Raw genomic sequence first — 288,358 nt, 5'->3', positions numbered from 1 at the left:
GAAATTGCTTTTTTTGACCTTAGGCAGTTTTTCCAGCCTTTACAAGTTAGAAGTTTCACCCAGCTAAAAGGGATTAGGATAAATGGCAAGTATCTGCCCTCTCCTCATGTCATTTACTTGGTAGACCCTTTTGTCTCTTCTGTGGTTTGTAAGGCATGCTTTATTCCGAATGTCTGCTCCTCTGGGAAGATTGGCCCCAAATGATGGTGCAAATTGTTTGCTGTTGCTTTTGGCACGCAGGATCCAGTCGCGTATGTTTGTTTGTAATGGCATGTTTGTTCCAAATGGTGTAAAATTCAACATGAACCAGTCCAGGACTTTGTTTTGTGTGAAACTGTTTGTTTTCAGCCTATTTCTCGTAGGACACACAGATACTGGGTCCATCCTCTGCATTGTAACTGTGGAAAAAACGCCATAAAAAACGCCAAGGCAATAAACCCACATGGCTTTTTCATGGCGTTTTTTCTCTCCCATAGACTTCTATTGGAGGAAAAACGCCAAGATTTCTTGCAAAAAACGCCAGAGTGTCAACATGCTGCGATTTTGAAAAACTGCCACAGAGCCCAAAAAAGCAGAAAAACGCCAAAGAGGACTGAAAAAACGCCAAACAGAAAAACGCCAAGTGGAAATGGCATTTTGCGATTTCCTATTGAATTACAGCTAACATCTGGCTGCAGCTGTTTTTCACAAAAAAAACGCCAGGTGGCGCTATTGGCGTTTTTATAGGCGTTTTTAGCAAAAAAAAAAACAAATGGAAACCTTGCCTCATACTCTCGTGACCATTTTAAGCCAAGAGTGAAAGCTATGGATTGTTTGATAAGAGTTTAGTTATCTACCCACAGAGATGTGCTTGGCACAGTCTTGTATTTCAGGTTGTTTTCCTGCTTTACAAATAAAAGGGGGGGAAGGTTTCAGTTGCACATAATTTCTGCTGTACGGCATTCTAAAATTGAACCTTTATTTACATAATACAGAAATTCATTGACATCAAAGTAGACTAAAATATCAAGTCCATCAAGCTGAGCCGTCCACTCCTTCTGTCTGCTGCTTTTCATCCAGAAGGTTAAGGCAGTTTGTTGATGTTGTGAATTTTACTACACATTCCTTGTCCACTTCAAAATGGTAATCTAAAATCTCCTTTGTAAATGCATACAGCTTACCTGCTCTGCTTATTTTTGTGTGCTGCAAAAATAAAAAACAACCTTATACCTTGCTTCTTGGGTTTATGATATCTTCACCCATATCCCATGCCTGATTAATTAATGTCCACCTACCTGTTTTTAATTAAGTAATTTTAACCCATTATGAGTAATTTTCACAATAAAGATGCAAGTAAAAGGGAGGCAGAACATTATCACCCAAAAGGAAGGAAATTATGGTTACTCGTAAAGCCACAGTAGTCTCTACAGGGCATTAGATATGGTTTATCTTCTAGGATGAGTTTGTGTATTTAGAACATTCTCTGTATTTCTTTTGACCAGTAAGAGTTTTGTTACATAAATAGTGCACAGCTATTGCTGATGATGTAGATGTTGAAATATATTTGCCTTCACTACACTATGTAAATTCTATTTCATTTTTTTTTTGGAATGAGTAAATGAAATGTCATCACTTTTCCCTGTGCTGTGGAGTACTGTGGTGCTGAATGGGCTATTTTTGTAGGACTGGAAGAGTTTAACCCCTTGTCGGTCAGTTGCAGTGCCTGTTCAAACCTCAGTTTCTTTGATGGAATGGAAATTTAAGTATGCTGGTTTTGGACAACTCTTGTGGAACCCATGTTCCAATCTCTATGCTCATCATCATGGTGTTCTTGATATGGTTACATTTTGCAACTATCAGGTGTCCCAATACTTTTGGTGTTTGTGTGTGTGTGTGTGTGTGTATATATATACACACACATACATAATCGGACACCAAAACAATGCTGTAAAGCTAGCCTGCCACAGAAATACAAGATCAGACTACAAAGCAGACACCAAAACATCAACACCTAATTGTGTAGGCATACTGACACTCACACACAAGTGTGACTCATAAAGAAGAGTGGGCCAACGTTCCTCCACAGCGATGTAAAAGACTCATTGCCGGTTATCGCAAATGTTCAATTGCAGTTGTTAGTTTTAGGGGTAATAACTTTTTTCCACATGGGTGATAAAGGTTTTAGTTAACTCTTTACCTTCAATAAATAAAATAATCATTTAAAAGCTGCATTTTGTGTTTACTTGTGTTGTCTTTGTCTTATATTAAAATTAGTTGGATGAACTGAGCCATTTAAATGTGACAATAAAGCAATAATAGAAGAAATCTGGACAGTGACAAACACTTTTTCACATCACTGTAGAAATACAGATAAATATAGATCATGTAATGGGCTATAATTAAATTCAATATTGAATAGGACTAAACAACAAAGAGTTAAACTGAGGAAACATGTTTTGGATATGTGTAAGTGAAATATAAACTGTGCTTCTTGCCGTGCCTATGTAATAATAAGGCAGTGGTGTACGGGGGGGGTGGCTCTGCAACAGTTGCTACTCATCAGGAGGTTACCACACTGGCACACACCTTCAGCTAGGAGGGTAACAATCAGGGTTGTGACCCCTGAGACCACTGTGAGACTGATCCAGTGGACAGCAAGTGACATCCTGATCGAACTAATAACCTATTCAGAGGCAAATATGACACTATGGGATATGTTACTTGGCAAAGTCAGGGTGCTCTGGGGCATGTGCATGTGATGGCTGAAGTATACCTTTAAAAGAAAGGTGAGATCCTAAAAGCTTATGTGAGTACAGCTTGCGTTGGCCAACTAAAAGGTATCACCTTCGATTAACGGCTACATCTTCACTTGAAATACTGCTATTTCTTTATTGGATTAATGTTTTAATTTGTTAGACATTAGACAGCAATAAATGCTAATATATTCTGTGAGATAATTGATATAGCCACTGCAGGTGATACAAGCCTTTGCAGCCCCACTGGTGCAGGGGGGGGGCTACTATTCCTAAGACCTCCCAAGCATTCTTGATGCAGAAGTGGGCCCTTGATACTAGCCCCATTCTCCTGTTATTAGTTTATTCAATAGTTTATTTCTGATCATACACACAGTATTTTATAACATTCCACTGGTTCATATTCTGAGCCAAATTGCATTTATTTGCACATGAATGAGGATTTAGGACAAGCGAGGACTAATCCAATGTATATTACATACACGGGGAAGAGCCCTTAACATACAATTTTGTGTTACACTGTTAGATACAGTCTTATAAATGTGATTGGTAATTTGGGTTAATTTGGCTAAATTATACTTTTGAAGTCGTTTTTATTGATAAATATATATATTTTTGGCTTCTTTTGTACCTCGTTTAATCTAGAGTTCATCTACGATTTTGAGTGAATTAGTGTTTTTGCTAGAAGAAAGAAGATGAAAATCTTTGCTAGATTACATTTTGGAGTCTAGGTTTTGTTATTTTAGGTAATTGTTAGCTAAGCTGCTTTAAGAGAACAACAGATATAGACCTGAGATAAAATGTATCTTGAGTAATCAAATCTCATTCCAAATCTCTAAACAGCACTGTGCATGTTGTTTATTTTGAAGGTATGTTAATGCCACCAATTTAAATCAGATCTGCCACTGAACCCATGTATTCTACAGATTAGCGCAGATAATGTATTAGAAACTCATCTATTAAGTATACGATGGGAGCAACCCACTAAACTACCTGTTCTTAGGATCTACATGATTATTCCTCCACATTAAGCTATTGCTTCTCTTTTGTTAAGATGTGTGTTTGAGGAATCAGCAGTTTAGATGTAAGGAAGTTTGAGTTTACTAAGAGGGCGGTAGATAAATGGAACAGCCTCCCATCAATGGTAGTTGCTAAGGGAGTCTATGGGACAATCTATGGGACAAGCTATCTTGAAGACATGACCAAGGGCCGATTAAGGTCTAAGTCTTAAAAGGAGGCAAAATGGGCAAATTAGATGGGCCGAATGGTTTTATGTGCTGTTCAATTTTAGGTTTCTATTACACCAGAGGTTTAGATAAGTGGCATAGTAATAATGAAGCCCAAAAGAGAAATAACAGACAACTCATTCAACATGCACTATTCACTCACATTTACAAAAAATGGAGTGCATAGAATTTGTGAAAGGAGCTGCCGTCGGGGGGTGGGGGTGCGTTCCTGCTGAAATCACGTGGAATGCCAACATTTAATGGGGAAATTGGCGGGGAGCCAGGCGTGTCAAGACCCCGCTCGCCCGACCCGGAGGATTCCGGTGTTGACCCGGAGAAGTGGAGAAGCAGTACTTCACCCAGAGTTCTCCAGGTGAAACCCAGAGAGTTCCCAGGTATGGCTACATGTGCCATTGCAAGTAAAGCACAAACAATCAAATTGGCATTTGCCCGCCCTCCCATGGTGCACACAAAATTCTTATCAATACATACTATGAAAGACCAATGTCAAATTCAGACGCTTTTATCGCCCAAGCCCATCTGTGTACTACTTCCACTGGTTCCAAGGACCTACTACTCTTTCTCTCAGTTTTCATATCCCACTAAGTTCTCCAACCTTTAACTTTTAATAACACCCTTTCGTTTTTCATTAAAAATTCTACCCAGTTTGACATATTAGAAGCTTTCTAACAGGTCTCCCGTCTCCTTTTGCTCCTTTAGGATGTACTTATTGGACCCTCTACTTACTGAGTTATTTTCATCTTAATGAATTTACCATAATTGAACTGATAATTTGAAGGTTATTGTGCACATATAGATAAGAAAACCTTAGACTGCCCAATTGTTTTTGTTGGAGATTTGACATAATAGTTGTATTTGTAATACTTTAATTAACCATAATCAACATATTAAAATGAAAATAAGTCTGTTATCTGCAGAAGCCATCATTTTCTAAAGTAGTTAACCCCTTAATGACAAAGCCCATACATGTGCATAGCTTAAAACGCATTGTTTTCAGTGGGTTTAGAGACCGCCCATTGTCCTTAAGGGTTTAACGATAAAACTCTGATTGGCTGGATTGAGTATCCATCTATACGTGTGGGCTATATAAAGAGAGCATACTGGGAGATTGTATGCCATTCTCTGGAACGTCCTCTGTGGTTACTGCCTGGTATGTACATAGCTTGTATATGTTGTGCTTTTTTCCTGTCTATGATATCTGTATGTTAAGGATTTCTAGTGTTGTATACATTCAAATTGTAGATTGAGTAAATAGTCTGCCTTAACAGGTAAGACTAGCTTGCATTCCTTCTTTGTTTGTGTTATTTCCATAGCAATGTACAATGGGTTCTGATATAAAGTTGCTATAATGAGTAGGTACTGACATGGTACTTTATATATTAATGTTCTGTTAGTGTCTTCTACGTATCTATGCAAGTAATTATGTCCATTTTTCCAGGGCTATGAAAATGTTCTCTTTCAACTTCTTTGGATGTCTGCTATTATTTGGTCTTTGCATCATAACACAGGTCTGTACCTACCAAGAGCAATAGTTTCCTAACATACATCATATGTCTTTTTATGACAGATAATACTATTAATAATTTGGTTAATATATATTTTTTTAATGTTATTTTTTCTTTGTCTCTATGAAGTCGATTTCGTACATTTTTTTTTGTGTGTGTGTAAACAGTGCAGTATTGGATTTTAAATAACACCATTGTGTGTCATACCGTAAATTGAATACAACTCAAATCTCTGACATCATTATGCATTCTCTGGCGGGTTTAACCTGTTATTAGATTACGATTTCCTATTTAATCTGTCTGTGTCTATTATTGTTTGTTTTTTTTTCTATTATTTACTTTTATTAAATCTGTACACCCTGCATGTATTTGGACTCGGCTCCCCAGGGCAAACCTGAAAATTAGAAAAGGCTCAGTGGTTTCCTGGTAAAACACTTTCTAATTGAATAAACTTTACTACTTTCAGGTGGCTGTTGCCCAGAGTAGACTGGGTGAGTTGATTTTATATCCAGTTTCTTTTAGACCTTGTGCATATTACCGGCCTCTTCATTGTATTCTTACCCTAGAGTAGACATACTATACTCTCCAAGTGTGATGTACACTACTATTATTGATGAATACAAAAAATTGTAAGCTTGCGAGCAGGGCTCTCTCCACCAAATGTATCGGTTTGTCTTAGTCTGTCAATTCTTGTCTTGTAATACCCCTTGAATATATGTATTGTATTAAGCGCTGCGTAAACTGTTGGTGCTTCATAAATAAAAGATAATAATAATTCATCCAGACAAGCTTAGTGTAAGAACTGTATGTCAGCTGACTTTGTGTCAACTATCCTGTCCCTAAGTTTGTTCAACAGAAAACCTACCCTGTATATTCACCTTATGAAGATAGTTCCAGTGATGCCTTGCTGTATTTGTTCTTTCTGTTAGCATGGTGCGGACAGCTTTGCAAACTACAGAACATCAATATTTTAAAGTGCATTCTTGATGATAGACCACAATAGCTTTCATTGCCACCACAATTTGGTAAAACTATCGCGTGTAAAACAAAAAAAAAGGCTTAATATTATTACTGCCTTTGTTTTAAAATTGTTACTACTCTAAATTGTCATTATTATTTGTGTTTTAGCATATGACTGTTCAGACGAATGGAAAAGAAACCCTAAATCTACCAGTGGGGTTTACACTATAAAGCCTAATGGGGCCAAGGCATCTTTCCAGGTAAAAACATTTATGTGAGGGCATCCCAGCTCAGTGATAGATAGCTGTGTACGGTATATGTACGGATACGGTTTCATTATGATTCCTGTATGAAGGCAATGAGACATTTTTTATCTGGACTACAGGTGTTCTGTGAAATGAATGCCGATGGCGGTTGGACCCTTATCCAGAACCATGATGGGCAAGATGGTTTGTCCTTTGATAGGGCCTGGGCTGACTACAAACAAGGATTTGGAAATATTTCAAGTGAGTTCAAGCGGGTAATTTAATAATAATAATTAAAATATATATGTCATGTTTTGGTCAAAGGGGGCAGAATTCTACTTATTTAAGATATTTATAAGGTGCTCTCCCTCTTTCATACATTTTCTGTCACTCTTTGAAGTCTGAAAAATAATTACTATTGGACTGTATATTACATTCCCAGGTTATTGTATAAATGCTCACTGTTCTCTTTATGAATACTTCAACATATCTAATGCCTACTAAGTTCAATGTGATAAATTGTCTGTTAAGGTGAACACTGGTTGGGACTGAATAAAATATATCTGCTGACCAATCAGCCCGGCCGTATTGCTAAACTACGTGTCAGCCTTGGTGACTTTGCGGGATCTGAAGCCTTCGCCCAATATAGTTCTTTCAGAATTGGATGCGAGTCCCAGTTCTATCAGCTGTCACTGGGGAAGTATTCTGGAAATGCTGGTAAGAGTCAGTGGCTACTAATATATCAACACTTATTTTTATGTTGCTCTCAGACAATTTATATTGAGTACACTTGTCTATATCAGGTCCGACTGTAGGGATTTCAGTTCCCTAGGTGGATGTGAACATGCTTGATGTCATTGAAGAGATCAGTAAATTTGGACATCTCTGAAAAATATGTACAATGTCCACATCTGCTGTAGATTTGTTTTAATGCTACCTTGAATATTTCTCTCATCCAGATTCAGAATTTAAAGATAACAAAAATTATAGCTAAACAAGCCTTTTGGTGTGTTCTAGGCAACATCATGTGCATGTCTTTATGTTAATTTATTTGTTATTTATTTTAATGGAAAAAAAAATATTTTGCCAGGAAGATACAGATACAAGGTTACATATATGAAACAGTTCTATGCAAAGGATTAAATTAGAATATGATGTTAACATTTGCATTTTATTGGCAAATCCAAGGAGGAACAGGACGTTTTCTGGAAAGGTTTTGTAATATTTGGGTGAGCTTAGTACAAGAAGGTGGTTTGATCTGCTTCCTTCTTGTAATGTGAATCCATCAGTAAAATGCTGGATTTAGAGCAGAAGTTGTAGGTATTGAAAGCATTGGCGGGCATGCTGGGACTTTGTGTTAAATACTTATGTGTATATGTATTCTTGTTGCAGGAGATGCTTTCAGAGGAAGGGACAAGGACACTAATGAAGATGGAAGCTTTTTTAGCACAATGAATAAGGACAATGACAAGTGTAATCCATGCCTAAATGGAGATATCATGTTTAACAGCTGCAGCGTGCGGTTTAATGGCGGATGGTGGTTTAACCGTTGTGGGATTGCAAATCTAAACGGCCAGTGGCGTAACCAAAATGACTACATCGGCTGGGCTTCTGCTGTGTACTGGGAAACCTGGAAAATCAATGAGTCCCTCAAGTTTAGTAAGATGTATCTAAACACAGTTAGAGAGTGAAATTAAACTGTATTTAGAATGCCTGTCAATCTGTACCTTAACAAGCCAATGAACAATCCAGTTTGTTAACTGACTACACCATGCCTTCTAATAAATATGCGGGATTTTATAGTATTTTCTACTGATACTGCCTATTGTCATTTGCCGACCCAGTTATATATCTCCCCATAAGACTTTAATTTCTGGGGTATATTAGTTAGATGAATAGACACGTTCTGTGTAAGCCTACTCTCTGTGCCATCTGCAATGACAGGGGTTGGAGTATCACTTACCTTAGTGATCTCAGCTGTTTGTGCGTTTGCAGTGAACAGAAATATGAGGAAGCCCCATGTATTACAGGTCCCTCTCCATTGCCAGTGCCCTGTAGTTTTCACAAGCTGATGCCCCCCCCTTTCATATCAGGAAACATCACATAGGAACTGAAAATATTGCGCTCCAAGGCACCTACCTGCCACTGAAAATAATGCTGCCATGAAAATGAAAACTTGATCAAAAAGTAAAGCAGGTTGTAGCAACCATGATGTTAATGAACAACATTCAGAGCGGGCAGACAGAGGCCTGTAAACAGGGATAAAAACATGCAACGTTACCAGGGAGATAATTACAGAGAATTGATTCTTCGTTGGGGAACCACAAACACAATCATTAAAGAAACAATGTCCCATTAGATAAAAAAATAAATGTATAGCAAAACACAGAAAATAAATGGACACAAGTACTGCTTACTCACAGGAGATGGTACAAAGCAATTTAATAATGAAAACAAAAGAAGTCAAAGAAACCAGTGCCGCTTAAGTTTCCCAATAAGGCCATATAGACTGACTGCATCTAAGAGGTACATCCAACACACCTCACATCTTAAAAGCAATATTTCCCTCTCACTCCCTCGACTGGGAGTGGGATCCTTGTTATGATGGTAGCTGTGGGAGTGCAAAAGGCTGTTGGGGTCCGTCAGCTTAGTATGTAAATCTGTAACTTATTCATTCATGACCTTCTGTACCATCTAATGGAACGTCTAAAATCTAGTTCACAAACCAATCGTCTATATACCTAAACCATTTTAATACAACCCACAACTGGGTTCTGGGTATAGATATTCTTGTTTTCAAAAGAACTCATAATTAGGTTAGCATGCGTCATTCTGGCCCCCATTGCTGCGCCTTTGTCACGGACTGTAACCACACTTCCCTGTGTGTTGGGCCATCAGGATTGTGTGGCCGCACACCAGGACCGTGAAATAGCAGCGGGAGGTATGCAGTTCAGATAACAGGACATGGAGATATCTGGAGCTAAGAAAAGAAAAGGCAGGACAGAGCTAGAGGAGTAGAAGCAGGTTGCAGAATGAGGGATACAGGTTACAGGGACAGGCTACACACATAAATATAGGACTAGCCTAGGAGTATATGATAACAATTGGAGATTTAGTCACATCTTATGGCCATAGTATGCTTAGCCCACCACTACGCCAAAGTACTCCAATATTCGGTGGGTCCTAACTCTAAACCCTGCCTACAGAGGTACTAAACAAACTAAACAAACTAAACATGGACTCTAAACACATATCAGAGAAACATACCTGTAGACTGCAGACTGAGACAAACATAACGGGTGGGGCACACCTTATAAAGGGAACAGAGCTGAAACAAAGAGCAGAACTGGAATCAAGGAATCAGAGGCAGAGTACAGAGCATAATGAAATCCAGGAATGGCATATAGCAAAACAGGGAAACTGTAGCAAGACAGAGATATGCAGCTCCGCGGCCTGGATGGGGCCTGACAGCCTTGGACTTATTCAAAATAGATATTTTCATACCTAAAGTAGTTTATGATCAGGACAATCTCAAGTAATGTCAGCAGAAATGTTTGGAAATCATTTTGAAACTCTGCCGTAGCAATAGTCTCCTGAATAACTTCCAAACCTTTCCTATGTGGGATTGATGTGTATAGGCTAGAAACATCTATTGTAGCTAGGGCATATTCCTGGAGAACAAAGTCTCAAAAAAGTTATTGCAAATGCTTACCTTAAACTGCAGTGTGTACATTGTATAATAGTAAGTACTGACTTTTTCTGAAGTATGCGTAACAAAAGGTACCAGGAATGAGAGGAACACTTTGCATCCTAACCATTTGTGCATGGAACATGTGAAGACTCATTAAGGTGATTCTTGTTTTCTGGTTTATAATATAAAGCATCACAATTTATTTTTTTTTATCAATGATGTTTTTCAGAACTACATATGAATTTCATAGTTGATCCTAAAATGGGAGTCATGAACATTTTTTTATAGGCATCAGTCAATTTAATAATCACCTATGGCACAACTGTTCAAGATGGAATCTTCCTGGGACTTTTTCATGCCAATGATGCATTAACCTGCCTCATTGTGCCATTGAGCTAAAAGAAAGAACTAGGACAAGTAACACAAAGACAGAAAAACTCTGCAGGCAGGGGTGTTTATTAAAGAAGCTGGAAATGTAATGTTAAAAAAATAATTTTTTTAGGAGGCAAAATATGTTAAACTTTTTTCTTGTTGAGTTAGCAATTAAGATAGGAAAATAAGTCTCCCCGCATAAAGTAATAAAATAGTATTACAGTGAAAATACAATGTTTAGACTACTTGCTACTGCACTTTTGGTTATATATAAGTATATACATAATTTGTAATCATTATCTTTTACTAACCAACCAGGTTTACAACTTGGCGGTTACTATTAAATTAGTCTGCAGTATGAAAGTGGTGTGATAGTAACTTGGCTTGTGTCCACTATGCAAAAAATGAATATGAATTAAAATGTATGAAAAAGTCAACTTTGCGACATATTTGATATTTTTATATAATAACTTGTAGACTATGTATACAAAGCAAAGTTTTAGACTATCTTAATACATTGTAATTCTCTGTCACTCTATTCCCGGGCATTTTCCTGTGAACTAAAAAGGCTGCAATGTGAGATTAACAAAACCAGCTATAATGAAATGAGATTTGCATTTTAAACAAGGTACTCTGTTGCTTAGACATTTTGACAGACACACCTTTACAGACTTTCAAATATGTTTGACATCTGCAGTCTGATCTCAATAGACAAGCAGCCAGAAAAACGTATTCTTGGGGTGAGAAAAATCAACCATACTTTTGCCTGCATCTTATCAATGGAATCAATCATTAAGATCAATGAGATGGGTCTCAGAGAAAGCATATCTCTTCATGAATGTAAGGGAATGGGGGGGGGGTGGAAAACATGCTTCGAATGTAATGCAAATTTACTATTAAATTATTAATTTTATTTCCAACTCCAATGGTAGCTTTTTGTTTAAATAGCTATAAATCAGAAGACTGAGTTGATCAGGTTTGATAAAACAAAAAAGTAAACAATAAGCAATCGTTTGGTTGTTGGATAACCTTCTTCATTTTAATTAATAATGTGATCACTGTAAAGGAGATAGCTGCCTATACCTGTACATGCATACATTTATGCCATATTTTTTTAGATTTTAAAAGGGTAGCAGGAACTAGTTTTTAACAAGTGTTATATCATTTGTTTAAATATGACTAAGATCTGTTTGAAAACCTATTTACACATTAGGTATAGTAGTTCTGTAATAATACAAAATGGTAATCTGCAGGATTTGTGTTCATGACACATGGGGAGGGATGTGTAATGGAGCAAAGGCTACAATACTTATTTCTGATTGGCTGAGCCTAGTGTCCAACAGTGGGTCTTTCCTATTTAAAGGGAGGTCAGAAGCTGGGTAGTTAGAAGCAGCTGGTGCTGACAGCAAGGTAAGTGTACTACTTATATTTTTTACTTGTTTGCTCCTTGTGAATTCTCCTGGTAGCTGGGTAAGGTATTTTGTTGTTTTTATTTTATGCATAATGTGTTAAGGTAGTTCAGTCTTTTCTTAACCTTTCTTATAAATGTAAAGACTTTCACCAAATGACTAACCCTATTTCAAGTAAGCTAACTATTATTCACAAAATTTTCTCTCTTTTGTGCATTATGAGATGTATGTAACAATGTAATGACTTAAGTATAAATGCTTTTTGGGTGTTTTTCTTTTTTCCCGGTAAAATTAATGGAGATGTTACGTTTTTTTTTTTTTGTTAAGCATTCTGTATTGTGTGTTGCCTTCATTATTTATTGTTGAATATCGATCTTAATTTATTGTTACAAAATTTGGAGAACTCAAAAGTCCTAAAAGCTTATGTAACGCTATATCTTTTTCTATGTTCAATCAATAAAATGTATCAACTTCAACTAAAGTCTTAAGCTAAAAGGGAAATAAGATTTCCTTACCTTTTGTGCGGCCTTTTTTATTCCAGCCTTATATGTACATAGTGTCAAAGGAACCAAAACTGCATAGGTTTTAGCTGTAATTCTCTTTCTGACACCAACTTGAATTATCTGCCTAGATGGCTGGAGCCGCACACAACAATCCTTCAGTGCTCTTCAAAGCCAAGTAGACAATGGCTTACATAAAGGGAGTGTCTACATCATGATGTTGTGGGTCTGAGTGCAAAAAAGTGTTTGTTCATATATAACGACTGGGAGTACAACGCACATTAACCAATATGTGCTTTCTTTTTTCCCCCCAGAAATCACTAAACATCATCATGCCCCTCACTAACCTATTTGGCTGTCTGCTCTTATTTGCCTTTTGCTTTAGTGACATTAAATCACAGGTAAGTGCCTGGCTTCTTTTTCTAGAGCATTCTGCACTGCACTGAAGATTACATACCAAAAAAAAAACACATCAGAATTTCAGATAACTATTTTGCGGTCTCTTGGAAACCTGGGCCATTGACACTGTATAACTAATATACATATTGGACTTAGAAAAAATTGGGTCGTAAGGCTCTAAGGTCATAATAGCATGCTAAATATGTATTCTTTTAAATAACGTCCATTATAATCTGTATCTCTTTTTTGTTCATGAGATATATATTTGTGGTATTTTTGCACATATACATTTGCTGTCAAATCCCTGTTATTGGTTCTTTGTAACCATTTTGTTTTTTTGGCTACAGCTGACAAGTACAAGTACAAGTACAAGTACAGAGAGTGCATTAGGTAAGAATGGTTGTAAGCTCTACTTAATGTCTGTGGAATTTTCATGCAATCTAAGGGATCATGGGTGAAAGAAACTTTACTTGAAGTTCCCTCACTTTTCCGGCTTTGAAGGAAAATAATGTATTTTATTTACACAATTTAATTTATAGACCCTGCTGGTCTTACACACATTGCAACATTCAAGGCTTTAGAACACTGGAACGCTCGTAGTGACCATCTATTTAGAAAAAGAGGGCTACCAAGGGGGGAGGGGGACAGAGAGATTTAGGGCCAAACCAGGAACTGTGCCTCCTAAAGAAGTACACTTGAAAAGTATTCATTGGAGCCCATGCAAAGTAGACTCCAAAAAAGATAACAAAGACGTGTCGAAGACTACACTGGTCCTTTAAAGTTGGTTAAATAAGTGGTTTTACTCATCTTTTCTGTTTTATTTGCCATCCCTGATTTAATTAGCTACTCTAAATGCTTAAATATATACAATTTAATTTTAGGGAACCCAAGGCTGGGTTCCGCAATGGACATGCAGTGACATTGAAGCCTGTATGAAACTGAATACTGAACACACTAACTTTGCTCAACAGGACATGATTGTTCACAAATATGGGAGAGAGACAACAGAGCAGTTAGTGGAATATACACAATAAAACCTATAGGAGCAAGCAAGCCTTTTCAGGTAGGTACTTGACTTTTTGTATGCAATACTGTTAAAGGTGTTCTTATTGATGAATTAAGGCTTCATGCATATCAGAAGTTGATATAAAGAATCAGGAATCTGCCAGCGCTTTATAAATAAATGTAATAAAGAGTTCACCAGCATCTATGATCATGAATGTGGTCTAGCTCTAACCTTTTTGGGGTCAACAAAAAAGCCACCGTTCAATTAGAATGGTGACAGGCACTGGTGTTAGTAATGGCTTCAAATCTGTGCAACGTGTAAGTCTGAGAAGACTTGTCTGATCTACAGGTCTTTTGTAAAATGGATGCTGATGGTGGCTGGACCCTCATTCAAAAACATGATGGACAGAATTCCCTGTCTTTTGATAGAACTTGGGCAGAATATAAAGAGGGATTTGGGTATCAATCAGGTAAGTTACCCTGTAAAGAAAGTGTATGTGTATTTATGATCTCGTACCATAACTGGCCATGGATTACATTTAACAAACATGTATTTGTAATATTCTGTACACATACTCCTCTCTGGCTTTGTGTAAAGTTGTTATTAGAAGACTATAGGATTTAATGCTCCAAACACAATTTAGCTAACACAGTATTTATTGCATTAGTACTGACTATTTACTCTAGCCGTACAGTTTCAATAAATAGAGTGTCTAGACAAATCAGAACTGTAACTGAAAGGCTGAATGAAATGTTATCTGACTAGGCTAAGCATTACAGTGCTTTTTTATGATGTAGATCATTGTAGCAAACTTAGTTGAGACCTATATGTATCTCTATGAGCTTCTCCCTATATAGCTTGGTAACCTGCGGGTTTCACTGGAGGTAGGGTACCTTCCAGACCGTAATGAGAGTTCTTTGTTGTAGCTAATGTGACAAAACATCATGAGAATTGTGCTCACAATACTTTTTGGCAGTACTGAACAATATCTCTCATTTGATTTACAAGACTGGCTCAGTAGCGATGTACATTGTCTGTAATGTCACTCTAACCTAGCAAACATTTCTCTCAGGTGAACACTGGCTTGGACTGGATAAGATATATCTGCTGACCAATCAGGCTGACAGGATCCCTGAACTACGTATCAATCTTGGTGACTTTGCAGGATCCAAAGCCTTTGCTGCCTATAGCACTTTCACAATTGGTTCAGAGACGCAGTTGTATCAGCTCTCTCTGGGTGAATATTCTGGAAATGCAGGTAGGAAGGATTAGCTGTAACTCATTATTTGACAATACAATGGAAAATAACACATTTAAAGAGAATTCACATATATAAGTATTTGTAATTTGTGCCTAGTATACTGGCTGATTACCCAGTTTTGGCAACCTACGAATGTGGAGGAGAAGCCCGCTAGTTGCCTACCAAGACAATACAAAATTGCAATGAAGTGTGTAATCTTCACTGAATCCACAACCGTTTCATTGTTACATACCCACAATACTGGGGAGAAAGTGTCGAACACTCTTCTTACATGTTTCATAACAATACTTGGTCAGACTAATTGGAAGCTTTTTGTTTTTAGGTGATGCTTTCAGAGGAATAGAAGATGCTACAAATGAAAATGGAAGCTATTTTAGCACGATAGATATGGATAATGACCAGTGTGATCCATGTCAGTATGGCGATATCATGTACAACAGTTGCAGCCGTGATCGCTTCCGTTCTGGATGGTGGTTTAATAGCTGTGGGATTGCAAATCTCAATGGCCAATGGCGTAAGCAAGGACACCACATTGGCTGGGCTTCTTCTGTGTTATGGCAAACCTGGAAAGCCATTGAGTCTTTGAAGTTCAGTAAGATGTACTTGAGACACCACTAGGGTGGTAGGAAGAGCAATCTTAGTGCAGGATATCAGATTCATGTTTGACATTCTGTGTTTTTATGATTGTCTGTATTAAAAGAATAAACATTCGTTAATCTTGGTTGCGTGTGTTTAGGTTGAAAAATAATATGCGTCAATTTCAGTATTAGGGGCATCTAACAGTACTTCAATGTAAATGTCTGCTCTGGGCAACACAGCATATGCTACTGTCTTCAATCAAGCATAAATAAAGTAAGCAGATAGACAGCACACTCTCTTGACTGTTGTAGATGCAGTTCTGATGCAAATACAATAGTATAAATCTGTCAGGGGTTTGGTTCATACAGCTTACCATGGGGACCCAGAGCACCGAATGATGGTATTCAGGAGGTATTGCGCAATAGGGGAGTCGGACAGGGCCTGGTGCAGGGCGACTGCACTCTCACGGGTGTTGAGCAGCTAGGGTTGTACGGCCACAACCAGGGCTCTGACATATCAGCGGATGTGGTCCAGTTCAAAACAAAACCTGGTGATATCCTGCAGGTACCCTGGAGCAGGCATGAGAGATAGCATTACAGAGTAATATGGAGGATGCTGCAGGCTGGGATTGGGGAAGCTAAGCAGAGTAATATAAAAGTGTCTAAAGAAACATAACAAGCAAGGACAAATAGGACTTAGCAAGAAACAGGGAGACAGAGCAAGAAACATAGTGAGAGAAAATACATAGGTAACTGAATAAAGCATAACCAGCAAAGACGAACATAAGTAAGAATACACAGAACACATATTCTAACGAAACATAACTAGATGAGACATACATGGTACAGGACACAACAAAGGACAGGGAACAAGGCAAGAAACACAAGGGATGGAGTGAGGAGCTGAGATCCTCCGACGCTTCTCCTTTAAGCAAAGATATGATTTTTAACTGGAACATGGGGAGAAGAACCGAGATCCTCAGACGATTCAGGGAAAAGAGGGCAAAGGAAACATAAAAGGAAGGAAATACAGCAAAGGAGGAACTGTAGCAAGATAGGGGATGCAAGAGATAAGCAGTTCCGCAGCCTGGACTGGGCCTGACAAAATCTTTATTCAGTAACCATAAAAAAATAAGGTATGCAGACAGGTTGGCACATTTTGCCTCAGCGAACAATCAATTAGATGATAATACCCAATAACCATTTTTAAGTACATACATGTTGAATTTGGAACTTAATGATTGGTTGGTCCCAGATTTCTTTTCTGGTATTATAATTTCAAGAATCAGTCATCTATACATGTTAAGAACATTCATTACACAATTAGCCATTCAAGGTTTATACAGTGTGATATATAAATGTTACATAAATTGAAAGTAGCAAAACAGCAACTATCAGCAGTATAACAATTAGGAGAATATTGCAAGCATTTATAGTGCTAAATAAAGATATATATATATATATATATATACAGTATCTCACAAAACTGAGTACACCCCTCACATTTTTGTAAATATTTTATTATATCTTTTAATGTGACAACACTGAAGAAATGACACTCTGCTCATGGAGCTGGTGGATGTAAGAGACCTTGCGCTCCCCCACCTTGCGTTTGAGGATGCCCCACAGATGCTCAATAGGGTTTAGGTCTTGAGACATGCCTGGCCAGTCCATCACCTTTAACTTGAGCTTCTTTAGCAAGGCAGTGATCGTCTTGGAGAACATATTTTTAATATGCATGACTGTGCTGACAAAAATTCAGAGTATTTTAAGTAGCGATGCAAGCGCGGCATTGTAAAGTGTAAGTTGTATTGATGAGTTCCACAAGAACGATTAAAAAAAAGTGTCCCTCTTTCAAATGTTGGGAGGTATCCACCATAATGCCAGGTGTCCACCATAATGCTGGCTGAGCATCATTGGAAGAGTAGTCCACAGCAGCAGAGATTTTTTTTAATTAAAAAAGGTTAATGTTAGCCGCCCTCCCAAGACCCCTACACACTGCCTTTACACGCACCTGCCTATAAACACACATATACACATACACCGCCTTTACACACACATATACACATACACACATCTGCCCATAAACAAACATATACACATACACTGCCCTCACACACGCACATATACACGTACACTGCCCTTAAACACACACATACATGTACATTGCCCTTTCACACACACATACACGGACACTGCCTGTCACAAAATGTACTTACCTGTGCAGCGGGTAGCTGTGTACCCACTGCTCAACGTGTCCTCAAGCCTCGCGGTCTGACGCCGTCCCGACGAGTGCATGCGCGAAAGCCGGCACTCATAAAGGGACCACGTCGCGGAAATTGAACAAGGTTGGGGGAACCTCTGGACTACTTAAACAACTGACACCTTTGCTAAGGTGCTCAGTTGTTGTTTGTAGTTCCAGAGAGCAACTTGGCATTTGTTCCTTCCATTCCTGCCTCTTAACCCCTTCCTGCCAGTACCTGTTCCCGTTCTGGTCCCATCCCGTTCTGGTCCCATCCTATCCTGTCCTGCCATTTCCTACCTGTTCCCGTTTTCCTCGAATTGCCTTCATGGTTGTTTGACCCGGATTCGGACTTGACTATGCTTGCCTAATTAACCCTTCGTCTGCTGTGGTGCTCCAGTCGTCTGCCGTCCTGCTCTGTGTCTGTAGCTTAACCCTTCGTCTGCTGTGGTGCTCCAGTCGTCTCCTTCTCAGAGTCTGCTGCTATTCGTGGCTCACCACACCTGTGTTAGCTGTGTACTGCTGTACTCTCTCCACCGTTCCCTGCTCAGCTCACTACTAGCAGTCACTATCAACCTGCTGGTTAGTGGGCAGTGCATAGTCCGGCCATCACCCCTCCTGGACCAGGTAGGCCTAACAATGCCCTTACACACACACATATATGTACACTGCCCTTATACACACACATATACACTGCCCTTACACACACACTTATATACATGTACACTGCCCTTTGATTTTGGAATCAAAACATTTGCTACTACAAAAATTTTTAGATGAAAAAGTTCTAATTTATTCAGTGGAACAAAACAGTGATTCTTCATGATATTCTTGTAAGAAACTTTTTTCTTTGTTAATTCATGTAAACTATTTTTTCATATTTAATAAATTGATTGAGAAATTTTTGTTTTTTGTTAAAAGGCATTTCTAGAGGCAGAGTGGCATAAAGGAGGTTAAAAGGCATATCATGGGGCACTCTGCCTCCAGAAAAGCCTTATGCCCCCCATATAAGCCCCCCCCGACTTACTACTGCTTCTGACTCCCTGGTGTCGGGTAGGGGCAGCAGGTGGAGGCCGGCGTTCATGAAATTAAAGGGGCCGGCGTGCACGCACTTTGTCCCACGTCCTAAATCGGGACAGTTGGGGGGCATGGGTAGTTAGACTTAGCTGGTGCTGAGAGCACTTTTACTCTTGCTTGTTTGCTCCTTGTGAATTGTCCTGGCAGCCGGGTAAGATATTTAATTGTTTTACTGATTTAGAAAGTGTAAGTTGAAATACACCGACTTGGAGTACAACGCACATTAACCAATATGTGCTTTTTTTTTTTACAGAAATCACTAAACATCATCATGTCCCTCACTAACCTATTTGGCTGTCTGCTCTTATTTGCCCTTTGTTTTAACGACATTAAATCCCAGGTAAGTGTCGGGCTAGAGATTGGGGTCTCTTGGAAACCTGTGCCATTAACTGTACAACTGATATATAAATTAATATCATGCCCCTCTCACCCTTACCTGCTCTCTCCAGCTGTCCTCCGTCACTGCAGGCCTCCTAAAAGCTCCGTGGCAAAAGGCCGAAGTCACGGTCTGTAGTAGAGGTGTCTACCCGCGATCGTGATCGGAGTAGCATGGTAGGCCAAAACTGCGGCAATAAAGTTACAGCAAACCGCAGGGATGACTTTCGGTTGTTGCCCAGACATCAGCATAATGTTGCGTACCTGTGAAGGGGAGGTAAAGCCTGCTTCCGGGGGGCGTAACTAACCACCAATGTGAGCGGTCACTGCTTCGCGTGGCTCTCCCATCTAGGGTGTAAAATCTAAATAATTTACCATACGCAATCGGAATTTGGGATGGGGAAGACCTCGCAGAAGCAACCCCTGACCCCGACGGCGGAGCGAGGAGTAAAAACTTTTGCTGATGCCTCCAGCTAGGTAGACAACATGGCGGACGCTCCTGCGGAACCCTGAGGGTGACCACGAGGACACAGAGTCCTCGCATAGCGAGGGCTGATTTGAAGGCTCTGACACAGCAAATCAAGCTGGATTGCGCAACACTTTCTGAAAGTCTTTAGAATACAATTAAAGATGACCTCTCAGAGATTAAATCTGATCTCACAAGCCAACGACAGCGGATAAGTGTCCTGAAAGAGGGTCATGTATGGAAGCTAAATTATTCACACAACAATAGGCTATCTCTCATGTCATGACACATCTTACAGACCTGGACAACAGAGGTAGGCGCTGTAACATTCGCATCAGAGGTCTGCCAGAGAGAGCCGCTGGGGAAGATTTAAGGTCCTTGGTGCCCATGATTTTTAACACGCTACTAAAAAGGGACGGGGCCAAAGAATTGACATAGATCGTGCATACAGAGCCTTGAGACTACGGGGAGGGGATGACTCCCCGCCACAAGACATTGTATGTTGCTTACATTCGTATTGTGTCAAGGAAGAAATCATGCGGGGGCGAGACAACAACCAGAATGTACATTTAATGATGCTAGAATTACATTCCTGTCGGATATATCCTGGTATACCTTGCAAGCACGAAAAGCCATAAGTTCCCTCAATGTTCAGAAAGGAGATGTCCCATATTCACTGCACAAGCCAGAAGAGGTTCTGGATTTCTGTAGAGCTCCGGACATGTCACATGTACAGTTACCTGACTGGTCTCAGCATGAGACATTCACTTCTTTGCTACCACAGCTAGGGAACAAGCCCTGGATACCTCGCCCACTGAGGAAGAAAAGTGCAAGAATGGAGAAGATACCTGGATCACAGCCACCTGCTCAGGCTTTCTGTGAGGGTCACTCCATGCCTGTGGAATGAGAGCCAAACAGATTGTATCCTTGGACATTCTTGCTATTTTGCATATATGTTCATGTCTGATTTTCTTTCTTATGTTAGAAGTGTTTGTCTATTTCGTGGGGCCGGACTATCCAGTGGACAATTGGGAGGATGGGGGAGGGGTAAGGGTATGAATGTTAGAGTGATGTGAGGTGGGGGGGATGAGGAATACAAGAGGGGATTTTGATGCTGTGTGCAGATGTGGTTGTTATATCACTTGAGGCGGAGAGGATACCTGCCATGAGAGAGCTGACTGTTTTATGTTTACTTTATACTGTTTTCATATATCTGTAGCCACACTGCCCCACCTTTTGTCCTGGTGCCATGCAGAGCTCAGGATCAGGTGGGAAAGTCTTCAATTGGGGGACCCCGACCTGTCCTTAGCACCCATAGGAAAAGGTACTGTACTGTCAGTGCCTCAATGTTCTAATGTTTTATTTATTGTTTTATGTTATGTGAAGTTTTCTCATGGCTCGGGGGTATGGCCCACTAGGAGAAACAGGTCCCTTGTATTGGTTGAACTAATCCTAAATGTCTAGGCTAGGTACACAGATACACCCCTCTCGGGTGTCAGTGATGTCCTTTAATGTAAGGAGATTAGACTCGCCTCAGAAACGCTCTTTGTTGGTACATGATTTATATAAATTTGGGGTTCACATACCTATGATTCAGGAGACACACTTCCAGCATCACAAGGTTCTAAAGTTCACTATTTGTAGAGACCATCATATGTTTTTCTCCTATTCGCGGGGAGATTTTTGTAAGAAATTATGTTCCTTTCACACTCCTAGATACGTGTAGTCAGGGCCGGCCCTACAATGGAGCTGAGTGGGGCAATTTCCCCAGACGGCATTTTAGAAGGGGTGGCACTTTGCTGCCCCGCGCGTTTTTTTTTGTTTGTTTTTTTTTTGAAGCGGAGGAGAGAGAGGGGCGCCGAGTGGTTTTCGCTTAACCGCTCGGCGCCCCTCTCTCTCCTCTGCGAGCCCTCTAGCTCGGCCTTGGTGCCGGCTTGTAATACTGAGCGCCGGAAGTGACGTCAATTTCCGGCGCTCAGCATTACAAGCCAGCACCGTGGCAGAGCAGGGAGACTCGCCGCAGGACTATTTAAAGGTAAGTAGAAAGGGGGGCTAGGGTAGATAATAGGGAAGGAGGGTAGATAATGGCGTCGGCGAAGTTTAAAATGCCTAAACTTAGGTTAGGCATTTTAAACTTCGCCCCAGGCGGCATTAAGTCTTGGGCCGGCCCTGCGTGGAGTGACAGCGAGGGCAGGGCGATCATCATAAAGGATTATTTGGGTGATAAAAAAAAGACAGTAGCTAACATTTATGCTCCAAACTCTGGACAGCAGGGGTTCTTTAAAATGGTATTGAGGAAACTGGGGACATTTGCTGGAGGGCATGTTGATTCTAGGGGGTGACTTTAATGCGACCATGGACCGCAGATTGGATAGCTCTACAGGTATTACGCGTACCCGACTCTCTTATCATCGCAATATTTAGCAGGGACTTCTAAGGGCACCATTAATTGGTGGGCGTTCAACCCAGAGGTCAAAGATTTTTCTTATTACTCAATACCTCATAATAGGTATTCCAGGTTAGATTTCTTATCTCATAGATATCTCCACTTGGTTCTCAGGGTGTCAGTGGGCTCTATAATGTGGAGTGATCATGCTACTGTGTCCCTGTATTTAGCTAATCCCTCGAGGGCCCCTGCCCCAAACTGTGGAGATTGAATGAATCCTTGCTGTCCGTCCCCTCAGATAGAACTCAGATAGAAGGCCATATCCGGGAATACTTCATCCTCAATGCCACTGATGATATTGACCCTGGGTCATCTGGGAGGCCCACAAGGCGGTGCTGAGGGGTCATTTCATAAATATGGGATCCCATGTTAAAAAGACCAAGCGGCGGAATAAGATAAGCTATGTGGGGAGATAGCATGCTTGGAGACTTTACATAAACAACACTCAGAGCCGGAGATTTTGCCAAGTCTTCTTGTGGCCCAATCTAAATTAGCGGATTTACTGGCGAATCAGATACATAGGGCTCTCACTTTCATGCAATCCAGGTATTATGAGTACAGTAATAAACCGGGCATAGCCCTGGCAAGGGGCTTGAGACATAAACAGAGTAGCTCATTTGTCCCTATGATCAGAACCTCTAGGAGTAAACCGGTAAACTGGTAAACTCTCCAAATATGTGGGCACTCCCTTGAGAGAGGAAGACTTGCAATTTCTGGACAGGGAAATTTGCCAGGAAGGCCATTAAAGCTTCTCTGGTCCTGATAGTCTCACGATCACCTCCTATAAATCCTTCCGGCAGCTTTTAACACCTCATCTCATTAAGGTATTTAACTCTTTAGCTCGAGGGACCAAACGTACCCCACATTCGTGGGGGTTCTGGCCTTGTTTTCATGGCTTTGTACGAATCACCAAATTTAACAGTAAATTATGTAAATTTGCAATTCGTACGACTCCAAATGGACAAATATATTAAATACATCGCAAATGTGGTTTCTCATGAAATAAATTATTGTTTTTTTTTCAATTATTCTCCTGTGATGTGGCTATAAAATGTAAATATTTTTCTGGGTTAAATTGGCATGCTTTACAGCAATTACATTTGTAAAATTATTCTATGGCATCTATGTTATTTTGGCGTGCTTTTGAATATAGGGCACTAGGAGCTAATACACCGGTATTTTTATAAGTTTGTGGGTATACAGAGAAGTCCAGAAGGGACTGCTCAGGCCCGTCCCAAACTAAATTTAATGCCGCTATACGATGAGACTTAGCCCCCAGCTATACGAATTCCAGATATAATTAGATTGACAATCTCTCATATAAATACTAGCATAGCTAATATTAGCATATCTAAAGTAGCCCACCTATCGGATTTCTTTCCCCCAAATTTCTTCTAGTGTTTGGAAAATGTTTAGTATCTCATGTAGCCCCTTAGGAATATTTCTGTAAATAGCGATCTATGTATTGAGATAAATTAAAAGTTACTAAATTGATTCCAATAATGACTGGTCTTCCTGGCAGCTTTCTTATGTGATTGTGAATTTTAGGTAACAAAAATAGGTATACTTGGATATTTATTATAAATACAATAAAATGCATGTGATGTAATAACTTTACTTTCACATGCAATGTGCAATAGGCCTAAAAATCTCCTGTTGAATTTCCCCGTAGGATTAAATTAACATTTTTGCGAAATCTGTTCATTTTCCAATAATCTAAAGGATTCTTTCTAATAATAAACTTTATTCATAATTACTACGCCCCCCCCTCTTCCTTTTTGTGCCTCTTTGATAACCAGATCTTCTTTATTTAGATATTGCTTGGGCTTCCTGATGATTTAAATTATACTGGTTATTCTTTATATTGATTGTATCTATGTCTCTAAGGATTTAAACATTTGTCCCTTTTCATGGGCTGGAAAGGAAGATCGGTTGTGTTCTCATGTAAATTTCCTTGGGGAATAACTGGTAATTATTTTTTCCATTGCAATATAGCCCTCTTCTAAAAAAGTTACTGTGGGCTGTTGTACTGATTGAGGGGGGTTTCTCTCTGCCTAGTTTCAGTATGTTGTGGTCTCACTGAGAGATCATTATTTGTTATATATGACCTTTTTGTATAGTTATGGAGAGAGGTGGACTGATAGGACAATCTGGGGGGGAGTAGTTTCTCCCTCTCTCATCATACAATCTTTACTTTTGGTACTCGTTCTATAGAACAATACTTGGAATTAGCATATGTTCTTTATTAAATAAAGGAAATTCTGTTTTGGCTTACTTATAGTAAAAACATCTCTATTTGATTATAAGGTTTATACATGTTTTATATTGATTTATACATGTTTCTATGATAACATCTCCATTTATTTTATCTCTTCTTAACCCCCCTTTTTTATATTGACTATTTTTTAATCTAATGCATTTATACATATTTGCATTTTTTATAATCCTCTCTTTCCCTATATGATGTTAATTGATCTTCCACATATACCGTATTTGCACGATTATAAGACGAGTTTTTTTCCAGAGCAAATGCTGCCCGGACTAAGCACTGGGGACTTAGAAGCTCCGGTAAGTTTGGAGGAGGGAGGGGGAGGGAGTGTTAAATGGGGCATTTCTGGAGGCAGAGTGTTCTGTGAAATGCCTTTTTAAACCCCTTAATGCCACTCTGCCTCCAGAAATGCCTTTTAACCCTCTATACGCCACTCTGCCTCCTGAAATGCCTTATACCTCCCTATATGCCACTCTGCCCCATAATATGCCTTTTAACCCCCTAAATGCCAGAGTGGCATATAGGGGTATAAGGCAAATCTGGAGGCAGAGTGGCACATAGGGGGGGTCAAAGGGCATATCATGGGTCACAGTGGCATATATGGGGTGTAAGGCATTTCTGGGGCAGAGTGGCAAGCCTGGGGGCAGATGTGCATAACTGGGGGGGCAGGTTGAAAAAAAAGGAAATAAAAACAAAATATTTTTCTCAATCTCTTTTATTAAAAGTTTACATGAATTAACATTTACTGGTTAAACTTTTTTCCTATAGGGTCGTCTTATAATAAGGCTTTTTCTTTTTTTCATAAATTAATATTCAGATTTTGGGGGGTCGTCTTATAATCAGGGTTGTCTTATAATTGAGCAAATACAGTAATTTCTTTTTCAATTCCCTTAATTACCTCAATTGCTACAATCAATTCCAAAAATGTGTAAGTCTGACAAAATTTATCTGATCTGCAGGTATTGCGTGAAATTAATGCTGATAGTGGCTGGACCCTCATTCATTCAGAAACATAATGGACAGAATTTCCTGGCTATTAATAGAACTAGAGCAGAATATAAAGAGGGATTTGGATATGAATCGCGTAAGTGGCCCTGTATAGAAAGTTTATGTGTATTTAGGATCTCTTACCATATCTCCTATAACAGGTCATGATTACATTTAATTTAAATACATGTGTTTGTTATATTCTGTACACAATCCCCTCTCTGGTTTTGTATAAAGTTATGATTAAAGGACAATAGGATGTTATTTTCCAAATACAACACTTTTATTGCGTTTGTTCTGTCTATTTAATCTGGCCTTATAGTTTCATTAAATAGTGTCTGTGCTTCACTAGACAAATCAGAACTGCAGCCGAAAGACCAAATAAAATGTAATCCGACTAACAAAAGCACTACAGTGCTTTATTATCTAGATAATCAGGGCAAACGTGGTTGAGAGCTAGATGTATCTCTATAATCTTCTACCATATATAGCTTGGTAGCCTGCAGGCTTCATTGGAGGAAGGGTATTAGCAGACTGTAATCAGAGTTCTTTGTTGTACCCAGTGTGACAAAACATCACGAGAATTGTGCTCACAATACTTATTGGCAGTACTGAACAATATCTCTCATTTGATTTACAAGACTGGCTCAGTAGCGACGTACATTGTCTGTAATGTCACTCTAACCTAGCAAACATCAGGTGAACACTGGCTTGGACTGGATAAGATATATCTGTTGACCAAACAGGCTGACAGGATCTCTGAACTACGTATCAACCTTGGTGACTTTTCTGGATCCAAAGCCTTGGCGGCCAATAGTAATTTTGAAATTGGTCCATAGACGCAGTTGTATCAGCTCTCTCTGGGTGAGGAAGGTAGGAAGGATTAGGTGTTACTCATTATATGACAATATAAGGGAAACTAACACACGTAAAGGGAATTTACGTTACTGTAAAATCCCCAGTATGCCTTCCAGATGAGGAAAGTGTCTTGTAACCAGTGTAATTTATAGCAAAACATTTGTCTATGTACAGTATGTTATATGTGTCTGGTATACTGGCTAAGTGCCCTGTTTTGGCCCTGTTTTGGCCCTGTTTTGGCAGTCTATAAACTTGGAGGAGAATCCCACAAGTTGCCTGCCATGATGATGATACCAAATTGCAGTGTGTAATCTTCATTGAATCCACAGATTCATGTGCTGTACCCTAATGACTACACAGTGTCTCAAAGCCTATATCACGGTAATATTTAGAGAATAGATACATAGATAAAAACGAAGAAAGGATAATGAGGGGTAATCTTAATGAAATTATTGTTCTGTCACAACTATTTTTATAGAAGTCCAAGCTCAGGTATCCTGTCTACACCAACCCTTAATACATTCTGGGGGCCAGTATCACTGAAAATATGGATCATCTCCTTCACTTTACAAAGAAATAGGACTGCAAAATGTGGGTTGCTGAGTCATCTTCCAATACAGGGGAATTAGGGGCCCTGTACATCTTAATTTATACAATATCTCTGTGTTAAAATAAATGTTTTTTTGCAATTGTTCATTTCCATTTCCCACAGCCTAATAAAATATGGGGTCATCTGTGGCGGGCTGTTTATATTCTGATACATTCTTGACACAAGATGTAAAAGGGGATCTACAAAGCTACACAAGATTTTAAACTAGGTCATATATGGTGGGGTGTGTGAGACATGAGAGTGGTCTACATTTATTGAGCCATGGTGTGGAGTGGGGTGGGATGTTGCAAAACAAGTGTTCCAGATCAACCTAAGCTTTCGTCTGTCTGGCTGTGGACCATTCCACTAAAAATTCCTACCCAACGACATAGTATTGTAGTACTTCTCCAGGTCTAGTAAGGCTAGCCCGCATCTTAATCTGGTTTGAATTAGGTAGGTATATCCCAACCTGGGTAGTCTCGCTCCCCAGATGTCTTATCAAGAGGGACCTGAAGTAAGCTTTGTGGACCTGGATGGGCAAGGCCTGCAAGACATAGATGAATCTAGAGAGAATGTTTATTTTTATTACACTGGCCCTACTCAACCAGATGATGCCTGAGACATGCCAATGTTCAAGATAGCTACATGATTATATTATTATATTATATAAGGATAAAAAGTTTGGATACAAGTGTATTCCCAAGTATTTGATTCTGCTCTTATACCAAGGAAATATGAATTGTGGTTGATCTTTCTTTGTGGAACATTAACATTGAGAATTTCTGATTTAGAGTAATTATTTTAAAATAGGATAATTCACGAAATGTTCTAAATTCCTAGGTTAGATTGGGGAGGATTATAATTGGTTCTGTTATAATCAGCATCAAGTTGTCTGCATAAACTGCTAATATTTGCTGGTTCCACCTATTGTTAGAGTGTAAAGAATATGCTAGAAGTTATGCTAGAATGTTGCCTATTTTTTGCCCTGGCACCACCATACCCCTTTTTTACTTATATAATTTATAATTTATTGATCCGTGGATGTAGAGATTAGCATGCACTGAATATTGATGAATTACTTTTGCATTACACATATTGACCGGACTCCTCTGGAATGAGTTGTTTTAAGAATTATTGGAGAACTGCTTTTTATGATTGGGACTGAGTATCATGTTTTATTTTCTGTAAATAAATTCCTTATTGATCTACTGCTGAACTTATGTATTTGAATCAATTGGGTAAAATGTATAGCTTATGTGAAGGAGTACATGTCTATCTACCATTAATGTACTTATCAGTTTTTATCTATGCAATCAGGTTTAATACTCTATTTTGGTTAAAGGTCTAAAAGTTTTATTTGCACTAATACATTTAATGAATTGCAATTAATAGAGTGAGCAACCCTGAATCTGCTTTATATGGGCCCAGCAACGCAACTTCTAAAAGTTCCAAATTTAAACACTGAAATCTGCAAGTTCCAGCCTGAACTGTGCATGTACTCAGTGGTTGTTACTAAGCACCATTTGGTGTTTTTTTTGTGCAGTTTCACATATTCTCTCCGAAATCCATGGATATGTGGAATCTAAAGCAATATTGAAATATATGGATCTAATTTTTAACTAAATTTGCATATTTCAGCAATGTATTTGAATCCCTTAAAACAAGGATCGTTTTAATTTTATTAGTTCTTTCACTCTGACTCACATACTTGGCCACTCTCTCTCACACTCAAGGCAGGGACATGACCTGCCAGCGAAGTCCGGCAAAATGGCAGCACTTACAGACACAAACTTTCTCCCGATTAGACGATTGAGGGAAAGGATGTTCTCGGAAGCTCTGCCACTTTGTAGAAGTTCTTCAAGATAAAATTCACCGGGCACACACTCTCCCTCACTCCTCCTAGAAATTGCGTGGCAGGATTTCTTGTCCAACTTCAGTGCTTATTGTATATGTATATATATGATTAGATAATAAACAATGCAGGTAAAGGGGGGAATCAGCAATGCAGGTTAAGGGGGGCTATACAACAGGATTATCTTTAGGATTACATACTGCAGGGTGTAGGGTAGTAAAGATTAGACTTGTGCATTCGAATCAACAGTAACAAGGGTGATCTTCAAGAAACTGACAAAACCAAACTGCAAATCCGCTTTGTTGGAGGTCTCGCCTCATTTTCGTGGCTTTGCACAAATTTGCAATTTCCGAAATTCTAATACGAATCTATGACTACTTTCTTCATTCAAATGGTAATGCTGTAATGCTGCAATGCTGAGGCATTCAGCAACTCCGAGATCTGCAGGAGGGCCCCGTCACCCAGATGTCAACGTCTAACATATATATACAATATATGTATTGTATAGGAATGGACGCCCAATTTAAAAGGAGGCGATCAACGATGGTGGCGTCCTTTAAGAAATAAACAAGTTTCCAAGAGGGTCTCTCCAGACTCTCCTGATTGCTAATCAGACTTGAAACAAATTCATTAAAATTAAAATAAGTAATCTCTTTTTATTTGGTAACACATTTCCTTTACTAAATCTCAGTCAATGTAATGGTCTTATGTTTCTTTATTTTCTAACCTAGATGATATTGTTAATTTATAAAATTATATTGATATCAGTCTTTGACAATAACTCTGGGACAGATTATATCAGCATGGAGTGGTCATTGAGAAGCACCTCAGGGGCGTTACAAAATCTACTTCATTCATCTATAATGTCTGATATCTCCAATACACAGTTTAATAAAACAATTTTTATACATTTTATAAATTGCGTTTCGATTTTGCTTTGGCACCTGTCCCATGGAGCCCTAAGCCCTACCTTTAATTTAAGAGGTTATTCTAAATGAGAAAAAAAGGTAATTAGGGGCGATGACATAACAAAAACATGAAAATGGCCCTGATCCGTAAGGGATCATTTACACATCAAGGAGCAATGAAACTTGAAAGTATCACAGGCTTAACAGAAACTATTTGTCGTGTAAATTGTCTCAGAGTGTGTAACATTCATTTGTAGGGAGGGGCTTGTGATCAGCGTAGGCGTAACTTATTGTTATTGGCTACTCTTATTGGCTACTTGGTTTTGCTTTCAAGGATGGGCTATTTAATGACAGAGCTGGGATGAGGGGCTTTGCTAATTGATAGTATTGCGCTGATTGTAAGGTATGGATGTTCTCCGTTCTTTGTCCATCTTTCACTTATGCAATTCTTGTGTGTTCACTTAACATCTCTTACAGAATCTATATGTAATTGTAGCATGGTTTAACTGTTTCTCCAATTGGTACTTCTGTATGCTGTATTTAACAGGTAGTCTATAATATATTCCAATTATGTCCTTTCAGGAACATGAGGACATTTTTCTTCCATATCGTTTGGAGTTGGCTGCTATTCGACTCTTATTTTAATTGTGTTCAGTCACAGGTAAGCCCATTATAGACAATCCTATCATTCTCTTCTATTCAGTTTTTATACCTTATATGTACAGATTTATTACACACATAAACAGTAGATGACGGTGATTTTTGTATCTGAATGTGAATAATATCCAATTACTAATGTTTTTTTGTTAAATGTAAAGCTTTTTCTTCAGAGCAACTATAGGTGTTAATATATAAAGGGCAGTTCTAGATCAAAGTAATAAAAATGGTGAAATCACCTTACATCGCAAATTCCATTTATACAATAGACACTATAAGACACGCTATTAATAATACATATTATAAATATTATTATTATTTGTGTTGTTTAAGGTTGTTATTATTTAACTAATATCACTCTTTTGTTTGTAGCAGGTGGCTGAAACCCAAACACCTTTAGGTAAGTTTTATCCAACAAATATAACTTCAATACACATTGCCTGCAGTGCATTGTTTTGTAAATTGCATTTATTTGTACCACAAATCTTTGTATGTTGTTCCAAATATGAATCTAATAATAGTTTTTTTGGGTGCATGAATGTATTAACGTGATGAAATGTTTTGCAATTTCACTTTGGTGAAGGCCTCATATTCTACAGACTTTACAGTTTCCATGTTTACAAAGCATTTTTCACGTTATGAAAGAGTCTCCAACAGTCTCACAGTTTACTTGAAACCTTTGCTGATAACGTCAATTTGACTGATAATACTTGCAATGGATATAGCCATTTGGGAAACAAATCATTTTAATGGGAGGATTCAGGTATATGGTAAATGAAACAAAGCACTTGATCTTGATATCCTGAAGTGGAGAGCTTCAGATTATTCTTAACTTAATACTTTCACCTCCAGATTTTGGCTGTATATAACAAACATTTATAGCAAACATTTTGCAAGTAAACAATAACAAAGGAATGCTGTCCTGACACCTTAAGCTAGATTAAAGTGATCCAATAAAATCAATAATATAATGTGATATCACCTAAAGAGAAAGCTCAGACTTACCATACAAAGTTTGTGTGTAACCCTTTAAAAGCAAGTGACAGACAAAAAGTAAACTCTATGGCTTTAATTTTCAGGATATGATTGTTCAAACATATGGAGCAGAAACCCAAAGTCTACCACTGGGATTTACACAATAAAACCTATCGGAGCCAATTCAACTATCCAGGTAAGAATGTTTATATAAAAAATACTTCTTCAGCAGCTTCATTATGCTCCCTATATAAAAACAACGGGATGTATCTGAACTACAGGTGTTCTGTGAAATGAATGATGATGGCGGTTGGACCCTTATCCAGAAACATGATGGACAGGATAATCTACCCTTTGATAGATCCTGGTATGACTACAAACAGGGATTCGGAAACATATCAGGTAAGGTCTGAGCTTTCTTACTTCATGCTTAGAATAGTAAAGTCAGCCTTTGATGAATTAAGTCTGTGAAAATGAATGCTGACCGGACTCCGTACAGTGTAGCAACATTGGCAATGGATGCAGACACATGGTGCATCACCAGTGCCCGGCAAAGCATAAGTGAAGGTTACAATTGTATCATTTCACCACTACATTTGTAAGCAATTTCAGTTTATACACAAGACTCACACCCCACATGTTGTTTCAAAAATAGATGAAAATATTAATTAATATTAATTTGAAAGAAAGCACAGGTATAAATCGTCTAAAGAAGCTTTGTTTGGTGGGAGCAGGTGATGCGTGGCCAATCTGGGCCTAGTAAATTATAACATTTTAAATGAATCTGGTATTTCTATTCATACCTTGTATTGCACCCAGTTAAGAACTGTATTTGAATGATGTGAAATGACTTTACATTTCTCGTTGAAGGTGAACACTGGCTTGGACTGGATAATATATATCTGCTGACCAATCAGGAGAAGAGGATCTCAGAACTACGTGTCAGCCTTGGTGACTTTGCTGGATCTGAAGCCTTTGCGGGCTATAGCACTTTTAACATAGGTCCTGAAAGCAAGTTCTATAAGCTGTCACTCGGTAACTATTCTGGGAATGCAGGTAAGAGTTTGACATATACAAGCTGTTTACTTAAATATCCTGTGAACTTAATTTTTCCTTGAGGGCATCTGTATGAATTCATTATGCAAATCACTCTGATTTTATTTTTTTCAGCCATATCAGGGCTATGTATTCATTTTAACAATTCTAATCTTTATAGTAAGAGATTTCAATGTTTAGGTCTTTAGAATGGTAATAGGTTATCCTCACTGCTAAAATGCAAGGGCCACTATTCTTTGTTAATCCTACTTGACCTTTCTGCTGTTTTTCACACTGTGGACCAACGTCTTCTCCAAAAAAGTCTTCATGATCTTGGTCTCCCTCATACCCATCTCGCCCCTGTACAATCCACCATGAACACTCCTTACAGCCTTATCTTCCTCTCTCATCACTGACCGCCTGTGTGCTTCTGGATTAATTTTAAAATTACTTTCAAAGCTCTTCATAACGGTTCTTCTACTTACATTTCCTTACTCTCCTCTAAATATACTCCTAATCATCCAATTATCTCCTTCTGTCTGCTTCTCCTATTTCTAGCTCTCGCTTGCAAGATTTCTCAAGGGCTGCTCTATCCCCTGGAATGCCTTCCCAGAACTTTCCCGCTGTACTTCAAAAATATTGTCCATACCCGCTTCTTTAAGAATGCTCACTAGCTTACAAATTAACGCACTTCTCCCTGATATGCCTTACCTTACTTTTCCTGGTACATCTCCTGCAATATTTGTGCTAGAATGACTGGTCCTTATCTAACAAGGGTACTTTTACCTCTTGTGTAATACACCCTAAATCCATCTAGATTGTAAAATTGAGCAGCCGCCTTTCCTGCCTGTTGTTTCTGCAAATCTAATTCAAATATTCTTTATTACTTGTAATGTCCTGTTTACCAATTGTACGGCACTGTGCTATAAAACAATAAATAATAACACTTAAAGGTTAAACTATGGGTTATTTTAAATTTGTGTAATTTTCTGGATTTCAGATTGCATTTTTTTTGATTCTGGGATATATTGTAATAATAATCATCTGTATCTTTGGTTTCTAGGTGATGCTTTCAGGGGACAAAGCTCGGCCACAAATCAGGACGGAAGCCCTTTTAGCACAAAAGATAAAGACAATGACAATTGTGATGCTTGTAGGGAGGGTGATATGGTTTTCAGGAGCTGTAGTAATGATCAATTCAAGTCTGGCTGGTGGTTTAACAGCTGTGGGATTGCAGATCTGAATGGTCAATGGCGTAAAAATGGAGAACACATTGGCTGGGTTTCTGCTGTGTCCTGGAAAACATGGAGAAGCCTTGAGTCTCTGAAGTTCAGTAAGATGTCTGTAAGACACAACTAGTATATGTGTGAGAAATCAAAGCTATTCATTACTGTATGTTCCTGTGATGTAATAAAGTGGACTTTAACTGATGTAACCTCACAGTGAGTGAAAATTACTGAAATGTTTAAAGTTATGTTACGTGAATATATATTGTATATGTATATAAATATACACATAGGCTCACTTCTTCCTAATGTTGTAGACTTGCTATATATTGGTCTTTTCTTTATTTCAGTCTATCATTCCTTTTAAGAACAAATCTGTTTTATGTTTTGTGACTTCATACTTTTAATAAATATAACAGTTTTTAGTTTATATTTTTATTAACTTCTAATTCTCCAAAGGTTTGGCCACCTTGCATTTTGGAAAAATGACTTTTTTTGTGCTATGTGTACTTTCAACAATAAACCATATCTTTATTATAATTGTGTACCTTAACAAATTATATAATGTTTTTATTAAGGACAGAAAGGGCTGTCTTAAAGATATCACATTTAAATCCCCCCCCTCACTTAGCATTAAAAACATACTAATAAATGGAGAAAACCTAAAAAACTTAAAATAAATTGAATACACTTAAAGTAGGTGAAGAACAATATCCAGAAAGTTAGCATTCATTCTTTTAACGTAAAACCTTCTCGGTCAAAGAGGTGCAACAGCAGCAGTAGTAGAGCACTGGGCATGGACAGATCCTTTGGAGCAGGACTGAATTCCTTAAAGTCCAGACCTCAACCTGATTGAAATGCTGTGGCGGGACCTTAAGGCAGCTGTGCATAAACAAATGCTCACAAACCTCACTGAGGAAAGCAACACTGTAAGGAAGAGTGGGCCAAATTTCCTCCACAGTAATGCGAGAGACTGATAAATCCATACATAAAAGATTACTTCAGATTATTGCTGCAAAGGGTAATTCTACAAGCTATTGAATCATAAAGTGTACTTAGTTTTTTACACATGGCTTCTCCATTTTGACTTTATATTTGTTGAATAAATCATGACGAAGTGTAATATGTCATGTAATGTTGTTCATTTGAGGTTGTGTTATTATGTCCTATATGCAAAACCATAGAATTCAAAGAGGGTGTACTTTATTCACACAACTGTATATGTGTGGATTGTGACAGTCTATTCATTGCCTAAAGTGTATACAATAAAAAAATGGTGTACTTGAGAAAGTCAGAGAAGAGAGGAGACCAATCTGGGTGCAATTTTGGTGTTGGGTAAGTCCTGCGGATGCAATCTTGCCAAGTCCTGTGTCTGTGTGTAATCTGTTTTCAGGGGCAATTGGGTACTAGAGTAAGTTCTTATCTGTGCAATATGGATGCTGGGCAATCTGGATGTTTTTCCATCTATAGTCACAGACAGCGCTGAAATCATATACAGTATAAGATTTATATATTAATTATAGTGGTATTCACATATTATTATATAGAACAAAGAAAGTGGTAAGGTGCGCTAGACAATGCACCTTGCAAAAACACAGAAAATGTTATATACTTTCACATAGATAATAAGGAAATATCCAGTATCATTCAGCAACACATATAGAGAAGAAAAAATAAAGAGCCTTATGGGACAGTACAAGTATAATATTCTAGTATAAATATAGAAAGAAAATAATGTACACTCGCATTTTTTAGAGCAGGTTACGTATCCATCATGCAATATCATAAAGGAGGCATCCTATTTGCCCCAAATGTATTCTGCAGCATCACATCCAGCTTTATCCTGCGTTGGTGAAGTGATATTTTAATCTGGCTTTCAAGACTGACTCCCACTCACCATACGCCCGTTTTCTTGGAGCGATGGCTCTTCGATCCTACTCCCCCAGCGTGGAGAACTACCGGAGTGTTTTAATTACATGTGCTTGCCTTACCACGTGGACTGTGTTTCGGTGCTCCGCCATCTTGCCGACCTGTGTGGAACTGATACGACAGCTACTCCATACACCCCACTCGATGAAGTACATGCTAGGAGTGTGAGACCTCCACTCCACCATCGGGCTGAAATATTTTGAATCTCCTTCCTTCGCCTGGTGCGATAGCCTGGTTAACTTCGTTGCCTGAACATGTGTCTCGTAAATAGTCGAGGGAGAGAACAATCGGTGCTCAGAGAAGTACTTCATTTCTGTTGGGCTTATACAGTTCTATTTTCATTTTTACATACAGTGTAATGGTTAATTTTATTTTATTTTGGACTGAAGCTGCTTCCTTCTCTGATATAAAGACTTTGGTATTGCCTAAGGACTGGTGAGGCTACTTGTTACAGGGTCACCATACCCAAGGCTGGGTACCTCTGTTTGAGGGCTGAGGAATCACCAGTCAGTACCCTCATACGCTTAGCTCCTGCTATCCACGGATCAGTCAGACCACAATTCGTACAGTAAAACAACACCACTTTTATTACAAACACATAGAACTTATATAGATCCTTAATTCTATCAACATTCCTTTAACAGATGTTCTCAATACACACAGAACCCAACCCCAAATCCCATCAGTTTGGGGAGTACACAGGCAACGGATAAGGTGAGGGGATTCAGTGATACAATGGTTTCCCCCTTCCTATGTTATCCCCCTGTAGTGATGCTGCCATCTGGGTATAACTTAAAAACATCCTACAAAATATTACCGGGCCATTACCGGACACAGGCGCGCTCCATGACCTGGTAATATTTTGTAGGATATTTATAAGTTATACCCAGATGGCAGCCTCACTATAGGGGGGATAACATAGGAAGGGGGAAACCATTGTATCACTTAATCTCCTCACCTGTGCCCTGGGACAGGAGGTCCTGGGCAACTCCAGTTAACCTGGCCCTGTCACACTACTTTATCGTGCTTTTTTTTTGGAGGGAGGCTGAGGAGAGGCTGTTGCACTTATTCTTAGACCATCGGTCTCCCTGCTCCAGGAGTTAAAGGTCCGTACGAGCGACTCTATTGGCTCCTTCATTGGTTGATGCCAGAGGAGGCCCCTGCAGGCGACCTTTAACTCCTCTGCGTGATAATAAGGTCGGCTAGATGGGGAAGGGACAGGGAGATTAGTTGGAGATAATAACAAAGACGAACACGAAGATTCTTTGTGTTGTGTGTCTTGGTCTTCGTATACGTTTTGCCGCCGCCATGTTTATTTCTTTGGTATTCCAGCTGAACAACGAAAACACACCCTTTATGTTCGTTTTTATGTTCGCCAGAATACGAAGGCACAAGTCTAGTGATTAGTTCTCCAAGATGTTTGGAAAAACATACCTGCTGAATTCCTTAAACTGTGTGCTAGTGTACCTAGAAGAATCAATTTGAAGGTTTGAAGGCAATGGGTGGTCAAAACAAATATACACTGTACACTGTTTTTATTCTGTTTGTTCACTTTCCATTTTGTTAACTGATAAAACTAAACTATTAACATAACTATTTTGAAAACATTCTTTCTTTACAGCATTTTTCACACCTGCCTCTATAACATAGTACTGGACCTTAAAGCTGTCTTATTTGGTTGGTCAGCCACAAAAAAAAGAGCAGTCATAGGGAAAAAGTTAAAGCTCTAATACCGTATTTGCTCGATTATAAGACGAGGTTTTTTCCAGAGCAAATGCTCTGAAAAATACCCCTCGTCTTATAATCGGGGTCGTCTTCTAATCAGACCCCAAAAAAATGCTGGCGCCATGCTGCTTACCGGTCGCGAGCAGCGTCTCTTCTGTTAGAAGCAGGGCAGGAAGCTTGCAGCGTCCTCACAGAACTCTATCTCCCCCCTCCCTCCTCTGAGGGCGGGGCCAGAGAAGTTGCTACAGCCGGTCCCCTGCAGAAGTCTGCGAGTGGGAGATCTGCAGTTCAGGTGAGGGGGTGGGGGAGGGTTTTTGAGTATGTGTGAAGTGTGTGTGATTAAGGGAATGAATGAGTATTTAAATGTTTGTGAATGAGTGTGAGTGTGTGTGTGATAGCATGGATGTGTAAGGGGGGTGGGGGTTGTAGCATGGCATATGGAGGCTGTAATCCCACTGCTATCATCCCCAGGTTCCAGCATGTACTGGCTGCCTTGGCTTGATAGGGGTGTGATTGCTGTTAGCAGTTTGATATATATATATATATATCAAACTGCTAACAGCAATCACACTCCTATCAAGCCAAGGCAGCCAGTACATGCTGGGTTAAAAGGCATATCATGGGGCTGAGTGGCATATAGGGGGTTAAAATGCATTTCTGGACCTCCAGAAATGCATTTTAACCCCCTATATGCCACTCAGCCCCATGATATGCCTATATACCTCCAGAAATGCTTTATACCCCCCTATATGCCACTCAGCCCCATGATATGCCTTTTAACCCCCTATATGCCAGAGTGGCATACAGGGGTATAAGGCATATCATGGGGCAGAGTGGCAAATAGGGGGGTATAAAGCATTTCTGGGGGCAGAGTGGCATAACTGGGGGGGGCAGGTTGGCAAATAAAAGGAAATTTAAAAAATATATTTTTCTCAATCATAGCTTTTATTAAACATGAAAATAATTTACATTAATTAATATTTACTGGTAAAACTTTTTCCCTATAGGGTAGTCTTATATTCAGGCTTTTTGTTTTTTTCCTAAATTAATATTTTGATTTTGGGGGGTCGTCTTATAATCGGGGTCGTCTTATAATCGAGCAAATACGGTAATAATGTTCTTATGTTTCTATGTTTTTTTATTAGATTAGATGCTATTGTTAATTTATAAAAGTATATTGATATCAGTCTTTGACAATAACTCCAGGACAGATAGTCTCAACATTGTGTGGTCATTAAGAAGCACGAATAGGGCATGAAAAAATCTGCTTTATTCATCTATAATTGTCCGATATCCTTAATAAACTGTTTAATATTTTTTTTTAATAAAAGCAATACCTATACTTGTATTAAAACATAATCAAATCAGGGTGTAAGAGACTATTTTGGTCCTAATAAAAGAAAATGTGCATTTGTTTCTAAATTGTATTAATTCAGTTTCAATTCTGCTGTGGTACCTGTCCCATGGAGCCCTACTTGTCCTGAAGAAAAAAATATAATTTAAGAGGGTATTCTAAATGAGAAAAAAGGTAATTAGGCGTGATGACATAATTAAAACATGAAAATGGTGTGGAAGAATACAGGATGAACTCTATCCCACATTTTGTTCTCCTAATAATGCACGTCCACACTATTACCTGTGTGTAATTCCAGTTTTGGCTGGAACTAGGTACAAGGTTCTTTTGGATGCAACAACAAGTATCCATTGCCCACCCTCTGTCGCAGTTATTTTGTAAATATGCTGCTTGTAGGGACATATTACTATGTGTCATATTATGACTGGATTAGAATAGGCTGTTATTTCCACTCTTTGTGAGAAGCATATAAATACAGATCTTATTATACATACACGCCTGTCTGTGTGTCTGATTTCTCTCGAGCCGCTCAATAAACATATCTATATAATTTGGAACCCCAAGGGATACAAGTACTCGGAAATTCTCAGACAATGGCCCTGATCCGTAAGGGATTACATATCAACGAGCAATGAAACTGGAAAGTAACACAGGGTTAACAGAAACTATTTGTCATGTAAATTGTCTCAGAGTGTGTAACATACATTTGTAGGGAGGGGCTTGTGATCAGCGTAGGTGTAACTTATAGTTTTTGGCTACTCTTATTGGCTACTTGGTTTTGCTTTCAAGGATGGGCTATTTAATGACAGAGCTGGGATGAGGGGCTTTGCTAATTGATAGTATTGCGCTGATTGCAAGGTATGGATGTTCTCTGTTCTTTGTCCATCTTTCACTTATGCAATTCTTGTGTGTTCACTTAACATCTCTTACAGAATCTATATGTAATTGTAGCATGGTTTAACTGTTTCTCCAATTGGTACTTCTGTATGCTGTATTTAAAAGGTAGTCTATAATATATTCCAATTATGTCCTTTCAGGAACATGAGGACATTTTTCTTCCATATCGTTTGGAGTTGGCTGCTATTCGACTCTTATTTTAATTGTGTTCAGTCACAGGTAAGCCCATTATAGACAATCCTATCATTCTCTTCTATTCAGTTTTCATTCCTAAAATATACAGATTTATTACACACATAGACAGTAGATGATGGTGGTTTTTGTATCAAAAAAAAAACGTGAAAAATTTCCTATAAATATTTTCTTTTTAAATGTAAAGATGTTTTCTTTAGATCCTAATTTAGAACAACTTTAGGTGCTAACAGATAAAAGACATTTCTACATCAAAATGATAAAAATGGTGAAATCACCTTACATTGCAAATTCCATTTATACAATGAGCCCTTTAAGACCCGCTTTGCTATTACTTAAGTTACACTAAATATACATTTTTAAACATTCAGTGTTTACTCCATTACTTTTCATTTATTAATTTATATAGTTAGTGCTTCTTTGCATTATTATTATAGTTATTATTAGTATTAGTGTTGTTTAAGGGTGTTATTATTTAACTAATATCACTCTTTTGTTTGTGGCAGGTGGAGGAAACCCAAACACCTTTTGGTAAGTTTTATCCAACAAATATAACTTCAATACACATTGCCTGCAGTGCATTGTTTTGTAAATTGCATTTATTTGTACCACAATTATGTTCCAAATATGAATCTGATAATTGTTTTTTGGGTGCATGAACGTATTGTTTGCAATTTAACTTTGGTGAAGGCTCTTCGTATTCTACAGACTCTAGTTTCCACATTTAAAAAGCATTTTTCACGTTATGAAAGAGTCTCCAGCAGTCTCACAGTTTACTTGAAACCTTTGCTGATGACGTCAATTTGACTGATAATATTTGCAATGGATATAGTCATTCGGGAAATAAATCATTTTAATGGGATGATTCTTTAGGTATATGTTAAATGAAACAGACCGTTTTATGGTTACTGTTTCTTTTAGGGCATAACGATTATGGCAGTTCTTAGGTATATGAATTTATAAGTAGTCAATAGAATTACATCTCCAAAAAAGGGGATTTTTAGAGGTCACGTGCCTTCAGATTTTGACTGTATATAAACCAAACATTTTCCATGTAAAATATAACAAAGGTAGAGCAAGCTCAGGCTTTCCATACTCACTGAATGGCTTTATTTTTTAGGATATGATTGTTCAAACATATGGATAAGAAACCCAAAGTCTACCACTGGGATTTACACAATAAAACCTACCGGAGCCAATTCAACTATCCAGGTAAGAATGTTTATATAAAAAATACTTCTTCAGTAGCCCGGATTATAGATAGTGATCTGAATAAAGTATATGAGAAAGTACTGCTTCATTATGCTCCCTATATAAAAACAATGGGATGTATCTGAACTGCAGGTGTTCTGTGAAATGAATGATGATGGCGGTTGGACCCTTATCCAGAAACATGATGGACAGGATAATCTACCATTTGATAGATCCTGGTATGACTACAAACAGGGATTCGGAAACATATCAGGTAAGGTCTGAGCTTTCTTACTTTATGCTTAGAATAGTAAAGTCAGCCTTTGATGAATTAAGTCTGTGAAAATGAATGCTGACCGGACTCCATACAGTGTAGCAACATTGCCAATGGATGCAGACACATGGCGCATCACCAGTGCCCATAAGTGAAGGTTACAATTGTATAATTTTATACATTTGTTGGCTATTTTAGCTTATACTGGAGACACCCACTCACACCACATACGTTGTTTCAAAATTAGATGAAAACATTAAAATGAATTTTAAAAAGGCATAAGTGTAACTCGTCTAAAGAAGCTTTGTTTGGTGGGAGCAGGTGATGCGTGGCCAATCTGGGCCTAGTAAATTATAGCATTTTAAATGAATCTGGTAATTCTATTTATACCTTGTATTGCACCCAGTTAAGAACTGTATTTGAATGATGTGAAATGACTTTACATTTCTCGTTGAAGGTGAACACTGGCTTGGACTGGATAATATATATCTGCTGACCAATCAGGAGAAGAGGATCTCAGAACTACGTGTCAGCCTTGGTGACTTTGCTGGATCTGAAGCCTTTGCGGGCTATAGCACTTTTAACATAGATCCTGAAAGCAAGTTCTATAAGCTGTCACTCGGTAACTATTCTGGGAATGCAGGTAAGAGTTTCATACATACATATCTTGTATATTTAAGTTTTCCTTGAGGGCATCCGTATGAATTCTTTATTTAGTGTCAAATCACTGTTTTTATTTTTCTTCAGTGTACATGCCATGCCAGAGCAAAGAATTATTTTTTTTTTTTAATTTGGGTTATTTTTTGGAATTCAGATTGCATGTTTTCTGATTCTGGGATATATTGTAATAATAATCATCTGTATCTTTGGTTTCTAGGTGATGCTTTCAGGGGACAATGCTCGGCCACAAATCAGGATGGAAGCCTTTTTAGCACAAAGGATAAAGACAATGACAATTGTGATGCTTGTAGGGTGGGTGATATGGCTTTCAGGAGCTGTAGTAATGATCAATTCAAGTCTGGCTGGTGGTTTAACAGCTGTGGGATTGCAGATCTGAATGGCCAATGGCGTACAAATGGAGAACACATTGGCTGGGCTTCTGCTGTGTCCTGGAAAACATGGAGAACCCTGGAGTCTCTGAAGTTCAGTAAGATGTCTGTAAGACACAACTAGTATATGTGTGAGAAATCAAAGCTATTCATTACTGTATGTTCCTGTGATGTAATAAAGTGGACTTTAACTGATCAGGCCAATGTGCAGCCTCCCAGACCTCCCAGTTTGACACTGAGTGAAAATTACTGAAATGATTAATGTACCTTTATGTGAATATATGTGAATATATATATATTGAAATGAAACATAACACACTGGACATGCCAAATGCATTTTTATATAAAACAACTTAATAGACAAATATGACCTCTTTGCCCACACTGAAAACATCAGTTATACCTGAGAATTTTTTTTTTTGTAAATTCTCAGTTTATTGCATATAAGGTAAGACAAAGCACAAAATCTCAGCGATAAGAAGGTACAATCGTGACATGTAGGATACATGGTGTCGAGAGGAGATGCGTATTTCGCGATTGCATAACAGTAGAACTGTAACAAAAAGTCTTAGTTTGACAAAGTATGTCGCAATAGATGAGTAGGCTTAAGAAGGAGAGATATGTACATTGTAACACATGTAAATGACGGAAAGCAGTACAGAGTAATCTTTTGGTGTTAACATGGACAACAATAGTACCTAGAGAAGGTGAGCAGCATAAGGGCAAAGCGGAAACCCGTCAGGTTCGCTGCCTAACCATAGGTCAAGGGCACATAGGTACCAGAACATAATAAGTGGAGCCAAACTAAGTGCGGCCATAAACCGAAAAGATGAAAATAATGAAAAATGGACTGAGAACAAAGACCTGATGTGTAGGCCAAAAACACCCGAAGACTCAAACCAAGGTGAGGTCCGGACGGTTTTCAAGAGAGGAGACATAGGATCGCCAGTTGAACCAACGAAGCTCCACTGTGAGGCGCCCGAGAGGACCTCTAAATGATAGATAAATTCAACGCGACGGAACCAGGCAGACGCAGAGGGGGGACTGACGGACTTCCAGGATCTAGGAAGAGTGGTGAGGGCTGCGTTAATCAAGTGGAATTTAATGGATTCCTTATAGGATTTATATGGAATGGTATTGTGGTGTAAGAGGATAGACGCCGGGGTAGCTGTAAAAGCTGGGTCAGCCACTGTCCGGACAACATCAGTCACCCTGTCCCAAAAGGGTCTGATAACAGGGCATTCCCACCAGATATGGAACAGGGAACCAGGGTGGGTGTTGCAGCGCCAGCATGTCGGTGGTACCTGAGGGAAACCTATGGAGGTCAAGGGGCCCTTTATACCAGCGGGTAACAATTTTAAATAGTGTTTCCTGCACTCTGCTGGAGATGGTCCCCATGTGTACAATCATAAGCATCTTCTCCCAGTCCTTCAAAGAAAAGGATAATCCTAGATCCTCCTCCCAGAGACTTAAATAGTAAGGTTTAGTGACCAATGCCGGGGTAAGTTCAATGGCATACAAGGTAGAGAGCAGGTGTGGAGGTTCCTCCGCTTCAAGACTGAGCTGTTCAAACGCGGTAGGAGGACAAGCACCACCCGCCAGGGCACCTGAAGAGTAGATAAAGTGCTTAATTTGATGTCATACCTGAAGAATAGAGACATTTGGAGCAGGGCCGGCCCTATAATGGGGCAAACTGGGGCAATTGCCCCAGGCGGCACTTTAGAAGGGGCGGCACTTTGCCGCCCCAAGCGCTTTTTTTTTTTTTTTTTTTTTTTTGAAGAGAGAGAGAGAGAGGCACCGAGTGGTTTTCGCTTACCCGCTCGGCGCCCCTCTCTCTCTCTCCTCTGCGGCGAGTCTCCCTGTTCGGTCCCGGTGCCGGCTTGTAATGCAGAGCGCCAGAAGTGACGTCAATTTCCGGCGCTCAGCATTACAAGCCGGCACCGTGGCAGAGCAGGGAGACTCGCCGCAGGACTGTTTAAAGGTAAGTACCCGGCGTCGGCGGGGGGGGCGGCGTTTTAAACTTCGCCCCCCCCCGGCGTCGGCGGGGGGGGCGTCGTTTTAAACTTCACCCCAGGCGGCGTTAAGTCTTCGGCCGGCCCTGATTGGGAGGTACAAAAAGTGCTAGACGACCGGGAGACTTCCCCGGGGCAAAGTCAGGGTGGCCGGAAATAGGGAACAAGGGGGTGGGCAGAGGTGAAAGGTCCCCCGCCCGCACAGCCCCTCTACCTGAGATTTTTTTTTTACATAAAGATCATACAGATTAATTTGATGGCCCCCATACATGGGTCAATGATGGTAAAAACATATACTGTAAACGATGTGAGAGGACAAAGGCATTTCTTCTTCTGACTTCTTAATGTTATAGACTTGTGCATTTTATTTTCCCATTTGTGACTTCATACTTTTAGTAAATATTAAACATGAACAGTTGCAATTTGTGTTTTAGATTTTATTAACCTCTTAGTGTCCAAGGGTTTGGACACATTGCATTTAAAAAAATAACCTTTTTTACTATGTTTGTTTAACAATGAACCATATCTTTAATATCATTTTGTACCTTAACATTATATAATCAACCATACTTCAAGTAGATGATCTCCTATAGAGCCACAGGATGTGTCTATGTATAATAGTACATCACCTTAAAGCAGATAGATTACAATAGACAATATTCCGTAGAACATTAACTTTATAGCATACAACTCATTCTCGTCTGGGTGCCAGGGTAGACCAGGATCTCATTTTTCTTCTCTGTCCTTTTCCTCTGCCTCTCCAAATTCCATAGCTATACAGTTTTCTTTTCCATCTAATCAGGAGCTCTGATTCTCATGCTAACCCGTCTTACATTTTGGTGGTGGTTATGTTATTGGCATTTGGCGCCACAAATTGAGCACCATAGTCCAGGGTTATAGTTCCATTTGTTGTGTTGGATGTCATAAACATGGCACCACTGTTCATGTTTATAGTTACTGTAGGTTGTGCCACAGACATGACACCATAATTCAGGTTAAGTTAGGAAATGTGATAGAGGCTCCATGTTTCAATATTGCAATGGTCATCATAGAATCATATAAAGTGACAGCAGGTAAGAATCATTTGGCCCATCCGGTCTGCCCAACCTCTGACTAATTTCCTTAGGCCCTGGCCTTATCTTATAGCTAGTTTAGCTAGCTAGCCTATACCACGCTTGCTTACATGTCTTCTTCCATAAATCCCACCTCTGAGTCTGCATCCGCAACTTGCTCACTTATATGGGCAAACTCAGGACTGGCTTCCCTCCTCCACTGCAACCACGTCTAACTGTCACCCAGCTATGCGCCTGGCTCCCTTCAGGCTGATCTACTCCCTCAATGCTATGGGCCCCATCTAAACTCTGCTCAGTGAGACTTCTAGCAAGGTTGTATATCTCTCTAAGTGTTTCAATGTGCCTCTTCAGAGCTTCAACCTCAGCCACATCTGGCATGATGTGCACTGAGTGAGATCTCCAAGCTTGCTCATATGAAGGGACGTGAGTACTTACAGAATTGAAACAATTTCTGGCTTACCTTGGTTTCTCTTACACCTCTTGCTGTGTGGTGCACAAACTAGCCACTTTCTTCGTCACTTGAAGAAATACAAGAAATGTTCTCTTTCTTATGGGACAGGGGTGACACTTGTTGGGACACACCCCCGACTCACATTTGGGTTTCCTTCATCGCCACATTGCCCATATGTATGGGTATAGGGTAATGGTTCACCACCTACTTGATTTATTTTTATGACACCTGCAACAGATTCACCCCATAGAAGGCAAGCATTGCTTATCCTAACATTGAATGTGGAAGGTTTAAAAAGAAAATAAGTAATCTGCCATCTCAATAAATTTAAACCTGATATCATATTTCTACACAAAACCCATTGGGTAGACCCAGACATACATACTGGACATGCTACGTGGTTGTGGGAAAGTTACTTTGCTATGCACACAAGCAAATCAGGGGAAGCTTCCATTCTCTTTGCTAAAACACAGTTGAATCTATTATTAGAGAACCAGAAGGAAGATATGTCATATTAGCAACCAGAATTGAAAATGAACTGTTCACATTAGTTTGTGTGCATGCCCCTACCTCTGGTCAACACTTGTTTTTAGCAAATCTCCACCCCCAATCTTATTTTAGGAAGCAATTTCAATCCGATAACGAATTTGATCTTAGACAGATCTGCCTCCAGTAGTTGCGCTGCCACTTTAACCACAGCACCTGTCCTTGACCATTTTGGGTTGGTACATATACATTATATGATGCATGGGCCACTGAGAAAGCTATACTTAACCAGACCCACCTGAACAATAAATACTTTAGAGGCAGTGACAGACCTGGCAAACTCCTGCTGAACCTTGTCATAAACCACAGAAGATTCTAAAACTCACACACCCACAAGGCACACATACAAATTTACAGATCGTTTCGCAAACTACTTCAAAAACCAATACAGTGCTGAACCATCTGATTCGGCTGCAATTATCTCAAATTTTCAAAAAGCGAATCTGCTCAAGTTAAGCCCAGCTGCTAGAGAGCGCTTATTAGCACATATTTCTGAACAAGCTGTCGCCACAGAGTCTCCATCTGGAAGCGCAGTTATGCAATTTATATAATAACATTCTCCAAAGACAAACCTTACAGAGATCCTTCTTCAATATTCTCTTACCGACCTATATCCCTCTTAAATCAGGATCTGAGAAGACTATCCAAAATAATGTCTATCCACAATAATTGCAATTTAAGTTGGCTAAAATGATGGGTCCATCCCAGACAGGGTTCTTGCAGGGTAGACATTCCACCAAAAATGTGTGCATGCTAATTGCAGCTTTAGCCCATACCATACTGCATTAATCTAAATCAAACATTTTCATCAGGTGTGCTACAAAGCTTTTAATCGTATATCCTGGCAGGGTTCTTTGGGGCCCATTTTCCTCATTTTTGAAAACCCATGCCCAGGTAACTGTAAACAATCTGAATTAAAATGATTTCCATTTAGAACATGGCAAGCGGCAAGGATGTCCCCTCCCACCCTTACTATTTAGTCTGGCTATTGAGCCACTAATAATAATCTTAGAACAAGCCCCAGAATACCCTGGAATTATCATTGGCTCTGAGGAAGTTAAAACAGTGGTTTTTGCTGATGATTTGCTACTTTTCTTGTCACAACCCAAATCAATGATCAATTTTCCATTGCAAATCCTGGATTTCATAAGGCATCTAGCTTTTTAATTAATGCTCAGAAAACGGAGGCACGCTTTGACATATCCATTTACGTTCAAATCATGGGCGTAGGAAACCCTAAAAATCTGGGGGGGGACAGCATTTTCCCCCATCAGATCCCCACTTTCTCCCCATCTCTCCCTTCTCACACTATCTACCCCCTCTCCCACTTTCATACTATCTACCCCCTCCCTTCTCACACTATCTACCCCCTCCCTACCCTCCCTTCTCACACTATCTACCCTCTCCCTACCCCCTTCTCACTAGCTACCCTCTCCCTACCCCCCCTTCTCACCAGCTACCCTCTCCCTACCCCCCTTCTCACTAGCTACCCTCTCCCTACCCCCCTTCTCACTGTCTACCCCAGGGGTGTCCAAGTTTTTTCTGCAGTAGGCCACTTCATCAGAATTGTATACGTGCGAGGGCCACACTCATTTTTCACTGTGAGAAAATATGGCCTTTAATAAAATATGCAGATTAAAATAAAGTAGTTTTAAAAAGTTTTGGTTTGGCATTGAAAACTTTAAAGGTTCCAAAAAATGACAATAACAGATGTTTTTGAAAAGTGTCACTAAAACAGTTAATTCCGTAAATATAAAGGCAGGTTTTCTCCCATCGATACATGGAATGCAAATAGTGAAACCCTTATTGCTAGCTATTTATTCTGTTTACAACGTGTAATGAACATATCCACTTACATCACTATTGTAGCTTTGTGTATGGCTAAGTAACATGTAAAGCCTTGTATATATTCCTCATTACACATCTGCCAATAAACAATGCTGATTAAAAACAAAGGTCTTTATACAAAGCAGCTGAACTTTTACTATAACCCTGTGCTATGTTTGCCGTCTTTGCTGTGTTTTTTATGATGCAAAAAACAAATCCCGCACACGTGATATTTCCATAAATCAAAAGCGACAAGCCAGTTATTTCAAAAAAGCTTTATAATTTATTGGTCATACTATAATTGTATACACTTTTTATTAACAAACAATTATTTACAAAATAAAGCGTGGGACACAGGTTTACAATGCAGCCATGGTGTTCAGGTCTCCTTGTAGTAGTTGTTGAAGTTAATTCTCAAAAGGAAATCTTCCAGATGTGGCTGATAGCCTCGACTTACAAGTTTGGTTACCACTGGAGGGAAGAACAAAAAAGAAAACCTAGTGACATATCTGAATGGAATCGACCACTACACAAAACCTCCTCTATAATAATGCCATTTTACGTAAGGCTGCAGATTAGGAACTGTAGGAGAGTAGGAGGCCAGTACTACCTTTATATGGATCTTACCTTCAAAAAGGAAGTCGGAGTAATACTTGAAAGTGTTGTAAGACTGCTGCATCAGGCCAAAATTTGGGTGAGTAGCCATCTGCTTCCCTTTATCACAGTTCCATGGCTGTGAGATTAGCTGTATGCGGAACTTCAGAATAAGACTGAAAATGCTGTGAATAATATTCATTAGTGGGGCCGCTTTTTCAGTCATTAGTCCCCTGAGAAACAAAGGAAAAACAGTTTGAATGAAAATTAGCATCTCTGATTAATTTGTTAATACATATGAATAGTACTATCAAATCTGTAAAGTTCTCATCTCATATGGTAACTCTGTAATGGCTGTATTGGGACTTGGTCTACAACATGCTGCAAATATAACGGTCGTCACTACAGCCCTTCAGTTGGGTTCTGATATTTCACACTTGGTCCTAACCCAGCTAATGCACTGCACCTCCTAAAGAAATAATCTTACATTTTTCACAAAGAAACGTTAATTAACTAGTATAGTATATTACGATTATCCTAAAAAGACAGATCAGGTGTCTTACAGACCAGATATTGTATATCACAACTAAATGTTCATGGGAGCAGCTGCAAATTTATACCTTTTTATAAGCATATATTATACATATAATTGTTATACTATATATAATTAATACTTTAAACACACATATATAGCAATATTTTTTGTATTAAAGTAACTGCAGCAACAAATTGTGTACAACTGACATATTGGCCAATACACAAAACATTAATAAAAGCACTGGTTATACAGCTTTTACCTAAAAAGTGCCTTGTTGAGGTAATCAGCATGTGTCTTGTAAATTTCCTCCAAGTTGCTAACGGTACCCAGTTTGTTTCTAAACTCACACCAGGTAACATGCAGGATCTGGTTGGCGATATATCCCTGGATAACTTTAACAAAATGCTGCATCTCATGCCGGTAAAGCTGGAGTTGCCGATGCTGGACAGAGGAAGATGCCTTGTTCACCAACGCTGCGAAGAGACCAAGAAATGAGCATGAAAGTGAAAAAGTACAGTACAGAAAACATACTGCTAATGCAGGACCTAATGAAAATCCATAGTGTATTAAAACATTATGCTTTACCCCCATTAGCCCCATGTTTCTTATTGATCTATACAGCACCAACATACAGTATGTCAGGTATGGGTCCACAGCCTTACCAGTCCTTTTCAAGTGAAACCAAACATCTCTTAATGTCCACACCATGTGCTTCAGCTGAAGTAGAAACGAGAAGATCTTATTGTACTTGTTCATACAGGATTCTGTTATGACAATATTCAGAGGCCAACCAATCTGCAAGAGAGAAGAAATAACATTTGCAGCTATAGTAGGTATAGTAGGTTCAGTTAAGCAGTCAACAATGGCTACATTTGTAAAATCTAAGCTAGATGTCAGACCTTGACAAACCTTCCTGTGAGTATCTCTTTTAAGGGCAATGTTTTATTTATTACTAATATTCATCATACTTTGAAAAAGAAAATTAAAGTAGCTCACCTTGTATTTTAACTCCAAGCAACTTAAAGTATCAGGTGCTGTTGGTATAAACATTTCTGGAAGATATTTGAGTGCAAAAGAAAGATTGGATGCAAGATTTGAGTCCCCGTGCAGGCTATATTGCAGAGCTTTGTTCAATATGGAATTAAGAACCAAGGGAGTGAGCATCACACTTGGCGTTTGTCCCGATCCAAGCTGCAGAAGAAAACGTTCATCAAAAGTGTGGTACAAGATGTATTTTCTATATGAATTTGTTCTGACCCGGTTGAAGTAGCTAATCGTATATTAATAATACAGTTCAAACCTTAGTTTAAAAAAACAGATGTAATGCCTTATAAAGTGGTTAAAATTGAACATTAAGATGAAGGAGAAACCTCTCATTTGGTCCCTGCCTGACCTTTGTTCTTGCGGTAATAATATTATATTTATCCCTGCAAACTGCCTCCTTTACCTTGGAAAAGTATTCATTTTCCTTATAGGATTATTGTAATAGAATGAAACACTGTAATAGAATGAGTGTAGATTAGCACATTATTCATCATTCACTCATCTAAAGCTGATAACAGACATTGTCTGTATTTAGTGGGAACTGCTGTTTAGGAAGAAAAGAAGACCACATTACCTAGACTACATTGGAAGTGGCCTGGGGAGATTACGGGGGTTCACACTGATGCACAAATTAAAACCTCCTGGGAGAAAAACTGGAAATAAAACAGTGCCATATAACAGCATATAATTATTTCCCTTGTTTGTTGCTGTTAATACAGAAATCTAGTCTGCCCATTTGTCTTGATTTAAAAATTCAGATTTACCTTTTCAAATAACAGGTCACTGAGAGACTGTGCAAACTCGCCATCTTCCATCAGTAGAAAATGTCTTATTGCTTCAAAATGCTTCTCCATGTTCAGTTCCACAAAATAGTAATCCACTATGGCTTTATTTACAAGAGACACACTGGAGAAACAGAAGTAAACATTGAACTCATGTAGCTTTTCATACCAAACCAGCTAGTTAAACCGACTTAAAAGCCTGCTTTCTGCAAAATTAGTTATTGATCAATGTTATAGTCTACCAATGCAAATGATTAAACTTTCAAGAGAAAAGCTCTAAATCTTAAGCTATGCATCGTTTGTATTTCAACTCTACAATAATGTGATGTGACTGCACAATGTTAGCGTATCTGGCCAATTTTCTATGAATTAGTACAGTGGAAGATATTAGCCATTTTTAGCACAGGCCTAATACAAACTGCTGAATCAGAAATTGGCAGAAGTAATGTATTCGCAAGGTTATATGTTTAAGAAATCAGACTCTGAAATGAGAATGCCCTATGAACATACATCTGTTTTTCTTAACATTAGGACCGCTGTGTAGAACAAAGTTGTATATCCATCACTTAAGTATTTCATATTATTTGTATGTTAATGTATGTATGAATATACGTTTGTACATAATGAATATTAATATTTTATATTAATGTATATGCAGGAATATATGTTTTAAAATGCATATAATCAAGTGTGATAATATTATATTACTTAGTGCATGGTGAACTGAATCAAAAGGAGAAGTTATTAATTTTTGTCCGTAAGGCTTATTATACATATTTACATTATAAGTTTGATTAATTTTATAGGGTTTGTGGGTATAATATAGTACCATTTAAAAACATGTTAACACGTTTCAGTTTTATAAATATCTTCTGGACTTGATCACTTTGCTGCCATCTGGTGGCTTAAATTATTCATCACATTATGTTAGTCAGTCGCTATGGTGATGCGAATCAGTGATTACCTTAAATGTGTTACTTGCTGGTATAATATATTCAAAAATTGAAGGAACGAACAAAAATATTACCGGAAATTATTTGGAAAATCGACTATTTAATTCAGGTCGAGCATTGATATTAAAACTAATTAATGTAGAGATCAGACTTGTGTATAATGATTGCATTTGTTTTCCTTTATAGCGCTGTCTTATAAGTATTCATTATTCCATTCTGTGAACGAAAGTGTGATGTAGGGTTAATAAACTCCTCAATGCTTAACCAATTACAATTGGTTAAATTGACGTCTCGATGATTTGGGAGGAGTTTCACCTTAACACCTACACACGTAAGGGTGCTTTTAACGTTTTATTTATTTTGTATTTATTTATTAGATGGAATGTGAAAAATTTGTCTGTGCAAAAGACGGCGTTAAGCATATGCCTGTGTAGTCACACAGCGAGGGGGCGCTGAGATTTTCTGCTCGACATTTGGTATTGAATCTTATTTTCTGGGAACTACAGACTAGAGCCCTGCGCGGGACTGCTTTTTTAATCCTGCTCCCGCTGATTTTTGTCCAATCCCGCCCACCTCCTTACATGAACTGCAGATTTCCCGCGCAGTCCCGCAAGGCTGCCCTCGAGTTGCTCCCTCACAGCATCTCTTCTCTTGCTCTGCCCAGGAACAAGGCGGAGTCACGGGAAGTGACAACACATCACGTGACTCTGTTTAGTTCCTGGGCGGAGCATACATGTGTGAAAGCAAAATGACTACGACCCTTAATGATGTCTTTAATAGTCATACTCACTGGGATACCATGGGAGCAGTGACAGAGTATTTCATCAGCACTGGCAAAGACAGAAGTTCAATGAGCTGCACGGCGCTTTCATCTGTAGCTGAATGAATGTCAGGATCCATAGGGAAGGCGAACTGTCGGGGCATAATGTGGCTCAGCGGATGTGAAACTGGAGGCTCCGCTGTAGAAAGTCAAATGATTTTTCAGTTACTTATTTTGAATTGTAGAAATTGTAATTTGCAGAACAGCTCCCTAATTTCCAAAGCCACTTACACATTATTTCGTAACGGTCTTGGTATTTTTCCAGGCAGTATTTGGCTGCCAAGGCCTTAAGATAATTTTGTTCTTTCTCCCATGTGACATCGGCAGCACAAGCGTCCTCTTCTGCAGGATTACACGCACTGGGTGGGTGCCCTGAATTTAACTCAATGACGCTTGGCCCTCCTTCCTGGCAGGCAGAAGCACCATGCTAGGGGAACAGCGATAAAGACAAGGGCAGGCACATTAAAATATGAAAATAATCACCAACACATTTGCAGACAGTGTAGCCCCAGTTTAGGGGGAGGTTTAGGGAGAAGTTATTTTCTAATGCACTCGAGTTTTGTTCTCTTACAAGTTTGCTAGTTTAACATCCATGCTCAGATATCATACTTGCCATACTCCCAGAGACTTCAATAGAGTTCTACAGAGCATGCGCAGAATTTATTCTTTGCGTCTCCGTGAATTATCACTGCTTATGTGACTCTAAAGTCCTTTCTTGGACCAATACAGACATATCCATTTTTCTTGATTACATGCATTTTTTTTTTTAAACTGAGAGTGAAGTAACAGGCATGTAAGGAAAAATCATATAATCGGCTAAACAAATGAAAATGGGTTACTTAAATTGTAAATTAGCAGAGTAATGATTTACCTGGCCATCAGCGAGGGAGCTTGAAGAAACAGGCACTTGGCCCTCATTTGGATTTTCTATCATTGAAACAAAAACAATGTTAAAGGTTAAAAAGCAATGATTTCAGATACATACATGCTTGTACAGGAGACTACTTTAGTAATAGAATGGGAGGGGAGCCAACAAGGGCCCTACAAAGCTTTCATTTGGGAAGATTCCGATTCGACTTGCTCCGAGCAGGCTGATTTTAAGATATCTGCTGGCCACAGGGGCTAGTAATGTTTCCCATTCACATCACAAGATGGCGCATTCAACACTGGGCTCAGTTTATGAAACAATCTGTAAATTTACAAATTGAGTTTATTTTTCTGTCGCTAACTGTCATTTCTAATACTACGTAAAGATGCCATTTAAAAGTTTTGCTTAGCTTACAGCTTGTGCTCCCAAAATTTAAATAAACACAGTTGAAGTTCAATGAATACAAAGTGGAAAGACAGTGGGTACTGGCTGCTGCTAGATGAACTTCAAGTAGGTAAGGAGAATGAATTTAAAAGTCTGTAAGTTGAGCTAAAAACGAGAGACAACATTATGTTATGCAGTTAGAATAGATAGGAGGAGGAAAGTCAAGACAAATGATTACATTTCTACAATTAACTGTAATAATGCACAGTTGCATTTATTTATTCCAGAATCCTGAGTGAATATAAAGTGGACTGCAAAGTGCTTCTTTTTTAATGCTGAGCTGTTCCTTTAATAAACTAAAGGTATCCACAGTCATTTTCTTTACTATAGAGTCAACGAAAGTAAGAAACCGCAAATGTACCTGCTATATCTTCTGCCTCGTCTTCTTCAGGGCTAGGTGACAAAACAGTTACAGCATCAGATGAATCTGTATGCTCTGAAGTTTGTTCTTCTGCTCCATCAGCCCCTTTTGATTTATTTTCAATTATCTTGTTGGTGTTCGATTTTTTGCCATACATTAAATATTGAACTGTAGAGTCCGATGAATGACCAAATTCAGATTTCTGCACTCCTTTTACATGGATGTCTGAGGAGTATCCCTCTTCAATACTAGAATGAGACACATGACCAAAGGCGCTATGGCGGGGTTTTCCTGGCTCAACATTGGAAACATATTCTCCAACTTGTATATGTGACTGTGAAGCATGTCCGTGAATATTCCATCGAGGCCGCAAACTTTCAACTTCAGAAACATTCTCTCCGATTTTAATATTGGCGTCTGACGCGTGCCCATGGATGTTCCATCTTGGTCTTGAAGGTTTCACATCTGAAACATTCTCCCCAACCTTAATGTTTCCTTGTGATGCATGCCCATGAATATTCTTCCTGGGGAGCTTTGATTCTACATCAGAGGCATACTGCCCTACCTTAATATGTCCTGAGGAGACATGGCCATGAATATTACACTGAGGCTGGCCAGGATCCACATCAGACACATACTCACCAATATTCATGTGAGAATCAGAGGAATGGCCATATGCGCTAGCCTGATGATGGAAAACTTTGATATCCGGAACATAGTCTCCAATTTTAATAGCTGAATCTGATGCATGTCCATGAATATGCCAACGAGGCCTTGAATGTTGCACGTTAGACACATCTTCCCCAACTTTAATACTTTCTTGTGAAAGCCGTGTAAATGCCACAGGATTAAGGACTGTATTAAAATCATACACATTTTCAGACAGGGAACTTAACTCTCTAGTCTCTGGAACCTCGGATTGTGAAACAGGCTGGCTATCTGGTGTCTCTGTGGCATTAGTAATCTCTGAACCTATATACTTTAAAGCATCCTCAACAAGGGACTGCTCTACATTCAGTTCAACTTGCTGTGTCACATTAGGTGATCTAGGAAGAAAGTCAGCAATGTCCACATCAGGGGTGCAAAGACTAGACTCAAATGAATGTCTATCTAATGATGGACCTATATTGCCCCCTCCACTTGCACATTCTGAAGGTAAGCATAGATTTTCTTGTTGCGAAAGTAAAGTCAATATTTCCTTATTTTCACCAATAAGAATTTCTCCATTATTAGGGGTCAAGTCTGAAGACTCTGTAGTTGATAGCTATAAAAAAAAGCACACCAGAACATGTTGATAATACCAGCACACCATAAAACAGTCTAGTTAAATAATATTAATATATTGGGAACACATTACTCAAAATGCATCTTACACATTTTAGTGGGCGGCGGTTCTGAGTATATTTTAGCTAACATTTTAAAAATAACTGCTAGCATTTGTCGAGCAAAACTGACTATTGGCTCATTAAAAATATTACCATTTCTACTTGATTTGGATTATAATGCTACTATCTAAAAATAACATAACTGACACAACACGAACAATAAAAAGATACAGTAATCTGCTCTGTAACCAAAATAAGAGGTGCCAATCATGTCTCGTTCCCATGCCTGAATATTATGTGCACGATCAATGTGGATATAACACAAAGGAGCTTTATGAGATGTCCAGTACATAACACAGCACAGACTCTGAGACTGAGAATGTTAGAAGAAGAGACCATAGTCTAAAACTAGAGGGTCAGACGTTTAGATGTAATGTAAAGAAGTTTTCTTTTACCGAGAAGCTGGTAGATAAATGGAACAGCCTCTGACCAGAAGTGGTAGGGGCTAATACATAAAGGGATTTTAAACATGCATGGAATGGATATACACCTATTCTGAACCTAAGACAAGACCAATTACTTATTAAGGTTGTATTCTCTACAGTCAAATTCTATGTTTGTGTTTCTAGACACTGCTCCTTAATTGACAAGAGAGACTCTAGACTCATCAGTCATCTCTGTACATTAACAACTGCTACCCTGATGGTACTTGTGTCCCGAACATTATCACAATGCAAACCTACTCTGTGGCAATGTACTGTGTACCTACCTATCATTCTCTCAGTCAATTTTGTTACATGTAAGCCTCAGACCCTCTTAGTTTTAGTTTCCAACCTCTTGTTCTAACATTTCTCCTCCATTGAAATTAACTTCCCTGTACTTTCTTGAGTTCCTCCATGCATGTTTCTCTCATACCCCTCTCATTCTCTTCGTTCCACCAAGCTATACATATTAAAATTATTACCACCATTCACAAGTCTGGCACAACCTTCAGTTACGCTTGTGTCTTGCACCTGAAGATCCTAAATGTAAATATAAATACCTAGAATACATATTTCTAAAAACAAATCCAACCTGAACACCACAAAGAGGACTTGTGTTTTCTGGGCAGTCTTCTTTGGTCTTGACAAGTGGTGAATTATCCATTTTTTCTCCAGGTGCTCCTACTGGATTTTGTGCCAGTAACACCTAAAAAAACCCACAGATGAATAGATATAAACACATCTCACGGACGCTATTCCAAGCAGTCAATTGTGTATGTAAGCAACTGGCAGAATGTAATTACACTACATACAAACAAAATCTACGATAGACAGATGAAATACTACACACCTGCAGTTGCTTTTCCTCTTCCGAGAAAAAATTCAGTCTAGTAGTTTCAAGCCTATGACGCTGGAGCTTCCAGAGCGCCTTCTGTTCTTTCCGAGTTGCCTCCTCAGATAACCTGCTGTAATGCTCAATAAGCTCCTGCCTACACATATAGAATAGAACTATCATAAATAGCAATTCACAAAACTACACAGGGGGAAAAAAGTGTTGTAAATAAATGTTGAAACAACCTCCCTAGCATACTTCGAGAAAGCTACAGGATGATCAAGTGCTCCGCTGCATATTAAACTCAGTTTTTTGTATTTTTTTCCCTACATCAATAAAATGTACCCTATGTCAAAAATGAAGAACTAGTTACTGATGATATATGATACAGACATCACAAATTTGGTTTATGTTCCAAACAATTTTAAGCTGATATTCGTAATAAATATACAGATATATATCTATCCGGATAAAAATTATTATTACATACACAACCCAGGATATCTTGCCATGTCTCACGCTGCTGTTTCTAAAACCGATATCTTCAGAAGTCGGTGATAAAAATCAAATGTGTTTTATTTCACATACATATTACAATTGTGTCATGTTTTTCTCTGACTGGATATGTGAAAGTGAAGAAAAATCTGTAAATTTCCAGTCGGTACAATTCCCTACTGGGGCAGGGGCATGCTAATGCAGGCAATCATTTCCTGAATCTGTCCTCCCAGTCCTTAAGCATACTTTTTCTGGGATTTATTATGAGATTTTAGATGGAAAACATGCCGTAAGCCCTTGCATATTGGACACATATTCACTTGGACCATTTAGAAAGATTTCCAGGACAACATCCCCCAGGCAGCCAGCAACAGCGGTCCTGCTGCCGATTGCGCTGGGGAATGAAGAGAGACAAAATATTGTGTTTGAGGGGTTAAAGCTAAGGGGTTAAAGCTAAGGTATTTGACACAGCAATCAATATTTAAGTGATGTGCAAAAAATTACTTTGCTTTTGCCTCCAGTTCTTCTTCTAACGCCTTCAACCTTTGCTCACGATCACGCAGCTCTCGGGCGTAGCTGAAATCATCATCAGCCTCTTCTTGTTTCACCGCAAGTCTCCTCTGCGGTAACAAAGACAAACAACACATTTTCATATACTGATTCTTCCTTACTTTTATGGCGACAACTCTAGGTTAGATTAGCCTTTTCATTATGCACGGAACAGTACAGACCACAGAAAATCAAAAAAGGCCAAAGCACTGTAGGTGGCTGACATAGATCAAGCATCCACCGACTCTATCTTATCAGTCACAACAAGAAGATGGCCCGGCACTCCTACAGTGTGAAGGGCTAGGGTTAGTTCTAGATCTAATTTTCCTGAGCAATTGCTTTAAAGGGACAGAAGCATGTCCCAAACATGGATTGTGAATTAAAACAAATACCTCTTGGTCTTTCTCATATTGATCTTTTAACTTCTGAAACAACTCTCTCTTCTTTGTATCCAGGTACGCCCTTTCTGCCAATTTCTGATCTGTGATCAAAATGAAGAGAAAAATAAGTGTGTTATAAAAAATAAATAAAAATAAAATAAAAAAAATATTTCACAACTATCTGATAATAAAATGAATGATACCTTTGAACGTTTCCAGGATTTTCTCAGTTGCCGCACGAGCCTGGATTATTAACTCATGCTTGGCAATTTCAGCTTGTAAATTCTAAATAAAAATAGTAAACTGTGATGTAAAAAAACCCTATTATTTTAGATACATATCCATATGAACATAAGTAACATGAAGTGTTGGATATATGCCCCATAGCGCCATTGCTTACTTTACATTGTGAGGGAGTGGCACTTAATCCATTGTACAACCAGTTTAACCCACTTCTTTGTGTTGTTACAAATATTCAGAAGCAAAATCAGGGTCACCTGACCACCCCCTTTCACCCTTTTTTTCATAATCTATTCATATTGAGGTCTCGCGTTGTACTGTTCACACAGTTCCCATGCACTGCTGTTGGAACACTTAAACTTCATATTTGAAGCTTAGTGACAATTCTGCTAACAGAAATAAGTGAAAGTATTGTTTTGTGGTTTCGGCCTGCCACAAAGACAGTGGAATCTTTTAGGATTAACTCCTCTGTTAAGGTGTGTCGTAGGTCACATACATTCAAGTGCTTTTGTTTTATTACCGATGGGGATTTACTTCACAACATACGCAATCAACAAATACCAACTCAGCCAAAAGAAACAATTAATATATTTCATATCCAAGGCTACAGGTGAAATCGGGCCTTACTTTCTCCTCCCTGCTGATGGAGCTATATCGCGCTATTCGTTCCATTCGGGCCACATAAACAGCACAGTCTTTTTCCATCTCTTTCAGCTCTTCTAGGGAGAATGTTATACATATTCTTGGTACTGGGATATCAGACCAGCAAATGTAATGCTGTAAAAAATTAAAAACAAAACAAAAAAACAAACAAACAAACAAGTAAGTCGGTTAGCATTACAACTCACATTCATGTGCAACACAACTCAGTGACAACAGTAGACAAACATACAAAACTGTGCTATAGACATCGTATTTTTTTGTCATCCTAGTCTGGATGCATTTTTACTATGAGTTGTTTTTTATTTGTTAACTCAACATTGACATTTCTGTCAAAAAGTTGAGTTAGCATTCCAGTGTTACCCAGAATATGATGGCGCTATATAAAACAAAACAACAATAATTCAGCCTTCCCCTCTTTATTGGTTAAGCTACTAGGAGTCAGTCTGAAACAATATCTATACAATTTTGATTAAGTTAAACGTCAACATGAGATCACTTGACACTAAAGAGTATGTCCGTAAAATACTATGGCCTTAGGGCTCACTCTGAACATACAGCATACACAATCTTACCTTGGGGCAGCACAGTTTCAACAGGTTTATGGTTTTCCCACAAACATAGATCTCATTAGCAAGGTGCTTCAAAAACACAGGAACACAGTCTTCCACGTCTTTGGAAATTAAACTGTATCCATGGGTCCAATATCGTCTATCTAATAAACATGATATACCAATGTTAGGAGTGCATGTGGATGTGTAAGCAACACAAAACAAAAAAAATGTGAACTATACCTCTAAACCCAAGGAAGTCTTCATTTACACGAATCATAAACTCTCCGCAAACATCCCTGAAGACACCACTGTATACCCAATCATAGATAAACCTGAACAAATAAAACAGTGGTCAGTCCAAATATCCAACAGAAAATTGATCCTGTGTTCTGAAATCATACATCCATAAACATAAGACTGTTCACATATTGCATGTGTTTAACCTGTCTAACATAAGTTTGGTGACAAATGTAAATCAAATCAAAGTCCAGGGGAGTGAATATGCTTGTAGCATTTAAGGCAAGCATCTTATTAACCTACCACTTCCATCATATAGTTATAGGGTAAGGAGTGATCGTTTTACAGATGTCTCTGTTTTATAATCCAAAACATGACCTGAGCAGCAGGCACAGACTGCACTTCTCGATCCACATTAGTACGCAACAAGTGAACATATAGCTTATTTTAATTTTGTATACAGAGAGGGTGGTAGATAAGTGGAGAAGTGTCCCAGCAGAGTTTTTAGAGACTAACACAGTGAGGGAATATACACATGCATGAGATAGGCATAAAGCTATTTATGAATCTAAGATGAGACCAAGGTCTGATTAAAGTGTGAGTCCTTATATCAGGAAAAACAGGCAGACTAGATGGGCTGAATGGCTCTTATCTGCTGTCAGATTCTATGTAAAGCTGCCAATTTGGTGGAGCTTTCCTCATGAAGGGTATATATACGTTTACCTTGTGTATGGCTCACAGCTAGTTTTTAGCAAAGACAACAGGACTGGGTAATTTTCATTGCTGCTGTTTTCAAGAGCCTCTTTGTATAAATATGAAAGTAATTTCACTCCCTGAAAAGAAAAAAAGAAAAAGCTGAACGAACAAAGAGAATATATTATGTTGCTCAGCACTTGTAAGAAAATAGGTAATTCAAGTACAATGATGTGTACAATCATATATCTCAAAACAATCACCACTATTTAAATGAACAAATTGTATGTTTTCTAGGTTTACAATTCTTGTCCGACTGACTCAATCAAACTCAAGTTTTAAAACTTGTTTTATTGAAATTTCTATCATATACAATAACAAGGCTTGGCTTTGTACGTGTGTAATCATCTATAGAAAGTAATAATATCTCCCTACTTCCCTGTAATGCACAGCATATAAGACACCAGACAGGCAATAACTCGTGCGGAATGTATAAGACAAAAAATACCATTTCAAATGATGTAATATCATCAGAAATGTATGCACAAGGAATAAACATGTTCATGGGAACATGTTAGTTGACCATGGCATTGCTTGTGAGCTATGTAGTTTAAATACAGCAATTATGCAAAGATCCTGCACCCTAGAAACATCTAAAGCCACAGCACCTCTATGAACGGCAAGAGCAGTTTACCTGCGTGAAGTAACCCAGGAACCACTCTAATAATGAATCTGAGAACAAGCATTTGACACCCTCAGATAGCCAGCAACATTATGATATAATAGGAAAAAGAACTTCAGAGAACATGCATGTATTGAAGAAGTTGTGACTGCCCCCTTGAAGTAGTCTTTGATGTCTCATCCTTTGATATGTTTCCTGGCAATCAGGTAAAATCTTGGTCGTTGGCTGGCTTTGTCTAATTGGCTCCTCAGTAAGTTTACTAACAAACATCATTGGATTTTCTAGCTACATCTTATGGCTAGAATGTGGGAGAGGACCCCCTCAATTCTCTCATTATTTTGTTCTACTATATAGTCCATTTTCATCATGGTGTAGTTGACAGCTATGTAAAAGGCTAGCAATTCTCAATAATTCGCAACCTTTAAAATTTCCACTATTATCTGTTTCTTTGCCACTACTGTAACACATCTGTAAGGACAATGATTATCAATTACCAAGTACAAATAAAAAAGGGTTATCTTAAAGTAAAGCCACAGTATCATAAGCTTGTTATGAATGCAGGCATTTAGGATTGTTGCATTAAACATTAGCTTCAGTATTCAAACTATAAAGCAGAATTATAGTTATTGTAAATTTAATTTACAGTATAACATTTGTGAAGATGATTGAATAGCAAGGAAGAGTGTTGAAGTGCATCAAGACACTTACCGTAGGAAACAATGTGTTGTTTCCCCTGTTTGCCCCAGCGCAAAGTGTCCCAACACAGCACAGCTCGGCCAAGTACCTGAAAACAAGTTGTGTGTACAAGTTAAGGCCAACATCCAGATGATATCGGAGTCTATAATATTTCCTTAAATGCATAGGGGAATAAAAAATTTGCATCAAATTTATGTATTACATTAGCAAGGTGTATTATAGTTATGGCTTATACACTATATGACCAGAAATATGTGGACCGCACTCCTAATTATTGAGTTGAGGTATTTCAGTCACATCCATTGCTAACAGGACTATAATATCAAGCATATTGGCAGCCATCTCCATAGACAAACATTGGCAGTAGAATGGGTTGCACTTAAGAGCTCAGTGACTTTAAATGTGGCACCTTTGCCACAAGTCAGGTTGTGAACTTTCTGCCCTGCCAGATCTGCCCCAGCCCATTGTAAGCGCTAGTATTGCGAAGCGGAAATGTTTAGGAGTATATATATATAATGATATTCGTGGTCGGGCTTACAGTGTGGGCAACATAGTGTAAGTTGGAGAATGATTAGGAAGAACAGCAGTATCAGAAAGTAAGATATGGAAGAAAGGTCAGTTTGTTGCATTGCGGTGAAAAATCTAGGTGGTGATGGCTGGCAAGATGGCAAGCCAGTTTAGAGGGCTCATCCTTAAGGGGGTAAATGTAATAGGAGCGGAGGGGGTTTCTGGCAGAATGTCTTAGCAGGGCTGTATAAGAGAGCTTTAAATAGACTTCCAGCCCTTCCACAAATGTAGGCAACACCATTTACTTATAACGGCTATCCAGGCCACGTTTTACAGTCACATACTCTAAGTGGGTTCAATTATTAACAGAAGCACTTGAAAACAAAAATATTCAATTATCTGGACAAACTGCAGTATGGATTTACCTTAACTGGCGTCCTAGTTTTCGGAAGAGGAAACTGATTGTGAGCAAACTTAACGTTGCAGGAGTGGATAAAACGCATGCCCGATAATACTGTAGGTATTTTCTAAGGCCACTTGTGAAAGCCTGAAATCAAAAAAAAAAAAAAAAAAACACGAAAGTGAGAAAATATATTGGTTTACAAACCATTGCAATGTGGCGTGTTGGAGATGTTCATATGAGCCATCAACTGTCAATATTCTGTAAAATCAGGTCAGATGGGTAAATTCACCTATGCAAGATGGTTTTGCAAGTTTGATTTTTATTTCATTATTGACTTTATGCATGGATCAAAAGTCAGACTTGTGAATTTATTAACACCCAGTTCACCATTCTCAGGGGACTCATGGGAAAAAACACCAGGGCCCCCAGCTGGATCGGAGTTCCATGGAAACACTTACAGTGAAATCAATGGTGATTGCAAGGTACAGGAGATTCTCTCGGGGAATGGTAAATTTGCTTAACTCTTTCCCTCATGATAGATCTATGAGCTTAGAGTCATTAAATATACAATAAATTAATTAAATCATAAGTCACGAACGACAGAATATTCTTTGCCTGTTGGCGAGGGAATGCTCTAGGTTAGTTACATAATGTTTAATGATAATGCCCTAATTGGGCACACAAAATGCCTGCGGGATATGGTGTCTTGTGAGTTAAATTTGTTAGGTGTATGCTTTGGTGTGCTTCTATCCCATATTACTGAACAGTACGTTGTGTGACGATTTACACTACCTGAAACACAATGCCTTTGTTATGCGATGAGTCCAAAACAGTCCGTAAAGAGAAATGACTCAGTCTGATGTAAAAGGTTCCATATTCCCCAATTTGAGCCAAGAGATTGCTTATGTTGTCAGGAGATGTTCCGGACATGTATATTCCTTGTTTGACCACAAAAGCCTGAAGTGACTAAAAAAGAAAAATAAACCTAAATTTACCGTTTACGCGTCGTCAGTTTTGAAATCAAGGCTATGACATAGAATAAAAAAAGACACCATGCAGGATGCCTAATAATGCTTCTGTCTACAATCAATTTCTAATGTGCAAACTGTTCATAGTAGAAGCTGTGCTCAATTACCTGATTAAAGGAAAATGTAGTGGATACAACACCAATGAGGGCATTGAGAACATCATTCACAAGCTCCGATTCTCTAAGCATGACAAGGTGCGGTGGTTGTAAACCAGTATTGCTGAGGATCTGTAGCGCTCCCTCATGAAGTTTATACAGTTTGTCAAAAGCTTCTCGTCCAGCCTCTGTAAAATAGGGATCTTCTCTCTTACCAGGTGGGCTGGAGAAACAACAGAACATGGAAATAATAAAAATGTGTGTACTTAAATCAGATGTCTGCCCACATTCACTAGGCTAGCTCACTCCTTCTTGCCTTAGAAGTTCAGCAAAAAGAATGTACTTCCCCAATTCATTGTTTATATTAGTATATATTGTTTAAATAAATATTCTTCCCACTAGACTTTAACCTCAACTCACTAACCTTTCAAAGGAAATTTAACACCATGCTGGAGTTTGAAAATACATAAAACAATAGGAATCATAATATCTATTTGGGGAATTCATTCATTAAAGAATACATATCTTTGTGTGGGGATAAAAGTAAAAGCATCTTTCATCTAGGCAGTGTTACTTTGGATCATTTCTTAAAGAAATATTGACGAAATGATGACAAAACATCTTCAATATTTCCTCAGGAAAAAATGCTCAATAAAACCCCCCAAACTCAAAGCAAGTCCACAAAAAGGCACAAGTCAGACACAATAGCTTTCTATGGAGAATATTTAACGGGTGAAATGAGAGGCTCTTTATTTATTTATTTTTTTGCTTATTTCTATGATTTCTTGATATTAACCCTTCTAATGATAATATTTGGATTAGTTTCACCATTGAAATAACCACTATGCTATGGATAATGAACTGAAGCATACCAGCCTATTCTTTCCCAGCAGCGACGTTTGCTGGGTCCATATGTGAGAACTGCCTCCCATAGGTCGATGTCAGGGGTCATGCTCGGCTCAGATTGAGAATCTGGAGTCATGTTCGACGCCGATTGGAAACCTTCATCTTCAGACTGGTCTATACTCTGTGGCACCTGAAAGACACAAAGAGGACCAAATTATATATATATATATAAATAATAAATGTGATAATGATGTGATCTTTTTCACAATGTAACAAGTACACAACCAACACATATTTACTTACCATGGTATACTAGGAAGGGAGTTGTGTTTCCATATATATTCATTTAAATAGAAAAATAATTATGAAATAATATAAGTAAATGATGGGGAATATCAGAACACATTAAAAGAAAGCTACACTAATCAGAAATTTCAGTACTTTTATTGTTATAAAGTCAAGTAGATAAAAATACACAAGAACTTAATTTAAGCATCGAACATTATAATCAATGAGTAACAAAGAAAAATAATCTACATACTTTAATAGCCAGGCCAGAGACATCAGCGCTGTCGGGTACAGGTGGAAAATCCAGCTTGATATCCATGTCATTTGTACGACTGTGAATGAGAGCTCCAAAAAGTGACACACGGGTTTCTTTTTCAAACCTATCACTGATGGGGTAGTTCTGAGAAAAAAGACCCATGGCTGGCAGCCCAGCTCCAGGAGCACCTTCCATGATCTGAAGCGTCCTGTGTACAGTGTTGCTTATTTCACACTCCTGGTGTGCCAGAAAGGTCCCAAGGTCAGCTTCGAATACACGAACATCATAATAATCATAGCCACTGTAGCATGGTTTTCTACCCACATACTTGTTGTTTTGAAAAAGGTCACGTTTTGGTGGAAGGACCTGAGGTGGCCCAGTTCCTGCAAGGTCTATCAAGAGCTCAAGGACAGAATAGGCATCTCCAACTTGTGCACCATTTAGCTTTTCAAGATGTTCTACAAGCTCTTCTAAGTGATCTGCTTCCGAGCTCATCCCACACATTCTCAGATTAAAAGATAACATTAGCATCTTGTTTTTCACAGGGAGCCTTGAGGAATTTGGTTGTAGTTGTCGGACTTCTTCTTGGAACAAATGGACAAAAAGGGTGTCATACGCCAGTTTCTTAAGACTCCGTTTGGCTTTATTCTTGCTTTGTTTTCTTCTGCCAAATCCATGATTGCATAGGAATCCTGCAATGTGGGACTCGCATAAGTCATTAAAGAGCTGAGTGATGCTGTTCATCTTGCTTGGAAGACTAACCTCTTTAGAAAAATGTTACTCTTCTTCTTCACAAACATGTGACATAGTTAATGGCAACATCTGTAAAATATTTAACAAAAAAACAAGTTCATTTTAAAATAAAACTTTGAGAGAAGGTTAATACTGACTTTGTACCAGTAGCCAGCTCACAACAAAAAACAATTTTAATTTTGTTGTAACATGCTGGAGATATAAATAATCACAGGATGATGATGAGGAGGAGTCGTCGTGTGCATTGCTATCCCTGGCATCTGTGTGAAATGAACTGTATGAACTATAATGAGCTGAATGTTATTCATTATTAGGCCTAATTAATAAGCTGGGAAGGGACATGGGTCACTACAAAAAATAGACACAGCTTTCTACATCAATATTAATAACAGTATCATTGTTAGAAACAACTGGGTGTCATATTTACAACACCAAGAGATGTGGTATGCTTACAGCCTTAGTATTAAGAGATGGGTGTGATAATATGTCCCTGTGATACTACCCACAGAACATACTACATCTGGAGACAAATATCACTTCTTAGTAAGCAGTAGAATGACACAGAACCTGTGTACACATGTTGTATCTTACAGCTTATAGGCGTTTCATGTAAATCGGGCCTGTAGGGATTGTGCCAGATGCCTTAAGACAAAATGCTGATTAACCATCAGCATTATCATTAATTAATGAGAAGAAAAATAAACATTACTTCTTTAATATGCTGTAATAAGATATGTACCATCCTTATAAAGCTGTTAAACACTACCAAAACTGAAGGGAACTAATTAGGGAAAAGTGTCTATTCTGTATTTACACATACTTAGCAAATTCCTTCCTTACTCTTCTTATACACTTGCTACGTCTAACCATACCTAAGGGTGGACTCGCTGTAAACATACGTCACGAAAATTATCTGTACGCCTGTATGTTAAACCTAATGTATGTATTATATGTATAGTCGCTCGCCGTCTCTGTATATATTGTTAATAAGCTGTGGAAAACATTTTTATATAAAACTGCAAAGTGGCACAATCACTAGTTACATACTAAGCTGTCATATTTTGCCGTTTTCCCGCTCTTACCCCCGCCTGCACATCTAACGATGACAGCTTCAGCATCGCTTTCACGCCGCAGTCAATAATCTACTTCCGCTTCCCGTCACAGTGCTGAGCTTCCGGGTGCTGCTGGTGGTTGCTAGGAAACTGGTGGGTGCTGCTCACAGAACGTAAACGATCTGTTTACTAGTATCGTATCCGCCCCTTGCAACTTCACTTATACTTCATGATAAACATATTTTCCACACACTCGAAACAGTAATGATACAGTAAATTACTATTTATTTAGGTGCAGACATATCACTTCTGGCGATTATGATGCTAGGATCTAAAATAATCTTGGGGTAAAGACCAATAATAACTGTGACTGTGCCCTGTGTGGTGCACCAAAAATTAGCGAAATTTCTATCCCTTTATACATGCATGTATATCAAATTTGCACCACTTGTATCAAGGCTGGCCTGTTGGGGTATGCAGTTGTCCCTGTCTCTGTAGCGGGAGACCCCTTCCTTTCACATACACTCACTTTTACCTGCACATGCTGACATCATACACTTACCATATACACACACACTCTCCTCTCTTCCCCCCCGCTAGCCACCCTGGGTTCAGCCATACATTGACACAAACACTCTTGCCAACAATAACACCCACACGCACACTAATACCAAATGCCAACATACCCTCATAACACCGCAAGGTGAGGGCTGGCAGCTCCTGGCCCAGAGGCAGGTAAAGCCAAGTGGCTCCATCAGCCTTATGCCCTTTCCGCAATAACACACATACATACTGGCATACATATTTACACACACTCAAACACAGTTGCACATCCATGCTAACACACACATTAATGTTAACATACGCTCGTGCTAACACACACTCATACATATCCATGCTCACACTTACACATGCACTCTCACTAAACATATTCACTCCCTCCCTTCGTACCCTTACACAGACATGCACTGATGCACTAACACGAAAAACGTACACAAATTAACTTCTTCTCACAGCTCTCCATCTCTCCCTTTCCCTTACAGTTCTTCCGTTCCTCTTGCCCCAGGTCTGCTGCTCTCTCTCTCCTGCTGCCTGGGTGGTCTCTCAAACTCCCCCTTACCTTGAGAGGAGCCATTTCTACATGCAGCTTGCACTGGGCACCTCAGTTAAGGAGGTACCTAGGAGCAGGACAGGTGGGAGCATGGGCCCTATTGTTATTATTATTATTATACTTTATTTCTAAAGCGCCAACAGATTCCGCAGCGCTGTAGAAGATAAAAGAAAATTTTACAGATAACGACAAGTACAATACAGCAAGTGACACACAGATACAAGATGAATGAAGGGCCCTGTTCTCGCAGGAACTTACAATCTTTGCCCTATGCAAACAATTGCCCTCTATGCCATGTATGGTCAATTAAGTATATTACTCACATGCAGGTGTTACAGCAAACATGTTTAGAGAGACAGAACATCAAGTTTATTTACCAACATTTTATTCCAATAAAAGTCAACGTACTAACTAGGAATTTATCAATATATGGGTAAGGATTGACATCTGGAGACCAAGACTGTCACCACTTTGAATACACCAAATAATATGCTGGCCCAATCGAAATATAAACATAACAAGATATGTTAATTATTACTTAAGAGAATATTACGACAAGATGGGGGCACAGACATGTTCTGACAGAGATGCCTAAGTTTGATGGGACATGCGTTCTTTATATGTCATATTATCCATACACTCCAACGCGTTTTACATTCTGACAGATTACACTTTGGAACAAGTTTGGGAAGAAAAATACTCCTTAGGATGGAATCAAGTTAGGAATATTAATATAACTTTTATGGCAAAGTGGTTGGAACATTAGCAGAGGGTCGGTACGAAGGACCCAGGTTCCTCCACAGCACCTTCAATTAATTCATTTACAATCTACTTTCTCGCCCAGGATATAGAGTAGTAAAGGGGCTTTTGTTTGGTAAAGAACAGAGCAGTGAAAGCATCGGCCGTACTAGACCAGGCCATATTGAATCCCCCCCCCCCCAAAAAAAAGGTATCTGAGAGGAATTTGGTATAAAGAAAAACTCTTTTCATTTTTCCTTTGTTAGTTTAGAACTGGAGCAGCAAGGGACCTTTATTTCATTTTTGAGATTGTCCATTAGTGCAAACTGTTTAACTAGCGCACATTGTAAAACCGTATTAGCTACATAAGTGTTAAACCAGCACACAGATGATTCTTTAGGTCAGCCCAGGTAAGCAGTTTAGACCCAGAAACAGCCCTATTTTTATTAAATCCGTGAATACTTTTGATTAAACCAATCAGCTGTTTACATTTTACCGGAGCAAACACTTGTGCTGCTGAACCAATTAGCCGTTCAACATCACTTCAGCCAAAGCCAAAATACCTGACCTGTCCTGACTTAAACTTGACCATACCTACTTCATTGTCCACTTTTCTATCCGAGAAAGTTCATGATTTCCCTCACGGGGGCATGGTTCTGATCATGAAGTCCAGAAGTCTTGGCACGTTTGCGAATAAAATATCAAGCAGCCTCGAACCTGTCTGTTTTGTATCCCTGGTGTCTCTATGGGCTCTGCTGAGCTCTCGTTTTACTCCATAAAGGATCATCACACCTAGGCATCCTTTTGAAGAGCTTATAGGTAGCTTCAAGTTATCATTTGGAGCCAATCTTGTTAGCAGAACCATTACTGTTTATTTCCACGGTTTACCATACTGTTTTTCACTATATCCATTCTCTTACATTTTAGCATCTTCATATGCACATTTGAGGACGGAATTTAGCTTTTACATTTATTTTTTTCTGTATGTGCAGAATTCATTATAGTGTGTGTGTGTGTGTGTGTGTGTGTGTGTGTGTGTGTGTGTGTGTGTGTGTGTGTGTGTGTGTGTGTATTTGGGTGTTTTATTGAGTCACTTTGCACATGGTTATTCTTGTATTCTTGTACCCTATGAGCACCCTGCCTGCTATTTTTATTTTTTTCTATAAGCCACCTCTTATTTCTTTTAAAATTGTAACCTAGTAGATAAAGATTGAAAGAACACTCTACATGAATCCCTCCATACATCGAATGCAAAAAGATATTATAGTCATTAAAGCGTAGATGATGGCCGGAGCGTACATTTAAAATAACACAAAATAACCCGGAGCAAGGATGCTTTTATTTGTCTGTGGTTGAAACACCCAGTATATCATAACACTTGATTGTTGTTGGAACCATGGCAGGAATACTGACTTAAACACAAAACACTTTGGTTATCCGTGCTGTGATGCTTAAAACCACGCGTTGACTGGAAAGAATCTCCAAGGGAACTTGACAACTAAGTTTCTATTTCCAAAATCGTCTAGCCAACTAAGATAGAAAAGAAAAACAACACAGAAATTTGATTTTTATACAATGATACAAAACACAATACATGAGCATAATTGATTGTGATTAACCCCTTCATTACTGTTATACTCTAGATTAGATCAGGGCCCTCACCTGTTGCTCTGTAAATCAAATTGTTATGTTATATACTAGTTATATCCCGCTATCCATTGTACAGCGCTATGGAATATGATTGAGCTATATAAAACAATAACACTGTTCTCATTTTTTTTAAAAAAATTCGGCCTCTTTATGTTTAGTGAACCCGTACAAATGTGATACAATTTTTATGTATAGAGTAATTTGAATAATATATGAAAAAGCAAAGCTTTGTGACATCCATAGAACTCAAGACATCTATCTACATGTTGCAGTTCACCCCAATGACTAACATTAACTGAGAATCTCAGTTCTTTCCAGTCAGTAAATTTGTTTTTTAAATCACGGTGGGAACCCAAATTGTTACAAAACGTATGACCTCAGGGGCTGCTTATCTGAAACATCAAGACATTTCTGATTCTCTATAAGATTACCTAGACAAGTGGCTGTTAAAAGCAGAAACGGATCACAAATGGATCAAACATTTAATAATACCATGGGCCATGACAAAAATCAGACCTCTTCAAAAAATGTATACTTAAAGAAGTCCTCTATATACATCTTAAGCTTCCGTCTTAGATACATCTATGGCCGAGTCTGGTTAAAAGCTGCGCAAAGCACTGAGCTACCATCAGATATCTAGGGCCCCCTGCCCTATCCTATGCTCCTCATAGTGTTCATGACAGATCTGGGACGGTGAGCCTCCTGATGACAGCCCTAGGGTGGTCACAACAGATGTGTGCAGCAAACTACTTCTGATAATACAATCATACAGTGCTTTCACACTTACTATGCTGAATTGACTTACAGCTACACTGAAGCATTTTCCATTCTTTCTGCAGGATGTCAAGTTGTACTTTCAAGGTTTTCATACAGTCTACGCTAGGACATTTGTGAGGTCCAAGCTCCCTTGCTCTAGAAAAGCCCATCAAACTGCTGGACACAGTCACTGCAAGATCCGATTCAGATTCCTTTTAGACACAAAACACAAGAAATCAATAAAGCAGTTCTTACTGTGCAGTAATGTAGCACATTTTTTCCAGGGTCAGGTACAATTAGTAACATAACAGCACAATAGATTTCATGGGGCTGTTAATTAAACTGAAAAAAAAGTATTCATGCCATCTCACATTATGTAATTACACAGACACAAAACCGACAGCGCTAAGGAACTGCCATCTTACCGGTATAACAGCAAGCATTCGTCCTTCTGCCAACCCTTGCAGCATGCTTGTTAGCAGTGAAATGTCCTGAATACCAATACTTCTGTTACTCCCTGCTGCCACCAGAATCAAATCAGGCTGGAAGCTGTAAGCTATTGGAAGTATTAACCGCAATAGCACATAAATAAAGCTGCTACCTTCACAGGAATTCTGTAAAAGAATGTTTAGCAAACAATCAAAATATGGATCTCAAATGACATCAAGACCCCATAAAAATAACACCATTGAGATGATTTTCACCCCCCCCTTAAATACAGATTATGTGTACAATGCAGCCGTTCTTACAAGAGATGCTCACTCTTGATGCATATATGAGCTTGTGAGTTGAATATTTGAATCTTCTCTCAATACATGTATAGTGACATAAAGACAGAGTTGAAAACTAACAACATCACTGAACATTTCTACCCAGAACCAGTCCTAGACCAAATGGCACCCCAGGCTAAAATGTTCAATATGTTTTTACACAATGATGGTGTATTTAAAGTTTCAATCATAAACACATTTTCACATGTTTTATCCAAACATTATTATGACTTTTAGGGCTGTAGAACACCATACATCAAGCTTTTTAGAAGGAAGTGGCATCAAGGAGGTTAAGAGGGGCAGAGATATTTAGGCAGCAATAGACTAATCTTCCCCTAGGAAAGGACTGGTACCACTTTAGACCTTTCTCTCTAGGAGGAATATGGCACTGCTTGGAAATCCAGCTGTTTCAGATGCCTGGAGATAAGACTGGCGCTGGTTCTACCCTACACTTATTCTTCAACAAGGTTGGCAAAACTGTCAGTTTTATAAAGCCAATTATCTTGCAACAAAAAAAGCTGTGAGGTACATCACAAACTGTCCAGTGATGGCAGCAATTAAGTATTTGCAGGCTGGAGAATCCATGATGTATCAAGTTGGCATATTAAATGTCCAGATGGTAAGGTTTAGAATTATTATAATAATTATTATTGATTTTTTTTTTTTTTTTTACTAATTATTGTTACTTACTTCTCCCCACTTCAGAGAATGTTGATATTTTGAGTTGATTACTTCAGCCGGTTCATCTCCAAGAATTCTTAAGAAAAATGTTTTCCTGCAAAAAAAACACCTGTGTAAGTTTTTTTTCCCCCCTAACTAAAAATAATGTAACCCCTGAAAGACAACCCCCGCCCCCCCCCAAAACGAAAGCACCTACCCATCATCTTTCAAGAGCGGTTTCGAATCAAGGTCACCAATATGAATGTAGAACACCCTACAGGATACAAAAATCACCATGTGATCTGTAAGGTTTTCTGCTTTTTCTTGTATATCAAATTACATATCATACCAGCAACATTAAAAAGACCGGGTCACCTAAACATGATTAACACTGTAGATATAGGGCAAAGGAAACAAACTGATGCATCTCTGCAACCAATTGTGAAGAATAAATCTCTCAATTTTAACCTCACAAAACACACACACACACATATATATATATATATATATATATACATATATATATATATATATATATATAGCTTTTTAGGGTTGCAGAACATTCCAATACACCCATAACCTATGGAGTATATTAAAAGGAGGAAATAGGGACAATCCCTCCAAAAGCATATACAATTTCATCCGTGGTAGACTTCTTTTAGCAATAATTTAAATAAAAAGATTTTAAAAAAACTTTCCCAATGGTGTCATGTTCAAAGGAACACAATCTGAGATGCGGAGTATGTTTTGAGTATGGAAGCTTTGGACAGCATCCTTTGGTTTAGGACAAGTGTAGGACAGTGCTGGAACAGCAATTTGATACTGCCTTTTAGGGGGTTTAAATTGTTAATAGAGTGTGTCATGTGATGACTGGTGGTCCGCTTCTTTGGGAGATGTTTTTTCCCCATAGGGGCACTTTTACTTTCGAGAACTGGAGCAGCTATGCGTCTTGTAGCAGGCTTTCACTACATCAATGCCCTGGTTCCAGTTACAAGTATACATTTACACACACATAAATGTGTACATATACGATTAGATCCAATTCTTCCAAAATGTAGAGGTCTGTGGTTGGGTAACTTGTTTTCTTAAAATGGTTTATTGTTAGGTTTGTTGTGGTTTTGCAGGCATGGTGCCTGGGTTGACTACTAATGCAGAAAACAATAGACCAATGGCTGGTGTCTTTTTTATTTTACTATTTAATATTAATTTCATATCTATCAATTTGTACTTAACAGGAAGTAGAAATATACCTTTGTAAACCCACATGTAAAGCATGTTGTAGCACCACAGCAGCTGAAAGTGAAGTATTCGGCGATAAAGCAATGGCATTCCTTATCTGTAGGGATTTAAGATAATTGGAATATATTATGCATGAGTGTGTTTAATTAGGTCCAGGCAAGCCATCACAAGTAACACAGGAGAAGAGCGGAGTTTGCAACCCAGGGCTTGTATGCTGCATGAACCCATCTTGTACTGCCTGGCTTGTATCAGCAGTGAACGGTTTGGAGGATTTAGGTCTCAACCACAAGGGGGCAGCAACCTCCCTGTATCACAGAGGAAGGTGTGTATTCATTGTATCCTCTGCTGCACATCCAATACAAGTACTGTACAAAAGCTTTAGACAGATGTGAAGACATTTCCTAAAGTAAGAATGCTTTACCGCGTCTACGGTCTTCAACATTGTCTGTTTCATTGTGCTTTGTCAGCTTGGAAAGAACATCTGGAAACTCCTGCCAGAGTTGAAATTTCTGCCTGGGAGAGACCTTGCTGATGCAGTAAATAAAACTGTAACTTACATATTAAATAGATCATTAGCACCTGTTCGGTATAATTGTACCCCTAATTATATGCCTTCTAAATCCCTGCAAGTGTATCTAGTAGAACTGGTGCTCTTTTGAAGGCAAAAGGCGATCAAATCCTTATTTCATTTAGATTTTTCTTCTGTTCGTTTTGTTAAATGATAAAAAGAAATTAACATGTCTATTTTTTGAAAGCATTCGTGCTTTACACATTTTCGTCACACCAGATTTCCTGTACCTTATGTCAGCCGGACACAGCTGTAACATACTAATGTGCAGGGATTGACTGGTGAATTAAATCAGCCCTGGCTAGTCCTTTCATTTGACTAAATGGGAAGACTTACAAGCTATCACTTAGTGACTGTGTGTGAAGGTTTTGGGGTAGCCGGGTTTGTAACAGGTTAATGCAGCTCTGCACAATTTGACAGCTGTATCTTACCTGCTTGTTAACAAGTTTGTTGATGACTGTCAACATTTTGCCCAGAGATGTTAATACATTTTCTGTTTTCAGAAGTTCAGAGAAATCACTGAAAATACAAAAAGGCTTATACAGAAAGTGGACTGGAAAACAAACTTCCTATATCATCCAGGCTGTCATATCCACTGGACGAGTACAGCAGAGTTAAATGCTATAAACGGATCATCTGAAGTACCCGGCGCATGCTAAAATAATCCTCCCTGACATGGTAAAACAAGATTAGGTGGTTTTCAATGCAATGCCATTAAGCTACAATAGAGACATGCAGTACAAATACCCAAAGTGGATATGGCATTTCCCACAGGTCTTTGACCACTGATTTTTTTATATCTAGAAACTGCTGTAGACTGAAAAAAAAATACACCTTATGACTGCTGGGCATTTGTGGGCTTTTCCATCCATTAAATATTGTTGAGAATTTACAACACCTACCCGATGATGACATCAGTTTGTTCCTTTGAAGCCGTCTGGTCCTCCACTTGCACACCAGCAGGTAGGGTAACCGTGTGGCCCTCAGGGATCACAGCAGAGGTTCTAATGGCAGGAGTGGAATTCAAAACTTCTTTCATGTGAGTCTCCAGGAAAACCTCAAACACAGACGCATCTCTGCCTTCCTGTGGTGGTTCAGGGGGACTGCCTGCAGTGTTGGATTTATGCACTAGATGCGCGTCTTTAAATAAATTGAGTACAAAACAGAACCATTTTACTATTATAAAAAAATACAGAACGCTACCGACATTTTCAAGAGAAGATTGCGTTCCAAAGAGTGGAGAGAAAATTGGCTTTTTGATATTAAGATTTGATAAATCCAAGCTGGAAATGAAAACTCTGATGATGCCGTGCATTTACAAGACGGAATACGGATAGGGCTGCCCTTTTCATTTAGAAGGAGGTACCAACAGATCAGGGCACAGGCTTTACTTCCTAGGAAATCAGATTTGTTACTTTTGTTGAATCTTTGTGGCTTCTACAGCACATCCAGGATCTATTAGCACTTGTGTGTAGTAGGATTAAGAGATGATAGGTTTGCCAACGTCAGGAGGATGAGTGTCTGAGCGAGTGTGTGTGCGGGGGGTATTATTTGTCTCATTAACTTATTTAGCTTTTATAGAACTAACATTTTATTATTACTTTTGGGGAACACATTGTATTTTCTTAGCCTTATCTGTGGTTTCATCTTCCTGACTTTAAATTGTAAATGACCAGCCCCAGTGAACTTCTGGCCCATGAACAAAGTGGCCAGTGAATGCTTTTGAAAATCAACTTAGTGATTGGACTATACATTATGCAGGGCAAGCTCATATGTTTCTGCAGATAAAAAATGTCAGAGGTGGCCCTTTATAATGCATCATCATTATAATCTATCAAAAGCCTCTGATATTAGCATCTGAGAATTACATTGATAGCAAAATAACTACAGCCATACATGGATTCCTACATCAATAGTATTGTTTCATTTCAACTTATCATGATGCATCAATCATATAATAATTGGACACAGAACAAAGAAGGAAAATGTAAAAGACACAGACTATGCAAACATTACTTTAGTATCACAGATGTGTTAACTTGAAAATACGTCCTGTATTATAGAAATATAGAATTGATGGCCCATCTATTCCGCACATTTCCAGCCATCTAACTATTACGTTGAAGTACAACTAGTGTATCAAATAAAGAAGCTGTAGAACATAATTACCATCAGGAGAAAAGCAATGCCAGTATGGAGCGTGTGCTGCCCTTACATTCTGAATGGATTCTAAAGCACTGGAATAGATGGTAAATGGTTTTGTATTAGTCATACTCTCTTCTCTTTATGAGTGTGAGGATGCACAAATGTATAAGAGGATATTGGCCCCTTTCCTTTAAGAGACAGGGAAGTTATTTGCTAATGAAAGAACATGGCTATAGAACATGGCTTATGCCAGCCCATATCAAGCCATTCAAACAACCACACAAAGACCATATTATTACATGGATACAAGCTGAAATAGAGTACCTGTTGCTCCAAGTAAGCAAGAGAAAAAAAACACACAGACACGAGACTACCACCACCACCACCAGAAATCTGCAAAGCATTCTCTGATTATTATTCTCCGATTATGCAGTAGGAACGATTGTTGGTGTACATACCTATGGCACGGCGCCATCTCCCCGGACAGCCTTGACACGGCATCTCCAAGTAATGTCCTTACGGTCATGCACACAGACTCAGCCAGTGACCTTAGATGGTAGCCGCCCTGTGTAAATGGTATGACGGTATGAATGCACAGAGTTTATAGTGCATATTATTTATAACACAAAATTGGCGCGTAATAAATTTGAAGGCCAGGTTAACATGTAATTTCACTTAAGTAATTTTAATAACAAAGAGATACCAATCTCAAGCTTCTTCTGCCAGAAAGGCCCTGCATAATACCAACTCAGCCCTTTCTTTCAGGAGGAAACACTTTCTGGTGAACTTTAAAAAGAACAATAAAGCTGTAAGGCACAATGTGCTGTAAGGCACATACACTGCAAAAATACCCTCTTTCAAAAAAGAAAATCTACCATTACATATTATTACTATTTGTACCTAATAGAGCAGACATACTAGCTAAACGTTTCAGACCATACAGCATAAAGTAATTATCCTTTTTTGTGTGGCATTTAGCACATTAGTTTAGCGATGTTAAATGTAATGATCTGGTTCTAATCTAACGTTAGGGTTATGGCTACCCCTAAGGACGCTTGTAGCATAGTACAAACAATTTGTATTTGTCAAAAACTTCATTAGAACAGCTGATTCCCAGAAATTATGGTATTCTAAATAGCAGATGAAAGTAAAGCCCAGACACTGAAAATGTAAACTGAAAAGTTTTACCTCCAGGACAACACACAGTTTTCCTCCAGTTAGGTTCATGAGCATATGAGTGAGATGACTGAAACACTCGGGGGTGGCACGCATACAGCCCTGCAACGATTCACACATGCTATGATCAGTAAGAAACTCAGCCTCACTAACAGAACCGAAACAAAATTTCCTCCAGCTACCTACCTCTGGGTCGCCAATTCCCGAGTCATAGCCCGACGACACCAGAACCAGCTCTGGATCAAACTGTGAAAATTAAAGCATTCACAGAAAACATCTATTATATGATCATTCACAATTTTATGGATGCACAATGAAGAGCTATACAAAGACACCCGTCAAATATTACATCAGAATAATGGAATATATTATAATATAATATATATATATATATATTTAATAAATAAAGATGACTTCTATTATTCTTACATCCATTGACCTGGAAATGTAAGTGGATTTAAATGGTTCCTTTTCTGGGTATCTATCAAGCAAGATTTTTTTCTCTCCTCCCTGTCGTATTTTGCCATCATGACACAAGCATTGCAAGAATGTAACGACTACGTGATACATATCATTTATTCTTTTTTTTTTTTTTTAGGTTATATAAAGATATTAACAAAAAGCAGTTACCTCATATGCTATCGGGAGGAGAACATGCAGGAAGGCTGCGATATAATCTGCATTTCCCATTCCAGTCTGCGAACATACAGTAGAAGATGGGTTTATTACTAGATATTGAAATATAATAAAAGCGCACATGTAAAACAACCTAAATTTAAAGTAAGCCAAGCTCCACAGAATTTATATTCTCATGGGATTTCCTGCCTAAAAAGCGTGCAGAATAATAGATTAGAAGAGATATTTCAACTGGGAATCACTATATTTATTTCATTTAAATGCAGCAGGTTGCAAAAACTATATTAGGCGTAACTGAATTCAATGTGTGAATAATTTATTCACATTTTATTTCACAAAGCTGCCGCTTACAGAGTTTTCCAGGAAATAAGGCGGCTGCTCCTTGCTGAATACATGTACATTTTAAGATATATATTTATATTTTTAAAGTAGTTAGGGCCCACATTTTCTAAATGTAAATGATGTCATAGCATGGCCAAGCATTCCCCATTATGTCACAAAAACATTATTCTACATCAGTAGATTGCTAAATAGTGAGCAAACAAACATCAAACTCCACGGTGATGGAAGAAATGTTAAAGAAACGAAAATAGTAAGATACACAGAACAATGGCATTTTAATAAATGATGCCTATAGGCCAGCATTTAGTAACTTGTCAGATGGAAAGATATTTTAATTGCAAATATAGTTGAGTTAATGTTCACCGATTCTCATTGGGCTCATTATACTAAACAGTCACTAGAAACAAGATGAAATATGTCCAAATCAAGCCATTGGCGTTATACATATCCCAGCAAGTTAATGTAACACACCTTGTTCCATGGTAGGTTTATGTTGAAGCCAGTTCCTTTATCTTTGCCAACAAAGCCAAAGTCTGATTCGCCAAGATTTGGCCAGAATGACCCGTGCTCGTAACGATGCCACGAGAAGTACAAAACGCTGAAGGGAAGATGGTGACAGGTGAATAAACTATTTAATCCCACAACCCATCTCACCCGTGGTCTTGTGGCCTTACACCTATGCCATGCATGTTTAAATTCAGTCACTGTATTAATCTCAACCACTTCTGCTGGAAGGCTGTTCCATTTATTTACTACTTTTCAGTGATGTAAAATATCCTTATGCCCAAGCCTCTAACAATCTACTACCAGGTTATGGCCTTTTGCCCTAATAAAGAATATTAACAAGTAGTTTTTATTAAACTTTATGAGGGTTGCTCTATGCATTTTGAAGGGCCAACCACAATACATGTATAATTAAATCTGTGGGATTTCTTGAAATTTTATTTTACCGACCTCACTATATATAATGAACAGCCAATCCTTGTGAGTCAATCCAGCAAGAAGATTTTAACACTCACCTCCATATTGAATACTTAACATGGTGGGATTTAATGAGTGGACAACTACGTGCTATTAAAGGACAGCATACTGAAGTCCGTCAGGTTTATGCTACTATACCCGTGGCTCAGTGTAGAATATAAAGATAATGGACCCCCCCTAGTTCATTTAACAGGAACAGAGAGCCACAGATAGCATCCTCATATTTCCCCATAAAACATCACTTCCAATACCACAATCCAACCAAACGCACTACAAACCTGGGGTCATCCTCAAAGACGTACTGGATTCCTTGTCCATGGTGTATGTCCCAATCGACAATCAAAATCCTGCACAGAGGTGGCAGAACAGGAGAACATATTGACATATCGCACAGAATGAAACCTGAACTAATTCCTTCTACATACATTGGTAACGTTTGGAAAAACATCTCAAAAATTCAAATTTTACTAGGTTTCAATAACAGCCACGAGCACTACAGATGCTGGGAATATATTTTAATACTTTGAGGAGGATTGCAGCATTCCCAATACTGTCGCTGCGAATATTCTGCAGCATTGCATTATGAATTAATACGTATGTTACTGTGAAACATTTGATATAGTGAAAAAATATTCTATGCAGTGTAGAGGAATGACTTTTGCCTTTTCTCCCTTAAAAGATGGTCAACGCATCATTCCTTTCCTGCACATTACTCTCGCTGAAAACACTTAGTGATCCCACCCAACAAATGCTACGCAATACACTCACCTCTCAAGCTTGTACTTCTTCTGCGCATACTTTGCTGCTATTGCAACATTGTTGAAAATACAGAATCCATTGCTTTGACTGCGCTGACTGTGATGACCTGGAGGCCTGAAATTATATTATATATGTCAAGTCAGTCAGTTAATGGCGCACACATATAACATGGTGTGTACATTAGTTATGCGAGAGCAAGCTTTGATGATCTAGAAGCTGTAGCGACCATGGTGGAGATAGAGTAACATCGAAGCCGCTAATGATTACCTTACAAGAGCCATTCCATTGAGAACCTGCCCAGACAATACTGCATCTACCAGCTGCAAGGTGCCACCCAGGGCCAGCTTGGCACATCGGTAGGAGTTCTGGAAATCAAGATAGAGAGGTAATCAACAGACAGGTGCACAGTGTGGAGAACCCATTTCACTTTTGAAGAGCATTAAAATAAGAAGCATTTGTTTCTATGCCAAAATGTACCTTTTTATCTTTTAACTCAAAATGTAAACATGTAAATATTTGCCATTCCTCTGAATGTTAGGTTTCCTAGCTGGACCTGGCAGAAAGGACTTTAACCTCTAAACACCTGTTGCTGGGAAGCATTGCTGTGTCCTTCTTGAAGACCACTGCATTTTGGTTGAATGGTAATGTTTGTCAAGAAATACATCATAGATTTCCAAATATTGGAAGCGCTGGGTCTGCAAAGCGTTACTGCATAATTATCATTACTGACATGTTCTGGAATTAGTTACAAGGTTTTGATCTGTGTCCCACCTGGTGGAAATACGCAGCAACATAGTTCTGTGATGTTTTTTTAAGCTCCTCTTCATTCATTGTCTGGGTGCTCTTAACAATTTCCAGATAGTCGGTGCTGAAAGCACAAAAGTTTTTATCACGGAATGTTATAGCCAATATATGGTGTAGGTAGCACTAGTGGCATTTAAATTACATATAGGTAGTTAAATGTGTCAAATAATGTATGGTATCATTACGATGTGAAAAAAAGGAGCTTCAGTTTCAGGAGCCAGTAAATCAAATGTGTTCACTTCACTGATTCCTGTTTCCCTGCTTGGTGAATCATGCCCTATTACTCTCTCCAATCCATTCTTTCATCACAGAGGAGTCTAGCAATGAACCCAATGGTACCCTATCGGTGCCATCAACAGAACATACGCTTGATAGACTAAGGCACATGAAAAGGAAAGAATTTAGCCCTATATTAGCATTCTGTGATGTAGGGAGTCAATTGTACCAATATGTACAATGAGTTTATAGAACCCTCTCAGCGCTACATAAGCTTCTGTAGATGAACCCTATGTGGCTTTGGGAGAATATAATTCATATAACACAGTAAGAATCAGTGTTCTACTTTATTTATATTACACATAGTATACAAAGAAGCAATATATATTTTACCAAGCTATTTGCATCTAGCACCCACCTATATCATATCAGATCATGGATGCTGAATACATACAGTTTAATGCTCATATACTTCCTAGCAAATGCATTGCGTGCATGTTTAAAAGTAAGACTATACATGCAGAGAGAAAGAGAGATGTGAGCAACCCTGTTATATTAAAAGCTCCTGGCTTTGTAGACAAACGGGGTCGTTCTATTTAGTTGTGCTACTACTGAAAATAATTTAGGTATCAGCTTCATTACACGTGTAATGTTGTAAGCAGCCACTTCATGTGTATTTCTGCAACCTCATAATTAAACAATGACCAGACCTGTGAACCAAGGTGATCTCTTCCTCCGTAGCCTCCCTGACAGGTAGCCCGACACATCTCTGCACAAGGTCGTAATGCTGCAGACGCTCGTAAGATGAAGATAATCTCTCAGGCACCTCAATCGCGCATTCTGGGCTTCAAACAAAACAATGGAAGAAAAAATAAATAAATATTAAAAAAAAAAAAAAATCACATTTAGAGTACATGTGTAGCAACATGGTACATTGTAATTTAACCCACTGGAATTCTGATATAGTGCATTAAAGCTGACAGTAATTGGTTGTTTTAGAATTACCTCCGATGTGAACAGATTACATGCCTTAACTGACTTGCCAAAAGAAATGTATGGTTACATGAAACGCGTGGAGTTGTGAAAACTTGAGTTTGAATGTCTTTAGCCTTGGTCTTTGTACACTGTACTAGCAATCGCGTAGGTGCACAGGTGGACATCACTAAACAGCGTGGTAGACTTCTTTGAAAAATGATGTTGTGTTTGTGGCCCTTGCAGTCAGGTTTGGACAATCCTGTTTTAAATTGTTATTCAATTGTCTTCACATAGAGGTGTAATTTGTGTACTTACTCATCCCAGAGCAGCCTGTAGTTCATCATTTCTTCATCGTAAACCAATGCTGTGGTAGAAGCCATATCTAAAAGAACTGCTGCGCTTCTGTATAAGACAGAGAGGATCTACATACGTCTAATGAAAAGGAGAGACAGAGCAATACTATATTGTAAATACGATGTATTGAGAACTTGAGAATGTCCTTAAAGAAACTTTATCACCTCCGACATACCCCGAACAGTGACCCAACAGAACATATTCATTTAGATTATGGCATGACTTTAAAATGTAAAATTGTTACCTGTTGGCCAACATCATGTATCAGCTGTCAGAACAGTTTGACTATAATGCTAAAATACACTGCAGGTGCACTGTTCCAGCGGCCAGAATGCCTGGAACAAACCCTAGGTGTACTTTCCAGCTGCCAAAATAAGCTGCTGGCAGAGTTCCTGCTGCCAGAATGGCTGGAATATGCTGAAGGCAGTCAAGAATTCTGTCATCAGCCAAGGGAGGCAACATAACTGGAGATAGCCCTGTCTGGTCCCCCAGTGAACTGCTGCTCTTCCTTCCAATCTTCCTTGTGACCGGTTGAGTTGCACAGCCTCCATATCGATCTTACTCAGCCCCACATGTACTTAAGAGGTATAACACCCAGCATGGATGATGGCAATCATGGAGTGACTATTGAACTGTTCTGGGGGTTTTTAGATCTGAGCTAGAATATCCCCCAGAGTTGATACTTCAGCTGCCCGAATGGCTGGAAAAAACTCCAGGCATGGTGTTCCCGCTTCCCAACAGGACCCACGCAGATCCGGGCAGGCATACTTTATTTCCTGGAGTTTTTCTGTTTCATTTAACGCTTCCTCACTGCCTCTACTGAAAGCAGGGAGCGTACTGTGGTATGATTCTTGCAAACGCTCAGTAGAAGGAGTTGAGCTCCCTTTGACATCGATAGGAGTAGTAGGAGTAGAAGTAGTAGAATACATGTGATCAGCTGATGCTTCGGTGACTTCCATGGAAACGCTACTGAGCATGTGCAAAAAGTTAACACAATAACGCTTCCTGTAGAGGCAGCCAGGAGGGTAGAAGTGCAATAAAATGCATTAGCACCCATTTAAAATGGAATCCAAAACGCTTTAAAAAATAAATAAATAAATAAACCACCATACAATTTTACACATAACCCCAACATAACAAATATCAATATTTTCACATTTGAAACCCCTAAGCATGGGTAGACACCCCACTCCAATCCAAAGCCAGTTTTGCAATTACCCTCATACACATAGTATGGAAGGGATAGGAAGTTGGGGAGCACTTGCAGCTCTCCTCATCTTATGGAATATTGGGGGGGGGGCTGCCTGTGCTTTTCTAAACCCCTCACAGCCAAGGTATTTACTCTCTGGCGCCTAGATCTTCTTCTGTCATCTGCTGAGAGATTTATATTGCTTGGCGCAACCAACTAACACTAATTGTGCTAAAGAGACCAACTATAGCCCATCGGTCCTTAGTACCTGTGCATTCCAGTGATAGAAAAAATCGCATATACGAAGACTCTATAGGACTGCTTACTTACTGTGCCCCAGTTTATGCCCACGCCAAAGTCCTCGTTGTCAAAATGTTTTAAATTTGAGTGCTAATAAAGTTAAACAGAGTAGTATGTACTAGAGACAGTAGGATCGCTAATGTCGTTATTAGCCTAGTTAACATGCACCCGTTTTTGCCTACGCCAAAGTCCTCGGTGGTGAAATGTTCATATTGTTCTGCTAATAAAGTTAAACAGAGAATCCAACTGAGTACTATGTACTAGAGGCTACAACCAGTTAGCGTTCGGAGACCTATATTTATTGTGGTGTATGAAATCGACAACGCCAAAATGGTTCAGTAAAAATAAGTCTGCGCTAGATCTCTTGCGTTTAGAGCTCATGTCACGAAGAAGTGCCCGCATGATGCGAAGCAGCTGTAGTGTTTAGTGCTGGAACTTGAACTTTTAAGTTAAAAAGTTGTTTAAACCGTCGAAGTTGTCTTGCCTGGGAAACAAACATAGAATAATAAAACGCAGGCACGTGTGATGTTTCTTATGGCATAACTGAGTGAAAATGTTTATGCGGGTGAAACCAGTTTAATTTATGTATTATTACGCTTGTAGGCGCTAATAATGAAATTATAGTTCCAATCTGAATTAGCACTACTACCGAAAGTTGTACACGATCATGTTATATAACATAAAAGTACAGTATACGTGTTTTTCAATTATAAATAAATATTTACACAAAAATCATTCTAGACAGACAATTCTCTTGCACTTTACATATTACTAGAATTTTAAATAGCTGATCTGAAACTTTAGAGCTACATAGAGGTTGGCAAGCAACCTGCGCTCGGCTTATCGGGCTAGATTTACATACAGAATAAGAAAAGTCCTCATACCGAAATACTAAATAATTGGGTGATTCCGATTCAGGAGCTGGACCTATTTTGACTTGAGCCCAGCTCCAGCAAATGTGAGATCTTCATACAGTTACATATACTGGTATTCTATCGTATTACAGGCAACCTGGGACTGTGGGTCCTGGATCCCAATTTAAAATCATTCAACAGATGAGCATGAAGCTTAATAATATAATAATAATGAACACGCTTGTCCCATTTGGGACACGGAATGGAGAATCAGAGAAGCATCGCATTTCTTTATTTTCTTTCTGTTCTACTCACTGTAGAACAAACCAATTTAGCGATTTTGTGAGTATCAATGGAGTGTCAAGTTGTACATAAAACATGATTAGCTAGATCAAGGTGTTACTGACTAAATAGTGAGTTTATTTATCTCTCGTACTACACTACATGTCCAAAATTATGTGAAGAAACATCTTATTCCAAAATCATGGGCATTAATATGGAGTTGGATCCTTGCATTGCCTCCGCTCTTCTGGAAAGGCTTTCCACTAGAATGTCACTAAAATTAACACTGCTAGAGCTGACGCTTGGCATTGCACGTGGTGATCTTAAGTGATGTGAGGCTGCTCAGTTATGGAATCTCGTTCCATGATGCTCCTGGCAAATAGTTCTTGCGCAGATGTTTCATCTAAGGGCATTGTGAAACATGGTAGCGAATGTTCCCACCGCGGACTTACCATTTTTCAATGCTACTCATTTAAGCACTCAATCTGTGAGCTTGTGATGCTTAGCGCTTTGGTGCTGAGCTTACAGTTGACAAGCACAGCTCTCTCAGGGTAGAATATGATGAAGTCATTTGTTGGAAAGATGGCACCCAATGGCGATGCCATGGTTAAGGACACTGAGCTCTTCTATATGAACCATCCTGTTGGTCTATGGAGATTGTTACTTGTATACAAATGTTAGCCATGTATATGGGTGAAATTGCCAAATCTCTATATTGTATAAGCTAGGAATGGCCTACTGCAGCAAGTATATAATATAGTATAATGCGGTTGTGTTAAACCCCTTTAAGATAGGTCCTTTGAGACAGTAATTGATGGTTAGTGTTTTCAGATTAGAATGAATTATTAATTATAATTTCAAGACTAGGATACATAGCTGCTCGAGCTTATACCCAGTCTTTATGGGAGTCTGTTCTGCTTTAACCCACTGTGCCCATATGTTAAAATTAATATTCTTTATGTCAGCTTTCAGAAATAGCAGCAGAAAATATTGCAGGCATGCATCAATCCAACCGAGATCATAGGGTAATGTGATGATGACAGGCATTATAGCAGCATGGTTCTCAGGAGGATATTACAGCTGTGGAACAAGGTTACACTTAGCACACAGTGAAATTGGGCACTTACGGAAATTAGTGAATTATAAAATTGTTTGAAAGGCAGAACATTCCTACCTGGCGTGCGTGACAGCTGTCACATATCAAGCGGACACATTCTGTGACACATACATTAGTGCTCCATGAGACTCTAAATATCAAATATGTCAAATTTGAATCTGTAATCAAAAGATTCTGATAAGACTAGGAAAGCTGTGTCAATAAATAATGGGCTAGACAGTATAGAATGCGATGGATCTGGGGGCTTGTTTAGTGCAGATACTAGGGAGAAGCCTATAAACCACTTCAACATTAAATCACAGAAAGAACATGGCATGCTTGCAAATGCCAGAAGTTTAACTGGTAAAAGAGGGGATTTGGAGATAATGCTTGAAATCGGAAAATATGACTTGATTGGCCAACCAATTCGAAGGACTCAATGTTAAGATTGTAAGCTTGTTTGAGCATGGCCCTCCTCACCTGTTGTCTCTGTAAGTCAAATTGTTATGTTACATACTACTTGTGTCCTGTCCACCCATTGCACAGCGCTACGGAATTTGATGGCGCTATATAAAACAATAAATAATAATAAGAAGAAAAGCCAGGTCTGTATGTTAAACCAGCAATATTTCCTCATTTGCAGGAAGATATAGACAATGACCATACTGAACATGTGGAATTCTGTCAGTGGAAATAGTCAGCGGAGGTAGAACTGCCCAGAAAATCTGAGTGGGTATTTGTTACAAACCACCAAACGTTGGTGATCTTGAAGAATCACAATTGTTAATGCAAATAGAAAAGACTTCTCAACTGGGAAAACTATAAATATGGGGGATTTTAATTATCCAGAAATAGATTGGAGAAATGGAACCTGTAGTTCATCCCAGGGGAGGAGATTTTGGGGTAGGATGAAAGATAACTGGTTAAATCAGTGAAGGAGCCTATCAGAAATTAATCATTCCTGGACTTGATGATCAAACAATGTAGAAATCCTATCCAACAATTAGGGCATTAAGGGAACAGTGATTACAACATGGTTTCTCTTGAAAGGCACTTTGTAAATGAGTGTTGGAGCTATATTTTTACATTTTAGTAAGATTAACTTTATTCCCTGTAGGTCTTTACTGAAATACATTAACTGGGATAATTTTTTTCTTAGGTAAAAGAACAGAAAACAAGGTTTAAGTCTTTAAGGACGAGGACAGAGGAATCATTTGAATAATACAAAGAAAATATGAAGATTTGTAAAAACAAAAAGCAACAGGTTAGCTAAACTTGAGACCGAAGAAAAAATGATTGCAAAGGAAAAATGATAAACAAATCCCAAAACATTTTTAAAGTATATTAACAGCAAATGGATGAAAACAGTACATGTTGGACAACTGAGAACCAAAAGAGGCACTCTAGTTACAGAAGAAAAGATGAAAGTTGCTAAACTCATGAATCAGTAGACAAAATGGGAGAATGGTCAGTCAATTGGCAGATGTGTTTTAATAAAGATAAATGTAAAATGATGCACTTTGGTAAGAAAAAAATTGCAAATTATAACTCTAAATGGTTATGTGTTGTGTATAGACAAGGATTTGGGTGTTCTTATTGAGAATAGACTGTGCAGCTGTGCACAGTTTCAGGCAGCTGATGCTAAAGCAAGCACAATGCTGGTATATATTTAAAGGGGGTGGGTTTAAAAGATCCAAACATAATTTTGCTTCTTTGTAAGTCATTGGTAAGGCCACATCTGCAGTGTAATTTTGGGCACCCATACAAAAATGGACATATTGGAAATAGAGAGTGCTCCTTTACTGACAGTTAAATTGTGGAATCAGTATATTTAATACTCCTAGCTATGAAATGTTTACAGGATTTTCAGGAGTGAAAGTAAATAAGGTAATGTTGATCTAGGGTCAATCCGACTGCCTTGAAGTCACTTTGTTGTCTCGGGGGGGGGGGTTGCCTTCGGAATCAACTAATATTGTTTGTAGAATGATTGAAGTTGACGGACTATATGTCTTTTTTCAACCTAATTAACTAGGTAACGATGTAAACTGGTTCAGATTTGTTTTACTCCAGTTGGTTGGAGTTAATATTATTGCTTCCAGAGGGTACTAATTATTATTTACTCTTTACACTTGTAATAAAGGGACAGTAGTGCACACATTTCATTTTTCAAGGACCAAGCTGTTTGCATTGCTGAATCCTGTATTATCACTAGGCTAACAATGTTTTACATTTGAATGCCACTTCTTTAAAAGCAGCTGTTACTTCACCTCTGGTAGGCATCATGGCAAAGTTCTATTCTGTGTACACATAAGACATTGATATATATTCCCAATAATGTATCAGGATTGAACCCTAAAGAGGCTAACCTGACAGATAATGTAAGGGAGTGTGGTCAAGCAGCTCTAAATTCTTCACATAGATCCACTTAATGGAGAGGGCTTCATTTTTTAAGAAAAAGGACCAGACACAAGTGTTCCTTTAAGGCATCAAATTCAATGAAAATACTATTGTTATTCAGAAGTTACCCTTACTATGCCTTTTCTTTTCCTCCAAAAGTTTGGGTAACCTTCAAGAGTTCAGTTAGACGTATGTATGAAAGCATGAGTAGCCATCAAGATTAGGCAAAGTGTATAAGGCAAGGCTTGTGGAAATCATTGGTGGCTACGAGGCTCCTGAAGAAATAACAAAATATTACCATGCCTACTCTTACAAGCCATTTAGACTGGCTCTTATATTACTCTTCTACACCTCCAACAATAATTGCTTTTTTTGAATTTCATTTTGATGCAGAGCCACAAGAAGCTTGTAATTATATTTTAGTGATTTTTACATAAAATGATTTTATATAAATAGTGTACATAGATTAGCAAGCATCTTCCCTTGTTGAGGTTATATTGGCCTGTGCAGTGCAGGCCTCCCTAGATCTTGGGAGCCACCAGTGCACCCTAGTGCATAAATGGGCCTTTGAAGCTGACACTAATTTCATCTACTGCTAATGACTTCTAAAAAATTTAGTTGCCAGGCATGTGCTAGGCGTTATCCCATTACAAGCTTATTTTGTATATAATTGTAACCTTTGCGTTTATTTGCTCTCTCTATTACCATGCATAATGGTGGCACAGCCATTTAGACGTATGAATAACTGTGAACCCTGGTGGAAGGGTGTGGTAGGTGTTGGGAGTCACTTTAACGTAACATGTAAATTAGGAAGTTCAAAGCCTGACATGGTTAGACGATGTTTGTTGTACGTCTACAATACTTGTCCCAATTTATATGTTATTTACTTGCCCTTTATAAAACATTGTACATATGCCATACCAGCTAAATAAAACTATTTGCATTTTACCTCTGTAAAGGAGGGTTATGGTCTCATCTATGTTTTTGCTAAGGTCAGAATAATTAGAATAACTATAAAGTTCTCTACTGGATCCTTTCATAGCCTCAGGCAAAGACTGGGAGCAAAAGCTTAGTGCCACGAGGCACTTGGCTCCACAAGTAATTGACACATGGACCACGTGTTTTTGTGTTCTCCTCTATGTGCTCTGTTTCAACATCAGATATTTCTACCCAGACGAGATGGAAAAATATTTTTTGATTATGGAATAAAAAATAAAATTGACCCATCGAGTCTGCCCTTCTAGAAATAAATTTAGCTTTAAGCTAATTTCCCGCTTTTTTCTTTGTTTACCTGTACTACCTCCAAAGGCAAGCTATTCCACATTTCTACTACCCTTTCTGTAAAGAAGAATTATCTCACATTAAAACTACCCTCTTGAACATCATTTAACCTCATGTTATATTTTTTCTCCTTTCTCGCTTCTGTGTTGTCCATGGAAAAGTAAAATAAAATGTCAATGTCTATTAGTGAACTGGATAATTTTTCATCCTCTATCAACATGATTATATTTCACATCCAGTATCAACAGGAGTAAAATAAATTGTTTACAACAAGTGTTCATACTACCGCAGGGTTTTGCATCTTAATGCAGGTCTGTGACCTTTTTCCTCAATTCCTACATTTTACGATTAAGTAGACTAAAAATAATCCTATGTGATATTGAATTCTTCTAGTCTGTAGGACTATCCCATTCTTTAAGTAATATCTTTCTTATTGCTGAATAATGGTTATTGCTTCAGATAATACAGTAGTGGTTGTATATGCCAGTTGTGCCATATTTTGACACACAGCTTAGTTTCCTTGAGGTGAGCTTTAGCTAAATAACTCCAAACCACATCCAACAATTATAGCACAAGCTATAGATGATTTTTTTTTAAGCCAACAATCCATCAGGCTTTCCATGTTGCTGAACGGTAGTCATCTCATCAGAGTATTCCTTCTGCCAACTTTCAACCTGTATTGTCGTCTGGTCTAACAAAAGCTGTCTGGCCAAGTGACAGTGATAATTACACAGCGTGCCCCAGGGTATAACTTTATCAGGTCCTTAGAGACAAAGATCTCACCATGCAAGCAGATGGGACCATCAAGGAGCGACGCATTGCGACTCCATATTTAAAGCATAGATTTGATATTCAACATGTCAGGGTGTAAATATCCGCAGTACCTATTGTGTGTATTTATCATAATGTCATTTTTCACAAATGAGAAACTGGAAGCATTCCTTTTTTGGTTTTCATCAGTTTTATATGAAGTAAAAAAAAAAATTCATGCATGGGACTTGGTGACCATATTTTTTGTGTGATAACTTGATTATAGGGGCCTAGATACCTGCTGACACTCCAAATGTAATATATTGATTAAGGTGCATGTTTTATTTAGGGCAGTGGTTCTCAACCTTCCTAATGCCGCGACCCTTTGATACAGTTCCTCATGTTGTGGTGACCCCCAACCATAAAATTATGTAATTATATATTGTAAGATATGTGTTTTCCGAAGGTCTTCGGCGACCCCTGTGAGAACCGCTGATTTAGGGGGAAGGAACCCATAAACAACTTGGAGTAGTAAAGCGCAGTGGTTGCTGACAGAGAGTATACTAGTAATAATGATTAACTCATGTTAATTGCTACAGAGTTTCCAGTCAGGCACAGACTGGCCATCTGGCAAACCCAACCAAATGCCTGGTGGGCCCATGCCCAATAACGCCACCCACCATCAAGGCCGCCTAGGTAACCGGTGTACTAATTTAGTGTTCGATTGTCTGCTGTATCTAAGCGGATGCAAAAGTGTGGTGTCTATGCACACACGTGTGATCTATGGGGCGCCAGGACCCATTTTAGATTCCAGTCTGGTTCTGGTAGCAGTGCTGTGTCTTAAGTTTTACCCATAAACAGCTAATAGATGTGATATCGGAACTGGCATTAATCCAACTTTTTTCCTTTAGGTAGGTAGAACTTCAGTTGTTGTTGAGCTGTGATTCCCATCATTTTTTGCAACGTATTAGTGGCACCCATGCTTGTTTCCCCGGCCCAATTAAACGCGATGTATAATGGGTTTATTTGGAAGGGTTAGAACCACTTATATTGCCAGGGCACCTTATGGCCCCTATGAAAACCATGCACGATACGGTATGTCTGTCACATTTATCCAAGTCCTTTCTGAGTGACAGGATGTAACAATTTTTGTGCACCAAGTTAATTTTATTAAACTTTTCAGAGCTTGGTGTGTCGAAATTAAATACAAGCTGCATTTCCTAAACTGGAACAAAATGTCTGTCAAGGGGCATCCGAGGTGTATGTAATGTGCCGGTGACACGGTTGCAGCGCTGTAGGAAATACAGCTATTATTTTTGCTATCTGGTATTTATATTTGAGTACTTTTTATAAAGTTGGACAGTGGGCACATAAACATGTCCTCAAAAATACACAAATATACGAAAACAGATGCAAAGAAAGTCCAACCAGCAGCACTGATGATAGCAGTATATGTGTTCATTACCTGCTCATTGCCAGCTTGGACTATTATTACTTATTTAATTTATCGATTTATCATATTCTTCAGCATTGTACAAGGAGAATTGTGCCTGTGTGTTATGGGTGCGGAAGACTGAATGCTAGAGGGCCACAGTAACGTTTATTCATAGTACGTTTTTTAAGTACCACTTGTTTTTTAAAGTTTTCAAGTTTTTAACCCCCCTCTGTCCTGATTAGCAGTGCCTTTTTGCTTTGACCGGACTATTGTCATGTTAACGGACTGTCTCACAAGCGCCCATACACCAGGACCCCTGCTTCCATTCTGTAACACCTCATTAATTTGCAGACAGGTTAGGTAGACTGTGTCATCTTTTTTCTATACTCTCCCCCTGTGCTGCTGCTTAAGTCCTATTGTGTTGCGTGTCAATGGTCAACTTGCTGTCTGCGGTCCTTTAACTGTTTTAGTCCTGTAACTAACTCAAAACCAAAGCTTTTATGTGTTATAGAATTAGCCGCTGTAATTACTGTGTTAAAAAAAAAGTTTAATTACATTTAGCCACAAGACAGAAATGTGTGTTATTCTTAACAAGGAACAGTTATATTTAATAGTTAGTACCAAATTCTACTTTGTTGGTTGTCAATGTTGATGCACTGTGTATATCAGTATTCCATTACATCTGGGTTTGCTGCACAAGTAGGAGCGAGGCACAAATGTGTGAGACGGGAGCTGCTGTGCTACTACTTAGGGTCACGCGATCCTACTGAGCTTCCACCTCCTGGTCATGCATAAAACGTAAAAGCCATCTCTGTATACACAAATCAGGTCTGTACAGAGCAGGTGAAGCTCTAGGTACCAGGAAAATCAGGTTTTGTTGAGCTCTGATTTAAATTTACAGTTTTCAGGAGAGTTGTGTTTCGGCTACTTGACTTCAGTGTGCATTATGAAGGGCCATCGCAGGCACACAATTCTCCTGCGCACTCCCCTTTTAGTGAATAGAATCCAATTTGGTTCAGGGCAAATTATTTTACTGTCTTTGCATCTCTAAATTGTAAGACTTTTCAGCTGATTGTATTGGTTTGTCTCTCCAAGCCATGTCTTTTAATACGCATTTTACTATGTTCAGGATTAGTGGAATACATTTGGAAGCCAGCTACTTATTAAGAAGTGGATTTAAAACATTTCAACTCAGTCTTTCATATATTATAAAGGGACATTATGTAATGTCTTGAATAGTATCGCGCCAGTTTGTATGTGTGTATTCTCTAACAAACTGCAGAGCCGATTCAAGTGAGTATCTCCTGCCAGGATTGCTGAGCTGGCCCCACATAATGCCTAGTTATATTATTAAGGCAACCTCAACATCAAGAATTCTTCCCACATTACTCATGGATCATCCCAGAAGACATGACCCTTCAAATAGAAGTAGGTTGACCACAGTAGGTTGGTCCTTTATGATGGACTGAAGTCAAGGAGATAAACTCACCCTAGCATGATATGAAGATATTCTCAAAATATAAACCCCTGGTGGAATTTACCCCAGGAGCTACCAATTGTATAAGTTTTGAGAATATCTTCACATGAGTATTAATAAGAACTAAGACACTGATGAAATAATTGGATAGGAAGACCTTCACTTCTGCAATAAAGTTTAACAGATTTACCAGGGTATGTACAAGAACAGAAACAACTCATGTTTTATATTCAGCAATAACCCACACACATGGGCATGGCATTTTTTGCACATTGTGGGGTCTAAATTGCAACATGTGCATTCCAGTTTTCATAATTGGAATATTGGCAGATCACTTTGCTCCCCTATTTCAATTTAACCTCATACAAAAACTAGACAGCACAGGGACTCTGATTAGGGGCATATTGACATGTTCAATGCCGCTGATTCCACACCAGCACCTTCAAAGCTGGTGTAACAAAAAAGAAACCAATTTTTACATCCGCTTTGCTGTATCGCCATGTTTTGTTCTGAATGAATACATGATAGAACCCCAAAATTTTTAATTTATGTTTAGCAACCCCTCCTGAGTACTGCAATACTTTATACACACTGCTCATTGGATCGATATTAGGATCCATATTTAAAAAAAATATATAGAACAGAAAAAGGCATGGCTGTTCCATTAAATAGTGTTATGCCATTAATGAGCACAAGCCCTTTGTAATAATACAATGAGTATAGGTTAGGGGTCCGATAAAATTCAGTGCCGTAGAGGTGTTCTTGAGATGCAGAAATAAAGAACAACCAGACTGCTATAAATATTCTAATTTTATAGTGGTGTTTATTTCACAGTTCACACACATAATTGCTTGCTACAATTGTATATTTACATTTACAGCGTGGCAGAAGATTCACTTGTATCCATCTCTAAGAAGCCACGATAAAAAGTCTTTACATTTATAATATATTTGTATATATATATATAGCTATTTACACTTTGTTCAGGTAGAAATAGTGCCATGAATATTTACAAATTGAAGTATGATTACTATTTTAACATTTATGGTGTCTCCATTTTCTAATAGCTTGGGTCAGCTGAAAGTCCTTCTTCTGCCAGTGGAAAATCCTGTTCACCACAGCCTTGCCAAACTGGATCTCACCCACAATGACGTAAATCACGGGTCGAGTGCTGGGAACCATCTCCTCTGAACATCTTTCATTGATAAGCATCCACCGTGAAATCATATTACGGGTGTCATATGGAAGGAGATGTCCTTGGTTAATAAATTCAATGTGACCGTCTGTCTCATATTGATAGAACCCAGAAGATGCCATCCTTTTTGACAACTTAACTTTCACGGCTGAAGGAAAAAAAGAAGCATAGTTAATCAACTGCGGTACTAATTCACATTATATACTATACATTGTTTATAGTCGCTGGCATTACCATTGACTAAGTTTTAAACCTTTTGAGATCCCAGGGGGTAAGCATTGCAAGAGAAAAGCCCTATGTTTTTTTATCCCCTTGGCACCGTGTGATTAACAGTATCCATACGTTTCTATTGAAATGTAAAGTCATAGTTGGAGGTCTTGGTGACGGGCCACATGCTGTATATAATCCATTTAGGGAGTTTCTTTGTAATGTAAAATGGGAACCTTTGCTGAAGAGGGACACAAAATCACAAGAGACTGTGATGCTGATGTCCAGAACTACTTCTCCATGCATTGGATATAGTACTATGGGTAATGTTACTACATTGTAAATGAATATGGTATTTGTCAGAGGTTGTGCTGAGTACCACTCAAGGTATGGGTGGCATGAAATTAAATTGACAAGGGGCTGTTACTGGGTAGTATGAGGCTACCAAAGTCCTGAGTGTGGGAGATCAGCATGTAGAGGGTATTAAAAACGCAACCTTACAGTATGGCGCTCCAGAATTTGATGGCGCTATATAAAACAATAAATAATCATAATATACATATAGAGTATATGTAATGTATTTGCAGTGGATGTTTTGTGGGGACTGTAGAGGATGTGATGTAGATAGGTGTGAGTTAAAGCCCCCAGATCATGGATTAACCCAGCAATGCCCTTACTGTCACACACACATTCATACTCATACTCACCAAAGCTGTTGTCACAGAATGCATCCAGTACTGACTTGGTTAACACAGACTCTTCAATAGCTGGGCAGGTTTGGCAAACTGGTTGTGGTATTTCTAGAATGAAAAAATAAAATAAAACACACTTGTTAATGGTACATTCACCCTAATAATAGAGTAATATACAATTGTATAGTAACAAATCACTCAAGTGACATTGGAGGTCATCATCATTAACTAATGGAGACTTATCTTCCAGTAGTATAACAATATGATATTGGCTATTGGCCATAATTATTTTTATTAATATACCCCGAGGGATTGAAAGGGTTTATGAGTCCATGAGCCCCCGTGGGTGCGGTAGGAGTCCTCACCTTTGTACATGTAGATGTAGTCCTTGCTGAGTGGGGCCAGGCACATGTCCTCACCCCGTGGGAAGCGATCACAGTCTAAACTCTCCGGCCACGACTGGCCACGGCAGGCGAGCACCGGGGCACAGCTGTCTCTCACGGCGACACACATGCTGCGGCAGGGCTGGATAAACCTGCGGGAGAAGCGCACGTTAGAGCACGGCAGCGGCAACAAGAGGGCAGCGTGTTACGGGATTTAAACCCGTTATTAAGTTATTAGGCATGAGGATACACTGAATTCACTGGGTTATGTCTGCCCCCCCCCGCACACAAACAGTTAAACCATTTCCCCGAGGGTTGCAGGCATAGAATCCAAGTCACTTTATTGCCCGATTGAGACAATTGTTCGAACGATAAAGCCAATAAACACATCAGCTTCACGTAACACCAAGTCTTTGCAGGCTTTTGCAGATCTGCAGGTGTACTCTGTACTTTTCCTACCCAGCTAATGCAATACCGAGCGCGAGTCTGTATAACCAGGAATGAGATGAAGGGCATCCCTTTTAAGCAAATAACTTCAGATCAGCGCTATTACTTTTACACGGCTAGGAAGTGAATGGGCGAAATGTACTTACGTATCCATGCAGACTGGGGCGAAAACGGAGCAGATGAAGGTCCTGGCATCGGCGTGACATCCAGTCTGGACAAGGCTCTCCCACTCGGCTGCCCGGGGCAGGACCTCGCCCTCCATGCTGGTGTGCCCCATGAGATTGGGGAGCCTCATCTCCGAGTACGTGGTGTCATAGCACAAGCCAAATTCTGTAGGAATGGACACGCATTTTGTGGATAATCCCATATCAAATGCATTGCTGAAGCCCAACAGGAAGCCGACGAAGAGGAGAGACTCTGCAAGAGAAGGCATGCTTCTGTCGTGGGTCTATCGTGGGTCTATCGTGGGTCTGTGAGTAGGACTGCCGAGGACTGACTCTTTCCTCTGCCAAGTGCACAGGTACTGAGTGTGAGCTGCTGGGACCTCCTTATATACAGGCCAGGGGTCTCCTTATCAATGCTTTCATCGGGACACTCGAGACACAAGCTCGCCTCATTGCCCGCTCCGGTGATTGTTGTGATAACGAAAGAGGTGGAGACACCGAGATGGCAGACTACTTTCATTGAAAGTGTCATTTGCATAGGGGGCTCCATTACTTTGAGAATGTATCGTGCACACGGATATTAAAATGGGACAAATTGGAGTTTTGTTATGTATATGCTAAGTGGTGTGGAGAGGGGCCCTGGAATGGCAATAGGCAGACAGGCTGTCTCCGGGGCCCGCGCAGACTGTATTGTCATCATCTGACAGACATATCTGAGGGACGGGCTTACAAGTGAAAATATCTTCTTATTGCTAATTGCTGCGCGTCTCCCTCCGTTTTACCTCATACCAGGTTTCTTCACGGGGACAGGGGTTATCAAGCAATCACTAGAGCCGTCCATTTCACGTCTGGAGCCGACTTTTAAATATACCTACCTGCTATAATTATGTAGCTTGCAAATTATAACGACCTGTTCTAGAGCAACTGTCTCGGTGTGTCTAACTCTACTTTAGATTAAACCAACTTTAGCGCCTCTATATATAATGTATAAATATATATATATATATATATATATATACTATATATATATATATATATACACACACATATATATATATATACATAAACACACACACACATATATATATATATATATATACAGTATATATATATATATATACTGTATATATATATACAGTATATATATTTATATATATATATATATAAATAAATATAAAACTGTAGCAGCAGCACACTGCACAACATAAAAGGTTGTAATCACATGACTTTTTTTTAATGATGCTTCTTTTTCTAACGGGCTTTGTCATTAGTTGCTGACTTTTATAACTATTATATTAGAATGATATGAGGATCGAAAAAAACATTTTTCAGGTTTCCTACATTATGGCAGACATTTAATCCATCATAGCTCTGTCTATTATATTCGTTGGACCCTGTGAGCATTGATTTGGCCGCAGATTGCATTTGTTGGGCTGTGCAAGCTAGTTTGCGATGATAATAAAGCGCCTTCAGCTGGTGCCATAAAAGCCGCTGTCACTGCGGGTTTGCAGACACCTGTCCTGACAGCAGATAAGGCAGATGCCTGTCTCCCCGTCCCCATTTAGGAGCAGACAAGTGGCAGCACAGCTACCTGCACGGAGAAAGCCCATCCATTAACACTTCATTGCCAAGTTCATCAAGCGCCAGCCGATCATCAGGTCAGCGCTCCTGCCCGGTAAAAACGGTTTCCATCGGAAAAAGAAAATGGGATTATACATCAAAGTATTCCCAGTGCCAAAATCATACAGCACATTTGTCACAGGAAACAAGGCACCCTTCTTTTTTTTTTAATCTGCTGAATGCCCAGACGGTTTCCCAGTTTCCCCTCCCTTCCTGCACACTAGCACCCAAGGGGTTAAAATACTGCAATCCTTTCACGTGTATTGTTTGTAAATAGTAGGACAGGGGAAGTAATAATAATATTATCGATGGATAACAATAACTAACCAAATCATAGTTTGATTAATGATAGATCATTACATTTGCGCTAGAATCTCACTTTCCAGAACAACATTTTGAAAGCATATTCCTTTGTGTCTGATCTAATCATATTTGAAGGGCTTAGTGATCTTACTTCTTACAGACACCTTCCTATTAAAATTACTCACAGCTTGTGTTTTTTATATGTTTGATTTTTTTTTTAGATTTATTTAAAAGCTGTCTCTCTCTTGGAGGACTAGAGTTGTGCAAAAGCTGGCAAAACCCACATACTATTTTTAAGATTTATTTTAATTAAGTGCGCTGAACTGTAAAAGGTAGGGTACAGAGGCATCAGTAAAGTCCTTTTTAGTTTCCCATTCACATTGAGTTCAGTAAGTAGTTCTTTAGATTTCTAAGATATAATATAATATATAATGTAATATATTTTAGCAGAAACACTGGAAGCCATACATGGTAGGGACCTCAATTAGATTTGTATTTATACCTAATGTAGTCACATCAAAAACCCTGCAAGTTGCTGTACTTACTATATGTCTGCACCTATTGCACTCCCCTTTATTATATATACACCAAAAACTAATAAAACACATTTGTAAGCGCTTAATAAGTAAGAATATACATACAAATATACATAAACATTTGGTGATTAGTAGATGGGGTTTATTGAGCAGATGCATACAAAGCTATATGAACATATTCTGCTGTCTGTCATAATTAAATATATATCCCATTGTATAGTGCTGCAGAATCTGCTGGTGCAGTTGTATTCAGAGATGATCATTTTTAGCAACCTGTAGTTGGCATATATTTTATCTGCCAGGTATAGGTAAGGCAGTATATCAGCTTTAATTGATCTGATAATAAATTAGATCTCAGCCGTTCTTATTGTATGAAGGTTATTATATGTAACATTAAGGTTTCATGACGGAAGAATAAAATGTGTACAATTGCTGGCTTTTCATCAGTGTTAGGTAGTCAGGTAGTCTACTTTTCACTTCAAACTTTTATTTATGTAAAAATGAAAGCATAAGTCTCCCACTTAAGGATTTCCAATTCAGAATCGATCTACTTACACAGTGAAACGTTTATTATTAGTGAAAAATCATAGTAGATGTAATCAAAAATAAAATAACAAGTCATTTGCTACCTATAATGTCTTCAAACAGAAGAGCAACTTTTGAACCAATTGTATACATATAAGGCCCCATAAGATTTCCAGAGATGAATCCAATAATAAAAAATGGACACCTTGTATAAATGTAAAATCATTTTAAAAAAAACTAAATAAGAGACATTTTTAGTTTCCTGTATATTATCAAGATAAATAAACCAAGATGTGTTAGCTCACAAGAAAATTGAGTCTTATATTGAAGTAGACACCTTTTATCGGCCCAACATAGAAAATCATGTAAAGTTACAGATATTTTGGGACCTCATAGGCTTCTTATTCAGATGGAATTGATTATTATTATGGATGAAAGAAATTTTTTTTAACTCAACACTGAAAGGTCAAAGTACAGACCCTCTCAACATGGAAAAAAGTGTATAGCCATGTCACCATTGTATCCAATCTATACATAATTATCTGGTAGTACAAGGAAAGGTAACTGTATCTAAGAGGTTTCTGTATAGTAATGAACTTGTTAGAAAGAGTGTATAGCAATACAAATTATGCAAACTGCGAAACCGGTTTACACATACGAATATGTTGCAGGCAAATCTCATTTGTTAAGTTATAGTTGTAAGTTATGTTAAGTGCCTTAGTTTGTCACTTGAAAGGCTTGGATATCATTTTCTGGTAGATAGGATAATTCTGTGTTTGAGAACAAAGGTGCATTCATGGACAGGTTGGGTCCCGAGCAGGGCTGGGCTGGGGATGCCATCAGTGCAGCCGTCAGCTAGATATAACAGACCACGTTATGGTTTTATGCAACCAATTTCATACTACGGGATAAAAATATGTCCTGTCAGCAGCATGCTAAAGTTATATGTGTCCTGGAAAAAATGGCTGATGTGACAACCATAGCTTTTTCTTTCCACCCAACATCCAACCCAAAAGCTACATCCTATACCGTCTGTGTTCTTCTACATACTACAGTATTTCATTATAGCAAAACAGACAGTCCAGGCCAATCATGTGGCGTAACACAAAATCTTACTAGTATTCTAGCTAAAATTAATCATTGGCTTCCACCAAAACATTGGATTAGTTATCTGGGAGCTGCCTCTTGACCTCAATCAGACCGAAGTCTACAAGTCTTCCCACATTGCCAATGGATTTTCCAGTTGTGGATTGGTTTAAGACTGAATCCAGTTGTGCTTTGTTGGCCAGGCTGATTACGAGGGGCAGAGCACAGGTGTGTTGGGTCAACTTTTATTTTATGTAATAAAATATTTCTTTTAAATTGAGGAACGAATGGCTGGTGAAAACCTATATTCTTGAAAGAAATCTGTGGATAAAAGGATTTGGGGGGGGGCGGTGGCAGTACGAGACAGTGTAGGTGTCTCCGAAAGTGACTGTCCAAGATAGGCAAACCACACGGAAGCAGTCTAGAGACATTTATCAATGCTGATGTCTGCGGAGACTGTCCTTTTTGCAACCAATGATGAAACCAGAAAAACACTTATTGTAAAGCAGCTTAGTTGGAGAACACCTGCTGTGACGCAGAGACACTTACATCCAACCTAGGCTGACTTCTGGCTGACTTCTTAATTGACTTCAAAAAATACAAATAAAGTATGTTGCTACATTGCATTACACAAGAGAACACGTGTCATCAGCCTTCATAATGACCAGTAAACTAGTGAAAGTGTGAGGGATAGGAAAGCAAAGCTCAACAATATATATACATCCTTGCAGTGTGGTCATGATAATTTATAATTGGGTATAAACATATAAAGTTAGCACAGTGTGAATAACACATATTACCACTTATGTACCACCTCACTGTATACCACGCCGTATTTAATGTTCAGCGGAAAATCTCCTCCCAATTCTTCACAAGCCAGTGTATACCTTGGTGGGTAGGGGTGAGCAGCTACAATAATAGATGGGATCCAAGAGCGTTTGCAGAACAGTTAGAGGATGAGCACGGATACCATGGTTGACTTGGCTGAGACAGATGGCATTGTAAAATGGACAGTGAGACAGACAGAGTGGCTATATGCACTAAGGATGCAACTAACTGCATATAGCTAGCTAGATGTTGACTACCTAACCTGTGAAAGTCTATGGATTTAGGGTCTCCAATATTCATCTCCAAATATACTGCCACTAAGAAGCATGGGCTACCTTGCCATTTAATGGGGATTTATTTGTTAAAGTGAGAGTATTCAGGAGAGTTGTGATTTCATCTTGGGGTCAATCCATGTCACATCATTATCCACTACTAGCTTGGCTCTTTTAAGAAGTGAAACTTACATGGACCACGTGTGTTTCACATGCAAGAAGAGCTGGGCGAGTGTTGATTAATGCATTGTTTTTTCAGCATGCTTTCTTAAAAGACATCTTACTAATTTACCAAAGAATTATATTGTACCATCTCTATTGTTCTTGCAGGAAACACATCTTGAGGTTAGAACTATGTAATGCTTAATGAACTCGATGAGCTAAAACAGCACACTGTAAACGTTCACCTAAGTGAACTAATCCTACTAAATTCACTCGTTTGTAACATCTTAGACCTGTCATAGTTTGGATCCCTGTGTTTCCAAACACAACTACATTTTGTTTTGCGTTTTCATTGATAGAGCCAATTGGGTTATATTTATAAAGGTCACTGCTAGCTACATTGCTTACTGGGGCCTCATCTGGCTTTACTTGGCTACTAAACCCAGGTTTCTAATGAACAGAACCCTAAGAGAACGCATTTGTTAAATTCAACATAGGTTTGTCATTTTTACATAATCCTACATTTTATAGCTCCGTGCACTAGATATTCCTTTTATAAAAAGAGTTGACCTTCAAAACCTGTAAGTCATCTGACTGGCATTTGCAGTGACAAAAGTAATACGTATTATTAGAAACCCAACTTGGGAGCAGAACTTATAACTTTCCATTCTCAGGATTTCTCAGGAGCCCTGTAGTTTGAAACGATGCCTTGCTTTGTACATCTATAAGCCCATCTCCATAACTTCCTTTGATTCCCTTTGTTCTTAGTATTATTAAAGGTGCCGTATAATTTCACTCAGACAGAGAGGTGTTGCTCCCCAGTCACAGAGTACACATCAAACTGTTTATCACACATTGAGTCTATAGAATAAAACACGACTCGTGGGATGAGGTGTGATTAAGACTCTATACATTTAGTTAGCCAGTCTCCTAAAACAAATAATGAAAAAGAAACCCAAAAATGAGTTAATTAAGACAAAAATATATGATTAATTCAGGCAGTATTTCTAATAAAACAAGATAGTTGCAGGTGCGCAGCACAGCGGACTATTCCTGAGCAGGAACAAAGGAAATATTCAGCACAGCAAACGGTGCCTCATTTAGTTTTTGAATGCATGACGGAATGTCAGTATTTAGTACGACATTTATTAATACGTGAAATAGAGGTTTGAAGGACCAGCTTAATTCTTCTTGTTGGGCGATTTGATCAGGGTCCCCCGTTGCTTCGGACCTTGGTGGGTTGTTTAGAAAAGTGAAGTTTGGTTTTTGCAGTTTCAGTTTAACGGTGCTCCAGCATTCAGGGGACATTGAAAGCAATGTGTAATGGATGTGCCCTCACAGTAGATGGAATTTCTTGGCAACTGACACCATTGCTTTTGGCAGTCACAAATCAGAAAAACAGAAGCAAGCAGGCTAGAATGAGATGAAAAGGCAGATTTTGTTCATGAGGGATTTTAATTAATAACACACTTTTGCCCTCTTTTGCGCATCCTCCAGTGGAAAAAACTCTTGCAAAGGGGTATAAAAACATATGCTGGGCAAACACTGAGCCACTTACAGAACCTATAAAGAGTGGTGGGTTGCAAATTAATAGTGTGTGTGGTCACACTACTTTTCCTCATAATTACTATTTGCTTGCACCCACTTCATTTTTGTGGAAAGTGGAAGTGGAACAGTATGATTGGAAGTGTGGTGGTAGTAGCGGTAGTTAAAAGCCCCAACAATGAAACCACTATATTGCAGGACAGAATTATTCCCCCTAGTCCTGTTTTTTTTTCATTTTACGTGTCCCAGAGGGGAATATTTACCTTACTTTTGGACAGAACACAGGGAATATACTCGGCTTTCTACTAGTTATTTTGGTCTACTTGGCAGTCTGAGATCTCCCCAAATTCCCCTGCACCTTGCGCACCTGCCCCAGAGCACTCATGGTTGCTTGCTGTTTGTTATTCCCTGTCTGATTCCAGCTGTATTCTGATTTATTTCTTAGAGAATAGAAACACTAAGCATTGTTCTATTTATGCAAACACTTTTAAGGGAGCCGTGCATTGCTGGTGACATTTTTCATGCAGGTAAAGTGCTACTTTGCACACATTTTCACCCTGCTCTTAAACAGACGTGTTACAACCCATCTTATGGACCACTATAAATGAAAACCCAGTGCCTAAAACAACATGTTATTTTGGTCCCTATTGTTAACTCGTTTACATTTAGCATGGCGAGACTCAAAAAAGAAGCCCCTTAGTTTGTCTCACTATGCAATTCGCTCATTTTGCCTGTGGATAGTTATTAGCCTTGGGCTATGCCAATTCAGTAGACAAGGTCGCTGCTAATGTCTGCTCCCTTGGGTTTCCCATGAGTTGATCTGCAAACTTGGTTTGACGGAGTAGCAAAAGCTGCTTAGTTTTTGACCACCCAATTCCAGATGTGGAATATGATTTTAGAAAAAAATATATATTTTTCAAGCAACGTTAATGATAAATGTCAAAAAAAAAAAAAAGATCGCCAACTAAGTCATATAGTGACACTTAAAGCAATATAACCTTTAATGTTTTACCATCCGCAGAGGTTTTAGAGACTAATACAGCGAGGGAATTTAAACATGCATGGGATAATCATATATCTATCCTGAATCTAAGACAAGACCAAGGACTGATGAAGGTCTGAGACTTTACTTTAGGGAAAGCAGGCAGACTAGATTAGCCGAATGTTTCTTATCTGCACTCCAAATTCACATTGTTTTAGACTACTTGGCGTTCCCAGTTGTTCTTGTGCCAGGCAACTTTGTTTATAAGCTTTGCACATACTCATGTAGGCAATATGTGTCTTTCACATAGTTTCAGACAAATATACATTGAACTGAGAAACATTAACACATCTTTCTTGGCCTTGAGTAAGTTAAACAATGTTTAGTTTTTTTGGAGAAATGAGAAGAATAAATAGTATTTGCTGGGTGTGCGCATCTCTTTTGCTTTGTTTTGTGTGCATGTTGGTCATTTCAACAGCACCCGGAACCCCAGGGTGTGCTTCCCTTTCTGTATTTGTTGTGCATATTTGCAGGTTCTGACCAAACCTTAGCACCCTTCTTACCACACCGGTCCCTCATTAATGGTGTCCAGAGAGGGCTTTATATTACATGAGAGTCTCAGGGGGTTAAAAACGCAGCGCAGTCCCACTGATTCAACTCCTTGGTAAGCAACATAGGCATGTTAGAATCAGATGGGGCTCACCAAAATAGGGTACTTTGATGTAGTGTGTGGGGGGTTACGCAATACATGGCTATAAAGTGTGACGTAATCCCCACTATTTATGTCTCAGATAGGTGCTTTTAGATAGTATTTGCTGGGTGTGCACTGATCTTTTACTATTTTGTGTATCTATGTGTAGTATTAATAACTGGGCTCAGACCAAGGCGTTTACAGAAAAAAATAGAATACACTTACATTAATAAATAAGAATGTAATTTAAGACCAGCGATTGAGACTAAAAAACTTCTAACTTGTAGTAGACCAAAAGGTAAATCTGCTCGACATTATAGAGTTCAACTACAAAGGTGAAAAACGCACTGCTATGACTTGTTCAAGATGCTGTAAGTGGTGTCTTAATAGTTTGAAGAGACTATAGCGTACGACGCAAAGGAAAGTGTACTAGAACAATGAATTCCTCTTGTTAAGTAAAAGTTGCTACTTCTAAGCATTAAGATCAATTCATCCATTTGAAAGTAAATGTCATGTACATAACAAATGCTCACACCCCACTGAATAGCCAAGCAAGTTGTCTGCTTCTAGTGGCTTATTGTCTGTATTCTGTAGTCGGCTAGTGATTAATGTGATAAGACTAAGCAGTACAGGGCTCGGCCAGTATGTCTGGCCTGTGGCTGTCCAGTCTTTCCACTGTCTGCTGTGCTACTGAAACTGTTACCTATCAGTCTATCAACACAGACTATCTCAGGGTGCTTAGCAAACACGATATCATTACTTTGTATACGCAAAACCACTAGTAGCCCGAGGTACACAATTGACTATGAAAATACGTGAACGCCAGACATCAGTTAGTTAATTAGGATAATGTCTTTGTTAATATAAATGTCTAAAGAGCTTCACTAGAAAGGAATATTAATGGGGGTGACCAGAATATAGATATTTAATCAATAAAAGATGGGGATATTCTTTAATAAACATAAAACGTAAACTTCAAATAATAAAATTTAGGGACGTGCAAAAATAATTGTGACTTTAGTGATATGTTGCAAATAAAGGAAACCTCTTCATGGCTTTGTTATGCTTGAAAAAAACAGTTTTTCTAACTATTGCCAAGTTATATAGTGTGTTAGGGATCCATGTTCATAGTGGATATTACTTAAGTGTCATGCCTCTATATTACAAACCGGGGAATATTTCGATGTATGATTGCATAATAGCTCAGATCTCCTGGTCAGATCAGGATATATATATATATATATATATATATACATATATATATATACATATATATATATATATATATATATATATATATATATAATATATATATATATAATATTTTGTAATATACTGCATTCTGCAATTCATTTTCCATATGCTGATTTTTCGCATCACAATCTCAGGTGTAGTTAACAGTAAATAAGAGAAATTCCTGAAATATGACTTATCCAAGTGAAATATCTCCGTAGACAAAAACAAGGCTTTTTTCATATCACTACAAAACAACTACACCCTGAGGCTTCATTTGACTCCCACTCGCAGAAGTATCATTTGGACCAAGTTGTTAATATATTTGAGTGGTTAATAAAATGGCTGAATGTTAATATCTACTAGTGGAGTACCTGAATAAACTCTACTGGGGACTGTTTTTTTTAAATATTTGTATTAGAGATATTCTAACATGTCTCACACAAAGATTAGCAATCTACTAGAGGGTGGATATACCATATACCATGAGTAGGCAGCACAATTTGAAGAAATATTTTAGGAAAATCTGAAGAAGGGCAAAAATGTGCCAAATGTTTAATAGTGTCATAGTCCAAATTAAAAAGGCAAGAAAGTATTAATATGCTGAGAGATTTTTGAATAATTGCAATAGCTTTCCTGCAGACGTGAGCAACCCCCCCAAGCTGGCCTAAATTCCCCATGCAGGACCCCTCAAATTCTCTAAGCAGTGCTTGCCCAACTTGACCCTTAATGGGTACTAGAATGATTTGGTATGTGGTCCTGAGATGATAGCACAGCAGCTCCATGGACCAAGAGGTGCTAGTCCTCCCCTGAGAAGAAGTGCTAGATGTGAGCATAGTAGAGCAATTTCAGCCTGTATGGGAAAGCATATTGTTATTCTCATATTTCTGCCGACATTATACAATACTAGGTATATTCCCCAACATTCGCATTCAATAGAAATGGTGATTTATTCCAGCATAAAGCAGGTGACGTTTCGGTCCTCATTATTGCCTGCTTTATGCTGAAACAAATTACCATTTCCATTGAAATATATTGTTATTCTGAAGAAAAGAACAAGGTTCCAAGGGTTTCATGTTTTAGAGCTTGAACCCAGCCCACATGGTGCAAAAGGGGCAGCTGCTTTGGGCCCAAGCTTTTGTTACGAAAAGCTTGTCCTGGCCTCTTTAGATATAAGATGGCCCTGCATGAAACTGGCATTACCAAGCCTGGACTGGCCACGTGGCACACTAGCCAAATGCCTGGTGGGCCAGTATCTGATAGGGCTGCATACTAACTGATACTTTCACTCCTGCAGGAGTTTTGGTCCATCATCTGCATGCACCTGCATCCTAGTCATCAGTCTGAACCTGTACATTACCATAAAGAAGAATAAAGTCCAGTCTGCTCAGGCATTCCACCCTCACCCCTCCCTGTAGTATCGAAGCATACTGGGGTGTCACATGCCGCCGTTCCCACATTCACAACCGCCAGGAATCAAAATTAACCAGAATTTCTGAATTTCAGTACAAATTGATTCAAATTGAGTCCAGTAATTGGAAAAGTACTTTTCAGTTGGTACTTAAATATAGTACATAAGAGTAAGTCATATACAAATTAAAAACATTACATACAAAACCATTCATGGCTCAACCAGCATAGTTTATAAGCGCAGAAATGAAATACATTGAAAACTAAGTATGGCTGCAATATGGTTGCAGAAAAATGTAACACATAGACCAAATGTAGACCAAAGTGCCATGTTCTTTTATATCACAGCTGTTATCATTATGTTTAGGGACATCCTCACAGTAAGTGTGGAAATAAAGGTAACTACTTCTAAAGTTGCGGGACAGAGTAAGATCCAAAAATGGGATATCCCCCCTAGAAAACTTAAGGGTAAAATGTAGATTCAAATCATCATAGTATTTAGGAATTCAAATATCCCTTAAGAGATTTAACTAAGTAAGGGAGATGATAATCAACAAATTTAGAAAGATCCTCCCTTATAGACCCAATGTCTGCAATAATAGGGGAGTAGAGGGATGTTTGTTAAATTTAGGTAGATAGGGAAATACAGAGACTACAGGGTTATCATTAAAAATGAAGTCACATTCTCTAATAGTAATCATGCTTCGCCACTGCATCACCCAGTAAACTAAATTATTTGTTACAACAAGCTGTGGGATATTATATGTTTTATACGTATCTGACAATTGTTTAAAAGCTCCCTTGTGCCGTTGCAAATAACTATATTTTTATTGGTTTGTAATTCTTTCATAGCCTGCTGTTCCTCCCTTGTAAGGTAATTCAGCTTGAGTGCGTAATGCGTGGTCTGTTCACATTTGGTGTATGCTGTGTACTCCAGCGTTCCATTTTTACCTTTTATGCAAGGCATTTGAGGAGTGATCCATTTAGAGAGATGGAAGTCTCTGTGCACCTGCCTCGGACTACAGGCTCGAGTGTGCCATGTGTGACCGAGCTGGGAACCAACTTACTTTCAATGTCTACACAGAGTCCGACAATACGAGACATCATGCGTGGTGGATTGTATCACTCTTATATGAGAAGAATTCATTGACATAAAATGTTAACACATTTTTTCATTTGTATTGCAATCCTCGCAAGAAATACATCTACATGTAGATGACATTTTTCATTTCATTTACAGCTTCATTTCTCATTTCATTTACATCTAGTTTACTATTGTTTTAAGATACTTTATTTACTCTGCTGCTATAAGCAGTAACGTGGTTTTAGTCGAGCTCATAAGTCATTGAGCATCCTGCTGGCCCATAAAGGGTTAAATCCAGTAGCTGTATTGTTACTCAGGCACGGTAATAAACCGGCTGCATACATGGTGCCTTCAGCTCAACATCTTGTGTCTCACATGCTTGTTTTGTAAACATCAAAGACAAGGACAATTGATTCCCATTATCATATCTTGCTAAGAAATTCACAGATAAAGATGTCTCCACCCTAATGATTAAACCCCATTCAGGTAAAAGTAAACTAATGGGATCCTCTCAGCCTCTTGGCTAGTATCTGACGATCACTGAGTCCACAACCCATTTGCTTGTCTGGACACTGGGGACATTTTGTAAATGGGGAAACGCACTACAATATGTTTAAATACCCAGACAATGGGCCATTCGTCCAATCTGGCAGGTTCCCGTGAAATTGGTGTCTAGGGCTCACTTTTATGTTATGTCGAATTTGTCTGCCTTTAGTGGACATTTGCATGGAGTCCCGACGATATGCAGAGAACTGGTCTATAGAAATAAAAGCTAACATGCTTTAGATTCATAAATGAACCGGTGATTGTGATGATTAAGCAGGGCATGGTAAGTTTCAAATAGGACATTTTATTGGTTGCTTTAGTTAATGCTGTCCGTTAGGACCCCATCGTGGACACGGCGAGTTCCTACCTCTGCAGCTCTACAGTCCCCAGGCAGAATGTGGCTCAATATGGCAGTTTGCTCACTTGGATGTTTAACAAATCTATGAGAATTATCTATGCATTCTAAAGGCCTGGCTGGCCTTCATAATACATAATATTTTACAGTGCAGTACACTAAATTAACCAAAGTAAATGTGTTTATAGATATTCAAATGCCAACTAATTTGTGTGCCATGAGAGTAGCCATCTTTACTTAACCTATTCACAGGCTCTGCACAGTTGTTCCTCCCCAATAAACCCTCCTTCGCTACTTTTCTTTGGTGGAAGCTGATCGGCCCTGGCAACCTTTGTTAAGGTATGTGGGGTGGTGAGAAAGGAGATCACTTCACAATATATTTTGCCCCCGATCTAGCCGTTCCCAACATTAACTAGCTCCTCACATGTAAACAAAATATCTTTCAAATATTTACAGCTCTCGATAAACAGAAATCACAAGCTAAAGTCAGTTTTGCTAAAAAAAAAAATTAAACTGTAAGTGTAAAAGAGTAAACAGCTCCCCTTTAATGTGATAAGATTAAATGTAACATGCAGACCATAGAGAGGTCACCGGGTATGGCCCACAGGCTGCCAACTATGCTGCAGAACAAATTAACAATCTAAATCTACACCACAGAATAATATCATAGATACTCGAAAAAGTTGAATGATGTCACAGATCCACCACAGATGTTGAATGATGTCATAGGTATGCTAAAAGTTGGATTACCTTCTTTAAATAACAAAGCATTAACTTTCTGACTATACATTTTCTATAAATCAACCATGAAGAAGTTCAGTAGTTACATTATGTTTAACCTGTTTTACGAGCAGTAATCTGTAGATACATTAAGTGTTTTTTTTTTTGAAACTCAGCAAATGTTCAATTTGTTTTTCATTGTTTGGGTATATTTACAGGGCTTCATCTACATCAGATAATGGTCTTTCTAATCCCTTTCCTTTTATCAAATCAGATGTGGCCCGTTAGCAAACATGTCTGCAGCTACTGTCCAGCAGGTTTCCCAGATAGAGAGGCTCCATGGTTGTAGGCTTCTACTTACATTATATCAGTTTAGCACTGATTGGGAGCTGATCACCTGGATTAAACCATTACAGAGCCCTAACCGATAATAGGGGACATATTATAATTTGTTGTTATCTATACAATTGTGTATTTTGGGGATGTGATTGGTTTGCTCATTCTACTACCCTTCTTTTGTTTTTATTGCTATTTTCACAATGGGCAAATGCCAGATGAGCTGCTGACCATCAGCACCCCATACTCAACCGATCTGCCGCTCCCGCAGCTTCACATGCTTAAAACTGCACTTATGTCATCAGTTGAAGAAGGTAAATGTAAATGATCACCAAATACTGCTCTTATAGTACACTATCATATTGTCATAAAGCCATTCAATGTACTTGCACAACAAATCAAAGTAATTATTTGTTTTAAAAGGAAGAAATAGAAAAAGATCTCATGATTTGGGGTTTTGCTGCCCCCTAGTGTAACAGACCCTCCTGTTATATTCCCAGATATTACTATACCAGATATTACTATACCACATCACTACTTTACCTTCCTTGGGGATAAATGGTTGCTAATCTATATTATACCTAAAGGAAAACTTTCACTAGTTTGTCACTACTCACACTGTATTTGTACCTTCACAAAACATGTGGTGAATGGTGTGTAGGATAAAAACATTTTACTGACAATGTATATATATATATATATATATATATATATATATATATATATATATATATATTGGAGGAAAGAAGAGAGTGAGGATATGAAACATTTAAATACATAATAATGGGGTTTCAACAATGTTTAAAACGGAAGCATATTTCAAAGGAGAATAGTCTAAATGCAGCCCCGGGCGGAAGTGCCGGCAGCAGCGGAGGTTGTCTGTGTGCATTGAAACCCCACTAGACACCAAGGAATCTGAAGCACTGGGGACACGTCTAGGGATGCACTGGTAAGTCTGTGGGGTATAAGGGCTTTCTGGAGGCAGAGTGGCATATAGAGGGTTAAAAGGAGTATTAGGGAGGCAGAGTGGCATATAGGGGGTTAAAAGGAATATCAGGGAGGCAGAGTGCCATATAGGTGGTTAAAAGGAATATCAGAGAGGCAGAGTGGCATATAGGGCGGTTAAAAGGAATATCAGGGAGGCAGAGTGGCATACAGGGGATATAAGGCATATCTGAGGGGACAGAGTGGCAAATAGGGGGTCAAGAGGCATATCTGGAAGCAGAGTGGCATATAGTGGGTATAAGGCATATCTGGTGGCAGAGTGGCATATAGTGGGTATAAGGCATATCTGGTGGCAGAGTGGCATACAGGGGGTATGAGGCATTTTTGGGGGGCAGAGTGGCATATAGGGGGTATAAGGCATATCAGGGGCAGGTTGGCAAATAAAAGGAAATAAAAACAAAACATGCATTATTCTCAATCATAGTTTTTATTAAATATGAAAAAATAGTTCACATGTGAATTAATATTTACTAGTAAAACTTTTTTCTTATAGGGTAGTCTTATATTCAGGCTTTTTTCCCAAAATGAATATTTTTGGGGTCACCTTATAATCGAGCAAATATGGTATTTTGAGGACCATGTGCCTACATTGAGAGGTATGTGTGTAAAACAATTGTATGAAGGACAAGTTCGGGAGGCTTGATGTTGTTATGACAATCTTCTCTACATTCCTATATATAACTATCTATAAAAATAGTTATCATCTCAAGACGAACAGAACACTTGTTACTATGGCAACATTTTCACAGCAATGAATCCACTTTCATACAGGCCCTGTGCTGCCTCCTCCAGCTTGCCGTCACACTATGTTCCCGTTCATTAACGGCGTTCCTCTGAGTGCCACAAAGTTCATACCAAAAAGCAGATACATCATCATGTAGCCAGCGACAAACAGTAGCAGGGTAGCAAATTATTAAGCAAATTATTTCTTTAGCTTTCATGAAAGGAGGCTTTGTCTTAAGGTAACAGCTGTATTGTGTAGATATTTAGTTATGTGTATAGGTTACCCTCTTGTAGGTGTAAGAGAGAAAGAAAAGTGGAGAAGATGTTTTTTTCACATCTATAGCAGTTGGGTTTAAATGGGGAGCAGAAAAGTTGGGCAGACTGGATGGGCCAAATGGTTTTTATCTGCTGTCCCTTTCTATGTTTTTTGTTTTGTGGGTCTTCCTGCTTTACGCTTTGTCTCCAGCAAGTGAAGTGCATGCTCCATCAGGTTGAGATCAGGTGATTGACTTGGCCATTTTTGGCATATTCCACTACTTTGCCTTAAAAAAAACTCCTGGGTTGCTTTTGCAGTATGTTTTGGGTCATTGTCCACAGGGGAGGGCTGGCAGCCTAAGGCCTGGGAGGGCTGGCAGCCTAAGGCCTGGGAGGGCAAGTCAAGTGAAGTGGCTCCGCCCCCTCGCACTCACCTTTCACCCCTCATGCTGCTTCAATCACTATGCGGCCATCAGACTGCTGGAAATCTTATCTAAACGGCCGCTGGGTGCTGATGCCACCGGCCGGAGCTACTTTAATCCTTTTATTTATTTATGTAATATGCCGGATCGGCTTGCCATATTAAAAATAAATAAAGTATTAAAGTAGCGCTGGCCGGCAGCATCAGCACCCAGCGGCCGTTTAGATTCGATTTCCAACAATCTGACGGCCGCATAGTGATGGGAGCAGCGTGAGGGGTGAATGGTGAGTGCGAGGGGGCGGAGCTTTCACCCCTCACGCTGCTCCCATCACTTGGCGGCCATTGGATACGGCCGCTGGGTGCTTTTGCCGCTGGCCGGCGCTGCTTTAATACTATTTTTTTTTTCATTTAATAGCCGATCCGGCTTGCCATAATAAATTTAAAAAAAAGTATTAAAGTAGCGCCGGCCGGCGGCATCAGCACCCAGCGGCCATTTAGATTAGATTTCAGGCGGCCTGGGGGGCAATTGCCCCCCGGCCCAGCCCGCCCCTGATTGTCCATCACTAAAGTGAAGCACCATCCAATCAATTTTGATGAATTAGGCTGAATCTGAGCAGACAATAAATATCTATACACTTCAGAATTCATCTGGCTGGTTCTGTCACATCAATAACCACTAGTGACCGAGTGACATTGGAAGCCATGCATGCCCATGCATCACACTTCCTCCACCATTTTTACAGATGATGTTATTTGCTTTGAATCATGAGCTGTTCCAAGCCTTCTCCATACTTTTTGTTCCCATCACTCTGGTACAGGTTGATTGTAGCTTCATCTGTCCAAAGAATGCTGTTCCAGAATTGGGCTGGCTTTTGTAGATGTTTTTTGGCAAAGTCTAATCTGGCCTTTTTATTCTTAAGGCTTATGAATTGTTTGGACCTTGTAGTGATCTCTCTGTGAATTCTTCTCTTTATGGTGATATGCCTACCACCTGGAGAGTGTTTCTCACTTGGCTGGATGTTGTAAAGGGGTTTTTCTTTAGCACGGAAAGAATTGTAAGCTTGCGAGCAGGGCTCTCTCCACCTAATGCAGGGGTGTGCAACCTGCGGCCCTCCAGCTGCTGCAGGACTACATCTCCCATAATGCTCTTTCAGCTAAGGGGCTGGCTAAGGAGTATGGGAGATGTAGTCCTGCAGCAGCTGGAGGGCTGCAGGTTGGACACCCCTGACCTAATGTACTGGTTTGTCTTAGTCTGTCAATTCGAGTCCTGTCATATCCCTTGAATATATGTATTGTATTAAGTGCTGCATAAATTGTTGGCGCTATATAAATACAACAATAATAATAATAATAATGGTACAATCATCCTTTTTGTGTTGCAGAGCTCACCAGTGCGTTCTTTTTTTTCCAGAATGTAAATAACTGTTGATTTGGCCACTCCTAATGTTCCTGCTAGGTGGAAGGGCATGAAGAGCTTCTATGATTGTTCTCAAAAAAAACATTTGCTTTTGAGTAAACTAGAGGAAACCGGATACAGACTTGATTATCCAGTTTTTTAAGAAGGGCTCCTGAATGTAGAAAGTCTGGAATAAAATATCTCTATAACAAGAAGTAATGACCAACCAAAAGACATTTTGGTTAATGAGACAAGTAGTATGGATTTTAAGAGCTCAAATGGTAAAAAAAAACAACCCATGCGACAGTTAAGAGGTTCAAACCCCAAGACGATATCCTAATAGTATCCATTGGTCTTATTCATCCAACGCCCTATATAATCTCTGAAAAATGTTAGCAAAGGTAGATAGAAGGAACCCAAGGGCAGCTAACATTGATCTTGCAGGACTTTTTCCAGGCCATTTTGAGAGGCCTTGCAGGAACTCTAAAATTTATACTGGATGAAGGCTCTGAGCATCCAGGTCATATTCGGTGTGTAGAGCAGGTCTCCATTTTAAGAAGAGCAAAATATAGCGGAGAGAAAGATGTTCTGAATACTATGGTCTCTCTTTTTTATTTTTTTTACTGTCAGAATGAGTTCCAATGAGTTAGAAGTAAAGTCATGTGCAAGATAGAACTTTTTATGGTTAAAGAAACTAGCATTAAAACTAAACAGAATGCACCAGACAGGATTCTGGTTAAAACAATTGTTACAAAATTAAAATTTCTCTCATTGTAGCAAGTGCATGAAGAATTAAGGTTTCATTTAATGTCTTGTTATATATAAGCCAATGTAGCTTCTGTTGTCCTATTGAATAAGAAATGGACAATCTCAAGATGTGTAGAAATGCTAGCAAGTTCAGTGTGAGACATTGGGGCTCTGTAACACAGGTGCAGGGGGACTGACCCTTAAGCAGAGTCATCGCTGACCTGAGAATACAAAAACACAGACAGGAGTAAAATACAAGCATTCACAGCAAAGTACAATGAGCAAGCAGAGGTGTATTTAATGAACAGTGCAGGGGTTGGTAACGGCAGTAGATGTTCAGGTACAATAAACATAGTTGAATTCAGGACAGGAGACAATCAACACTACCAGAAGGCGAGCCAGGAGTCAGGAACCTATAGCAATGTTCTAAGAAGCAAGAAAGCTTTGGCAATAAACTACAGCAGAGCAGGGCATCAGACAACTGATCACCAGCTGGAGGGTGTGAGGGAAATACATAGGGCTGCAGGTAATGATTAATCCCCTATAGCACCTGTATGACCTCCTATAGATTTGTCCTGTCCAATGGGTGTGCAGTATCCTGTCCACCCTCCTTTTCCACCTATTGGGACTCCAGTAGCTTGGCCCATGCTTCCAAGGCCTAGCTGTGATGCACGCACATTTCCACAATACACAGATCTTGACCCTGGAATGATCGGCATACTACAGACCAGTTCTGCGGTCTACCTTGGAGGCGTTCAGTGGTAAGCACCTGACATCCAATTATAATTTCATTGTTAACCAGGAGATGGGCAATGAAACCCTCATAATGTGCTCCCTGACTTCTGCAGCACCGATCTGTTGTGACCACTTCTGTATCTGGCAAAAAAAGAGGTGTGAATGCAGCACTCAATTATAAGGTGTTGCTCATGAGTCGTTGAGCCACATTTATATGAGAATGCAGTTTTATAGCTAGAGGTTTTGTGACATAAGGTGGAGGGACCTAAAAGATCAGTGTGCCTTTGAGGCAACCAGTTGTTTAAAAAAAAAACCAAAAAAAAAAAAAACATACAACATACACACCATTGTAATAAACAATAGCATCCAAACAGCATATTATTATAGGAGTAGGAGGTCACAAAATGTTCGCCTCTTAGAGCCTGTTGACGTTTTACAGGTTTCTGTATTACCCACTTAGGTCTTAACATGTTTCATCTTGAACCTGTAACATTCCCTCCTGCTTCTTGGTTGCCTGTCATCAGGGATTCTTGTAGGTGTAATCCTTAATATCCCTCCCCACACAACCTCAACTGATCAACTAATCACAATGCTTCACCTCACGGGTTGTTCTCTGTCACCCCATGTCTATTATTTGAGGCAACCAGTGACTAAAGGGCTTGATCAAACAATGGTTCATATAGGCTTTGCCAGCCATCCCTTTGTGCAGCTACAAGTGCAGCAGGCTCAATAATTGTATTGGACTAAAAGGGAATAATGCTCTTTTATTGACTCCACTACTTTGACAGCAAGAAAAAAAATCTAAATTGTGTTTGTTCACTAAATGAGAATAGGGCTTGAACAAAACCATAGCAAAAACTCTGAAACTACTTAAACCCTGAAGTGTAAAAAGGTCACAGTCTAGTGGTGACCTTTATTCAATACTAAGGCCAGTAGATGAAAGCACAAATGAGAAAGTCAGATGAAACACTTCAGGTAATGCTTATCAATTTAATGTGTTGGACTGGGGTGTGCAGCTGAAAATATGCATGGTTGTACACTAAATGAGATGCAGAAGACATCTGGTATGGTTGCATTGGCCATTGAATACAGACATGCCAACCCTTTCATGTTCTGTGTATATCTGCAATTATTTGCATTTGATAGCATACTTCTAGGTTTGGTTCATTGTATTTCCATGCATTTTACTTGTACTGCATTCAGTAAGCCTGCAATCAATTGCATGAAGCCCAGAGCTGAAACATCTTATCAATATTATATAGGATGTAATAAATGATCCAGTTTCAGCCATTGACTCATGTTGCAGGGCAGCATTGTCTATGCCACACAGAGATCCTGCATTGTCCACATGGAATCAAGCCACTATTACAAACAACACTACTGATCTTTGCAAAAGTCAAATAATGTGTGTGCTACAGTTACCCTTTTATAGTTAGATAGAATACGGTATTTATGAGGTTTGTGACAAAGGTTGTGTTTGCAGTGCTATAATACCAATGTGAAACATAAGTGGTGGCAGAGGTAGATGGTATTAACACAAATATGGGTTTTTGCTATTACACAGTAACCATGGAAACAAAATGAAAAGCGTTCTACTGCTCATTGCAAGACCTATTCTATAAAGATCTGCCATTATGTGTAAATCTGTTTGATGAGTTTAAAGGAAATGGAAAGGTAATGAAAAATATACAACATGAAAAGTAATATGGAGTCAAGAGGCAGAATGAATAATGAAAGGGGAGATATGAGAACAATATTACTATCATAATAACTACAAATCCCTATACATTGTCAGAAACATTTCCAAGCCCTTGGCTTATGTATTCATCCAGGTTGAAGACTTTGAATTTTACAATCATATTCCATCTCGGTAATGTTTTATATCCTGCAAAAGGAAGTAGTGCCTCATGTTTCTCTTCCTTTAAACTTCACATCACCATGGTGCATTATTATAAACACGTACTGCTATATTTATCACAGCTGGTTTCATGTAAATGTGTTTATACGCCGTATGTATGGTCAGTTAAACTGGATGTAGCCCTGCATAATTTAATTTAAATAGAGACTTTGGGTAAATACCAATGATTTAAAGGGACATTCCAGCCATCATATGCATGAATGGTCCCTTTAAATTTACATGGCCTCTCCTGTGCAAATGCATAGGAGATATACTTACCACCAGTGAGCTCAAGTGCTGAAAGTGCTACTGCGGATATGAATGGTAAAGCTGTTATGACACCGGTTGGCTACTTGAAGAATGTTCAGACCATTAGGGAGGAAGAAGCTGCAGCTTTTGCTGCTTTTATATTTGAATATTAAAATACTATTAAAAAGTACTTTAACATTACTTCTTTTGCGGGGCTCTCAGAGACAGTGTGTGTGTGTGCATGTTACACATACACTATATGGACAAAAGTATTGGGACACCTGAACATTACACCAACATGGACTTTTATTGTATCACATTCTAAATACATAGACATTAATATGTAGTTGGCCCTATATTTGCAGCTATAATAGCCCCCAATCTGCTTCTGTGGGAATTCATCCAATAGCGCATTTGTGAGATCAGGCACTGATAGTGGAGGAGAAGGCCTGGCACGCCATCTCCGTTCTAGTTCATCCAAAGGTGTTCACTGGGGTTGAGGACAGAGCTCTATCTCTGTCAAGTTCTTCCACACCAAACTCATCCAACCATGTGTTATTGGACCTTTATTTGTGCACTGGGGCACGATCATGCTAGAATAGGAAAGGATCTTCCCAAAACTGTTTCCACAAAGTTGATAGCATAGTATTGCCCAAAATGTATAGGTTTGATGAAGAATTCCAATTTTTTTTTTTTCACTGGAAGTAAGAGGCTCAAACCCTGAAAAACAGCCCTCCACACAACTTTACAGTTGGCACAATGCAGTCAGACAGGTAAAGTTCTCATGGCATCCGCATCTCCACATCCACAGAGATGTGGGATTTGTCACTCCACAGAACACGTTTCCACTGCTCCAAAGTCCTGTGGTGGCATGCTTTACACTACTCGATCTGACACCTGCCATTGTACTTGGTTATGTGAGGCTTGCAAGCTGCTGCTTGGCCACAGAAACTCATTCCATGAAGCTCCCACTGCAGTTTTTTCCAGATGTTGGCAACTTTTACGCACCATGCGCACGCACTGACTTTGCATGGTCTGCCGCTCTGCTGCTGTTCCTAAACACATCCACTTTCCAAAAATACCACTTACAGTTGGCCTTGGAATATCTAGCAGGGATTAAATGTTACGAATTGATTTATTGCAAAGGTGGCATCTTATCACAGTACCACGCTTGAATTCACTGAGCTCTTCAGAACGACCATTGTCTTCACAAATGTTTGTAAATTGAGACTGCGTGGCTTGATTTTATACACCCATGGCAACGGGTCTGATGGAATGACCTTAATTCAATCATAATATCCACACACACACACATATATATATAATACACAGAACCATATCTACATACATGGCCAGTCAAGCTCTTCATGCATGAGTAGAGCACAGGGTTCGGACATTCATAACTCTACCAACAAAACTCTTTAGCGAATAGACCCCATTGCAACACTTTTTTCATGCATTCATTCTATTGTAATAACAGATGAATATGCTAGGTGGCGCTGCATCACTATATCGCAATGTCATGGCAAAGTGACCCAGAAGCAGCACCTAATATCTGTATAAAAACCTTTAGAGTGTAGAAAGAAGAAAAAAAACAAAAAAAAAAACAAAAAAAAAACTTAATATGTCCCAAATGCACCTTTTTGTGTCCTTATTCACGATTTTGCGTTGCCTGGCAGCATACATAAAAGGAGATGTAGACCCATGGTCATGGATATAGGTTTCTAAACACAATGTATTAGAATATGGTGGTTAACATTCTGAAATAATATTTAATGAGACCCTTAAAATATACATCCGGTAGAACATTTATTTTTTTTGCATTGTTACACAAATACATGCAGATTTCATTCCATTCTCTTTAAGACCAGCCAAAATCTGTCATATTATTCCTGAGTTTCATAGCACCAATGGTAACAAACTTTTGCAACTAAGTTAATGGGCAAAATCCTCCTTATTAACAGCAGGAAACCGTCCTTCAGATGACACAAATTCAATCAACCATTGGTAATAACATGCAATATACATGCTAACAGCATGTACTACAGCGGATTTATACAGAGGCAAGTGGGTCGAGGACACAGATGAGATCCAATAAAACATTGCATATAATAAGATAAGAACAAACAGACAGACCTCACTAAGTACATGACAAGTTACAGTCACAGAAATCCCAGGATCTCCAATACGTTGTTACACATGCGTGAAATTCACATGCGTGTACCACATCATGAACATAGGCTTTGTTTATTATTAAGGGAATGGAGTGTAACATATGTACATTAACTCATTAAAATGGCTTCAATAGCACTGGCACGCATGTGCAACAAGTAACAGGAGTGTATCTTTCTTCCCTTGCAAGACATATCATGAATGTCTTACTGCACCAAGTCAATAACTGAACAGTTATTCTAAACTGCCATTTAGTCAAGAAAGAAAGGCCCCTTTTTTAAAATGCCAAACTAAAGTTTTCAAACTACTCCCAAAGCTGTATCTTTCTGCTTACAGGTATCCGGATCCCATTACACACCAGTCACCTCAGCAATGTCAGTGCTTCGGCAGGACTTTATCACTTGTAAGACTAGGGAAGAATGGGGCAGATGCCTGGCTACAAAGAAGGTGTGTTGTCAAAAAAAAAAAAAAAAACGGCAGCATGCTTAAGTTCTTAAAGTAACAAACCCTAAAACATTTAAAAACCAATTAAAACCTGTCATTAAATGGTATCTTCACAGCAGCACATACTGGGATAACTGATTTACTCACATTAATTGAGCCACATATTCCAAGTTGGCAAGCGTATAAGCACATACTTGTATATATCATTTTTACCTTGATAAGGAAAATGTTGACCACCACATAGTTTCAATTCATTAATTACCCCAAAAGAGCTTTTCTGGGATTTCTTGTATATAGCAGTTTAGTTAAATGGCTGAATCTCATGCAGTTACAGAGTGCGTGTACTGTAACCACTTGTTGGATGACACCTGCATGAACAGAGGTGAGAACAGCCCAGTTAACTCTATAAAACAGCATTTAAGTAGTGACTAAATGACAGGGGCAAGTGTCCTTTCAGATATACTTATTAGTTTTCGTGTTACATGGAAAGCTCTCAAACAGCCAAGTTCCCCAGAGGTTGCAGGTGCCATTAGTAGTGTACGATCTACGGAAGGCACATCGGGCTGCTCACTTCTGGCTTCGTAACAAGACATTTATATAGCACGCCGGCGACAACTTGCTTACTCAGCAACATACTGTTTCTCAGCAACATTTAAACAGATACAATATTTCCGACTTATCTTTCTACACAATGTACATAACAAACACTGACTACCAATAAAGGGAGAAGAACACAGACTGTAGTTATAGGACAGCCATTCAAAAAGAAAAAGCAACATTTCACTTATGGAATGCACTGTTCTCATGCACAAAGCATCAAAAGAATATACATATCAAATATACACAAAATTGTATCCCCCCCATGTGTTCCAAACCAATAAAGCCACATAAAAAGAGGGTCTGTCGTTCTAAACCAAATACATTTTTATACCAATTGGTATGATACAATAACCCCTACAATCAGAGAAGATTACAATGACAACACGCAACGGTCATCTGTATGTATGGCAATGGACACATTTGGCTTAAAGATTTGAAAAGGTGAGATCTATTTGTCCAATAAACTCTGCAGCGTAGGTTGGTTGATGGACCTGTATCTTGGCTAATAGCGGAAAGTTTGCTTAGCTTTCTGACTAATGGGTGAATCCTTAAAATTAGATGAGTAAATCTGTTTAGGCATTATCATTTTGTCTATACCATCGGAACACTAATAACATGAAGCCAATATATGTAAATGAAGCCGTAAAAAGTCATTATGTTGAGTAATTTCAATTTCTATTCAGCCCAGTTACACCAGTCTATCGAGCTAGTTCCTGGGATATTTTGCCAATACCTTCAGTCAGATTTTTTTTGTGTTATGACTTTTTTTTAGGTGAAGCCCATGTATTTTCTAAAGTTTCAGTATGACCAGGTCCACAGAAGCCATAGTGTTTTAAATAAATACATTAGAAGCAAACAACTTGCCGGTTCAGTGTGTAAAACAAAACATTCATCTTCTACACGATGGAAATAAAAGCAGCCTTTTCACCCCCCGATATACACAAATCACATTCTCCTAGGAAATGGAAGGTTGTGCAAAAAAGTATCCGTTTAATAAAACATACACAGTGTATTAACCAATCTGCTTATGGAAACAGAGACTCAAGGCTCTGTTATGGCTTTTTACTCCCAAAATATACCAATATTCAGTATAAGTTTTTATGTTAACATAAAATTGGGTGGTTAACCTTTCAATTGAGAGGATCCAATGCTACAAGGGAGTCTCGTGTGTTCCATAAATAGCGAGGTGTGATCCTGTTGCCCGTTAACCATGGCATTGACTGATTTCAGACCTACTACGCTACATGGCCTCTGGCAAATGAAAATATTATAGATTATCTATTACTACATCCAGCAAAACACACTCTTGTTCCAATACCTTGCAACAAGCAAAATGCGACAAGGTCTTCAATCATGGCAAACATTTTGGGAGCATGTTAGTGGTAATAAGGTCTTGTGGTGGTTGCAGGATTATTGTTTTGTGTGCACTACCACAGTTTTCAAATTGCCCTGGACGGTTGCCCAACGTGGAGGGCAAAAAGCTTGACTGGTTTAATACGGGATAAGATGCACTTTGGGACTGGTTGATCACCACCACCATGTCCGTTCTTGTGTGTACTATTAACCCTTTGATAAACAGGCTTCCCACTGCCACTAAAAAAATCTCAAACCCCACATATATAAAACAGCCAACAAAGCCAAATCGACTCTAGTTCTATAACCGGGTTTTAACCCAACTAGCTCCTCTCCAGCCCCCAGACATTGGATTTTAACAGCTCAAATCTAGATAAGTTAAATTGTAGTAGAGTACTAAATATATGTATAGTATGCTTCTATTCCTACCCTTAGTTTTGGTTCACTTATCATTAAAACTATCTGCACATTATTTACACAAACTGCAGCAGTAGGCTTACATTCAAGCTAGACAAAATCCCTGCTGAAGCAACACACAAAAAGGCACTAAATCCCCAACGGATGCACACAAATGACACAAATGATTCTTAAGACATGAGATGATATAGATTACATCCAGTTTCAAGTCCAATAATTCATATGCGGCTGTTATACAGCTCGGACAGTTATACTGATGTTTCTTTTGACTCGCTGATGAGCGATTTGAAGGTAGAAAGCTCCTTATATGTGAGACCTGGGGAAGAAAAACAAAAAGTCAAATATACTACTTACTCCTTTAGTACAACTGCTACGAACAAACTGTGAAACATGACGTGACTGAAGACATCACACATCCTTAGGGAATTCAATAATGGAATTGGATCAGACTCTTTTTTGGGGGTAGTTACAGTAGGATCATAGCACCTCACTTCCAATACTTCAATGTCAATGTCAGTGTAAAGGCCATACAAGAGGTCTATTTAGAAATCTGTCTGAATTATGTCCCTGCTCAGAGACTTACGTTTCCATTCTTCAAGGGGAAGTTCGAGATTGTCACACGAGTCATCATATGGGTCAGCTTCTGTCTCATCATCCACATCATGGAACTGCTCAAAGTAAGGATGGCTTAGAGCCTCCGTCGCAGTTATCCTCTTTTCTGGATCGAGTACAAGCATCTTCTCCAAAATGTTCACAGCTTGGTAGAGGGAGAAAAATCAGAAATGCAAATGTCACCTCATTAACTGCTGTGATGATCATATTTATGACTCTTATGGTATCAGAGTGTTTGTTATTTGCAGGTGACAAACATTAAATACAGAAACCACTCTCCCACAAATGCAGTTTCAAAATGAACTGATACTATACTGTAAAAAAGAATAACAGTCACTAAATAATAATCAACAATGGGTGGAATAAGAATTACAGTCAGATCATATATCTCAAAATCCAAGAAAAACATTTAAAAAGCTTAAGGAAAAAAGAAAAGAAAATGAAACAAAGCCACAAGGTGCTATAAATCAGGGAAGCAGCTATTTGTGACGTACAAGCAGATTATCACATAGTCCCAGACACCCCGAGGACAGATATAAGTAGAATATTACCCAGAGGGTTCGCATATCTCAGCAAAGCTCCAAAGTCTTTCTTCTGTACCTTCGGGAGACTTTTTATGTAGCTTTTGGCCTAGAAAATTGAATTATTCATATTGTTACTTGTTACACGTAGCTTATCGTTTAAATGTTAGCAGATATAACAGGAGACAGAAATTTGTACCCATCTGCCCGGTTGAATAGTTTAGATAAAGCAAATTAACATTCGGTTTTTGTAAGCGGCTTATTTAATCCACAAAATATACAATTCACGTGATAGATCACACAATATTTTTTAGATCATCCAGCAAAAATCTATTTGCTGATATATATACACATTTGTATATAAAAATGCCTCAAAAATAAAACGGTAACAACTTACTTCAGGGCTTTGGAGCTTTTGAACAAAATCTTGAGTTGGCGTTCCTGTCACTTTCATTATTTCAGTAAGCTGGTCCAGATCTGAAGAACTTGTTAAAACTTATAACTCGGATTAGGTTCAGCCTTTTTTTGGTGGTCCATAAAACCTTAGACATAGCATATTTTGAAGAACACAATTGATGCCAAATTCCAGATTGCATAAAGCTTTTCCCCTTCTTCAAATACTGATATTTACTTCAAATATTCTATAACAATCTAAGGAAAGGAATTTTGGGGTTGTTTTTTTTTTGCTTATATCCTTATATAAAAGGAATTTGTACTTCCCGATACCTTTTGCAAGACATCGAAGCCTGAATTTTAAACAGGAAACGTTAAGTATATTTGATGGCTAATCTAGTTATTTGTAATCTGTTCTATATTAAAAATAAAAAAAAATAAAGTTATTTTCTCGGCCCCCCTTTTAAGGTCATAACATTTGTTTTAGAAGAGGTATTATCTTCTGATCTTTTATAATCCCTTAATATACACTCTCTCGTTAAAAGGACATCATACACCAGGTAATGTATTGGCAGTTACCCATAATGTAGTATTAAAACATGGCATTAGAACATGCTATTAGAACATGGCAATTACCTTCGGTTTTTCTCATAGGCCACCTGCCTTTAAGTCCTTTGAGGTCATTACTCACAATAACCCGCCAGTAATTTTGTCAGTAAAGTAATATTCAATCTATAATTTGCTTTGGGGATTTTATGTTCAAAATACATGCATTCAATTGAGTTTGCTATTTGAGTGCAACTTTAAAACCTATACATACAGCATCAACCATTTCAGTCTAGTCCATAATCTGTGAAGAGACAGATTTTGTTGACATGAATTTAAGTAATTTCATACCAGTCCATTTTTTAGTTTAGCAATAGCTGCTTTTGGTTTCTTCTTTCACAAACTAATTATTGTTAATCACAATGCAATGGTGTCACGGGTAAACAATGTACACTGCCTGCCCTTGCAAGGCTCTTCACACAGCAACGTTATAGAACACCCGAGAAAAAGCAGGGTTGCCAGGCAGCGCCTACTGAAACCCTGACGTATTCCTTGTTGAATGAGAGTTTATTTTATATTGTTTTTGGTTTAGTGAAAACAATATTTATGAAGTGACACCTAGTGGCAACCGTGGCGTTTTGTGTACATAGTTTAGAGCTGCTACCAGACAGAATGTCCTGTTTTACCTGCATGCAACACATGTGTTTCGTGGCTTCTTAACTGTAGGTTTTGGCCACTTAGTTTTAAGACACATGCTAGGTACTCCTTTCCTGGCCATTTCACCATACACGGTCACCAATTTACTCACACATATCCACTTCCCATGCTCATCATTCAACACAATTCCCTGTCCTTCAAGTCCAATAACATCCCCATATATCCATTTAAGTATCATGCCCAACTATCACAGCACATTCTATGTTCTTTGTCTTCTCTCGCATGTCTGGGTTCCTCTGTTGCCTCCTCATCCCCCATGCCTGCTCACTGACCCTCCCAGTGTCACAACATTGTCCAGTGTTATAGACTCAACAGGAGTGTGCCAACACCAGAGTAGATCTATAGCCCCTACCTAGAACTTGCACACTGGACCCATGAAGGCCACCATGCCATGTATGATGGAGCTTGAGCTGTATAAGTGAACATATTTGACTTAACCGCCAAAACAGAGCACCTTGTAGATTGTGAGCCAGTTAAGGAATATATCTACTGAAGCTGACAGTAGCAAGCAGTCAGAGGAATATATAAAAGCCTGGCATCTATGTTTAGGGCTCACTGCGGTCAGTCTGTTCTGGCTATAATTAGGCACATTTTGCTGGTGGAATAACTCCTAATAAGCATGCTCGTGATGATGACTCGGTTCACAGTTTTTTTTTTTTTGGGAGGACACATGAAATACAAGGTATAACAGCATCATAATACAGGGTTGCCAGATTAAGAGAAAGTATCTCCTCCTGTATCCATCGTGGGCGTGGACAACGCTAGTGCTTATATAGGTTAATTGTCCTCTGGTACCAGTTTATACCTACTGAGCTGAGAAACTACAGTGCACAGAAGATGAATGTTAATCACAAGAGATGACGCGATGACGTGCTGACGCTCCTGGAGGCGGATCCTACAAGCGGTCGGAGCCTCGGCTGTAATGGCTGTAATGGCGGGTAAACGCCGGTCTCGCCGGTTTTGCCGACCCTGCGGACTCGACGCTGCCCGCATATGACACTCACGGCAGGGGACTGGGGAACGGGAAACTCCAGAGCAACGCAGATCTCAGAGCTGAACCGAGAATACTTATACCGTAACAACACAGCCATGAAGCTCGAATGACCTAACTTGTTTCTGTGGCAAGTAGAAATTGCATTTTATTTATTTATTTTTTTTTTCCTCTCTATGTAAAAGGACAATTATAACTTATATATTTCACGAGAGCAATGGTAAAACAAGAGAAGCCAAAGGTGAAGGTCTTATGACTGAGAGCTTAAGAGTGCTTAAAGAGGTTTTTTTTTCTTTTTTTTTTTTTTTTTTTTTTTTATGTAAGAACTCTTTACAATATTATTAACTACTAACTACTCGGTATATCACTCCTGAAAGCCTCTAAAGGAAACTCTAAGTGGATACTCTAAGGAAATCTATGAGTAGCCTATGAGAGGTGAGTGAAAAGAAGGATAAGAAAAGAAATAAAACAAGGAATAAAGAGAGGGTAAAGGTGTAAACTTAATGTTACGGACATTCCCTTAAAGCACTAATTGAAGCCGCGTAACTAAACACAAATTGGCCTGATTCCACATAAGGAACTAATTACTGAGAATTAAAATGGCCTCAAGAAAGCAAGACCCTAAACTCCACCCGAAACGTGGTAAACAAGACTCAAAATTAGATAAGAGACTGTCTTTTTTCTCGCCTCAAAGCTCAAAAGGAGCAACAGATAAATCATCTTCTGATCTCACAGATGAACACCTCTCTCCAGATCCTGACCATGTAAAATCCCAAGATTCAATTACACCAGAACTATTATCTTTAAGTTTACAAGACGTGGTGGCTGAATTAAAAAAAGAAATGTCTAATAACTTAAGCGACTTTAAAAAAGAAATGAACATAGTAGTTACTAAAATGAAGGAAATGGAAAATATAGTGAAAGATCTTCAAATGCAAGTCAATACATTACTTGAGTATAAACACTTTGCCATAAATCAAATGGAATCAATGGAATCTAAGATTGGCAACCTAGAAGATAAAATCAATAAAAAAAATCTCCGCTTCAGGAATATCAAAGAAACAGAACACTTGGAAGATCTTTTCTCAACAATGAAAGAATACTTCCAATATTTGGGGGTAAACTCCAAAAATTTCGAGGAAACCATTGATACTTGCTTCAGGATCCCTAGACCTAAATCAATTTCTAAGGAAACCCCGAGGGACATACTGGTTTGCTTTCACTCTTACCACCTTAAACAACAAATTTATAAAGCTAGCAAACAGAAGAGTACGTACGAAGGCAAATTTAAGGGTGTAATCCCATTAATAGACATTTCATACAACACAAGAATGAAGAGAAAACTGTATTCAACTGTTACGACTATATTATGGCGAAACAAGATTAGATTTAGTTGGCGCCCATTATCCAAAATTGCAATTTTTTTTGACAATTCAATAGAACAATTTTCTTCTCCAGAAGAAGTGAAAGAATGGCTAAAGCTGAAAAACATTTCATAGAATTTTTTTTTTTTTTTTTTTTCTCTCTCCCCCCCCCTTTCCCTCTTTTATAAGTAGTTATACTATAATTGCGATATCTGTCATTGCTATTTATAAACTGAGGTATACACAAGCGGTAGTTAATTACGCTGTAAATTAACGTTATTATAACTGAAGGGTCATATCTGCTATAACCATATTTGAACATATGCATATACTGTACTGCAATTTGGTTTTTTTTTTTTTTTTTTTTTTTTTTTGACCTATTTTGCGTGTAAATTAATTACATTAGTATTATTATAAATAAATCACTTGGGTTACACGGGTTTAAAGGAAGAAAAGAGAAAAAAAAAAAGAAGAGGGAGAATTAAGGAAAAAAAGGGGAAAAAATAATTTGATATGGTGAATATTCAATATCCAGCCAAGAGGGCTGGTACCAAGTGATATTAAGTAAAACACCGTAGGGACACATCCATTATATCTATATGAGAAATAATATGGAATTTTCACTTAAACACCAAATTATTCATGATTTATGTAATGTCACTAGGTTTTGATCTTCTGACACAAGTAAAACGGGGAAAACAATTGTGCAGTTAACAGTAAGATTATTAAATGTTATTAAATCCAAATTACTATAGAGACACATACGCTACATCTATAAATGAAAAAGTATGAAATTTCAGTTCAAATACTTAAGGGGGATACATTAGATACTTTTTTAGATTGAAAGTATTGGAATCATTGAAATATGACTGTTAAACTATTATTAATTTATATATATAGACACACACACCAACACGTTATTAGGTTTTTTTTTTTTTTTTTTTTTTTTTTTTCGCGTAAATTAATTAAATTAATATTACTATAAATAAATCAATTGGACCACACTGGTTTAATAATACACTTGAAATGAAGAATATTAAATACCAAGTCAATAGGCTGATATTAAGTGATGAAATGAAATATCAAATATTTAATTATTTATAATCCATGTAGCGTCACTAGGTTTTGGTTTTTTTTTTTTTGATACATTTAAAATGGGTGCAACGTCACTAGATTGATCACTTTAGATATTATTAATAGTGGGGAACACAATTTACGTAGTTATTAGGATGGCTAACAAATGTCACTAAATTCAATCACTGCATAGACACATATGATCTTTCGATACAAGAAAAAAAAAGAAAAAAAAAATTAATATGAATATTTTGCTCAAATATTTCATGGGGAGACACTAGATATTTTTATTTATTTATCTATCTATTTATTCAATTTTTTTTTTTTTTTTTTTTTTTTTTTTTTTTTCTCCGGTCCCTACGGTGAGGGGATATTTATAATTAAAAGTAAAGGCTCCCACCGTATAATAAATCCGCCTACTGCGCTTTAGACGCAGAGTACCTTAGCTTCTTTCCAAATAAAATGTTCTGGAAAGAACTTAGATGGAGCTTTTGCTCCAAATTTTATGTTTGTTGTCTGGTTCAGTACTCCCCTTTTTGTAATAGGGAGTATATTCCAGGAGTATTGTTTTGTTTATACATAAGTTTAGAATTGGGAGGGGGAACGAGGAGAGAACAAGTTATTAAATGGCTATAAGAGTAATGTCTCTCAATGCCCAAGGGCTAAATTCAATCCGAAAAAGAGGCCTACTTTACGATACATTAATAAAAAATAATATTCAAGTGGCTTTTCTTCAAGAGACCCACTGGAAAAAGTCAGAGAAACAATCATGGGGGGGTAAGAAATTTCCATTGATAATCCAGGCCTCTCTAACGGAAAAAAAAAAAAGGGGGGTAGCCATTGTCTTTGCGGAAAATATACAAGTAAATATTCTAGGTCAGGACTTAGATCCTGAGGGTCGTTTTATTATCCTTGTTTGTAAAATAGATCTATCTATTTTTACGCTCATTAATGTATATCTCCCAAATAAGAACCCTATTTCGCTTTTTCAAAAAATTATAGAGAGAGCTGAAAAGATTCAAAAAGGCTGCCTATTAATAGCGGGTGATTTTAACTGTATAATGGATCCGAGCCTAGACAAAAAAATTCCTAATGATGGTTTAGTAGATAAAAATTTAGTTAAACAAGCCAAAAAATTGACAACTATCTGCAAAAAAGGAGATTTTTTTGATATTTGGCGTACTTTACACCCATATACAAGGGATTATTCACACCTATCCCGTGTACATGGATCTTACTCTAGAATTGATCTCTGTCTGGGCTGTGCTTCCATGATAAGAAGAGTTAAGAAAGCGTCTCTAATAGAGAATACATGGTCAGATCATAGCTTTAATGTCATAGAGATTGGTAACAGAATAGTAGGTGGGACTTCATGGAAGTTAAATGATTTCATCTTAAAAAATAAAGAAAATAGAGATTATCTGTTAAAAATGTCAGACTTTTTTTTCAAAGAAAATACGACTCCTGATTTAGACTCGACTACAATTTGGCTTTCATATAAAGCAGTAATGAGAGGCTACCTAATCAAGATAAGTAAACAAGATAAAAGAAATAGAGGACTGGAACTGTCTGACTTATATATGGAATACTTTAAACTGACTTCTAGTAATAAAACCGCTCCTAAAGTTGATAATTTAAAAATAATTAAGGAGCTGAAACAAAAAATAAATATTAAACTAGAAGATAAGATTATAAAAGCTATTCATAAACTAAAATTAAAAAATTATTATAAGGGGAATAAAGCAGATAAGATCTTGACAAAAAAACTCAAAAATAAAAGATCAGCAAGTAAAATATCAAAAATTATCGAAGGTGACAAAATATTTTTATCCCCGGAGGATATTGGCCAAACATTTAATAATTACTATAGTGATCTATATAATTTAAAAAAAGAAGTTTCTGTAAGAGAAATTGATGAATACCTTAAAGAAATAAAAATCCCAAGAATATCAGATTTTCATAGAGACACTATAAATCAACCAATAACTATAAAAGAACTGACAAAAGCAATAGACCATTTAGAAAATCAAAAAACTCCTGGTCCCGATGGTTTTGGTAATAGCTTCTATAAAATCTTTAAGGATTCCTTTTCATCATGTCTCTTGTCTTCTTTTAATGAAATAGCATTAAGTTCCAAAACCCCTGTCGAATTTTTACAAGCTAATATTATACCGATATTAAAACCTGATAAAGATCCCACAAATATAAGAAATTATAGACCAATCTCTTTAATAAATGTGGACATTAAACTATATGCATCCATATTGGCAGCACGCCTTAAACCAATAATACCCTCTATAATCCATACTGACCAGATTGGGTTTGTAACTAATAGATCGCCTTGTAATCATACAAGAAGAATGTTTGATATTATAGAACAATCAGAAAACTTGAGTAAACCCCTTCTAACTCTATCTCTAGACGCCGAAAAGGCGTTTGATCGCGTTGGATGGGGATACTTAAATATGACACTAAAAGCTTTTGGATTCGAAGGTTGGTTTTATGAGGCAATTAAAACATTATATTCCTCCCCCATGGCAAGAACTATTGGCCCAAATATACTCTCCAATTGGTTCAACCTAACCAATGGTACGAGACAAGGATGCCCACTTTCTCCTCTTTTATATTTAATTTCGATAGAACCTTTAGCAATAAAAATAAGAAATAACATAGATATAAAAGGCTTTCAAACCAGTAAAAGAGAATTAAAAATATCTTTATATGCGGACGACATTCTAGTTACTCTGACTCAACCTCTTACTTCTTTGCATTATTTAATGAATGAAATCAATAGATACAGTATGATCTCCAATTATAAATTAAATGAGAATAAAACAATAGCACAAAGTAAAAACATTGCTTCAGATTTGCAAATAACTCTAGAGAAAAAATATAAATTTAAATGGACTAATAAAGAGTTTAATTATTTGGGTATACGGATAGCTGCAAATCCAGAAAATCAAGCAGAGATAAATTTTATGCCTCTATATAAACAATCAAATAAATTATTAAGAGACTGGAGACATCTTGATATATCATGGTGGGGAAGAGTTAATACAATTAACTATTATATACTGCCAAAATGGGCATACCTTTTTAAAATGTTACCTTATAAAATACCAAGATCGTGGTTAGAGATGATTCAATCATTATTTGATACATACATTTGGAGAGGTAAGAGACCAAGAATATCCAAGTTGACTCTTTCTAAGAAAATCAAGCAAGGTGGATTAAATTACCCCAATATACACTGGACATATCAAGCCAATATAATTGCCCATGTAAGTTATCTACAAATAGAACAAAATAAAGAGGAACCTTGGTATATGATCGAAACTGATGCTATCTCTAAGAACGACCTTGAATATTTATTATGGATGAATAATTTGGAATCTAACATCGATCTAATAAATCTAAAACCTATGACTTTAACCCAAACTATATCAGAATGGAATACCATAAAAAAAAGAATAGGCTTACAAAATAAAGTCATAAAAACAGTACACATAAAAACTTTACAATATATTATCGAAGACTTTATATTGGATCGATGTTCAATCCTAAATACTTTAACCATCTCTGATATAGTGTCAAACAATGAGATATGTTTATTCCCAGATCTGGTAGAAAGGTTACAACTTTCTAATAAGGATATTTTTCAATATCTACGCATTAAAAGTTTTCTGAGAAAACATTTATTACTCATCAGTCCTCTCAAAGTCCTTCTTGAGGTTATTTTTTCCCATAAAAAATTAAACAAACTTTTGACTAAATGCAATGAACTAATTAGATTAAGTATCAATACTTTCTCATCCCCTAGTCTAAAATCCTGGGAAATAGATTTAAATCTAAAAATATCTCTAAAAGAATGGAATATAGCAGCTTGTCAAATAAATAAGGTAGTTCACTGTTTAAACTTAGTGGAAAACCAATATAAATTATTATACAGATGGTATTTAACTCCTAAAAAATTAAATAAAATGTACCCTCATTTGGCCTCCAACTGTTGGAGATGCGGTGAACAAGACGGTTCTTTTTTACATATGTGGTGGCTTTGTAAACTAGTTGCCCCAATTTGGAATTATGCCTTTGAATTGTTTTACCAATTAACGAACATAAAAGCTGATAGGGACCCCAAGACTGCGTTGCTTCTCCTAAATATAGTACATATTCCAAAAGAAAAAAGACCGCTAATGATACACTGCTTAGCAGCTGCAAAAATAACAATAGCCAGAAATTGGAAATCCACTGAGCTGTTTCAAAAGGATCTCTACTTAACTCAAGTGATCCATCAATTAAATATGGAAAAAGACATTAGTTGGTCCTTTGATATAACAGGTAGAACTACATGGACTTACCTAAATTGGTTAAAAAAAGCCCAGGACATTGCGAGACAAAAACAAAATAAAGATTAAAAATCAATGAAAACAACTTTTCTCTCCTCTGAGGTCTCTCCCCCAACGTTTATTCAAAATAATTCATCTATTTTTTGTATGTCTAGTGTTTGATGTTCAAATATTTGTTATTGAATGTTTCTTTAACAATTGTATATCATGAACGTCTATGTTTGTACACTTTATACTTTTCTAATAAAAAAAAAAAAAAAAAAAAAAAAAAAAAAAAAGAAGATGAATGTTAATAACCGTCGTTATTCTACTCCTGACATCCAATGCAGAGTCACAACTCAAACAGTTGACTCTGCAGCCATCATATGTACTTTAATGCATTCGATAGCCAAGAGGTCCTTGCAAAAGCATCGGAGGTTTGTCTAAATACCGTATTGGCTCGAATATAGGCCGCACTTTTTTCCCCCACTTTAAGTTTTTAAAGTGGGGGTGCGGCCTATATTCGGGGTCTAGCGCCCGACGCCCGGGACATGCAGTCCCGGGCGCCAGGAAGGCAGCGGGGTTAAGATACAGATCCCCCGCAGCGGTGCAGGGGACCTGCATCCTTCTCCCCGATACGCTCAGACAGCCTCCCCTGCCAGCACTTCCCACGGGGGGGGGGTGCCGGCACGGGAGGTTATCTAAGCGTTTTACCTCTGCCCACCCCCGACTTACCGGAGCAGACTCCCGGGTGTCTTGCGGGGCCGGCGGGAGACATCTACGCAATACGCGTATGCAACTTCCGGTACCGGTACCGGAAGTTGCATACGCGTATTGCGTAGATGTCCCTCGCCGGCCCCGCAAGACACCCGGGAGTCTGCTCCGGTAAGTCGAGGAGGGGGGGCAGAGGAGGACAGCGGCAGCGTATCGCGGGGAGGGAGGACAGCGGCAGCGTATCGCGGGGAGGGAGGACAGCGGCAGCGTATCGCGGGGAGGGTGGACAGCGGCAGCGTATCGCGGGGAGGGAGGACAGCGGCAGCGTATCTCGGGGAGGGAGGACAGAGTGGCAGCATGTTTTTTTTGGTGCTTTTTTAAAGAAAAAAAACTTTTTCTTTAAAAAAGCACCAAACTTTTAGGGTGCGGCCTATATACGGGGGCGGCCTATATCCGAGCCAATACGGTACATCTTCCGACACAGGATATATCAATTGATGGAAAGCTCCAATACTGGCTTGGCATATATTGCAGAGGATGACCAACAAGATACAAATGCTAGGGAATCTGCTGCCACTTACAAATAAAATAACACTTAGATATTTTGATGGCAATTAATAATACACGTTTGGATTATTTACAAATGTGAATGCAGTCGCTAAAAGGCATACTATTTTTCATATCCACAATAGAAAATGACACTATACAAAATTCTCTTAATCTAGGTATAAAATTAAAGTAAGGGATGTTCAGTAGTGTTTCTGTAGTTTGCCTGTTACATCTGTTGTAAAAAAAAACAACCTATATATATATATATATATATATATATATATATATATATATATATATATATATATATATATATATATATATATATATATATATATATATATATATATATATATATATATATATATATATATATATATATATAGTGGATTTTGGATTGCCCAACATTTCTGCTTGATAAAACCACGAGCCTGCAAAATCGATACACATTACTGTAAACAGCTACTATTATAGCATGAGATATGTGCTTCATATATTTGAAAGACTACTCCAGGAATTCAATTTACTGTATACAACGCCATAGGGATGGCTAATTTCAGCAACATATAAATATTAATTGCCAGCTTGGAACATTGATCTCTGAAGTAACTTTTAAAGCCTTTTCAGAATGAGGGAACATACCTAATGTTTAGTTTTAAATAACTGAGATATGGATGCCTGTGAGAGCTAAACTAATGGATAATGTTAGAGCCATTACAGGGCACAGTAACATCTGCAGCCTGTAATTGTACTCTATAAGTGCGTGCTTCTTAAGCACTTCGGGATGTGCATGTTCATTAACCTGCATAAGCCTAGCTCTATACATCAAATGCTTAAGCTATAACCTAAAAAATAGACATATCCCATATCCATCTGCATTAATCGACTCTTGCGCAACACGGTTTCAAGCTACTTCCATAACAGAACTCATTAGATTTGCAGCATTGGCATCTTATGTATGTGTCTGTCTATATACTGTGTACATAGAGTGGATATAAAAAGTCTACACACCCCTGTTAAAATGCCAGGTTCTTGTGATTTTAAAGAATGAGAAAGAGATACTTCACAACAGAACTTTTTCCACCTTTAATGTGACCTATAATATGAACAATTCAATTGCAAAACAAGCTGAAATCTGGGGGGGGGCATTTAAAAAAAACCTCACAATATCCTGGTTGCATAAGTGTGCACACCCCGTATATACATATACTACACACATACTACAGATACCTCAGTGCCTTGCCATTTTTAATATTGAATGTGAGATTATATATATATATATATATATATATATATATATATATATATATATATATATATATATATATATATATATATATATATAAATTATCCAATGGGAAGTGGCCAAAACTGCTGAGGTGTGACATTCCACAACACAAGAGCAGCTTTGCCTTACCCTAAAGTCTGTGAGCTACTCGCCAAGACTCATGGTTTGGTGCATAAAGACAACTAGGCCAAAAAAGCAAAGCCAAAAGAAACATGTGAGAGACAAAAGGATACGGTCATTTCCCTTGAACAGTGGTCTTCCAGTGTACATCTCCGCCATTATACATCCGACAGACCAGATGTCAACTAAAGAAAAAAACAGTCACATTCATAAGGTTTGTACCAGCAAATGTCCAAATGCTATAAAACACACTGACAAACTAAATCTTCTTTGGAAATAAAAATTCTCTTTTGTTTTGAAATCTGTATAACAAGTGGAAATAACCCATGTTTACCCCATGTGACAAAAGGGCAGATGGCTATGGAGGAAATACAAGGTCCAAACACACACAGGTTGCAAATCTCTCAGTAAGCGGCTTTATGAGCTAGCAGGTTTTTAATATTTGATTACATATCAATTGGCCAATAATCATTTTTGATTTTTCACAATCTTTGCATTGGGTGAGATCTAGATCTGGTGGAAATTGACAAAATTATACCGTATATTAACAAAAAAAACATTCTTTGTGAGCGTGCCAGGAACTCATGGACATATGGACAGAGCCCATGAGATAGTTATTTGGTGTTGATCCACGGGTAATTACATTTTTGCTTTTTTGTGCGAATGCATCTATTTTAAAAGAAGCTTTATTTTAGATTTAGAGTGATTAGCTTAAAAACTACGATTAAGATGATTTATGGTTATGTGAATATCAACTTGTACGGTCCCATTTTCCTTGTGTTTCGAGCTGTTAATTTCATTATTGATGGAGGATAGCTGCATCCGCCTCTCTTCAGTACTGTGTCACCTAAGAACGCCTTGCTTATCCGTTTGTATTATTCATGGTTGTCAACGCCATTTCAATCCTCTTGTGAAATATAGGAGCGCACTTGTTCATGTGCACTCGAGATCTTCTCACAGCAGAGTTCAGGAACCAGAACAGAGAACCCCTGTGCAGAACACCTTATTACTTGACATTCTTTTAGTAGGAGTGAGTGCACAGCAGCATTATCGTATAAATAAAGAGTGTACCCACAGGAGCGCTGTATGAGCTGAGAATGAATGCCGCCAATGCCTACAGTAACAATAACTATTGTGCTGTTCACAGCACAAACCAAAGGGCCCCATGCAGATATTTAATTTATTCAAACCCCTACACCACACCTGGTTATTGCACTCCATACCCCGTAATATATCGAACACAATAAAGCTTTCTAGAGAGGGATTTCTATTTTGTTTTACACCACTCATATTTTTAGTCATACCGACTGTGTGTTCAATACTCGGCATTATTCAAATGTTATACACATTACGCCCACTTTATAACATCAGAATCCTTTTATTTAATGAAAATACTAACATTATCTGCTTTGTGCTTCAAAATAAAAATGTTACAAACTGTAAAAAGTTAGCAAAAGACAAAACAATACTAATACTAGCGAAAACTGTTCTGGGTTCAGATATAGATCTATATATCTATAAATGTTCCTCAAGGGCAAGCAACCTACCACGGTTTAAAGAACACTAGTCATATATATGACAGGGCTTAGCGTAGAAAAGCCAAAGGGTATTTTTTCTGCACACTGTGTATAGACCCACAGAGGGTACTTTAACCTTAAACCAGCACATTTACCGGTATTTAAGGTAAAATATGAGTATCTGCTTCAGACTTGTCAGCTATTACAAATGTAAAATGCGATTTTCACAGGACCCTCCAGGATTTGCACACATCTTGTCATTATTCATTAATCAGATGTATAACCTTACCTGTCTGTGTGTAGTGCATCCAATTGAGAATAACCTCAGGTGCCCTGTACCATCTGGTTACCACGTAACCCGTCATTTCACTGTCTGCATGCCTCGCCAGGCCAAAATCCAGGATCTGTAAGATAATCAGAACAGAAGAGAAATATTGGAGGTACGCACTTTATTTTATAATATGGAAAGAAAAAAAAAGGAACAGCTGCTCAGTGAAAGTGATAGACATAAATCATTCCTGAATATATCACGATATAGGACTGATAAAGGTGTCAGTCTACATCTAGAAAAATGGTTCATCAAATTCGATGTTTCTGGGTGAGTATCCACTGATGCACACATCACATAACCACGCAATGTCACAATATAAATGACATTTCACAAAACATTGTGTGCGGTTACCATGGAATCAAGTCGGCTTTTAATGGCAAGGCCAGCAACACGCAGTATCTTAAAGGGACAGTCTCATATCCCAAACACCCCCGCTATGCACTGTGTGAGCATTTTAACCAAAACAGAAAAAAATAAAGTAGGGCTGCAACTAACGATTATTTTCATAATCGATTAGTTGGCCGATTATTTTGTCGATTAATCGGATAAAAAAAAATGAATGTAAATTTTTCATTTATTTAAAATAATTTAACAAATGATGTTAAATACAAACAGCAGAATAAAAAGAACTTTGATAAAATACATTTCTTCTCTTTATTTCCCAACCAGCCCCCCCCCAATTTATGCACATTTGAGCCCAGGCTTTCCATGCTGCCTCCCACATATGCCACGCTGCCTCCCACATATGCCACTCCACGCTGCCTCCCACATATGCCACTCCACGCTGCCTCCCACATATGCCACTCCACGCTGCCTCCCACATATGCCACTGTGCCTGATACGCCTTATACCCCCTGATACACCACTCCGTCCTCCCCAGACATGCCACACTGCCCTCCCCACATATGCCTTATACCCCCAGATTTGTCATTCTGTCCTCCCCAGATATGCCTTATACCCCCCCAGATATCTCATAGTCCCCTCATAGAGTCACAGACCTGTTCACAGCACACTGACACCATACTTTAATAAATAAGTACTGGGTTAATCTTCACTGCCCCCAGGATTTAGATTCCCCCTTAGTCTGCCCCCCCCTTTATATCTAACTGCACCTTAAGTTAACTTTATTAAATTAATCAAATTAACCCTCAGTCCTCATTATTAAATTAACCCTAAACACCCCATTAACCATAACTACCCCTAAATTAACCCTAAACACCCCATCAACCACAGCATCCCCTAAATTAACCCTAAACAACCCATTAACCATAACTGCCCCTAAATTAACCCTAAACACCCCATTAACCACAGCATCCCCTAAATTAACCCTAAAGACCCTGTCAACCACAACAGCCCCTAAATTAACCCGAAACACACCATTAACCACAACTGCCTCAAATTAACCCCAAACACCCCATTAACCGCAGCTGCTCCTAAATTAACCCGACACCCCATTAACCATAACTGCCCCTAAATTAACCCTAAACACCCCATTAACCACAGCATCCCCTAATTTAACCCTAAAGACCCTGTCAACCACAACAGCCCCTAAATTAACCCTAAACACACCATTAACCACAACTGCCTCAAATTAACCCCAAACACCCCATTAACCGCAGCTGCTCCTAAATTAACCCTAGACACCCCATTAACCATAGCTGCCCCTAAATTAACCCTAAACACCCTATTAACCATAACTGCCCCTAAACACCCCATTAACCATAGCTGCCCCTAAATTAACCCTAAACACCCCATTAACCATAACTGCCCCTAAATTAACCCCCACCTCCCCTAACTTTCAGTAGCCCAAATAGTAATTTTATACTTACAGTTAGATGAGTGGCACAGCCATGTGGTTCTGGCCTTCTGGGAGAAGGAAGGGGCGGGGCCAGTTGTCACAGTGATTACAGGGAGGGACTGGTAAGTAGGAGCTGCTGCTGTGAGTCACTGAAACGGTTTATATAATGAGGGGTATTTTCAGAGCGTTTGCTCTGAAAAAACCCTCATTTTATAATCGATAATAATCGATTCAACTAATCGATAATGAAATTCGTTGGCAACGAATTTCATTATCGATTAGTTGTTGCAGCCCTAAAATAAAGTAGTTACCTGATGCAGAATTTGCTACATTTTGTTTAGACCGCAGTGCGAGTGTGTAAAGTCTTCTCATGGATTTCAATGGTAGCACTTTCATGTCACCGATTGACATCTTAAGAAGCCAATCAGTAGCAGGAAAGTGCTACTATTGAAATCAATGAGAAGACCTTACCCATGCGCACTGGGGTCTAACCAAACCCTTGTAGATAGCATTCACGGAGCTAGTGCTGGATCTGACTGGAGGACAATACATTGCATGCAAGCAGATACATTCAGCCAAAAAGCACTTCTTGTGCATATACAATAGGGGGTCTCATTAGACCCATGCAAGTGTCTTGGAAAGGGGCACTAGAGCTGAGTGGTGATGAGAATATTTTACACAGGTAAGCAGGATATGCGTTCCTGCAAGCCAAGCAGCAGGGGAAATGTTTACACGGGAATGATGGCTAATCTTCCCACACATTTGCAAGGAGGCAAGAAAAAAGTGAATTTAAAAAGGTCCCCTCTTAATGATATATATGGGTTGCCTTTTTAATCCAAAGATTGACATAATTGATCCAAGTCCTTTGTAGCATTAGGTTTGTGTGTCCTCAATCCCTCCTTCCCTGATTAGAACTATTGGAAGACGCAGTTATAATTTTAGCATCCCTAAATTGCTCATGGGTCTAGAGCTACATGTTGAACAGCACCCCCAGACAGCTATTGTCCCCAGAGGGAAAGAGATGCAGCAATGGGAGCAGATATGTTGCTAAGCAACAGAAATAGCAAGGACAGAGCAGCCCTTCACAAAGTGGGGCATATCAGGTAGGAATTAAAAAGTGACACTCGACAGAGACAAGCCATTAAGAAGCAGCGCACAGCTGGGTAACGCAGGCATGGAGAGTGCTTCTGAGGGCCTGGAGAAATGGGATGCATTCTCGGTGCCAATAAGCAGACAACACAGCAGAGTCTCTCATTCACTGCTCATTTCTACCCTTTTAAAGCTGCAGTACATTTTTTTTCCATTTTGCTGCACAAACCCCCCTTTGTTACTTGCAATCGGGAGCTACAACTCAGCACAATGGGCAGAGGCCAAACTGCATGTGGGAGATATATTCAAGAAACCCAAAAGGGAAACTTGAGGAGTCTGTAAGACTTAAATCTACGAGCCCTTCTTTCACGATGGTCATTACAATTGGACAGGAGGAGTTTAGACATGTCACTGCTCAGTAACACGCATGCACTTGTATCAGAGGCAAACGTTGTTGTCACTAAATCTTTACAGGGCTTCAAATACATTTGCCCAAAAAAAAAAAAAAAAAAAGACTAAATTCTTTAATCAAGGAAAATTTGTCTCATACATATTTTTTTGGAGAAAGACGCAACGTGACACAAACAGGCGCTCATAGGATGTTGCCAAAGAAGATACATTTGGTTTTTTTGCATTTAAACCATCAGAAGAAACAATGCCAACTCTGCAAGTTTTATTTGCTTAACGTATTATATAAAACACTCATTGCGCTTTGCGAGTAGAACAGCACCTGCAGAGCTCTGCCCGGATAAAGCCGCTGATGTATGTTTTGGATCACTATAATTTAATATTACCTTTAATTCACAGTCTTCATTTACAGCGAGGTTACCAGGCTTCAAGTCCTAAGGGTAAGGGATAATTGTTAATACGCATACTCGGGTTATATATGACTGACACACTAAAATACACACTGACACAGGATACAATATAAAGGAAAGGATAAAAGTATTAACGCAATCACATTAAAGCTTCTGCGTTTCTCATTAGGGGTGTGTTTGATGCAGACTGTAAACACTACATTGCACGTTAGAACATTTCTACACACAAGTGACATTGGCGGCTCTCCAGGTACATACATGTATGTAACGCAAACCAGAGGCGAGGGCAGACTGATCGAGTCAAGGGTTAGTGTGCTACGTTTAAAGGGGTGTTCTACATTTCTGTCTGTAACTAAATTACATCTCTAAAGAGCTATACAGAAATATATAGATATGTGAAAAAAAATCATACAAGGGACCCGAAGCACAGATTGGAACACTAAATAATGTTATTCCATTGAAAAGCGTGCAGGGAGCCGTCACTGTTAGGTTTATGAGTGCATTTAGTCTTCACTGGGCAATAAGATGAACCTCTGCCTTAATCCACTACATCGCTGCACATCATTCAAACACCACACATAAGCCTTTGTGTTATGGAAGTCGTGCACACTCAAATCATGCAAATCAATACTTACCTACACAACCGCGATCAATGCACCTTCCCGAAGGTTAACTTTACCTTGCGTTATGAAAAATAGGCAATTGGGTTTGCAGTGCAATAGCCTACGGATGAGCCCAACAGGCACATCTCATCTAAATATACACAACATCCTTTTTGTAAAATATTATTTAGCGTAGCTTTGCCAAAATGACTCTTGTTTTGCTTGTTATACTACTCCTGCCAATAGCCTGCTAATTAAGAGTCTTTGTCCAAGCCACCTACTGAAAAGCACAACTTCTCCTCTGCGTTGAATTCCCACAGAAGTCAATGAGTTGCTTGCTATAGGTATATTACTTCACACTTTTAATTGTTTACAGCAATGTAGTTACATAATATTTTCTCCCTTTTTTTTTTTTTTTTTAGCAACGTCTAAAGTGAAGAACATTCCCGGTGTAACAGTATTCACAAAATTAACAATTAAAAGAAATATACTTGAAGCGGCCTGAGCTTGAATTGTATGGGTGTGAGATCAGGTTTAATCTCCGACCAAAGCTAGTTAAAAACGCTTCTTCCCCCTCTGGCAGTCTTTCATGACATCGCAATCTCTGTATGCCGAGAAGAAGCTGCTGCGGCTGCTGCGCCCGCTGGCTCTTCAATGGTTTATGCTGAGCTACAGCTGCGTTTTCCACTTCTGAATAGAATGCCTATTATTGTAACAACAGTCTTTCTATACTATGCGTACCTTATGTACAAGTAAATTACCCTAAAACATAGGGTGTGTGTGTTTAAAGGAAAGTGCTTTTAGATTTTTTTTGCTGAAACACCCGTATCTTGATTTCACCCAAACTACAAGCCAACACCAGATCTTACAGGGCCCTTTGATATACAGATATAGCTGTCCATTAGGTAAACCACAAACCTAACACTAATAGTTCGATTTGGTTTGAGAACCACTGCCCTAGCAGTATGGCATTATAAGCTGGTGGAGATGCCGATACTACCTACACTGTCAAATTGCTGCTAGTGTCACATTATTTCAAGCCAAATGGATACACCCGAAAAGCAAGAGCTCCGCACGTATAATAATAATAATAATAATAATAATAATTGATTCATTTGTAGAACTAAAATCCTTTTTACACCTTTATGTATATCTGTGGGAACTTCACCTGTGCTATATTAAAATTGGAGAACTGTTTAATCAGTGGCAACTCAATAGCAGAAGTGGTTACTTACCCTATGGATTATGCCGGCTGAATGAATGTACTGCAATTAAAAAAGGAAATGTTAACAAAGCCGCCTTAATTTAAACACAATCATAGCAGTACCATTTAAACAGGAGTAAACAAACATATCACATACTAATACACTGCACAGTACATGTCTACCTCTATAAAAGGTGTTTCCAATATGTTAGCCAGTGAGAGCATCAAATTCATCAACAGATGGTAACTTTTGAATTTGGATGGTAATATGTTAACACTTAATTTAAGATAATTATAATAGCCGGTATGTTTTACACCTTAGCAAACCATCCCTTATCTTAATACTTCATCTGCTGTGCTTGGCCAAGATGATGCTGGCAATTATGACTTTTAAGTGACCTTGAGATGGACAACAGACCACAGAAACTGGTCAATATGCAATTTTTAAAGCAATCTTACCGAAGCTGGAGTTTTATAGATATTCTGGAATCATTACAGGCCAGTACACAATAACGCCTTAGTTCCCAACAAATACTAATCACACGGCTAAGTAACTGCAAGCCAAACTGGGAAACACATTGATGAAGATAAAGATGGACTGAAGGAACTGTAAAGATAGCAGTTGTCTGTTTTTAATGCAGCTTGACAAGGCTTTATTTATCTACAGTGGCCTCGAAAGGTCTAGAAGCGATATACCACTTATCAGTCCAGGGAAGTGGTTGGGTGGAAAACCTTTAAGTCTTTCACCAATACAGATTCTATTGGATGCCTTTAGGAGTATTAGGGTATGACGTCATAAGCTGGAGACAGTTGTACCATGAAAGAAGTGGATATGTACAGATCAGGACAGGAGATCTGTCTGGGATCCCCACAAGATCACCCTCCACCTAATGCTTAATTGCACCCGTCCTACATTTTTACAGAGCTATAGCGATACAAATGTCTTAAAGACCAGCTTTGACTACACGCAGCATAAAAGTCAAAACATGTTTTCATTTTTCACGCTAATGCTGCCTTTGTGTAATCACAAACAGAATATTTAGTACACAAATATCAGAAGTGTAATCCATTAAACGATTTATGTTGTACCCTATATTAATTCCAATATTATACCACATATTCCAAGCTTCATAACAGATACACTTTAGGAATTTTGCCAAAACCAGCATCTGCTTCTATTCATAATCACCTATAAAGTCATACTCAGGTCTTCTTATTTTCCTGACATATAAAAATCACAACCCAAAACAAAATGGATATGATCATGGACACATATGTAATGGGCTACATACCATTCAGGAGCTTTAGTTGGGCCCTATTTAAGCAATGATGTAATGCAGAAGGAACCTGTAGGTTTGTAGGGGACACACAAAGTCCATAAAAGCTTAGCTGGGAAAGCCCAACTTAAAATACAGAAAACATATTTGCAGGCAGCTTACCCCCCCCCCCATGCCTGAAAGGTCACATGGACATCACAAATATATATATTTTACAATTATCCCTGCCACAACGCCAACAGATTAATAACAGCATCTACCCATTATTTGTACTACAGATACCACACTTGCTTCCATGTTTCTACTGTACATGAAAGAAGCTTAGAAAACGAATATGTATCTCCCAGAAAGCGGTACATAAGTAGATTATTTCCCGACGGTTCGATTTACTAGTAGAACGAGGAATTAAGGCCAACCATGAGTCATGGTTGACGGCGACATCTATCATGCAGCAGGAGTTGAATACAACACATTTCCCCATTTATTCTAAACGTCTGAATAATGAATACAACTTTATTAATCTTTGTGCAGCTGACGTGGAGTCAAAAACCTTGAAACTGCAATGATTATGTATGTAAGAATGCAGCATGTGAGAACAAGATCCAGAACGATCTGTCAGAGCACAAGGAGACCAAAGAATTCTAGGCTTGCCTCAACACACCAGGGAATGTGAGGAGCATTCAGCCACACAATGATCAGACATATGTTCCACAGTTACATATAGTAAATCAAGTTCATCCCTTCTACCTAACCTTCCTACTCTTGATCCAAACAGTTGGCACAACTAATGGTTTTGTGGGGTATTTTAAGTAATGGAAACATTGCATTATTTATTGTCAAATATGATTCCCAGTGCTTTACAGTCTCGGAGAAAATAAATAAAAAATAGACTTGAGCAACAAGACATGATATAAGATCATTGTGACAGTGACATATTTCTAATGAGAAAAACTATTTTTGGGAATGTGCTCCTGCTGAATTTTTCATGAACCAGTAACATGCACTTTAGGGGTAAAAAAATGCAAAGTTTTTAAACATGTAGCCAAAACTTTTCAGAAGTTTAGGCATCTTTTTGCTCCCTTTTCCAATAAACAAGCAATGTTTCACGTGTGACACTGTGCACAGAGACTTTGGGAGATCCCGATTGTTCACTTAGGTTCAGCTATAACCCACCTGTGCCATGTTACTTAAACGAAAGGAGCCAAGCAACCTTGGAAAGTACTTCACAAAGAAAGGCTCTGAAGCCCACATGGAGCCTTAAAGGCTGAAACCGGGTAGCAGGCACAACGCTGTATTATTCTGTAATGCTTCAAACCGAAATCTTAGCTGGCCCGTAAGGCTTAAAGGTTTTAGAAACGGCACCCGACAGGGCTGTACGGATTTCACCTCTGTGGTGCACATTTTACATCCACATTCCAATGGGGGACACCACTGGACGTCAATGATGCACAAGGTACAGATACACCAGAAACAGCAGTAAAGCAAAGAGGCCTCACACGGACACGAAGCAAAACGAAGAAAGTGCCATGTGGTTGAGGTGGCTTGTACAAATCAAAACTGTCACGATGGGCAGACAGGGTTGGTACAAAAGACAGACACAGAATACCCACACATGTTCAAAAAAATAAAATAAAAGTATATGCAGGACTATGATGCCGGGGGGCAGGACAGTAGATTGAAGGAAAAAATGGTGGCCCAGATCAAACTAGAAACTGCAAGTAACCGAGGGAAATGTCTGTAGGATATTGTGGAGAACCCTTTCCCCTTTTCTTCTTCTTGCCAATGGACTCCCTTTTTTATTTTTTATTCAACTGGTCATGCCATCATTTTGTTTCCTCCAAAGAGCATTCAGCTCACTGGACCACTAAGTAAATAACATATCATCTGTTATAACCACATTAATGATGGTGTGTTGACAGCTAGCTGAATGCTGGGATTATTTAATACCACGTCAGTTTTAGGCTTTTACCTAGGGTATTTACATTCGGCTGTTAATCGCCTAGGTCTCTCACCCCTTTTTGTTCAGATTTATTGATCTTTAAAACCTACTGTTAATGTCAGTGCTAATGTGTGGGAAGGGCAGTTGTCATAAGCTAATGCACAACTGTTACATTGCCCTACTATCTGTACTGCATAAAAGGCTGTGTTTCCCCCTAATAAACATTTACTCTTGTTATTCCCCTTAACCATACCTCAGCTGGTTCTTGGTTCTATACGAAGCATCACAAAGAGCTATGTAACTTCTACCAAGCACCAGCCGTTTTTTGCCCCAAAAACCTGGGAGAGGTCGTCGGCCGGAGTTTAATCCTTGCAACCCTGGCTTCTGTCACGGATGATTTTACTTCCAAAATCTATTTCCCAAGCAAAAACATACATATGAAATGTAGATTTGATATGGTACCATTAAAAAAATGGAAGTGGAACACAGACAGCAGCTGAAATCCAAGAAACTGGCTCATAAGATGTTTTCATCTACAGGGCTCTTGTACATAAAGATTCAAATCACGGAGACAGTGCATTGTCCCAGGCACAACATTACATTCAACATGCAGCAGTCAGCAAGGACATTTTGTACATAAGCTGTTGCGACATACACATTTTAGATATAAAAATAGGCATTTACATCGCGAACAAATATGCTTATTAAACATACATACTTATTTATATATATACTTATATATACTTATTTATAATATATTTATTTATATTATCGTCCATATGCACATAAGTCACTTTATATATGTAATTATAGTTCCTCCACATGCTCGGATCTGTTTTCAAGATACTTTTTTGTCCAACTTTTGAGATGCTGTGTTTTTATATTTTTGTACAATAAAGTAATATATATTTTATAATAGAAGGGCTTGTTTGGAACTCTTTTTCTCTTGGTATACAATATATAATACATATAGCTGTGAAAAAGAATTTGGCCTGTCTCGATTTTTTATATTTTTGCTTGTTTGTCACCTTTAAATGTTTAAGATCATCCAACCAATTTTAATATAAAAGACAACATGAGTAAACACAAAATGCAGAGCACTGGGATAAGATATCACACGGCTGGTGCTCAACCTACAGGAGGCATGGACCATGAAAGAGGAGATACTGGCAGGTAGGTCTCGAGCAGAGACCTTATCTTCAATTTAATGTTCCAGAGCAAGATCTGTTACCTACTATAAAAGTTATACAAAGGCAAGTGACTGTTTATTCGGGAGTCATGTTGTACAAAGGCAAGTGACTGCTGTTTATTCAGGAGTCATGTTGTACAAAGGCAAGCGACTTCTGTATATTCCAGAGGTATGTTAACATGCTAGAGATTGTAATAATAGGGCTGCAACACAAGTGTCTACATATTCAGAATACTGGTTCTCACAAAGCTGGGATATTGGCATTGACTCCGAACACAAATTAGTCTAATTCTATCTCTACTGTCGGCAAAAGCAGCAATGTGTTAAAGACAATGCCAAGTAAATTAGTGGTTTTCCAAACTCAAATGGCACTGATGAATGCATTTCTTCTCAGAAGAACAAAAGTAATCGCACAATGTCAAACTGCTCCTTGAACTAGTAAACAGGGCACAAGAGGGGAAAAAAACACATACAAAAATAAACCCCTATTTAAAGAGTATAGAGTAGTAGTTGATGAAAAGGCTACTTGTTTTTAAAAGATGAAAACTTATTATTTACTAGCAATGGCACAAATCCTTTACTGCTTAACTGGGTAAGGATACCCTAACTGATAAAAGGGTAATGGTAAACATAAACCCCTTTGGAAATGTACAAATAATCAGGAAATATGGGATTAGCGTGCATAAAATTAGCAATTGGTGAGTTTTTTTTCCTAGCTGACAGAACCGTTCACAATCAAACAGAATACCTAAATTGCCCCCACATAGAATAATCGTTACCAACCTTTAACCCTTTCAATATCTGATATACCAGAAACTGGATTCGATCTTCAGAGAGCTTTTCATGCTTCATTATCTTGCCCAAGTCGGTACCCATGAATGGCATGACCAGATAACTGCAAAAAAAGGACAACACTAAGCATGCAAGATAGAAAGACTTAAATAAGGAAAAACGGGCACACTAGATGGGCCAATTGTTCTTATGGGCTGTAAAATTCTACATTTAAATTGGAGGCCCCGTGGAAAAAGTAATGCATGTTAAAGCTGTCAAAAACCTATTTTTATCAATTTTGGACAAATAAACTACCTTCCTCTGAGGACCTTGTTGTCAGACATACGATGTTTTGGATGACTTTCCCTGCACAGTCAGCAAGCTGAGCTTTATCGCAATGTTAAGGAACTCTGTTCCATGGACTTTTATACGTAGTACGCCAAGTGATTGAAACCGAACTACTGAATTGCCACAGGCAGTATGATAAATAGTTAAATGTGCCACACACAAAACTCCACAAATCGAGGACATTACTTTGCTTCACTGATCACTTTAAGACCTATATTTCTTGGGCGGGAGGAGTGTTATATTTTAACATTCGAGGTTAAGAACACAGGCATGGCAACCAGTGTTATTCCCAAGGTGTGGAATGAAATATACACTAGAATGGGCAGGGTTGCTTTTGTAAAGCAGAGTCTTCAGCAACTCACTTAGTAAAACTAGTTAAAACTTGTTTACGGAAAGGAACGACAGCAACACAGGGCTGTTGTGCAAGTATTTGAACTATGTAACACATTCACTGCCAGAATGGCGAACTTATGTTGAAATGTGTGAATAAGAACAGCATTAACACAGCTAGTAAATGCCTCCCCTCCTCTTAAAAAGTTTCATTGTTGCAGTAAAGGAACTTCTTGAGGAAACTAAATGTAACTTCTAACAGAGTAACAGAAACTTACAAATCATTGAATTTTTCCAGTGTGTAGTCTGGTGTAAACACATCCAGTAATCCAATTACCTGCCGGGAAGATAATTTTAATTTTACATGTTATAAAAAAAAAGTACCAAACTGATATTCCGCTTTAGAAAACTTCTGCATAGACCGCAGCTCCTCGAACCCAAAAATTTCACGTAACAATTAGCACATATAAAAATATATACAAAATATTTACAGGAACCGTGCAGCAGCCACTGTTCCAAAGAATGTGCATTTATACATATCTATTCTATAATATATTCCATGAAACAATTTAAAACGCAAACACATTTTGTTTATAAAGTATATGAATGGACGTTTTATGGCTGTGGAACACTAGGATAAACTCATGCCCACTAAACATACCAAGCTCTGATAAGGCAGGAAACAAAAAGCTTTGGCAGATTTCACGTTTCATACTCACGTTTTCATGCTGCATGTGCTTCAGTAGTCTCAGTTCTCTATAAGCCCTTTTAGCAAAGAGTTCAGACTGAAAAGGCCGGTACAACTTCTTGATGGCCACTTTTGTCCCAGTCCTGGTGTCAATGGCAGAGCTATAAAGGCATACATAAGGCGTCAACATTGAATACCATACAAAATGCACAGAGACTCATGTATTAGCATTATCTTTTATTTATATAGCAATGCCAGATTGCCCAGTGGTGTCTGATCGTGTCGCACATAAAAATCGACAAAACCGAACAGAGAGAGAAGGAAAGCGAGGGCCAGTTTGCTAAATTCTTTACATTTCTAGCATCTAAAGAAACAGCAAGTCAAACATGCAAGTCCCACATCATATTCCCCATCTTCGTTCACCCCATTCGCAAGCAGTAACGTGACCCCCTGTCCATCCATAATCAGATATCTTAAGAGAACTACTAAATTGACTGTAAATAGTCCTATTTTAAAGACATCATTTAATAAATAGCTAGTTCTCAGATGTACTTGTTTATTTCTCAGTTTGTGGTAAGACAACTGAAACTGAAATTGTACAGTACTGGTTTCACATTCCCTTCATCAAAACACTTTATGCCTTTCACACATCAAATAATAAGTAGCAGAAAGAGAGTGTGTACACCCCTGCAGCCCTTAGGGAACATGTGTGTGGTGTCTGCCTCCTGACCAATGTTCCATCTAATTTTTCTTAGTTGGCGCGCGCAGAAAATTTCTCTTGTGCAAAAAGTTTCACAGAGCAAAAATTTTGTGCGCACAATATCCGCACCGCATAAAGTTTCAAAAAAATTATTTTTTCTTTTTTTGGGAAAAACTGTCCAATTTTTGGACATGTGCGCTCTCTAAAAAAAAGCTATGTGTGCGCGCACAAGCGCACAGCTTAGAGGGAACACTGTTCCTGACCCCATTCAAGTGTCAGTATTAGGCGTTTGCTCATGGCCACAATCGCTGGAAGCGCATGTTTATGTGCTCTCAATACACACTCTGTTTGGCCATAGCTCAACAAAAAACCAAGACGCCCCCATATCCATGCTACTAGCTTGCTAGCCTGGTTGAGGTGTATTTAAATGGGAGTTTCTTAGGCACAAGGCGTATTATGCATTGGTATAATTGGGGCTTAATTATGTCAGTGTTAAAAAAAAATTAAACAAAGCAACATGAACAGTGCCTGAAACTGAGGGTTTTGTGAATCTTATATGCTGAAAAATCACAAAATGTCACAACTACTTAACTCAGCAAGAAGTTTCATTTTCATTTCAACCTCTCCAGTGTCAGCAGGAAGCATCAGCTAACCAGTGAAACCAAACTAAATTGTGCGGTTGGACTTTCTAAATCATATGGTGTCTGGTACATGGCAAATATAATCTGTGTAAATCACTCTGTGGCAATAAACACAATACGCACACACAATAGTGTATGTCAACTCAGACATTTAGGCTTTTTGGTTTTTTTATAAATAAAAACCTGTGCATATACCTGGTGAAGGTCATATCCTAATGCCTGTGCAAGTGATCAGAGCCAAAAGAATTACATTTTGGCAAAATAGCTAAATATAAATATATATACACACACACACGATGGAAAGTGGTAGGGTACACTGCATACAAAACATTATATGAAACTGCCAAGCTAATTTACTCCAAGAAAATACATTTACTGGCCACTTTATTAGGTACATCTCTTCAATTGCTTGTTAACACAAATAGCTAATCAGCCAATCACATGGCAGCAACTCAATGCATTTAGGCATGTAGACGTGGTCAAGACAACTAGCTGAAGTTCAAACCGAGTATCAGAATGGGGAAGAAAGGGGATTCAAGTGGCATTGAACGTGGCATGGTTGTTTTTTGCCAGACGGGCTGGTCTGAGTATTTCAGAAACTACTGGGATTTTCACGCACAACAACTACACCATTTTTACAGAAAATATCCAGTGAGCGGAAGTCATGTGGACGAAAATGCCTTGTTGATGTCAGAGGAGAATGGGCAGACTCAACAGTAACTCAAATAACCACTCGTTACAACCAAGGCATGCAGAATAGCATCACTGAATGCAGAACACGTTCAACCTTGAAGATGGGCTACAGCAGCAGAAGACCTCCTGTCAGCTAAGAGTAGGAAACCAAGGCTACAATTCAAACTGGCTCACCAAAATTGGACAATGGAAGACTGGAAGAACGTTGTCTGGTCTGATGAGTCTCAATTCCAGCTGCGACATTCAAATGACAGGGTTAGACTTTGGCATAAACAACATGAAAGCATGGATCCATCCTACCTTGTATCACCAGTTCAGGCTGGTGGTGGTATAATGGTGTGGGGTCCTTTTTTTGGCACACTTTGGGCCCCTCGGTACCAATTGAGTAGGGTTTCAACGCGTCATCCTACCTAAGTATTGTTGTTGACCATGTCCATCCCTTTATGACCACAGTTTCTCTATCTATTGATGGCTACTTCTAGCAGGATAATGCACCATGTCACAAAGCTCAAATCATCTCAAACTGGTTTCTTGAACATGACTATGAGTTCACTGTACTCCAACGGCCTCCACAGTCACCAGATCTCAATCCAATAGAGCACCTTTGGGATGCGGTGGAGATTCACATCATGGATGTGCCGCAACTGTGTGATGCCATCATGTCCATATGGACAAAAATCTCTGAAGGATGTTTCCAGCACCTTGTAGAAAGTATGCCATGAAGAATGAAGGCAGTTCTGGAGGCAAAAGGTGGTCCAACCCAGTACTAGCAAGGTGTACCTAATAAAGTGAGTGTGTATCCAAAAGTGTGTCTTCAGCTTGCCAAGAAAAAAAACAATCCACCAATTCCAAGAAATATGCTAGCCCTAGACTGAATACAGGTTAAACTGGAATTTTCAGGGAAATGATCCAACTACTTTAAAACTGGCATAGAGTGACACAAGGTTCCTAGATCTCAGGCCTTTTTTCAGATTAAACCAATAGGTATATAGCAAATACCCCTATCAAATTAGAATGGCACCGGCATTATGTAATTTAATTGCTGCACTAAAGTTATCTTCTTTCTCCTTATGCCACTTTAATAGGAAGGCATTGTAGGATGGCTGCCCCAATGGTATAATTTACAAGAGATCTACCCTATGGGTATAGTACCTGGTTTAGTTTGTAAACATCATTAAATGGGTTTGTGTGGTGTATACAAATGTAAAACGTAGGCTCTGGGAAAAGTGACTTAAGCACTTTGAACTAGAATTTCTCCAGTTTTTCGTTGATATATAAAATAATTCTAACACTGTGTTATATAAAACAAACAATGATTTGAAACTTCAGCCTAATCCTTATACAACTTAAAAAGAAAAAAACAAACTAGCATACTATGCAATATGAAAACAAGAACTCTATATAGATTTTTGTGAATAACAAAAAAATGACGCTTGTTTTGGTGCATATGCAGATACAATGCTAAAACAGAATTACTGCAGAATATTAGCCAATGAATACTTGCTCTGCTCAGCACAGACCAAAATGTCTTCACAGATATGCCATTAACCCAAATAATCTTTTCTTTCACCTTCCTACTCTCAGGATTCAAGCTGTGCCGACAGAATCTAAGAGTATTCAAGGTAAGCAGCTGGTGTTGATGCAAATACGAAAGACTTAGACACTGAATCTTCCAATTACTCTCCTTAAATGCGTGGTAGGCACCTACAAATAATGTAAAGTTTCTACATTCATCAATCTAATTAATTTGAGGCAATCCCAGTGTGGAGATGTTCAAAAGGCCACGGTTCAAGAAGCAATTCTTTCTTCAAACTTCTCTGATACAAGCCTATCTCAGTCAACCACTTACCATCTTGGTAAAAATATCACTAAAAGTCAGTGACTGCTGACATCCAGGTCACTCTCTACAACAGAGCAGCTTGTAATACTGTATATAAAACAAGATCCAATCTCAAAGTATCGGGGGTCTTGGGAAAATAATTCTTGTTTCTTCAAAAGAAGCCAGTTAACGTTTGCAGATCAGCATCACTTAAGTCAATCAATAAACAGAACATCCCAGAAAGAGAGATCTAGGCAGCACAACAAAGAGTAACAGAGTACAGAAGAGAGAGCACTACAACATTGGGTCTGGGCAAAAATGGGGTTATAAAGCAGGTACAGTAGGTCGGATTTGCTACATAAAAGGTAGAGGGGATACTGCTATGAAGGAATGATTGCACCTAAAATGAAAGCATGTGATCTAATACTTATGAAGTAGACCAGCAGTTCCCTGTAGCAGCAGGTGACAATATGTCTGGGTCAGGCAGTGGTGATGGGATGCAATGTTGCTGGGGTGAACAGTGATACTACCAAGTTAAGGATGAGAAGAGGGTCTATGATCGTGGTGGGATTAGATGGGGGTGCATTCTACAGTCTTCATTTGTCACTATCAGTCATTTTTTACCACAAGCTTGAAACAAATGAAATCTTGAGAGATGCGTTAATTTATCTGGCGGTATAAATGACCATTAATCCTGTTTTTCACAGTGCAACCCCTCTGTATGTAGCCTCCTTGCGGCACTTTCTTTAGCCATGCATTTTATAGTCTTTTCACAGATGATACATTTACTGACTCTGGTATATAAAGGTGCTAACCAGCATGAGTTGCTTGGGCCCACTACTAATCTTATACAAGATGGGTTGAGGACCAGGGTCACAAGAACATTTATATTGTGATTTTGCAGCAAAACTACCGTATTTGCTCAATTATAAGAAAATGTGTTTTTTAGAACCTCGTCTTTTAGACTCGCAGCACCATCACCCAAGCTCACGCTCTGTCACCCAATGCCTCCCTACATTCTCCATCCCTGTCCCCTTTTCTGCAGCTCCACTTCTACCTTCTTTCTTCATCCTGGTATCATCTCCGTTATCCATGTACTTCCACAAAAGGCTAGAGGTTGTCTCTTTCCTCCGTGAATCTGTGTGCAATATTTCAGCCTCCTGGAGTACTTCTGCAGAAGGGCAGAGGCATGGTTCACACCACGGGGACAATCCCTCTCCCTTGTTCGTCCATTCAGGGAGAGGCTGTGCGCGGGGACTCCAACCTTTTGCCGAAGTACCTGGTAAATGGAGCCTATACGGGGAGAAGCATATGCAGAAAGAACAAGAAGTTGCAAGAGTAGAAGCCAAGCCAAAAGAAGACAGGGACACGGACAGTGAGTGAGAACAATGAAAGAAAAAACAGTGGTTTTTATTCTGGCCTTTTCTTTGTTTCTTTCATTGAGATTGAAAGTTTGGGGTGTCGTCTTGTAATCGAGCAAATACAGTAGTAAAAGGAAGTGCTGAAATTAAACATTTTATCTTTCCGTAACAACCAAGTATTACGAAAGTCCAATCCTCAATCCTGCTGAGCTTCCTCTTCAAGACAGGTCACGACTAGATCTTCGTAACGTTTTTCATGTCTTGTACAAATCATTGTTTAGTAGATAAATCCCACAGACACTGATAAAAGCATAATCTGACAGAATTAGCAGACATCTAAAAACACAAAAACCACCAACGCTACCAAATGGATTTTTAAAACAAAGCTCTTTTGTCCGGAGTGCACTTACATGAATTAAAGTCATGAGATGTCCCATTAGTGAATAAAAATATTGAGATTATGTAATATGCTGCTTTAACTCTTTAAGTGTTACGGGGGAATACAAAGTTCACCAGTACTGCATTAAAATGATAAATGTTAATAGAAAAATGACATCAGTCCTCATACTAAAAGGGATAAAATACATTGAGTGACCCCACAGCCAGTGAACCCATTTTCATTAAGCAAGGGTTGCGGAATTTTATTGAATTAGCCAGATGTGCACTATGGAAGGAATATGCAACTAACAGATGACTTAATTCTTCCGTATTTCACAGGAGAATACAGGAAAAATCAATATTGATTATATAAAAAACATTAGAATGAAAGTATGTTTCAGTTTCACGTTTATGTATTTCCTTGTTTTGATGGAAGTCAAAACCTAAAAATAATGAGTGCCAAGTGCCAACACATGGCAGTGCCTTGAAGAGATATGGACACCGTTTACCTGTATGTGTGAAACGGACATGCTCTCCTAGTACAGCTTCCAATATGAAATACCTCCCTATAGCCACTGCATATACGCTATGAGAGCAGGCATGGCTGAACCGGTTTGTTCAGAACAGGCGAAGATGAATGAGAATCGGTATAAAGACTCCCATATGTCTAAATACAAGCCTGTAATTCTGGAGTTTAATTTCCAAGCCAGTATGTGAACTGTCATTTATCACCGACTGATTGATCTCTTACCGACAGTTAACAAATAGATCAAAATAAGGAGGAACACAAATATTTATAACGCTAATAAAGACTCACTTCCGTTAGGATCACATCATGGTAATATGATCACAGTAGCGCAGATATAGAATTATTCCTAACAGCCGGTCAGGCTTGCAGGACCTTAAATAATGAATCCTAAATTACTACAAACTATAAGACCAAAAGATCTGCAGTCTCAGAGTTAAATGCAAAGTTAGACCAGCCACCTTACCCCATTTAAACCCATGGCATTTCCTTCTAGAAATTCATTGGTTTCGTACCAAGAAGACTGCAGCACATATGATGCATTACATATAGATCCATTTCATTAGTGTAGGGTATGGGGGTCTCTCCAGATGGAACCAACAGAAACACTGCAAACATCAGCATATGGGATAATCAATAACAAAAGTTATATGGGATTCTGGAATGAAAAGCAGTATTCATGGGATGTATGGGATCCATGCACTCAGCCTCACCCCGAAAATACCGGAGGGTCACTCTGCTAAAGGAGAGAATGAACTCACCAAACAGTGCCATAGGCTCCAGATCCAACTGCGATGAGGTCTTTGTACCGCTCCTTCACCTCCCACATCGTCTTATTCACCTCCTGCCTGTAGTAGCCCTTCTTGGCTTGTAATGAAGACATTGCTTCCTGCTCCCAGTGGGCTCCTCAGACAAAGGCTGCCCGGCTCAGAGATCACAGCCTGGATCCACCTGTCTCCGGCGACTTGTCACAAACCTGCAGGGAGTCTCCCACCATGCAACCGTCCCCAGCCTCACTCAGGAGGGATGGCCGCCTGCCTACACCTAAGGTGGGTTTCTCTCTGTGTATGTATTCAGACACACCCGCTGCTCATTGCGTCTCCCCCTTGCTCCTCGGTCTTCGCCGCGTCCTCGCCGTGTCCCGGCAGCAGCTCGCCGCTTTTCAGAGTTGGGAAGAGCTTCCCATAAGAGAGAACCGAGCTTTGTTGTTCGGCATCACGTGACGCTCCCGCCTCTCCTTCGCTCTGCACAGGCTCTTTCACACCTTAACCCTTTCCCTCCCGGAGCGGACCTTGCCCTTGTTTTCACCCAGAGCTTACGGGAAGAGATTTATATCTGACGGCGGGACGTGTAAGAAGCGAATGGGGCGCTGCTCTGCTCTACCCTTGTTTTTGGCAACAGCATTTAGAACGTAAACTTACTCAAAACCAATGAGAAAGAAAATAAAGTATGAAATTGTGAACGAAGTTAGGCGCACTTTAAACTGGTAATTCGTTCAAACTGTTCGTACTGATTGGCCACTTCCTTGTTTATACGCAGACCCACGAAGATAAACTTTTAAACCACATTGCGCAACATCTATCCACTACTACTACATTACTATTATGCTGGGGGGCACTTAGGCCCCTCACCTACAGAAACGGACAGAGTTATCATCCTACTTCCTGTCACGGGACAGAATCAACCAGTAAGAAGCTTCAGTTGTAGTCACATGGTGCTGCCAGTAAGAGTGGAAGCTGGAAGCTGCAAGCTGCATGGCTCTCTTTTCTTGAAAGGTAAAGGTGAGAGTCGTAGATAGGGGGTGAGTATCCTCCATGTAGCTACAGGAAGAGAGAGTATAAGCCAATCAGTGGCAAGAGCGTTTGGAGTATGAAGGAACAAAGATGATTTTGTAGCATGGCTGCAAATTCTGTGTCAGATAGTTATTTTATTTGTTTGGAAGAATGCATATTGAAGTGCCCATAGTGCTCTATAGTAGTGGTGTGAGGAACATTAAACTGCCCCTTTAACTGTGTAGAGGCTAGTACACACACTGACACACAAATGAACACGGCACACAAATACAAGGACACACACCAGTGTGTAAATACTCATTGATTCATGTATCCACATTTTCTTTTGTCAAAACGCATCAACACAAGTACACTAAACCACTAACAGGCATGTAGAAGTAATCTAACCATATTGACCTTTACAACCACACTCCTACCTACACTACCAACTGTCCATACACACACCTGCACACTATCACTTTCCATGAAGCCCCCTCTCGTTTACTAGTGAACACTGGCATTCTCCATGTGAAAAAGGGAGAGTGTGTGTGTGGTGAGTGGCAGAGAGGCAGGCAGTTGCCTGGAGCATGTTATATGGTAGCCAGATACCCTTTTATGCGATTTTAGCCTAATTATTAAATTATTATGCAATGGTCTAAAACACTTGATTTAAATAGTATAATCGAAATATGCTAGGGAAGATTAAGGTTGTGGTAGTTATGTGACTGCATTGCCTTTACATATCTTATGTTTATTATTAGAGGGACCTACAGATGCTTTTTGAGCAGCAGAGTACAAATGCAAGGCCCAAAAGTACACGAAAAGCTGGATGGGTAAAAATGCACTTAAATATACAGAAAGCAGGAACATGTACAATGCACAAATTAGTATATCTAGTTGAATGCCCATCTTATCCACTAATTGAAAGTCCTATAAAATGAGGCTTAGCTGATTTATTTAGCTTGCATTGAACTATTTTCTTTCTACGTATAGATGCTTCTTGCCAGAGGTAACATTTGCTTTCCGACCAGCCTTTACCAGGACTTTGGTTGGGGCATCAGGCCAGCAGGTTCAGAATTATTCAAACTGAAACATGTTGGCATGCATGTTCCTACCTAGAGCCAACTGCAGTTTGTACACCCAAATAGAGCATATGGTCATACAGACGCTCCTCAGCCTGGTGCCTTACTCAACGCAATCATGTATGACTGAAGGAATAAATCGAGTTCCCACTACAGCCTACTACAAATGTAGAGAATATGAGACAAATGTCCAGTGGATATGCTTAATAAAACATTTGAATCGGCTTTCTTAGTAACTACGGTGGCACTGCCATCAGAAAGCTTAAGGCCAAGTATGTACCTGTCCAGGCCCCCTCCCTGGCCAAAGGTGATGGCCGATAGGACATGGGGAGCATGCTGTTTATTATTGATTGATTCATATAGTGTCATTGCTGTACAACGGAATCAATATTTTTTTATCGTAAATAAAATGGTGAAATGGGGGTATATCATTTAAAGTATTTAGGTAGCCCTATATTAATCCAATTGCTATAATTACAGTTAAAGATATTTTGCTGCAGTCTAGGAGAAACTGGATTTTTCAATGGTGTTTTATGAAAGCAACAGAATATTGCATCATTAAGGCTACTGCTAAGATTCTATTGCAGAGTTTCTTTTTTATATATATTTAGTTTTTTTGTATCTATTTGTATTAATATAATTTTATTTATTATTAATTCAGTTATTTATTTGAACACTTAGACGTAAGGAAAAGGGAAATCAATGTGAAAAAGCAGACATTTCAGAGAAAAAATACAAAAAGGAATGCATACCCTCACAAGCACAAAAATACCAATTCCAGGGTGCTGCTGAAAGGACCAGTTTATTCACAAAGCAGCGAATCAGCACACACACGGCAAGTACATACTCTAAAGAGGGAAGAGGGAGGTGGTTATGCCACTTTACAGATCTCTAGCCAGACCTCGACAAACTCCAGGCGCCAGGTCGCCATGGCAACAAGAAAACACTTCCTGCCGCCTAGGGTTGTGCAGGGAGAACTGGGAAACTGTACAAAAGTACAATGTGCACCTTATCGGTAAATTTAATGCTAAGGTGTGCCTGGTCCTTTGTGTTCAGTGAGGGTCCCCCCCCCCAGGCCTGGCATACTGCTGGGCTGGCAGGCCATGCTCCCTCAGTCCCAGCATGCTGAGTCTGAGAGCGGGATATGATGTAACTTCCTGGAGCTCAGACACAAGCAGGAGCGGGGAGGAACAAAAGATAGAGGTAAAAAATAATGTTACTGTATGGATTTGTAAGTATTTTACTATGTGTGTTAGTATGTGTGTATAAGTATGTTACTGTGTGTGTGTATGTTAATATGTTAGAATGTGTTTTTGTGTGTTAAGTATGTTAGTATGTCCGCATAAGTGTGTTACCGTGTATGATAATATGTTAGACTGTGTTTCTGTCTTAAGTATGTATGTTTAAGTATGTTTGTTAGCAAATTTGTCAACCCCTAGCCTAGACTATTGTGTTCGCAACTACAGAATGATATTGCATGGTAAAACATGCAATTTTTAGTAATCCTTCCATCCTCTACAATACATATCCTTATGGACAAGGAGTTTGTCTTATGCTAAAGAAGTATACGGTAACACTAATGAGATATTAGTGAGTCACTTGGTGACTCAGACCTCAATTAAAACTAAAATCAAACCTTTAATGTGCTGCCTAAATGAGTGTAATAGACAATTAAGCCTCCCAAATAGCCGGTTTATTTACTGAACACGTGAGGTCCATCCATTTACTTTCATGTGGTGCAATCTTATATTTTTGCAAATTGAACAAAATATGGTTATGATGGCAATCACCGTGTTTCCCTTACACCCAAAAGATATTGGTTTTATTAAAACATTGTGTGTAAAGTTATATTTTAAAAACCCAAACATATCGCTTGAGCCTCACTGAACTTATCTTACATATTGTTTCATCTTGGCAATCTTCTACCACCCTCCCGGCATTGGGCATTCTGTCACATTATAGAACCATAGTGTCATGGTTTAAAGGTACTGTTCCACTTGGACAAACCATGTATTACCTTCTTTAAATGTTAATCAAATAAACCATAACGTGTCTATCATTTTATTCTTTCCTTCAGAAGTTCACTCACATGAAAACAACAATAAAGAAACCTTTGATATATATATATCATGAGCAGGACAGGGCATGTATGAATTAGCTTGGCCTACCATTTAGTAACTCTGTGCACACAATCGGATGCAGCGCAGTTCTATCGGATATCTGTCATCAAGCCTAAAGAAGAGACAGGTTCTTGATGTCACTGAAAGAGTAACTATTTGTACTGTATTAGGTCATATTATTAGTTAGTATTTGCCACCCCCTAGTGTTTAATAAGCAGAGTGCATGTAAGCATATGGTGGATATTCCAATATGAAAGCACTTCTCATGTGGTATTAACTGGAAGACTTCAACAGTGAAGGTTCAATTTCCATACAGGGTCAGACATATGAGGGGGGCACAGGCTTAAATAGTAAATAGGTGGGTAAAAGCCTTTTTTATCTAATCGATAAGATATCATATGTACAGAAACATGCCTAGACTACAACAAGCGGCGGATTAGGCTACTTCACACTGGATACGTTGAAACCAAGTCACCAGGTAACTTTAGTCCACACTGGGTGTATATAGAAGACATTCTAACTCTGAGGGTCATAAATTGAAAACTTCTTTTGAATTCAAAATCACAGAACACATTGAACAAGAGTCAAAATACATGAAAGGACGACAGCAAGCAGTCATTATCACTCATTATCTAACATGTAGAAGCGACCTACTTCCCATCTGAAAACAAGTGCGGCAAAAGGACACGATAAGCTCTTTTCTAATTAGCTCTGTACCAGCATATGTTATACAACACATGCAGCAATCTGGATGTGTAAGATTGTAAAATGTGTATTCAGAGATATTGATTTGTGCTGTTAAATTAAGCAGAAGACCATGGAAACTAGTTTTGTGTGGATGTTTCGTAGTTACCTTTCCTCGGACCGTAAGTGGCTGTACTAGTAAGAGCATCTGACGCCATACATGAAGCACGAGTACTTTTGGAAATAGTCATTTTGCGATAATACATAGCTAGCATATGGACGGTTGACTCTGTTTCTGGAATAAATTGAAATTGCACATTGCATCACATGTGACGTAACTGGTGTTTTGTTCCAATCTCCAAGAGACTTCCAGCTTGTGAGAACTAGCTTCACAAATGTGTGTGTTTAAATTATTTTACATTATCAGCCTTTTATCCATCACTTTCTCTATAAAGTAAAACCTCTTGTTCTAAACCGTCTCCTCTTTTGAAATAGGCTCTACTTTGCTAGAGCTGTAACTAGGATGCACCAGGCATGGCTGAAGGTCCTGCTCATTGCAGATGTAATATCTGCTTTAGGAAGTAGAAAGGGGCATTGCTTCCAGGCAGCTGAAGAATGCCTCTTACCTTATGGCACCTGGACAGCTGCCCTTCTTGGTCCATGGACAATATGACCCTGTCCGGTATAAATATTATAAAGGCCAACCCTGGCCTTGGGTAAGCTGGATCTGCAAAATAGTGGATCTTGAGAGCTGGACACTTGGCAAAACTTTCGATTTCTGTGGATCTTCTCCCACTTTATTATTCACTGCAATTTTATACGTGAGCTACAGTCATTGTTTAGAAGTAGAATTTATTTTGTCAAACATCTGGGATGTCTCTGCCAATATTTCCCATAGGAAGCCATGCTTCAGTGTTCTAACCACAATTTGCTTCACATTGTGAATATAATTTTGTTCTTCACAAACATGACCAGACACTCACAATTGCCATGTTAACACAATTTCCATGCTCACTCCATATTACAAGAATTATTTTTATTGGCAGCAGGACAAAAGTACAAGACTTAAATGAAAATTTAACAAATATTCTGCAAATAGGCTGACGAAAACAACTAAGAGGCACGATCTAATTATCATGCTCCCTTCTCTCCAAAAGGCACCAGCTATGAATAATAGCTGGTAAAGAAAAAAAATAAATAAATCTGTTATTTTGTAACCACTGCCTAAAAAAAAAACAAAAAAAAAAAACATTGCTTTTAGTAGAAGAATTCATTTTCAGCCGGCCTTATTGATGACAGTTAATTGTACCATGCACAAATCAATTTTTCACATTCATAGGAAAATTGCCATGTTTCCAAAAATGCGATTTTGTGATGGAGCTGTATATTTAAATAATACCCTCCCACTCCAGATATCGTCTGCTGTACAAAGCGTCGGGTTTTTGCAAATCAGAGAAGAGAAAATGGTTTACCGTAGTTTGCTTTTGGAAATGGATCTGGTACATTTACAGAAAGCTAAATGTCGGACAGAAATCTCAATGTCTTTACAAGTGAAGGCATGAAAATCTTGGTGGGGGGGAGAGATAGATCTTTAGTAGTTATAGTAGACAGCAATTAATCCAGCTGACACTTACAATCATTGCTGTTTTACAAAAATGCAAGTAATTTGCTTTTTTCACAGAAATAATTTTCCACGGAAGAAATATCCTGTCCATCCCTTTTTAAATATAACAAAGCAGACAGCAACATCTGACTCTGTAAAATAACAGCTAAACAGATTCAAGGTGACTTTTTTGTGGAGTACGGAATTGTGCTTAAAAGCAAAACAAGAGGACCGTCCTACGTATGGCTAAAAATAAAATTTTCTGCTACATTCTGTACATTAGATTTCTTAACAATGCTCCCACTTCTTTGGTTGACAGAAGCCATTCAGTTTGCAACAGCCAAATTGGTAAAAGGTTTGTGGTGAGGAGGCAATGGATACATGTTTGGGTTTACTGTTCAATTTCCAAGCTGTCCATTGTGATATCTGATGGTTTGAAGCTGACCACTTCTTCATATGTAATTTCTGAAGGGTAATAAAGAGAAGCAGTCAGGTTAGATGAATATTCATTTTAAAATTAACATAATAATAATAAATATACAATGGGCATGCAAGATAAGTCATGGGGTGCCTGGTGTAACAGAAATAAGCAAAAGTCCAAAAGGACCACAGTTATCCGTACTGAAGAAACTTCTTAATTACTTATTTAAAAATAATCTATTCATACCGAAGATGGCATTTTGGCCCAAATTCTGTAATGCAAAATAAATACAAATTAAAAAAAATGGATGGAGGCAGCTCCTGCTCAAGAACACCAGAGCATGTTCTTGAGTTATTAGCAGTGGTTTCAGTCAGGAACATCTGCAGGTTTGAAGTATAGAAAATGTATATCTGGCATAAAAGTGTATGTGATCTGCGTATAGCACACACCTGGCACATGAGCACAAATATTAGTGACCTACAGATGTTTAATACAGAATATTTTTATTATAGTCTACTTTTCTTGGATTTACTAGTCAAAATCATCGATACCTCTGTGGATCCATCCCTACATATAGAACACCCTAAACTTATACTCAATTACTAGAATAAGACGCTGAACATAATCCCCACTGAATATTTTATAAGCAACCTGGCCACAAAGGTAGAGTAGGTAGGTTACCTATATAAAATGTTTCATTTACATGATGTTACAAGAACAATAAAAGTAGAGAAACATGCGAGACTAGTGGTACATAGAGAAGTCAAGACACTGTGCTTCAGGGAAACCTTCTAAATAAAACCTTAATCGGGCAACTATGATGAGAATTTCAGTAAAATTAAACGATGGTCCACTAGTGAGAGATATCAGATCAGATACAGGTAAAACCCAGAAAAGATTGCAATCTACCTTTCCATTCATCTATAGTGCGTTCCTTGTTCTCAGCAGATTCATCATAAGGTTCAGCTTCTGGTTCATCTTCTGGGTCATGGTATTGCTCAAAATAGGGATGTGCAAGTGCCTCAGCAGCAGTTATCCTCTTGTCGCTGTCTAATATTAACATCTTCCTAAGCAGATCGATAGCTATAACAAAACCAAACACAAAACTGTCTGGAACCACCTCATACTAAGGCAATAAAGGAATCCATCACAACCACTGTGTGTAATCATAGTAATGGTTAAAAAAAAAAAGAAAAAATGCTGTAACGTAATCATTCCATTGTAATTTAAAAAAATAGAAATTTACATTGTGTCCTAATGTATGAGAGGATACTGCAGATTTCCCCCATTCCCCAGTTCTGTTCAAGCGATATGCTCAGTCGGACACATCTCCTAATATACTTACTGGCATTCAGCCTGAGTCTCGACAAACATTGCGTGGGGGAGGGGGTCTAACAAGAATACACATTTTTAAGCAATGCAAATTATGTACTCATAAGGTACTTTAATATGCATTCTTCTTTTGTTGACACCAGTTATACTAAAATACAGCTTTACAATATTTCAGACATTGCATCTTAAAAATGGTTACATTTTAGAACAAGAAATTAAAACAAATGTATGTCTAAAGATGATTTTATCAGACCAATAACATGCAATAACAAGTATAAAACTTTACATGAAAAAAAGGGCACATACCTAATGGATTAGCGCCTTGGAAAACCTCTTTTAAATCCTGTTGAGGCATGTAAGGTAACGATTCTATATACCGCCGAGCCTGTGTGTAAATAATAAATAGTATTTTCATTTATATCTGTGGCACAGAAACAAACACATTGTCATACTGTTTAGTTAGACGAAATTATTGTCTTTACAATGAATCTACCAAAACATGATCAAACAGTATTTTTATAACATGTACAATTCTTACAAAGTAATAAGAAAATACCAGTGAACATTTAGTAATTATATTTTAATGCTTTGAATTAACATGATGATAGCAATAGAGAAAGGGTGAAAGGGGAGAAGAAAAAAAAAAAAAAAGACTCACATGTTCGGATGAAATTTTCATAAGAAATTCAGAATTAGGTGTTCCAACAACTTCCATAATTCTTTTTAATTGGTCAATATCTACAAATATTTAGGAAAATATATTTTCTCTTGAAAACTAGTTAAAACTAAGCACAGGGTACCAAAGAAAATGTACTATTGTAAATGTCTAAATATATTTTAAAAATGAAGGAAATTAAAGGGTAATATGTCCGATGTACAAAAGTTTGAGTAACATCATAAAGATCAGACACAGAAGTATATAGGGTCAAATAGGGCAGAAAAATAAAGTGACTTCTTAATGTTCATATATTATTAAAGAACCCCGTGGAATTATATAGACAAACCAAACAACGTGCAGTTGAAGGATACAGTCATTTCCTGGAAAAAGTGCTTTGCCTTTCAGTAGTTCTGCCATGATACAGCCGACTGACCAAATGTCAACTAGTGGGGGAAATAGAAAGGGTTAATTGTATTCTAGTACTGGAGGTGGTTTTCTATTCTGATAATGACAAAACTCCATTAAAGAAATCATATGTGAAGAATAATCTCTGACCACGCACAAGGTGGAAACACACACAATTATATATATGACACACATTATTATACTACAAAATCGACACAGAACAAAACACTCATGGTTACAGCATGTTATTTATGCGGTTAGATCATGTTTGTAATTAGGTGCTTATGAAGTTCATTTAGTAATGCTTTACACTTGATAAATAAGAGCTTCTCATGTCCTAGTCATGTATGGCACACGATAATATCCCTGGTTTAGATAAGTCTATTTAGTGAACACAACGGTAAAATATATGATACGGGAAAAGTGATTCAAATAAACAAAGTTCCCAACTATATACAGTATACACATACATATATATGTAATGTGAGCGCAATAATTACCTGCATTAATGCAGTTGCTTTATCATTTTAAAATATCACACTATTGCCTGTATTCCTTTCTCCTGTGTGTTTGTGCTCCCCACTGTGAAGAATGACTATTCTTCAGGATTACCTGTCTGATTATAGTGCATCCAGTTTAACATGATTTCCGGGGCTCTGTACCACCGCGTGGCAACATATCCAGTCATTTCATCATCTGTCTGTCTCGCCAACCCGAAATCTAAAATCTACATGAAAAAAAAAAAACCAAGAAAATTAAAGTCAAGTCAATCACATGTATAATATCACAAAAAAATCTGACTTCCAGACACTCTTACCCTTAATTCACAGTCTTCATTCACAGCTAAATTACTTGGTTTCAGATCCTACAATAGAACAATTAGTCTTAGCCACAAGGACACTTCTATTATCTGAACAATTTGTATGGGATGTTTCAGAATCTACTTACCCTATGTATGATCCCTGCTGAATGTATATACTGTGAAGACAAAATGTATAAATATTATATACATATACATACACACATACATCCATACACACACACACTTTATATCTTAACACCAAATTATGATTGCGTTGATAACCTGTGGTTGATAACCTGTGGTTGTGCCCCATTATGTAATGATTGCATGCCACTGAGAAACGAGTAAGGTCTTATGAATCACACTGATCAATGAAATAACAGGTCACACAACCACAGAAAACTAAAAGAATTCACAAGCGTCTGGACAGATTATTATGCCAGAATGACAATGTCAGAATATGTATAGTATTACAGAACTGACAGATCTCTGTAGGCTGATATTAGTTATACCTAGACTGTACAGTCCTATCACACTGCAATTTATTTCCTAACATGAAGAGATGAAAGGGTCTTTGATATCCGAGTTTCTTCTGATGGATTTTTCATCTCTCATTTATTAAAGCTCAAGTTACAACAGATGTGCCACGCATAGATCCAAAAAAGCACTTACAAGTAATGCGTATAGATTTTATGCCACTAACTATAGAATATTTGTATCATCTTGCAGCTAGATGACCCCTCTGATGCACCATCAAGACTTCAGGGTTCCAAATAGTACAGACAAGCGGAGGAGGAGGAGGAGGAACAAAAAATAAAAGTGTCTTACATATAAAACACGATCATTTATAAAGGTTTTGGTAAACTGGCAAGAAACTGAGCTTGGAAGATTTTTTTTTAAAGTGTTCCAGAAAAGATAACTAATACATTTAAATCATCTAAAAAAATGTGCCACCTTGGGGGAATACTCATCCAAATCTTCTAAGAAGTTATCATGGCTGACAGGGTCAACCCTACTACACAGACAAAACTAGGTGGCTGCCTAGGACGCCGAGCTGGTTGGTTACCATGCTTTCTCCTGTGTCCGTAACCAAACGCATAAAGGAGAGGGACAGCCACAGTTTGCCTGGGAAGCTGGACATTCTATGGTCTGTCCAGATGTCTTCTTATGAATATATCACACCCTACATTACAACACACAATAAACCTGCGCGTTACCTTGAGTCCTCTCAGTAACTGATAAGCCAGAAACTGGATGTGGTCATCTGTTAGCCTCTGACACTTAACAATGTTATTAAGGTCAGCTCCCATAAGATTTGTCACAAGATAGCTGTAAATAAAATGTAAAGCACCCATAAGATAGGCTTGCAATAAAAAGCCAATCAATAAACATTTCTAATAAAAATTAGGTTCATGCACAATTTAGTTTACACACACACAAGGTATGTATAATTTTCACAGGCAACCCAAAACATTTCATTTCAGGCTAAACATGAAACAGACTGGGATATTTAACTCTACAGATAGCCAGTATGTTATATAGTTATATTTTCCTGAATTTCAGCAGAAATTGCGTATGTTGTATAATCAAGCATTGCAACAACTACTTACACTTCAATAAAGGTCTCCACTGATGTTGAGGGTGTAAACACATCCAGCAAACCAATAACCTTCAAGATAGAAACATCTCTTAATATGAGGCACAGAAGCAGGGCATCATACCTGGAACGCGAGGTCCATCTATCGCCAGTACAGACTACAGGTTATATTGTGCAAGGTAGATTAGTTCACGGGAGGGTTTTTATACATTTACAAAAAACGTGCAAAAATCACAAGCAGGAGGGGCAGATGAAGCACTTATTACTCAACATTCATGGTTATTCCCGGCATGTATAGGTCTGCACTTTATTTTAAAGGAGCAATCCAGTGGAAGCAAAATGACTTCAATAGGGGCTCATACATGTCAGTTGAATGGACACACATCACAGAAGTCTAATGTTGCAATAAAAAATAAATAAAAGTGTATGTATGCGGTAAAATGAATAGGAAATGGAATCCAGAGGGCATTAAAAAAATTACAAGCTCCTGTAGTGTTCACATTGCCTTTCATTTTGACTCTACTTCTGGCAGGTGGAAATAATTCTATATGTACAAATTACCACCAGTTTTGTGTGATTTGGATTTTATGACTGTTATTGTGCACATTACATTTTATATGCATAGTAAACAGAATGCCAAGTGGAAAGTGGCAGCGGTAAAGTGAACCTAAAAAAATTCTTACATAGCTAGTAAACATAGCATATATAAACGTTTCCATATACCTTGCATATCGGTTTGTATGTGTAAACAGGAGGCACACAGATGCAGATATGTATTGTTCATTTTGAATATGCGTACTATACAAGGAAGAGCCCCAACTCTCTCCCTGTCACATATAAGGAAAATAAGTATATTCAGGTCAAGGCTAGCCTCAAGGTACACTATATGACCAAAAGTATCCCACCTATATAAGCATGTCGGACATCCCATTCCAAACCCATGGGCGCTAATACGGAGTTGGCCTCTCCTTTGTGGCCATAACACCCTCATATCTTCTTTAAAGGTCTTCCATGGGATTTTGAAGTGTGTCTGTGGGAATTTGTTCCCATTCACCAAAAAGAACATTTGTGAGCTCAGACGCTGATGATGTACGAGAATACCTGGCTCACATTTAGCACGCCAATTTATTTAAATGCTGTTCAAAGTTGGAAGCATACAGTTATCTAAAATGTCTTTGTATGTTGTAGCATTAACATTACCCTTCACTGGAACTAAGAGGCCTAGCCAAAACCTAGAAAAACAACCCTACATAATGGTGCCTCCTCTGCCAAACTTTATAGTAGGCACTCTGCATTCTGGTAAGTAATGTTCTCCTGGCATCCACCAAACCCACACTCGTCCATCAGACTGCCAAACAGAGAAGTGGGATTCGTCCACCGAACCTGTTCCGATTAACTGCTCCAGAGTCCAGTGGCGGCGTCCTTTACACCACTTGATCCGACACTTGTCATTGCACATGTGATCTTCGCCTTGTGTGCAGCTTCACAAAGCTCCCAATACACATTGCTTGTGCTTCCAGAGACAGTTTGACAGAGTGTGCATGGTCTACCCCTTTGTGGCTGAGCTGTGGTTACTCCTGGATGCTTCCGCTTCACAATTATAGCACTTACAGTGGACTGGGGGAGATCTAGTATAGCTAAAGTTTCACAAAATGGCTTGACACAAGTGGGATCCCCCAAGTGCCAGGCTTAAAGTCTTCAGTACGAACCATTCTACTGCCAATGTGTCTATGTAGACAGCTAACTACATGCTTGATTTTATACATTTGTTACATGATGTATATGAGTGTGATTGAAACACATACTTTTGGTCATATAGTGTCTGTGGTGTGCCAGGAAGCGATGGGAATCCTTTTCAATATGGAATTTTAAAGCGTGACTTTTTCCGAAACACAGAACGTATTACACTGTATTTATTTTAGAACCCATCATTGTAATCTGGAGCTTAGATCTGCTTGATGTTGAAGGAGTCTACCCACTAAAAAGAAACCATTAAAAGTACAAAAATCAAAGTATTGATTTCTTCCACAGAACAGAGACTTCTGTACTAAAAACAGTGTTCACTGCCAAGGATATAGGCACATCCTGCACAGAAATTAACCCCTCTCCATTATTGTAAATAGTTTTTAACTGCTGCTTTTTGCCAATACCAGTTACATTTGCCAATACATTCACGTGTTTTGACAAGTCCCCAATGGCTTGATCCTTACATTTTCATGCTTCATGTGTTTAAGGAGACGCAGTTCCCTGTAAGTCCGTCTTGCATGAACGAGTGATTGGAACGGTCTGGACAGCTTTTTAACAGCCACCTTCTGTCTCGTTTGGGTATCATACGCTGAGCTGGAAGACAAAGGTTGCAAATAAATATGCTTTGTGTTCGACCGAGCTCTATGAAACGAGCAGTATCTCTACAGATTATTAAATTGGTGGGCAAAACTATTTCTGCCCTGTTCTACTCACTTTCCTTGAACCCTACAAGTAACAGTGTTTATAAAATGCAAAAGAGAATTTTTATTACTAGGCAGTAGCCCAATTCAGCATTTCTGGACTACAACTACCTTCAGCTGGTTGGCAGAGAGGATGGTCTGTACTCCAGGATGATTCCAGGATTATATCTGGAACAAAAAAAGCCCTTAAAGCGAGGGCAGCTCATATGCCACTAAAACAAAACACTAAGTTGCAAGCATCTGTTTGCACATGATCGAGCATCAAGAAATCTCCTTTGACAAAGCCATGCACAAAACTGGAAGTTACAAAGTACCTATTTGCCTCGGTAACATGGTAATGCATATGGTAATCTAAATTTGTTGATGTAGTCCAGGGTGTGAAGGCAAACCCCACAATCCACCCACTAGACAAAAAATCTTGGCTGATTCTAATTAAAATGTTCTGTTTACCAAACCTATTTAGTTGGTATCATTAGTCATGAGCTAATGATGCAGAACATAGAAAAAAACCCATAAGGCCAAAATCACACTGCTAGATAACAACGGAATGTCCTGCAAATCATCGTAGTGAGAGAAGGTGTTCGCCTCGGCTTCCCTACACACCATCTCGCTATCTCCCAATGCCAGCCAGGCGGCTGTATATGGTATCGGCACTCCTGTGCATGAATAGGCATTAGGTACAGACAGTTCCTTTAAATAGATACGCTCTATATTCCTCCTCCCAACTGAACCATGAAGTCAGATGAAGCCAAAGCATCACAGCAGAAGAACGAGGAGCCAGAATGAACACTACACTATGATACGCTAGTGGCTACTTTTCAAAGGCAAAAATGTGTTTATGTTGTTATAAATGTGGTTTTATTAGTAAACCGGGTAAAATAACACCTTTTGTAAGAGACAATTAGGTTAAATAGTAAAATTAAAGCAGAAGCTTGGATCCACCCCGTATTACCCAATAAGAGAATAATGATGTGCTTAGGGAGTAACCACCAAAATACTCATAATTGTGATTTATTATTGAAAAAGAACTAGTCATAGAGGAAAAAACACATTTGCCGTTTATGAACCACTACAGTGAAAAAAAAATAGGAAAAAAGTCAGAGAGGGAAAACCCCAACCTTTGATTTAGTATAAAGATAATACGGTACACTGACCTACATTTCTTGGTAGAGCTCCAGGGGGGAAAAAACGGGGAATGCCATCCATTTGAAACAAATAACTGGAAAGCGGGTTGGTGAGGTAATTTTATACAGGTTATCTAAGCCCACTTATATCTGACATGTAATCATAGATATAACTGAAAGCATCCAGGATAGATCTTTTTATTAGTCGTTTTTTCTCTGCGCACAAGATGCTTTGTTTTATCTCATTAGGATAAAGTATGTGGTTAGACTTGTTAGTTGTGAGTGGAACAATTCCCTTTGGGCTTGTTTTAAATCTCTGCTCACTGGCTGCTGTTTGAACAGTTTGCTGATGACTGTTGCCACATGCAGCACTCTTCCAAGCACAGCCATCCTTGTTTGTATCTAAGGTCTCTACATCTCCCACCTTGTCATTTCTTGTGCTGACAAACATATCGTCATTTTCTGTGACGTATTCTTTTCAAATATCATAATAATGAGAATCGGATATCTGATAGTTATTGAACTCTGGGTTGTCTGTGCACAACCAGGTCCCCTGCAGCGCTGCGGGGGATCTGGATCTTAGTCTTATAGTCAGACCGTCTTATAAGACGAGGGGTATTTTTCAGAGCATCAAGTATGGTATATGTTCAATTACCACACACTTCGTAGTCTCCATTTTTTTCCCAATATTGAGCTAAACTCCAGTTTGATTGTGGTGCTGGATAATGGAACAGTATGAAGCTATAGGTTCTTATACTGAAGGGTGCACTCTGTAGCCTGCGAGAACACCTAGGAAACCAGTGCTACAAGTCCTGCCTGGGCTTCTATAACGGAGCGCTGGCGTGACATGACCTTCCGGTGCTCTGCCATAGAAGCCCCAGTGGAAGTTCCAGGTAGATGTGGAGGTTTGCGGACAGACATCCACCGGCTGTCAGAGAGGAAGGTTGCAGGGTACCTGGATCCTCCTCTCTGGCAGCCAGTGAATGTCTGTGCGATACATGCAGGTGCAGGGAAAAACGTGTTGGCAAAACATGATGTGGATCTGGGAGAGAAAGAAACACAGGGCATCTGTGATCAGATCATCACACTGCATTACATTTCACCCTCCATTTACAATATACAGTTCCTCAAGCATAATGTAAAAAGGTACTTTTTAGGTTCTGCAAACCTGTTTCCAACCTGCTTGCCTATCGGTCACCTTTATTGACCCCGCTTTACACTGTCCCTGCGTGCACTGCATGCTCTTTTATTACAGTGACATTGGGAATTGGGAGCCAAAATGAAACAAACATTCTCCATAAAGTCACTGACTTCTGATGATAAAGCCCTTCCACTCTGAAGCTATTTGTCTGCACTGGGATCAATTACCAAACGTCCACTGAGGGAAACACTCAATTATCTTGCACAATGGGAGCACTTAATATAAATCCCCTAGGGGGTAACTATAATTGAAACAAAATTATTATCTTTAAAATTATTAAAGATCAATTGGTAATTGAGAAAAAAAAATGAGAAAAAAAAAATACATAGGTAGGAATCATACTGATGGTTTACTGAAAGCACATAACTGCGACACCAATTACATCTTTATGTAATAGAATATGAAATGGTAAAGAAGCATCAATAGTAGATGACCCACATCTAAGAGATATTTTAACATACAATATGCAGTTACCCAGCGGAGTCACATGAATGTACATCACATGACTCCGCTCCGTTCCTGTTCGAGCAACGCAGAGGGAAACAGCGGCCCCCACGAAAGTCTGCGAGCGGCACCAGAAGATCTGCAGTTCAGGTAAGGTGGGGGAGTAAATGAATGAATATATGTGTGTGTGTGATAGCATTGATCCGTGTGTATGGGCACAGGGAGGCTGAAAGTGATGTGCATGTTCTGGCTGCCTGAGCATGATAGAAGTGTGATTGCTAACAATTGCTAGCAGCTAACATCAATCACACTCATATCATGCCCAGGCAGCCAGTACAATAACTTTACGTAATATATATATATTTTTTAAAAAATTTTGGGCCCCAAAATTAAGGTGCGTCTTATACATGGGAGCGTCTTATACTTGAGGAAATACGGTATATAGGATATAAGAGCTAGCTAAAGAGTTTGATCAGCCAGCAAATAACTGGCTATTCAGGTTAATCGCATGAGAACCAGAAAAGGAATTATTTCCATCATACATTTAACATTCTAATACATGTGATCCACCAACAACTGCTAGCAGCCAATGTGCCCGGGGCATAGTTCCATTATCAATTATGAACCTGAGTCAACCACACAGCATTTCCTTATAGCTACATATATTACTCAAAATGATGTATTTAAAAGAAATATTTAAACTGCGCCTTTAATAAGTTCTTTCTACAAAGTTTTGGCTACTATATGTGTCATCTGTATTAAATACTTTGTGTCATACATATTAAAACCAAAAAAAAGAATGAATAAGTGCTGGCGAATGCTGTTACAAAATGATACATTCTCAAAACACAATAAACAGAAACCAAAATAACAAGTTTGCAGAGAACATTCATCTTGTCTTCTTTAACAAGAAAAGGGACCCCAGCTATCATATGCACATTAATGCTGAAAGAATGATTCATTGTATTATATATATATATATATATATATATATATATATATATATATATATATATAGACATACATACATATATATATATACACATATACATACATACACACACACACTTTATTTTTTAAAACATGGCTGTTGCTTTATTCCCCCAGCTGCCCCATACTCCGCGTAAACCTGCACAAGCAGAGAATGATCTGCGCAGATCATGCGCAGCCTACGGTGTTAATGTATTAAGATATACAGACGGCAGATTCATTTTATAGATTGTCGTCTCCGGTTGGCCAGGATATTCCACATGATTTTGTGGGTCTCACACGCAGCCTTATTTAGTTCTTTATTAAGTGAAGGTGAGGCATGGATACCTTTAACAGATCGAACCAACAGCAAAGCTCTAATCTGCAGTGATATACAGGTGCCAAAGTACATTAAGCAACATACCTGTGGGTCATAGTGCCTGCAAATGGTGTCCCTCATAAATCACAACAGGAGAAGAAGCCCAAGTGATCACAGGTACAGAACTAACACGCAGGAGCGACAGAGAGAGAGAGTTATCCCCATTTCACTAAAGGGAGAGCTATCCCCATTTCACTATTCATTCCACCACAAATTAGAACTGATCTAGTATTGTACAATGTATCATTTAATGGGTTAATTGTACAATGTATCATTTAATGGGTTAAGAGAATTATGCATTAGAAGGTGATCACTCTAGTTTGTAAGCTCGTTTGAGCAGGGCCCTCCTCACCTGTTGTCTCTGTAAGTCAATTTGTTATGTAACATACAACTTGTTATGACCTGTCTACCCATTGTACAGCGCTACGGAATTTGATGGCGCTATATAAAACAATAAATTATAAAGCTCTTCCTGCAGCAGAAGCTTATTGGGGACTGGCCTTCACAATACATATTAAGTCATGAACCCGCATGAAACAATACGGCTACTACGTTATACGGAGCATGTATCCGAACCCACTCTACTAGGAAGACACCCTGCTGTAAAGAATAGAAGAGGTCGGTCTTAATCACCCAGACGAACGCTCTAATGAAAGTCCATGGATGAACAGACTTCATTAGCATTGCCATAAAGCATCTATCCAGTGTGGGGTTTGAGCTGAAAAAGTCACCCACGTGACTGGCTTCTCGTCTGTGCATTATATGTTACGTATTATATACACACTATATGTTATATATACACAGCGGCCTGTACTTTAAGGATACGGACAGTTTATTTTGTAAGCCGTAATGCTTCTGGTGTGGAAACGCGGCATGTACGGACACATTCTGTACGACCCGCACTTCTGCCTTCTGGCAGGTACAGATAAGGCCTCCTGTGAACTACGTTTCCAACTACTGTAAACATAGACACAAAGAGTAGGAATAAGATCCGCCGCTGCGCATTGTAACAAGCAAGCAGAAATCATCCAGTGACTGTGACGAATGTCATTAGAAGTGTTAAAGCCATGGCTGCACGGAATATTCATCAGCCCTTACCACCTGAGACTAAGGAAACGTGCCCCAAATCATATTCCGTAAAGCGTAATGCCATACTGCTACAGGGAGGACAAGCATTACAAGCTCGTCATCGCATTCACATCAGTAGCGCTGTACATTGTGTCTTTCAGATTCAAGGAAACGTTACACGGCCGCTGCACAAGTTTAGTGACTTCATGGTATCAATTACCAAAACTTTCTATATAACCGGGGAAAAGTTTATGCTTTCTTTATTGGTTGGAGCAGCAACAAAACTAGATATAGGTTCCGAGACACACAGACACTCGGTAGGAAAGCAGAATCAGCCATCGATGACCACGATAGCAAACGTCAGCTTTATGATCAAAATGGATATAAAGCGCTAAAAAGTGTGCAGGAAGGCAGTAAACGCCCAAACTGTGCTGCAGAAAACCATAAAAACAAGAACGTGCAAGACCAATGGGGAACAGTAACAACATCATCTCCAATGACCAGGACAGGGGTGACGCTTAATGGTCCTCAATGAATCACTCCCATCATCATCATCATCACCATGACGGGAACACAGTGTGCCTGCTGGAGTTTCATGAGTCTTTGCATAGACCCCACTAACACTACTACTACAGACACAGAGCCCAGCCCGAGGAGGCGCATTATTATTATTATTATTATTATTATTATTAAAGTCCACACACTGAATGGACAGATCTGTGACCAGAACATCCACCAGCAACACTGAGTGACAGCACCGACACCCCACTGCTGGGGGTTCCTTATACCCACACACTCTCCTCCTTAGTGTGTGTCATTAGTGGGTCACAGCAGGGACTGCTCAGCAATGTGTCCACTACACATCCCAATGAAACAAAGACAGGTTCCTTCTCTCCACTGGCACATCAACCCCATTAACGCGCTGCAGCTGCCGGCTTTGGCATTACAGCCCCCCCTAATAGCATCACATAGCAGCTGCAGCAGCCCTGCGGCTCTGGATCACACCCTTCCGAAGCCCCAGGCCGGGGGCTGCGGAGACACTTCACTGCAGCACTGCTAATGATCGGGGGCCCTGTGCGGGGCTTGGGGGGGTCCTGCCACCTACCAGACGGATCCATAAGCGCCCGAGCCCACCGGGGTGAGGTTCTGGTACCGCTCCGGCACCTCCCACACTGTCTTGTTCAGCTCCTGCCGGTAGAAACCCCCTCGGCCGCTCATCTCGTCCACCGGCGAACGCACAGGACAGCGAGACAGGAAGGAGGAGCGGGAGGAGCTTGGGCTGGGGGAGGGAGGCAGAGAGGAGAGAGGGGAGGGGGGCAGGTGCTGCACAGCGTGTGGGGTGTAGTGTAAGGGCAAAGGGGCACCTTGCGTCCCGGGGGGACTCTGCATGTATAATTCAAGGGGCAGAAGAAGCTCCCGCCATTACCGTATGGGAAGACCCCAAGGACTCTGGAAACCACCCGGGAATTTCTCCCTAGGGGTGGGGTCTGATAACCAGTTTTCACTTTACCTTCTAATGGAATTGTAATGTTTTTTTTATTCAAATTCCATAAAAAACATTTTTTTTCTTATTATTCCTAAACTGTGTGAGTAGCACTGTAGGCTGCATTACGTAGGCAGTGAGTTTGGGGGCTCCATTAGTAGCCATTGTGACTCAGCTGGAGTGAGGGCGCGCAGGCCGCTTCACTGCTGTCAGGGGGGAGCAGGATTAATAGAGGACATTATTTTCCCTCTTTTAATGTGTCTTCTCACATTACATCACTGCGCGTCTCCCACTGCTTCTAGTGACAGGAGGTCACTTGTAGGTGAGGTCATCACCTATTTTGGGCTGTGGTTCACTTATTAAATACAAAAGTACAAAGTATTTTTACTTCCACAGATGCCTCCATTCGCATATCATGTATTTGAAATACAGGTTATTTTAAGCTGCTGTGGCCAATCTGAAAATCTGGACACCTCATGACATTTCTTCCCTCTTCTATGTTTGTTTTTTTTTTGCTCCAGAAGTTTCATAGATGACTGATACTGAATGTTCAAACCTCATCATTTTCTGGTGTTTCCAAATACGAGTGGCTTATTTCCTGCCATCAAGTTTACTTGCCCTATTCTACCAGTCGCGTTTAGTGCAGTCGCACGGTCACCATTCAAATAGACCTTTCATTCACTTCATGTAAAGAAAAAGGATCTATGCATTGAGCTAGCAGGTAGAGTGCTGTGAAAAAGTATTTGCCCCTTCCCTATTTCTTCTATTTGTCCCATTTAAATGTTTCAGATCGTCCACCTAATTTTAATATAAGACAAATAAAACGCGAGTAAACACAAAATGCAGCTTTTAAATTATTATTTCATTTATTGAACGTAAAGAGTTAATGAAAACCTATTTCACCCATGTAGAAAGTAAAACCTAATAACTGGTTGCACCACCCTTGGCAGTAACATCTGCGATGACTGGCAATGAGTCTTTTATATCACTGTGGATGAAAATTTGGCCCACTCTTTAATTCAGCCACATTGCAGGGTTTTCAAGCAACTGCCTTTTTAAGGTCATGTCACAACATCTCAATCGCATTCAAATCAGGACTTTTACAAGGCCACAACAAAACCTTTATTTTTTGAGCCGTACAGAGGTGGACCTGCTTTGGATCACTGTCCTGCTACACATCCCAACTGAGCTTTAGGTAACATACTGATGGCAGGACATTCTCCTTTAATATGTTTTGATAGGGAGCAGAATTTATGGTTCCATCAATTATGCCAAGTCGCCCAGGTCCTGAAGCAGCCCCAGACCATCACACAACCACCACCACTGTGTTTGACTGCTAGTATGATGTTCTTATTGTGTAAGATGTAAAAGGGACCCATGTCTTCCAAAAAAAGTTCCACTCTTGACTCATCAGTCCACAGAATATTATCTCAAAAGTCTTGGGAGTCATCAAGATGTTTTATGGTAAACGTGAGATGAGTCAGTAGTTTTTGCACAGTCTCTTTCTTATTGTGGAATTGTGAACACTAGTCTTAGCTGAGACGAGCAAGACCTGAAGTTCTTTACCTTATTCTGGATTCTTTTGGTGATCTCCGGGATAAGTCATGGATGTGCTTGTGGAGGAAGTTTGGTAGGCCGGCCAATCCTGGGAAGGTTCACCACTGGTACAGGTTTTCTCCATTTGTAGATAATGGTTCTCACCCTGGTTCCCTGGAATTCCAGAGCCTTAGAAACAGCTTTTCAGACTGATATCAATGTCTTTGTCTCTCATCTGTTCTTTTTTAGCTCACAGCATAACGTGATGCTTTTTGAGACCCTCTAGCCTAATTCACTTTGCAAGATAGGTTCTATTTAATTGATGTTTAGACTGAGCAAGGCTGACAGTTATCATGCCTGGGGGTGTCTAGTGAAATTGAACCCAATTATCAATTCACTTTTGTTCATTGTTTGACGGAAAGCTTTTTTGCTTCTATACATGAAATAGTCATTTAAAAAATGCATTTTGTGTTTACTCAGGTTATCTTTGTCTAATATTAAGATTTGTTTGATAATCTCAAACATTTAAGTGTGACAAAAATAGAAGAAACCTGAAAGACATTTGTATATCAACATTTTTCACTCTGCTAGCGATTATTGCGTAGTGACCAGTGTAACTATAGTGTAACTATAAACACAACATATTTTGCATGAAAAGAGTATACACATAAATAGAAATGGAAACATTGAGTGGGTTTGGCTTGTATATGTATGTATAACGTATGCATTTTATTGTACATATGTATTACATATTACTTAAGAAGTTAAGTTTATTAACTAAATAATAAGATTAAACATTCAGTTTTACTGACCAAACGATGCTTTATTAACAGCCAACGCCTGCAAGAAAGGCTGCGTTGGCCCACATGATGCATTGTTATGTTGATGAGATGAAATTCAAGACATCGCAGCTCTTAACATAGGCATCTGCAAAAATGTGTCAGGAGGAGGATAAAGCCAAGATCAAGGACACAAGCTTTCCTGTTCAGCTGTTCTTTCATCTAATTATTCCTTTCTCCAGTTCTTCATGTCAGTATTTGCATCTGCAGAGAATCAAGTTTGGCATACAGGCCTAAGGTGCAGCTTACATTAGCACCAGCAGCATTATGCAATGAGGTCATACGTAAAAACATTTAAACAAACACAGAAGGTGTGGATGACCCTGTTCAATGGAGGTTGCAATAAGTTTGACCCAGTCTCAGCATTTCTTCCCATAAGTCACGGTGTTGAGTGAACAGCCTGGTTTTTAAGGTCACGCATTCCGGCACTCACCCTTACTCTTAAAGGGACATTACAGTGAACAATGAATGCATAGGAAAGTGCTTCATACTTTTATTTAACCTACACACACACAAAAATAGAAATAATACCTTAAGGAGGAGCAGTAGCTCCCCATTATCTCTGTGGACTTCTTCATGGCACTCTTTTCTAGAATCTCAGGATTATTCCCCATGCTACAGACTACCTGGCAGTCTGTCTCACACAGCACTCAGCCCTCACATCTGGCGGCGCGTTCACACTGCCACTTGGCAAAGTTCATCTAATCATTTATTTATTTAGATATTAGTGGCATTGCCTGCTGACCTGCACTGCCCCCTGTAGCCACTGAGTGCTGATGATGCAGACCTCGTACCCATTAGGTAGGATATTAAAGCTTGTCATTGGCTTATTTTCTTGCTTAGTGACATAATGCGCTTGTTTATACAACTATAAAACTGTAGTGTGCTCCTGAACCTGGGATATATGACTCTTATTGCTTTATCCTTCTATACTGTACTTCTCAACCTGCCCTGGACCCCACTGGTACTCCTGCTGTCCACTTAGGTCACAAAGAAGTCTATCATACAAGGCTGTGCATTTCCCTACATCTGGTTCATATCCATGAATGTTTGGTTTATGTAAGTGTATCAGTGGTGTGTTTATTAATTAAGTTGTGTAAATAAAGTACATTATTTCTCCTCCCAACTCATACACAAATAACTATAAATAGCACACAAATTCACATAAAACTTATGGTAAAGACCTGGCTACTAGCAACACCGCTAACGAAGTGTCCCACCGGCCATTGGCGGTGTTGGATGGTATATCCAAAGGGCTTGCAAGGGCATTGGTGCAGAGGGCAAAAATAATGGGTGGAGTGTTGGGGCATGTGTCACCCCAATGCATACCCAATACATGCTAATCTTCATTGCTTAACAAATCCACTGGTGCCGCAGTATCCAGGTACGTTTAGTTTACTTAGAAGAAAGCCATACATGAAATAATCAAAATTGCTATTACGTGCCTGCAGAGGGATGAAGGAGAAAAGAGTAACTATTGATGGTATTTTGCAATCAATGTCGGTTGTTCCCATTGCATTTGTTTATGAAACACAATGTTAACAAAACAAAGCTTTTTTTTTTAATGGCAACAAATAATTTTTTACTGTTAGTACATATTAACCATGACATGGAGCTACAGATGCAACTCACCTACCTGCTCAGGATTTAGAAAATAGACTGGTGGGTATACAAATCATTAGGTGTTTGACAGATGTGATTCACAAATTTGAATCTAAGATGCGTAAGATATAGAAATAAATTAGAATTGTTAAAAACTTTTATAACCGGTCATGGGCATCCAAAATCAAAGCTGGACTGAGGATGAAAAGCAGCCTTGGTGCTCTAAGGCTAGCAGCCACAAATTGATGTGCATTTTGCCTCTGGCTGTATACATGGAGCGGCACACTGCAGGACCTGATCTGTCGCTGAAATGGCAGAAGGGTAAGTATGTGGTGCCATTTACATCATGTTTACTTGGAATGAATCATAAACAAAGTGGCATTTAAAAGTAAGCTTTATTTTTAGTAAGAGCTTGCCCCAAGCAGTTGAAAAAAGATCAGCCAGACAACGTATTGGACCATGAATACTGATGCTAAATGACCACAGTTATTAAATACAAATTATAACCAACTCCAGGTTTTGCTTCATATTTTATGGTATTTTTATTATTTTTCCATAAGTATTATGGACTTTTTGTTAGTTTATATGCACAACCTTTTATATCACAAGGTTTGCCATCCATCGAACAAATCGATCCCTATTGTTTCCAGTGAATGAGTCAGAGTTTTGGGGTTTAATGTGAATGGGCCACATCTCCTAGAGTGTTGTGTTGATGGTATAGATTAACTGTAGGGTGTTGACACGACACTCTTTGTACATTTTGGATTGTCTGCTTGGTCACGCTTTTCTTCCTTTTAAGTGGTTGAGGAAATAGAATCTTAATCCAGTTATTTAGTTATTTAATACATTTATGGGTGTAGACTTAGAGTATGCTGTAACAACCTGTCACAACTACGTGTGTTTATATTATTGAGTCATTTAGCCAGACGATTTCATTGGAGCTTTCTCTGGCACTCCACATATACTAAGGAATTCCTGCTTTAGCATGTGAAAAGAATCAATTGCATTGTCTCTGTGAGGTGTCATGCTTCTTCTGCAAATGTTGGAATGTCTCAATGCCTACAACCGATATGCGACATGTGAAGGAATCTGTTTAGCAGAAAGATAGCTAGACAGGACAGGCTGATGCTCACAATAAAAGGTGTAAGAGTCCCATCTCTAATGCAAGGGATGGATCTAAGTTTGAGCAAACTAAAGAAAGTAATACATTTATGTGAGATCCCAAAATACATGACTTTAACATTATAATAAATCAGCTTATATTGTAGAACAACAGATGCTGCAAGTAAACCCTTAAAGTGTCAGCTATGTATGGGGCAGACATTTGGTAAAGTGAGCTACTGCCCTCCAGAATCAGTGAAGAAAAGTTCGGTATCAGTAAAATTTGAGCTGCTTTTCAGTGTGAAGCGGCGAGCAGTGCTGTTTGGTTATTTACCAAACGTAGTGGACAGACAGGTTTTCAGTAGCGTCAGTTGTATGTGTCTTTAGTTATGACTGGTTGGATGCTGACAGACTGCTCTGTATGGTATCAGATTGTTACTGCTCTACTTGTACGAAATCCTCTGGAGGTTTAATCGCATCAAACACACAAAGTTTCCAGTTTCTATGGTAACAGCCTATCAACACCTAACTTTGTGTCACATGACAAGGGTTCCCGAAAATTCAGAAAACTTGAATCGAACATAAAACTGTTTCTGGGAATGGGTTGGGTATGAAACACTACCGGGAAAATGTTTCTAATGCTGTGTTTGGTTGTGTTTAATTTAATATTACATTGCGTTGATGTTGTACGCTATGTGATGGTAGGCCAGAGAGGAACGGACAGAACACACATTCTGCAATAGAGCCGATACCAACGCAACACAAAACTAATGGAACACAATGTGTGCTGTTTTCATTTCCCAGATGCAGGCTGAGGTTTGCTACTCCCCGCACTTCCTGTTACATGTCAGGGATTAGGCAATCAGGAACTAGGTTGCTAAACTTTTATTTCCCAGCTGAACTGTGGCTTTGAAGATCCAGGCAGTAAATGAAAAGCTTTTTAGTTATGTTTTTCTGTCACCAGAGCAGAGTAAAGCCAGCCCATATTAAATATGTCAAACAGTTTGTTGTGCAAGAGAGGGGTGTAGTCCTGTTATAAGCCATTAAGCTGTATCTGAGTACAGTCACCAGTTTCTACTTTAAGATGGCAGCGTTCATGAAATTTTAATGTTTTTTTAATTCCTGAACCTAGCCGTTTTTTCCACAACTTTCTTTGGTACTTACAGGGACATTCTGATACGTCTGACCTTCCCTTTGTGTATGTTCAACCCCCCCCAACAAAATAGTAATAAAGCACATAACTGATGCAAAATAATGATTGAAAAGGCAAATGCACATGAAGGGATTTTGCAGGATCCCCTCATGCATTTGCAGAATAGACAATATGGAAATTCTAAGTTCATGTGATGGCTGCAGTGTACCTTTACTACTGTATGAATGTAACAAACGTATTCCTGTTTTAAAATAATGTACTGTTTTTCTGTAGTTTCAGTGAGGCCTCTTAATTTGTTCCCTCTGCGCTATATAACAGAGAAACAGCACTTGCTTGAAGGTCTAATTTAAATTGAGTTGGAGCGTGCAGGCTGCTGGACCTTAGCATTTATTGGGAAAGGCCGCCCTATGCTGATTCCTCCTATGGTTCCTTGCATCTGCTCACTTGGACCTAAGGTTCAATCACAAATACACATAGAATGGCAGTTTATGGGGAACTCTAGTATCGCAAACCTTTTGATGCCATTTTTAGTTGGAGCATGATGCAGCCTTCTTATTAGATTGTTATTTTCTTTTGCGTTTTTCACCGGTCTTATCAGTGCAGCTTTGAACTATTGTCTTGCCAATTTACAATTCACCCAGGACCAGTACCTTGTATGGATGCTCTTTAGTATTTTCGCCATAGTTTTAGAATCATTAATTAAAATGTGTTCTCTATAAAAACATGTACATGTCTATTATCTCCAGCTTTTGCAAAACCCTCTTTCTTTAGCTCAAAGGCAGACTGAAGCAATAGGGCAGCAATGATAAATTAACACAGCCATGCTGTGTATATATTCATTTTCCTAGGTAAAGAGGAAAAATGATCACTTTAGCTTTCTAAAGTATTGGAAGAAAACTATTTTGCTAAATCAGCATGGCTGGGTATGTGGGCAACATGAGAAGCAGGCCAAGGCCTGTCTGACCATTCATTACAGCAACATCGCTGTTGGCTAAAAACAGGCAATGTGGCTGTGGAACCATGTCTTAGAATGTAATTGTCTTCAGCAAGAGAAAACTTTCCACACAACCGACATCCCTCAGTTACTCTGTTTAATAACCATTTAAATTTGTTTTCCTCTTTAACAATGCAGATGGTTTACTTTTACATTTAAAATACACCAGAAACCCACCTTATTTGTACACTGTGGGAGAAAACCTTGTAACTACCTGTTCTTCACACGATTATTCACCAATTAAATTATTTCCCGTTACTCTGCGTAGGTGGAAGCCAGTTTATCAATATTTGTTAAACATAATTTAAACATATGAAATTTTATGTTTATTGCTTTAAAATTAATATAAAAGTATATACACAATACCTTATTATTCTGTTCATTTAAAGAACCATCATTGGTGTTCAGTGGAAGGCTCAGATATAACTTGTTGTATAACACTGATTAGCAAAGAGTACAATCAGTAATTTTAATAGATTGTTATCTTGTAAGACGGTACAATTTTATCTTGAAAAGTGTGCATTTGTGGAAGTCCTTTACATAGGAGGAACTTATATCGGGAAGTGTAACTCTTATTTACATTTTGGGGAAGCGATACATACACATTTATGTATGTATTGGTCTAAATTTAGGATTAGGTTTAATCACATGTCTAATTAGTATTACTATTTGATGCAATATTTTTGTATTAAAAAAAACCCAAAGCTTCTGGTAAACAAAGCCAAAATACTTTGGATGGTTAATCACACGTGTTTTTGTCGATTCAATTTTAGTGTATGGAATAATGTAATTCCATATATCGCCAACAGGGTTTCCAAAAAGTTCAAAACAGTAGAAGGCATTTACACCCTGATTGTGATGTGTGTTGGGTGTCTGGGCAGTGCCCATTCAACATATGGTCTGCCCAGTGTTGTATTGAGTCCATTATTGGGCCACTTTGCTTGATTTGCCCTGTGGGCTAAATACTGCCAAGCCTTCCCCCGCCATCTGGTAGATGACTCTGGTTTTGTGGATTCCATAACAGTACCTTCATGCAGGCATGTTAACTGTAAAGTTTGTGCAATGATAATTTGGAGTATGCACCTTAGTTACAGTGAAGGGACATCTTTAAAATAATAGCATACCGTGACTAGACGATTTAGTGCTTCCCACTTTGTGGCAACTCTTTGGAGAAGGCTCTTTCCGGTTAACACTAGGCAACAAAAAGTGGGGTCCATACAAATTTGGTTTGTTGAAACTGGAGTAGAAGAACATAGCGGCTCAAATAGAGCACTGAACTCAGCAACATCTTGCCCAGAGCAATCTCACATAAATCTCGTTCATTATACAATACCAGCAGGCAATGTCTTTGCGCGGGTGAGATTCGGTGCTTGTGAGCATTACCGAGCTTGAGAATCAGAGTAGTGGAAGTATACTTCTCTTTCTATGAACTCAAGCAAGGGGGACAGACACACTGCAGGAAATATGTAGAGATAATTCTGACAGCATTTTTATGCAAATTAAAAAAAAAAATGAAAGAAAGGAGGAAAAAAAAAAAGCAACATAGATGAGGCAGCGCATTGATAAAGGGGTTGAATATCCCAAAACATTTATGACAGTTCAATAATGTGGTGTAATTTATGGAATAATACTTAAAGAAAGCATTGGGATTTCTTACATTGTCTCCTTACCTGCCCCTTGCCTAGCTTCAGATTACTTTCCAATGCTCAAAGGTTTCATTATTCAAAGCCTCCCTGGATGCCTCCTTAGAAAGTTAGAAGATGGCACCAATCACAGTCCCATTGGGCAGGTTAATATCCTACCTGTTTGGCAAACTGAAAGCATGCGCTCAAGGTTAAAAGAATCCTCACTGTGGCATGAGAGGTTAAACGTGTTTGGGTTCATTTTCACACAGCAGCATTCCTATACCGTGTGCATTTTGGCGTGTTCATGGAATGGTGTGGGACAAAGCAGCTTCCAACTTGGCTTCTCATCACCCACTATATAGTGAAATCCCATATCAGCATCATCCCAGTAATCAAGGACTACACTAGACCATATAAAATAAAGCACATTTCTTCAAAATAAAATAAAAAATAAAATGTGAAATATTTGGATCCTGGTAAATTTTGACCAGGATTGGTTAATTTGTCCTACATTTCCAGAAGGGTGGACAATAAATCTACCAGTTTTATAGCGGTCCTGGAGCTGATAATCTGCAGGAAATTAATTGTTGAATGAAAATCCTGAATGTTGCATTCACGCAGACTGTTTACGACTAACCCGGCATACAAGAGAGAAACGCAGACATGGCCAAGCAGGATTTTAATCTGGGTATCCCCGAAATTGTTAAAAAGATATGCTTTGCTATATATACTTTATACCTCGCAGGATAAACCTTGCCGTGACTTGGATGCTGAACTCACAAGTGTAAAACACAGCACCCATGTTAAATGAATGCTCAGCATTATTATATTGGAAATGTTTAGGCACTGTTTCATTGAGATATACATCTATTTTTTGATCAGATAATATTGCAAGTATATGTATGTGTTGCTCACTACGGGAAGTTTAAAACTGAAGTAATCTAAGTTGACCTAACTTTCTTCAAAAGACAACTTCATAAAATGCACAATGATGCAATCTGTACTTCTGTCTACGAAATTATGAAATCTAACCACACAGATTGAGTAACTACAAGCAGCAGGTGGAAGGAGCTTGTACTATACGCCGAGTGATGGAACAACTTCTGGGTTGACATACTATACCAGCCGGTTTATTACCTGTGAGCGCCCCCTGCTGGCAGCCAGGAAAACAACCCACACTTGCATTGAAAGCCGCTGAAGCCAACTGCAACTACTGGGTACCCAAAACAGTAGCTTTGGGACTGCATGTGACTTTTGGCAAACATGAGCTTTAATAAGGAGGTTTTGAGATTAGAAACTTGGGGCTATATTAAACACTAGAGAGTGCAGTAGATATACACTATTATGCAGGTACCTGGAAGAATTGCGTATAATCAGACATAATACAGAGGTTTGCTGTAATGGAACACTGTTCTGATCCAAGCAGTGGTGAGATGCGAGACTCTTTATTTGAGTTCTCAGGTTTACAATCAAATGCTGGTAGTGGTACTTTTAACATGAATACAGGCTTTTTTCTCTATATGCATGTTACATTCCTAATGTAGATACACAACGTAGAGGTGCTTTTGTTTAGTTTTTAAGCTACCAGATGCAAATAAACAAATACAGGTAACATTTTAATACAAGATAAAACATATTCAATTTTTACATAATCAGGTCAATGTGTACGTCATTGATACATAATTATAAGTTGGTCACAAAGTTTCACAAAAAGAAAAAAAGAAAAGAAAAATCAGTGACATAAATAAATTTTCTGTATCTTTACAAAATCATGTATCATCAGTATTTCATCAACTGGAACATTTAAGGCACATTATAGAATGTATATTTATATAAAATAAACCTCAAGCGTAAAAAAGGGGGAAAGCTACGAGGCTCGAGTTGTGCTTCAGTAAATTAACATCTTTTTCTGTCTGGAATTGGCAACGTGAATGAATCCCATTAAAATCCGGGCAGCAGCAATACATTGAGTTATCCCCCAGTGGCACCGCGTGGAAAAAGATCCCCAAATGAATGTGCAAATATCCCATCTTCAGTCCAGTTAGTCGTACACAAATGGCGGGGAAGAAGTGCAACATTTACCAAGTCCCAATCCGCTGAAATGATTGCTTATTACACGTATTGCTTGGCTCAAAATTGCAATAAAAATGGAGAATGTTTGCATAAACAAATTTAAAAAATGTTAATGCTGCAGAATGCATTGTGCAATTACATTATATATAAAAACCTCCCTACATATAACACATATCTGAGGCATAATTTACAGTAAAAATCAATTCCCCTTTACACTTTCTTGATATGAAAACAAATGGATCTGATCAGTTTAAAAAAAGAGGAAATTGGACATTTAAAAAATAAAACTCTTTTTCCTCAAGGAGAGAATACGGCAACGTCTTCATTTCGTGACTTTACCCATCAAAGGTCTGTGACTTTATTTTCTAGCGCTGCTGCTATCTGCTGCAATCGGAAAGCTAACTGCATGCGTTGTGCTCCGGGGTCCTCTTCTAGAGCATTTATGATCTAGAACATTAAACAAACACACACATTAGTCATTTGGATAAAGTCAATGTAGAGGGATCTTGGCTAACCGATAATATTATTTGGCACTGCACAACTCCAATGATAAAAACATACAGAACATATTCGGTTTATAATGTGTGTGATTACGTTACTATTCCACACAGGTAATATAACCTCCCAATTACACAAATCTAAAACGCAACCCGTTCCAGTGTATATTCCAAGCACGGATTCTTGGAAAGTCTTACCGCATCGTAGTATTTGTTTGTGTACTGGTACAGCTGGTGTAGCGCTACTAGTGTGTTTAAAGACTCCGTATGGGCCTGTAATCAGAAGAAAACAACACATTGTACAGATACACCAAACATTCCCCACAGACCAACAACAAGGCTTCTAAATCATTTCACTATTCAGCTGGTTTAAGACAAATAAATATGTACAAAAAGATAGGATTCTGGTTTACGAGATGCATTGATCGTAATCTTCCATGGATTCACAATATAGATATCAGTCCAGGCAGATTGTTAAAATGTTGATGTAGTTACCAGTAGGACTCAGTTCATTTGTCTGAATATAAATGAATTAAAAGCATAAACTGTGGTTACCTAAAGCCCCTGGATGAATTGTTGGACAGCCCAAACATACAATACAGGAAGTGTTTATGCCAGGGGCGTCCAACATGCGGCCCGCGGGCCAAATGCGGCCCGCGAGACCTCGAGTTGCGGCCCGCGTAAGATCGGCAGCCAGGGTAACCGATCTTACGCGAGCCGCACCTCAAGCCCTGCTACTTACTTGTGGGAGGGTCTTCTGGACTGCACAGAGGAAGCGGAGTTCACGTGACATCCTACTTCCTCTGTGCTTTAGCAGAGAAGGCAGAGGGAGGCCGCGCCCCCTGCTGAAGTCTGTAAGCGGCATCGAGGAGCTGCAGTGCAGGTAAGGGGGTGGGGAGGGTGTTTGAATGAGTGTGTGTGATTGAGCGAATGAATCTGTGAATGAATGATTATATGAATAAATGAGTGTGTGTGTGTGTGATAGCATGGATGTGTAAGTGCTGGAACCTAGGCATGATGGGACTGTGATTGCTGTTAGCAATCACACTCCTATCATGCCAAGTCAGCCAGTACATGCTGAAACCTGGCTAGCTGCCCCCCTTGTGTATTGATGCTGCCAGCAGTATGGGGTCTGCACATCACTTACAGCCACCCTGTACCAGCATGTACTGGCTGACTTGGCATGATAGGAGTGTGATTGCTAACAGCAATCACAGCGAGCACAGTCCCATCATGCCTAGGTACCAGCATTTACTGGTTGCCTGGGTTGCCAGCATTTACTGGTTGCCAAGTCATATTGCTAATTTTGTCCAGTTATTAAAAATGTGAGTTTTTATTATTATTTTTAAAGGTGGGGGCCATTTTCGGTTTTGGCTAAGTGAACCCTGAATGTTTTGGTCCAGAATTTTCATTTTAGTTCATCCCTAGAATAAATCTAGGGAATCCTGAATTTGTAGTCGCAAAACTTTCTAGGCCCAGAAATCAGTGAGAGGAAGAGTAAAGGTTTTGCGTCATTTTACTTTATTTTAATCTGCATATTTTATTAAAGGCCATATTTTTTGTCACAGTGAAAAATGAGTGCGGCCCGCGCACGTATACAATTCTGATGAAGTGGCCCACTGCAGAAAAAACTTGGACACCCCTGGTTTATGCCATTTTCACTTCTGATTTTGCTTATAAACGTTAGTATATGTATATATATATATATATGTGTGTTTTGTTGGCGGATTAAACAAATGGACCAAGCAGAACCAAACACATATTAAAAGTTATCATACATACCCTTGAAATTTCAGCTAAATGAGTATTCATGTCCTGGTCGCTGACTTGTACCATTTGGCGGATTCCTTTATAATAGCTGAAATACATGTTTACAATGGGTCATTATCTGTCACCAATATTTTACGCAGCCTCACAATGCCGTGTCCAGGTTATAGAAAAGGGTAAGCAGGTTTAATAGTTAACATGACCTACAAATAGGCTAGTATGCAAAATAAACCTTTATTCATTATAGTGAGCCCTGTCTAAAACACTCAATGGGAAAATTGCTAATTGGGTCTAGTAGCGCCATAAAATCACTATGCAGTCATTACAATGTGAAATCAATGTTTTCAAGTCAAGCACAGACTTACTCTTCCACCATTTTTTTATATGTTGAGATCTCTTTTGCATATAACAATTTGTTGCTAGGAGATTCCTATGTAAAGAAAACAAAGAAGAAAAAAAACATGTAAGTCTAATGTTGGAGCCTCTCATTTGCGCTCTCTTAGAATATCCAGAACAAGGCTATAATGGAAATAGCATTATTTACAAATAGCCATCACTAAGTGACTACATGGCAAAATCTGATGTCAGCGTTATACTGAAACTTGTTGCCTAAAGAACGTTGTTTCTTTTTACTAACTGGTTTAAAATATGTATGAATAAAATGACAGCGCGCGTGCCACACGGACTTACTCTGCTCAGCTTGTGCTCGGTCCTGCTGCAGGCATCCATGAAGGTCTGTGCAATGACTGACAAGGATGCGTCCACCACCTGATGCACGTGTACATCAAAGATGAAGTGCGGGTTTTTCAGTATATTAACCCAAAATCTAAGCGATAAACTGAAGAAAGGGAAACCATTTAATAGGGATCACAATGACCGAGGGAAACATTTCATAAGCACTTACATCTGAGCTGTGCTGGATATTTTAACTGTATAATAATATAATAACATAACAGTTAGGTTTATTGATTGAAATACAAGGTTAATTAGCTACCTGTGGAAAATGAAATATATATATATATATATATATATATATATATATATATATATATTACACACACACATACATATACACACATGCACTCCCACAAAATATAGGTTGCAATCCACATTCTCCAGCTTGCGCAATACCTCATGGCCATAAATGAAAGCGTTTACCTATTTGTTTTCCATATGTGAACAGTGTCTTCGTCTTTTATGTCATATTTCTCTGCTTGCTCATCGAGGAAGTCAAAGAAATATTTAACTGCAGGAGGTACCACTTGATTGGAATTGAGGACACTATGGAAGAAGTTGTCGACAAATTGTTGGAGCGTACCCTGTTGGACACAGAAACAAAGACAGCTGTACTAAAGCAAAGCTTCTTCATCACTCCAAAGGTTTTAAAGAGTGCAGCAGGCTTTTAGCACCGCTACAGACTTTCACTCGCGATGGAAGGAAGTTTTCTGGGAATATTTTTTTTTTACCTTGACTGACAGTAGCCTTGTCAGGTAGATTTCGGTTATTGCTTTGGTTCGTTCTTTTTCTTTTATACTTCCCTTCTTTGATTTGCCTTCATCTACCTCATCTGCTGGATGGACAAGGTGCCACGTTTTGTTCTCATCATCTAGTAAAGCATGCCCTGAAGAAACCACAATTTCATACATTTGTTATTACCAAACCAACCAAAGACCAAAATGTTTACAGTGGTCAGTTTTAGTTTTTTTAAGTACTAAATGAAGCAAAAATTAGATACTAAATATTTGCATTGCGTGACATTTCTTTTTACTCAAATTAAGACGCTTTAGCAAAACAAGTGAGCCCGTTTCAGGGCACCAAGCAGGTATGTGGCAGAAGACCAATGTCCCTCAAGGATTGTCTCTTCCAAATCAATGATATCCACGTACTTTCCCCTGGAATGTCCTGGTGATTTTCTTCTTGTTGCTGAGAAATGCCAACTCTTGATAATATAAGTGTGGCGTTATCCCTGACCTGGTCATTGAAAACAAAGGGACACATTAGGCATTTAAAAAACAAAAACAAAACTGCATTTGGAGAATACATACACAATACAACTTTAATTTACATGGCAGCTGGCAATCTGCAAATGTAATATATAAAAAAAGGAAACCTGACAGTTAATATCAGAACTATCCTTACACAATTTTCTCTAAATCGTCATTTTAGATTGACGCTGCTAGTTATAACAGCATGCTATTATCTCCAATCTATAGCTAAGTTTCAGACGGTACACATAATATCAGATATATCCGGTCAATCAATGGCACGAACGTGAAAGCAGATTTCTATCATTTCCCAAACTCAAACCACTTGCTTACATTGTAATGCATGAGGGTGTTAATGCGCTTCCATCGGCCTTCCTTCTGTGACGTTAGATCCAAATCGGACAATATCTGTGCTGTAGAGCCTGGCCTCCACTCTGGGAATAACAAGGAAATATTGAAAAAACTCCAGTGTCTCTCAGATGTGTTAAAGTGCAGCTATTCTCATGTATTTTTTATTATTATTATTATTTTTTTTTCCAATTAACTGATCTCGTCTTCTTAACTAAACAATATTTCACTTTGAAACAGGCATCCACTTTCCTGCTGTCGTCTTTACACAATGCACAGGTTCATGGACACTCAAAGTACTCTACAAAACACACACAGCTACTGTGGTGGCTCCTGCTCAATTTTATGACGATATTAGAGAAACTTCAGCTACATAGAGCCACAGTATTTGGTTGCTTTGTACGACGCTGATAGTCGCTGAAAGTATAAAAGTAGTACAGAGATCCACTGCTACTGTAAACATATGAAGGGTAAGCTTAATGTATAACACACAACACTCATCACATACCGGAGTGGTAACTGAAAATAACAGAAGGGACAAGCTTTGTGCATAAAAGCAGAACCCAGGAAAAATACAGTACAATCACTACATAATCTAGAGCGCATAAACGGAACATGTAAAGTATGCTGAGTGGATGAATGAGAGGAGGGCCAAGTATATGAATGAACTCTCCAAGGCAAATTATATGTTACTGGACTTCTAGTGCATCAGTTTATTACTACAGTTACTGCTATCAAATACAATAAATGACTTCAAAAAGGGTCTGGATATTTATTAGAAAACCAGGAAGGATAGGCAGAAGCACTGAACTTGATAAGACTTTTTCTAACCTAAATTTCTATGTTACTACATGTTTTAAATGAGTTTTCTAGTGATAATTGTTTTATAGACTTGCGTCCATCAATGTAACTTCTTAAGAGCCATTGCAGAAAGATGGGGGTATTTATCATTAGAAGCACATGCACAACAGTGTAGCTTACCAAGAGCTAGGCTGTCTACTTTTGGCCGCTGTGAATAAGGTATGTTCTTGTAAACCTGATCTACTATCTTCTCCTTCACTTGAGTGATGGTGTCACAATTTAGCACTTTGACTGGTACAGGTTCCGCGCCTTCATCATGGACAATAACATTCACCGTCTGCCAAGGAAACATAAGAACAGTTTACTCCTTTTCTTCATGTGAAAACAGTGTCTCGTTTCTCAGACCAATGCAGAAAGTTCATTACGCACACTACAGGCAGCTCCTGGTAACGAGATGCAAGTTGTGTAACCTTTTACAAAAACAGGTTCCACGTCTAAAAATATCCAAGCTCCGGGGCCACTGGTTGATGTGGCTGAAGCAGAATCCAAATAGAAAACTTCCCTTTTGAAGGAGATGGGCAGCGATGAGACTAGCCCTGGGTAGATTGTTAACTTTACAGGCTGCGGTAATGGTGCAAGGATTCATAGTGTAAACACAATACCAACAAAAACAATATAATATTCAATTTATACTTATTTAGAGAAGCTATGTAAAGCCTAGCAATAGGACTTCAGTATGTGTTATGGGGACTCGGCCAAAATATCCTACCAGGCCTTTGATGCAGTCATTTTGGCGATTTTTTTAATCAATCCAAAGACCCCTTTATAGAACAGCACAATTCTTGAGTCAGTTTTTCTTGAATTATTTCCTCTAATTTATACAAAAAAAGCCACTTACCAACTGTGTGTATTCAACATCATCCCCCAGTAATCCTGTATCATTCAGTGTGTATTTGGCCTTCATCTGCACAGCATCCACAGGACCTTTTTCCACTTGGTGTTTGATTGCCTTGAAGAGTTTATAGAGCGGCTCACCAGCCGTGTCCTGCATTTCAAAGATTCAGATAGGGCAAGATAAATAAAAAATATAATCATTTTAATGGATTGCAACTAGGATTATTTTAACCCTTTTGGTATTAATGATCTATTCAGCAAACAGCATCTGATGACCAACACACATTCACTCCGCTAGAGAGCAGCTCAACAACACAGCTAAGAACAGACTGCAACCCAACACATAATCCCTGGCGACTCAATGAGCCCACAGCCCCCTACACATATATACCGTACACGCATGGCCTACCTTTAAATACTGATATAAACATATGGACATCCAGTTTGACAGCATGCGTTCCACAACCGTTTCCGACCTGTAAACAGAAGGCCATGAACACATTTTCCAAGTTACTAAAGAACTGAATTATTACTATTACCCTTTTAATAAATGTTTTGTTCTACCTACTCTGAATTCCAAAGTAATTTTATTGTAAATGCAGCATTAGAAACAGCATTTATTCTGCTGCTTTAGGCCCAATCCCTTCTCAGAAATAATTAAATCTATGCAGTGGTGATTACAGATTAAAATAAGCAATATATATATGTATTCAAAATACACTTTATGTGTTTACGATAGAAACAGCTATACTAACGTCCTTTTCTCAAGATTTATACAATTATTCCTGCCATTAGCTTTTCTCTGCCTTATAGTTGGATCGTTCATTGGTTCAGGAAGCCTTTCTTGGGATGGAAAATGAGTAGATAATGCTGGTTGTCCTATATGCAGCCACAGAGCTTCGCCCCCCCAGGTGGAACAACATTTCTCCAAAACAATTACACGGATGACAAGAGGCATTGGCTATATTGATTTGCTTATGCTAAAAGTTGTGACTATGACAGTTCCCATTCGTAAGGCACCACAAACACATAATAATTGGCGTTTATGGAAACTGAAAAAGAATTCCAGAAGTTTAGTTGTTTTTGTGCGTTTAAATCTTGAAATGAAAGAAAAAAAAGGGCAGATCTGGGTTTAACGGTCTAAAACGCTGGAGAGCAGAATTACTGTTTTGCCTTTGCGGTGGATTAAACACAGATTATATATCTACATCATTATAATACATCTACTAAGGGTGACAAAATTTAGGAGCTGAAAAGTGTGACCATCAGTGAAGTTTAAAAAACACAAAGTTTTGGATAGCCCCACATTTCTTTCTTCTGTCTCTAGACAAGTAAAAAATCGTCAAATAGAGAGCTCAGGACCCACATACCTTCTAAGCATCAGTTTGGGATTCTTGGCTACATACTGCTCCATCAGTTCTAAGAATAATGTCCGCATGATATCTGTGTAGTACTCCAGCTTCCCATGCAACGCAACTGTCAGTAAGGAGGCAAAGTAGAGTTTTTCTCGGGCAGAGAAGTCCTTTTGGCTTTCCAGGGTGTGAATGAACTGAAAAACAGATAGAGAATAAGGTGACCAACTTAATTTACCGAGTCGCTTCCAAGTCGTACATGTTTACTGGAACAGCAGTGTGGTGTCAGACAGTGTATAACCAGCAAGTGCTGGCAAGCAAATTTGATGGGCCGAACGGTACTCATCTGCCATCACTTTCTATGTAATATAAACTATGGCCATGGCTATATGCAGAACCCAAGGAGGATACAACTTTAAACAAGATGAGTGAAATTGATTACAAAACCTCAAGATTTGCAAATCAGGAGGCGTAGCAACTTTATATAGTCGTTTTTTTTAAACATACCAGATATTGCTGCCTCAATGTGAAGTAATACTTACAATAATGAGGAAAGATTTACTGTTGAGGAGATTTGAAAACTGGTTGAGGGCCTGCTCCACAGTTTGTCTTCTGGCCTCAGGAATATCAAGCATCCCAGTTATCATGACATCCTTTTCTCCATCTTTAGAAGGCAGGAAGAACACCCTGTCCGTGTAAGTTTTGTATCCCAAAACAGGGATCCCTGCTTCATTGAGGTCGCTGGTATGATCTTCCATCTCAATCATTAGATCTGGAAAACCCAAGTATTATTAAGGAAGGATTATAGGAACGTACTACGCTTCTACGCACAGTGCCATAGTAAAAAAATATAAGTGTTTAGAGAAAGGCTTGTATAATAAGTGCATTCAATACATTTTTGTTTTGTCTCAGTATGATCAGTAATTGTCCACTTCAAAAGGACAAAACAGCACAAGTAACAACTTCCACTATAATTCTGCACTAGATTTATTTGGGATACTATAAAAATATTTTGCAAATACACCAGGATGAGACAGCTACATTTCTTAAAATCATATTACTTTGGGGTTTACTCACTAAAGCAGACATTGCCAAGAATAATGGTTTCAACTCCCTGATTTCACTATGCAAAGTCCAATCAATGAGGTGGCGTGAGGAATCTCATTGATTCCAATAGGTTTCCTACGGGCCATATGACCTATCCTTAATAATGTAAAAACAAGTCAGGGAGCCTGCTTTACTGAACAAACCCCACTGTGTTACGGTTTTAGACACACTCATCTAATTACACCACAGAGAAGTGCATGTTTTCCTTAGTAAAAACAGGTGTTAACTACCTGTGAATTCCTTCTTGCATCGCTCTCTCACACTCTCCTCCAATCCTTCCAGCTGCAGCTTGACTTTTTCATACTCCCTCTCTGCCTGTTGGCTCTTCCGCCTACAAAATTAGAAGAGATAATAAAAACAAACTTGCAGTGTTAAAAAAAAAAAAAAAAAGTTTCATATTTACGGTCTGAAAATTTGCTTCTTGAGACAACTATTCCTGTGATAGTTTAGACGTGTACAAGCGATAATTGTGTCGGCTACTGCCTTAACTTAGTCCCAAAGAACATTTTTTTTTTAATATGAGAAGGAAGACATAAATTTAACCCCTCACCTGTAGCAGTATATTGAAATTGCTATAATCAAAATCATTGGAATGAGAACAACCGGAATGATTATGTGAAGAGGAATTGCGGCCGATTGTCCATATTCAACCTTTCCCAGGATCCATTCTCGCTTTCCAAATTTAACCTGTAAATCAAAACACAATGACAGAAGCGTTCAGAAGCCGCTCCTTTGAAAAGTGGCTTGATGGCATACTGCAGAAAGAGTCCTACTATTACCGACATACAAGTCCAAACAGCAATTTCTATGGATCAGTAGTAGGTGCACTAGTGCTCTGATGCCAAAGGATGCTGTATTTAGCAAGTTTCGTGGGTGCAGGTGGCAGCGGTTAAGTTTAAAAAGGTAACGGAATGACGGACCAGAATGTGCTAGATTGTGTAATGAAAGATCTAGGGAATTATGTAAACATCCTACACCAAATACATATAAGCAAGATTTGCCCAGAACTTTACTATCCAGGAATGAAACCAAGTTACAAAACTGTCAAGCAACACGCATCTTTTTCAAAATTGATTTCACTTATCAGATGGAGACAGATGCAGGAAACGACATACTATGAACTCGGGCAGGTTGTTGGTAGTGTCTCTCTTGTGGCGCCTCCTCGGCTGTGGTTGTTCTTCCGGGGGCACACAGTACAGGTCGGTGGAGGTAAGAGTAGTTATCACGCAGAGGCCCTCGCCCACAAACGCCTTTGCCTCTTCTTTTGTCATTGCAGCATTGAGGTCAGTCCCCTAAAAAACACGAGCGTTAGTATAAGGGTAACCGAAATCTGAAATACAGCAGTAGGCATGAGTACATTTCTTTAAAATATTATGTAGATGACAACACAAGATGGAAGCACCTTCACTACAGGCAAAAGAATTGTCCACCTAGGGGGAAAAAAAGGAAAAAAACTAAACAAAGATGTGTTTGTGTCTCTTCTGAATCCTATATAGTGGTTAATTCAACATTACATTATATAGCTTCATTTTCATGACAAGGAGAGGTGTAGAGAGTTGTCACTAGTCTTAGATACATAGTAACTGGTTGATTTAAAACGTTCAGTTTTTAACCGACAACCCCTTGGACATTTACATTTTCAGCTATATTGTTTGACTGTAGAGAAAGTCTACCAAACAGGTTGCGCAAATGGTATGATATCTGCGTGAACCAGTAATCAGAACAGGAACACCTAAACATGGTGCGGACATACTCACTAAACAAAGTATAAAACACATGTGCAGAATTACCTTACAAACCATTCTAAACATACAAAGAAAAAACGGCTTCATTATGTGGACACTAGGGGGCGTTATGACTAAACAAATACAAACGTTCTTCGGCTTTCCCTGTATAATAAGAACAACCATTTCACATTTTGCTTTGGGGTTCATTTTCGGGGATTAAAAGAAAGCACGAGATATAGTGTGATGAAGAAGTAAACCAGAATTTCCTAAAAATAACAAGTTCACAGACTGTTTCTATTCTTACTAAATAACAGCATGCTGTGTATACGCATATACAAATGTCCTAGACGTAAACCTAGACAGAAAAAAAAATCATTACAATCCTAAATCAACAGAAGATTAGATGAACGAATCCTGCTCATTTACTGAAGACAGTCAAAAAGGTTACGCATCCCTTCTTATTTCATATAATAATCTAAATAAAACGTACAGACATCCAAACTTTCATAGTCTCTGTTTAAAAAACGTATGCCAGAGAGCAGCGACCTGCGAAACCAAGCCAGTTACCTTTGCATTAATCAGGTTGTTCACTTGCTTCTTGATGCCGTCTGTAAAATTCTCAAAAGTGGGATCAGGAACGTAATTGAACGACAGTTCGCCCGTCTGCAAAGGTGACTCAAACCTATCCATTTTAATCACTGTAATGACCTCCGAGTTCAGGTAATTTTCTGGCACGCTGGGAGAGGAGAATATCAGCACGGTGTCGCTGACTTTTTCAAGGATATCTTCCTGTCTTATCTGGAAGGAACAAGAACAATACTGTGATTTCTAGAAGGATCTGTAAGACACCTACGCTTTCCAGCTATAAATAGTACTAAACTATTTAGAAACCCAAATAAAAAGCGGAAACACACTTATTATTTAGCGGCCACAATTCTCAGATTGTACGGTTCAGCAATTTATCACATTTAAGATTAAACAACATGCATGTACACAGGTGAGTAAGAAGCAAATATTCACTAATCCAAGATTTTGTGGGTAAAACGAACTAAATTTACCCCACCTTATAAAGGAACCCCCAACACCAGAGTTAAGCCTCTACTGAAAGATGTGCCGCACACTCTGTACGTGGAAAGGGCCTGATGTTTTCGGGAAAAGTCAATTACCGTATTGGGCCGAATATAGGCTGCACTTTTTCCCCCCTACTTTAAGTCTTTAAAGTGGGGGTGCGGCCTATATTCGGGGTCTAGCGCCCGACGCCCGGGACATGCAGTTCAGGGCGCCGGGCAGGCAGCGGGGTTAGGATACAGATCCCCCGCAGCGGTGCAGGGGACCTGTATCCTACTCTCTGATACGCTCAGACAGCCTCCCCTGCTCCCCTGTCTAAGCGCATCACGCAGATGTTCACTGGCTGCAGAGATGCGCGTAAACCACCTCTGCTGCCGGCACGTCTGCACGATGATTGTTAAAGCACACCGTGCAGACGTGCCGGCAGCAGAGGTTGTTTACGCGCATCGCCTCAGCCGGTGAACGTCCACGCGATGCGTTTTACCTCTACCCCCAAGACTTACCAGAGCAGACTCCCGGGTGTGTTGCGGGGCCGGTGGGGGACATCTACGCAATACGCGTATACAACTTCCTGTGCCGGCCCCGGGAGTTGTATACGCATATTGCAGAGTGGCAGCATATCGGGGGGGGGGGGAACAACAACAGAGTGGCAGCATATCTCGGGGGGCACAGAGTGGCAGCATATCTCGGGGGGGACAGAGTGGCAGCATATCTCGTGGGGTGGGGCAGAGTGGCAGCATATCTCGAGGGTGGGGCAGAGTGGCAGCATATCTCGGGGGTGGGGACAGAGTGGCAGCATATCTCGGGGGTGGGTGCAGAGCGGCAGCATATCTCGGGGGTGGGGGGTGCAGAGTGGCAGCATATCTCGGGGGTGGGGGGTGCAGAGTGGCAGCATATCTCGGGGGTGGGGGGTGCAGAGTGGCAGCATATCTCGGGGGTGGGGGGTGCAGAGTGGCAGCATATCTCCGGGGTGGGGGTGCAGAGTGGCAGCATATCTCGGGGGTGGGGGGTGCAGAGTGGCAGCATATCTCGGGGGTGGGGGGTGCAGAGTGGCAGCATATCTCGGGGTGGGGGGTGCAGAGTGGCAGCATATCTCGGGGGTGGGGGGTGCAGAGTGGCAGCATATCTCGGGGGTGGGGGGTGCAGAGTGGCAGCATATCTCGGGGGTGGGGGGTGCAGAGTGGCAGCATATCTCGGGGTGGGGGGTGCAGAGTGGCAGCATTTCTCGGGGGTGGGGACAGAGTGGCAGCATATCTCGGGGGTGGGGACAGAGTGGCAGCATATCTCGGGGGTGGGGGGTGCAGAGTGGCAGCATATCTCGGGGGTGGGGGGTGCAGAGTGGCAGCATATCTATTACAAAAAAGTTTTTCTTTAAAAAAAAAAAAAGCACCAAACTTTTAGGGTGCGGCCTATATTCGGGTGCGGCCTATATCCGAGTCAATACGGTATATGGGCATTTCCACTCCATGAAACACAGATGACTAAATGAAGGCTTACATATCTGGACTCCGATCCACTCGCTTGTCTCTTTTCCCTTCTAGACGGCAATTTAGCAATCATACTGAAATTCTGCACAAGATTAAATCCCGAGCCGGATATTGTAATATTTCTTCCTCCACTAGAACAAAAATAAAAATGATTGTTATTTTTTCATTTCAACATATTAGACATGTCTTTCTATTGAAGAATGCATGCGTAATCTGAATATCATTTTCTTCTCTTTAATCACCCGACTTCCCTTGCATACAGTATAAGAGTGTATAGAAATACAGCTTCACAAAGTGACAAATGATCTTACAAAGCCTACGCAAGACTGCAAGACACCTCTCTACACTGCTGGCTTGTGATAGAGAGCGCGGGCCAAAAAATCTGCATAATAATGATCCCCAAATCAATAATGAAATCGTGAATAGGACAAGGACCATGAAGAGCTTTCTGGAGTGACGAGACGGAAGATGTCTGCGATTTGCTTTGGGAAATTAGATGGATATCAAATTGAAAGCAAAACACAAGCTGCTGCGTCACGGGGTTAACAATGGCACTCGTTTGTGAAGATAAGATAGAATGGAACACCGCCATATTCCGGAATAGCAAGATAAAGAAAGATACTAATGGTTATGAATGGCAGTTACAACATTTAGGGGATTTACCCGAGTCCCAGGTTACTCAGCAGAGAATGCATATCAGCAGCATGTTGGCAACCTCCATTACGGTAAATGACGAGCGGGGAGGTAAGTTGTTGGGCAAGGAACCTCTCCTAGAAGGCTTTCTAACATTAACGGGTGACACGCTGAAAATAGAGCAAAACAAAGATATCGGAATACCTTGCAAAGCTTTTGTCCGGAATAAACTGTAAAATGACGGGATTAGGTTTGTAGGAGAACTTGCCAGCTCCTTTCTCTGTGTCGTTCCCATAAAACAGCTTAACCTTGACATCGCCCTCTTTCACGCCGGGTTCGCTAACGCAAACAATTTCTTCACCAAACGTAATGCTTGAGGAAAAAGAAAAAAAAGACAGTTTAAGAATGCTGATGGGGGGGGGGTAATCGTCAGATACCACTTGGCAACAAAGTGCATTAATACCTTCAGACAGTGCATAGCAGCAGCAATACCGTACCAGACAATACATATGTGCAGCCATGATGCCTCCGGCCCTCCGCTGACACATCTAAGCCAGCCTGTCAGGGAACCATATGCCAGCATATGCCAGATAAAGTGCCCTTATAGTTAACTGGGCTAATTCTATGTAAATGAGCTGCACAGGAACACTTCACAAATAATACTTCACCTCAATGTGGCTAATGCTCTTACTAATTTACGGGCCAAATGTTTGGAGCAATTAGCTTAGCTGGTTTGTTTGATTTATGATTAGAGAATATAATTATTATTTGCAAAATAACCAACAGGAAGATAACCCGATGTAATGCAGGGAGCTGGAAAAGCACATTAAAAGTATACACTTTATACGCTTAGGGAGCCGTTAACATTTGTCATTAGGAGGAAGCATGGCTTTCAATAAGCAGACTGTGGAGTCAGTGGAACACGCTAAACATCAGAACACTTACTCTAAAGGCAGGAATGATCACACCTAGAGTTTTTTTGATATACCTACACATTGCTTTTTTATGAGATGAAAGATTGTTTTTAACCAAAAAAAAACACAGCCTTTGACCCCAACGTTTACCATCAAATAGATTGCTGCCTCCTACTCCATATCATCAAGACAAGTTGGCTTTATAAACTTCAGGTTACCCGTTTGATTTTCATGTCAGATAAGTTGTTTTTCCTCTATGCACTATGCAAGATGATCATTTTTGGGTAGAGCAATCAGCCTGATCATTTCCATTAATTGCACCAAAACTGGACAAACTTTATACCTTAACCCCTTCAGACTGCAAGCCAAACAATTACATATTCTGTTTTCAAGGGGATTGAAGTCTTAAACAGTCAACAAAGACTTACTTCAGAAAACATTTTGAATGTTTTTATCAACGCACAATATATGTTTATATAGAATCAATGGCAATATTTGTGTTTCAGTTATTGAAACGCAAATAGTGCAATTGATTCTGAACAAAATAACAAAAGGAACATGATATTTACAAACTGATGTTTAACCCCTTAAGGACAATGGGCGGTCCCTAAACCCTTTGAAAACAATGAATTTTGAGCCCATGTACGGGCTTTGTCATTAAGGGGTTACAAAAGTGATGAACTCAAAGCTCCTTATATCTGGTCAGATAACACTGCAGCTGACTTCAGCCGTACAGCCCTTGTTGCATGTGCAGAGGTGAACTTTAGTTTCTGTAGTATTGGCAGACCCTTCTTCGGATTTAAAAGGGAATTGAAAATCACGGAGCATTCGTTCCTAATCACTGTGCATATCTCCAGGCAGAGCTTCGAAATACAACAGGGACATCTGGAACAAATTGGCAACTTCTCCGGCACAGCTTGAAGCCAAAGAGAGAAGTAACCCTTTCATGAATGCTGCGTTCCGGGTAGTAACCGACCCTTGCACTAACTTCTAGCTAGTCATTAAAAACCAGCTGCCATTTAAAAAGTGTATTTGCAAAATACAGCTCTAAATAATTGTAGATTTTTTTCCCCTGTATCTTCAGAAAAGGTATGTGACAGGCTCAATCAATGTACATCAAGATCCTACACATAGTTGGAAAATGTGTCCTCGAGTCAAAGAAAAGAAATGGAACATTCTGCGTTGAAACGGGTTTGATCATGAATGGAAGTTCCCTGCATTATTAAGAAGAGGCTCTCCCTATAACAGTTCTGTTACTGTTCGTTCAAAAACCTGAAAGTTTGCTTAAAATGTATCCCGCTGAATGGAACAACAACATTACCGACACCGATCACAGACACAAAGGTCTATTAAACCATGAGGTAGAAGTAGCAAGTAATGTTATTGTCTTCTCCTCTTAACCTGAATCCTGTAGATGCTGCCATGCAGGAATATTTTATTGAGCTAGTCATTTCTTGCCTCTTAAAAGAGTAAGAGACTATAGTCTAAGCTAATGCAACATGCAGTAGGTTCGCCCAATAGATAAGACAAGTACCGGCTGGTAGAATTTTTTTTCTTTACCCCCATGCCTCCGGGCATATCAGTGATTAGGTTTAATGTGGTATTTCTAGGGAGTTTTTTAATATATACATTGCTCCATTTCCATGGTACATGAACCGGGAAATGCCACATGCTCATGTATTGCTTACTTACACATTACAGGCTACATCACCGAGCATCACTCTGATGTCATGCTTGGATCCGGTCATTAGATGGAAACCCGTTATTGTTATGTAAGTGCCACCGGCTAGCAAACCTTCAGTTGGTTTTATATCAGTAGGCTCTGGGTCCTGAATGAGAAAAAGAAGAAAACATTAGGTTTTTTTTTTGTTATATATATATATATATATATATATATATATATATATATATATATATATATATATATATAATTTAAGCGTCAAAGAGATTGCAAAAAGAACCTGATACTTACGGCATCATGAGCTACCTCATTATCAAAATGGCACAAAAGACATTTTGCTGTCTACCATTACTGTACACTTTCCATAAATATGTACGGTTACAGCTGGTGTTTTTGGCTGCATCATATTGACAAAATGTTGGCAACACATAAAACAAAAGCCTGCAAATCATGGCTTGCACCAGCCCTGGAGTACACGGTATATGATTAATGCATTTCCATACCCACAAAACAAGGCATTCACATGGACTCCACAATGAGCTGACCAGAGGACTGTTACGCAGGAAACACCCTGGGCTGCCAATAATGCATTACGCATCAGCTAAACCCAGCTGGCAGGTAGAAGCGAGAGCAGGATGGTTTTACCGCGTATGCACAGCTTGTTATGAAGCACGAACTCTACTTCTGGTCTGCTCACTGATCTGGAGTTTTAAAATCATAAGATGGAACAGTGACCGGAAGGCACACAGAGAAAGACACTGCCTGCTGTGGTGGGGCAGTTACTGATAATAACACCTCAGTCCATTGATCTATGTTAGAATAAGTAGTTTTCCTATTCCTAATTAGTCTAAGAAGAAAAATATGAAGAGGAAATAGGAAACAGATTATGCTACGCTACTCAAACTTTAGCTTTAAAAGAAAACAAAATTACATGTCCTCGCCTAAGATTACATTATTGATATGTAGATATTGCAAAATGAGTGCATTATTGGGTAGGAAAATATAAAGATACAGATAAATGGGCTTAGATGTTAGGTTTATAGGAAGCCCTGGATATAGAAAATGTTTGATAAAAAAAGCTCATTATAGGATGCAACACACGGAACCAAGAAAAAAAATCCGACAGAAGCTGTGAGCATTTCCAAAAGGGCAGATGTCAGCTTTGATCTGCCGCTACCGTGCCAAAGAGAATCAGAAATTCCACACTTCCTGTACGCGTTCGGCAGACGGCCAAGAAAGTGCACAGCTTGCTGGTACCACCATCTGAAGATGACAGTATCCTTTAACACAAAGGAGGCACACAGCTCCGATCGGAAGAGGAGGCTGTGCCGCCGTGTCAGCATCAGTCTGCAGCTCACATCCTCATTTGCATTGCCTGCAGTCATGACACAAGCAGAGGAAGAGTCTCTGCAACCGAAATTGGGTAATCGCAAACGACTCCTGCATGATACTTGGGTGTCTTTCCTCAGAAACGTCAGGAGACAGAAAACGATAACCGTTCACAAATGTGATAGACTCGAGAGATACAATTACCCATTCAACTATGATTTAATTCACCCTATTCTCATTTGGAATCAATGAATTCTTAATTCATACCCATCTCAAGAATATGCCGGGAAGATGCTCTGAAAGTAACCTGCTTTCTGTAGCAATATGACAGCGAACCAAGACCATGCATTACTTCCATGGTATATGCATCTATTAACCAGGGTGATGGCACATTATCCTGTGACTCTTTAAACAATGCAGATGTAAACCCATGTTTGGTGTATATTTAGTGCTTTTACTGTACAGAAATCAAGGATTCATAATAATAATAATATGATGCACTGTGGTTTAAACACTCACCTGGTAGATAAAGGTAAGAACATCTGGAGATGCCCCGTGCTTCTCTTTTATTTGTATTTGTATATTTCCTGACGTGGGTTCAGGGACACTTCCAACTATACACACAACTCTGCAGGGGGGGAAAAAGCATGACACATGGCTGTACATAGAAACCACTCCCTACCAATATATGTAATTAGATACACAGAATTAATAAAGGACATAAGTACAGGGTTAATGATAAGAATCAGTGTAAACTGTGTACTCGCCTACTACAAGAGGCGCTCAAAAGCTTGTTTCGTTGGCCAGGTAAGAGTACCGAATGAGAACCTGGCTTTACTATTCCTCATCGACGGCTGAGCTCTATGCAGCATTTCAGCATGCTCTGCTTATGGCAGCCTTCCCCAAGATCCAAGTACAAACGACTGGTACTATGCAAGGGATTTCCATTACTGAATTAGATTTTACTACAGCAAGACACTGACAACGCTACATCTCACATGTCTCCTATGAAGCAGGAGGTGCTAGCTTATTAGCAGCTCAGCGCCGGACCACTGACAGACTAGAATGTTACACGTTTAAAGGCGCGAGCTTGCAGATCCGTGTCATGTCTCACACCGAGACACTCTATTAACGTATTCCTGACAGAAAGAAGGTTTTTAGAAATCTGTTGTTGGAAATACCAGAACACGTAAGCATATACGTTTACCTGCAAAGATAGAGCTATTATTTTATATTGTTCTGCTAGGAGGTTTACATCAGTCATTCGCGGGTGGATTGGTCCACGGAAAAGCAGGACAATGCAAGCTTTATTGGAGGGACATTTACGGATTGCACTTAAAAATATTCAATCCGAAAAGCATATGGAAATAAAAGTGTGGCAGTGGATTTGCATCTTGGGAGTACACGCAAGGAAAGGAACCATGGCTTTAACATCCAAAGAGACTTAAATCCCAGTTGCCAGCACTAGAAAAAGGAGTCTATCCTTAATATGAACATACAATGTGAATTATCAACAGGAAACGGAAGTTCTGAAACCTTGTATTTTCTAAGAAATATCTCAATTGGGAATGGGAATGATATAATATACTTTTTTCTTCTGCAGATGCTAAGTAAAGCAAGGCAAAGGCTGCTGCCCCACATACCTGGTAGAAACAGAGTATAACTCCTTCACAAATCGGCATGGGACATCAGCAACCTTTATTTCTTCCACATCTTCAGGTCTTACTCCCAAATTTGACCCCATTATTGTCAGGAAAATACTACCCTTCAACGGAGCAGATTTTGGCTCAAACTACAAAAACATAAAACAATCAGGATTAGTAACAATTTATACAATACCTGGACATATTTCCCATGTAGCCTTCTAGCCATGTAAGCTGCTGAGGCAGCCCCAGAAGTTTAATGGTTGTTTCGCAGACTACTATTATTACATTTTATTTATATAACAGATCTTCTTACATTACAAACATAGAACATGACAACACTAGGACCGACAGACTAAGATTAGGTAAAGAGACCCCCCTGCTGAGGAACGAATACATCAACATAATGCAGAGGACTCAAATCCTGTACATTACCCAACAACTGCCACCTATACCCAAATATACGTTATTTCACAAGATTTCCCATTATGTGTGATCTGGCCATGCTGTGAACTTAGGTGCCACTCATGCCTTTAACTATGTTAACCTCCGTTATAAAGTACCATAACTCCAAAACCTATCATTATCTCCTATAAGCACAGGCATTCCTCATATGATGCCTCTCAAAGAGTTTAATATTGATCATTTCCTATATGAATTTGCAATGTCACTTGCCTTGTTACCTTTATTAGGAATACTAAGGCATCACCGTTTAATTCCTTGTAATGTTATTAAATAAAATTTAAAAAAAAAAATCTAACTCAGCTGCGTGATTTCTACTACAAATATATCTATCATCCAAAGACAAGCTGAAAGCCTTTAATACAATCTGCATCTACAGGTCTGCAAGCATTCATCATAAAAATCAGCACACATAGCTAGAAAATGACTGTGCTGGCGATGCTGACTTAAGGCAACATAAACAAGGCAATGCAGACATCACCTGGGACGGGAAGGATTATTTATATGCAGTCGGAGCGCAGCCAGAGAGGAGACTCTGCGGTGCTCTACGCTTGTTCCTTCAGCTACGGGTATTGATTTGTTTCAAATTAAGCATAAGAACATCTACAGAAAACCAAAAAATCCCTAAAAATGTAACAAAAATACGACGCCTTATTTCCATCTACTACACGGCATTCTCTTTTAACCCTTAACAGGATTACTGGAGTGCTACATAATGTTCTTTGTTACAGCAGTGGCCCTCAGGGAATCCAGATATACGGGAGACATGTTATTACTATATTAAAGGACTAGTCCATTCTTACATCCGTGATGACAGGAGCCGGACACTCCGAGGCAGGGGTTTCTTTGCACATGTCCCTGTAAACACACTTGTTGTTGCACCAGACGCACATATACTCGGGTTCAGCGGCGAGACATAAGCTGCAATCACTCCTTCCAAAAAAGCAGTTGTAAAGATTTACTAAAAATAAAAAAGGAGAGAACAATGAGCTTTAAGATAATATACACTTATGATGCTGAAAGGGCTCAGCAGGTAACTACAGATACATTTTCAATGGTTTTCTCTTGGGTACCTTCTCCAAGGTTACTATAACAGGAAGAGAGCCAAAAGCCCTTTCCACAAGCAATGTTAGCTCTGCTAGCAAGACTGATCATCACTGTAGGCCGCCTCTCACATGCCATAGGGGAAATCAGGCTATCATAGCCACCCTATGCAATCATATATACTTACACACTACAGCCCCAAAGAGGCATTAAAGGGGGAGACGAGCCTCAACAGCCTGGAAATAGTAAGTGAGAATGTACAGAATGTATATGTATTCATCTTTTGTGAGACTGTCTGAGAAATAATCAGACAGCTATTTTAATGACAATCTGAATACTATTTTTAAAACGTAGGTCCTGCTATTTCCCATTTTTGCCGACACTTACAAAGGTTGCCAAAACCACGTAAAAGAAAGAGAAATAAAGATGAGGTCAGGTGTATGACCGGGATGAGATTTCCTCTCCAGTTCACCCTGGAGGTTGTGAAGAGGGAGTGCTTTACGTGAAGCTTTGAAAACTTCACGTTACGGGTCTTCCGTTCATCAACTTTACATTTGTATCAAAAATGCACACATACCATTCAGTTTGCTGTCAATCTTCTTTTCATTCACTTTTATGTAAATATCCAGAGGAACAATTTCTTTATCTTGAACAGGGAACTAAAAAAACACAAATAAATAGCACACCATTGTTATACCCTAAACCTGTATTTGCTATGCAAATATATATATATATACATATATATATATATATTATATATATATATATATATATATATATATATATATATATATATATATACACACATACACACATCTCTAGGTATACTGCAGACACACTGCTCACAAGACGCATTAAATTACCATAACTTTAAAGCCATGATCTGAGAGATTCAGTCCGTTTTAAGGACAATCCTCTGAACCTCACTGGTAATACAGTAAAAACAAGAACACTGTCCAAATGTGTTTGGAGCCGAAGTGAAGGAATGACATCCTGGAAGCAGACACTTGGCAGCCTCGTAAAGGCATGTTTCATGTATAAGACAGTGGAACAGGACAAGCATTCATAAAAGATAACAAGCACTAATGATTCAGAAAATGGAAAACAAAGACGGATATGAAAAGTAGAGTGCATCGGTGATTCCTACAGTCCTTAAATTAATTAGAAAGTGGACACGAAGGAAGCAAAGTGAACAGGAGATATCATTGTAAGAACAATTCCATCAAAAGGGAGAATAAAGATTACATAAAGCGGCACAAATGACATCACTGTTACGCTGTGTTAGGCGGTATGTGGCAGGTAGAATTTTACCTCCGTCACAGTAAAGGGGACGAATTGTATTATACTGGCAGAGTTACAGACTATTTATCTGTTTATTAAATTGCCAGAGTATGCAACAGCAGGATCCTCAACATTCTTGCATACAACATCATCAGGTTGGCTTCTTACACTTCATGTTACATTACACATTAGAGCATGAGAGGGAGTAATACAGTACTGTACATTGTCCCTAAAAACACCCAATTTCCCCACCCTGTACCTAGACTATGGAAGGTGATAACCATGGGAAGCGCCTGTACCTCCCCAGATTGCCTTGGATATTCCAATCAGCTACCAAGTAAGAGCCAAGTGTTGAATATATTATCATCCATGCTTATTGCTAGTACAAAAAATTAACAGCTAATTACTTTATTAAGCGACCATAATATACCCTTTAGAAAATCATTGGAATTTGGAAATATAAAAGGCACTGTGTATATAGTTAAAACTAGCAAGTATGTTTCAAAGATTTGCAAGACTTAGGAACATTAGTTGCTAGAGCCACAATGACGTAATATAACTATTGTAATAGTGAAAATACCTCGGGAATGGAGAGGGAAAACATGCCAGCATCTTCTCTAACAGTAGACTTGAAGTTGAACTCGTCATTACCGGCACTAAAGATGTTACCCTACATTATTGAAAAGGAAAAACAAACAATAAAAGAACAATACATGATTGGCGCTTAGTTAGGGAAGAAATAATCCAGAAAGCCTTGAGAGATAATACACAATAGAATCCTGGAACAGGTTCATCCCGAGTCAGGGAAGCAATGCATTTTAATCCCTACGCTCACAAATCTTACTGGCCTCATGGTTTAGAAATTACATAGTAGTTAACTGATTTTCACAACTCCATTATCACTATAAGGTCTACACTGCAGGATCAAGGCTTTCTTTTCCTCTTTTCAATTTATCATATGTACATTTTGGGGGAATTTCCAAACACACTAACATTCCAGGTAAACATTTACCTGGAAGCGATCAAGGTTCTTCCCCATAAATTTGATGGTGGTTTTATGCTCCATTGGGATCTTCGAGGGGTCAGGCTGATAAAACTGCGGACAGTCATCTTCCTGAAATTTATCAGAGTAAAAAAATGGACATGTTTGAATAAAGAGAAATTGCAACCTTATCCTTGGGAGGTTATACATTTCACATAATTAAACCCAACATTGACGAATACTATAGGCATTGACTATATCACTTTATCCGCAAGCAGATTGGCATGGCTTACCATACTTCCAAACCCCAGTGTTACCAGATATTATTTAAGAAGGTTTTAAAACGTAAACCAAAAGGCTGAATTTCTGTAAATTCCTCTAAAGCAACCAATCTGGTATTTTGCTTAACACAACATGTTACAAATACAAATTCAATCAAACCACGTAGGCTTTTTCCAAAAGCCAGCCCAATGATTGTATCTCTTGCCAAACAAAACAAAAGCCACATTAATCTAAGTATAAAGAGTAAATACATGTCCCATGTACCAAGCTCTACATGCACATGGATATCTACATACAGACTATGATATCAGCGATGCCCTTTCAGCAACCAAGACTATTGCTAGGGTTTAAAAAGAATTAGGAATCCCTAGCCAAGCCCTGTAGGAAAGCATGGACTTTCACAAGACATGACCATTCCAGTGAGTGTATACTAGAAGGGGCAAAATGGGGCTTCATTTCACAGTTTGCTATCCTAACAAAGTTAAAGCAGGCACACAATGAATAGCGCCAGTAATGGGCAGCCCACGAAGAAGAAAACTCACCATTGTTATCACTCCTTCTCCAACCACCTGGAAAGGGGATAAGGTAGGTAGGTTAATAGGTACAGTGGAATAAGTTACTTAAAAGATTAAGGGCATCAACAATTACTCCAATTTAAGGATGTCTGTTCACTACACAAAAAAGGCCTTGAGCTTTAACCACGGATGGCCAAAAATTGTATTAAAATGTACAAGACGCTATAAGACCTGTAGACGAAATCCCAGGTTTGCAAAGTTCAGCCTTTAGGGCCATAGTACCTTCAAAACACAAATTATTATTCATCTGGCTTCTTCATTTGTGTTTTTTTTACTAAAGTACTTTATTTGACGCATGTCTGTGTGCTGCCATTTTGAAATATTTAGCGGCATTAACTATTTAATGGCTATGGCTGTTGGGGGCTAGGAAATACGTTGGAATACGCATGTACATGCACGATCCGTACCACGGTGACTGTGTGTCTTACCATGTCTGGGCCCGTAGGACTATAGTCCACACATGTATGACTATTCACATTCCACTGACATTCCCACTGGCTATTCACACAGGAGATACATCTGGAAACATAAGGCACATCAGGTTATATTATTTCATATTTTAATAAAGCGGAAACAATAGGCAAGTCGTTATTGAAATGCCTAAACAACCAAATCAAAAATGTAATGGGCCACGCTATCCCTTTAAATCAGGCACCAATGCAGCACTCCATATGTTTATTTATGAGGTTTCTATATTTCTTAACAGCAATTTAATAACGTAACAAATGAAATCATTTTACTTACGGTAAGTTTTCAGAGAGATACATTGCCTTTTCACAGTTATAAAATGGATAAGAATAATTTGCAAAAAACACAGGTTCATCTTTCTTGAAGTATAGATTGATAGTAACATTCACATTATCTGCAAGACAAAAACAATGTTTGGCGTTACCTAAATAGCTTAAACAGAACGTAACATAAAGCCAAAAGACTGCTATATCGATCAGATTGTTTTCAAACCACCACCGATGGTTACTTACCGTAGCCTTTTTCTATGGCCGGAGTGGCCTCTGGATGAGGGCATGAAATGGTCCCGTCTTTAAGTACCGCAGCATTAGTTGTACCTCCAAACTCACACATCAACTGGTCCTCGTCTTGTAATGTTATTGAGGGCACCACAGATAAAATAACCTACCCCAGAAAATGACATCATTGCACAGTCAGCGTTCTTTGCAATATCAACTCTTTTCAATATTTTAGTTCCACTAAACTTAACAGATGCAGGTTTTTCACCGTGACAGGATTGTTGGATTACTCAACCAACTTACAAACGTAACCAGCGACGCAAGAACGGACTACTGGAAGATAAAGCTAGAAACGACACATGCAGAGCAACTGGTGCAAATATCCGAACTCAGAGCAAGGAAGATATATCTTCATGAACGATGGTACAGAAATACATGGAATGAGAAACAAGCTGAACTATTTTAGGACTTAATCTTTCCATACAAAGAAAATTGTAGTGCACGGCACACCAGTTAAAGATAAAGATGCTCTTGCTTGCCTTGATCCCAGCTCAGTGTTTTGGAGGCAATGGAGCTCTTTGAAAAGTAGAAATTGGAGCTTTATTACTATCGTTGGTAACATTGTGCAGCCAAAAGGGCAATAAAGCCAATAAACGGAACAAAAAGTTTAAAAAGGGCACAAAAAAGGAGCCTCAGCAACCAGAATAAAAGAACTTTTAATGAATAAATAAAACACAATTTACTGTACAGACACGCAGTGCAGAATTCTCTGTACTAATAAGGGACTGTTATCAACACAGCAGTGTTGGCATCTTTAGTGTTACAGGACTATATGTTTTGGTTAAACCTGTTAAACACTTGTATACACACACAGTATAGCTTGTGTGGATGTTTAAACTCATTTAAAATTAGTTTGGATTTTAACTTTCTTCTCCCCTCTTGCTTTTAAAATAAAAAATAAAAAAGAGCCATCATAAATCATAATTACCACTATACAACAAATCATATGGTAGCAAATAATATACAGAGCCTAATCATAACACTCACCTTGTCGAGTGCCACTACACTCATGTTCTGCGGCGACGCACTCTCCACTTTCATGCAGAGTCCTGCGCGACTCCACAGCCAATGGTTCGGTTCAGCGGCCCTCGCACAGTCAGCCTTCCGCGAACATCTACCAAGAGTTGAGAATCAGTTGAACAATCATGTTTCTAATATTTGATACAATAGTATGTTTTATAGATCTCTAGACCACACTTGTGCATTATTCATATCCCTGGGGTAATCAATGATGATAGAGACAATGCACCATGTTAGAGGGCCTGCCTTCTGATAAATTCCCTAAATGACACAGTAACTGTACACGGTGTGCTGCAACACGGTGACTATAATCGATCATCAGAAGTGTTGGCGGACCCATGCAGCAAGGTTCTAGCGGGTACAACTCACATTCTCTTCTAATCATCCCACCCTTCGTCACCGATGCACAAGGACAATAACTGTAGCACATTATTACAGCCGGAGAGCAAATTGTAGATGGGGGGGGGGCACAAACCATCAAGGATAGGTCCTGTTTGGCTGTTTGGTGTTACTGCTGATTGGAACGGATAGCCTCCTGAAATGCCTTATACCTCCCTTTATGCCACTCTGCCCCATAATATGCCTTTTAACCCTCTAACTGCCAGAGTGGCATATAGAGGTATAAGGCATTTCTGGAGGCACAGTGGCATTTAGAGGGTTAAAAGGCATATCATGGGGCACAGTGGCATATAGGGGCAGATGTGCATAACTGGGGGGCAGGTTGGAAAATAAAAACAAAATATTTTTCTCAATCCTAGCTTTTATTACAAAAAAATAGTTTAGATGAATTAACATTTAACTTTTTTCCTATAGGGTCGTCTTATATTCAGGCTTTTTCTTTTTTTCTAAATTAAAATTCAGATTTTGGGAGGTCGTGTTATAATCGAGCAAATACGGTATATAAAAACTCATTAGGTTGTCAGCCTGGTCTTATGTGCACGTTGGCCTAAAGGCTACTCCATGCAGGATTGCTGAATTCATCTCAACCAATACTGCTTGGAGTATAAGCCACTTAACCACCCACCTTACAGGGATGTAATATAATACACATTATGCAATAAGCAGAAAGTAGCTCTCTACACGCACCTGCTGCTCTCAAATGTTTTTGTTATTTAAGGAAAAGGAAATGCATTTCCTTAAAACAGAAAGTGCTGCAGGATACATGCTTTATAGGTTTATAAATTTAACGCAAATAAAATCTCCAGTTCTTGACTCACTTTCCTTCCAGCACACACCAGCCGCAGTACGGATCTTTAGCTTGAACACACTCATTGCAGTCCGAGTATCGATGACAGTCCTGGACGGGAACACGATACACCTTGCGAGGAAGAAAACGTTTTGTAAAAGTTGGGTTTGCAAACGCTGAATATGTTTTAAAATGCACAGATTAAGCAAGGCTGAAGTTGTTCCGTAGTCCGAGTTACTTGCTTTTACAAACATTAAATATTTAATGTACAATGTCTCAAATCTATAACATTGTGATGGGCACACAGGCATTTAATTCCACACAATATTATTGTTAACCTATATTGACTATAGATGTAAAATGTTAACTAATTGGTAGTTAAATATCGGTGGATTACCTTTTTCTTAGTCATCACATATATGTTTTCTTCAGAAGCATCAAAAGCAATTCCGTTCTTCACTGCACTGTTAGTATCGAAGGAAACGGTCCTGTATTCTCTAGACTGTTCTCCTAGAAATGCCTGTAATTAGGGACAACATTAGAAAATATATATATATACACACACACACACACACACACACACACACACACTGTTAAACTGGTCTTTAGAATGCTTATACTAACACATTAGGTTTTATAAAGGTCCGGACTACCTACGACTATTACTGGGGTGGTGTATATTAGGTCAACTGGTCCTTCAACCTTAACTGGGGAGACATTGTCTGCAGTCTGAAAACTAGGAGTAAACAGGACTTTGCATGGGTACGCAACATAAAATTACAACAGTACATGTTGAATGTAAATATACTATTGTGTACAAGTAAAAATAAGAGCAAAGAAATCATAGAAACACCATGTATCCATAAAATTAGCAGATGATTTACTTAATGTTCTACTTAAGAGCAGAATAAATGCAAAATTGTGGTCTGGCTTAGTTGTGGTTTAGCCTTAGGTATAACGTTAAAATAAAATACTCTTTTGGGGATATCCACGACGGCTATCGTTTGTAACTAGGCCTTAGTGATGAAAGCAACATGCACCCTTTGTTGACCAATGTCTTGAGAACAGACGCATAGTAGATATATTTTACCAACGTTTGCAAGAATTACCTTCACAAGTTTTCCTTCAGCTGTCCCCAAAAACCCAATGGTGTGCTCATTCTCCACAGAGACAGCGACTGAGGTATATGGATTATTCTCCCGCACCAACACTGGCTCCGCAACCACTCCATCCCGGCACTCCAAGGGGTAGGGCAGGTGCTCAGAGCCACACGGGTAGGTTGCTGCTGAATTCTTCATTCAAGTAAGAGAAAGACAGCAGAAATCAATGCAAATTGCCCCACAGTGTACAGCGAGCCACCACAGTCTTTGTTGCCATAATTTAGCAACGTAACACAAGCGTTAAAACTCATCAAAATGGGGATATGGGTTGACAGAGTGGGAGTAATCCATAGGGGACTCAAAGCGTCTCAGAGATGGAAAGCAGAAAAATTTTATATATATTATACATGATATTGTGTTTCATTTAGTGCAATCTGGTTATTCTTGAACCTTTGAATTGTTGCTGGTAAACTTAAGAAAAACAAAAAAGCAAAAAAACGCTAAAGCTTGCAGCATAGAAATTCTTTCGTTTCAGACTTTCCACTAAATTGATGTTTCTGCTCGGTTTAGTAATTAAAGGTAGCCTTCTGAGTAATTACGTTATTTTTAGTGCCTTCAAAATAATTACAGCTCACGTAAAAATGCAGCTTTCATCCTGCAAGTTTATTCCGCAAACATTAAAATCCCAGCTGCTTTTACGTTTCAGTTTGTAGAATGCGGGCAGGGTTTATATTATTCAGCATCGCTGGTTTGTAAGAATAAAATAGATAACAGAGCCCACTTCAGGTAGAAGAAACTAAGTGTAATTGATATTATATTTTGAGCAGATATACTGCGCACATCCATTGACCGGGACACACACACACACAATCCGCCTATAGCCATACTTGGGAAGGGTTAAACTGTAGCATGTATATTAATTATTTATCTCACTCTCGTTACACAAAGATTTCCTCTGCAACTTAAGAAATACAAAAAAATACAAAAGGCCACACAGCGACAGCCACGCATATACATAGAATCATCCTCCATGTATACATGCCAAGTATTTAGTGACTGGTTGACACAATGTCATAACCAATTACACAAAAGGAAGGCCAAAGTAAACAGCATGAGGCTAACAATCCATCCGACATGTGGATACATCTCAAAACAATGGCCTTGAAGACAAATACTTCCCCGTACAGCACACAACACTCAAAGAATGCTCGCGTAGCACAGCGGTGGAAACTCTACTGCCACGAGACCTACCTCGGAGCGTCCTCCGCATTTGATCTCAGCGCCAAACGGCTTGAAAAAGATCTTCTTCCCATCTTTGTAGACATGCTCCGACTTACTACTGTAACACACATTCCTGTTCTCCTCTAATTTTGCATTGATGTCTTTCAGTGAAAACATACAAAGGGCTGTTTTCTCCTTATCTTGAATAACTTTACTGAAAACCCCAAAAAGAACTTTCCCTCCTCCAGATGGCTTGAAGACAGACTGCGCCAGTTCCTCCCCTGGTGTGGTAATGAAGACCGAATGGCAGACGTTGTAAATCACACCCTCTTTGTCTTTGCACTGAAGATCCATTTCAATGTAAGAGTAATAGTTGAAGTCATTTTTACACAAACGGGAAATCAGGGTGATGTTTTCGTTGGAATTCTTGTCCACCCGGGTGGAAATAAAGTAAACAAAATTGTCGTCCTCGAAAGCTGTAACAAACTGCTGAACGTTTATAGAAATAGAAACAGATTTGAAGGTTGCGGAGTCCATGAAAGTCTCAAAGGGGCCTTTATCATCATGCTCATCAAGTATTCTTGTGCTAATGATAATTCCATTGTCGTGCTGGCCATTGCCCTTGCCAACAAACAGAACCCTTGGCCCATTTTCGGACATGTTTGCAACCAAGCCCACAGTGGTAATTTTTTCAGAGATACTTGCAACAAAAGACTTTTCTCCCCTGCTGTCATCGTACGAAATTACTTTGGAAATATTGTCCATGGACCGCAGCGAGCAGATTCCTTTGAAGATGCTTCCACATACAACAATCCTCTCGTTAGGCACATCTAGTAAAAGCAGTTTATTGTAATTGGGGGTGAGTATGGCATTCGGACACTGGATAGCATCTATGGGTGGAGTGCAAGTTATCTTGTCAAGTCTTGGACCTGTGGTATCATTAATCTGCAGTTGAAGTGCTTCAGAAAGTTGGTACAAACGGTTAATTGCACCTACATAAACGGTACCAGTGTTCTTATTAACCGTTAAGTGATTTAATTCATTGTCACTGGAAAATGAATTAAACACTTCCGCGTTTGACACGAATATGATACAGCTCAAGATGCTCACAGTGTGAATCCATGCAGCCATGTCTGGGCAAAACCTAAAAAAAGAAAAAAAATTCAATAAATAAATAAATATTTAAAAAAAGAAAAAAAAATAATATATATATATATACATACATACAGACACATACATAAACACACACACCCTCAATAGGGCCATAAGATATGTAGTTGGCTCTAAAAGGATTCTAATGAAAAGTAACCGAAGCGACATGCCAAACTTGGTTGAAAACATCCGCCATATTTCTAGGACACTGAAAATTAACATTTGGTTTAGATGGCAAAATTATTATACTCCGCGCAAACAAACATGAACATACTAGAAATGTTGTATGTTCAGCAAAGCAGTGCCAAGTAGGACAACTGTTTTATGTTGGCAGCAATTAGCAGGTTCATGCAGAGGGTGCCTGGCTTCCATATAGCAGTTTCCAAGAGTAGATGGCCAGGAATTTCAGTAATTTCAATAATATAACGTTTCCACTCCTACGTACCGTTTGGCACCATGTAAAGGACATATAGGGGGAAAATGCATTTAACCAGACAGACTGAGCAGCAGGTATCCGTGTGGCATGGCGGAGTATTACCGTATTTGCTCGATTATAAGACGAGGTTTTTTTTCAGAGCAAATGCTCTGAAAAATACCCCTCGTCTTATAATCGGGGTCGTCTTCTAATCAGACCTCAAATAGAGGTCTGATTAGGAGACTAAGATCCAGATCCCCCGCACCGCTGCAGGGGACCTGGATCCTCCTGTCGTCGCCCCCCCCACACACACACACTTACCGGTGCTTCCGGAGGTGAAGTTGGCAGTGGGGGTTTGTATGCGTCCGTCGCAAATACCTTCCCCGACTGTCAGAGATCATTGTTTCAGAGTTCCTGATCTCTGACAGCCGGGGAAGGTATTTGCGACGGACGCATACAAACCCCCGCTGCCAACTCCACCTCCTTCCGGCTGCCGCGGAATGAGACGTCAACCCGCTGCCCCGGCAATACAGCAGGAAATTGGAAGCACCGGTAAGTAAGTAAGTAAGTGTGTGTGTGTGTGTGTGTGTGTGTGTGTGTGGCATTTCTGGAATGCCTTACACCCCTATATGCCACTCTGGCACTTAGGGGGTTAAAAGGCATATTATGGGGCAGAGTGGCATATAGGGAGGTATAAGGCATTTCAGGAGGCAGAGTGGCGTTAAGGGGGCATTTAATAGTGCACTCTGCCTCCTGAAATGCCTTATACCTCCCTATATGCCACTCTGCCCCATAATATGCCTTTTAACCCCCTAAATGCCAGAGTGGCATATAGGGGTATAAGGCATTTCTGGAGGCAGAGTGCTCTATATAATGCCTTTTAACTCCCTTAATGCCACTCTGCCTCCTGGAATGCCTTATACCTCCCTATATGCCACTCTGCCCCATAATATGCATTTTAACCCCCTAAATGCCAGAATGGGATATAGGGGTATAAGGCATTTCTGGAGGCAGAGTGGCACATAGGGGGTCAAAAGGCATACCATGGGGCACAGTGGCATATAGAGGGTTAAAAGGCATATCATGGGCCACAGTGCCATATTGGTGTGGCAAGCCTGGGGGCAGATGTGCGTAACTGGGGGACAGGTTGGAAAATACAATAGAAAATATAAAAGAAATAAAAACAAAAAAAAAATATTTTTCTCAATCATAGCTTTTATTAAAAAAAAATAGTTTACATGAATTAACATTTACTGGTAAAACTTTTTTCCTTTAGGGTCGTCTTATATTCAGGCTTTTTCTTTTTTTCCTAAGTTAATATTCAGATTTTGGGGGGTCGTCTTATAATCAGGGTCGTCTTATAATCGAGCAAATACGGTATATTTGGTAACAGACGCATCTCAAACTATGAGAAATGCCATCTGCAGCTGTCCTTTATGAAAAACACGGATTTATTCTCAGTGCTGTAACATACTTTACCTCTGAATCAATTTGCTAAATTGCCACCATTTCTGGGGTTACTGTTACAGTTAAGGATGTATATTCTGAGTTTTATATTGGGGTATACATCTAGCAGGAAGGAACAAGGTTAAATGGAATGCGTTTATCATTTCTTTAAATGGATGGGCTAATTTGTGGCTTGGTTAGTCATTGGAATGGTCCCTCTTAATAAATAAATAAAAATATATTTAAAAATTGTATTAACTAAAATTAGATTGTAATGAAATTGAATGACATTTGAAAGCCTCCATACATATGTATAACTGAACGCTATATAAAAATAACACCAGTAACAAATGAATAGGACAGAAAATGCTTATACTTGTTTATCCGATAACCCATAAAGCTTTATACATGATTATATATATACGATCGGTCCTTTCTCACAGACTGAATTACAGATATTCTGATACCTTGTGATCATTGAAACCTGAGGGAAGGGTATAGATTATATATACCGGTAAAAAGGAAAACTAAACCTTGCTAAACTGCCAAGCTGGCAAAGTAAATGTCAGATCTGTATTGTCACGTGCATCTACCGACCCGTAACGACAATTCCCACACCGTGGAAATCAACCGTATGGAAATCTATGCATATACCCTCCATTCTGCTGCAAAAGCCTGATTCAGCACTAATATTTAATGGACACAAAGGCTAGGAACACCCATTATTTAGCAGCAACAGATACCAAGAACTGTACAATAAAGTTAAACATAACAGTTAAACAGGGACAGATAGCTGTGCAGAATATATATATATATATATATATTCAGCTCTCTATCTCACAAAGTCATGGATTATCAGAGGGACTCAGGGTGCAGGCTGGCAGCCGCCGCCATTCTTCACATTAGCAGGCCCCCCCCCTGCTTTCTTTTCAAAATGGTTGCCATGGAAACACATACTCCACAGTTCCCCTGAGAACTCAACTAAAAATCCAGCGCAAGATAAAATGAAATATTTATTTACCGGGTTGCTGGCATTTCCTAGTGGACTGCAACTGCCCCAATCAATAAGCCTCTAACTAGTAAGGTCTCTATAGTCCGGAACCACCCTAGGCATCGTCTGAATCTCTGAGAACGCATAGCGTACCAGACAGCAAAAGTACAAAAGTACTTAAACCCCGGACTGTTCCTACAGAGAGAAGTATGGAATACAAATTACTGAAATAAGACAATGCGACAGAGGCACATACAGTATTAACACAGGTAGTGAGCAGAATCCTATGGGAGGCTTTTCAAATTCAGTAGGAGATGCTTACTCTGGTATAATATATATATATATATATACACACACACACACACACACACACACACACTAAGTCTACTAGGAGGGACATGAGGAATCGAGAAAGATCTGTATTCCATTAGCCGATTCTAGGACTGAGCAACAGATGCATGTAAAACTATCTGACTTTCCCCACAGTAGGGATTAGGTTGCATAGTTGATTCAAAGTCACGGAATGATTTCATGTAGGATATTTATCTTCTAGGAGACTAAAGAGAATTTAGCCCTAGTGCAATACACCCCACAGATCAGCAATTAACCCCGGTTTGCTTTAAGTAAAATGGCGACCTTCTCAGTCTTATAAGTGGCAAGCATTTTGTACACGATCCTTTTCGGCTACCATGTATTGAACAGGGCAGGGTAGTGTATACTGCGTGTGTTCTCTAAGCATGTTTTAAGCCTATGAATGAATAGGCCCACCAGGCAGTGCTTACTCTCCTGGCTCGACAGTGCCAGCCCTCTTCTAAACAAGAACAAAGTCCCTATATCTTAGAGGGCTCATTAATAAATAGAACAACTAGAAATCAGGGGAGCGCATGAGTTAATGTCCTGCCGGCCTCTGGACATTATTCCTGAACAAAAAGCTTGCTGGCACCTTAGCGTTAGGATTCTCATATTGGCCATTTTATCCAGGACACATTTAGCTGCTGACCAGCACATGGAAGCGCTATCCAACATTTTGTTGACTGAAGAAACCAACAGTGCAGAATCAACTGCTTGACCAACAAGTCCATAGTGCGAGTTAATACATACCGCCCGATAGCATGTGAAAATCGGAATAAAAAAGGCCAGTGAGATAACCCTACTTAGCATGCATGCCAAGTGCTTTGTATTTGTAAATTTATGAACGGAATTTCACTTTGCATGCGGAGGTCCATGACGCTACAGGACTGACTCACTCCTGAGATACTCGAGCTAGTAGAAGGTTGGAGCGAGCCTCATCTGTAAATGCAGCACAGCTTTAATCTCTACAAGAATGAGGACCATTACTTAAACCAGACTTGACCTCAATTTTAAACCTATGTTAAATAAATGATTTGGAAAGACATGATTAATATTTATTTACAAAGGGAAGGGGGAGAAGTCCCAAAGCCAACGTGTGCTGTTACAGTTTAGCAATAACTGAAATAAATCAGTGTACAAACACACCGTCCACGACATTTCCCAGAGTTGCTGCCTGTATTTGGGGTCTAACCACAGCAAACCAGAACAATTTACAGTAATCTGGTTTAGAAACGCTACAGTCTTTCAGTGTCGCATACCAAATTCCTTTAGCATCTCGCTACAAGGAGCAGCAAGTCCCACACACAGCACCATACCTCCCCCCTCTTTAAACGCCCATAGGGAGATGTGTGCTAGTTTCCAGAAACTGGGGACAAGGAAAAATGTGCGTGATGTGCGACATCGTATTTGCGCAAGCAACTTAAAACTAAAAAAGGTGCAATCCGCTTGCAAGGGGTTAAACACAAGACTAGATACTAAATATTTCACACTGTTATAATTATATATTATCTTTCTTTTCTAATAGAGATTACTTTGGAGTAAATTAGGGTTTCCAGGACGACAATGATCTCAGTAGCATTAAATTCACATTAATATCATAGTAATTTGCACTTGAGTTTTTTGTGTTAATTTTCACATTTTAGGTCCAGAAACCTTTTATTGTAAGAATTGACCTCCAAATAACCCATCCACCATCTTTTTTTTTTTTTTTTTTTTTTTTTTTTTTTACACAAAAGGAAAAATCTGTGGTGTAAAATATGTTAGTCAGTATTATGTGTAAAGATTTGCTTGTCCATACACAAGCACCAAGCAGATAAAAAAAGCATTTGTTGATTTGGAAGGTTATAAAGAGCTTGCTGTACCCCCATGTAAAGCCATGAGAACATTTTTGGTGCTTTATAAACAGAACATTTTTTTTTTTTTTTTTTTTTGGAGAGCAGTAACGACAGCTTGCCCAAGGGATTAGATTCTGTTCCTTATTATTGAAATGCTGTGTTTGGTATCATGTTCCATCAAATGGTCGTACTTCAGGAAAGCAAAGTTAAATACGGGGTACATGTACATGGGGAATTAGTACCGTTGCCTCATTTAAAAGGTCTACACTGATGACAAGAAAGATCTGTAGCTGGGTGCACTTTCCCAAGGGCAAAATGACGGAAGATTGGAAGTGATGTCTGATTTCAATGTGGGTTGGTAACGTCACAAAGGATTGCACAAGGCAAGCATATGTACAGCTAAGAGCATTTAGCAACGGAATTAAAAGTAAAGAAATCAGGCCACCCATTTAGAATACCGTCTACACAACCGGAGAACAATCTCTAACAAACATATATTATATATATATTTAAAATACTGAAAATACTGTTTTCACTAATGCTTTGCTTTACGGGTTATTCATACTAGCCAATGTTAATAAAAGGAGACTAGAAGTGGCGCTACTTAATTGTGAGGCCCTCAATCCCAACAAAAATGCAGATTTAAAATATCCTAATGTTACCTGCACACAATGTTTTATTAGTTTATAGTTATGATCGTATCTGGGAACTCCCAGGTTGTTTCCATGATACACCGTACGAAAAATTGAGACACCTGACCATTACACCAACAGGGACTTTGATGACACGGCATTCTAGTTACATAGACATTAATATGTAGTTGGTCACCATTTGCAGGTAAAACAGCTTCCACTCTTCTGGGAAGCCTTTACACACCATTTTGAAGTTTGTCTGGGGAATTATTACCCATTCATCCAGTAGAACATTGTGAGGTCAGGCACTGATGTTGGAGGAGAAGGCCTGGCTTGTAATATTGGTTCTCGTTCATCCTAAAGGTGTTCGATGGGGTTGAGGTCAGGGCTCTACGCGGGCAAGTCAAGTTCTTCCACACCAAACTAATCCTACCATGTCTTTATGCTTTGTACACTGGGGCACAGTCATGCTGGAATAGAAAAGGACCTTCCCCAAATTGTTCCCACAAAGTTGAAAGCATAGTATTGTCCGAAATGTCTCCCTTGAGCATTCCAACACATTTTGGACAAGGCTTCCAACTTTGTGGGAACAGTTTGGAGAAGGCCCTTTTCTATTCCAACGTGACTGCTCCCCAGTGAAGGATGCTAGACTAAGTTTACAATTTCAAAATACAAAACACACAGAAGAAATCCCTGCGCTCAAACTCCCATCACTCTTGGGCGGCAGCAACGGCTACAGTATTCATCAGTCCAGCTCTATCCCAAATCCCTATGCTTATTTAGACACCCCATTTGTCTAAATAAGCATAGGGATTTGGGAGAGTGCGCAGGTAACTATTTTTGGTGTTTATTCTAAGTTTACAACTTGTTTTCTTTAAATATAGGAAAACACATTTGTACTATTTATGCTCTACAAATTTGTTTCAAAGTCTTTTGGTTTTGACTGTCATCACATTATTTGACCTATTAGGTCTACAGCTTTAGATGCGTTACTTAATTGTGTTGAAAGCCCCCACATTAGGTTTTGAATACTTAATTTTCCTCTCAGTAAACTTTAGGACCAAACCACCATCTGTATTTATTACATCACTATGGATTGAATATACACGGAATAAATGCTGTCCTTTTGATATATGCCCTCCAAAATGTAAAAATGTAAAAAGAAGAAATGTAACTATTCAGAATTATATATACATACACACACACACACACACACTTATATACACCAATAGTTTACTACATTATACTATGGGTAGGTCTGCTAGATTAAGAAATTATCAGTTCTATACCCAACACGCAGTGCTGCCAGGAAGTAATGTATGTAAAATCCTTACAATGTGAATTCATACACATTGCACTGTGTATGAATTCTACATCCTGCCAGGCTGTATTTGTCAAAGGCCGACTACAACAAGAGTAATTAATAAGGGTCTAGTCTCAGGTGGCCTATCGGCAACAAGACATCGCAGGGAGGGGGCAAGACTATAAAGATAAACTCTGGGGTTAAGTATGCCGTAATTATGAGGAAAATCCCATAAGGCCTACAGTCAAAAGGTACACAAGGTCAAACACAAGATGGTCTGAAGAGAAATTCTGATTGTGGTAAACAGTAACTAAAACACTGCAACCTTGACTAATAACTTTTGGCAGTCCATTTGCAACAGAGCAAAAGACTTTGAGGCTAACTGCACGAAGAAATTAAAAAAAAAAACTAAAGCGAAGCAATGATTATATGACGTGCATGTCTTTAAAAATAAAATGATGGCAAATCTTTAAAGTTAACTAAAAGAAAAAAACAAAACACATCACGCGGGTTTTGTGGAAGGCCTTCATTCAGTCGAGAGTATAAAATAAAGAAATAAAGAAGAGACCAATCTTAGTAGCGCTGCTCTATAGCATGGTACCCACTTAGGATATTTTAAACACAGTGCTTTTAAACAATGTCACAAGGGTCTTTCATTTACATATCCTGATGGCAAAGAAAAAAATATGCCTTATACATCAATACCCCTTTTGTGAACATTAAATGTGGTTTGACACCTATAAAAGAAGTTGTGTAGTAGGATGTGGAATAAACAGAAAGTTATTCTCCACTAGGCAAATACAAAACCAGTCTAACAGGAGTGTTCTGTTTAACAAAGGTGGGAAAAAATGAAAAGTATTTTGGTGATACTTAATACGTCTGTCCGACCTGGATAAACCAAACACCACAGAAACGTAGAATTTGACGAGGATGAGAACCATTTTGCCCATCTAGTCTGCCTTTTTCCCTGATGCAGGCTCACATCTTAACCGGTTCTTGATTTTGCCTTTACCAATGACTACATCGGTAATATAAAAATCCTATCCTGTGGTAAACTAAGCAGGTGCTATGGGATAAGCAATATCGTACGGTTACAAATATTACAAGGTGGATACATTCCATGAGTCTGGTTATCCAGGGAGCAAAGTAACTCCCGGCTCCTTTTTCATTCCGCAATGAACAGTAAACCAAATAGTGCTTGTTCTTCTTAAAGTTAGATACTGCCTGCCACATACATGACCAATGAAGGCATGTAAACCCTGCCAACGCACTCTTCCCCTGTGGCAGGGATCAAGGACCAGTCTAGTTGAATGGCAGCACTAGGCAAGCACTTCAGCAGAGTGCCACAAATAAAATATTATGTGTGGAAGGGGGTGTTAGCGCTAACCCAGAGAAACAGTAGTGAGTGTGTGTGTGCGTGTGTGTGCGTGTGTGTGTGTGTATCCCCAAATACAAAAGGAAATAGTGCAAGGAGTAGGCAAAGCCAAATTTCTCCACCTCCAACCCACTGCAAACCTAGAGACAAAAGCCTGCCATGGTGTCCTAGTTATCAACTGTTATTCCTAGAGGACTCTTGTGTATCACTTGTAATGGGTGCACAAGGTCGCCATGTACCTGTTTTGAGAACTTATTTGCCTTGCTTGACACTTTCATGACATAAAATAGAAAATATGTCAATTGTAAATGAGGATATTTTCGGAACTGGGCACATTCCAGCTAGTATCTGTCTGATATAAACACCAGTGACTAAAATATATACTTAAGCGGCTTTTGTCAATGTCTACACTTTAGAGGGAAAGACAAAAACATGTTTAGAAGTAAACATGTTCTTGCAAAATAGCTGTAAAGTTTCATAAATGTAAGTCCAGATGTGTCAGCAAAGCCAGGGACACTAACAGAAGAGACACAGACTGCTGTTAATCTGTGGCTGAAACAGGGAGAACATGTCATGTGACTAATTTTTAAATAAACATTGCATGGGTTAGTAAGGTGCCATGCAAAGGGCATGACCCAGGCACAAAAGGCACAAACACTGAAGAGAAGCAGATGATTTTGTTTAGGAGGCAAATATGTAGAATTAGTTTTAGACCAGTCCAACTGCGGTGCAGTGTTTACAGGAGAGACACGGGGTAGAATTACACTGTAAATAGTAAATAAAGCCAGATGACAACCCCATGAAAAATCAGCCACCACTCAAACCAGTCTTTAAACATCTGAAAACCAACAAAGCTCTCACACTTGTGGAAGTGTTTCGCAGTTACACAACCAAACACGTAGGTCGCATTCCATTTTTAATCAAGGCCCTCAAAAGTCAACTTGACATGGGTCAAGGCTTAATGCCATGGTACAACGATCAAGCAGAAAGGTCAGTTTGATTGGACCATTGCCTTAGGCCAGACCCAGCTTAATCTTTGAAAGACTAGGAGGGAAGAGGTGGTAGGAGACCAGAGGAGGTAGGAGACCAGAGGAGGTAGAGGGGCAGCCCTTGCGGAAGTAGGGGAGGGTGGCCGTTCTTTTGCTTTACCCAAGGGAGTCTACTCATTAAAACCAAACCAGTGTTTAAATGGACAAGGATTGTAAGTTGACTAACAACTAGTACACCAATCACACCACATGTAGAAGAATGTCATTTCTCCATTGCACTATATGCAAGAAAGATTACATTATTTTAGTTGAAAACAGACTTCACCAGGTATGTCTCACAAGATCAAAAATAAAATCAGGCAATAAAGTGTAACACATATGGTGCATTTTCTGGAGGATATAGCCAGAATACCATCATGTAGCAAGCAAAATAACTCTCCCTGGGTACACCTAAATAACGGCACAATTATAACAACATTTCCACATAGAAAAAAAAGAGAGAGAGAAGGAAATGTTCCAACTTCAAAAGATGGCCTGATGCACTACCATTTCTTGAAAGTCATCCAACAAGTTATCTTGGGGTACTAGACACATACACTAACAAACTTATTTCAACACTCTGGAAAATTACCAGACCATAAAAACGCATAGCATGGGTTGCTGCACAAATAGCATACTTACAACCTGTGTCTTTCCCGAAAAAGTTGTCTTCAGGAAAAGAGGCGTCTGCCTAAAAATTAAAACAGGAAAACATATTCATTGGTGTTCACAAAGAATAATCGCATAAGGTTTTTAAAGACTTATAGGAAATGACAAAATAATAAGAAACACGACCAAATAATCTGCTGCCCTCGGAAAGGTCTGTTAAGATTCTGGCAAATCGAACCTCAGGGGAAAGCATTAGCCAGTCACATTTTGTATCATGCGTGGGCAGCTCCAGACACAAAACAAATCAAGGAGAAGCAGTTTTTATTTATATTACATGTCTTCTTATATAGAACAGATTGGCAAGAACTAAGCATAATGGGGTCACTGACATACAAAAACCCTATAAGTCATACAAATGCCTCCACATTATATGGAGGCATCAGAGCAGCACCACTGCAAATTATGTCGTGAAATTAAAACAAATCTAAAAAAGCCATATAGCCGTATATATATATATATATATATACACACACACATACATATATATATATATATACATACATATACACACATATACATACATACATACATACACACACACACACACTTTATAAAAGTAACTGAGGTATAGCTTGCAGTCTCCCACGCAAGTAAAATTAAATGCATCTCCAAATAAAAATCAATGAACTCTGTAAAAATGGTTGCTAGGTAGTTGCAAACAATAAATGGGATAAATGTAGAAACAGCCAAACTAGTGTTTGGGAAATTACCAATGGGATTGAAAATACAATATGCATGCAAATGTACAGATTATTGTTTTATGTACCCTGTAATCATACGACCCCCACCCTCACTCAGCACCCAAATACAAGCAAATCTTGTTTTTTAAGCTGTACACTGAAGTAAAGGGGATAATTTTTATTTATTTTTTAAATCGTGGGCATGAAATACCTGACATGTAATGTGACAAACTACAACATTAGGCATTTCAGTTAACTTGCAGGAGTTAATTATTACCCTCGTAAAATGTGGACCCCCCCAGGAACCACATTCCATTTCTCAAACCTAGCCTTATCTGATGGCGCTCAGTATGTGGAGTGTTCAATTAAACGTGCACATACACTGCTTGGTCTGACATGTGATATGTCTTCTCAACCTGTAGCGGAGTTAAGACTTTTCACAGCACAGAGAACACCACTGTAGCCAAATATACAAATAATGCTAGTAACGCATAGCCTTTCATAACTTGCCTAAATGCAATTATATAGTTAATTATAGGGAATTTTTTCATTTGCCATGAAATTCTACATGAATTGAAAAATGTCAATCAGAGACTACGTGGTTCATTTTGACATAACACTATTGTTATCCACTATCTTCCTCTCCCATCTAACTTTACTAACACCTCTCCCCTCTGTTAGTCTCTTCACTGGCTGCCTGTGCGCTTCAGGATTCATTACTACACTGCTAGCCGGTCTCTCCGCTCATCCAATGATCTCCTTCTGTTCTATCCTTTGATTTCTAGCTCGCTTACAAAATATCTCAAGGGCTGCCCCTATCCGCTGGAATGCCCTCCCCGTTCTGTCTTCATCTCTTAAAAAAAAAAAATCCCTCAAGACCCACTTTTTTTTTTTTTTTTTGGAAGTCTACTCCCTTCCTCCCATCTTTGTTTAGCTCACCTGTCCTAGTAGCCCTCCTACCTTCGAACAATATTTATACTCTGTCGCTGGCCCGTCTATAACAGGGGTACTGTTCTAGATTAAGCAGGGCCCTCCTTACCCATTTCTGTAAGTCAAATTGTTATGTTAAATAGTACTCATCATGCCTGGTTTACCCATTGTACAGCGCTATGGAATATGATGGAGCTACATATAACAATAATAATATAGAAATTATCTTTTAGTAGATTTACCAGTATTACATTTTACATACTACTTTTTTAATAACCATCTGTTATTAAGTCACATTTTTGGCAAGCCCTGGTTAAACTTCCAAAGATAAACACATTCCCTTTTAAAGGAATGCAGTAAAAGTTACATTTTGTGCCAGACATTTGAAAAACCCAATGAAAATCTGTGATACAGATGTATACATCTTTATAGCTATATATATACATATATATATATATATATATATATATATATAGATATTGTGCTGTGCAATAAGTGCTGGAATGTTCAAGCACCGCCATATGTAGCGCATGACACAGGATATGGGTCGGAATGCATACTGGGGGGGCAGTGACATGTGATGGGGCTGACACGGAACAGGCCCTGTGTGCTGTCCATGTGATTCATTAACTCACAGCAGTGGGAGTTTCCTGCTAAAGACATTTACACAGAAAGTACATCAAAGAAGCACGTTCAGGGAACAGATTTTACGAGGTCCATCTACAAATCACAACATAGAAGGTAAGCATTTGACACCTGCTGAGGATCCTTTCAAGGTTAACTTTTACCAGATTTTTTTTTACTGTAATGAATATCATAAACGAGATTTTTCAAAACTATTACGCCTTTTTTGTTTTATTAAACGCTCATCTACAGACAAGCCAGAAGTCTTGTTTATCCCCTCAGAAATCTCATGGTGCTACCACAACCACAAGGGATTCTGGGTAGGCGCATGCAAATAAGGTCAACAATGATCACCTTTTGCCTCTATATCCAATTTATACATGGAACCCTTGAAAGTAATTGCCCGCTGTACAGGACAGCCTTTAGACAAAACTCGGGTAAGAGGTGCAGTAGCCAGATCACCACCCATGGACAGCTGCTTCGTCCTTAATGGGACTCGTCATCATGAGGTTGTGATACTGGCTTAATAATTGAGGCTGGGGGAAGGGTTTTCCATCACTTTCACCCATCATAACTTTTGTTATTGGTATTTTTTTGTTTTTGAAACCATTCTAGTATTTGCATGATATAATGTTTTCTGGCAGCTGCATATTACTTGTGTTCTAGCATTGGCATTGACCAATCTGCAAACCAAGCACACTGTCATACTGCCTTGTGGTAAAAAGAAGAAGGTCTTAATTACTTAGAGCCTAACACATTGACTAATACAATTCTGTAAAAGTCTGTAAAGGAAAAGATCTTATTTGACAAACAGGACTTCTTCAGCATGGAGCATCTGCTCAGAAATGTCAGGGAAAGCTGCCCAAAATATGAGAACTATTTAGAACTAACAAAAATAGAAGCCTCCAGGTCTACAGATGAAAGGATGTTTATTGGAACAAAAAGATAATACAAAACACTTGGTTTTTTATGGTTCCTACAAAAGGTAAACAGGCAGCTTTTGCTCAAATGTTCTGCACAGGCCCACAGCAGTGACCTGCTCTGCCCATGGGCCTGTTAACATTAAAATGGGCCTTATAAAAATGAAATTAATAGCACAGATCTGGCTCAAAATGAGTTAATACATAATAAGATAAGAGATAAGAAACTCGCATCTCAGGTACAGGTGATGCCAAAAGCAGACCCAGCAGGTAATAGAATGAGGTTCTGAATGTACTATAAGACTAGCGAAAGCTTTATGTATCAAATATAGTCACATCTGTTTGCTGCAATAAGGACAATAGCTGCCATAGGGTTGCAGTTAATGGAATGTATTTTTAGCTAACATAATATCTCCCGTGACTGCTTTGGAACGTGGTTAACTTTCTGTTCTTTGTTCTGTGTGACTGCTATTTAGTTTAAACATTAAAACCAAAATACATTAAATGTATGTAAACGCATAACTACAAAAAAAAAAAAAAAAAAGGTACTTAATACACCCGTCAAAACAGGGGGGCCCCGCCCCAGCTCTCCTATGGTTTAATTGAGATCAGATAATTATAAAAAGGCATCACTAAATAGGTCGAAGATGTAGGCACGGTATAACCTATGGCACAAGACATCATTGAGCTGCCCTGCTGCTCATGTAATTATTTTAAGGCATCTTACCCTGGAAAGATGCTGCAGACAGAAATTTATTTCCCAGACATTCCTGAATAGCTGCATTAAATGGATCATTACAAATAAAAGGAACTACAATGAAGGCACTATTGCTATTGTTGTCATTTAAAAAGGTTTTTTTTTTTCCTCTCCTTTTTTCAGAAATCCAACACAAAACAGGAGTGCGTGCATGTAGAATACAAATGTCACATTTAGCCATGGTTTGCATGGTCTGTAGTGTATCAAAGCAGAAGAAAACTGCAAAGAATTTTATTAACTTGCGAAATATTCCAAGTGTGGAGCGGTTCTGGACCTCCTCTTACCGATAACATTTCTGGGTCTGATTGATTGTTTATTTCCTGGAATTTTTCTCACATATGATGAATGGTAACCGGTTGATCAATCAGATGAAGAGCGTGTAGTGCTGTGCAGGTCATGCTGGGGTGGCTGAGAACCCGCACTCTGGCAATGCCAGTACTCAGTTGGGCTTATTTACTTAAGAGGGAGTTGGTAGGAGAGTTCCAGATTCATCACTTTGCATTATAAAAGGGTCAACCCCAATGAATCTCTAAAAGAAAGACTTGGTTGGCCCAGCATATAGTATAGGTAAAGAGCCTTCCTTTATGTCACTTCTCCTGGAAAACTATGTATTATGCAGGGCAAAGCCAGCCCTTCTCGCATGAGAACCTTTTAATACAAATGAGAAATGCAACTGTCTAGGTAAAATGGACTTCAAAGGATACCGAGTCCCCCTTAGGAGCTTTCATCTCATTTGCTGAACACATGTAAAAGATTAAAGCACGCTAATATTGTCAATAAATACAACTCTCAATCATACAACACATGCAAAACTTTGGCTTCAACAGCAAAAAAAAAACAAAAAACCCCAAACCCTGAAAAACAGGATTTAAACAGACTTTTGGACTAACTAATCTGTCTCTCTAGGACAAAGAGAAAAAGAATGAAAAGTTATATATTTTTATAAACATTTGGGCTATGCACAACGGTAAACCTAAGTCAGCGGGTTGGTGGTTTAATCGGATCATTAAGTAAAACTCTTAAATTTTTTTTAAAAAAAATTAAGGTTGTTCTTATTTTCTCATTCACCTTTAGGGTTATTAACCTTTCAAAAAGCTAAAAAAAAATCATAGATGCATGCCAGTGTTGGCATGTCTAAAAATTATCTTGAGCTGAATTCAATTTCCGATACACACACACACACACACACACACAATTACATACATTAGTGTGAATGCGGTTATTAAATTGACGTGTGTAAAATATCTCCATCCCTCTCCCATTCCCCTCTTAACTGAGTAATATAACATCACTACACTTGTCATATGTGGAAGGTATGTGGACACCTGACCATCACACGCATGTGAGCTTGTCTGACATCCCATTCCAAAATCATGGACATTAATATGGACTTTGCCCCCCCCCCCCATACAAATCTACACTCTCCTGGGAAGGCATTCCGCAAGATTCTGGAGTGTGTCTGTGGGAATTTGTGCCCATTCCGCCAAAAAGGTATTTGTGAGGTCAGGTACTGATGTTGGAAGAGAAGGTCTGGCTCGAAATTGGTCTTCCGATTTATACCAAGGGTGTTCAATGGGGTTAAGGTCAGAGCTGTGTGTAGTCCACTCAAGTGTCTCCTACTAAACTAACTGTATTACACACAAGATGTTTCTTTCAGAACAATCAATAAGGGAAAAAATATATGCATATCCTCTCATGATAACCCCCCCCCACATCTTAACCATTTCCAGAGGATTTCAAAAGGAAAAAAACCAAATCATCAGCAGTTAAACGGGTTAAGAACATGTACAATTACGAATCATTTGCAACTCTTGAAAACCCAGTCAATGCCAATTTGATTTCAGATTACAAACACAAATCTATAGAAACTAATTTAAGCTACAGTAACGGCAAGATAGGAAAACAGGCGAGACGGCAAGCACAAAGCAATTTAGTCAAGGCGAAAAAATTCAATTTTAGAAAAAAATCACCAAGCATCTTCTGTTCATCCATTAAATGGTGCAGGAAAAATAAATGCATAGAAATAGCATAAAACTACCCCGCAAAGTGTTTGAGTTTTGGGGCTTTTGTTTTGTTTATTTTTTTTTAAATATACCCTTCCCCAAAAATTATTTTCCTTCTGGGTATTTGGGGATCTCAGACAGGTCGGGGGTCACGATTAGTTTGGGTTAATTCTAGCATTAATGTAAAGGACAGTGGGTCACACCAAAGGCCACCTTCCCACAGGGATCATTAAGTACAGCCTAGGATGTTGGAAACTAACAATCTACTTATGAGTTGCTACACAAGTCTGTTTAAGTTTTAAGTAACAATGAAATAATGAAATACCTAACATTACTATTTAACACACACACACACACACACACACACAATGATACTACCTTAAAAAGCTTTGGTTGCACATAATTAACTGATTGAAACTATTCTATAATAACCTATGAACAAAGTGGAGGAAGTGTATTTGTTAATTCTTCTTGCTGCATTAAAGACCTGTATAGGAAATATCAAGAAGCAGCAAAAAGGAAAAAAGAAAAGAGACTAAAGAAAAAAGGATTATAAAAAAACAGCCTTTCAGCCAGTGAAACTCACAACAGTAATAAGTTCTCATGTTTCAGCATGTTCCATGACCTCTGGAATGTGAACAGTCTGCATGCAACAATGTCTTTCAGAGACCTCCCCTTTAACTGCTTGTGCCAAAACGCTCCTCTCACTTGTGCTGTTATGTGAGGGCATTAAGCTATATCCAGAAAACGCAGGTAGGATGGCCCAGATCCAAGATGAGCCTCTGGATTTACATGATCTAAATTACATCAAGGACTATGACGTTGCTCAAAGATATATAACCCTCTCGATTTAAATAACGGAATGACATTTCTCTGAAAGACTGAGATGAGGATTCCCTGTACAGGCACTCCTCGACTTTCAATGGGGTTACGTTCCCATGAACCCATCAGAAGTCACGTTCACATAATCACTACATGTACTATAGCTGTATCATCTTTGGGTAATGAAGCCAATGTAATCAACGTGCAGGGCTATTGCACCATCCTAAAGTCAAAATATTGTAAGTTGAACGATTGTAAAGTGACACGCAACGGTACTTTGTCACATCACCTTCAGAACATCACAACGTGGGCCTAAACAAATCTGCATGAAGTGCATCCTCATCAGAGCTGGCTTAAATAACCACCTACTGAAGAGCTTCCATTCCAACAATGGGGGGGCTTTCCAGAAAACATTCGGCCTTTATGCATTTAAAATAGTCTTGCAGATGCCATAACAATTCTACCAAAACAGTGGACACAAATCCAAGTTCTAAAACTGTTAAACACAAATTTCCCTGGCTGGCTTCAACATACACACAGCGCAGAGAGCTCATTCCACATTGATCGGAGCACTGCTTAGTAAGCACTATGACTGCAATGCCATACCATAGAAATAAAGAATACCTTCCAAACACATCATAGGTCACACCGTGACTTCACAACGTTCTAATAAAAAGGAAACATATTTCACCGTACACATCACACGGTATACGAGCTTCCCTGCAGATAGGCGGCTTGCAGATGTTATTTTATACCATAAACCGTTTCATTAAAGCTGCAGAGCTTCAAGAAGACAATTTGAAAGCTAAATAGCCCATGTCTAATGGTTATGTCAGTCATACACAGAAGCAGAGCTGCTCATTATCATGGCAAATTGCACCATTCAAAAGCATTGGCTCCGCTCAGTGTGTGAGGCATGTTACAGATACAGATAGAACACCGACAAAAGGCCAAAAGAAACGTTTAATGTGGACATATTCACTTCCTTGTGCATAGTTGGTATCCACAAAGAAAACTGCATGCTCCTGGAATCTGCTCATTTCCAATACATGTGTACACAAAGAGACTTGTATGATCAAGACATACATAATGTATTGTTGAGTTTATTCACACAAAAGAACATTTGGGGAAAGCTTTGAGTTGTGCTTCCTGTTAATTGGATACACCATCACCAGCTACAAGTCCACTTTTCAGGCTTTAATAGAATAACACTGATAATCTTGTTATCATGGCACCAGTGACTGGGTGGGATATATTAGGCAGCAAGTTAACATTTCATCCTCAAAGGTGACATGTTAGAAGCAGGAAAAATGGCCAAGTGTAAGGATCTGAGCAACTTCAACAAGGTACATCTCCAAAATTGCAGCTCTCGTGGGAGATGTTCCTGGTCTGCAGTGGTCAATACCTACCAAAAGTGGTCCAAGGAAGGAAAAGCGGCGAACCGGTTAGAGGCTTGTAAGCAGGGCTCTCTCCAGCTAATCTATCGTTTTATCTTAGTCTGTCAATTTTAGTCTTGTCTTAAATATATGTATTGTATTAAGTGCTGAGTAAATTGTTGGTGCTATATAAATAAAAGATGATGATAATAACTATAATGGGCAGCCAAGGCTCATTGATGCATGTGGGGGCAAATGCCTGTGTGGTCAAATCCAACAGATGAGCTACTGTAGCTCAAATTGCTGAAAAACAATTTAACGCTGGTTCTGACAGAAAGGTGTCAGAACACACAGCACATCACAGTGTGTTGCATATCGGGCTGACCCTTGTCCACTGCAATGGGCACATCAGAATAAGAATTGGACTACGGAGCAATGGAAGAAGGTGGCCTGGTCTGATGAATCACATTTTCTATTACATCACGGGATGGCCGGTTGTGTGTGCATTGCTTACCTGGAGAACACATGGCACCAGGATGCATCCATGGAGGCCCCACCTCACAACTTACATGACTTAAAGGATCTGCTGCCAACGTCTTGGTGCCAGAAACCACAGATGGTTCAGGGCTGTTTGGGCAGCAAAAGGGGGACCTACACAATATCAGGCAGGTGGTCATAATGTCATGGCTGATCGGTGTACATACACACACACTATATATATATATCTGCTCTAGTAAAACATAAGTGTTTAAACAGGTTAAAAGGAAAAAAAAATCACAGAATAATAATGTTACAATGGCAGGGCTTTAAAAATGAGGCATACAGAGGCATACAGAATTTGATAGCGGATAAGACCCATTCAGCGTGTGTGTCTACTGGTTTTGTTTTCTAAAATGACATGGGGTTTCTTGTGAGTGATGGCATCATGACCTTCCTGTACGTATCTTCTTAATCAAATGTTTAATATATTTTATACAATTAAAATAAATGAGTACTGGATTGCTTTAGAGTTTGAGATATCCACACTGTACAGATTAGAATTAAACAATAGGCAGCAATCAGTAGACATGCTAGCACATAGAACAATAGCGCCTTATAACGCTAGTGAATAAAAATGTTGTTTAGCACTGTAATATGGCCTACACATTCACTATTCAATGCATATTTTCCGTTGTGTAGGTGGTGTGTTTTCTTTAGCTATTAAAATATTTGCTGATCATTTTGGAGAAACTGATGTTCCTTCTGTATAGTCTCAATACTTTAAATAGAAGGCATTAGCTTTGTGTTGGGAATGGGAATCTGGGCATGGGACTACAAAGCATTCTTAAAGGGCTTCACACTATTTTGACCCAAAAGATCTTTGCAATACAAAAATCTTGCTACGCTATAGTGTGTCTGGACAGCATCGTCACCAACATGAATAACTTGATGAGAGAAACACGATAGCTGTATGCTTGAGGTTGATGTGAGAAACCAAAACGGAAGCATAAAATAGGGCAATACCTCAAACCGGGCACTTTCTACAACCTACAATAATCATTTAGGCACCAAAAGGAAATATTACTAAGGAGAAAAACTGTTCTTTTATACAGAACATGCAATGTGGATAAATGACGTGCCTTTGGGATATACAATTATTTCTAATAACAGGATACCTTCAGTGGTATGGCAAGGTCTGGGACAACACTTCCATATTGCAAGATGGCGCACTGTGGATAACTAGTTAAATAGCGGCTGATAGTGGGCACGAGAGGAGAGTTCCAGATGTTATACTAGTGAAAGCCTCAAAGTTCCCTCTCTGACATACTGCCTAGTGCCAAAATACAGTATGTACCAGATCTAAAATAGGCTATTATATTGTAATACAAAAGAATTGGATTCCTGTCCCCCACTGAAACAGCCCTATGATTGCTTGGTTTTAATATACATGTTTATTTTGGCCAACACACAAATTTAAAAAGAGTCACACCACCAAATATGCTTTACTTGTTTGGTTGATCGGACAGCTTAAAATCACTACAATTATCTTATTCAACGCCTACATATTTTACACTGACTTGTCTAAAATCATCACTCCACAGAACTGCAGTACAACGTATAATTACTGTGTATTTTGTCATGCTGGTCATATCCAACTGCTAGATTCTCTTCAGTGGTTGAGCAGCTAAAACTCCCCAAATGGTTGCCATCTTTGGTCTACGGCTATGGAAAGTCTAGCAGAGAATCATGAAAGCTTCCTTACTGCGGCAACTGATGACCAACCACTTGGTTTTCCTGCTTTTGAGTTTTCTTCATGTTGGAGATTCACCCACACATTATAATTTTAAATTATACATTTTAAGACAAGACAGGAGGCTTCCTATTTTGCATTACTTCCTTTACTTCTCACCATAGCAGCAAAGAAAGAGTTAATGAACCAAGTGTGAAACAGTATACAGGTGGTATATAAACCCCTAAACAGTCACTTTCTTCCTCTTTCTTTGCTGCTCACCGTAGCTGCAGGTCAGTCCCTTCCAGTTTACATTTATTGCTGGTCTCTTTACCCTTATTACTCATACTCAATTTTTAAAGTTTTGATGCATATTTCCAACGTTATTTTATATGTCTATTGTTGGTGTATATTTGTCACAGGACGAAATCCTTGTCCTCTTCCGTCTCCTACCCTTACCTCCTCGACGATCCCAAACTATGCGTCGCCAGGTGCGTCCTGGTTCTCATGCTCGGATTCTAGTTCCTGTTCCGGTTCGGTTCCTGTTCGGAGTTTCCTGTTGGTTGTTGGGCTTTCCTTGGTTCCGGTTCACAGCGGACGAACGAGGAAGACAAGGACTGTTTAGGGGTTTATATACCACCTGTATACTGTTTCTATTGGTTGTTCACACTTGGTTCATTAACTCTTTCTTTGCTGCTATGGTGAGAAGTAAAGGAAGTAATGCAAAATACTCGCCTCCTGTCTTTATTAAAAATTATAATTTTTCAGGCACCAAGGCTAGAATAATTTTCCAATTATTTATCAGCCAAGATTTGCAGATACACTTTACAAAAATGATTTTACTAGTATTAAAATTAGAACCGTGTAAGCCCTTTGGTGTACAACGCCACAGCTTGTGAAGTGCTATTTGGATGTGTGTGCTATACGGTTTTGAGCATTACTAAAATAAAGCTCTCCCCAACAGGACAAGCAAAAGCCACACTCTCAAAGGACATTCCTTTAGACAAAGTAGCAAACAAGCACATTAAAACCAGCAAAAGATACTCAATAATAATGCACAGAATTTAACTATTGCAGAGGTGCGGTTTGTTATGCAAACATTAAGGGGGGTTAACTTACCCTCTTAGGATTACTCCGATTTGCAAGATTTTCCCCTAGACGGGTTATGAAACCTCCTTTGAAGTACAACAGATGTCGATCTTTATAAAAGATGAACAAAAGCTGTTCTTTTTCTCCCCCTCATGTTACAGTAATATAGCAAAAATCAGTGGGAGAAGAAATAAATAGAACAACCTGAAGGAAGAACAAAGGGCTTTACATCCATTTTGAATTCATCAGAAGGGTAATGTGAAAGTGAAAATATGGAATTGCGGAGGCATGACTCAGCGCAGGGAAAATCCAGTTACTAGCTAGGCTCATGGCAAGAACTGGTGTTTGCTTACTGGAAATCATTTATCACAAACTTACCGATCAACATCTAGTGGAACTCCCAAAATTGCAACGTATAAAACACTTAAGTAACCATGCTTTGGGTTAGATACAATTATAATACCAGCATTGTTGGGCCAATGCCAAAAACACCCTTGTGAAGAGATGCTCTCTCATTATTATGATGGTCTTCTATAGCGCCAACAATTTACTCAGCGCTTCTTGCATCACATATATTCAAGGGGTATAACAAAACTAGAACGGACAGACTAAGATAAACCAATACATTCAGTAAAAAATGTGTATTTTTAAAAGCATATATTCCATAGGCCTGGATAATAGACCTAAACAACACACAGTGGGTGATAAGGTTAGACACGGTGCAATTGGAGGAGAGTTGGGTCAAGCTTTAATCAGCCTACATTCAGAAAACATCACGTATATTGGCAAAATAATGGAATCATAATTTGTATCTGTGGGCACAGACGGAAATTAAAGACATGCTACCTTTTTACTACTTAATTCAGTTCAGCCTTTCCGATGAATATGCCACTCACAAGCCATCAGTCTTCAAAAATGCCCTATTAAGCTCCCTAGAAAGCCATGGTCTGCAGTCAGTGTTTCTTCTCCCAGTCATACGCACACTATGTAATAGCCAGTTATGGTATGGATTGTGTGAGGGCAATACAGTTATGCCAAAGAAGCTCTGTGTGACTACTTATGTAAAAGAATAATAAAAAAAATGACTTCTTCCTTAACATAAGTTTAGAAATAAAGCCACTTCCATATATGCTATATACACAATCACACTATTATAGGAAAATTAATGTATTCAGTCTCAGAGACCAGCTCAGAGCACACAACATGATAAGGTAACAAGTTAAAAATGTCTCCGCTCAGCAATAACTTCCTTGGAATTGCGAACCATTTAAAAAGCCATGAAGAAAAACAAACTGATTTTGTCAATTGGTCCCTTTATATTCAAATATTTTAGACGCGGTCCAGCTTCACTTTTACACATGCAGCTGATTTTATGGAAACCCAGACGCCTGCAATTACAAGTTAATATTAATAATAATCCGGCATTCTGCTGAAACAAACGCATCCACGGCACATCTGTCTACAAGCCGAACGTTCTCATTAGCAATGATGGCAGCCAATGAGCCGCTCTGAATAGGCTCTGAGCAGATGAACGGCCACTTGAAGTTCATATTTGTGTAAGCTTTTGTTCAGGCTTTACAAACGGATCATTACTATAAATAATGCCTTTTTTAACCCCTTGCTTCAGGCTCTAATTACACTCCTTATTTACGTTTCAATTCCCGTATAATGACTGCATGCTGAAACTATAGACCACGACAAATCAAACTCATTCTGCAATCATGTGGCATGTTTGCTGTAATTTAGACAAACAATGCAGCGCTGAACATAGCTACAAATAGTTTCCAGCTTCAATTTCAAATGCTGGCTTGTAGTAAACATAAAAACATTCTACATCTACAATCTGATAGCAGATAAGAACCATTTGTCCCATCTAAGTTTCTGCATTTGGCAACCTGCAGAAATACCTCCAACCCTGCATGTATTTTTGATTTTATATCCATTATAGCCTTATTAAAAAAGTTAAAATTTACCAGCACGCATTTACAAACCTACAGTACCTACCTAGTAAAGTGGGCCATGCCACCAGCCTCATAAGTATCGAGATTTGGACACCTGACATGTTTAGACGTTGAGACCTAGTGATTTAAAACTAGATGATATTTATGGGATTGAGGCATTCAGTACTTTACTTTTACAAGTTAATTTATTAATATAGTTCCTGCAGTTTACAGAAAATATCTTCTATCATCCTGTTGAGCCTTATATTTTTAGGCTACTAGATATGAACACAGCGAGGCACTAGGAATGGAGACAGCGGGCTGGCTCAAGAATAGAATGAAATGAACTAACAAAGGATCATCAAGAACGTGTTGAACACCCTGCCTACTGACTATTTCAACACAACAATGTTTTAGTCCCACAGAGAAGCTCCCAACCCAGTACTCAAAGCATGCAAACAGTCCAGTTTTATTCCTGTCCTGTTAGTGTGCCTTGAGTACTGGGTTATATTGGATAGAAATCCACACAGGGGCAAGCACAGTGTCCATACACAGACACTACTGTCCATGGCAAGGCTAATTGAGGTAATTGTTGCTTCTGGGGCATTTAGTCAAATGTCCTTCACAAAGAGTGTTTCTGCTTACTCCCTGGTGGCGCAGACCCGATTCACCATTTTAGAGAACACCGGTGCCGTCTCAAAAGAATCACTGCTTATTTGGTCAAAAATTAAGCAAACTTAGAAAAAACAGGATGATTTAACTAAACAAATCCAAAACCTCCAGAAACAATCACATGCCACCAATATAGAAACTGAAAACAAAAGAAACATTTTGTAATGTAGACTAAAATATGCTTTTGGATTAGGTTTACCAAATACAAACTTAACCACAGCAAACTGACCTCTGTTATCTGTAACCACAGGCCAAGGAACACATCAAGACCATGATCTTGCAGGATTACTACATGACCACATAGCCTGTGAGACTTACAGACTCAAAGTCACATGCATTCCAAAACCTACATACTTCCTCCAGCAAGAACTTCGCCATAAACGTTTCACGTGATCAAGGGTTATACTGGATGATTGTATTCTCCACCATAACCGGTCTCTAGCGGCAGCCAATTCATAGAGAGAACATGTCTCACTGTGATCAGCGCCGCAACATTTCTCAAGCAACCTACTGAAGTATGACCAGTCCCTTAACATCCCCTTTTGTTTCGAACTAAGGTCATCCAAATGTTAGAGAATATCTCATCACACCACTTTATGTTTTAGCACCAACCATGTTTTATTTGCGGGGACCTGGCACATTAGTGGTTGATTTTGTGGAAGCAGCCTGTATAGTCATGAAATGTGTTCTGTTGTGAAGTCAGAGGCACCCACGTTCTATATCTAGCATGAAGACAGCATGCCAGGCACACGCCTGATGAGTACCATATAGTTTTAATCTCTCGGATAGGCCTTTTTTTCCCCTGTACTTTCCTTGCTTTTTTTGTTTCCTAGAATATATAGAAATACACAAATTTTATAGAACATCTACAATCTACTTAAACTGTCCTGTAAGAAAAGTGTTCCCTTAGGAATCTACACATGCCATTAAAACAGGAAAAATATTTTGAGCTTTTTGCTCAAGCTACTCTTCTGAGCTGAACACTTCTATAAATGCAGCATTAGAAACAATTCCCATATCCAATAAACACTCAATCCATTCCCAGAAATAATTTGTGTAAAAAAAAGAGAATCAGGGAATGCTTACCACGTGGCACAGTCAGGCAAAGAGAGAAACTAAAAAAAGGAGGGAGCCAATGTAGCCATAACCAAAAAGAGAAATACCGTATTTGCTCGATTATAAGACGACCCCCCAAAATCTGAATATTAACTTAGGAAAAAAAGAAAAAGCCTGAATATAAGACGACCCCAAAGGAAAAAAGTTTTACCAGTAAATGTTAATTCATGTAAACTATTTTTTTTAATAAAAGCTATGATTGAGAAAAAGATTTTTTTTGTTTTTATTTCTTGTATTTTCCAACCTGCCCCCCTGTTACGCACATCTGCCCCCAGGCTTGCCACTCCAATATGGCACTGTGGCCCATGATATGCCTTTTAACCCTCTATATGCCACTGTGCCCCATGGTATGCCTTTTGACCCCCCTATGTTCCACTCTGCCTCCAGAAATGCCTTATACCCCTATATCCCATTCTGGCATTTAGGGGGTTAAAATGCATATTATGGGGCAGAGTGGCATATAGGGAGGTATAAGGCATTTCAGGAGGCAGAGTGGCATTAAGGGAGTTAAAAGGCATTGTATAGAGCACTCTGCCTCCAGAAATGCCTTATACCCCTATATGCCACTCTGCCAATTAGGGGGTTAAAAGGCATATTATGGGGCAGAGTGGCATATAGGGAGGTATAAGGCATTTCAGGAGGCAGAGTGCTCTATTAAATGCCCCCTTAACGCCACTCCAGAAATGCCCTATGCCCATTTAACACACACACACACACACACACCCTATACCCCCATTTAACTAACTAACACACACACACACACACTCTCTCTCTCCCCCCCTCTCTCACCCCCCTTCCCCCGCTCTCCCCCCTCTCTTACCGGTGCTTCCAGCCGGGGCAGCGGGTTGACGTCGCCTTCTGCTGCAGCCGGAAGGAGGTGTGGCTAGCAGCGGGGGTTTGTATGCGTCCGTCGCGTATACTTTCCCCGGCTGTCAGAGATCAGAGTTCCCCGCACCGGTGCGGCACCGGTGCGGGGAAGTCTGATCTCTGACAGTCGGGGAAGGTGTATGCGACGGACGCAGACAACCCCCGCTGCTAGCCACACCTCCTTCCGGCTGCAGCGGACGTTGTCTACGCGGATCGCGTAGACGTCAACCCGCTGCCCCGGCAACACATCAGGAAGCACCGGTAAGTGTGTATGATGGGGGGGGGGTCGGGTGAGACAGGAGGATCCAGGTCCCCTGCAGCGGTGCGGGGGATCTGGATCTTAGTCTCCTAATCAGACCTCTATTTGAGGTCTGATTAGAAGACGACCCCGATTAGAAGACGAGGGGTGTTTTTCAGAGCATTTGCTCTGAAAAAAACCTCGTCTTATAATAGAGCAAATACGGTACCTATGTCCTGGACATGTCCATATTGGCAAAGTGGGTTTTTATTTTGCTGGTGGAACAGCGCCTTTAAACTTTTCAAAACACAAGTGCAAGAACTACCTGATGTACCAAGTGAAAATGTTTAAAAAGATCAGGTTTTGTCACTATGACAAGCGTTATAAGACAGTTCATTTGTTATCTGACGTGGAAGTTTTGGTTCACTAAACAGGACGGTGGAAAAAAAATTGCTTTCAATTAATCCCCAGCATCAAAGATTTCCTAAAAATGCGATTTATGATTCATTTCTCAAAGCTTTGCATGCTCCCTATTACGTTTTGAAAACCGTGCAAAATATTTTGCAACTCTGCAAATGTCATCTGTGGGTTTGTGTTTTCTTACACATAAGCTAAAATGTATCTTTCCCTTGTAAATAAAAGGTTTTACAGGGTTACTCATTACCACATTCTTGGAAAAACCATTCATACAGCCCCTTTGCACATCTTCCTACAAAGAGCAACATGAGCTTTGTAGCTCATAATGGGGATTGACCTGATCCAAGAAAATAAGGGCCCTGTTCACAAGAGCTTACAATCCGTGCCATTCAAAAGGCACACCGGAAACTTCTGCTAAACTTTTCCATCAAAACTTGCTTGGGAAAAAAATAGCAAAAAGGACTCCGTGAAAACTGCATAGAGAGGAAGACCTCCAGAATATCCACAATCAATAACGCAGCCTGGAGGATGTTTGGTTAAACGTTGCCGAATTTCAGTTTGGTAGTCTGCCTGTTGGCAACTGGAGCGCACTCATGATCTGTTCCAGTGACAGCAGCCAGCATACCATAACCTGCACTGAAATGGGGCAAAAGTTGTAAACTCATTAAGGTGAAAGACATTAAAGAAAATGTATGTCAGCAATATTCCACAACCTGAAGAAGCATGAGTTTCCATTAGTTATAACAAACTTTGTACACGCATTTTTACCATGTCAGAAAGCGATAGCACGAGATAAAGATCAGGTTTTAGACACAACCAAACTAGTTATTTACATTCCTGACAGATGGACCAATAGCTCATCTCACAGTGATAAAAAAAATTCAAACAAGCTGCTAAATAGGTCAACTCGCACACATGAAGACCTGACCACGAACCAAGTAAGCCTTTACCATTGGGTACGCTCATACCCACAGTATGAGACTGGTGAAGGGTAGAAGTATCCACTCGACACACATTCCGGTATTGCTTAAAAGGAAATTCAGCTCTGCTTATTCTCTCCCACTCAACATGAACCAAGTGAGAGATTCCTGTTAAATATAACAGCCAACTTTCAAGCGTTGGCTTAATTGGAAAGCATCTCCTGAGCTCCAGGCTCTGTAAGTCACCTCCTAGCAGGTGTTTCTGTTGTAGTCTCACTGCATCTGCTGCCGTCTGCCACCTTTACACGCTTCTACGAGTCATTCCACCGCTACATCGCCTGAGAACATATGTTTGCTCTGTCATCCTCACACAGAAACTCCACCACAGCACATAAAACACTGATGTTAGAAAAGATGCCCAGCAGAGCACTTCCCCATCACACAAACCGCTCGTGTCCAGAGAGGTGGAAACAGTAATAATAAATTAAACACGCTATTCATTTTCCTTCTAATGCAAAACACATCACAGACATTCAACTGCACTATGTACTATGTAAAACACTGGCACGCAAATGTCGCAAGGAAACGCAATAATTCACAGCCTACTTAATTTAAAAGGGTGGCCAAAGGGTGGGTAGACATGGATTGGACCAGAAAGCACAAGGGAAAGCCAGTATACCATGTACAATCAACACAATCACTCCATGTAGATGAAATCAGTATTACCCTAAAAGCTTGTGGAATGTAAAGTTTATCATTCACTAAATCGTAGACACAGAGACAGTATTTTCAGCGAAAGAGGAAGTTCTCCACAACATCCATGCAGCAGCAGACCATACAGTTCCTTTAATAGCCATTACTACTAGCAGTTGTGTTCTGTTCTAGTGATTCCATAAAAGCTTACCTAAATAAGAACATTATCCAGTGGGTTATCTGATATCAGTATAAGCTGGCAGGTATGATAATGTAGCCCAGCAACTTGTCTTATCACCTCTGGCTGTAGGATTTAGCATACGCAATGTACCGTCTCGTAAAAAAAAAAAAAAAAAAAAAAAAAAAAAAAAAAAAAAAAAAAAAATCCTTGCAAGAACCTAAAATGCCAAGCGGCCGAGTGACAGCGGTATTAAAGCACAAAGCCGTGTTTTCAGACAATCCCAGGATAATACCTCACACCCAGGTTAGCAAACAAAATGCTATCCCGGGTGTTTTCTTGTTAAACATTAAGCATTGAGGAAACCTATCTGGTCATTTTAGAGAGACAAAGAGAAAAATAAAAACTGAAAAGTGCTCTCTCTTTAAGGAAACATGGTTATTTACTTGGACTGGAAGTGCCTACAACTTGAATAATTATGGATTGGAGGGTTTTTAATATAAGTACACTTCTTAATTCAGCCTCTGCTTCAGTTTAAAGTTCTAAATGACTTCCTTCAGCCGCATGACCTGGTAGGCAAACTACATCATGATTTCATAGCACAGCTTGCAGAACACAATCCACTATGCTGTATCCATTTTTTGATAACCCGTGTCCAACTTCCAACTTGGCAGCAGTAAGCATTGTTGCGCTACCAAGAGTACCTTTAGATTTGTGCACATTGTGATCAGCAAGGCTCCCACGTTTCCATAGCTGTGCCAGGCACTGTGCAAGCCGACAAACTTTCTGAAAGGCAGACCCTTTTTTTCCCCCTGATTTTAATGGGTGGCAGACTCTGTGCCGCTGACACAAAAACAGCATTCACAAAAGCTTTCATCATTAGCAACATTCCACAATGGAGAGGAACGTGGGGTAAGGGAAGCATTACTACCACAGCCTGCCTTACAATCATGCAATATACAATGTACATATAAAACACCTGGAAAAGTGCTCTGTCTGGCACATAGAAAATACAGGGAGAAAACTAAACTAAAAAAGACGAGAGGGAACCACCTAGTTCCCAGCTGGGAATCTGTCTTCCCATAGATCAAAGCCCTGATCCAAGTTAAGACCAGCAACATCCTATCCATAGTACACACATACCTTCGGTGTTCCTATCCATGGGCATTGCCTGGCGTATGGGGACAGATCAAATCAGATAAAACAAAACAAAAAATCCCAAACAAGCATTGCAGGCTGAAGCTTTCGCTTGGTTTGCTTTCTGGGAAAGAAAAGAAAGTAGTCATGAAGAACGGGGGAGAGAGAGAGAGAGAGAGAGAGAGAAGGAGAAAGAGGGCTGGCTGCTGGAGGATACCAGCCTCCACAATGTGAACCAGATGTGTCACAACAAGTTTTGGGTGGAGAATTCACATCGCTCACAATGCTGAGGGAGACGTTACGGTTTCACAGTACAAGCTGGAGCAGAAATGCAGGAAGCACTTTCACACTTTTTAAGCTCCAATTCTACTGGGAGCCAATAAGAAACAACAAGCGGATGACTAAGGCATGCCATTAACTATTCAACACCCCTCCCAGTAATACACTGGAAATTATTATTATTAATAATGCAGCTGTTCACACAAAGATATTTCTCTCTCTATATATAGATAGATATATATGTCTCCAAAGAAAGCGCAAGAAAATGGCTCAATCCAATCCAATCTACCTGGAATTACAATGAGGCAAAAAGTGCACTTTTATAAAATGTATCATTTTATAATACTTAATGAATACCCTAGGATTATTCTAGATTTACCTGCACTTTTACAATTCGTAAAGCTGCAAATACTAAAATCATGTATTAAATTTATGTTAAGAAAAAAAAAAGCCTATTACACGAGTTTTTTCACAAAAAGAAAGTTCTGCATGACAGTCCAGAACAGTCCACGTGGGGGAAAAAAAGAAATATATTTCAGTCATAGGTAGCACACACCATCAATACCTCTGACCATGCTATAACCTGAATAATGCATCTTTATTACGACGGTTGAACTAAATGTCATTTTTGTAAAAAAAAAAAAAAAAAAAAAAAAAAAAACTGATTTCAACACTGTTAAAGGCGGTTTTTCAAGCTTAACAGTGTATTGTGTTACTTCCAGGACATATGGAGGCTCAACATCAGTCCTTTTAGGCCTCAAGCCAGACCTATAAAAAGCATTCAGCCACAATGTCCAGCCTGAAATGTTTGTTATGCTGAGAAGTCAGCAGTTTAATGACTAAAATTACAGCCTTAGCATGCCGAGAGCTCTCCAGCATACTGAAAAACACGAGTGTCATCCAATCCAAGTTTTTTGTAAAGTTTAAAATTCTCAAAAACATTTTTGTTAGTTTTACAGAAATATATATATATATATATATATATATATATATATATATATATATATATATATATTTTTTTTTTTTTTTTCCATAATTTTTTTTTAAGTCCCTTAGGGCAGAAACAAGTACGGTCCCCACTGAAGCAGACGTCTAGCACCTTAGCTATGCCAGCCATTATACAAGCACATTTCTTAATTAATATAAAACAAAAGCATGAAAAAAAAAAATGCCATAACAGACCTCGGCTTCCTATTCTGAAGAGAAGCGATGAAACATTTTAACCACTGAAGATTTCCGCAAGACTGACCAAATGAGATGGTACCCTTTATCAGTCTGCAAGTATAGTGAAAATGTGTAGGTATACAAGATTTTTTCCAACACATGACACGTGTAAATATATTCATTGCATATTTATGCTTGTATAGTCTCCTGACATACAGGGGAAAAAAAAGACAGGACAAAAATTTGCGATACTTTTTAGTAGACCCATATTAGTAAAACACAAAGTCAAGTCACACAGACTTCCAAACCGCAGAGGTTCGTTTAAAAGAAGGGATCTCCTACGTTATCTCTCAAAACCTCTTTCTTCATCTTACAGAGAAAATGCTGGCCCACTAAAGAGTGATACCAAGTTCTCTGGACTATCTCCTGGGATTACTACCATGTGCACTGCCAAGTGGAAGGGACTGTCCAATGCAACAAAACAAAAAACATACATAAAGCAAATACATTAACCCCTTAGTGACAAAGCCCGTATATGTATGGGCTCAAAATGCATTGTTTTCAATGGGCTTAGGGACCGCCCATTGCCCTTAAGGGGTTAATATGCATTTTTTAGCTTGTGTGTGTGTGGGGGGTACTTGCTTTGCTTCAGTTTATCGCCCCCTCCACCATATAAACATAGAATTTGATGACAGATAAGAACCATTCAGCACAATCTTGTCTGCCCATTTTTCCTCATTTAGAGACTCAGGCGTTCTACTTGTCCCACACAAGTTTAAATCGCATGCATTCTCACTCATTTGGCTGCTGGAAGTAGCCTATCACAGACAGGAAATCGCTCCCATTGAACTCAGTTGGAGCACCGAATACAGTATATGCGTTCGCGTGCGTACGTGCGTCTTTCCTATACTCTCCTGGAAGGTAAAATGTTCTGCTATAATATGAATGGCTAAAATGTCCCTTTGAGGAAAGTGAATTTAAAGCACAGACATGACGTAGTACAACTACATTTACCTACCAACAGAAAGCACCATATTACTTTATTCATTAATTCACCAGTCTTTATTAAAGTAATTCATCATTTTACGTGCACTAACACAACAAAGTTAAGAACATTATGGTCATTGTCCTTCCGTTGCTTCTATAGTTTCAAAAGCGGGTAAGGAAAAAAGTAAAGGAATACGGCTTCTTAGCATAACCATCTTGGTACTCAGCAATTAGGAAACTCACCAAGTGATGCGTTCAGCGCCAGTAGCTCATAGGATCAACAGATATGTTTCCAACGGACCTGAAACAAACAGCAGATAAATCAGACGTGATTCTTCATTCTTCTTCATTGGTATAGTCTTATGAAAACAATGCTAAACTAATGGGCAGAGTAAATATAGAAGGCCTAGGGCTGTACAATATTTCCTTTTACATAGTCAATTTTGGATTTTTTGTGTCTTCACAAACACTTGGAAGATGAAATGTTACGGCAATGAGAAACTGGAATAGCTTCATTATGTCGCAGAAACGCACACACTTACACAAGACCCAAAATAATCTCACAAAGAAAGCCCCGGCATTTGGATGTGAACATTTTCATTATTTCCAGAAGCTTAAGCAAACTTGAAAGCCCACAGAAATAATATTTTTAGCATTCCTGAAGTACAGTTTCCATCAGGGTGCAAATCAGCCAATTCCCAGGAGCGCAGGCATCCAGCTGACTGCAGTGCTAGACGGAGCTTCATCGTAAGGCTATTGAATTGCGAACAGTCTACTTCATCACTAATGCCTGCACGTACAAAGTGTCAACTTCCTCTGGGACTTTGGGTCAGGTTACTCGAGGCTTTCTGCACCATCATCATTAAACACATCAAATTGTACCTATGTACTAACGCTACTTCTAACTTTTTTTTATTATTATTATTTCAAATCGCCCTGTGCAAAAACAAGAACCGAAGAGAAAAATCAGAATATAGATTTAGAACCAGGATCACAATATCCGAGTGTGTGTATTCTAGCACACTTTTGTTGACTTGAGGACGTTTGAGCCTATGTTATTCTAACTACTTCAGTACACAGCACCACTTTTATAATGCTCAGTTCAGTAAGAATTACAAAAATTAAAATAGCAATTTGGAATGGGTAATCGCACAAATGTATCATTTGTCAGAAATACAGGCTTTTCTCCTTTTTTAAATTCTCCTCCAGTAATTCTGTAATCAGTTTCCCCAGCCAATTCATGCTCAGACAAAAACATGTTTCAAAGCCACTCTTAGGCTGTTATTAGTTTCCTTTCGCATACATTTATTCTTTGGTTAATTCAACCAAATTTACATCTCTTTGCACTAGATTTCATGTGCCAGATGTCAGCTTTGTAATAGTGTATGGCTTAAATTCTATTTACAATAGTATTTTAACACTTCCTTGACATGGCATCAGTAGACAACATGATAGGTGTTGCTTAAGGCAAAGAACGGCGGAAATTGATATATTAAAAAGAGTTTCACTGAACAGTTTAAAGGGGAAAAAGGCAAACCCATAGCATTGCTGAAACTTAAATATGGTTTATAGTGCGTTGGTCCATTGAGCATGTGGTACATGTGTTAACAACTAGTAAATCGGTGAACCCTTACATTTAAAGGTCAAATGCCCCACAGAAAATGACTGTAGGGTAACAATTACATTTTTTTTTTTTTTTTTTGGTCTCGCATAAAAAGTTAAAAAGAAAGGTTTTGTTACAGAGTTACTGAAATATAACCAGAAACCACAAAAAATATATCATGGAGCAACAAAAAAAATTAAGTTAAGATTTATTAATTATTGATAAAAATGAAATTACACTGTATGCACTTTAGGCACTTTTATCAGTTAATGATTGAGATCATATAATGCACTTTATTAATTACGGCAAGCCAATGTAATATCCACTTGTAGTTTTTTTTTTTTTTTTTTTTGTTATTTATTTATTTATTTTTAAGAATCGATTTATTAATTATTGGCAAAAATGAAATTACACTGTATGCACTTTAGGCAATTTTATCAGTTAATGATTGAGATCATATAATGCACTTTATCAATTACGGCAAGCTAATGTAATATGCACTTGTATTTTAATTATTTATTTATTTATTTATTTTTATTTTTTTATATATATATATATTTTTTTTTTTTATTTTTTTTTATTATTATTTATTTTTTATTTATTTATTTATCTTTTTTTTGCATTAATGAAGTTACACTATATGCACTTTAGGTATTCTTATTACAGTTAATGATGGAGAAAACAGTGCACTTTAATAATTATTTATGGAAAAGAATAAGTAGAATTAATGTACTAATATAATCAGCACTTAAAGTATTTAAGAACACTTTATGCACTTTAAATATTTTTGTCTTTGCACTTTAGCAAGATGAAAAAGTTGGTCCAATGTAACATGCATGCAATGCAATTCTTTTTTTTTTTTTTTTTTTGTATTTATTTATAAATTATTATTTTTTTTTTTTTTTTTTTTTGTTTTTTTTTGTTTTTTTTTGGGTTATAATCATTATAAATAAAGCCCGCGAACTCCTCAATGGGGGCCTCGCACAATGTTAACCTCATACAGTGGTAGCACACAACATGAGGTACAGTCATTTCGATCCAGGTAGAGGGGAAGGATCGTATAATGCCAATCAAATTTCTGTACGGGTTGGCTTAGGTAATAGGACATATTCTGTCCTCTTCCATTTTTATTATTTTTTTCGTTTCTTCTGCTTTCTTTTTTTTTATTTGTACTGTCTACTCTTCTTTAGCCGGGGGTTTAAATTTTCAAAACGAAAAATATGGTACGTTTTATCTCGTTAAATGCTCAAGGGTTGAACAGTCCTCAAAAAAGATCTTTATTACTCAAATTAATAAAAAAGGAAAAAATCGATATATGTTTCCTACAAGAAACGCATTGGTCTAATTCTTGTAATGTTCCTTTAAAAAGTAAAAATATATCATATACAATTGCTTCCTCTTTACAATATAAAAAAAAGAGAGGTGTCGCTATAATTATTTCTACTGACATAAAATATGAAATTTTATATCAAGATACTGATGTAGAAGCTAGATATGTGATAATTGTATGCAAAATAGAGGACCAACTATATACTTTAATTAACTTATATGCCCCCAACACTGGTTCAATGAGATTCATAGAAAACCTTTTCAAAAAAGCAGAGAGATATATCTGTGGAACCCTAATTATGGCGGGAGATTTTAATCTAATTCCCGATATTAATATGGATAAAATCCTAAGAAGGGGAGAAACTCTCGATAAGAGACTAGAAAGAACGGCTAAAAGCCTGACTAATTTTTTTAAAAAAAACAATCTATATGACACCTGGAGAGTGTTTAACCCAACTGCCAAAGAATTTACCCATTTTTCCGCGCCTCATGCCTCGTATGCGCGCATAGATCTGATGTTAGGAAATTGCTCCCTAGTGAACAAAATAAAAAAAATCTTGATTAAAGATATAATATGGTCAGATCATAACGCTATTATCTGTGAGACATTATCTAACTATTCCAAGAAAGTCCCACGAGATTGGAGAATAAATAATAGGATACTAGATAAGCATCAACATGTAGAATCCCTACGGAAACTAATCAAACTCTATTTTCAGGAGAATGATGATGAATCGATATCTCGTGTAACTCTCTGGTGTGCTTTTAAAAGTGTTATTCGAGGATATTTAATCAAAATTGGAAAAATAGAAAATAGAAAAAGAGGTCCAGAGTTACCTACTCTCTATATAAATCTATATGACCTCACTAAACTGAATAAAATATCCCCAACAAAATTTAGATCTACTAAGATCCAGCAATTAAAAAGAAAAATAAGAGACTTGGAATTCAATAAGATTAGTACAAATCTAGAAAAATTAAAACAACAGTGGTATTTTAAGAATAATAGAGTGGATAAATCGCTAACCAATAGGCTTAAGAAAAAACAAGCTAAAAACCGTATCTATAAAATTATTGAAAATAACAGCATATGTACTTCTCCAGAAAGTATAGGACGGGCATTTAATCAATATTACGCCTCCTTATATAATATAAATAATAAAACCCAACAGGAGGAAATTATAAAATATTTAAAAACTCTGCCCATACCTAAATTGAATGAGGTCCAACTGTCTCAATTAAATAAACCTATAGAAGAATCTGAAGTGTTAAAGATTATACATAAGATTAAAAACGGCAAAAGTCCAGGCCCGGATGGATTTAGTGGCCTTTTCTATAAAAAATTCAACTGTGAGACTGTTACATACTTAACTGCTTTATTCAATGAATTAATGGATAAAGGCAATGCTCCAGAAGAATTGCTAAGAGCCAATATCATACCCATACTAAAACAAAATAAAGCACCAGAAGAGATAATTAATTATAGGCCGATTTCACTTATCAATGAAGATATGAAACTATTCGCAGGAATTCTAGCAGAGAGACTGAAGCAAGTAATTTCTTTATTAATACATCCTGATCAAATAGGATTTGTCCCCAATAGACTTGCCTATAACAATATTAGACGCATAATCGATACTATAGATCTTGCTAATGTTGAAAAAATACAGATCTGTTTGTTAGCGCTAGACGCAGAAAAAGCGTTCGATCGTATTAATTGGAACTTTATGTTCCAGACCTTGCAGTCATATGGAATGGGGGGCAATTTCCTGTCATCAATAAAGGCCTTATATTCAAACCCTACGGCTAGGATTGTAGCACATGATATTAAATCTGAATGGTTTCACATTAATAATGGAACACGACAGGGATGTCCATTATCCCCAATGTTGTATATATTAACCATGGAGATTCTAGCAATTATAATAAGGGAAAATGAAAAAATTAAAGGCATTACATTAGGACAAGAAGAATTAAAAATGTGCCTATATGCAGATGATGTTCTCCTTACAATAGAAAATCCATCAAAGTCTATTAGAGAACTAATGATAATTATAAATAAATATTCAGAAATTTCCAATTATAAACTTAATATAGGAAAATCAGAAATTCTTTTCATAAATACTTGTGCTCAAATTAAACAATCAATACTACAGGAATTTAAACTTAAAGGCGTAGTACAAGAGTTCACTTATTTAGGTCTCAAAATAACAGCGAAAGTACAGGATATGATGGAAAGAAACTTTCTCTCCTGTTTTCAAGAGACCAATTACCTGCTGAAAAATTGGAAAAATAATATATTATCATGGGTTGGCAGAATAAATGTAATAAATTCTTATATTCTACCTAAATGGACTTACATCTTCAGACATTTTCCTCTAAAAATGCCAGCCCCATGGCTGAGTTTGATACAAACCTCTTTTAATGGATTTATTAACAACGGTAGAAAATCAAGATTGGGAATTAAGCTCCTATCACAAAAAATGAATAAAGGGGGTTTGAGCTATCCTAGGATTGTGCGCGCATACGAGGCATGTATGGTAATACATATATACAATTTACAATTAGAATCTAATAGGAACCAACCATGGTTTAAGATCGAGCAACACCTTTCTGGAATTAGGAATTTATCATCTTGTGTGTGGGAATTTCAATCTAAGTTTAAGATAAAGACCCACACAATAAATAATATTATAATTAAAGATACCATAAAGGAATGGTTTAAAATCAAGAAAAAACTGGGGCTTAAAGACAAAATTCTGGATACAGCGCAGCTAGATATTGTAGAACTTAATTTAGCAGATATATCTCTGTTAAAATGGAAAAGGTCGGGCATTGAAAATCTTAAGGATATTCTGATTGATAATCTTGTAAAACCATATGATCAATTAGTCGACCAATTCTGTTTACCATCTACAGAAGTTTTTCCCTATTTAAGGATAAAAAATTTCCTTAGATATGCACTTTATAACAATGATGCAAACATTCATTCAAAATTAGGCCACATTTTCAATCGAAAAGAATCCAAGAAAATTTTGACAAAGATACATGAGGTAATAGAAAAGATAGACGGAGTAGACCACTCTAACACCATTTCTAAATGGTCTAAAGCGACACGGACACAGATTACAAAGAAAAATTGGCAAAATGCAATATCTTTAACTCATAATATTATACATTCTATTTCAATTAGAGAAAATTATTTTAAAGTTCTAAATTACTGGTATTGGATTCCGTCTAAGTTATGCCTAATGTTCCCTGGAGCATCAGAGATATGTTGGAGATGCAATAGGGAAAAAGGCGATTACATACATATATGGTGGTCATGTGGGGTGGTCAGTCAGCTGTGGGACATGGTCTTTGATCTTCTTACAAAATTGGCAGTAGATAAGATAAATAAGTCCCCTGATGTTGCTCTTCTTCATCTATTTCCATCCCCTCTTTCAATTGATAATAAAATTTTATTAATACACTCTTTTTCGGCAGCTAAAATTTTGATTGCCAGGTTTTGGAAACATAATCATTTCTTTCAATGGTCGCAACTGAAGAAACAATTATTATACCAACTACAAATGGAAAAAGGGCTAGGATGGGTTAGTCAGACTCACCTTAGAAGAGTAGTAATTTATGAGGACTGGATTTCAAAACTAAATAATGTTTAAGCATACCTACAATAATTATAACACCCCCGGCTTCTTTCTCTTTTTTTTTTTTTTTTTTTTTCTTTTTCTTTTTTGTTCTCTTTGCTAGATTATTAGACATAATTGCTTGTTTGATAATAAGTATTGATACTGCTGCTGAAAAATATTTGTATTTATGAATTATGGCATATCCCCCTTCCTTATTTCTCTTCTGTTATCCCTTATTTTGTTTAAAAAAATCTTAAATAAACATTTGAAATAAAAAAAAAAAAAAAAAAAAATTAAGTAGGCTGTGTATATTAAATACTTTTATATTTCCAAGCGCCAGCATGATTGGGGTATGGACTAAGTTTTCTGTGTGTTACTGGAAATGCTAGGGACAAATAGATGAAGAACCATTTGGCCCATCTAGTGTTTTTCCTGCAGAATCTGCAGCTCTTTACAGAAGTGTTTTTTTACCCTGGTACGTGTACCTTTTGTGCGTATCACTGATGGGGCCAATAGTCAAAAGCAGGGGGTAAACCTTGCAGATGGGGTTTTGCTGGAGCACTCAGACCGTTAACGCTCGGGAATCATTGTGTTAACAAAGCATTCAATTTGAACCAAAGTCCTTCAGCAAGACATTTCACAATGTAATGAAGAGTACATAATTTTACAGAATCAGACTTCCAGTGCAGTTGAAAAAGGTGCCACTTCACTTACTCTACTGAAACCAACATTTTTTATATAATTCATATTAATTGCCAGTTGCATCTACTTGTCATAGGACACAATACGAGGCACTGATAGTTTGTTGACACAAACACTGTGTGGTGCTGCATGTGACGCTCCACCAATGTGCCTCCTCCCCAAGATAGATCTATAAACATGGCTGCTACCTGGGGCATCTAGATCAAGCGTAGTGCCAATGTGAAGTTGAAAGGAGCGGATTGATGCTCCCCATGCAGCGACACAGCCAACATGGCATGCAACGCCAGACTGTATGTGTTACCATACTATGCACAGAATGCTCCATGTAATTCTACTGTGTAAGTACCATCACCCTGGCAGTGTGATTGCTTAGTTGCAATTCTGAGTTGCTCAGTTATGAATAAGTCCCAAGCTAAAATGTGTTTTTGTGTTTTCTTTTTTATAATGGTGGGGAGGTACCAGAGTATCCTTGTCTAGGATGTTCATTAGTCTAGTTTGTCTGTAACATACATTCTTTGGGACAGCTTTACCCAAGGTGACACCATTACATTACTTACATTTTCCATGCCATTCGACATCTGAATATTTTCTACAACACAAGAAGTGCGCTATGGTAATAAAAGGTGTGAAAGAAACGTCTAGCACCTTTTTATTGGTAGCGTAGAATGAAAACAAACAAGCATTTTGAAGAAGGGGAAAAAAAGCTACTTTAACAAAAAAATAACTGAAGCGGGACAGATGAAACTATAGGTTTCAGACTAAAAATGATAAAATTTGCTCTCCTGCAAGATAGCCCGCATATTCAAAAAGGAATAGGAAAATTTACACAAGTGACTCGCCCATTGCTGCACAAATGATGGGTACTGCCACATTCATACAGCAAACACTATTTAGAAGCATTTAAAGCACATAGATCCCATGTAGATAAAATGCATTAACATCACATATTTATAATAATAATTCTGCCCTTAGATAACCTTTTTTATCAGCTCAAACAGGTGGTAATGGCCCAAATACATGACTTGTCCTTAAAATAAACTGACTTACTGCTAATTAATAAGGAGAATGAGAATGCGCTGGAACTGTGGCTGTCAGCTCCCGCTGAACAAGGACACCAGATCATTCGTGAAAATTAGAACAGAGCCGTCTTCATGACAGCCTCAAGGGCCATTCACCTGCCAAGCTTTTAGGTTCTTTCCAAATCACTTGTTAGTTTTTGAAGTTGAACACCACATTGCTATGCTGTTACGATGTATTGCCTCGGAAATGTTTTTGATGCAACAACCCAACCCAGCGTTGAAGAAATATCGCATGAGACCTTTTAGAAATATCTATATTTAAACAGCCTATAATAATACTAAAGAATGGGTACAAACTCAAGACTATGGCAACTATTTTAGTTGAGGGTCTAATGTATATTATAGTAAAATACAGCAAAAACACATATGATCAAATTAGTGCGTCATATTAAAGTATTAGGGCTGTCACCATTTCTGAAGTACACTTGCTTAATACCATATATTGTGATAACTTCACTAAATAGCGTTTGCAGAGAGTTGAACATTTCAACTCCCTGATAATTAACCCAAACGGCTATTCCTGCAATAAGTATAGAATGTTTATAATATATATTTATTTATTTATAATTATATTATATATCGCATTAAATTGGTGAGAACTTTTTCAGATCCCCAACTCAGCAAAATTACTGCAAAAGAAAATATAGCTAGAGAAAGCCCGTTTATTAATATCCATTTTCTCTAAGTAGGCTTTTTGAGAAAGTCATGTTACGTCCTATCACGCTCATGACTTTTCAATGGAATGGCTACCACATATACCACCAACATATACAGTGTATGTTCTAACAAAGTATCTTGGAGGATCCACCCAAAAATGCTCGCTGTATTTTAAAGTACGTGACTGTTAAAATGTTCACAAATTAGCTGGTTTTCTCCTTATACACGTATTAAAAAAGCATCAAACAACACCTAAAAGGACCTCACAGTATAGCTTGGATTCTAAAATAACTTATAGAAAATAAAAAAAAAAAAATAATGGAATCTTACAGGGGGCACGTTTTAATTTACTATGTTCTCTACATGCCTTACACTTGGAAAGGATCCAGACATCTGGTTTACATGTAAAGCTTTTCCATCTCACAATATACATTCCATTCTGGTTCTGCAGTACTTTACACGGCTGGCTTTCGTTGAAGTTATTCCAGTGATAAACACCGTCAAATAAAATGAATGTCTGGACATTCCCAGCTTTGCAAATGAGACAACATGGAAATGAAAAAAAAAACCTAAAAACTTAAAACTTTTGTTCTTAAAGTGCAATATATATATGTAGAAGTTTAAATCATGGGCTTAACATATATATCCATCTCAAACCTCTCCATCAAAGTACTGGAGCAGCCATCTTCCTGGCGCTCATGGTTTTGCAGGGGTACCATCATGAACCCAGCATCCCTTGCTTTCCTGCGGGGCATTATAATGCACTTTACGTGACCCTGCTGGGTGCCCCACCGCACTCGCCTCAACACTGCCCCGCAGGAAGGTATAGGGTGCCGGCAGAAGAGTGGGAGAGTGGTGTATGTGAGTGACAGTATACCATAGTGTCAGAGTCAGTGTGTGCATGTGTATATGTATAGTGTTCGTATTACAGTGTGGCATTAGCATGAGTGTGTATGCCAGCATATAGTGTATAGAGTATTAGTGTATAATGTCAGCACACATGAGCACAGAATGTTAGTGTGTGCGTTACTGTAAGGTGTTAGTGTTTGTGAGCATAAGATGTCAGCGTGTTACTGTATGGTGTGTGTTACTGTATGTAAGTGTATGGCAAGGCTTGACAAAACCTGGGTGCCAGGGAAATGAAAACTTGATTGGGGGGGCTGGCTCCTAGATCCAAACCAAACTTGTCTATCCCTGAATATTTAAATTAGGTCTCCACTTTCACTATATTACCGCTTGTAGGAAGTTCTTGTAGTCTTTCCAATAGCATGTTAAGAAGGAACTAATTTCAGAAACACAGAAACTAATTGTTACGCTACCCTTGCCACAGATTTCAGCTGCAGTAATAGCACTTATTCTTAATTATAAACCAAATGCCTCCAAAAGAACTGCAGCACTTTAAAAGCAACACTCAAACTATAAAGTAGTTTCAATAATTAAATTTAGGTATTCCTAAATCCATTAAGGTGATTCTTCTTCTTTAAGGTTGCAGGAAAGCTGTGGTTCGAGCTTCCAGCATTCACTAATCATTGTAAAGGGGCCATCCCTGGCCAATTCACCTGATAGAACGGCCAAGCTGGCCCCGCATATTGTATAGTTCAATCAAGGACGTGTCTTTCAAGCAGTTTGATTTAAATATGATTTTTACAGAGCTATCCAACCAGAAGTCTATGGGGAGAAATCAGATGAAACTGCAAACTCTCCTGCATGTATAAACCATGTATAAATCATGCCCCCCCCCTTAGAACAGGGTGGCACGACAGTATAGTTCACTTTTTTCCTAGCGATCCATCAGTTCCAATTTGCATCATTTAACGCTTTAACTGCTATACCCGGGAAAGCATGCTTCCACGCCCCATTAGATGGAAACACCAACTTAACATTGGGGGCCACTGTTATACCTATGATGGCGTCACAAGGAAGAGGAGCATTTACCTCAGATATGAACACTGGGGGTTAATAGTGTAAAAACGCCGTAAGCTGAAGAAAAAAAAAAAAAAACAGTAACACAAACGTCCCAACTTCACAGCGAGAATGATTCAGTAACAAATGTGTGCAGCCCAGATTTATAAAGGGAAAGTGAACCCTGTAATCTCGTTATCACCCTGTCAAACCAGTTAATGGCCATTATCATGTGCAGATTCCTATGTTATCAAGGAAGTCAAGGCATCATTGGTACTTGTCAGGGGATAATGAGGAGGAATAAAGCTGCAATTAAGTCAGTAGAAATTTGCAGTTGTACTGTATTTTCAGCTGCAACTTTCTACCACAAAACATTAACATTCGACAAGAGAGAGACAGCCTGCACCCTACGGTTCCAACAAATAACGAAACATAATAATTTACTAGAGTCTGGGAGGGGGGATACATATACAGGAGAATAAAAAAAAAGGATTGAACAATACAGGAAGCCATTTGCAAGTATATTTCCTGAGTACTGCTGTGAAGAAGAGTGTATAGAAAGTCCGGCAGATGCTTTGTGTCAGGAACAGAATGGCATGTTCCAGACAGGTCATGTATACAATATGATATATAACGTCACCTTTAAGCCCCCGAGTTGTTAAACAGCACATACAGCTGTGGTCATGACATGAAATGGTTAAAACCAACCAAAAACTTTTGATTTCTTTGCAGTGGAGTCGTTCGAGCGTGTAATATATTTTAAATTTTTATATATCCATATATAAAACAAAAAACACAGTAGCTGGCAGTTTTTTCACAACCAAAAAGCATACAAAGATCCAAACACTCAGTAGAGTCTTGTTAGTATTACAAGGAAGCTTCAAGACCCATGGAGACAGCAGCATATTTTCTTAGGGGAAATATGTTCCTTGGAGCCTTCCATACTTATAGTTGGGGAGCCAGCAGTTCCTCAGCCATTCGCCCAGTGTGCTACACATATAGTCATTTATGAAATACACACAAGGCTCACTGAACAGGGTCAATATACTAGTCAAAAATAATAAAAAAAAACCAAAAACCCTATGATTTAGTAAGGTCAGAAACAACTGGAGAAAAAAGGTATTTTTTTTAACCTTTGTACTACAAAACCATGCCAGTAGCAATACACTTGAGATGAGTAGAAATGAAACAGCTGAGACTTCTCATCACCAGGAGTGTAAGAAAATTAGATATTCTGATTTTCCATCTCCAGCCAAAAACAATTTAATTAATGCGGAAAAGGAAAAAGAACCAAAACTATTTTTACAGAAGAATTCTCTGTTGATCCATCCACACCGCTCCAGGGAAGAAATCCAAAAGGCATTAGCAAGAAATTTGTTTCCAATTTACTTAAAGATGCAAGAAACGCAATGTACATTCCCATTTCCAACACACACATAGACGGCTTTATTCTGAAAATTGTTGTATTACCTCACACAAATCACACAAGCATAATTCTTTATTTTACATAGAAATATAGAAACACGGAATTTGGCATCTAAGAACCGTTCTACCTATTGTAAAGGCTCAGACCTTAAATCCTTGGTCTCATCTTAGATTAAGGATAGATTTATGCCTATTTCATACATGTTTAAATTTCCCCACTGTATTAGCATCAACACCACGTCTGAAGGGAAGCTGTTCCACTTACAGTATCCTACCTTCTCAGTACAGTAAAACTTCTGTACATTACATCTAAACCTCATCCTCCAGTTTTAGATCATGACCTCTTGTTCCAACATAGCGCCCACATTAGCCTGTGCATAGACCAGAAAAGAAACAAATGCATCCGTAATATAGAGTAATCATTTGATCCCAACAATCATGGTCTTGCCACACACCAATTATATAGACCTGTATGGATAAGTAGCACATTTGTTGGCTGTATTCTCTGTGTCTACTAAATTTTAGTGTGTACTTTGGTTTAGTGCTGTATAGGGACCCCAGATGTGCTTCTATTTCAGGGGACATTCTCTCGGACTGAGGCTTATGTCCCTGGAAGTGACCCCTGAATCCCTGTTAAGCCTGAGAGTAAATTCTATTTCAAAAGCATCAAGATGTTTTGCTTTAAAATATCCACCATATGAACAAAAGTATTGGGACACCTGACCATTACACCAACAGGGACATCTATGACATTGTATTCTAAATACATAGACATTAATATGTAGTGAGGGTTATATAGTTACCCATGGTTATCTACTGTACTGCTTAGGTTAAGTAACACGGACAGAGCATGAGACACAACCATCACATCACTAGATCCATATTCTGCCTTGACATAACCTACATTAACAAATAAAACGTTGACCCATGAGAAATGAGGAAAATTGCAGTTTTCCTTGGAGAAAAGAAGTCAATCTTTGCCCTTCCCTTCAAATATCTTATCATGTAAGGCAATGATAGAGAAGTAGAAGCTACAATTGGAATTGTTTGAAACATTAGTGGACACAGTGTATAACATGTCAGTGAACATTACACTCTTATTTTGCATGCCATCAATTTTGGGAAGAAGAATTGCCACTATAGCATGTGTTTTTCCTACCACGCACCTCTAACGGCTTGTTCTATAGAGTAATCAGCATTAACAGAAGATTAAGTAAACCTTGGCAATATTTAAAGTAACCCAGGAGGTATATGCAACATACGTTAATAACCTGCAATATAGATCTACCAATGCGCTTAAGCAGAGCGCCTACTGGAGACTAATAGAGCCCAGGATTGGTATAAACACACAGAGGACTCCAGGGCAGTCCTATTGAAAATTCGTCGATCAAGAACATTTTTGGTGTCCTTCATGACTATTTGGGATATCTCAAAAAAAACCCAAACAAAAAAAACACCTTAGGACAGATGAGATTTCTGCCGGAATTCTTACAATAATATCGAAAAGGCACATGTGATTTTCTGAAGCTCAGGTTTATTAAGCAAAATGAAGCATTTATAGTATTTTAACGATCTTCCTACCCAGGAAATTCCTAATCGTATAATTAGATCAATTTTGGCAATATAAATCTAGGTTTTAATGACCAAGTAGAATATTTTATGGGAATCAGCGATGCTCATCTTGCCTCATTACTACACACTGTGGCCCAGCGTTTTCCATTTACACTTGGGGCAGGAAACTTACATGTTAATAACCACACTTTTTACCAGTATGAAAAACGATTTCTAATCTTTTTTTTTTTTTAATTACCATAGTTTTTTTTTTATTAAGGTAGTTATATCCAGTGTGCCTTTTGTTCCCAAGTACCGTATATTTAAATAGACATTAACCTGTCCTGTTAATATTGCAGCCAGGCTACAGGTGCACCTTACTCGATATCTGCGTGAGCCCGCAAGTGTATATTTATCTGCTATTGTTAAATATTTGATGTCTATTGTTATACACCAGAATTCGAGCAAGTAGGACAAAAAGCAGCAACAGATGTGAAACGATTAGCCTCGCCATAAACAAACTATTGTTTACACTACAAAATTCCTGTTTAGCAGTGTAACTAGCTGTTATCGGTCATGCATTTGAGACGCACCAGCTTAAATTTCCTTATTTTTCTGGCTGTAACAAGATTATAACACAAAATACGCAATCCCTAGCTAAAATATTGCCAAAAGTCCGAACACAGAAAAAATGATTAAAGGTTATTTTGTTTTTTTATAGACGTAAAAAAAACGTGGAAAAAAAAATCCATTCATTGGCTTTGAGGTCCAAATTTTAAAGTATGCTACAGATCATACAAGGTTCTATTAAACGTTACTTAATAATGGCTTCAGATCAAAAGAAAATATAGTATTTATATTAATGTAGGGCACACTCTGAGGTAGCCCATTTATCCACAACAAGGCTTGTTAGTCTATGGGCCTAGTTCTTATAAAGGGGACAGAGTTACCAGTTTAAAATGCTGCATAATGTGCATAAAATACTTCTTACCTATTAACAATTCTTTATCAATATCAGGTATGTAGGATTCTTTAACAATTTAGCACTTCCCCTCCAAATCTAAAAAAGAAAAAAACATAGCAAAACTTAAGTTCAATTGGTATCAGACTTTGCAAGTTGTATGTATGGGGACAGATTTCTCATATTTTATGGCAATTAGCTATATGAAAACTAAAGAACATTGTATACGTAGACAAAAAGAAATTATAGTAATGGATTGTACCATTCCTGATCTGGTCCAGTACACAATGCAAAGATTTGTGCTGACAAATTTGCTGGCGTTTTCCCAACTAAGCAGTATGATTATACTGATGCAACACATGAGCAACACTTACCTATTACATCAACCACAAAAAGGAAGTGGCTGCACACAACTAATGAGCACATACCACAAAATAAGCCAAACATCGAGGTTGGGAAGGTACAGCATAGGGTATACAGACCAAGCCCATTACAGTTGTCAGATAGTAACAACGAGCTAATGTACAGCGTTTATAGGCAAAAAATGTCAACCGAAAGAGCCTGGTTCATGCGTTCTAAAGTTTCATAGTGCTAACGTACACCATAGTTATTAACAAAAAATTTTTGGGGGTATAGTGGCTTAAAAAGAATTGTTACAAAACATGTAGCTGATCCAGAAAATTGATGACAAAGGAAAAACACACACACACACACACACTACATAACAGATTACATTTTTCTAATCAACACTAAAAGGAAAAAGGTTAAATGACACCTACCCTGTCAAAAGAAAAATAACCCAAAGCATAGCTAATAAGCAGAACCATTTTGGTTGCAGGCAGACAGGAAGAGACGGAATAATGTTTGTCTACATTAGGCTCTTTGCTGTAAAATACAAAGGGAACGTACACAACATTTTAATAAAAACACAAGTATACAAATGCAGCTGTGTTGTTACAGCCTGTACTGGGAAGACATGAAATGTTCTGTACATTTCTACACTCTGTCCAACAATAATATGAAAAACAATGGCTCTGTGCTGACAACTCATTTTAGCAAGTAAAATAAATACACGACAAGACTAATGGAAAATGGCGATCGTGGAAACTGGAAGTCTACGTTTCAATTTAACAGGGGCAATAACCTGACATGACCACTAATGGCATTCTACTTCTGCTTAGTAAAAGAAGGCTGAATCAGTCAACGTGCTTACCACGTTCCAGACCGGAACTCTTTTCTTGTGGGCATTAGTAGAAGTTTAGCCCCAATGCATGTGTCAAGCTATTCATTCAGTATGGCTATAGTGGCAATTCAGGAGATCATGATTTCAACTTCCAAAAGCCAGCGCCCACAAATGTTACCATTACTATGCACATTAAGATTCTGTAATAAAATTTTAAAAGCCATAATGTTCAGTATGATTTGATCTCAGGGATTGTAAAGAATACTTGACACCGCTAACAGGTGCAGGCATCTAATCAGTGAAAAAAGCCAAGACGCGCCTCAAAACAGCATCTATTTCAGGAAAGTAAACCACCTGCAGACATTCAGAAACTCAGGTCCGCACAATACATTGTAAAAACAGGATTAGATGTGTGCTTTATCCATTCTGCCAGTTGCACTGTCCAAGCAACAAACCAATACACATGGCCAGTAAGCAGCAATGGCAGTAATTCTGTGTAGCCCAGGTCCAAATTGCACCAAGCTTACACACAAAGTCACTAAAAAAAAAACATGGCTTCTGACTTAAAAATATTATAAGTTGTATAGATCCCTTCCATAAAGGTATTCTCTGCTTGAAATAAAATGGCAGACATGTCAGCGACGCATGCATTCTTAAAGGAGTAAAATGAGAGCTCCAGTGCTATGTTCTTATTACATACAAGTTGGAGAATCCATAATCTGAACACCTTTTCTGTGGGGTTGGTTTTCTAGATACCATAGAACATGCTTTGAATAAAACGTCTTCAGCCTGACACGGGAATAGGGAATAGTATGTCGACGAGCTCAGCTGGAGGTGGAGAAGAATATGTTTTCAATCATTAAAAGTTCCAGAACTACAGAGTGTAAATTGGTGACTGATTGCTTAACTGGAAGCCTTTAGCCCAGAGCCCTGTTTTACATGACTTGTCTGAACTAGCTAGCATGTTCGTGGGGGGAAGGGGCAGCTAATACCCTTTAGTGATTCAGACACTTAGAAAATGCAAATTTAAAGGCGACACAGGGTCCACAAACAGCACTCCACCGCCCGATTAAACTTCTCAGTCACCAAAAGAAACATTTCTATTGTGGGAACTTTTATTAGAATATTTTGAAAATACCTCAAATCAGAGACTTAAAGCTTGGCATTCCAGCTTGTTTACTTGGAAAACCTGTTACTTTCTTCCCCCGTTTGATGTGCAGCGACTATTTAAGTAAAGTTAATTAAGCAGTTTGTGTATGTCAGACATCAGCAATGTAATTACTAAATGTAGCGCTAGCAGCAGCTAAACAATGCGCCTCCTGCTATGTAAAATGCAGGTCTACAAGTGATTGGGATCCGACTTTCTAAACGCTGTATACAAGGCAGAATTGCGTAAATGTTTCACGTAACTTTTGATTGGCAGCTCTGGCCAGCACCGAACAAGAACTGAGAATTATTAATCCGTTATTTACACACTGTGAAACTTACTTTATAGCTCAATGCTGTGACAAACTAAATTACAAAATCCATTTTCTCTCCTCTCTCTCTGCCCAATTTTAATTTAATAACACGTATCAGAAGAAGAGTTGTGAGCAACCTCAGCTGGTCGGCTACTATTTGGAATGTATGCATCATAATTCTAACAGTAATTTTAGTAGTATGAGATTCACTAGTCCTGTTTTCAGTCACCTTATTGCAGTCACCTTCAAGCTGAAATTGCTAGATGCTCTGAAACAAAGCAGTTAAATTGAGTAAAAAAAGAAAATGAAAAAAAAATCTGACATTTTCCGGGGAACTGGTATCCATTTTAAAATGTCATATTTTACATGATTTCTGAGTAAATTTATAGTTATTGAGACCCTGGGTGCTAATTTAGTTCAAGGGTGGCCAGTTAGAGTTACGTTAGAGGGAGTATACGAAATGTAATAATCCCGAGTGTTAGGAAGGCGACAGCCAGTGATAGGACTGAGCAATCCATCATCAGACTACCAGACACTCTGTCTCCATGCATTGCAGACAAGGAACAAGCAGCCAGGTGAAACTCATAAGTATTTTTAAAAGAGTCTATCTCCCCATATATTTCTTATGCGTCTGCTCATCCATATTACCCAGTGGTGTATAACTCCAGCCCTAGAGGCTAGAAGTTCTGCGTATCCTTGCCGAAAGGAAGATACCTGCAGTCAAACCAGGACCTGTTTGAGGTCCTAAGCCAGGAGTTGTGCCCCAGTGATCTAAACCTTACTCCTGCTAATGAGAGACTTGGATTTATTACAGTAGAACGTCACTGAAATATCTCAAAATATCCTGTTCTCCAAACCTATGTCAACACAACTTAAAAAATGTTCAGTTCTTGATATAGAGGAAGCCGTGTCCTGAGCCCTTGGGTCATTGTTTATTTATACAAGCTGCCAATGAAATGTTATAGGAGTGAGAATGTGTGTTCAGCAATTATGTAAATTGAAGAATTCTAACCAACCAAAATAACGCTCTTTTGGTACCAGTTTGCATATGTTGCCTAGGAAAACTATTGTTCGGAATTTATTAAGTTAAGTTAAAAACAAACTGTAAAATAGTAATGCTATCAGCTGATATCTAATGATACCACTGTTTGTGTTTTTTTTTAAAGACTATTTTCTATGTTGCTGGGATTTTTAAAATCTTTGTAGTATTTATTTTGTCGTACAAAACAACCTTTCATTCAAAGACCAGATGAAACCCAACATTTGGCAGGTCATAGAGACGGATATAGATCAGCTGAATATATAAGATAAATGGGATTTTCAAACGGTCTGTGGATCTGTTACTTTTCCCCAAATGTGACAATACAGCCAATAAGCACGTGAAACAATGTTTAGAGATTAAAACAAGCAATACCAATGTATATCATGGAAGCAGCCTACGTCCTGTTCTCACAATGTGCAGGATTATTCCTCCTTATTAAAGTCATCTTCTCCCGTTAGTGATTATTGCCGTTGATTGGTTCAGGCAGTCTTCATAAGGATGGGGTAAGGGGAAGAGAGATAATTTAAGAATATAAAAGTTGATAAATTATGCTTGCCTGGTCACCTTATGCCATAGGTCTGTATCCTCAAGGTAAACTATGAAACCAAACATTTAAAAACACATTTAACACTTTAAAACAAAGGGAGGTACGAGCTATAGGTGGTTTATGTTATTGCTAGATGAATAGTGGACGGACAAACTTATAAATATGTATATATATTTTTTTATTAATTATTTTTATTTTTTTTAATTAATGCAAAATAAATGATTTTTTCTTCCATGGAAATACTTATTTTGTGATACGGAATAAATTATGAAATCCTGGTTAATTGTAGGTTATGAGTTCTTAGTGACTAAGCATGTTAATATTCTGAACCATGCTTAGCTGCAATGTTTTTTTGGTTTTTTTTTTATAAAAAAAATGCTTGTTTGACTTTTTAATAATCTGCTAAAAAATGCTTTCCTTAACAGTGCGCTCATTTATTCTCATTTGATTAGGAAAGTCTAATTAATATGGCATAATTTAAAATGGATTGCACAGAAATCAGTTAGCAGAGATTTAAACAACCTTGTAGCATGAGAAACAGAACACACAACGCAAACTAATTAGGGAGCCTGTGCGTTCAGATACAGGACGCAGTCACAGAGGGGCAGCAACATGTTCACAAGAGGATATATCCGAAAACTATCACCCGTCTCTTCGATGAACACATGAAATGAAAACAGATCATTTGGCATCAATCCAAGAACATGCTTTGTAGGCAATGGATTTATAAATCTAGGAATATTGCTATTCCGCACTATAGCTTCTGCACCAGACAAGAACAATGGGAATCAATTTAACAAAGTGAGAGCAATTTAGCACATTGCCAGTGGCAGATCAACAAAACCGTGGGGGGAAAAAAATTGTCACGTTGGCATCCAACAGTCTTGTTTTAAAATTGAGTGCTTTCCTGTGTGGATTCTTAAAAAAAAAACACCCTGGTGCCAATTATAAATATGTCGTGTAAAGAACTCATTGCAGTTCCAGAATTTCTTTTTACGGTCTGGCACGTTATGTTAGGCTTAGGCACCTATGGCATAAACGTTGTTCCTGAAACAAACAAAAAATTCCAGTTTAAGTGCTGTGCCACTATTGTGTTGGAAACAAGGTTCTAGGTGTGCCATGAGATACAAAGAACCAAGTTAACAAGCCTGCCTGAAAAGTACCCTTCTGAACCGACAGCTCATTAAGGAGCCCTTCATAGCCGGGATATAGCTTGCGGGGCGCTGCTTCCTTGAAGGCATTGTTCTGACATTAGCACAGGGACAAACTAGGGGTTAAAATGCATACATTCGGCCGCACATCGCAGGACCTAATCTGCCACTGGAGCAATAGTAGGGATAAGTACGTGTCACCATCTGCCAGCAACCCGCTGGGCATTTATCAGCTGTGCCAGATGAACTGTACCTTAATCTTCACTACTTTTAAATGGCATTTCCAAGACATACGATTCCAGGACGTTTTGAGATTGTTTCAGACATTACATGCAAAACACACCTGACGGTATATGGTTCATCAAGGATACCATAAACACTAACAATGCAGTTCAAAACTAGCCTTATTTGCGACTGATGAAGCTTTTGGCAAAACAAGTCTTGGGCTACTGAGACTTTTGCTCCATGTCCAGCCTTTGCATATAGCTCTCATTAGTGATAAGTTAATATCATCCAGCGGCCAGAGCAATGGTGATTTATACACTTTTGCTTTAGTTCTTAGGTCCCACAATCATATGTTTAGATCTTCCATTTTTGTTTGGTTCGTTTTGCTTTACCCGTTTTTCAACAGGAATTATTACTACTACATTTTCAAATTATACAAAATCAAGACAGAAGTATCTGCTCTGATTCTAGCAAATTGTAAGAAGTTTTACTCTGTAATTAGTAGAAATTAAAGGTCTACGAGGAAATGCATTACTCATAACAACAGGCCATATTTCTAAGTACTATATCCATCTGTGTTAGAGACATCATCAACAGGCCATTCCCATTTATCTATCCTTCAGTTCGCTGAATCTAGAACAATACAGAGAAATGGAGAACATCAAGCACCCACCATCAACCACTACCAGCCCCCCATCTAGTCACATTCACCATCTGCATCTTTTCTTTTTTTATGATTAAACCTGAACCTTCAGAGGAAAGAATAGAAAACGGAATAGGTCTGCCCGCTAAGGTTTATTTACTTAGCTGTACAATGAAGCAGAAGGTCTTGGTTATTCTTACCCAATTGTATGCGGCTACAAAGATCTCTACCTCTTGTATTAGCATCAATTTTCCTAGGCAGAGACATTATTGAAAAGAAGCTCCTAGTCAGTCTCTATTTATTGGGGACTTCTAAATTTAATGGTTTTATAGTCAAGTAAGGAGTTTAGCTGTTAGACTAGTGGTAGCCTCGGAGTAAAACTAGGCTCCTTTTGACGGATATGCATTTTACACAAACAACCGTAGCCTCAGTAGGTCACAGGGAGAGGCCAGTGTGAAGTTGGTATTGGATCTTCTCTATATGAAAATGGGATTTCTCATGATTATTAATAATAAAAGTTAACTTATCTTAGTCATACTCTGTAGTTTGTGTTTTTATTTATTTGTCTAGCATACTAGAGAATGATCCTTTTGAGTTGGACCTAGCTTACAACCTGCTCATCATTCACTTCTCAGTGAATCTGTTGTAATACATGGGACACATGCCATTTAGAGCTTATAATCAGTGTGTTATCACCTCATTCAGGACACATTTACAGAAGAGAATGTATAAGTTGATAACGCGACAGGCATTTGGGGGGGTGGTCATCCTTCCTGTTTTTAAACATCTCCGGCCTACACAGTGCATGTTAGCCAAGACCTCTAGTTGATTTTTCTTGGCAGACTGTGCTATTTACTTCATGACCACAAGCTTAAAATAAATATAGGGGCTGTTTGATGACACAGATGATCCAGCTTTCCTGTTTACAATACCTAATCGTTTATTCTACATTATTAGTTACTAAATTACAGATGGGAGTTTTTTTCTAAAGCCCAATTGGGTAACTAAATAAATGATGATGATGTTTTGGATCCTACGTTCATGGGAATTGTGGATTTTCACAGACACAGGCTAATAATCATGCGTGTCACACAGAATTTTTTGCAATTGTTCTTTCTGGCCAAAAACCCTTTTTTCGAAACCCGATACGGTGTGTGGGACAACTGCTGGAAATGTGTGTAGACGCAGTCTATCTGGTTTCAGAAACTGCACTGTAATAAATTCTTCAATATCTACAGTCCTCATTCCCCAGGCACAAGTGTCTGCCCGGAACCGTCTTGACAGTCTACTAGCTCTGAATCACCCTCGCTTTAACCAAAATAGTGATCTAAAGAACACATTTAAATGCAGTATGCTTTATGTTTTTAAATATTATTCCGTCACAGACAGAAAAAAAATAAAAGTTGCATGACACACAGTGGGGCCATACAGGTCGATAAGGATGTCGCTTACGCAAACCCTCCTATTAATATGTTGTGCAGAAGCAAAATAAAAATGTACTAATTTTTGATTGAGTAGTTTGAGGCTGGTGGGATTTTAATTTTTTTTTTTTTTTTAAATATTTAAAAAAAAAAAAAAAAAAAAAAAAAATCAGGAAAAAAATTCTTCTTTAATTCGTTACAGGGCCCACTTTTGCCATGTATATACACTGATGCACATGCATTAGCCTTATGGTTTAATGACAGGCCTTTCAGTAATGGTGTTATGATTTATCTAACAACCATATAAATGAAATTTACCTCATACCCTAACAAGATGAGAATTTACAGGGATCATCATTTTCACTTTCAAAAGGAAGAGCAATTTCACAGCAAGTCTACCAGAATTTCTTTGTGAAAGTTCTTGATTTGACAAGAGCTGGCAGCCACAATAATCATATACTCCCAATGGCCTACAGTTTCCCAATTATAGGTGCCAAGCGGAACATAATAAGGGAGAGGTATGGGGGACTTTGCAGACAGCAACTAAACCAGTGAGGTGGAGAAGAAAAAAAAAATGTCTCTTAATAAAACGATAGCAATAAAAGAATATATTTTCACGCTTCTGTTAGCCTTCATAATATGGTTTAAGGCTTAGGCTAGAAGGAACGGTCAGATGCATTTGGTAAATGGATTGAAACACTGAACAAGGCATAGCTTTGTTTCCAGCGACAAGTCTGGGTTTAAGTATATGCTACAGACCGGTGTTCTGGGAGTATATATTTTCTATATAGCCTGTCAGATCTAATGGGGCAGGTTATCTACCGACACTATCTGATATGTAAAAGAATTATAATTGAACACACTAAAGATGACAGATAACAGCCGACACTACAATATGTATTGACAGTTGTGGGCATCAATTAACCTCTTGTAACTGGTAAAGTCCAAGAGGAAATGGGCAATCTGGTTTACTATGTGACAATAAAGTAATAAAAACAAAATAACTGGGAGGGGGGATAGAAACCTCAAACACTGAAATACCACCTAGGATTTTATTATTACTATTTTTAGGTATACAGCAACAATTTGCACAGCACTTCTTACAACACATATATTCAAAGGCAAAGACAAAAATCTAAAAGGATTTGATGAAAATACATTTTTTTCCCTTAAACTCTGTTTACACAATTATGTATAACATTTCATGCTGTAATTGCACCTTTTACAGGTACTAAACGGCACAGTGGATGGACGTAGGGGGTGCTGGGAAACACTACAACCTTTGTTATTTGGATGTGTACAATACAACATTTTAGATGTTAGAAAAATGTTAAGAACCTTATAGTTGAAATTTAGAATAACCGAACAAAAACCTAATTTGGGACACAACATACAGTACTTGTATTTATTTCATAAATGAATCCCTCTCTGGATTTGAATGAAGAAGAAAAACTAAGATATGCATTAAAGTGCATATGATGGCTGCTTCAAACAGCCAAAACTGGTGCAAAATGCAGACAGAATTGGGCAGAGGTATCAAACTCATCAAACACAATCAATATAATATACCTTATTTGCTCAAATAGAAGACCCCAAAGAGAGGTCCGACTACAAGACTAAGATCCAGATCCCCCACAGCGCTGCATGGGACCTGAATCCTCATCTCTGGTAGCCGGTGAACGCCTGCGCGATGCATGCAGACAATCTCCGCTGCTGCTGAGCACTTCCGTCAGGGCTTCTATGACGGAGTGCTAGCATGACATTACCTTCCAGTCCTCAGTCATAGAAGTCCCGGCCGAAGTGTTGGGCCGCAACAGAGGTTGTCCATGCGCATTGTGCAGACGTCCCCAGACTGGGGATGCATTGGCCTGGAGGGGCAGAGTTGCAAGCCGGACAAGGGGGTGCATTTTTCTCAATCATAGCTTTTGTTAAATATGAAAAAATAGTTTACATGTGAATAATATTTACTATTTACTTTTTCTTAAGGGTATTCTTATATCCAGGCTCTTTTTTTCTAAATTAATGGTTACATTTGGGGGTGGGGGTCGTCTTATAATCAAGCAAATACCGTAGTATACCGTTTTGATTGAGTTGCCAGTCGTCATGCTGGGGTATCGAGAAAATGTGGCCTGGTCCTAGCCTTTGGGCCCCGCAGTTTCCTCTAACGGTAAACAATTTTTGTTTACAGGTAAAGAATGCATTAGAGTACTGGAAAAGTACTTAAATATCCATTCTTCATTGGAGTGTCTCTTTAAAGCACAGCAGGCGGAACTAAACGAGCAAGCGTGATAGTCTTGAAGATCCATTTATACATGAAATATATTGAATGTTAAACGGCTTAGCTAAAACAATGTATAGACTAAACAAATAGACTTGTTTGGTATGCCATTTAACATGCCTTGCACTGAGAATTGCTTACATAAATGATACATTTAACATGATATTGTTTTAGTCACTTGAACTGAATGGTTTGGTTTTTTTTTACTTTTTGAGGGTGATCTGACTCCCACAAGCCCTCATACAAGATCATTACACAGATTAACACTTTCTTAATATACATTTTCTATGAAAAGCATTTGCATAGTTTAGACACTAGCTTTACTACATGAATAGCGAACAAGGCAATGAACAATTGTTCTCCAAAAGCTTGTAATTATGTTTCAAGAACCTAAATCTCAATCTTGTTCAGAGTCATAAATCCAAAGTTCCTTATCTGTACTTCATTCAAAAACAATGCTATAAAAGTCTCCCTCTCCATTGTGGAGCATACAAGAAGAAACCTTTTTACTGCAAAGGAGTTTTTTGAACTTTATTGCAGGGTTGAGACTAAGTCCGCATGAATCCCAAGACATATCTTCCAGTGTTAAATGACAGGGCAAGATCAGGAAGCTCAAGGAAATTACAAAGCTCGGCGTATGTGAGCAACAAGCAAGAAATTTGCACTAGCAGGTACACAAATTATAATATACACACCTCTAATTACATAATAGACATGTAAGTTCATCATTACATCAAATAGAACAAATATACAATACAATACAGATGCGAACATGTTAAAAAACACGAGTTGGAACTTTAAGATCGTCTTTGCATTTAGCCCATCAGCCATTCCTGCTAGGAGAAGACTAAAATTGAAGGCTATATGGATATCTGCACTGAAAAGTACATTCCAAGAGGTAGAAACTACAAGACAGGTCCTCCCGTCTGCTGCGCTAATCAAACATTTACAGAGAAATGTGAATGTGATCTTTCTATTTTGGGGTAAATCATTAACTGTACTTTTTTCCTTTGGCATATTGTTGACTTTAGAAGAGTTGCAGCCAATCAATCAGATTACGAGTTACATTAAGCAACTGTCATGCATACCACTGTGAAGAGACCTTTATTCCTGGTTCGCGATTCAGTTGCATATGCATGAGTAGAGAATACATGAAGCCCAGAAGAACCGATGATGGGTTTATACAAATACGCATGGCTGGGCAGCATGAAGAGCACTCTCCTGTGAAGGAACAAAGAGACAGAAAGCGGTATACTGTGGGCTTGGTGTGGGGCACAACCCGATTCCAAGCTTCATTAGTATATGGAGGACAACTTTTAGCAATAGCTGCCGCGTCCCTTGAAGTAAAACAATGACATGAATGACAGCAGGAGCAAAAAGAGCGCAGAATTATCACTCATACATCAATGTAGATTTTACATTTGTGACATGGTTCAATAAAGGACCAAGATAATACTAAATGAGAAAAGTTAACGGTTTTCATATATTCAAAGGTGATCTGTGTGGTCATGTACCAATGGGTCCGATAACATAAAACGTATGCATAATATGAGCCCATGTAACAATAGCGTGCTGGCTCCAGAAAGAAAGTGAAATGTGAAAAAAGAAACCATGCCACAGACCCATCGTAAACAAATGCAAACATGTCTGTACAGGTCTGTAAGTCCATATCTTGGTATTCAATAGTTCCAGTCTGTCAGATTCATTAAATAACCTTCAGCTGGCGAATTCCTTTTTGAAATCCTCCTAACATTTCAGACATTCTTGCCACGAGTCCAGATTAACGGCACTCCCCATTTGGTGCACTTGTCCAAAAAGCCCGAGACGGCAGGTAATATGCAGTTCAAGGTAAGCCACTTCTTTTCATTATAGAGTTAAACAGACACTATTTAAGGGTCAGGGATAAGATTCCTATAAAATATAGCCGCAGTTAACATGAGTTATAGCTGACAGGTGCAGATGGGCTATGATGGAAGCAAACTCTCAGCCAAAGCAACGTTCTTCCATTCTGCTTTGCTTACATCTACTCACATTCATCAGAAAAGAAAAACTGCACAGTGTGAGTGTGAACCAAAAAGGTACCCAAGAAGTCATGAGTGGTACTAAATAAATATTGTCAGGAAAGCACTGGTCTTCTAACATAGTCTCAGGGGTTGTAGGACTTTGTACCCCCCCCCCCAAAAAAAAAAAAAAAAAAAAAAAATCACATGAAAGGTACACTGGAAATACCCGAGCAAATGTGAATTTGTCTAGAAGAGCTAAAAAGACATACCTTGTTGGGGATCATCCTCAAAAGGAAAGCAAAATTCATGTAGGACCCCCCTTTATCCATTTTCATCACACTGTATGTTTAATAGCATACTTATCCATTTGTTGTTAGCATTTAGTTAACTTGTTTAACATTCAGCATGTTGGATGTATTCACAGCACTACAATGAAAAAGAATCACCAACTAACACTTGTAGCCCCAAGCAATCTTGTTAAATGTTTCAAACACACGATATGCTTTAGCAATGTAATTCCACCAATCTTGTACCGGAGCTTGTGAAATAGAACAATATACATTTTACATCACGTTTGTTCAATGCAATAAGGGTAAGAACTCACGCAAGTCAATTAGTGGCCACATGAAGGGCAAGCTGAAATGCAGCCGACTGGCAGTTAAAAGGAAAATTACAGCCATAACAATGAAGTGTACTGGTAATTAAGGACACTGTAGGTCACTATCTCACTAGAGGACATTCCTTCTTGGTTAATGGTCAATAACAGTATACAGTAATACAAACGGAATGACGATCGTTCCCGCTACATAATTGCAAGCGTACCCCATCACACAAATCGGTTATCAATTCGGTATGTGTTACACATATATTTATTATTATTATGTATTGTTTGTTTTATATAGAGCTCTATGGCTGAAAAATGGCTTTGGATAGAACGTGGTACACATTTAATGACATAAGTAACACATTGCAGTTATACATTCTCATAACATTTGCCCTCAAGACAAGCAGTCTGATATGAGAAACGTTTAGGTCTCTCCAGCTACCTTTAAATATGGCTTAAAGTGACACACACATGACACTTAGATTCCAGAAAAAGGAATACATGAAAGAACAGGAATGGGGAGCCAGCCCATTGCAATTACACCACAGACAATATATAGATTTACTCCTAATGCGTGGAAGGAGCCACGCTTGTAAATATGATACAATTTGTTTGCTTTTAAATGTAATAACATCTCTTTAGTTTGCTATTTAAACATCTGATTGAATAGAACAATCAATGCTTTGAAGTTACAAAAGCATGCTTACCATTAATAAAGATAAAGACATACTAACCTGCGCTGTTACCCACACCTTTTTTTTTTTTTTTTTTTTTAAAGAATCTGAACTCGAGCAATTAGGAAGAAGGACTTTGGCCACGCTGCGGTTACATAACCTCTGTTTGAAGATAGCAAGGGCTAAAAATACAAGTTCAACAGCAAAGAATTAATGAAGAATAATATGATTTGCACTGAACTCTATATAATGAACTTCAAAAAAGCCCCGCTAGAACAGGCCAAAAATAATTGGGACAAATCCTTAGTTTCTTACACACATTGAAACAATTTTCATGCTGAAACAAAAGCAGACATTTAAAAAAAGGTGCAAAAGAATAAAGACGGACAGCCGTCTGGACACTTTGGTGCACTTGGCTTTGGCCCTAGAGCTATAAGGTGTACATGTGCCAGGCAATGGGGTAACCAGGTGATCAGAGCTGTGAATCAATGTGTTTCAGACTATAGTTGCAGGTTTTACCAACAGAAAATACCCTAATGTTAATGTTTCCTAAAGCTTTAATTTGAAAAGGGACATACTGAAGTATATATTTATATAACAAGAGAAGAAACAGTTCAGTGAACGGCATGGCTGACAGGGAATGAGCAGGGCTGCGGGGAATGTGAAGAATGAAACGCTGGCTCATGGCCAGCAGATACTGGTATTTGTGGTGAGATTATCTATATCACATTTATTATGTTCATTACATTATCAGAGGGACTGCTGTTATCCATGCCAGTTAGTGAATAACTGAAAGGCACAAACTGAAGGCTTCTTCATACTTTAATACAGAGATTGAGAAATCCCATGGCTCCTAGATATTATCGTTATGTGTGTACAGCTTTCTGGCTCCACACATTATATATATATATATATATATATATCTCAAGCTGGCTTCCACATTGTCTAGTCCTTCATTAATACCATTTAAAGTTCCCCCACCAAATACCAAGTTGTTTATGTATTCTACATACAACCTCAATCACAACCAGTAGGCTAGTCGACAGCCATACATGACCTTCTCTAGACTATTTTAAATTCAGCACTGTCTGAGAGCGAATACGTTTGCATTCATTTACCAGGGTATAGTTTTATTCTAAGCCAATTTACAAGGAAAAGAAAACATGGAAGCATTGAGTTGGCCCAGCTCACGCAATAGTAATACCAAAGCACTTAACTCACAGGAACAATTAAATCTTTGAATCAAAAGAATCCCACTGAGAGAAACAAGTGCAGGGCTTTACAAAATATAATGTCAGGAAACCAATAACGGATTAGACTGAATAAAAAATAAATACTTCATTTGCGGAGGAAGGAATTTTAAATGATAATAAAGAAAACAGTAGGTCAAACGCACAGCACTGGACACAAGGACAATACGGAAGAGATTCAAGAAATAATCAATTCATATCGTGTTCATTAAATGCAATGGGGTAATAACCTTAGTAAGTCGGTTAGTGGGCACATGAAGCCCCCCTTAAGGGCAAGCAGAACACTGCACAGCATTGCAATAAAACGGACAAAGCTTACATATATTCAGGTTTTCTAATAAATATGTAAGAGTGACCTGCTGGTATTTAACCGAGTATACAACTATTAGGGCTGATCCTCAAGAATGTCGCTTCTGAACTGGTTTTAAAACTTAGTTGTGAAGCTGCTCTATGTATCGAGGTAGAAAATGTCATTTCTTCCTAATCTCTCTAGTCTCTTAATGTGCTTTAACATTACCAGTTTGGGAGTTTCCAGATTAGAAATTAAGGCGGCTAGAAATCACAACATGTTTTTCTTCCATTCACATCTGATGTTTTATGATGCATAAAAATAAAAAAAAATAATATAAAATATATATATATATATATATATATATATATATATATATATATATATATATATATATATATATATACCCTTGCAAGGTTTATCCTTTGCATTTCTTTACCATATAGTGACTATACAGTAAAATATATAAAAATAAACCAATATCTACATAGTTACTTTCACACATGGACATGGTTAGATCAGGTGAGGGTTATATAGTGTACTGTATATGACTGTATAGAACTCAGTAAAGTTATAAACAGAGAATATTCAGAATAGACACTGCCTAAAAGAAAATTTTTACTTTTGGTTGGTTGTATCATGTACATACGTTTATCGAGAATTCATATAAATCCAATTTCAATATTTGCACCCAAACATGTGGCGCTCTTCTCCATTGCTGTACAGTACTACACGCTAGCAATACCCGGTAAACAACCAATACCAGACTTTGGTGCTGAGAGGGACTCATTTCCAAGTTTACAGTCAGGGCACTTTGACCTCTGAGTAAACTGAGAAGTACTTTCGCCAACATCCATGCAAAAACGTAGGGAATTTCCCATCATTGGAAGCGAAAATAAAACGTGCTGCACTAAACAAGATCCTGAAGCTGCATACGATGAAAAAGGAAACAGCATTCTGTAAAACGGGGAATTAAGAAACTAAAATAGAGTTTATATATATATATATATATATATATATATATATATATATATATATATATATATATATATATATATATATATATATATACACACACACACACACACACACACACACACACACACACACAAAAGAAACTTTTACCCAGAGGAATGAGAAAATGCAATTTGAGATTCAGACGCTTCTTGAGCTAAACCGGAATCATCAGTTACACAAACTAATTATATAAGAATGGCACAGATTCATTTTAATATATTCTTCAATACCCATTTGCCAACTCCTTAAAATCATGTATAAACCGGGAGGGTTTGTGGGACAAAGTCTGCTTGCCCACTGTGCCATGTATCAACAAATACAAGGCGTTTCTGAATGCTGAGAACACACCAAATTCATCCATAAAACCCATGAAATATAGATAATCCGCTAGGTTCTCACATTAATCCAAGGCCAACACGCCCTTTCCCAGAAGGTCCCCTGAACATGCCTCGAAGAAGTCTGCCTTTGCTTGCATTGTAAACACATTCCTCAGCTCTGTAATTAGTCACCAGGATCTCAAGATAGCTATGAAATTACCGAGCAAGAAGGCATCCAGACAGATGGCCCTGCGGCCTACCTAGTATAAAATATATATTATATTATATATGTGTTTGGCCTGCTACTGAAACAGTGAAAATGATGATACATTTTATGCTAGCATCCGAGCTCTCAAATGTATAAAACAAATCATGCGTAAAGCTGCATGAAAGCAATTACTACATAAAACCAGGTGACGCCGTATCATAGCTGGCAGACTGACCAGAGCAACAGGCGTTTGTTCTCCTCCGCTCACATGATGCAAAATATTCATGGCTACACACAGCCTGTTCTACTTATGACTGATTTAGCCAAATGAATTTCTGAAAATAGACAGCTTAGGCTCATGCTTCTGTAACAGGCATCTTCATCGAGACGCTGTGGAAACATCTTACAGGAGCTTTAAGCGGGAGCAGAGGAAGGGAAGCAGTTGCTGTGTTTTCACCACTTTGCTGCTAGAATACAAGCAGGAAAGCAATAATCACACATATCACTGACAATTGGGCTTTCCTTTGAAAGATACATAGCAAAATATTGTTATGCTTTAGAGCTAAAAAAGGACAACTTTGGTCCATCTGTCCATTACGTTAGATGTCACGTAAGGACACTTTACCAAAAGGGTGGTAGATAAATGGAACTGCCTCCCAGCAGCAGTAAGAGGCTAGTACAATGGAATTTAAATTCATTGATGGGCCGAATGGTTCTTATGTGCCGTCAAATTCTATGTTTCATTAAGCTGATTTGCTTCACAGAAAATATACAAGAGCTGAACACAAATGTAATCTCAACCATTATTTACCAAAAAAAGCCATTAAATGATCAGGGTTATTCCACACAGAGAAAGGGTCTGATTTTCCACAGCCTCTTGAAAACAAGAAATGTAGTGTCAGCCTTAATGAGAGATAAAGTTGGACCCAGCAAACTCTTCAAAGAACATTTGATGTTTACACTCCTTGCAATTATATGCCCTTAAGGAGACTTCTTCTCGCAAGGCTTTGAATGAAAGTTCTATTCCTTCACAAGTGCTGACTGCAGCCACAGAGACTTTAATGAGAGCTTCACACAAATACCTGCATCTCATAGGATTCTTCTCTCTGCTCATCGGCTGGAAATAGGAGCAGGAGAAACTTCTCTAGTACTTATTTTACAGAGATAGGGTGTCAGGAGTAACCGTAGCATGCCCGGGATCAAAGTAACCAACATGCCCTGATCCCAGTGCCAGGAGTCCTCACTGAGTTCTAATGTGCCAGGTGTAGAAATGTATGGTGAAACAAGTCTTGTGCATACTGTCAGCACCCAGCTGGGGGGGTCTTCCCTCCATTTCCTTACCTAATCCACACACTGAAAAGGTTCCCATTCACAGATCAACACCCGGCTAATGCGCCCCACGGGGAGATCTCCTGTGAGAAGGCGGATGACAAAGTCCACGGAGCCGCCGATACAATGGCAGGCAGGGGATGAAGTAGGTGTGTTACAGAACACGGGCACGGCATGAACGCAGGGAGAAAGCACACTTAGCCCTCTGCCTGGCCCCGGGGGCCGGACTCTCCTTCTGCCAGCACTGGTTATCGCCCTTGTATAATAACAAGTCACTCACCAAAGTTGGAGTTGAGTGCCCGGGAAACAGCGATCTCCAGCTGGATGCTCGCAGCAGCTCCAAGATCACAAGGAATCCTCCGGTACCCCGAGTACAGCGCTGAGCCTACTTCCCGTACACATCCCCGGCTCCATATCAGGGGAGGGAGCTAAGCGCAGCGCACACCGCCAGGACCTGCTTCCCTGTCTGCTGGCAAAGACACACCTGTGGGCGATGCACACATCCGCTCCCCAGCACAATACGAGACAGGAAACAGAAAAAACCCAGAGAAAAGAGAGAGGGAGAGGAGCCCTGAGTCCTCCCCTTTCAGCCGGCTGGAGAGGATCGGGTTACACGCAGGCTGGGCATGCAAAGGAATGGGAGGGGAGGGAGGAGAAGCCGCGGGTAGCCGGGAGAACTCTTATTACTAGCCTAAGGCGAGTCGGGGCTTTATTTTTTTTGGGTGGTCAATGGACTTTTACTTTTCTTTAACCTATTGATCGCCGGGCAGCGGGCGAAACGCACTGTTTTCCATTGTTAATTGCGCCCGCTCTGGCGTTGAAATGGTTAATTAAAGGGACACTGTTTACTCGGTGTTCTGGTTTGTTTACATGGATAACAGAACGCGCACTCTACAAACAAGTCCAATTCCTATCCCTTCAGCATCGCTTTTAATACATTTTTTATTGTTAGTTATTTTCCTTTTCCTTCCATTTAAAAAGGATTGGGAGATCTGGCAGATGTAAGGAAATCGCTCAATATATTATTCTTAATGCATTCCTGGAACCCCTTTAGAGAGTTTTTGTATTTTTGCCCTCCCCAGGTAATAATTACCTTAGCAGTGTTACATGGAATAAAGTTGCAGACAAGTACATTGGCCATGAAAGGGTCTGATAATCCCCCAGTCCCTACAAATTCCTCTGCCCCCCACCCAAGGCTTTTCTTCCCAGCATAATGAATCTCACCCTCCTTGTGCTGAGAATGTTTTCCATGGCTGGAGAAGATGGGGTTAAAAGCTCATCAGGAGGGCCAGAGCTGGACAGCTTTTCTCTAAGAGATATTCACTTTTTTTTATCCAGAGCCCCCATTGTTAGGTTTGCCTGGAATGAAATAGAGCTTATGCTGGGAAAAAAATATTATACTTCAAAATGAAATATCTGTTTGTATTTGATAACAATCTATCTTTGCAATATACGCGAGAGCCGGGAACATGTTCCATCTATTTTATCTCCTGTAGTCATAGTCGCCTCTACAAGGAATAATGCTTCTGCTAAACATACAAGTTATTCATCTTGTTTAATATTATATTTTTCTAAACTTTTTTTTTCCTCGGAATAAAGTATAATGTTTTCTACTATTGCTTAAGGCTTAATGGGTTATTCACTAAACCGAGTCTGATTTTATTCCCCATCTTATGCCTGTTGGGTTAATAATTCCCAAAATTGGTTAAACACACAAGAGGTTTGAAGAGCCATCTTCTAGTGAGGGACTCTTCCTGGGGTCCAGGGCGACAAGACTCTGACCCCTTTGAGTGGGCTATTATGTTAAGGTTTTCTTACTGGGTTTGCCCAGCTCTGGCAGGCATATAATGTAAAGGAGCTTTGTTCTGTACTCCATGGGCCGACACATCTCCAGAGTGTTCTGATTTGTTGTGCCCATGGTGTCCTAATACACTGGTTTTTGGTAACTGTATCTGCCACTAGTGGGATATCAGCCTGGTTATTATCCTGAGTTATTACTAATGCCATTCCAGGACAGGTTTAGTGGGAATGGTTCCAACACCAACTGATGGTCTGCTGTGATCCCGTGATGTCAACGGCACCAAAGCCATGCCACTAAATAACAAACACGCCCAGATTTTACATTTTGGTTGGAAAAGATGATGCCCTGACATGTGGCCCTTAACAATACCTAATGTAAAACTACCTGTAAACACTGTACTTGTTTGCTATAGGTGTGTGCTACATAGCTGATCACTAATAAAGATATGATAACATTTTCTTGTGACTTGTAAGGCCTGATTTCAATCTGTTTGTCTAGTTGTTTGGTAATCACTGCCCAGACTGATTATTGTGTGCAATCTTCTGTAGTCTCAAACAAACATCATCTCAAGTAAATGCATTATGTGAAACAGAAACATTGCTCTGGTTCATGGGTTAGTGGTCACGCTCGGTAATAAACAGCATTGATCATCTGAAACTGCTTAACCTGGAGAAGTAACATTTGCTAATATGGAATACAGGTATGGGAGCTGTCTTTTTTTAGATGGGACGTGTGGTGGGGGCACTACCCTTGCATATACTTCCAGCGCTAAATTATTATTGTTTTATAAAGCGCCATCATATTCCACAGCGCTGTACATAATTTGACTTACAGAAACAAGGCGTAACGAGGGGCCTGCTTAAAAGAGCTTACAATCTAGAGGATCACCAATCATAACGGGACTAGTGAGGGGCTGAAATGAGCCGGCCAGCATAATGTCTTCTACTTACTGTTTCCCACCAGACAACTGATTCATGTATTAAAATATACTGTACTGAAATCCAGCAGTGCTTAAGTTAGGAAGTGCATCTGCTTGCTGTGCTTGTGACACAATCAATAGTGATTTAGGAGTGTGATCTGAAGCCCGCTCCGTCTATTTCTTATGGCCGCTAATACAATTAGTTGTCGCATGCTATATCTTCCCATTCCTCACACTGCTTTATACAGCTCCCTTTACTTACCTT

The 288,358-nt window shown here is 38.8% G+C and overlaps 10 protein-coding genes across 13 annotated transcripts; 4 read left to right on the top strand and 6 right to left on the bottom strand.

Moving 5' to 3' along the window:
• The first annotated feature begins 4,355 nt into the window (after positions 1–4,355).
• Positions 4,356–8,457, top strand: LOC128491372 (angiopoietin-related protein 5-like). Its single transcript, XM_053463693.1, has 5 exons — positions 4,356–4,377; positions 6,613–6,704; positions 6,830–6,950; positions 7,221–7,406; positions 8,082–8,457. Exons 1-5 carry the CDS (start codon positions 4,356–4,358, stop codon positions 8,378–8,380), a joined length of 720 nt encoding a protein of 239 aa, XP_053319668.1. The 3' UTR covers positions 8,381–8,457.
• A 4,536-nt stretch (positions 8,458–12,993) lies between these two features.
• LOC128491371 (angiopoietin-related protein 5-like) lies at positions 12,994–15,982 on the top strand. The gene is made up of 6 exons (XM_053463692.1): positions 12,994–13,062; positions 13,408–13,450; positions 14,032–14,123; positions 14,415–14,535; positions 15,139–15,324; positions 15,650–15,982. Exons 1-6 carry the CDS (start codon positions 12,994–12,996, stop codon positions 15,943–15,945), a joined length of 807 nt encoding a protein of 268 aa, XP_053319667.1. The 3' UTR covers positions 15,946–15,982.
• A 4,365-nt stretch (positions 15,983–20,347) lies between these two features.
• LOC128491370 (fibrinogen-like protein 1) lies at positions 20,348–34,040 on the top strand. Its single transcript, XM_053463691.1, has 9 exons — positions 20,348–20,378; positions 20,850–20,943; positions 21,285–21,389; positions 30,557–30,635; positions 31,004–31,031; positions 31,711–31,802; positions 31,888–32,008; positions 32,477–32,662; positions 33,705–34,040. Exons 1-9 carry the CDS (start codon positions 20,348–20,350, stop codon positions 33,998–34,000), a joined length of 1,032 nt encoding a protein of 343 aa, XP_053319666.1. The 3' UTR covers positions 34,001–34,040.
• A 1,747-nt stretch (positions 34,041–35,787) lies between these two features.
• Positions 35,788–42,754, top strand: LOC128491369 (angiopoietin-related protein 5-like). Its single transcript, XM_053463689.1, has 7 exons — positions 35,788–35,960; positions 36,441–36,510; positions 40,471–40,495; positions 41,085–41,176; positions 41,309–41,429; positions 41,887–42,072; positions 42,307–42,754. The coding sequence occupies exons 1-7, from the start codon at positions 35,788–35,790 to the stop codon at positions 42,600–42,602; spliced, it is 963 nt and encodes a 320-aa protein (XP_053319664.1). The 3' UTR covers positions 42,603–42,754.
• Positions 42,755–48,647: 5,893 nt separating this feature from the next.
• On the bottom strand, positions 48,648–67,948 carry TUBGCP6 (tubulin gamma complex associated protein 6). The gene is made up of 26 exons (XM_053463688.1): positions 67,875–67,948; positions 66,037–66,861; positions 65,522–65,685; positions 64,662–64,872; positions 64,319–64,492; positions 63,549–63,670; positions 62,629–62,704; positions 61,269–61,378; positions 60,549–60,640; positions 60,330–60,469; positions 59,722–59,871; positions 59,058–59,139; positions 58,867–58,955; positions 58,430–58,545; positions 57,449–57,587; positions 57,115–57,304; positions 54,792–56,042; positions 53,990–54,057; positions 53,350–53,545; positions 53,089–53,257; positions 51,328–51,469; positions 50,516–50,710; positions 50,182–50,314; positions 49,779–49,992; positions 49,015–49,214; positions 48,648–48,858 (listed from the first exon to the last, which is right to left on the bottom strand). Exons 2-26 carry the CDS (start codon positions 66,781–66,783, stop codon positions 48,767–48,769), a joined length of 5,262 nt encoding a protein of 1,753 aa, XP_053319663.1. The 5' UTR covers positions 66,784–66,861; positions 67,875–67,948; the 3' UTR covers positions 48,648–48,766.
• Positions 67,949–70,939: 2,991 nt separating this feature from the next.
• Positions 70,940–85,442, bottom strand: HDAC10 (histone deacetylase 10). Of its 2 annotated transcripts, none has more exons than XM_053462425.1 (21): positions 85,244–85,442; positions 83,686–83,802; positions 83,106–83,240; positions 82,147–82,243; positions 81,643–81,740; positions 81,385–81,489; positions 80,895–80,963; positions 80,107–80,233; positions 79,288–79,353; positions 78,844–78,903; positions 78,670–78,759; positions 77,940–78,046; positions 77,506–77,573; positions 76,239–76,476; positions 75,768–75,855; positions 74,780–74,865; positions 73,747–73,803; positions 73,560–73,644; positions 72,525–72,713; positions 72,149–72,311; positions 70,940–71,223 (listed from the first exon to the last, which is right to left on the bottom strand). In XM_053462425.1, exons 2-21 carry the CDS (start codon positions 83,748–83,750, stop codon positions 71,216–71,218), a joined length of 2,001 nt encoding a protein of 666 aa, XP_053318400.1. In that variant the 5' UTR covers positions 83,751–83,802; positions 85,244–85,442; the 3' UTR covers positions 70,940–71,215. The 2 variants fall into 2 exon arrangements, with proteins under 2 accessions (XP_053318400.1, XP_053318401.1); XM_053462426.1 differs by having other exon boundaries at positions 83,686–83,772.
• Positions 85,443–95,591: 10,149 nt separating this feature from the next.
• On the bottom strand, positions 95,592–98,142 carry LOC128491367 (secreted frizzled-related protein 2-like). The gene is made up of 4 exons (XM_053463687.1): positions 97,856–98,142; positions 97,245–97,414; positions 96,895–96,987; positions 95,592–96,128 (listed from the first exon to the last, which is right to left on the bottom strand). The coding sequence occupies exons 1-4, from the start codon at positions 98,140–98,142 to the stop codon at positions 95,821–95,823; spliced, it is 858 nt and encodes a 285-aa protein (XP_053319662.1). The 3' UTR covers positions 95,592–95,820.
• A 26,397-nt stretch (positions 98,143–124,539) lies between these two features.
• Positions 124,540–158,956, bottom strand: MAPK12 (mitogen-activated protein kinase 12). The gene is made up of 12 exons (XM_053462434.1): positions 158,516–158,956; positions 151,668–151,797; positions 151,227–151,285; positions 150,283–150,394; positions 145,126–145,155; positions 143,265–143,312; positions 139,542–139,656; positions 137,849–137,920; positions 126,052–126,131; positions 125,685–125,763; positions 125,105–125,278; positions 124,540–124,837 (listed from the first exon to the last, which is right to left on the bottom strand). The coding sequence occupies exons 1-12, from the start codon at positions 158,635–158,637 to the stop codon at positions 124,770–124,772; spliced, it is 1,089 nt and encodes a 362-aa protein (XP_053318409.1). The 5' UTR covers positions 158,638–158,956; the 3' UTR covers positions 124,540–124,769.
• Positions 158,957–164,433: 5,477 nt separating this feature from the next.
• On the bottom strand, positions 164,434–179,123 carry MAPK11 (mitogen-activated protein kinase 11). The gene is made up of 12 exons (XM_053463103.1): positions 178,968–179,123; positions 172,441–172,570; positions 170,244–170,302; positions 169,851–169,962; positions 168,780–168,809; positions 168,649–168,696; positions 168,444–168,558; positions 167,798–167,869; positions 167,427–167,506; positions 167,075–167,153; positions 166,346–166,519; positions 164,434–165,480 (listed from the first exon to the last, which is right to left on the bottom strand). The coding sequence occupies exons 1-12, from the start codon at positions 179,078–179,080 to the stop codon at positions 165,407–165,409; spliced, it is 1,086 nt and encodes a 361-aa protein (XP_053319078.1). The 5' UTR covers positions 179,081–179,123; the 3' UTR covers positions 164,434–165,406.
• A 10,501-nt stretch (positions 179,124–189,624) lies between these two features.
• On the bottom strand, positions 189,625–285,874 carry PLXNB2 (plexin B2). 3 transcript variants are annotated; one of them, XM_053465510.1, is made up of 39 exons: positions 285,654–285,874; positions 253,138–253,195; positions 230,850–230,898; positions 219,710–220,823; positions 218,468–218,650; positions 217,756–217,878; positions 217,390–217,490; positions 216,140–216,266; positions 215,108–215,258; positions 214,872–214,989; positions 214,556–214,646; positions 214,095–214,121; positions 213,301–213,402; positions 212,869–212,958; positions 211,585–211,666; positions 210,767–210,924; positions 209,502–209,650; positions 208,378–208,486; positions 206,541–206,677; positions 204,139–204,306; positions 203,312–203,432; positions 201,314–201,544; positions 200,135–200,311; positions 199,570–199,706; positions 199,250–199,350; positions 198,455–198,684; positions 197,931–198,109; positions 196,970–197,036; positions 196,565–196,711; positions 195,847–196,003; positions 194,851–194,951; positions 194,419–194,503; positions 193,999–194,153; positions 193,691–193,851; positions 193,223–193,370; positions 192,898–192,962; positions 192,548–192,623; positions 190,964–191,038; positions 189,625–190,715 (listed from the first exon to the last, which is right to left on the bottom strand). In XM_053465510.1, exons 4-39 carry the CDS (start codon positions 220,808–220,810, stop codon positions 190,611–190,613), a joined length of 5,535 nt encoding a protein of 1,844 aa, XP_053321485.1. In that variant the 5' UTR covers positions 220,811–220,823; positions 230,850–230,898; positions 253,138–253,195; positions 285,654–285,874; the 3' UTR covers positions 189,625–190,610. The 3 variants fall into 3 exon arrangements, with proteins under 3 accessions (XP_053321485.1, XP_053321488.1, XP_053321486.1); XM_053465513.1 differs by lacking the exon at positions 230,850–230,898; XM_053465511.1 differs by lacking the exons at positions 253,138–253,195; positions 285,654–285,874 and adding an exon at positions 250,471–250,567.
• Positions 285,875–288,358: the final 2,484 nt, after the last annotated feature.

The sequence above is a fragment of the Spea bombifrons genome, chromosome 4, assembly GCF_027358695.1.
Source record: "Spea bombifrons isolate aSpeBom1 chromosome 4, aSpeBom1.2.pri, whole genome shotgun sequence".
Lineage (NCBI taxonomy): Eukaryota > Metazoa > Chordata > Amphibia > Anura > Pelobatidae > Spea > Spea bombifrons.
This window is presented reverse-complemented; position numbering and strand designations above follow the sequence as displayed.

Coding starts and splice junctions, on each gene's coding strand:
- LOC128491372 (XM_053463693.1), top strand. CDS start 4,356: ATGGCTACATGTGCCATTGCAA. Junction 6,705..6,829: donor GGGCCAAGGCATCTTTCCAG/GTAAAAACATTT, acceptor TCTGGACTACAG/GTGTTCTGTGAAATGAATGC. Junction 6,951..7,220: donor AGGATTTGGAAATATTTCAA/GTGAGTTCAAGC, acceptor TTGTCTGTTAAG/GTGAACACTGGTTGGGACTG.
- LOC128491371 (XM_053463692.1), top strand. CDS start 12,994: ATGCCCCTCACTAACCTATTTGGCTGTCTGCTCTTATTTGCCTTTTGC. Junction 13,063..13,407: donor TTAGTGACATTAAATCACAG/GTAAGTGCCTGG, acceptor TTTTGGCTACAG/CTGACAAGTACAAGTACAAG. Junction 13,451..14,031: donor AAGTACAGAGAGTGCATTAG/GTAAGAATGGTT, acceptor TTTGCTCAACAG/GACATGATTGTTCACAAATA.
- LOC128491370 (XM_053463691.1), top strand. CDS start 20,348: ATGACACATCTTACAGACCTGGACAACAGAG. Junction 21,390..30,556: donor CTTAGCACCCATAGGAAAAG/GTACTGTACTGT, acceptor ATGTCCTTTCAG/GAACATGAGGACATTTTTCT. Junction 32,663..33,704: donor TAACTATTCTGGGAATGCAG/GTAAGAGTTTGA, acceptor TTTGGTTTCTAG/GTGATGCTTTCAGGGGACAA.
- LOC128491369 (XM_053463689.1), top strand. CDS start 35,788: ATGGCTCTTCGATCCTACTCCCCCAGCGTGGAGAACTACCGGAGTGTT. Junction 36,511..40,470: donor GTACACAGGCAACGGATAAG/GTGAGGGGATTC, acceptor TGTTTGTGGCAG/GTGGAGGAAACCCAAACACC. Junction 41,177..41,308: donor GAGCCAATTCAACTATCCAG/GTAAGAATGTTT, acceptor TCTGAACTGCAG/GTGTTCTGTGAAATGAATGA.
- TUBGCP6 (XM_053463688.1), bottom strand. CDS start 66,783: ATGAACAGCATCACTCAGCTCTTTAATGACTTATGCGAGTCCCACATT. Junction 56,043..57,114: donor TTCAGGTGCAAGACACAAGC/GTAACTGAAGGT, acceptor TATCAACTACAG/AGTCTTCAGACTTGACCCCT. Junction 54,058..54,791: donor CGAGGCAGAAGATATAGCAG/GTACATTTGCGG, acceptor ACATTGTTTTTG/TTTCAATGATAGAAAATCCA.
- HDAC10 (XM_053462425.1), bottom strand. CDS start 83,750: ATGGCTTCTACCACAGCATTGGTTTACGATGAAGAAATGATGAACTAC. Junction 74,866..75,767: donor ACAAACTTGTTAACAAGCAG/GTAAGATACAGC, acceptor AAATCCCTACAG/ATAAGGAATGCCATTGCTTT. Junction 73,645..73,746: donor CCGCTCTTGAAAGATGATGG/GTAGGTGCTTTC, acceptor TTTTTTTTGCAG/GAAAACATTTTTCTTAAGAA.
- LOC128491367 (XM_053463687.1), bottom strand. CDS start 98,142: ATGCCTTCTCTTGCAGAGTCTCTCCTCTTCGTCGGCTTCCTGTTGGGC. Junction 97,415..97,855: donor GCCCCAGTCTGCATGGATAC/GTAAGTACATTT, acceptor CTTCTCCCGCAG/GTTTATCCAGCCCTGCCGCA. Junction 96,988..97,244: donor CTACATCTACATGTACAAAG/GTGAGGACTCCT, acceptor TTTTCATTCTAG/AAATACCACAACCAGTTTGC.
- MAPK12 (XM_053462434.1), bottom strand. CDS start 158,637: ATGTCTTCATTACAAGCCAAGAAGGGCTACTACAGGCAGGAGGTGAAT. Junction 143,313..145,125: donor CAGCCGGCATAATCCATAGG/GTAAGTAACCAC, acceptor CCTTACCCTTAG/GACTTGAAGCCTGGTAACCT. Junction 125,764..126,051: donor AAAAGCTCCAAAGCCCTGAA/GTAAGTTGTTAC, acceptor TCAATTTTCTAG/GCCAAAAGCTACATAAAAAG.
- MAPK11 (XM_053463103.1), bottom strand. CDS start 179,080: ATGAGCGGCCGAGGGGGTTTCTACCGGCAGGAGCTGAACAAGACAGTG. Junction 168,697..168,779: donor CAGCAGGGATCATACATAGG/GTAAGTAGATTC, acceptor GTTCTATTGTAG/GATCTGAAACCAAGTAATTT. Junction 168,559..168,648: donor ATGAAGACTGTGAATTAAGG/GTAAGAGTGTCT, acceptor TTTTTCATGTAG/ATTTTAGATTTCGGGTTGGC.
- PLXNB2 (XM_053465510.1), bottom strand. CDS start 220,810: ATGGCTGCATGGATTCACACTGTGAGCATCTTGAGCTGTATCATATTC. Junction 192,963..193,222: donor CCGAGCACAAGCTGAGCAGA/GTAAGTCCGTGT, acceptor TTCTTTACATAG/GAATCTCCTAGCAACAAATT. Junction 192,624..192,897: donor TATAAAAAAATGGTGGAAGA/GTAAGTCTGTGC, acceptor CATGTATTTCAG/CTATTATAAAGGAATCCGCC.